A 243793-nucleotide genomic window follows, 5' to 3' on the forward strand; every position below is an offset into this window, starting at 1 on the left:
CTGTGTCATTGGACACAGCTGGTCACGTGGCAAAAAGCCACTGTGATTGGCCGTTTACTTCATCACATTATCAGCTGTGTCCATAGGACACAGTGATTATGGAGATCGCCGGATGTGCAGAAAGGCACGTTCTGGGAGGACGTCATTTGATGACCTCCCAGAACTGGATAACCGCGCTGTAGCTGTCATTCGGCTATAGCGTGGTTACCAAGTGGTTAAAGTGATGATGTCTGACAATTATAAATTGGTAGGGCTCATTCACACTACAGGGCTTGCACCAACGTGTATAAAACATATGTGCATTGACATGCTCTCAGATACAGTGCTTACAGTGCTTTATTGCAATATTTTTAACATGTTGCATTGATGGGTGTTTCTTTTTTATGGCTTAAGCACGTAAGGTCACATTTTCGTCTATCACATGTTGTGATGCATTGTGGCATGTAATTCACTGCACTGCAAATGCAACATGTGCTAATATTTTGTATGAATGTGAGTTAGGGACCTTAGATTGTACGCTCCTTAAGAGGTTAGGGACTGATGTGAATGTACAATATATAGTATATATACATGTAAAGCGCTGTGTAAATTGACAGCGTTATATAAGTACCTGTAATAAATAAATAATAAATACATTTTTTACAGCATGCACATTGTGAACAGGTATCATTGGCATCATTAAAACAAGGTTATTTGCCTAGTCCCTGTGGTGGGACTGTGCACAGCAATACAGTGCAATCCATATAGTGTGGATGAGCCCCTACTATTGTCATATGCCCTGAATCTATCCAGCACATCACCAGTCCTGCAGATGGTGGGGTACATGCTTCATGAAACTGGAACTATAGGCAGAATATAAAATTATATATATGACACTTTAAAGTGTTACTAAACCCACAATAGTAAAATCAGTCTCTATGTGCAGTAAAACATGCTTGTCATACTCACTGTGAAACCTAAGGGGTTAATCCTCCGCATTGTGTAAAAAGGCTGTTTGATCCTGTCTCCTCTGATCCTCCCCTTCTTCTACTGTCCCCAATATATCTCCTGATAGAACAGAGCCTTGGGGGCAAGCTCAGATTAGTGTGTATTGCTGGAGAGTTTTTTTTTTTCTTGGTAGAGTGCATGCGATCGGTACAGGACCAATCAGTGCTGTTATCAGCACTGTCCAGAAAGAGGGTCTAGGGTCTTGCAGCCTCATAGGGGAGAATGAAAGCTCCTCCTACAAGCTTTAACCAGTGCTCTGCTGGACACTGATAGAAATGACAAGACTGCTATATACAGCTGATGAGAAAAGGTATTTAGCAGTTTATATTTACTAAAATAATTGCATTTCCATATTCTGTGTACTGTGAGAGACCAGATATAGTGAATGCAGGGTCCTGGGTTTAGTAACACTTTAACGTGGCATTATTTGTTGTTCCCTCCTGTAACATAGTTGTGTTATCTGTTGATCCTGCCAGACCACGTTGTCCAGCAAAAGAGGAAGATAGAGGGTGAGACAGGGACGGACTGACAACTCATGGGGCCCCCGGGCAATAGAGGATTATGGGGCCCCTGTGTCCTTGCCCAAACTCAAAAAAGCCTATGAAAATGTACCGGGGCATCTCATGGGGCCCCCTACTGACCCCGGGCCCTCGGGAAGTGCCCGAGTTTCCAAATGGTCAGTCCGCCCCTGGGTTGAGATAAACCATGTATCATTGACAGGGGTGCTTACAATAGAAAATGTTTAGTCATATAGCTAAAAAAAATTATCCCAACAGGAAAAAAAACTGTTGTAAACATTTAAAAAGTTTTGGCTGGAATTAGGCTTTAATTTTCAATCAGCTCTGTAACGTCTAACTCTACTAGTCTACCTAATACTGTACTACCCTCTCCAAAGGTTGACAATGCTGCTGTCCAGTGGTGTCCACATTGCTGCTTCAGTGGAGGAATAAATGTAGCCACCCTAACACAGGAAATGTGTTACTGGCAGTATCAAAAGGTGAAAATAAAAGAAAAAAAGGCTAAAAAGCCTAAAAAAAGAAAACTAATGCAGTCACCATCTATAAGAAGTCACATGATTTCAACAATCAAGTTTTCTTAAAAAAGTGATAATGCTCTTCTTCTAGCAGCTCTCATAGTACCCTCTCTTCTCCGCAACATTCCTAAGACAGACATTCCTATGAGGAGGAGGTCTGCCCCTCCAGCCTGGTGGCAGCAGTTCCTCCTGCACTGGGCACTACTGAGGACTGGGTAAGTAGCTGGTACCAGTGAGCCCCTCTTTTTGCCACTTTGTAATGGGAATGGAGGGCAAATTTGAGGGTGAAGAAGCTCTGCATCTTGGGGGGAGATGGGGGGAAAGCTTAGTACCTGGAGGCAGGTTGAGGGAAGAGCTCTGTACTGGGGGTTTGCGGGGAGAGCTTTGTCCTGGGACAGCATTTTGGGAGGGGATAATAATTGGTTGTACACTGGCCTGTGTGTTACCCATTTCTGAGCCCAACGCTCTGTGCAAAACACATCCTTATGCCATGCACCGTGTGTGATACACACCCCTATGCCCCATCCCTTGTGCACTACAGTCCCCTATGCCCTGCACTCTGTGCGATACACACTCCTGAGCCCTGGACGATATGCACCCCTGACTCCTGCAGGATAGGCACTCTTGAGCCTTGCACAATGCATACTTCTGAGCTCTGCACCCTGAGCGATACGCACCCCTATGCCCTGCACCTTGTGTGATAGACACCCCTATTCCCTGTGTCCTGTGTCAAACACATACCTATGTCCCATGCTCTGTGTGATACACACCCCAATGCCCTGCACCTTGTGTGTTAGACACCCCTATTCCCCTTATGCCTTGCAGTCACCAAAGATCCATGCCTTGCACCCTGTGTGATAGGCATTCCTGAGCCTTGCACAATACATACTCCTGAACTCTGAGCCTGGCGCTCTGTGCAATACACACCTCTATGCTTTGGACCCTGTGCAATACACACCCCTATGACCTGCGCCTTCTTCAATATACACCCTTATGCATAAAATATATAAAATGCAGCACTAAAATAACATGAGGTGACTGACGTGAGCGCTTGGTTGCGCTAAAAGTGATATGAAGATATACACTGTATATCTTCATATCACTTTTAGCGCAACCAAGCGCTCACGTCAGTCACCTCATGTTATTTTAGCGCTGCATTTTATATATTTTATTCATTTTGAGGGTGAGAGGTTTTATCTTAATGCTAGCAGCTATTGACAACCAAGCGCTCATTATTATTTCTTTATTATACACCCTTATCTATTGTGCAGTACTCACCCTTATGCATTGTGCAATACACACCTGTATGCCTTGAACCCTGTGATCTCTGCATGTCATGCACCCCTGGGCCCTGCATGATAAGCACTCCTGAGCCTTGCACAACACATACTCCTGAGCCCTGCACCTTGTGTGATACACACCCCTATGCCTTTCATGCTGTGTGATACGCACTCCTGATCCCTGCATGACATGCACCCCTGGGCCCTGCATGATATGCACTCCAGAGCCTTGCACAACACATACTCCTGAGCCCTGCACCTTGTGTGATACACACCCCTATGCCTTTCACACTGTGTGATACGCACTCCTGATCCCTGCATGACATGCACCCCTGGGCCCTGCATGATATGCACTCCAGAGCCTTGCACAACACATACTCCTGAGCCCTGCACCTTGTGTGATACACACCCCTATGCCTTTCACACTGTGTGATACGCACTCCTGATCCCTGCATGACATGCACCCCTGGGCCCTGCATGATATGCACTCCAGAGCCTTGCACAATACATACTCCTGAGCTCTGCACAATACACACCTATATGCCCTACACCCTGTGCAATACACACCCCTGTGCTATACACACTCCTCATCCCTGCACAGCATGAACCCCTGGGCCCTGCATCCTGAGCCATGCACAACACATACTCTTGAGCCCTGCGCTCTGTGTGATAGACATCCCTATTCCCTGCACCCTCTGTGATACACACCCCTATGTCTCATGCCCTGTGTGATACACACCCCTGTGCCCTGCGTGATACGCACTCCTGAGCCTTGCACAATATGCACCCCTAAGCCGAGCCTGATATGCACTCCTAAGCTTTGCACAATACATACTCCTGAGCCCTGCAGACCGTGTGATGTGCAGTTCGGAGCCCTGTCCACACTGTCTGCTTTGCTTCTCTACCCCAATGGTGGTTGATAATGGAGGTGTGAGTACCTACACCTATTCTCTGAAAAATAAAGCCCTGGCTAAATCCAAGAACAAAAATGTAATATATTGTGGCTTACCAGTCCTTAGCTGTCTCCTATCTTGGATCCTGCCAGCTTCTATATTTCTCCCAGTACAGGTGTCTTTTAAAGAAAACCTATTACAAATAAACATGCCATAATAGCAAAACCAATAGGAATAACAAATATTTATTTGCTTTTATACCACTCTGACCACTGTACAGCTTTAACTGTATACAGTCGCTTTATCCGAAATAATTTGTGACAATCTGTATCTGCATGGATGAGTCACAATGCAGCCAGACTGTACAGGGCTTCTGTGCTGCTGGACTGTATAGTACAGGTATGATTTGCTATGGTTGTTATTCTTGAACAGCATAAGCAATTCATTGATTGATTTCAACTGATGTTCTATGACATTCTTGTTTAAACACTTGCCCTCCACAGGATTTACCCCCCTTCCTGACCAGGCCATTTTTTGCGATACGGCACTGCTTTATTTTAACTGACAATTGCGTGGTCATGCAATGCTGCACCCATATAAAATTTATGTCCTTTTTTTTCCAACAAATGGAGCTTTCTTTTGGTGGTATTTGATCGCGTTTTTTATTTTTTGCGCTATAAACAAAAAATGACCAACAATTTTGAAAAAAAAAAAACAATATTTTTGACTTTTTGCTATAATACATATCCAGTAAAAAAATTTTAAAAATCAAATTTCATCATAAATTTAGGCCAAAATATATTCTGCTACATGTCTTTGCTACCTAAAAACCCAATACGTGTAAATTAATTGATTTATGTGAAAGTTATAGCATCTACAAATTGCGGTATATATACTGAAATTTGTTTTTTTTTTATACTAGTAATGGTGGCAATCAGGACTGCGGTGGGCATTATGACACTGGGGGGAACTGACTAACTGCCACTGACTTCCCAATGACACTAATACAGTGATCAGTGCTAATGAAAAGCACTGACCAGGGGCGGACTGACCATTTGGGTACTCGGGCACTGCTGGAGGGCCCGGGGTCAGTAGGGGGTCCCATGAGATGTCCCTGGTACCTTTCATAGGCTTTTTTGGGTGTGGTTTGAGTGTGTGCGAGGACACAGGGGCCTCATGATCCCCTATTGCCCGTGGGCCCCGTGAGTTGTCAGTCCGCCCCTGGCACTGACACTGTAATAATGACACTGGGCAGGAAGGAGTTAACATATGGGGCGATCAAAGGGTTCACTGTGTGCTGTGTGTGTTTTACTAGGGAAACATGCAGCTCTGTATTTCTCTGCTGTGCAGAGAAACACAGCAGTATGTTACTGCTGGCAGGAGAGAGATCAAAGGGTTAACTGTGTGCTGTGTGTGTTTTACTAGGGAAACATGCAGCTCTGTATTTCTCTGCTGTGCAGAGAAACACAGCAGTATGTTACTGCTGGCAGGAGAGAGACCTGTGCTGTTTACACAGAGGTCTCTCCCCTGTCAGTGATACTCAGCGATCAATGGGTGTCGGTGGGGAATCTCCAGCTGGGATCCGGTGATCAACATCTGTAGCCGCCAATGGTGGTGAGGGTGGGCGCACGTGCGCCCACTACCCAGAGATGCAAAATCACATACATATACGTGATTTTGCGCAGCCCTGCCACCCTGTAGCATTATTTCTGCTATAGGGTGGTCGGGAAGCGGTTAAAGCTCTATTTCATCACAATATTTGGCAACAAAAAAAGCCAATCAGTGACATCAGGTTTTCTACATGTACTGTGGACACAGCTCGTCCTTTCACCCAAGGTCAGAAAACTAGTGAGCAACATGACTTTTCTGCCAAATGTTACATGACAAAAGAACAACAAATACATTTTAACTGCTTTACTCCAAGTGGGACTTGTCTGCAGAATTACGTTTTCTATTTTTCTAGTGCAGTGATGGTGTTGAAATGAATTTCTTTGCGTCATCCTATATAACAGATCACTGCTAATTGTAGAACAAATACATTTTTCTTTGGTAATAAAGATAAACTGTAATTATTTGCTATTGATCACAGGGGTTAGGTTAGTCAAACGAGAGTAATATTAATAAGACAATCAGCATGCCTGTTATCTGTGACCATATACGCAGACTCTTCTGTAGCTATTCAGACGTGCTCTGTTTCTTTTTGCACATGCCAGTGACTCATCTGAAGAAGAGAAGAGAGTTATGTTAAGTGACGGGTTTTAAAAATGATGTATTTTTAAGCATTGTTTTTCGACATCTGTTATTTTCATTAGCAGTGAGACTTTTAACGCTTGTTATTCTTATAAAAAGAGTACTGGAGTTTAACCCAAAGCTAGAACAGAATTTGAAATGAGATACCTGTCTATAAAAATATACTTTGTAATGCTTATCTTTATGTATAGCTCCTGCTTGTATGTAAGCTATTGGTACTACAATCCTTGAGTGAAGATGTTGCCTATGTACTTCATACTACTGTGCAGGAGTCCCATGTGGAATCAGCCTCATCAGTATATTCATGGGATATTAAAGCTGTTCTTTGCCCTGTTTGAAAAAAAATAAAGGTCAGCAGCTACAAATACTGTATACTCACCTGTCCAGGGGTCCAGCACCATCCTCACCTGAACTGGTTCTTTGCTGGTCTTCTAATCCACAGCATGTTTACTGTGGGCAGCTGGCCGTGATTCCTTGCAACTTTACAGGCAACTGCCCACTGTGCATGCACGAGCCACACTGTGCTGTGTGAATGGTCTTGCAGCCTTCTGGGTCCTGTGACATATCACAGTAGGTTGCAGGTAGGGGGAGGAGGAGAACTTCTGGTGGATCATTGCGGCGATCCAACCGGAAGTGGGAGCAGGTATCTGTCAAAACCAGGGAACCGCCCCCCGTCCAAAAAGTGCCAAAAATAGAAGTGGGGGGCATAAAGGAGAATTCCCCCTTTCAGGTGAAGTTACACTTTAAGTGAGAACTCATGGGGCCATGGGGGGGGGGGGCCTAATGGGGGGGGGGGACCTAGGTGTTAGAAGTAGGGGAGGATTCAAGTGACAAGTATATATTTTTAATTCAAAGTACCTTCTATTGCTCTCAGCCTTCTCCAAATCTCCGCATTTTTGCTTCGGTGATCTGACTTCCTGTTAGATGGTGACTACGTTCATTCTCCATGGTCATACTGTATGTAGGAACGTAGCCACCCACGCTTGCTCAGACTATGAACAGCGGGATGAGTGTGTTTGACCACAACTAACGTGCACTGCTCTTTGCAAACAAACAGACGTGAGAGGGTAAAAGGAGAGGTTGTATGAGCTTGCAAAGAAATGATTTCATGAAAAATAGATTACAGGGTCCTTTAGTAGTAGAAGTGTATGGATTATTTTTGGAGAGTAAGAATAATGTTTAGTGTCACTTTAAGAACTGTCTCTGCTCAGATGTAATCTGGATAATGTCAGGATGTCATTAAAGTGAATCTTCACACCAAACTACCCCTTTGCCTAATTGTATTCCTCTATAATCCTAAAAAGCGACACCTTTTTTTGTTGTTTGTATTTACCTTTTTTGTATTTATAGTCTGCCCCACCCCTCCCTCCATTAGCCCCTAGATGAAAATGACATCAGCTTGATTCTTCAGCCTCCTGAGAAATCTCTGTCAGATATCCCAGGAGGCATCAGCTGAGACATACAGCACTGGAGATGTAAAGACCTAGTAGCATGTCATCAGCTGCATGAACTCAGAAAGGACAGACAGCTCCCAGTGGATTTACTAGGTGTGAATATACTTATTACAGACAACCCAACATAAAAAAGTAGGGTAGGATAATGAAAAATTACAGTAAGGGGATGAAGTTCCTCTTTAAAGTGTAAGCCAAAACTTTTTCATTTGGGTAGAGTGTCGAAAGGTTAGGCACGTTTTTATTGCTGTCTGTGTCCCTTCTGAGAGATTCACCTTATTTTTCACTGGGACTAAAAGTGAGGGAAAATCCAACATTTTTAGTTGTCAGGAGCACAGGAGCAGAGGGGAAATCCTCCAGTGTTGTTCCACCTGTTGTGTTGACAACAGGATTTCCCTAATTTTGGAGAAATTTGCTCTAATTCTGTTTTGTCTAGGACAGGAAGTGAAGGGAAATCCCCCAAATGGAACACACACGGCAAAAAACCTAACAAAGGTTTTAACAATATATTATACAAAAAAACAAGTATTGGCTTTAGATATACTTAGAAAGAAGTGTACAACCGCAACAGGTATGTCGATACAGAGTTTGACAGGGAACATCTCCATGATGGAGCAAATCTTGGAAGTAGGAGAATACAAACAAGAGACTACATGTACCTTTAGAAAAGTCTTACCCTATCCTATGAATGTTGGCCAGTATTGGAATGATGGAGGCTAAGGCTGCTCTTGTTTATATGATTTAGTAAACATGTTCATCAAGTTGCCAGAACAAAGCAAGCTCGTACAGTACCTTGCTGTGTTATTTTATGGGGTGGATTCATCAAGCTTTGTTTCATTGTAGACAAGTGATTAAGCAGTCGTTCTGGATAACAAGGCATGACTTGATAGGCTAGGTTGTCACATGTGACGGCTTTACCAGATTGATCTTAAAGTATGTCAGTTTAATTTGCCATCAAGAAAAGAACAGAAAAAAAAGAGAGAAGGTAATTTCCTATCATAGTTTTAGTGATACATGTATGTACTGCAAGGACAAGTACAGGCTCACCTGGATCATTTACAATGAAATCAATCCAAATAAAGGCTCCCAGGGAAATTTTAAAACTGTTCCTGTATTAATTCTATGAGTAAGTCATGGCAATGCTTCTTTTTAGTTCTTCAAACAATTACTTCCAACTTAACCTTTATTCTTTAGGTGCTGAGCTTAAATTAATAAAAATAATGTTTGGTACCTTGAGATATGAAAATGACCCATGACCCCTGGGAGATTCTGCATTTGGGAAAGAAGAATGGTAACAGGGGATCAGCATGGAACAGATCTGTAGACCTCGTACTGGTCTGTGACAAGTGTGACAAGAAAACATGAGCTGAGCGTTCAGACATGGTTTTTTAATGTACCAGTCAAGCTTCATTCCTCACTTCACCTATGGCCAGAACTATGCAGAATAATCTAAAGGACAGAACTGCAAAGACAAATGTCAGAAGTGAGAGTTTTTATGGGTTGTACAGGCTGGGTATTTTATACAGGGGACCTATTAAAGTTGCCTTCTGAAGCTTCTTCAGAATCGTCCATCTGAAAGTGAATTATGAGGTGCCATCAAACCTCACTGATAATAGTAGATGAAAAATGATAATAGTTACATAGTTAGTCTGGCTGAAAAAAGACAAAAGTCCATTCAGTTCAACCATAAAAAAAAAAAAAGTTATAATCCTACACCCACAGTTGATCCAGAGGAAGGCAAAAAAACCCAGCAAAGCATGGTCCAATTTCCTCCTGCAGGGGAAAAAATTAATTCCTGATCCCCTGAGAGGCAATCGGATATTCCCTGGATCAGCTTTACCTATAAATGTTAGTAACCAGTTATATTCTGTGTATCCAAGAAAGAATCCAGGCCTTTATTAAAGCAACCCACTGAGCTGGCCAGAACCAACTCTTCAGGGAGTCCATTCCACATTTTCACAGCTCTTACTGTCAAGAAACCTTTCCGTGTTTGGAGATTACATTTCTTTCCCTCCAGACGTAAAGAGTGCCCCCTTGTCCTCTGTGATGACCTCAGGGTGAATAGCTCTACACCGAGTTCACTATATGAACCACTGATGTATTTATACATGTTGATCATATCCCCCCTTAATCTCCTCTTCTCAAGAGAGAATAAATTAATTTCCTCTAACCTTTCCCCGTAGCTGATGACTATAATATTCTTCACTAGGCCTTCTTTTAATTTACAAATGTCTTATAACTACAGGCTTTTCAAAATACATAGGGGTTGATTTACTAAAGGCAAATATGCTGTTCGAGAGCTTAGTGAATGAGGTAAAGTATCACTTGCAAAGAATACCCAATCACATGATTGGATGATAGAAATCAGCATAGCTTCCCCTCAAATCTAGAGTAACTGCACTTTCAATGCGCAGACTATTTGCCTTTAGTAAATCAATGCCAGAAAGCCCTTAAAAACGAGTTCTGAGCTGCCACCACTGGTAAAAGTAGAGAAAAATAATTTTGATGGCTATGATAAACTTCCCTAGGATTTATTCTAATTTACAAATGCTTAGTAACTACAGACTTATCAGAATACATATAGTCACATTTTATAATTGATATGTAATAATATTTTACCTTTTTTTTCATTCAAGTCTTCCATTGATGTTTTCTGGTTGGAGACATCTCCACTTTTTCATAGTTTACTGATATTTAGAAGATCATATTTAAAGAGGAATTCCAGGTATGAATATTTTATACAGATACATTGGTCCATTTTGGACAAAAGTAACTATGTATACACCATACATCGCCAATGGAAGCTGGAAATCACTGAAGAAGACACAGCTACTCCAGTGATCTTCACTTGCTTCCAGGTCCCATGCAGAGCAGCTGCCCTGCTGCATTCTGAACACAGGAGTTCTGCTACTCAGCACAGGCACCATTCAGAGAATGGTTTGTATTTTCGGAATGAATGTAAAGCATTTTCCGATTGGACAAGGTGGAGAGGTGGGGTGGTGACGTTAGTGCGCCTGCATGTTTGGTATCACACTTCTGTATATTGTACTGTGAGCTGTACTAAGCAGAGTCCAAAAACTAATTCTAGATAACCGTGAAGGGTGCAATCTGCAATCAGCGAGAAAGGTTTCTGTAATGTAGATGAGTGCAATCCATATGAAAAATAAAACAATAACCAGTGAAAATGCATTCTGAAAACAACTCTCACCTTCTGCTTTTCACATAATACCTGTGGATTTTAAATACTGGTGTGCCGTAAAGCTTTATAGATAACATCTGTGGTCCTTCAAGGGCAAAGACATATCTGGGATCAGACTGGACACTGCACTGTGACTCTGTAAAGAAATTCTCAAAATTTACACAAAACTGTCACATTTTTCTAAGTACCATTCTGAGGAAAAGAGGCTTGGAAATGCATTGTCCTTTGATGCTTTGCATAGTACACCAGGTACTGTGTAAACCTGGCCATACACATATAGTTTTCTACATGTTCTCCCTATGCCTGCGTGGGTTTCCTCCGGGTACTCCAGTTTCCTCCCTCACTCCAAAGACATGCTGGTAGGTTAATTGGCTCCTATCTAAATTGTCCCTAGTATGTGTATGTATGAATGTAAGTTAGCGACCTTAGATTGTACCCCCCTTGAGGGTTAGGGACTGATGTGAATGTACAATATATATGTAAAGCGCTGCGTAAATTGACTGCGCTATATAAGTACCTGTAATAAATACAAATAAATATAGATTCCTGCACCCACGCTAAAGGTAGCCACACATGCTTTAAAGTTTTTGTTTTTTTTTAAGAAGAAAGTTTATTTGTTATTATGGCTCTTCGGTACACAAAAATGGTCAGCATCAAGATCATAGGAGGCAGGTATATCATTAGATATATATAGAACAAAATGTCAGCAATCTCAAAACTGAGCATCACGAGCTCACAGACATATCGAGCCCAGGACACCACCTGACAGCCTCAGTCCGAGGGAAAAATAGAATCTGAATGTTGTTCATCATTTGAAGATCCAGACAAAGGATATAATAGATAATTCAAGCGAACCGGATATCGTATGTACTCTCCAGCGCCTCAGGATATGCACAGTCAAAAGGGAAGCCAAGGGAACCAGGACAGCGACAACCAAAGGAAATGCTTCAGGGTTGCAGCCCTCCTCAGACGGGGAGATCAGCCACTACATAGAGAAACGCGTCAGCCATTTGACCGCACTGACAGTTGGAACACCTTGCTTGCCGTTGTGGCCATTGTCATTATGCAAATTCTTTTTAGATACATGCTTCGTCTGTGAGTATGTTTTTATCTTTTATACCTTTCAATAAACCTTGGATAATGCACTAGGTGTGTGCGCCACTTGTTTTTTCTCTCTCTAGATAATTCAAGGGCCCTTTGTGGTCAGTTGCTATTACCTGCATAGAGATGGAAAGCGCTGGGCAGAAATGAGGAGTCAGCTGAAAAGAGAGGAAAAGCAAAGGAAGAAAATGGAGATTAAAAATAGGAAAAAAAAAGCACAAGACATTTTGTCTTATTTACTCTGGTTATTTATGTGAGTGACACAAATTTTTAGTTACGACATGAATGTTTTGTTTCAAATGTCCTTTCTATACACTTCTATACATCTCTTTGTTTACTTGCTTAGGCATTTCACCACTATTCCCTGATGAAGATTCTTTGATAATCGAAACGCGTTGGATGTTTTGTGGTTTAAGAATACTGTTTGACATACATCAATGCTGGATTTGCAAGCTGTCAAAAGGTGTTATATTTGCATGTATAGGGACCAGAGTTTTTACTAAAAATACTTTGCAATTTTTGTACAATAACATTTAATGTTTTATTCATATTTCCTGTAGTTAGTTATCACCTTTTTAGCTGCACGAAGTCCCAGGGGAGATGTTTCTTTTTTTAAGAGAAATAAGAAGAGAGAAAGGTGGGAATAGAGGAGGGGTACCAGACAAAGAGGTCAACCAAACTACCCAAAGTGGCAAATAAAAAGCCCAGGACTTCCCCCCAGCCCGGACACCACCCCCCATTGACTTCTCCATCACATCCAACAATGCCACCATCAAACCCGCCCCGCAGGGTACTTGGTGTCATTCTGGACTCCAACCTATCCTTCCAGCCCCAAGTCCAATCTTTAACAAGCTCATGCAGACTCCACCTCCGCAACATCGCCAAAATCCGAGCGTTCCTTACTCCAGAAACCACTAAACAGCTCATCCACTCCCTCATCATATCACGACTCGACTACTGCAACTCCCTCCTCACTGACCTACCTCACCGCTGGCTATCCCCGCTTCAGTCAATCCTGAACATGGCTGCCAGACTCATTCACCTTTCCAACAGCTCCATCTCCGCCACCCCCCTCTGCCAATCCCTCCACTGGCTTCCGATTGCGCAACGGATCAAATTCAAAATCCTAACACTGACGTACAAAGCCATCCACCACACTGCCCCGAACTACATCACTGACCTAATATCCAAGTACCGCCCAGCACGCACACTCCGCTCCTCACAAGACCTCCTTCTCTCTAGTTCCCTGGTCTCCTCCTCCCATGCCTGCCTCCAGGACTTCTCCAGGGTGTCACCCATCCTCTGGAACTCCCTGTCCCAACCCATCAGATTATCACCTACTCTCCTCTCCTTTAGGCGCACCCTGAAAACCCATCTCTTCAGGGAAGCCTACCCCACCCCCTGCTAACTTGCCGACCTCCACCACTCTTCCTACCACTCCATCCCCCACAGCTATCTCCTCCTGTGCCACCATCCCCTCCCTCCTAGATTTTAAGCTCGAAAGAGCAGGGCCCTCGATCCCCTCATGTTTTGCATTGTATTGTTGTTGTTCTGTCACATGTTCTGTCCCCCTTTGTAATGTACAGCGCTGAGTGAACTATTGGCGCTTTATAAATACTGTATAATAATAATATGTAGTGATTAAAGGAAGGGCTGTAATGTAGCCGAATTGAAAGATTGATCCAGTTGTGTACCGCAGTTCCAGAAACTTTGGGTATGCTTTGATGTTTTTATGTGAACAGTTCGATGAAATAAGAAAACAATTAATAGCAGTAACTTCCCTTTCCAATGTTTTAGACTCTATTTTGATTGAATTTGATCAGACTGAGTCAATCAGCCAAGGCAGAAAATTATCAATCATTTTGCATCAACTGGCAGCACTAAGATGCTTTGTTCATGAATACAATTGTGAGATGAAAACAGGGATGCCATCGATAATTTGCCATAGTAAACTACAACTGTATCTTAACCAACAATCGAGCTCTACTTCCTTGTGTGTGGCATATCGATCAAATGGATTACCGACTATAGATTGATTATTGCTATAAGAAGGGAATGATCAGAAAACAAAATGATCATTTATCAAAGAAATATGGCCACCATAATAGTGCAAAGAGATGAATCCAGGGGCGGACTGACCATTTGGAAACTTGGGCACTGCCCGAGGGTCGTGGTCAGTAGGGGGCCCCATGAGATGCCCCTGGTACCTTTTTCATAGGCTTTTTTTAGTTTGGGCAAGGACACGGGGGCCCCATGATCCCCTATTGCCCGGGGGCCCCATGAGTTGTCAGTCCGCCCCTGGATGAATCCCATCCCCACCTCCGCTAATGTTTCCTGACAGCCGACTGCAGCAGCTGTCAGAATACCAGAAGCGTTCCTGCATCTGACTGGATGCAGATGCTGTATGGTCAACAATTTTCTGACAGGCTACTTCAACAAAAACAACAGTTGGCTTTAGCTGAACAAAACAAACTTACCTCTTTGCGGGAACTTCCTGTAATAAAGACCAGTCAGTGCAACGCTCTCTCCTTGTGCAGAGTGACTGGTCTTGTCTCCTCCCCCTCCTGTGGTTTCCTGCAGGCAGCCTGTGGTGTGTGGTGCCTGATGGGTCCCTCCCACAGCTTTGCTTTCTGCACAGCCTATATACACCACAGCCATGATGTCACAGCTACATTTACAAGGTAATACTTGAGTTTGCAAAGACATTTGGTGCGCACAAAGTGGATTAATATACTTTATGGCTATTCAGGAATATATTTAAGTGAAAGTTCTTGTGCCTGGAGTTCAACTTTAAATTGGCATAGTCACTTGTGTCAATTAAAAGTTGCTTTAAAACATTAGGATCACAATGCTGTCTAATATAGTGCAGCCTGACTGGCTCTCATGTCTACGACACCTATCCTAGCCAGACATTTGCTTGACAAAGGATTATGGGCAGTTAATACAGTTGTGCTCAAGAGATTGCATACCATAGCAAAAATCATGAAATGTTGTCATTGGTATTGAAAATATGACTGATCATGCCAAAAATTATTTTATTTAAGGATAGTGATCATAGGATCATTTATTATCACATAGTTGTTTTGCACCTTTTTAAATCATAATGATAACAGAAATCACCCTGATCACATACCTTGGAATGTTTGACCTTGGAACAAACACACAAGGTGACACACAGGTTAAAATGGCAATTAAAGGTTAATTTCCAATATCTGTGTGCAATTAGTGTCAGTGTATAAATAGTCAATAACTTTGTTAGCTCTCATGTGGATGCACTGAGCAAGCTAAGATACTGAGCCATGGGGAGCAGAAAAGAACTGTCAAAAGACATGTCTAACAAGGTAATGGAACTTTATAAAGATGGAAAAAGATATAAAAATATATTCAAAGCCTAGAATATGCTAGTCAGTACTGTTTGATCACTTATTAAGAAGTGGAAAATTCAGGAATCTCTTGATATCAAGCCAGGGTCAGGTAGACCAAGAAAGATTGCAGCCACAACTGCCAGACGAATTGTTTGGGATACAAGGAAAAGCACACAGGTAACCTCTGGAGAAATACAGGCTGCTCTGGAAAAAGACAGTGTGGTTGTTTCAAGGAGCACAATACTATAATACTTGAACAAAAATGAGCTGCATGGTCGACTTGCTAGAAAGAAGCCTTTACAGCGCCAATGCCACAAAAAAGCCTGGTTACAATATGTCCGACAACAATTAGACATGCCCCACAGCCACTATAATCGGGAGTGATGAGACCAAAATAGAGTTTAATGGTCACCACCATAAGCACTATGTTTGGAGAGGAGTCAACAAGGCCTATAGCGACAAGAATACCACTCCCACTGTGAAGCATGGTGGTGGCTCACTGATGTTTTTGGGGATGTGTGAGCTCTAACGGCATGGGGAATCTTGTGAAAATCGATGGCAAGATGAATGCAGCATGTTATCAGAAAATACTGGCAGACGATTTGCATTCTTCTGCACAATAGCTGTGCATGGGACACTCTTGGTCTTTCCAGCATGACAACGACCCTAAGCACAAGTTCAAGTTGACCCTCTAGTTGTTATGCTAGAAAAAGGTGAAGGTTCTGGAGTGGCCATCACAGTCTCCTGACCTTAACACCATTGAGCCACTCTGGGCAGATCTCAACCATGCGGATCATGCAACCACAGACTTTGCATGACCTGGAGGTATTTTGCTAAAAGACAAATGGGCAGCTATACCACCTACAAGAATTCAGGGTCTCATAGACAACTATTACAAAAGTCTGAATGTTGTCACTGATGCTAAAGAGGGCAATACACAGTATTAAGAATTAAGGGTAAGCAGACTTTTGAACAGGGGTCATTTCATTTGTTTACTTGTTGACATGTTTGTTTTATGATTGTGCCATTCTGCTACAGTTGAATATGAATCCCTTAAGAAATAAAAGAAATGTGTTTTGCCTGCTCACTCATGTTTTCTTTAAAAATGGTACATACTGTATATTACTGATTCTCCAAGGGTATGGAAACTTTCAAGCAACACTATATAAAGAGTCCATATAAGTATGTTAGCAGTATTTTTTAAAAGTCATTACTAACACAAGTAGCCTTTTTTTGTTCTTAGATTTAATGTAGTAAGAGATTAGGAAGGTAGTATTTCCCCAAAGACAATTGGCAGGAAGCCGTCTTTTAGACTTCATCTCTGCTTGGGGAATGGTTATTACTGTGTTTTAGTCCTACAGTAATCACTATGAGAAATGAGGACTACTACAATGCATGAGGGACTTTCCATATTGGCTTGGAACACTTGTCCCCACCCTGATTTTTTTTTCCCGGTTTAGAAATGCAGCCAGTGATAAATACACAGAGTCAGTTATTGAGTCGTTTGACAAAGGGCATCCATTCCCAGCTCCTGCTATATAAATAATCAAAGTAATTGCAGTAACGGAGTATGGCTGATGATTTTTTTTTTGCAGAGATTAATTGCTGCTACAGATCTTTAATGCCAGTGATTAATAACGATCTGTACCTAGCGATTTGATCATCGCTGAAGATTTACTATAGCATTGAGTTTTGCTCTGCTACAAGCGATTTATAGCTAAGCATAGCGATTGCTGCAACATTTCATAGAAAAGCTAATGAATCGTGATCGCTGAGTGACAGATTGCTTAAAAAATGTACTGTTAGTGACCCATACAAAATCATTATGATTTTCTTGGCGATTAATCGCTGTACCAAAATAGGGTGGTGGGTGTAATTGCTGCCAAAAAAAATCGCCTGTGTGTCTTCATCCTATGAAAGTGCAATGTTTCTTCTAACTTAACTCTAATCTAAGTACATAGTAGAGATGACTGCTAATACACACAAAGCATTCACATCTAAATGCAAGAGAGGCTGGCAACATCCATTGCAGAGGCTGTCATCAGACTCCTAGCAACTAGTCACAGCCTGACAATACAACTACAAGGGTTAATGTGAGCCTCATTCCAAAGGGCAAAGAATTCTAGGTATGACATTGCTGACAGCTCCCCTTCTTATGTCAGAGACCTACACCTACATGACCTTTTTTAGGAAGCTTCAATCACGTGTATGGTAACTCTTCCTCTTTGCAATTCAGATTACAACTCAGCTATATACAGTTTATTTAATATTTATTATTATAAACTGTATAAATATATATATATATATATATATATATATATATATATATATATATATATGAAATACATCAAAATAATATATTAATAATTGTGTAATAATATATAATTAATAATATATTAATTATATAATAATATAAAATATTTATTATATATTATATCTATAAATTGTCATGTTACACACATATATATATATATATTAATTAAAATAATATCATATAAATTATATAATAATATAAAATATGTACATTTGTTTTTAAAAATGGTTCATCATTTTGTATATATATGTATATATGGAGTTTGCATGTTCTCCCTGTGCTTGTGTGTGTTTCCTCCGGGTACTCCGGTTCCCTTCCACACTCCAAAGACATTCTGGTAGGTTAACTAGCTGCTGTCTAAATTGGCCCTAGTATGTGTATGTCCCTGGAGGGTTAGAAACTGACGTAAATATACAATATATGTATGTGAAGTGCTGAGTAAATAGACAGCACTATATATGTACCTGTAACAAAATTATATAAATATATATATATATATGGTTAGCACTTCTGCCTGGCAGTACTAGGGTCATTGGTTCAATTCCCAACCACAGCACCACCTGCCTGGAACTCGCATGCTCTCCCTGTGCCTGCGTGGGCTTCATGCTGGGGCACCCTAGTTTCCTCCCACACTCCAAAGACATGCTGGTAGCAGGGGCGGACTGACAACTCATGGGGCCCCCGGGCAATAGGGGATCATGGGGCCCCTGTGTCCTTACCCAAACTCAAAAAAGCCTATGAAAAAGGTACCAGGGGCATCTCATGGGGCCCCCTACTGACCCCGGGGACTCGGGCAGTGCCTGAGTTTCCAAATGGTCAGTCTGCTCCTGGTTAGTAGGTTAATTGGCTCCTGTCTAAATTGGCCCTAGTATGTGTATGTATGAATGTAAGTTCGCCCCTTGTGGGATAGGAACTGATGTGAATGTACAATATATATATATAAGTAAAGCACTGCATAAATTGACAGCACTATATAAGTACCTGAAATAAAAGAATAATTACAGAGAATTATATATATATTTACTATATTAGATATTTTTATAATTAAAATAATATATTAATTATATATTACATTCAAATATGTATTATATATTTAAAAATTATGTTTTATATATATATATATATATATATATATATATATATATATATATTTATATTAGCACTGCACAAACTGTTAGTGTTATATAAATCCTGTTTATTATTATTAATAGTAATATATATTATATTGGAATTATTTTAAATAATATATTAATCATATAATATAGTATTCAATATTATAAAATATATTTGCTATGATAGTATTTATTAAATGACAGCTCAGATGTGACAGGTGGCCGAGTGACAGCACAGAAGTGTCCCATACACCTGTCTGCAGAGCACACGGTAAGGATCCGATCATTGTACAAATGTGATGACAGATCGCAGGTTTGCATGCAGCAGTAGAGGGTGTATCGTGGTTGTGCAGCCTCTCTGGGCTCCTTGTGCACACTTAATCCCCGCGAATTCTTAGCAAAACACGGCTAAGTCAGCGCCTGCTAGCTGTGCTCCAGCCCGCCAGTGTAAAAATAATTACTGTCATCTGATCCGACTCAGCCCGAGCCAACAGCCAACGGAAATGTCAGTCGTTGATTGCAGACAGGAAAGGGCCCGCCCCTTCTCCATATAAGGCTCTTCCTGACACTCCATACATGGCCCTTCCTGAGCCCATACAAGGCGCGGACTTCCCGTCTGCTTGGCTGACAGCCGCCTGTTGAGTCCAGAGGTTACAAACAGCAGCTTTACGCTGACACGTCTGCCTGGGCTAAACAACTTCTCCAGCCAAAGAAAAGCTGGCACACTGCGATCGGACACACTTCCTGGAGAGCTGGGGATGATTATGTTCATTCATTCCCACTACCATTTCCTATCATCCCACCAGTGCATTACATGACAGCTCATCTTTTATAGTCGCATAGGCAATGATCGAAAACAATACACAGCTATTCGATTGCCAATAACAACTAGCCAGCTTCCAAAAAGTATATAGCATTGACTACAGGGGCGTACCTATGAATCATGGGGCCCCATAGCAAACTATGCATTAGATGGGGGCCCCATAGCAAACTATGCATTAGATGGGGCTAGTCTGGCTAACTCTGTATCAGCTGGCAGTGACAAGAGGTGTCATTGATCCTAAAGCAGTATTAAAACAAAGAAATGAAAATTCACAAAAAAATGGATGTGGTGGCTGCATTTGTTTTCTATTTTTAGGCTTTTCCCCTCTGTTTTCACCTGGTGATCTGGCCACTAACACATCTCCTGTATTAGGGTGCTTACACTCTGGATGAAGGAGCACAGGGGGCACCATAGGCATGCAAAGGGGGTATGCACAGCCCAATCACCCCCTGCACATTATCATTATTGCTCTGTGTGCCAGCAAGGAGATGGGAAAAGATCTCCCTCTGACTGGCTTTGCTATAGAATATGTTCTTATGCACTTCTCTTTCACTGCGCCAGCAGGGAGATGGGAAAGATCTCCATTGACAGGCTCCTTGTGTATGTGCATTTAAACCCAAATAAATGTCTGCCCTCAGTTTACATAGCTGTATAGTGAAAGCAGCTAGCACAGGTGAATGATACAAAACCTCAAATGATATAGTGCAATAAAGTGTAAAATGTGCACTTTTTTCACTATATATATATATTTATTTATTATTTATTACAGGTACTTATATAGCGCCGTCAATTTACACAGCACTTTACATATATATTGTACATTCACATCAGTCCCTAACCCTCAAGGGTGTACAATCTAAATATTTATATACACACAGGCATGTGTGTTTGAGCTTTGGGGTGCACACTCTAATGCCATGGGGGGCACCTTGGACAGCAGCATGGTCAGTCTGCGGGAAGTGGAGTGTTAGATGCACTAGAAGATTTAGATACTAGCAAATTAAAGCCAAACTCCTGCTTGCACTTCTTAAGCAGCAACAGCTACAGTTTTGGGACAAAGGTTTTAAATAAATGAATAAAAGCTGATTATTGTAAGCGCTCCTGTCAGTGATAAATGGTTTTTCTGAACCCTCTAACAGGGGTGTCAAACTGGTGGCCCTCCAGCTGTTGTGGAACTACAAGTCCCATCATGCCTCTGCCTGTGGGAGTCATGCTCATAACTGTCAGTCTTGCAATGCCTCATGGGATTTGTAGTTCTGCAAAAGCTGGAGGGCCACCAGTTTGATACCTGACTGCTATATCCACAGAACAACTTGTTCTGTTGAAAAGAAAAGCAGACTTACTGGCCAGATCACTATGTAAAAATAAAGGAGAGATAACACTAATGCACCCACCACATCTAAGAATGGGTAAGTTGCAATAAATTAAATGTTTGCTTTTGAGTTTATTACTGCTTTATAAACTGAATTCCAGATAAAGTAAAATGCTGCCAGTGCACTGCAAGGGTTAAATGCGTGGAACCAGGAAAAGCAGTGGTACTTACCTGATCATCCACACCCACAGGCTGCGCTGCACTTTAAGGTCCCATTTATGGCACAATGCCAGTCACACATATGCACCTACATACATTCATGCACCTTTCTGAGCTTCAAGCTTTGTGCAGTTTGCCACACTTCTTGCTTGTTTTTCCAAGTGAAAAAATGCATGTCTGCTTGTTGTGTTTGTGGTCACTTAACAACAAATGACACAGCAATCAGTACACGCATTTTCACACGCTTCATAAACGCATGGAAAATTGCACAGTTTTGCATGCATTCATGAAATGCATAGTGTGAATGCAGCCATTCCGCGCAGCCCCTTCTCCCCAGTGGAGCAGATACAATCTGATGTCATCAAGACTGATGCAGGGTTCATAGCCCAGCATTGGACATGGTGACACAAAGGGACAGTCCACCACTGGAGCATCTGCTAGGGAAAGTGGGGGATCAGGTAAATGTAACTGTTTTTCCCATTCCCTAGACCTAAACGAGCATGTAACCCTTGCAGTGTAGAAGGCAGCTACACTACAAAGGAAGATTTTTAATTTTCCTGGAGATTGGCTTTAAAGCAGAACTGTACTCCACTGCATGGGTTACCTTCTTGTTTTGTCTAGGGGTGAACACAGAGCCTATACTCATATGATCCTTCGCTCCTTCGGAAAATGGCACTCCCCCATTTTCAGTAGTGGACTGTTCCTGCCATCCACACTTCCAGAGCTGGTCTATGGTGTCCATTTATGAACCAGCGGTAATAGATCGCTGCTCAGTTCTCCGGCATTCTCGGAGAACACAGTTCTCCTGTAAATGCCTTTTATGAAGCAGTGTAGATCAGTTCTCCAAACAAAGGGAGAACGGTCTACAAACGCTGGAGAACAGTCTACAAACACTGGAAAACGGCTGATTTTACTATAATCTCGTGAGATTACAGTAAAATATCAGTTTACTAAACAGAGGTAAATTATCGCTGCTTAGTTTGCGGTCCCTCCGATTCTCCAGCTCTGGGCTGGAGAATCTGGAGGGAGAACACAGATCTCCAGTGAAGGGCTGAAGATGTTCTCTGCTGATCTCCTGAGTGTCATAAACTGTAAATGACCAGAGAATAGCTGCGATCCTCTGAATCGCAGCTATTCCCTGTGTCATAAATGGACACCTATGAGTGTGATGACATCAGGAACAGTCCACTGCACAAAACCACAAGACCATGGAAGGACAGGACCAGCATGGACGGTTTTGTACTGGGAGGATCGGCAGATTAGTTGAGTATATCTTGGCAAGCCAGAAACGAGCAGTTAACCCATGCAGTGCGGGCACAACCCCACAGCATGGGAAAATGTTTCTTTCCTGGAGTTCTTCTATAAAATATAACTGAAGGCAATTTGTGTTCGTTTTGGATAGAGTGGAGAGGGATTGGAGCATCTGTCAGTTTTTTTTTGCTGTCTATGTCCTTATTAGGGAGACTGACCCTCTAATTTTACTGGTAATCATTATCACTAAGAGTGAAAGTGAAAGAAAATGCCAACATTTTAGGTTGTCCCCAGAACAGTAGTATAGGGAAATATAAATAATAAAATGGGAAGCTAGTTCTGGAGACCCTGGTGACAACCAGAACGCCCTCATTATGAAGGTATTTCCCCTTGTGTACTGTACCAGCTGACTTTTAAAATCCAGTTACTTACCCAGTCCCTCGAGTCCAGCACTGTGTGTCCTGCAGCTGCACTGGATTTGGGAGCTGGCTATAACTTCCTGAGGAATTACAGTCGGCTCTCCACTGTGCATGTGCCAGATTGTGTCGCTCAATGACGTGTGATGTAGCAGATGAGCAACATCATTTTCACCTAGGCAAGAATTAAGGAAATGTAGGTATCTGCTCTGATCAAAAAAAAAAAAAACCTCAAATGTTCAAGGCAGGGTTGGGAAGAGGATGAGCCTTATATCACATTTGAGTGAAGGTCTGCTTTAAAGCAGAGCAAAACTACAGAATACTTACCTCCCTTTAATGGTCTGATGTTCCTAGGTAGTGCCAGCATTGTCTGCCTGGCTTCTTCAGGTAAAGGCTGTGGCTGTTTTCATTGGTCGGCACAGGATGGTGTCACTCATGCACAGGAGTACAGTCACCCTGTGCAGCTCAGTGTACATTGCAAAGAAGACTCTGAGCAGGCAAGTAGGTTTCTTATTACAAAAGAGACATTGCTGATGTCTTCTGCAATAAAAGCCTATCTACTCACAGTTTATAAAAGCACTTTAACTAGACATGTGAAAAACAAAAAAAATTGTTTTGTTTCAATTCGAAATCTAACAAATTTTGTGTAGTTGGATTCAGAAAATTCGTTTTCGGGATTCATTTCGGTAATTCGTATTCAAATTCAATTTGAAAACATTTCAACAAAATTCACAAAGTTAAGCTGGCCATATTCGTGTAGGTTTGAAAAAAAAAACGTCAGCAGCTACAAAAACTGTAGCTGCTGACTTTTAAAAAATGGACACTTACCTGTCCCTTGATCCAGCAGTGTGCTTCCCCCCCCTGCAGCCCATTTTACTGGCCACCATGTGTTCCCATTGGCGGCGGCATCTTCAGTGTGGGCACCCGGCTGTGACAGCTTGTGGTTTCACTGCTCACTGCGCATATGTGAGTAGTGCTGGGCTTTCTGATCGGTCACATGTCCCAGAAGACTACGGGGGGAGGGGGGAGGACAACTTCCAATTGCCTAGGTGATTGCAGAGGAAGTGGGAGCGGGTACCTGTCAATTTCGAGTACCTGATTTTTGAATGTTTGTTCGATTTTGTTTTCAAATTTGTTTTCAAATTTTAATTTGTTTTCAAATAGAATTTTGGCTGATTTTCGTTTCGTTATTTTGGATTTGTTTAAATTCATTATTTTTGTAATTTGGAATTCTGATACAACTGAATCTCCGAATAACTGAAAAATTTGTCAGAAATTCGATTCAGAACGTGTCTAACTATAACATCCTGCCTAATGGGGACCCCTTCTACCCCAGGCCCCCATAGCAGCCGCATGGGCTGCTTTGGCTATTGTTACATCACTGATCGTCTTGTTGTGCATAGCAACCTGTCATCTCCCTATTACCACTCCATATTTACTGTGTGAAATCACTTCCATGCAGTACTTAAGGGGTGGGTGGGGTTCCTCTCCCCCGCACCCGCTATCACATTTCAAAAACATTTCTGCAGAAATATGTGCATTTATTAATTGTTCTATAAAGATGAACTTAGCCTTTAAGCTTTTGAAAATTACTTTATTTTTGCCCATAGAAATTAGTCAGCTCTCAAGTACTATTTTCCATTATTCAAGTGAAAAACAATCTGATTCATCTGATTAGTTGATATGGCCTTCACAAACAATTTTTTTTAGAACACTGCACACAAGGTTCTCTCGCATTTATTGGCCATACGCCAACATCCAGATCACTAATCACAAGATGCCAGGTAAATGGTGCTGTATTTATGCTAATGTGCCTGATTAATTGTGAATCATTAATAAAATCAATAATTAACCAATGGAAAATGGTGAACTTATTGGCTGTACTGTGAATACGGTAAATGGTACTGAGACCTGGATTTTTTTCCTTTAAAAAATAGGAAATTCAGATCACTGAATGGCAGTGAATGTGGTGCAATCAGTTGAGCACATATGGGATACGTTTGGTGACTACGTTTCATAAAATCTCCATTTGTTGCAATCTGCAATCAGTGGCAAACATGTAGCAAAGGAATATAAAATCAAATATTTACTGTTCTATAAATATGTCCCTACCCGTCTCTAATTTTAGAGGATAGTACACTTTTTAAAAACATTATCCCTGGAAGTCAGAGTTTTTAACAGTAATAAAATACATAGGATTTATTTTATTGTACCAAGTTTAAAGCTGCAGTTTAGTTAAAATGTTTTTTTTTGTTTTTTTTTTACTATGCAGAACCAGAGTCAACACTTACCTGTAAGGAAAGATTTCCGACTTGCTGCTATATAGTGTAGAAATCCTTTTCCCACTGCAGCAGGATCCTCGCAGCAACTGAATTTATTCTTAACAGTGCCAGGAGATCCGAACTGCTGGGGTTAAATTGTTGCGAGCACTGAAGAGTTGCATCGCTTGCCAAGCTCCTTCTATAGAGCGCTTACTATTCTTTCCCAGAATGCAAAGTGTTCTGTGATTGGAGGAGGCGGAGCCTGTCCTGCATCTGCCCTTTCTCCATTCATAGAATGCTTTGCATTCTGGGAAAAAATACAAGTTCTGTGAGTGGAGGAGGAGGGCAAACTCTTGCTCACTCACTGTAACTGATGTTAACTCCCACAGTGCTGGAAGTTCAGCACTGTGGGGAGAACACAGTGGCAGTGGGGAGAATATTTCTAGAAACCACTCCACTCCTATACAAATATCTGCTTTGTAGGGCTGCCACAGAAGTTCAAATACATGAAAAAAGGATATATTGCAACCAACTTCTACACAAACTTATTTTTTTTACAAAATTATAAAGATACGAAACCCGGGTTAAAAACAAGGTATACCTAGTAAAAGCAAAACTCCACCCAAATTATCCTTTTAGTGAAAAAATATGTAAATACGTCCTAAAAAATAAATATATGTATAAACTCACTCATAATAAACATGTTCAATATAAACAGAAAGGATGTAATGATCATGTAGGAATGGTGGTGGTACCCTCAAAGTAACAATAGTTCCTATAATGCTTATATAAATAGAATGATAGATCCTAGAAAGAATAAAATAGCTGTAGAATGATGAATCAAAGGTATATGTTGTGTGTGGCATGCATATATATATATATATATATATATATATATATATATATATCAATCTGTAGGTACTGTATAGCTGTTATCCATAGAAACAGAGCACTCCAAATATGGAGGAAGACTCAAGGTGGGCCTGTAATCCGTAAGAGAAAAGAAGGTCCACACATAGACTAAGACTACAGGGATCAAAGAGACAGAATATATATGATTTACACAGTATCTTCAGACTCCCAGACAGCCAGCTTGACATAGGACAAGCTCCATTAGGGGTATGTTATGGCCCTAGTGCAGTAGAGCAAAAAAAGAAAGAAAATTTACTAAACTTCAGCTTTAACTAAAAATGGAATGCTACATATTCTGTTTGTTATATATGGTACTACACATGTTATGTCATATAGCCCCCTTACTGCCTTTCAAATGTCTCTGAAAAGTTGTCCACCATAATCACTTTTCAAAGGTATGGCAATGTTAGCTGCATGTCTAAATGTAGCCTTACATTTTGTTTTTCTTAAGAAAACAGCCACAACCTGAGTACAAAGGCCTATCGCCTGCCAACATATTACAGAGAATGATCTTTGTATTCTGTGGTGAAGCTGTGGTCTCTTTGCATAGGTCCTCCACACCTCCTGTGAGTCAGCAGGTAGAATGAGTTTTATTTGCAGATCTATACATTTTTCTTAGCAGTAATACCTCTGCAGACAGCCACAGCTTCTACACAAAGAGTTGGGATACCTCTCTGCAACTTGCTGGCAAGGAACAGGTTTTCTATTTGGGCTGTGGCTGCTTTACAAAGAAAAAAACCTGTAAGACTTTACACATCTTTTGCTTTTATGCACCTGAAATGTGTTCATTTGATTTAAAACAAAATTTCATCTGAGATTTAACATTTATTTGATGATAGGAATGTGAATGAGAATTGAAATTACAATGAATATAGTTAATTTATGCAAATTTGAACCTGTTTAACATATCTTGTTTGGAATATATAGTAGCAGCTATGCCAGTCATGAGACATATACAATTGCAATATGTACAGAGAATGGGATTGCCTTCATAGTAAAGGTGATTGTCATGTATATAGTATATAGAAGAACTGGCCATATGATATTGCACATGCATGCAGAGAGAGTCCACAGAAGATTAGATAACATAACAGATAGCACAAGTAGGAGCGTAGGGTTAAAGATCATATCCACCTACACTACCCTTACATTTTTACTTCCGCCTATATTTCCTGTGATCAGGTTTGGTAACGTTCCAAAGTTTGTTTCAAAATAGACAAATTCCAGTGAAGTGCCCGTAGGCAACTTTTTTTGACATTTTGTAGAATAAAAAAGCTTGTAGTATGTATATCATTAAAAAAATACTTTGCTCACTATGCTTATTTATTTATTTCAGGTACATATATAGTGCCGTCAATTTACGCAGCGCTTTACATATCCCATATTACATATGTACATTCCCATCAATCCCTAACCCTCAAGGGGTGTACAATCTAAGGTCACTAACTTACATTCATATACAAGGGCCAATTTAGACAGGATCCAATTAACCTACCAGCATGTCTTTGGAGTGTGGGAGGAAACCGGAGTACCCAGAGAAAACCCACGCAGGCACAGGGAGAACATGTAAACTCCAGGCAGGAGGTGCCGTGGCTGGGATTTAAACCAACGACCCTAGTACTGCCAGGCGGAAGTGCTAACCATTTAGCCACTGTGCTGCCCATATAGATTTATTGAAATCTATTGGCACAATAAGACTAGCAGAATACTGCTGATCCAATATTTTTTCTGATGGGCACCTATGTGTGGCCTTTCCGCAGAGACTAGTCTGCTTGACTCTCTATTTCATCAGCACACATTTGGTGCCTTTCAGCTTTGTGGTTATTATGACAGCAAGCTTGCTTTTGCCATCTATTGAGGAAAACAGCCTCAAATTGTATTTTTATAGCTAGCGAGAGTCTACACAGTGGGGTTGATTTACTAAAATTGGAGAGTGCAAAATCTGGTGTAGCTGTGCATGGTAGCCAATCAGATTCCAACTTCACCTTGCTCAGTTAAGATTTGACTAAAAACCCCCCAAAAAACTGATTGGTTTCTATGCAGAGCTGCACCATACTTTGCACCAGGGGCGGACTGACCATTCAGGCACTTGGGCATTGCCCAAGGGCCCAGGGTCAGTAGGGGGCCCCATGAGATGCCCCTGGTACCTTTCATAGGCTTTTTTGGGTGTGGTTTGAGTGTGGGCAAGGAGACAGGGGCCCCATGATCCCCTATTGCCCGGGGGCCCCATGAGTTGCCAGTCCGCCCCTGCTTTGCACTCTCCAGTTTTATTAAATCAACCCCCGTAGGTCAAGTTTTAAACTGGGCAGCCAATGTGCTTTCAGAATCAGAGAAATATAAACAGCATTTCCAGAATCAAATAACGTATTTATAGAAATAAAATACATCATATACACATTAACCCTAGTCTGTCTGGACTAACAACAATCAAGTCCCCTTTATAACAGAGAAATGATTCAGATTCCCAAGAGCAGCTACTACTGCCATCACACAGAGTCTCTCCATAGAGTCAAGTGTTCAGGCTTCCCTAGAGTTTGAGAAATGCCTGTTACTCTAAGTTCACACCTAAGCGTTTTCCGCAGCATTTTGCATAAATGCACAAACAGTCCATTTAACATGATTTCCTATGGGACATCTTCACATCTCCACGTTTGCACCTGGTGTGTTTTTTGGAAAGGGTTAGGGACTTTTTCGAATGCAAAAAGTTGCATTTTTGGTTCTATAGACTTCAATGGAAATGCTGCAGAAATGCATGTAGTGCATTTTTTCCCTGTTTTTGGTGCATTTTTGCTGCATTTTGTGTTTTAAAGCTGCCTAAGAATAAGACATTTTTTTAAAAAAACTGCAAAACGCAGCAAAAGCGTGGCAAAAACACATGTGCAAAAACGCAATGCAGAAATGGATCAAACGCAAACTGCATAGGTGTGAACCTAGCCTAAGGGTGGCTTTGGCTAGATCTTGATTTCAGAAGCAAACTGCATTCTTTCCTCATATAGCTGGCTCTTGCCAGTGCACCTCTTATACAAGACAATAGAAATAATTACACACACCTTGTGCAATAAAGTGTTAAATTATTCTCCTTCATAGGAAATATCAGATTCAACATTACTAATCTGTAGAAAAGTCTGGTATATTATGAAACATGGTAAACCTGCTTTATTAAAGTGTCAAAGTAATGCATGTATGGATTGATAGCAGCTAGTTATAATATTGTTTTTATTTCCAACAATCACGAGCACTGTTATCCATACACATTTGTCCAGCTTCTAGAGCTTAGTGAGAAATTCAAGTATATACGCAGTTTTTATGCACGGGAAAAAGACCTTTGTTTTCATTTGTGATTAAATGTGAGAAAAAGCATGTGGAACATGCCATGGCAAAATGTGGGCTTGGCAACATGGCCGTGCTTCTGAAGGGTGAGACTTAAGGCTGAACTCCAGGCAATGAAATCCATAATTTGGCAGATCTGTATTATTACCTGATTATGTATTCAGCTGAAAGTCAAACAGAATGCTTTTTTACCCCCCGGAAATAGAGCACCTGTGTTGAGGAAAGGAGAGTGTAAATCTTTGGAGCTAATGGCTGTGAGATCAAAGCTTGGAGCTTCTCAACTGCAGAAGTTGGACCTGTTCAATGACCATTGGCGTGGACACCCCGAAGCATACATTTTGGACAATTTAGAAAATCATAGAACCACATTTTGTTTAAAACTAAATTATAGCAATCTCATGAAGGGATAATGACTACAGGTTTCTCTTTTCCTCACAATAAAAGAAACTTGCAGTCCCTCAATAAGATACTGGAAGACCAGGAACCTTTAGAAAGCTTCCTAAACAATATATATAAATAAGAAGAGCAAAACAGTATTAAAACCAAGGGGCAAATAGAAGACATAAGCAGGGAATGACTGAGAAGAAGCAGCAGATATTAGTGTTCAGTGTATAGATCCAAGGTGGACAGTAAGGAAACCATGAGACCAGAAGTGATGTCAGATGCCAGCACGCAAGCTGGGGCCATGATGGAAAAGAGCTCAAGAAAAAAAGCCAAGGGTAGCCATTAGTCCACATACAGTAGAAGAAGTAGGAGTAAGAATAGATAAGGAAAAAGGAGAAAGGCAAACATCCATGGGGAAAAAGAACCAGCATGAGCCAATTAAAAAAAAAGGTTGTTCATGACTCATAAATCTGTCCATGGCTTACTTCTGCGACCCCTACTCATACATATGAAGTTTAGATCAGCCAGATCTACAGGCCAAAACTAAATCTGGATATACATGGATTGAAATTCAGCCTGTTATACAGGGAATTGCTCAATTCTGAACCATGTATGGGCACCCTGATTGTAGCGAAGTCCTTCGCTTCTTGACTTCAAAATAAAATAGCATAGTGGGAGCGATTCCCCCATCCACCTCCAATGTGTAGAGGGGGAATCAGATCATTTTTTTGTTCTACCTGCAGGTTGAATGAAAATATATGATAAATGTATGGGCTGCCTAAGTCTTTATCCATGTGAAACATCAAGACCAACAGAAAAGAAACTAAGGCAAGCCATAGATGATTCGAATTTGTTTCCTCCTACCATGGGTGGAAGGAAAAAATATTGCTCGATTCCTCCATCTACACGGTCAGTGTTGATGGGGGAATGTCTCTCGCAAGAGGTATTGTATTCAATCAATCCTGCTAGTGACTAACTGCATGAATAAAAATGTGACAGGCTGATTGTCCTCAAGTCAATTGATGGATCAACTTGGGTACAATCAGCCTGCCCATACATGGATTGAAATTCTGACAGACTGATTGTCCCCAAGTCAAACGATCGATCAACTTGGGTACAATCAGCCTGCCCATACATGGATCATGGATTGAAATTCGGCCACTCCCTGCTGAACCAGCCAAACTTTAATCCATGGCTGGCTTATGAGCTGTCTAGAAAAAAATAAAACAATAGGCTGTGAAGATGGGGTCTGACCCATTAGTATGCTGTCATGATAAGAAAATTGAGATGCTCATTTTCATGTTAAAAACAGCTTTCTCTTTAGCTGAAAATTACTCAGTATAGATATCAAACTCACACATGAAAAACTGGCACACAAAAAGAAAAAAAAGAATTATGCGAAAATATTTTTTTAAAAAATTAGCACGAGAAGATTGTTTTGCACAAAAATATATATGTAAAGAAAGAAAAAAGGAGAAATAAGCAAAGAACGTATAATATACCGTAAAGAGTATGAAAAGTCAGGACCTGCAATACACAAATACACAACTTGTTTGACCTGTCACTTGTAAATATTTTATCACTATGTAACTTTTAAAATACATAAGCACAAACAGTTGGTGGGGCTAGAAATGAACAATTAGTGTGCATTGCAGTTTATCTTAGTAGGCATGAAGGGAAAGTCTGTGTTACCATGGCAACAAATTAGTTTCCTCCTTTATTTTCTAACATGCTGTACACAAATTACAGGTTAAATCTGATTGCATTGGGGAGCAAAACCCTTATGATACATAAAGTGGTTTTATGTTTTAATACTGGTGGTTTGAAATGGTTACATCTTGGACAAATAGACTATATGGCTCATGGCATGTGAGTTTTGGCACCAAACACAAGTGTCCCCCTCATTCCCAAGCTTCACATACATGGGTGAAATAACATGGGCTGGACTCTGTGCATGGGTTAGACAACATGGGTTGAGTTCTATGTCTGGGTCAGACCAGGGGCGGACTGACAACTCATGGGGCCCCGGGCAATAGGGGATCATAGGGCCCCTGTGTCCTTGCCCAAACTCAAAAAAGCCTATGAAAAAGGTACCAGGGGCATCTCATGGGGCCGCCTACTGACCCCGGGCCCTCGGGCAGTGCCCGAGTTTCCAAATGGTCAGTTTGCCCCTGGGTCAGACAACAGGGGTTGGGTTCTATGTCTGGGTCAGACAACAGGGGATGGATTCTGTGTCTAGGTCAGACAACATGGGTTAGGTTCTGTGTATGGGTCAGACAACATGGGTTGGGCTCTGCTTGCTGTTCCGGAAACATGGGTTGGGTTCTGTGATTAGGTCAGACAACATGGGTTGGGTTCTGTGTCTGGGTCAGACAACAAGGGTTAGGTTGTGTGCCTGTATCAGACAACAGGGGTTGGCTTGTGTGCCTAGATCAGACAATATGGGTTAGATTCTACAAGTGGGTCAGACAACATGGGTTTGGTTCTGTGCATGGGTCAGGCAACATGGGTTGGGTTTCATGCATGGGTCAGACAGCATAGGTTGAGTTCTATGTCTGGGTCAGACAACAGGGTTTGGGTTCTATGCCTGTATCGGACAACATGGGTTAGGTTCTGTGCATGTGTCAGACAACATGGGTTGGGCTCTACGCATGGTTCAGACAACATTGGTTGGGCTCTGCACGCATTTCAGGCAACATGGATTGGGTTCTGTGCTTAGGTCAGACAACATGGGCTGGGTTCTGTGCCTGGGTCAGACAACAAGGGTTGGGTTGTGTGCTTGGATCAGACAACAAGGGTTGGCCTGTGTGCCTGGATCAGACAACATGGGTTAGATTTTGCGTGTGGGTCAGACAACATGGGTTGGGATCTGTGCCTGGGTCAGACAACATGGGTTGGGTTTTGTGCATGGGTCAGACAACATGGGTTGAGTTCTATGTCTGGGTCAGACAACATGGGTTGAGTTCTATGTCTGGGTCAGACAACAGGGGTTGGATTCTGTGTCTGGGTCAGACAACATGGGTTAGGTTTTGTGTATGGGCCGGACTACATGGGTTGAGTTCTATGTCTGGATCAGATAACAGCGGTTGGGTTCTATGTCTGGGTCAGACAACAAGGATTGGATTCTGTGTCTGGGTCAGACAACATGGGTTAGGTTCTGTGTATGGGTCAGACAACATGGGTTGGGCTCTGGACATGGGTCAGACAACATATGTTGGGCTCTGCGTGTGGTTCTGGAAACATGGGTTGGGTTCTGTGCCTGGGTCAGACAACATGGGTTGGGCTCTGTGCTTGGGTCAAACAACATGGGTTGAGCTCTATGTTTGGGTCAGACAATAGGGGTTGGGTTCTGTGTCTGGGTCAAACAACAGGGGTTGGCTTGTGTGCCTGGATCAGTCAACATGGGTTAGATTCTGTGCATGGGTCAGACAACATGGGTTGATCTCTGTGCCTGAGTCATACAACATAGGTTGGGTTCTATGCATGGGTCAGACAACATGGGTTGGGTTCAGTGCCTGGGTCAGACAACATGGGTTGTCTTCAGTGCATGGGTCAGACAACATGGGTTGGGTTCTGTGCCTGGGTCAGACAACAAAAGTTGGGTTGTGTTCTTGGATCAGACAAAATGTGTTAGATTCTGCGCATAGGTTAGACAACATGGGCTGAGTTTTGCACATGGTTCGGACAACATGAGCTGGATTCTGTGCGGGCTTTAGACCAGTGTTTCTCAACCTTTTTTCAGTCAAGGCACCCTTTAAAGTTATGAATAATCTTGAGGTACCCTTTAAAATTATGGGTTGAGTTCTATGTCTGGATCAGACAACAGGGGTTGGGTTCTATGTTTGGGTCAGAAAACAGGGATTGGATTCTGTGTCTGGGTCAGACAACATGGGTTAAGTTCTGTGTATGGGTCAGACAACATGGGTTGGGCTCTGGGCATGGGTCAGACAACATAGGTTGGGCTCTGCGTGCGGTTCCAGAAACATGGGTTGGGTTCTGTGCCTGGGTCAGACAACATGGGTTGGGCTCTGTGCTTGGGTCAAACAACATGGGTTGAGTTTTATGTCTGGGTCAGACAACAGGGGTTGGGTTCTATGTCTGGGTCAGACAACAGGGGTTGGCTTGTATGAATGGATCAGACACCATGGGTTAGATTCTGTGCATGGGTCAGACAACATGGGTTGAGCTCTGTGCCTGAGTCATACAACATAGGTTGGGTTCTATGCATGGGTCAGACAACATGGGTTGGGTTCAGTGCATGGGTCAGACAACATGGGTTGGCTTCAGTGCATGGGTCAGACAATATGGGTTGGGTTCTGTGCCTGGGTCAGACAACAAGAGTTGGGTTGTGTTTTTGGATCAGACAAAATGTGTTAGATTCTGCGCATAGGTTAGACAACATGAGCTGGATTCTGTGCGGGCTTTAGACCAGTGTTTCTCAACCTTTTTTCAGTCAAGGCACCCTTTAAAGTTATGAACAATCTTGAGGTACCCTTTACAATTATGGACAATCTCAAGGCACCTCATTTTTATAATCTAGAAAAACTATTCTAATAGTTTTATCTAACGCAGCAACACCAAAACACCCACACATGTAAGACACCCAATGTTAGAGGGGATTTATTCTTCCAAAGCAAATAGAAGGCTAGAAGGTTGTAATGGTGCACAGTGGAAACCTGTGGCTTTGTGTAACTAAAATACAGGCTTGATCCACCCGCTGGCTTGTATAAAATTTTGGGGCAATTTTTAGTCATTTTGCCAAGGCTGCCCTAAAGAAACATCATGGCACCCCAGGGTTACTGGGCACCCTGGTTGAAAAAAGCTTTGGGCTGAGTTATATGTATAGATCAAATAACATAGATCAGGTTCTGTGCACAAATTAAACAATGTAGGCCTAGTTTTGTGCATTGCTCAGATGACAAGGGCCAGGTTCTGTGTATTGATCAAACAGTATGGGTGGAGTTTTGTGTGTGGGCCAAACAGGAGCCACATATTGGGACAATGGGTTAGGTTAGACAAATGAGGCAGGACAGAACTTTAATGCAATAGACCTAGAAAGTGTGAACTTGTATTAACTAATACAAACAGGTTAAAAAGCATGCATTTAAACTTTTTTTGAGGAGGAGGGGGGAGTGGGAATTATAGTAATATAGGTAACTTTGTGCCCAGGGTGCAGAAATGCATTTTTCATACTACCTCTTCCTCCATCTGTAGTCACTTAAAATAGGGAAAGCCAATGAGGAAAATAACACTATAGGACCAGAACAGACATCACTTGGCAGTCATAATGTGTTAAGCTCTACCTCCCACTGTGTGTTCCCATTAACTGACTGCTAAACACCTCACATTAGAAGATCCCATGTATTAAATGTTCCTAGATAAAACTATGGTGTTCATTCTGAGAGAGATAAAAACATTCTTTAGAACTTTTTTAGCTATTTTGTTTAGTTATGTTTTATGGCTGCATAGTATTTTAATGATATATTACAATGTCCAGTGGTCAGTTCATCTTACGTAGAAAAGATGCACAAATTGCACACATTAATACACTATACAATATATATGCAGTAACTATATCTTGTGAATTTATCTTGTGGTGCTTTGACACATGTTGTTCACAGAAGCATGTGGTATTTGTATTGTCATGAACCCTATGCTAATTTAAAAAAAAAACATTTTTAAAATGTACATCTGAAAATCTGCTGAACCTACTGTTTGCATGGTACATTATCAATTTGTGCTGTATTTTGTATTTAACACAAAAGTTATTGCACATTTCGTTTCCTGAAAATACTGCAAGTTTAGGTTCACATTTATGAGTCTCTCTGAGGTGTCTTTTTAAAAGAGCAAGAAAAGTCAGTTATCTATTGAATATCATTGCAACCCCACTGAAGCAATATAAAGTATCTCTTTACAGCTCAATTACTCAAAGTAGCCCAAGCTTGTATTTTGTCATTGTGGAAGTCAACTATCTCTCCAACGACCCATATGTGGTTTTATATTTCAATATTTTTATTGAAAATCTGAAAAAAGTAGTATACAGAAAAATAGAAAACATAGCCCACCTACATGGTGAGTTGTGGCAAACAATCAGATTCATGGAATATATAGGCACATAAGAATACATCAACCAATGATGTTGTAAACAATAAAACACAACCCCAATAGGGTATCAAATATTCCATTGGTCAGTAGGCATGGGCAGTTTCATATAACCAACTAAAAAAATAAGGAGACCGAAAAAAATAAACAAAAAGAGTTGAAAAGAGGATAAAGAATATATTGGGGGAAAAAAAAAGGAGAGAAGAAAGAAGGAAAGAGGAAGAAAAGAGGGCCAGCCATAGGTCCATTAAATAATAGAGATATACCTAATCCATGGTTCCCATGTATACTCAAATTTAGAAGTATTATTGTTAAAATACTAGTAAATTTATCATTTATCATAATCCGATTAAGTTTCTGTTTGACCAAGTCTAGTGGAATTGTTGACTGTCTCCAATATCTAGCTATAGTAATTTGTGCCGCCAACAAAAGATAAAGAATTAATTTAACTGATTTCTTGGGAATATCAGTGGGCAACAGATGAAATAAGGCTACTTCCGGTGATCTTTGAAAACCGTATGTGGTTTTAAAAAGTAAATGATATCTACAACCTGGAGAAACTAACTGCTACTCTTCATAGTAGGGGGGAGACTTTCCATAAAAAATTGGTTTCATTGGATAGATAACACTTGTTCTCCCCTTTTACGGAAACCTTATCTCCAGACATCTCCACCTCCCCACCGAGACCAGTCTAAGGCCTCATGTACACTGCTGCTCCTAAACATGAGTTTGGGAGCTTATTGGCGTTTTTTTTGCTAAAGCCCCTGAACTCAATAAAAACCTGTGTCCATGCACACATAGGTTTTTACCAGAGTTTAGGGGCAGTTAAACATTCCTCTTCTGAACGCAGAATAATTGCATTCAGGAGAGGAACACTTTAGCCAAAAAATGCTAAACGAAGCAAAAACGCGTGTAAACGTGTCTAAACCCGGCTAAACGCTAACCGCGTTTAGCGCTTGGGCATTTATCTTTGTCAATAGAAAATACTCTGGCCAATAAAATTAATAAACATCCAAGTGCTAAACATGGGCAAACGTGGGTAAACGCGGTACCACGTTTACATGCGTTTAGCTGCTAGTTTCTGCTGCCAGGAGAGCTTAACGTCTAGGGGAGTGCATGTGTACATGAGGACTTAACTGCCACATAATTGACTTAAATGGGGCCCTGACCCCAACCTTTTTCACTCACAACCTCTATGGAAGAATTCCCCAATTGGTGTTGGTTGGGAAGCCATGTCCTGTGTGCCCTGACCCTCCTCCCGGGTCCTCTACTAGACTTGCATTCTTTTTCCGTTTTCCCTTCTTCTTCTTTCTTCTCTTTTCGCCTCTCTCTCTTGTCTTCTTTTTAAATAAGATTTGCGTACAAGATGTTATGTGTAATTCAATTCCTTTATGGGTGCATATACAATTTTGTGTGTGCAGTATTTTTGGGCTCAGCCTGTTCCCATGAATGCTTTTGCCTCTATGGACATATGACGGTTACACACAGGATTTCTCCCTGATAGCGCTGCTGCATATACCTTTATGTACAGTTGTGTTTAGGAGTCTATGGACTTGGCTGACACAATGTTCATTCTTGTGTTGGCTATGATTAAGGCCTACACATGCATTCATAAAATGCTGCACTATGATAGGCTTCATGATCTACAGGTGAAACTTGAAAAATTAGAATATCGTGCAAAAGTTCATTTATTTCAGTAATGCAACTTAAAAGGTGAAACTAATATATGAGATAGACTCATTACATGCAAAGGCTCAGGAACCCTTTGCAGGTGTTATGGCTTAATTAGCTGATTAGAGTGGGACACTTTGAGCCTAGAATATTGCACCTTTTCACAATATTCTCATTTTCTGAGATTGTGGATTTGAGGTTTTAATGAGCTGTAAGCTATAATCATCACAATGATGACAAATCACTGCTTGAACTGTCTTGCTTTGCATGTAATGAGTCTATCTCATATATTAGTTTCACCTTTTAAGTTGCATTACTGAAATAAATGAACTTTTGCACGATATTCAAATTTTTCGAGTTTCACCTGTATTTGTTTCTACTTTCTGTTTTCCACATTCCTATTGAAAATTGATATGACTGCATGCAGGGCTGGTGCTAGACTATTTTGCACCCTAAGCAAGACCAGCTACTTGCACCCCCGCACTAAAAAAAATAAACTTTTTAAAAACAGTAGAAAATATTAAATCAACAAAACATGAAACAGCTAAATTTCTTTTAATTTGCAAGCGCCATAAAATGCCACCAGCACCAATATTAAAGACAATATACAGTCATGGCCGAAATTGTTGGCACCCTTGATATTTTTCCTGAAAATCAAGTATTTCACACAAAAAAGGTATTGCATTAACACATGTTTTGCTATACACATGTTTATTCCCTTTGTATGTATTGGAACAAATATAAAACAGAGGCAGAAAAGCAAATATGACATAATGTCACACAAAACCCCAAAAATGGGCTGGACAAAAGTATTGGCACCCTTAACTTAATATTTGGTTGCACACCCTTTGGAAAACATAACTGAAATCAGTCGCTTCCTATAACCATCAATAAGCTTCTGACACCTCTCACCCGGAATTTTGGACCACTCTTCCTTTGCAAACAGCTCCAGGTCTCTCTTATTGGAAGGACACCTTTTCCCAACAGCAATTTTAAGATCTCTCCACAGGTGTTCAATGGGATTTAGATCTGGGCTCATTGCTGGCCACTTCAGAACTCTCCAGCGCTTCTTTGCCATCCATTTCTGAGTGCTTTTTGACGTATGTTTGGGGTCATTGTCCTGCTGGAAGACCCAGGATCTTGGACGCAAACCCAGCTTTCTGACACTGGGCCCTACAGTGCGACCCAAAATCCTTTGGTAATCCTCAGATTTCATGATGCCTTGCACACAGTCAAGGCACCCAGTGCCAGAGGCAGCAAAACAACCCCAAAACATCATTGAACCTCCACCATATTTTACCGTAGGTACTGTGTTTTGTTCTTTGTAGGCCTCATTCCGTTTTCGGTAAACAGTAGAATGATGTGCTTTACCGAAAAGCTCTATCTTGGTCTCATCTGTCCACAAGACGTTTTCCCAGAAGGCTTTTGGCTTACTCAAGTACATTTTGGCAAACTGTAGTCTTGCTTTTTTATGTCTCTGTGTCAGCAGTGGGGTCCTCCTGGGTCTCCTGCCATAGCGTTTCATTTCATTTAAATGTCGACGGATAGTTCGCGCTGACACTGATGCTCCCTGAGCCTGCAGGACAGCTTGAATGTCTTTGGAACATGTTTGGGGCTGCTTATCCACCATCCGGACTATTCTGCGTTGCAATCTTTCATCAATTTTCCTCATCCGTCCACGACCAGGGAGATTAGCTACAGTGCCATGGGTTGCAAACTTCTTGATAATGTTGCGCACTGTGGACAAAGGCAAATCTAGTTCTCTGGAGATGGACTTGTAACCTTGAGATTGTTGATATTTTGCCACAATTTTGGTTCTCAGGTCCTCAGACAGTTCTCGTCTCCTCTTTCTGTTGTCCATGCTTAGTGTGGCACAGACAGACACACAATGCAAAGGTTAAGTGAACGTCTCTCCTTTTTATCTGCTTTCAGGTGTGATTTCTATATTGCCCACACCTGTTACTTGCCCCAGGTGAGTTTACAGGAGCATCACATGCTTGTAACATTCTTATTTATCCGCAGTTGTGAAAGGGTGCCAATACTTTTGTCCAGCCCATTTTTGGAGGTTTGTGTGACATTATGTCGAATTTGCTTTCTTTCCTCCCTTTTTTTGTTTTGTCCCAATACACACAAAGGGAATAAACATGTGTATAGCAAAACATGTGTTAATGCAATACGTTTCGTGAGAAATACATGATTTCCTGGAGAAATATCAAGGGTGCCAACAATTTCGGCCATGACTGTATATATATTAACCAAATATAAATTAACTGTATTAACCAATCACACAGAGAAACAAAAAAAAAAGAGACAGAGTTACAAAACTCCACAGTAATCAGCAGCCACCAGCTGGCTTGCAGTAAGGGACTGAGTCTGAGAGGAACACTGGAAGGAGCAGCAGCTCAGCTTCTTCACTGGTCCCAGACACCGGGCATCTTCCTCTTTCCTTTCTTCTTCCCCCTCTTCCACCAATCCTCTCACCTGAAGGATCATTCATGATGTGGCAGCACCCCACGCGATCAATCAGCATTCGCTCCCCTCAGCCCGACCATTATCCGCTCCCTTCATCCTCCTGTCACCTCCATGACTTGCCATCCTTCTAGGCTCAGCTCACCTCTGATGGCTCACATACGGTTAACCCTGAAATCAGAGCACACCCCCGCCTATTGATTGGCATCAGCTGTGTAGAAAAAGGTGGAGCCAGCACTGGACACACCCCTTTCAGTCACTAGCTGGCTCCCTGTTTCAGCTGGAGGTTTGTATGTGCCAGGGTGTGTACTGGAGATGTACAGACCGATCCTCTGTTCAGAGACTACTGACAGCCAGGATCCTGCGCTAATGTCATCACTTCCCATCCTAGGGGGATCTGACACTTCTCTGCTACATGGAATACTGTCATGTGTGTATATATGTACTAAATGGTCATGTGTGTAGACAGGATGTGAGACAATTGTGCAGCGTAAAGATACCATCATTCCCTGTATATGAGGAGAGGGGATTCTGCAGAGAAATTAGGAATTCATACAAGAGGTCCATAGGCTACACAGAGAGAGTGCATGCTTGTGCTGTGCCCAGGCACCCCTAGGTGGAAGTGCACCCTAGACGGCTGCTTAGTTTGCCTACTGGAAGCACTGACCCTGACTGCATGCAACGGAGTTCAGGTATGTACAAGGGACATTCAAATCAATCATTATGTGATAAAAGAACAAATTTCAAGGAATGGAATCTACATTTTTTTTCAACATACTCCCCTGCTACATTTTTTACACTTATCCCAGCATTTAACTAATGCCTGGAAAGCTTTGGTATAGAAAGATTTGTCAGTACGCCTGAACAATCCTATTACAGCCTGCTCCACTTCATCATCAGTGTTGAAATCCTGACCACAGAAGGATTTGTCTCTTTTGCAATTTCACAACAGGTTACGTGTCAGTTATCCAGGATCAAGTGTCCACACACTGAGGGTTCACAGGAATGACTGCTGTGGGCTGGGAACCACCAAGGCCTGGGATCCCCACTGACAGACGTACTGTATGTCCATCTCTGAAACGTTTACACCATTCAAATGTCTTACTGCGGCTGAGCGTCTCATCACCATACTGTGCTTGATGTCTTCTGTACATATCCACGGGTTTCACACCTTCGTTCACAAGAAACTTCATCACCACACGCTGTTCTGTTGTCTGCCATCTTGATTAACAGTCTCTGGACTGACCCGCGACATGTACACCGCCTATCAGTAATAGGACACACCTGCCACTTACTACTACGTGTAGTACCACCACGCTAGTATCTCTTTTTTTATACCTGTAAAATTAAAAGTCCTGGTTTGACTAGAATGTCCCTTGTATGATGGTTTATTATGGTGCAGTCCCCAAGAATAGATCTTTCAAATTACTTCCCGATGTTAACTTTTTGACTATACCATTTGCAAGACTTGCTGGTCAGATGTCTCATTGTCTAGCATAGTTATGCTGGTCCAAATACTCAATGACTGCTGTATTAAGATATTTGTCATTGTCCTTTTGAGCTGTATGTATGTATATCTATGCTGAAGTACCTAATAAAACATTTAAATGAAAAGGCCCACACAGAGCTGAAACATGTAAGAAGAAATTACTCTCAGTTTCTTAATCCTGTGTTAAATAAAGGAGAACTGTGATCCCACTAGCATGTGCTGGTCTACAACTTCAAATTGTTCATGTACATACACTGCCTGTAAACGAATGTGACTTGTCTGCCTAAATGAAAAAAAAGGACAAAAAAAAGGGGGCTCTTTGAGGTGGTAATAAATTATAAAATGGTATAATACACTATAATGCCAAAAGTATTGGGACACCCCTCCAAATCATTGGAATCAGGTGTTCCAATCACCTCCATGGCCCAAGGTATATAAAATCAAGCACCTAGGCATGCAGACTGCTTCTACAAACATTTGTGAAAGAATGGGTCGCTCTCAGGAGCTCAGTGAATTCAAGCGTGGTACCGTGATAGGTTGCCACCTGTGCAATAAGTCAATCTGTGACATTTCCTTGCTACTAAATATTCAAACTGTTAGTGGTATTATAATAAAGTGGAAGCAACTGGGAACAACAGCACGTAAAATGACAGAGCGGGATCAGCGCATGCTAAAGGGCAGAGTGCGCAGAAGTAGCCAACTGTCTGTAATTGTCTGCAGAGTCAATAGCTAATGACCTCCAAACTTCGTGTGGCCTTTAGCTTAGCACAGCAATAGTGCATAGAGAGCTTCATGGAATGGGTTTCCATGACCGAGCAGCTGCATCCAAGCCTTACATCTCCAAGTGCAATGCAAAGCGTTGGTGTAAAGCACGCCACCACTGGACTCTAGTCAGTGGAGACGTTCTCTGTCAGGCAATCCAATGAACGTGTCTGGGTTTGGTGGTTGCCAGGAAAATGGTAATTGCCTGATTGCATTGTGCCAAGTGTAAAGTTTGTTGGAAGGGGGATTATGATGTGGGGTTGTTTTTCAGGGGTTGGTCTTGGCCCCTTAGTTCCAGTAAAGGGAACTCTTAAGGTCTCAGCATACCAAGACATTTTGGGCAATTTCATGCTCCCAGGTTTGTGGGAACAGTTTGGGGATGGCCCCATCCTGTTCCAACATGACTGAACACCAGTGCACAAAACCAGGTCCATAAAGACATACATGAGCGAGTTTGGGGTGGAGGAACTTGACTGACCTGCACAGAGTCCTGACCTCAACCTGATAGAACACCTTTGGGATGAATTAGAGCAGAGACTGCGAGCTAGGCCTTCTCGTCCAACATCAGTTCCTGACCTCACAAATGCACTTCTGGAAGAATGGTCAAACATTTCCATAGACACACTCCTAAACCTTGTGGACAGCCTTCCCAGAAGAGTTGAAGCTGTTATAGCTGCAAACGGTGGGCCAACTCAATATTGAACCGTACAGACTAACATTGGGATTTCATTTAAGTTCATTATTATTATTATTATTATACAGTATTTATAAAGCGCCAATAGTTCGCTCAGCGCTGTACATTACAAAGGGGGACAGAACAATACCAATACAATGCAAAATATGAGGGAATTGAGGGCCCTGCTCTTTCGAGCTTACAGTCTAGGAGGGAGGGGATGGTGGCACAGGAGGAGAAAGCTGTGGGAGATGGAGTGGTAGGAAGAGTGGAGGAGGTCGGCAAGTTAGCAGGGGGTGGGGTAGGCTTCCCTGAAGAGGTGGGTTTTCAGGGTGCACCTAAAGGAGAGGAGAGTAGGTGATAATCTGATGGGTTGGGGCAGGAAGTTCCAGAGGATGGGTGACACCCTGGAGAAGTCCTGGAGGTGGGCGTGGGAGGAGGAGACCAGGGAACTAGAGAGAAGGAGGTCTTGTGAGGAGCGGAGTGTGCGTGCTGGGCGGTACTTGGATATTAGGTCGGTGATGTAGTTCGGGGCAGTATGGTGGACAGCTTTGTATGTCAGTGTTAGGATTTTGAATTTGATCTGTTGCGCAATTGGAAGCCAGTGGAGGGATTGGCAGAGGGGTTTGGCAGAAACGGAGCGGTTGGAAAGGTGAATGAGTCTGGCTGCCGTATTCAGGATCGACTGAAGTGGGGATAGCCAGCGGCGAGGCAGGCCAGTGAGGAGGGAGTTGCAGTAGTCGAGTCGTGATATGATGGAGTGGATGAGCTGTTTAGTGGTTTCTGGGGTTAGGAATGTGCATATTTCGGCGATGTTGCGGAGGTGGAGTCTGCACGAGTTTGTTAAAGATTGGACTTGGGGCTGGAAGGATAGGTTGGAGTCCAGAATGACACCAAGTACTCTGGCCTGTGGGGCAGGTTTGATGGTGGCGTTGTTGGACGTGACGGAGAAGTCAATGGGGGGTGGTGTCCGGGCTGGGGGGAAGACAAGAAACTCGGTTTTGGAGAGGTTCAGTTTAAGGAAGTGGAGCGACATCCAGTCAGATATGTCGCTCAGTAGGTGTGTGATTCGGGCAGAGACTGAGGGGGTGAAGTGGGGGGGTTGAGAGATAGATTTGTGTGTCGTCGGCATAGAGGTGGTAGTTGAAGCCGTGAGAGTGTATAAGTTGGCCAAGGGAGGAGGTGTAGATGGAGAAGAGAAGGGGCCCGAGGACAGAGCCTTGAGGGACCCCAACAGAGAGGGGGAGTGAGGGGGAGGTGGTAGCATTATAGGTAACGCTGAAAGAGCGTTGTGACCGGTAGGATGAGAGCCAGGAGAGAGCAGAATCTGAGGCCGAGGGAGTGTAGTTTTTTGAGGTGGAGGGGGTGGTCGACTGTGTCGAAGGCCGCAGAGAGGTCAAGGACTAGGAGCACTGAATAGTGGCCATTAGCTTTGGCGGTTAGCAGGTCGTTGGAGAGTTTGAGTAAGGCAGTTTCAGTGGAGTGTAGGGGACGGAAGCTGGACTGTAGGGGGTCGAGGAGGTTGTTGTCGTTGAGGTGAGAGCATAGGGGGGTGTAGACTAGGCGCTCGAGGAGTTTGGATGTAAATGGGAGCAGGGAGATGGGTCTGAGGTTGTTCGGGTCATTGGGGTCCAGGGAGGCCTTTTTAAGTATGGGGGTGATGTGTGCATGTTTCAGAGGGGAGGGGAAAGAGCCGGAGGAGAGGGAGAGATTGAAGATGTGGGTGAGGGAGCATAGGATGGAGGGGGAGGGAGGTTGTAGGAGTTGTGAGGGGATAGGGTCAAGGGGGCAGGTGGTGAGGCGGGCATCAGAGAGGATCTTGGAGACTTCCTCGATGGTAGTAAGGTCAAAGATGCGGAGTGTTGGGGGAGCTTCAGTATGAGGAATGTAGGGTGGGGTGGAAGTGGAGGTCAGAGCAGTGGTGGGGCCGTGGGAGAGGGAACAGGGTTGGAGGGAGTTTGAGCAGCGACGAAGTCCCTGCGGGTTATCTCGAGGGGGAGGGGGGATGAGGGGGTAGCTGTGTGAGAAGGGACGGGTTGAGAGGGCGTGTGAGTTGTGGCGATGTCCTTGCGAATTGTGTCAATCTTGTTTTTGAAGTGATTGGCAATCTCAAGGGCAGTGAGTGAGGTGCTGGGTGGAGGTGAGGGTGACGAGAGTAGAGGGTTGAAGGTGGAGAAGAGTCGGTGAGGATTGGAGGAGAGGGTCTTGATGAGGGTCAAGTTAATGGGCGTGTAAAGGCAGACATCCCAATACTTTTGGCAATGTATAGTGTACAGTATATCAATTAAAATCATATTGAGGTTTTCAATAATTAGGCAACATATTTATTCTCTATATTTAAATCACCAGCTTTCAATAAAATAATACTTGGTGATCCTGCCATGAAGGCCCTTGTTCAGGCATTTCCTATTATCGGATGACAACACTTGCCTTGTCTCTCCAGCCAGGCGTTTGCAGAGCAGCACCATAGACTAGAATAGGAGGCTTCAACACCTCCTGACTCGACCAGAGGCTTCCCAAACGCCTCTCTGCCGCCTGCACACAACGCTAGTGTGAACGTAGCCTAAGGGAACTAGAAAAAAATGGCATATGGCCATCACTGGGTGCATGCATGTAGACTGAAAGTCTCTACAAAGAGGCTACAGGAAGATCAGCACGGAGAGGCAACAGAAGGAAAAAAAAAGGTGCAAATTTAAAAACTATGTTTTTTTTTAATTATGGCAGCTCTTTATAATACACAGACCATTAGAAAACCAAATATTATTTAGGTAGGGTTTAAATCTGCTTGTATCCCTATTCCCACAAATGTATCCCTAGAAATCACTCCCCAATGCTGCTAAAATGAAAGCTTACCATTTAAAAATAGGACTATATTTTGTGTCAGGCTATTGGTTGACATTCATGTAAACAGCAAACAAGACATTGTAATTTTAAGACAAAAACAGTCATTTGGAGAACAAAATCTCGTATGCAGAGCAGAGACAAGTAATACAACAGGCTGAAGAGTTTGCCTAAGGCAGCAGGATTTCAGGGCCAGAACATTTTGACAGCAAATTACAAGGAAGCCTTCAAATCTTAATTCAACCGAGTTGTTCTTTTTTTTGTAATCATGAAAACAGTATTAGTTCCCAGGATGTGCTGGATAATAACATCAGTGTGTACACAGGAGGCAGAACACAGAGAGCTAACAGAAGCTGCCATTAGGAGAAACCTCTGCTAAATCTGGGTTCCCATTCTTTACATAATTGCTTCCATCTGTAAAGGGTTTTGGCCCCAATTTAATGCAGAATTAAGCCCTGGTTCACACCAGTGCAACTTGTCATGTGATTTGACAGTTTCAAATATCATGACAAGTCTCACTTTATTGTCGGCAATGGAACAATTCAAATTGGTGCGACTCCAACTTTGCAGCACTGCAACGATTTGAAGAAAAGGTTCCTGCACTATTTTTTGTGATTTCAGGTGTGACTTGCATATACATCTGTGCATGAAGTCTCATAGATGTCTGCCACACTGACACTGACATGCGGCTTTGAAATCGTGCAACTTCAAGTGAAGTTGATTTAGTTACGGACTCAAATCGTCCACTGCTTATCTGTTCCTCTCCTAATTTATGACGCTAGCTTTGAAATGTGCGCACATTGGAAGGGACTCACGCTGATACACAAGTTCAGTCTATGAATACTTCTCTCTAATTTATTGAAATGAAACCGTGAGTTTATATATGAAAAATGATGCGAACATCACGTGATAACAGCATAAGCATTATATTAGTCTTTGATTGGTCACTTTACAGGAAAACAATCTCCGTCATGGTATAGGTGTGATCTTCTTCAGTCTTATCTTAAAAAGAGAAAAACATTCTTTTGTCTTCCAAATCACACGATGGGAGGGGGTCTGTTCCTGTGAGCAAATATTTCTTAAGCAAGGATTTCTTAAAGTACCACAAAGCCCAGCAGGCAGAAAATATTCGCACAACATATATATTCATGCTAAACATTTATAAATATGTGGAAAGAAATAGTATTAAAGTATAAAAGTAAATATGTAAAAAAATGTGTATATATATATATATTCAATTTGAAATGAAATAGGCATTTTACCAAATCCATCACAGTCCCCCCTTAAAATGACTATTTTACTCTGTCCCTATAAAGCCTAGCTCATCTGTCCTTATGTACCTTGGAACTCTTTTATGCTGTACGTTAGACAAGTGATGACTATTTCATCACCTCCCTTGCCACAGACTTTGTACATAAGGAAGTCAGATGCTATCCCTACAAAATTGTGAGATTACTGTTGGCAGAGAGGGACCGTAATGGGGTATAAGGTTTTCCTTCATCTATCATGTGGGGATCCTCTTCTCCTGGTTCAGGAAGGTAGGTGTTCTGTTGTCTACAGCTTTGCTCATCAATTTCCTCACACATGGTATAACACAGCATACAACCAGGGCCAGGAGAATCAGAATTATTAGTACAGTGACCCCTATTTGGACAAGTATCTTTTGCCACCCACTCATCCAACTGAAATATTGATCCCACAAGTTTGTGATCCCTGAATTCTTTTTCAACTCAACTGACAGATCTTCCAATTTCTTTATAGACAGAGTAACCTTACCATTCGGGCCAGTATTGTCAGGAATATATGTACAACATGTTCCGGTTCCTTCTATCATTTTACAGACACCTCCTTTTTCTGCTAAAATCATGTCCAGAGCCATTCTATTCTGGAATGTCATGTAGAATGTAGGGGCTAGCTGGTCAACGATTCCTTGAAGGGCATCCCTGGTGTAATTCACAAACCTCTGTTGGTTGTAGTATATGTAATTTATCTAATCTACATTTTTATTAACAGTTATCATGGGAATCAAGGATTCAAAACCTGCTTTACTTGGTCTCTGGCTTTAAATTAATTAGGCACCCCCCTTGGGACTCCAATGGCATCTATATACACATGTGGGTCAAAACTACCAGAATGAGCTTTTCGTTTCCTCCTACGGCCAGGCGTTGGGTCAGGGGTATTCTCTGCTAGGATGTGGAGAGGCATAATGGCCTTTACAAGGGCATACTCACCAGTCCAAATCCCTTCCAATCTTATTCTAATCTTTTGGTCCCCAGTAATCATCCATGACACATATGTATACCTGGTCACTACTACTGGAACATGCTCGTTGTGTCAAGATCATATAGATTATGGTCATAGCACCACATGGGATCTATACTACAGAAATCAAAAGGTGAAAATAGCTACATGAGTATTGGATAAATTGTACCAAAATATAGTGGTGTCACCTATTTCGGTGATATCCACCTGTTGAGCCTCTGTCAGACTCATTAGAAAAAGGATATACAACATAGTTGTCATGGTGTAGATGACGCCTTTCCCTCAGGGTTCGGGACTTTCTTGGTTTGGGAGGCGTGTATCCAAGTGTTCTTCCTGGCCACCTTGTCAGAAGGGGCTGTGGTCAGCAGAACTTGGAATGGACCATCATATCTTGGCTCAAGGGAATGTTTCCTCATAAATGTCTTTACTAATACCCAATCTCCGGGTAATAGGCTGTGAGTTCCTGTATCTGACTCAGAATCTGGAATGCAGAAAACACTTGGACATGGATACGGGTTAATTCACGTAATAATACAGTAACATAATCAGCTAACACATCAAATTGTAATTGCAACTGTTGTGGAAAATAACAACCAAGTCTGGGGGCTGAGCTAAACAAAATCTCATAAGGGGATAGGGAGTGTTCTCTCTTGGTGTGTATCTGACACTAAATAGGGCAATAAACAGACTGTCTGGCCAACTCATGCCAGTCTCTTGGGCTACTTTTAGCATTCTTTCTACTTTCCCACTACTTTGGGGGTGATAGGGGGTATGGAACGCCAGAGTGACTCCTAATGCCGCCCATATTTCTTTGGTTACTGAAGCTGTGAAGGCGGGGCCCTGGTCACTCTCTATCACCTCTGGAAGCCCATATCTGCATACAACCTCAGTGGGGAGTTTCTTCGCAGTTGTTTTAGCAGTCATGTTAGTTACAGCAAAGGCCTCTGGCCAACTGGAAAACATGTCCAATACCACTAGGGTGTACTCAACCGCCCACTCTTTGGCATCTGGATATGATCAATTTGTATCCTTTGAAAAGGGTATAGGGGTTTGGCCAAGTGTTTCTGTGGTGTCTTCTCTGTGCGTCCCGGATTGAATTTTGCACAGATGGCACATGTTCTGCAAAAATTGTTCGTCAATGTGGTGATTCCAGGCGCTATATCGTACTTGTTGATGAGAGAGTTCATGAGGCTCTTTGACAGATGGGCTGCTCCGTGTGCCCACTGGACTACAGCTGGAAACATATTCTTGGGTAAACAAAGCCTCTTGTTGCACTCAAACAGACCGTCTTTGAAAATAGCTCCTCTCCGTCTCCAGCTTTCTTTTTCTTCTGGACTTGCTGCTTCTTGGAGTTCCTTGAAGTAGTTTCTGTCCACAGGTAAGGTCTGTAAAGTGAACATTGGTTCCCACTCTCCGGTCACCTCTCCTTCCATTTCTGGTGGTCGTTTTGCCGCCAAATCTGCCAGATTATTGCCTTTGGCTTCTGAAGAGTTTAATTTCCCATGAACTTTTACCTTCAGAATAGCCACTTGAATGGGTAGAAGGAGTGCTTCCAGCAGTCGTCCAATGGCTGCTCCATGTCTTATGGATGTACCTGCCGCAGTCATAAATCCTCTTGCCTTCCATATGGGTCCAAAGTCATGGGCCATCCCAAAGGCGTATCTGGAGTCTGTGTAGATATTGGCCCTTTTTCCTTAATTCATCTGGCATGCTGTTGTGAGTGCTTGAAGTTCAGCTCCCTGTGCAGATATTGCTGGCGATAGGGCTCTTGCCTGTAGGACTGTGTCTTCAGTAGTGACCGCAAATCCTGTATGGTATTTGCCTCCATCGTCTGCATATCTGGAACCATCAACAAACAAGGTGAAGTCTGGGACCTGCAGAGGTGTTTCACTCACTGTGGGAAGATGGAAGGTTTCCATTTTCATCACTTCAAGACAATTATGAGGCTCAATGGCTCCATTATCCTCTCCACTTTCTTCATTACCTTCATTACCCCCCTCAGCAATTGGGAGGAGAGTGGCCGGATTCAGGGTTTGGCAATGTAGGAGAGTGACGTTATCAGGAAGTTGGAGGGAACACTGTAGTCTAAGATGCCTCGCTGTGGACAAATGTTTAGGTTGGACTTGGTTTAAAGTGGCAGCAATGGCATACGGTACCAGAAGAACAAGTTCATGTCCCAGTACGATATCAGAGGTGTTATCCAGCAGAGCTGGAGCAGCGAAAACTGCACGCAGACACAAGGGTGCTCCTCTAGCCTACGGATCGTAGGCAGTCTCCGTGGGACTGGGCCAATACTCCTGTGCCATGGCCTTGGCGTTCAGACATGAACAGTTTGAAAGGTTTCTCGTAGTCTGGTAGAACCAGGGCTGGGGCTGAAGAAAATAAGCGTTTTAGAGCCAAAAAAAAAAAGTTGGAGTCGGCCTCTTCGGACAGATGGAAAAACTCAGACTTGAGAGCATCGTAGAGTGGTTGCATAAACCAAGAAACATCAGGAATCCATGACCTACAGTAGGATATGAGGCCAAGAAAGGCATGGAGTGGCTTCTGGCCTAAAGGGAGTGGCAAGTTCTGGATGGCCTTAACTCTTTCCTCCGTAAGATGCCTTGTTCCATGTGAGAGGCAGTGGCCCAAGAATACGACTGTTGTAGAGCACCATTGCAACTTCGGTTTAGAGGCCTTACAGCCTTGGTGTGCCAAGTAACATAGTAAACTCTCTGAGGCTTCTTCAGCCGTGGGCAGGTCATCAGCACAGAGGAAAAGTCATCCACATATTGAAGAAGGACCACTGCCGAATGTTCCTTTTGCCACGTGCCCAGTATGGTGGTCATGGCTTTGGCAAACTGGCTCAGGGAATTTTGCGCCCCCTTGTGGCATAACTGCCCAGGTGTATTGCTGCCCCTCATGGATAAAAAAAAACGAAGAAGTATCTGCAGGGAAGATACACACAGTGAAATATTTTGCTGTTGGAGGTACCCCTGTGAGTAAAGTGTGGGGATTTGGAACGATAGGTGTCTCTAAGACAGTGGCTTCATTCACTGCTCGGAGGTCCTGTACCATCCTGTACTTCTCTGGTTCTCCTTTGGGTGTCTTCTTTTTTTTTTATCGGGAACAAAAATGTATTACATGGAGAGGTACAAGGTATGAGTGCACCATTTGCCACAAGGGACTTGACCTACTTCGAAATGGCCTTGGATTGCGCTGGTTTCAGTGGGTACTGTGGTTTCCTGGGTAGGGGAGCTCCAGGCTTCAGTTCCACCATAATTGGGGGTACCTTTTTAAACGTCCAATATCTTCGGGTCCTGTGGACCATAGACCACTTGGGATTCTGCTCAGCACATCCAGTGCTACGTAGAATGTACCATTGACTTGTAAGACCGGACACACTGGGTAGAGGCGGCTCACTCAAGGCATTGGCCTTCCATTTGTCTAATTTGGTGTACCAATAAGGCCACCTCCAGGAAGTGTGCTGAGCAGGAAATGACAACACAGGTGTAGCAAGATGGCTGCCATCAGGAAGTGTACTGGGCAGGGCAGGAAATGACAACACAGGTGTAGCAAGATGGCTGCTAGCAGGAAGTGTACTGGGCAGGGCTGGGGTTATGGGAATAAAGTAGGCGTTAGACAAAAGGGCAGGGCTGTCCCTCCCCTCCTTTGTCCTGAATTCTATCATCACTTTTATGATACATTATACAATCGCCATTTTATTGAATTTCTTCCAACTATCCTTTATGCAACGCTTTTACAGTTTTTTTTTTGTTTTTTTACCAAGCTTCTGTCACGTTCAGCAAACCTTTTTTCACATAACATTCCTCTCTGTTCCTACAATGATTTATGCCAGTCCTGACCTTCAGCTTACAAACTTTCTGCTACTTTAGATAACTTTTTTAACTGCTTCACTTCCTTCGCAATATGACATGCCAGTAATCCTTTTCAATATTTAACACATTAATGGTACACATAAACAGTTTTTTTTCTTTTTTTTTTTTCCCTGTAGCAATACCTGTTCTGTCCAATACTCTTTGTGGATAACTTTGGCTACATTATACCAAACTTCTTACTGTCTTCAGCACATGTTTGTCAACTAAGACATCTTTCTTCTCTTTTTTTTTTTTCTGATACCTCCTTATCTTTGATTCCACATACTTTCACTAACTTAGCTAATTCCTTCACATACTGCTCCCCCTCCCTCTGTGCAACCAGGTCACGTGCTAACATTCCTTTCTAGGGGTCTTATCAGCATCTGACCCATCTCCTCCTGTCTCTGGTCCTTCCTAACAGAAATCTTAAGACACTTCACAGGCTGCTGTCCAGACTTTCCTTAACCCTTAACAAACCCCAACCTTCTGTTATGAATGGCAAACATTAACTTCAGACACACATTTAGGACATAACATAGCAGTCTATCTTGGTGGGCTATGAGTACAGATCACTGAGTAAATCATCGTAACCCACACAGTTACGGCACCACGCTGTCACACTACGTGACGCGTACCCGACACCTCCTCTGTTGTGGTCAACACACAAGGTTACCACACACCAAGAGAAATTATGTGTCAAAACCCTCAGTAGGTCCACTCCTCTTCCACCTCAAGACTGATACATAAAAACACACAACAGAGACCCAGGTAACAGATAAGCACATGCAGGTATATTTAAATAAACTCCGGGCAAGCAAGGTTACCTGCCTTTAGTGACCTTTAGCAGCCGTAATAGGCACAGGTATGAATCAACAACAAAGACAGGATAAGCAATGGTAAGATAGCAAAATATATCTTGCCATGCACCAGAGGCGATCAATCTCCGGCCTGTCCAGTTTGACTGACACCGAACGCCTTTTAAGATCGGCTGGCTGCAGGTTCATGACCCGGAGTCCCGGATTTCGGCATCAGCTGATTTAGTTACGGACTCAAATCGTCCACTGCTTATCTGTTCCTCTCCTAATTTATGACGCTAGCTTTGAAATGTGCGCACATTGGAAGGGACTCACGCTGACACACAAGTTCAGTCTATGAATACTTCTCTCTAATTTATTGAAATGAAACCGTGAGTTTATATATGAAAAATGATGCGAACATCACGTGATAACAGCATAAGCATTATATTAGTCTTTGATTGGTCACTTTACAGGAAAACAATCTCCGTCATGGTATAGGTGTGATCTTCTTCAGTCTTATCTTAAAAAGAGAAAAACATTCTTTTGTATTCCAAATCACACGATGGGAGGGGGTCTGTTCCTGTGAGCAAATATTTCTTAAGCAAGGATTTCTTAAAGTACCACAAAGCCCAGCAGGCAGAAAATATTCACACAACATATATATTCATGCTAAACATTTATAAATATGTGGAAAGAAATAGTATTAAAGTATAAAAGTAAATATGTAAAAAAATGTGTATATATATATATATATTCAATTTGAAATGAAATTGGCATTTTACCAAATCCATCACAAAGTCGCATGATTTCAAACTCGTATCCAGTTTGAACCAGAGCTAAAGGCAGAGATGCTTATCTCTGCTACAACGGTCCAATGCCCACGTGGTCCCTTGCCGGCATTTTTAGTTGTCTTGATTGGCCGCAGTGGGATGACATCATTCCCACGCATGCAAGCAAGTCATTCATCCCGCCACACTGGCAATGTGCCAGAAGTATAAACTGAGCTGGGCATATGCAGCTCAGTGAACATTCTCCAGTGTATTGCAAACAGGCAGGTACGGTTATTTAAATGGCAACTCCACTTTTGTGGTAAAAAAAATAAGCAAATAAAAAAAAAAAAAAAAATATATATATATATATATATATATATATATATATATATATATATATATATAGCGTATACAATTGTGACACAAGTCATATTGAAATTGAATGTTATTAAAAATGAGCTTTCCTTTTCACCTCTGTAAATTTCTGTCAAATGTAATGCAGCTGGCAGAGTGGATTGCTCTGGCCAGCTCAGTGGATTGCTTTAAAAAAGGCCTGGATTGTTTCTTGGATACACAGAATATAACTGGATACTAACATTTATAGGAATTTTTTTTCCCTGCAGGAGCAAATTGGATCATGCTTTGCTGGGTTTTTTGCCTTCCTCTGGATCAACTGTGGGTATAGGATTCTAATGTTTTTTTTCTATGGTTGAACTGGATGGACTTTTGTCTTTTTTCAGCCAGACTATGTAACTATGTGATATTGCTACCTGGATGAAGGTATTCTGTAGACAGATGGCGTACATAATGCCGCCCCCCCCCCACCTCAGATATGTCATTTCCCGCTTCAGTGATTGGCTCACTGATTTTCCCAGAAGTCTGCACTAAGATTCAAGTCAGATTTTTGGCATCCCCGGCAACAAAAGTGTCATTTTTGGTGAGATACTTCCAAAGGGAAATCATGTCTAAAGAGAGGCAGTTTTCCTCATTAGAGCCCTGCAGGTGCAGCAGCTGATTGATTATGAAGTCACTCCCATACAGATTCACTCTGCACATGGACACAGACAAACAGCTACTTCTTCAGAATAGGAAGGTAGGAATTTCCAACAAACTTTGTTAAAATCCCAGCAATGTACATAGATCACTCAGATGTTTTTGGTTTTTTTTTCTCAACAAAGATGGAGTTACTCTTTAAGGCCAGGTTCACACTACCTGCAGAGAAAAACATTCTGTTCTCCAGGTAGTAATCGCAGCTACCATGCCTTGCGCTTTTATAACACAAGATGCTGTTACCTCCTTTTGTTTTCTAAACTTTAATGGATTGACATACCTTTCATTTCTATATACAGCAGCTCAACTGTGCTGCGCAGAGAGCTGTGGAGCATTGCAGATATATGCAGACATTTTGCATTTTTCTGCACTGTTGTGCATTGCAGTTGACAGTTGCGAAGAAGTGCAAACAGGGCACACAGAAAACAATGGTTTTGAGGAGAGCTGCGTTTTTCTTACGCATAAACGCTGAAGTGTGAACATTCCCTTTATGCAGTAGAAACACTGCATCTCTTCTATTTTAGGCTGCTTTCATATTCCTCCAATGCAAAACTGTGGTAAAAATACATATGCGTTTTGCCGCAATTCATTTTCTGGGTGCCTATTACCCAGCATGAACCCTCTGAAACCTGGATATGTGACTCAAAAAACGTACCAAAAGTGCAACACAGGTGCGTTTTCCATTCATTTCATTGGGGACCTGCATTTTTGGTGTACTTTTGAAAAATGCACCAAAGATGCAGCATGCAGGACTTTTCAAACGCACTGCACCCGCAGCGCATTGGTGTGAAGACTCCCACAAGATTTAAAGGGATTGCATTTTTGCTGTGTGTTTAGCACAGTATGGCAACAGTTGTACTTCAAAACATTAAAATGGAGTGAAAGTTCACCTTAAAGAAAACCTATCAGGAATGACATGGAGGCTGCCATTGCTGATCTCATGTAATATGTGATCAGCAATGGCATGTGCTAGAATGTGCTAGATGTGTAGTCATCAAGCCGACCCTGTTGACTGAAAACACTGACCTAAAACAAATATATCAATAAAGACTTCTCTCTGGCTCTTTGGATCTGCATACTTGTTCCAGAGGATGTTACTGAGTTTTAAACCAAAGAATCAGCATAACAGCCTGGCAACTAGCGTCTTCAGAAGTAGATCAACAATGGCAGCCCTTATGCAAAGTTTACTTTAAAGCAGAACTCCGGGCAAAAACTTTCATGTCCTTGTTGCTCTTTTCCTACCGTCACTGAATATGTCATCCATCTTCTGGTTCACTCAGTAGTTGCTCTGAAATAGCCTATTCATTTTCAAGTCAAACCATTAATTTTCTTTGGTTTCCTGTTTGTAAGACCAGTGGCTGCTATGCCTCCTATTCCCCCAGCTACTGGTCGTGGTACATCCCTTCTGTAGTTCTTTCTCCAGGAAGAATTTATGTAATTCAGCCCCACTTGCAGTGGTCGATGGACTGAGACTCTCAGACACATTCAACATGAACATGCCTAGTGTACCCAGCCACATTCGCTACAATTCCCTGTGATTGATGGGAACTGTAGTTTCCTTTTACTGCAGAGAGAGAGGAGAGGATATGATGTATTCCCAGCTGTTACACCTCTCCCTTGGCAAAGCAGATGCTGTTATCTTTTGAATTACAGAGATGAGGTCATAAAATTCAATTAGACTTTTTCTCCTAAATGGTAAGGATTTTCAAAATGTTATTACCGGTTTAGTGTTTTGTGTAGCGGAGGTGTACTAATGGCTGATTTGTTTTGCCTATCCCGGAGTTCTTCTTTAATATTTCAATATCGGGCACTTTTACCCCCTTCCTGCCCAGGACAGCTTTCAGTACTCTCACACTTTGAATGACAATTGCACGGTCATACAACATTGTACCCAAACTAAGTTTTTATCATTGTGTTCACACAACTAGAGCTTTCTTTTGGTGGTATTTGATCACCACTGGGTTTTTCTATTTTGCTAAATATACTAAAAAAAGACAAAAAAGTTTGAAAAAATAATTTTCTTTGGTGAAAATAACCCAAATTAGTAGTTATTATTTAGTCTGTAGGAAAGTTGTAGAGTCCACAAACTATGGTATATATCTGAAAATCGATCAATCCTGATGCACTGATGGTCTATTTCTTGAGGCCCAAAAAATGTCAGGACAGTACAAATGTCCCCAAAATTACCTCTTTTTGGAAAGTAGATGGTCTGAGGTATTTAGAAAGAGGCATGGCAAGTTTTTTGAAGTCATTTTTTGTCATATTTTAAAAAAATTAAGAAATTAATATTGAAAAAAAAAAATCACAATTTTTTTTTTACATACTGTCCTCAGTGCAGTACAGCGTCATCATATAACTGGTTTAGCGGTGATCAGGGATACTGACTGGTGACAGTAAAAAAAAAAAATATTTTTTTTTAATTACATTTTTCTTTCTTTTTTACACAATTTATTTTCTATAACACACTGTGACCAGAGTAATATAATGTTACCATATTAACATTGTACTACTATGGGTAAGTGATTAGTATTTTTTTTTTTATTTTACACATTATGATTGCTTATAGCAATGAATTTAATTTTACTGAATAAAATCAATTCATTCAATTTGTTTTGCTGTGATTAGCCACAGCTAATCACATGACACAGATGATTGGCCCAGTCTGTACCATGTAACCACTGTGACCAATCACAGCTAGCAACACAATTGTATACAATGGATGGCATGAAAGGAAGCCATCCATTCTTTACAATTGTTATGTGGCCTGCTGTGATTGGTCGTAACAGTCACATGGTACTGGCAACGGACGGGTACACAGATCAGTCATTGGCTGTGTCCAATGGACACAGCCGATGGCAGATCCCTCCGCAGCGTGGCCCTGCCGGGCACACGTGAGGCAGCGATCAGGGAGGACATCATATGAGGTCCAACTGGATCGACAAAAGTCCTCCTCAGCCATCATTTTACTATAGACCGGGCAGGAACTGGTTAAAAGAGTTCTATGGTCAGAGCATATACTTTCATTTGTGTGACACAGCAGAGCCTACTCACAGTACATGGTGAATATGTGTCATGGACAGGTTCACCAAGACTGTTGTACAGTGCAGCAACACTGCTTATGGACCCCAACAATAGCCGTCAGAAGAACACAGTAAAGAACTGCCCCCTATAAAGCCAATCTACAAGCCCCCGTATTTACTACTCACATAAAGGGTACTTCTGTACAGTTAGCCTAGGCTTAGAATTGACACTAGTAATGCACTTTGGCAGTATAGTCTCCTGAATACAGTAATTTTACCCCCATTACTGTCCATTGCTGCAGTCTCGGTGATTTTGCAAAATGTTTTTTTCAAAAATACGCACGTTCCTAACCCCAGAAACCACTAACCAGCTCATCCACTCCCTCATCATATCATGACTCGATTACTGCAACTCCCTCCTCACTGGCCTGCCTCACCACAGGCTATCCCCGCTTCAGCCTGTCCTGAATATGGCGGCCAGACTCATCCACCTTACCAACCGCTCCGTTTCCGCCACCCCCCTCTGCCAATCCCTCCACTGGCTTCTAATTGCCCAACGGATCAAATTCAAAATCCTAACACTGACGTACAAAGCTGTCCATCATACTGCCTAAAACTACATCACCGACCTAATATCCAAGTACCACCCAACATGCACACTCCGCTCCTCACAAGACCTCCTTCTCTCTAGTTCCCTAGTCTCCTCCTCCCATGCCCGCCTCCAGGACTTCTTTAGGGCATCACCCATACTCTGGAACTCCCTACCCCAATCCATCAGACTATCACCTACTCTCCTCTCCTTTAGGCACACCCTGAAAACCCACCTCTTCAGGGAAGCCTACCCCACCCCCTTCTAGTTCCGGACCTCCTCCACTCTTCCTACCACTCCATCCCCCACAGCTATCTCCTCCTGTACCACTATCCCCTCCCTCCTAGATTGTAAGCTCCAAGGAGCAGGGCCCTCAAACCCCTCGTGTATTGCATTGTATTGTTATTGTACTGTCGCATGTTCTGTCTCCCATTGTAATGTACAGCGCTGAGCGAACTGTTGGCGCTTTATAAATACTGTATAATAATAATAATAATAATTTTGTGGATCTTGCTATATTTATGCTGATCCTGGTGCATAGTGTCATCTCATACCTACTGCTGACCACTGATTATACCATATGTTGAGTAGTACTATTACTATTGCTAATCTACTTTCATGCCTTTATCATTACCAATCATATTATGTGACAATATGTTGAGATTTGCCTTTACTAATTTGTGTACCTGGTATCGCCTTCAGTGATTTCAGTGATATTTAAAGCTTTGTTCACTTAACCTAGTGTGTCAGAGGGGCTGAGGTCAAAGCAAAAAACAGAGAACCCATCCTATCCAGTGGCTCCTGCCAGGGTAGCACTATACAGTTGTGTTCAAAATAATAGCAGTGTGTTGAAAAAAAGTGAATAAAGCTCAAAATCCTTCTAATAGCTTTTATTTCCATACACACAAATGCATTGGGAACACTACACATTCTATTCCAAATCAAAACATATTTTTCTTCATATCAAATTTGTGTTCCTCTAAAAAAATTGAAAAAAAGTGAATATTAGACTGTTCAAAAAAATAGCAGTGTTTGTATTCTTCTTTACAAACTCAAACATTCACTATATAAACTGAAAAATGTTTGAAGATTTTGCTTTCCTTTGAATCACTTAATGAATATTTAGTTGTATAAGCACTGTTTCTGAGAACTGCTGTACATCTGTGTTGCATGGAGTCAACCAACTTCTGGCCCCTGTGAACAGGTATTCCAGCCCAGGATGATTGGACTACATTCCACAGTTCTTCTCTATTTCTTGGTTTTGCCTCAGAAACTGCATTTTTGATGTCACCCCACAAGTTTTCTATTGGATTAAGATCCGGGGATTGGGCTGGCCACTCCATAAAGTCAATCTTGTTGGTCTGGAACTAAGATGTTGCACGTTTACTGGTGTGTTTGGGGTCATTGTCTTGTTGGAACACCCATTGACCACGCAATTGTCAGTTAAAGTAACGCAGCACCGTATGACAAAAATGGCCTGGTCAGGAAGGGGGGTAAATCCTGTGGAGGGCGAGTGGTTAAAATAGCCCAAAGGAATCTGAGAGGACACCTTGGGACAGCACTGTGTAGGTTTATTGTATATATAAAAACTTTGAACATAAATGTCTAATTGTACTAGTAACTAGTAACTGAAGACTATTATGTGATCAGGACCACTTAATTCTTTGTTTCCTTGGGAACGACAACAGAAAAGGAAGGTTCTTTGATAATATGCCCACCTCCTACAGTATAGTTCATAGAGTGAAAAAAAGGATTTTGTAGCAAAAGGACTTTTGAAGGCGTATCTCAGAAAAATTTTAACACAAAAATCATATAATAAAAAGTCACATTTTATTATACAAAAATTAAAAAGGAAACAAGCGTGACCATATCCATATGTTACAAGAAAAACTAGTTCACATATTCCATATAGTTCTTGTTATTACATGAACAGTCCACAATGAAGCTTGGCATGTTTCGAACACTCACTGTCTTCCACAGCATGGATCAGTAAAAATAGACCATCATCTCATGATAACATCCTGGTGATCCAACATCTCCATAGGGCCAGGGGAGAATTTCATGGACCACAAATCATCATATACAGTATGGCACAAGAGACGCCAAAGATGCCATCCAAACAAATGCTATATGTATATCCAGGATATAGTTCCAAAAGGGAGCAAATAGAAGGAGGGAACGCTCCTAGTAGTACTGAGATAGATGTACTTAAATGTCCAATCAGCAGCCTGGATAATAGTGTTAGCCAGTAAGTTCTGTCAGTTCATTGTCCATAACAGAGATTGAAAAAAGACTGACACAGAGTAGAGACTCTGCCCCAATGGTCAATGACATGCTTTTAAATAAATGGTCATATCAGGGATGGACCTACCATTTGTCCACACTGTGCAACTGCATAAGGGCCCTTTGGGACTTAGGGGTCTGTTTATACTAGATGCATGACAGATACAGTTGTGTTCAAAATAATAGCAGTGTGTTGAAAAAAGTGAATAAAGCTCAAAATCCTTCTAATAGCTTTTATTTCCATACACACAAATGCATTGGGAACACTACACATTCTATTCCAAATCAAAACATGAAGAAAAATAGATCAAATTTGTGTTGTTCCTCTAAAAAAATTGAAGAAAAGTGAATATTAGACTGTTCAAAAAAATAGCAGTGTTTGTATTCTTCTTTACAAACTCAAACATTCACTATATAAACTGAAAAATGTTTGAAGATTTTGCTTTCCTTTGAATCACTTAATGAATATTTAGTTGTATAAGCACTGTTTCTGAGAACTGCTGTACATCTGTGTTGCATGGAGTCAACCAACTTCTGGCACCTGTGAACAGGTATTCCAGCCCAGGATGATTGGACTACATTCCACAGTTCTTCTCTATTTCTTGGTTTTGCCTCAGAAACTGCATTTTTGATGTCACGCCACAAGTTTTCTATTGGATAAGATCCGGGGATTGGGCTGGCCACTCCATAACATCAATCTAGTTGGTCTAGAACCAAGATGTTGCACGTTTACTTGTGTATTTGGGGTCATTGTCTTGTTGGAACACCCATTTCAAGGGCATTTCCTCTTCAGCATAAGGCAGCATGACCTCTTCAATTATTGTGATGTATTCAAGCTGATCCATGATCCCTGGTATGCGTAAATAGGCCCAACACCGTAGTATGAGAAACATCCCCATATCATGATGCTTGCGCAACCATGCTTCACTGTCTTCACAGTGTACTGTGGCTTGAATTCAGTGTTTGGGGGTTGTCTGGCAAACTGTCTCCGGCCACTAGACCCAAAAAGAACAATCTTACTTTTATCAGTCCACAAAATGTTGCGCCATTTCTTCTTAAGCCAGTCAATGTGCTCTTTGGCAATTGTAACCTCTTCAGCACGTGTCTCTTTTTCAACAGTGGGACTTTGCGGGGGCTTCTTGCAGATACTTGGCTTCACATAGGTGTCTTCTAATTGTAACAGTACTCACAGGTAACTTTAGACCTTTTTTGATCTTCCTGAAGCTGATTGTTGGCTGAGTCCTTGCCACTTTGGCTATTCTTCTATCCATTCGAATGGCAGTTTTTCGCTTTCTTCCACGTCTTTCAGGTGTTGGTTGCCATTTTAAAGCATTTGCGATCATTTTAGCTGAGCAGCCTATCATTTTCTGCACTTCTTTATATGTTTTCCCCTCTCCAATCAACTTTTTAATCAAGGTACGCTGTTCTTCTGAACAATGTCTGGAACGACCCATTTTCCTCAGAATTTCACAGAGAAATGCACTGTAACCAGCATGTACAACATTTGCTGCCTTCCTTCCTTAAATAAGGGCAATAATTGCCACCTGTTTTTCAAAGAATGAATGACCTCACTAATAGAACTCCACACTGCTATTATTTTGAACATGCCCCTTTCAATTAGTGATTCAATTACACAGAATCAGCAGCATGTATGTCATGATTGTTGGGTCTGTTGGATTTCTATTACTCTACTACACCTGCTAGTAAATTATTTGCCATGTAGAAATATCATTTCTACCAAAAACAGTGATTGATCAGGTTAGTGATGTCTGACTGCTATTATTTTGAACACAACTGTATATGTACTTGTTGAATATGAAATATAAAATATTTGTTTCCAGTTTTCATAATTATTTAAGTGAGTATACAGCTACCATGTCAATGCACACTAAAATCAAGGGAGTCACCCGCTTTTCTGTTCCCCTTACCATGTCACATAGATCCTCTTTACTGTATCACTGAACTAAAATTAGCTTGTCTTTATTAATAATACTGATCTGTGTGATTGTGAAGATTATATTTGTTACTATAGCAACTGAACACTAACCCTGTACATAAAGCTGTGCAAAATAGACTCCTTCACCCTTATTAACATCATATAATGATAAAATAACTTTACACACAATATTATCTACACTCACAGCATGTCGGATGTAACAGATACAAAATACTAGTTACAACAGGTCAAATGTGAAATAGTTAAAGGAAAATTCTATTTGCATTAAGAAAAATATGAAGTACCATATATGATTACCATAAAAATGTATTTTAATGTTTTTTTAATAATTACCTTTGCATATCGATCTGAAGCTGACATTATTTTATTCTGCCAAAAATATAAATCTTATTTCAGATTTTTGAGGGCATTCTGTACAGTTTGTCAGCATCAAGGTACAGTCATTTGGCAGTACAATTACAGGGGTCCTAGGGAAAATGTCTCTCTTGTTACTGATACCAAGCAGGTTATACAGTGGGGATCAAACGTTTGGGCACCCCAGCTAAAAAATTGTATTAATGTGCATAAAGAAGCCAAGGAAAGATGGAAAAATCTCCAAAAGGCATCAAATTACAGATTAGACATTCTTATAATATGTCAACAAAAGTTAGATTTTATTTCCATCATTTACACTTTCAAAATTACAGAAAACAAAAAAATGGCGTCTGCAAAAGTTTGGGCACCCTGCAGAATTTATAGCATGCACTGCCCCCTTTGCCAAGCTGAGACCTGCCAGTGTCATGGATTGTTCTCAATCATCGTCTGGGAAGACCAGGTGATGTCAATCTCAAAGGTTTTAAATGCCCAGACTCATCTGACCTTGCCCCAACAATCAGCACCATGGGTTCTTCTAAGCAGTTGTCTAGAAAACTGAAACTGAAAATAGTTGACGCTCACAAAGCTGGAGAAGGCTATAAGAAGATAGCAAAGCGTTTTCAGATGTCAATATCCTCTGTTCGGAATGTAATTAAGAAATGGCAGTCATCAGGAACAGTGGAAGTTAAAGCAAGATCTGGAAGACCAAGAAAAATATCAGACAGAACAGCTCACAGGATTGTGAGAAAAACAATTCAAAACCCACGTTTGACTGCACGATCCCTCCAGAAAGATCTGGCAGACACTGGAGTTGTGGTACACTATTCCACTATAAAGAGATACTTGTACAAATATGGTCTTCATGGAAGAGTCATCAGAAGAAAACCTCTTCTACGTCCTCACCACAAAAATCATCGTTTGAACTTTGCAAATGAACATATAGACAAGCCTGATGCATTTTGGAAACAAGTTCTGTGGACCGATGAGGTTAAAATTGAACTTTTTGGCCGGAATGAGCAAAGGTACGTTTGGAGAAGAAGGGGCACAGAATTTAATGAAAAGAACCTCTGTCCAACTGTTAAGCATGGGGTTGGATCAATCATGCTTTGGGGTTGTGTTGCAGCCAGTGGCACAGGGAACATCTCACGAGTAGAAGGAAAAATGGATTCAATAAAATTTCAGCAAATTTTGGATGGTAACTTGATGCCATCTGTGAAAAAGATGAAGTTAAAGAGAGGATGGCTTCTACAAATGGATAATGATCCTAAACACACCTCGAAATCCACGGGGGATTACATCAAGAGGCGTAAACTGAAGGTTTTGCCAAGGCCTTCACAATCTCCTGACCTCAACATAATTGAAAATCTATGGATAGACCTTAAAAGAGCAGTGCGTGACAGACAGCCCAGAAATCTCAAAGAACTGGAAGACTTTTGTAAGGAAGAATGGGCAAAGATACCTCAAACAAGAATTGAAAGACTCTTGGCTGGCTACAAAAGCGTTTACAAGCTGTGATACTTGCCAAAGGGGGCAGTACAAGATATTAACTCTGCAGGGTGCCCAAACTTTTGCAGATGCCATTTTTTTGTTTTCTGTTATTTTGAAAGTGTAAATGATGGAAATAAAATCTAACTTTTGTTGACATATTATAAGAATGTCTAATCTGTAATTTGATGCCTTTTGGAGATTTTTCCATCTTTCCTTGGCTTCTTTATGCACATTAATACAAATTTTTAGCTGGGGTGCCCAAACTTTCGATCCCCACTGTAGGTGTGGGCAGTAGCAACAGAACAAAAGCAGGTAAGAATTTGCTACGAAGATTGCTAACATCTTTGCAATGTAAGGAACTGACCATGTGAGGGTTGTTTTTTTTTCCCCACAAGGGGGAATTTGTGATTAGTGACCTTATGGTAAAGGCTAGGTTCACTTTTTGCAGAAAATAGCCAATGGTTTCAAGGGACCCCTAGTAGGTATTAAAAACAGTGCAGCTTTGTAATAATGTTTATTTGGTAAATTGTCACAGGTAATTTGGGTCTCCCTGGAAGCCTTACCGAAAACCCCTCAGTTAGCAATCCCTACATCCTGCTCTGTTGTGAAGACGCAAAAACTGTTGGACCTTCTCGGCATTACAGGAGGGAAAACCCAATGTTTTTGGCATTCTAGAAACAAAGCAAGATGTGGGGACTGCTAAATGGGAATTTTTCACCAAGGTTTCCATGGCGGCCCAAATGGCCCACAGGTATGAAAATAGAATTAACATTTTTACATTAATACTTGACTGCATTGGCTATTTTCTGAAAAAGGTGAACTTAGCCTTTAAAGCTGAACTCCAGGCAAATATCTAAATCCATAGGTGAAGTGCATACATAATGTAGGTGCAGTCTTACCTGCGACAGGATTGGCATTTATAGACATTTTAATCCTATGATTTGCACACCCTGGCAGCCAGCCAGCCTCTGACATGAGCTTTCTCTGCTGCAATTAAGCAGTCAAACATTGTCACTAGAGATGAGCGAATCGAACATGACGAAGTGGAATTCGTTCCAAAGATTTGGAAAAATTCTATTTGCGACGAATCCGAAGATTAGCAAACTTCGGATGCACGAATCGAATTTTCCCAAAAATGGCGGCTGGCCACGGAGAAAATGGACAGAGAAGATGGGGCGGGGATCTCTGGGAAGGCGCGCAGACAAGGCGCGCTGACCCATAATGCATTCATGACATGTGATCGCATTAGCCAATCAGCAGCCAGCCAGCACTGTGTAATGGTGGAGCTATAAATCGCAGCCATCCTAGAATTCTCCATTAGCCTCCGGTCATTCAAGAGAGACAGACCTGTGTGTATTAAGGGACAGAGTTAGGGCCACAGAGACTTTAGGGCCACAGAATCGTTACTCAGGGACACAGAATCGTTACTCAGGGACACAGAATCGTTACTCAGGGACACAGAATTGTTACTCAGGGACACAGAATCATTACTCAGGGACACAGAATCGTTACTCAGGGACACAGAATCGTTACTTAGGGCCACAGCTATCAAAGAATCGAAAATTTAAAGTGACATACACCCTTTTTTTTTTTGGTGGCTGTCGTGCACAGTTGGTGCTGCAGTTTGCCGATTGTGCAAAATAAACTGACTTTCTGCTTCACAACCACTATTGTACGTTCAAAGAGTTAAATCCATTTACACGCCGGCTGGCGGTATTATTTTTTGGGTGATTAGTGCATTCCAGTGACAGAAATGTACAGTTTCCAGCCAACGGCAAGCTGCAATTGACCGATTGTGTACAATAAACTGACTTTCTGCTTCACAACCACTATTGTACGTTCAAAGAGTTAGATCCATTTACACGCCGGGTGGCGGTAATATTTTTTGGGTGATTAGTGCATTCCAGTGACATAAACGTACAGTTTCCAGCCAACGGCTAGCTGCAATTGACCGATTGTGCTAAATAAACTGACTTTCTGCTTCACAACCACTATTGTACGTTCAAAGAGTTAAATCCATTTACACGCCGGCTGGCGGTATTATTTTTTGGGTGATTAGTGCATTCCAGTGACAGAAACGTACAGTTTCCAGCCAACGGCAAGCTGCAATTGACCGATTGTGTACAATAAACTGACTTTCTGCTTCACAACCACTATTGTACGTTCAAAGAGTTAGATCCATATACACGCCGGGTGGCGGTAATATTTTTTGGGTGATTAGTGCATTCCAGTGACATAAACGTACAGTTTCCAGCCAACGGCTAGCTGCAATTGACCGATTGTGCTAAATAAACTGACTTTCTGCTTCACAACCACTATTGTACGTTCAAAGAGTTAAATCCATTTACACGCCGGCTGGCGGTAATATTTTTTGGGTGATTAGTGCATTCCAGTGACATAAACGTACAGTTTCCAGCCAACGGCAAGCTGCAATTGACCGATTGTGCTAAATAAACTGACTTTCTGCTTCACAACCACTATTGTACGTTCAAAGAGTTAAATCCATTTACACGCCGGCTGGCGGTAATATTTTTTGGGTGATTAGTGCATTCCAGTGACATAAACGTACAGTTTCCAGCCAACGGCAAGCTGCAATTGACCGATTGTGCTAAATAAACTGTCTTTCTGCTTCACAACCACTATTGTACGTTCAAAGAGTTAGATCCATTTACACGCCGGGTGGCGGTAATATTTTTTGGGTGATTAGTGCATTCCAGTGACATAAACGTACAGTTTCCAGCCAACGGCAAGCTGCAATTGACCGATTGTGCTAAATAAACTGATTTTCTGCTTCACAACCACTATTGTATGTTCAAAGAGTTAAATCCATATACACGCCGGGTGGCGGTAATATTTTTTGGGTGATTAGTGCATTCCAGTGACATAAACGTACAGTTTCCAGCCAACAGCAAGCTGCAATTGACCGATTGTGCTAAATAAACTGACTTTCTGCTTCACAACCACTATTGTACGTTCAAAGAGTTAGATCCATATACACGCCGGGTGGCGGTAATATTTTTTGGGTGATTAGTGCATTCCAGTGACATAAACGTACAGTTTCCAGCCAACAGCAAGCTGCAATTGACCGATTGTGCTAAATAAACTGACTTTCTGCTTCACAACCACTATTGTACGTTCAAAGAGTTAAATCCATTTACACGCCGGCTGGCGGTAATATTTTTTGGGTGATTAGTGCATTCCAGTGACATAAACGTACAGTTTCCAGCCAACGGCAAGCTGCAATTGACCGATTGTGCTAAATAAACTGACTTTCTGCTTCACAACCACTATTGTACGTTCAAAGAGTTAAATCCATTTACACGCCGGCTGGCGGTAATATTTTTTGGGTGATTAGTGCATTCCAGTGATAGAAACGTACAGTTTCCAGCCAACGGCAAGCTGCAATTGACCGATTGTGTATAATAAACTGACTTTCTGCTTCACAACCACTATTGTACGTTCAAAGAGTTAAATCCATTTACACGCCGGCTGGCGGTAATATTTTTTGGGTGATTAGTGCATTCCAGTGACATAAACGTACAGTTTACAGCCAACGGCAAGCTGCAATTTACCGATTGTGTACAATAACCTGACTTTCTGCTTCACAACCACTATTGTACGTTCAAAGAGTTAGATCCATTTACACGCCGGGTGGCGGTAATATTTTTTGGGTGATTAATGCATTCCAGTGACATAAACGTACAGTTTCCAGCCAACGGCAAGCTGCAATTGACTGATTGTGCTAAATAAACTGACTTTCTGCTTCACAACCACTATTGTACGTTCAAAGAGTTAAATCCATATACACGCCAGGTGGCGGTAATATTTTTTGGGTGATTAGTACATTCCAGTGACATAAACGTACAGTTTCCAGCCAATGGCAAGCTGCAATTGACCGATTGTGCTAAATAAACTGACTTTCTGCTTCACAACCACTATTGTACGTTCAAAGAGTTAAATTCATTTACACGCCGGCTGGCGGTAATATTTTTTGGGTGATTAGTGCATTCCAGTGACAGAAACGTACAGTTTCCAGCCAACGGCAAGCTGCAATTGACCGATTGTGTACAATAAACTGACTTTCTGCTTCACAACCACTATTGTACGTTCAAAGAGTTAAATCCATTTACACGCCGGCTGGCGGTAATATTTTTTGGGTGATTAGTGCATTCCAGTGACATAAACGTACAGTTTCCAGCCAACGGCAAGCTGCAATTGACCGATTGTGCTAAATAAACTGACTTTCTGCTTCACAACCACTATTGTACGTTCAAAGAGTTAGATCCATTTACACGCCGGGTGGCGGTAATATTTTTTGGGTGATTAGTGCATTCCAGTGACATAAACGTACAGTTTCCAGCCAACGGCAAGCTGCAATTGACCGATTGTGTACAATAAACTGACTTTCTGCTTCACAACCACTATTGTACGTTCAAAGAGTTAGATCCATTTACACGCCGGGTGGCGGTAATATTTTTTGGGTGATTAGTGCATTCCAGTGACATAAACGTACAGTTTCCAGCCAACAGCAAGCTGCAATTGACCGATTGTGCTAAATAAACTGACTTTCTGCTTCACAACCACTATTGTACGTTCAAACAGTTAAATCCATTTACACGCCGGCTGGCGGTAATATTTTTTGGGTGATTAGTGCATTCCAGTGACAGAAACGTAGTTTACAGCCAACGGCAAGCTGCAATTGACCGATTGTGTACAATAAACTGACTTTCTGCTTCACAACCACTATTGTACGTTCAAAGAGTTAAATCCATATACACGCCGGGTGGCGGTAATATTTTTTGGGTGATTAGTGCATTCCAGTGACATAAACGTACAGTTTACAGCCAACGGCAAGCTGCAATTGACCGATTGTGCTAAATAAACTGACTTTCTGCTTCACAACCACTATTGTACGTTCAAAGAGTTAAATCCGGTTTTATTTTTGGGGTGCTTATTGAATTAAAGAGTATGTCAGACAACACGCAGAGGAGTGGCAGAGGAGGCAATGTTTCAGGAGCGAGCAGACGTGGCAGCAGAGGAAGGGGTCGAGGCAGCACTAGTCGCAGCCAGAGGCCAGTGCTCCCGGTGTCATCCAGCGGTCGTGTCTCCACCGACAACCCTGCCGTCATCGATTGGTTGACTCTGTCGTCTTCCTCTTCCCAGGTCACCTCTGACACCTACAGCCAACGGTCGGTGGGTATGTCAGACACAACCGTTAGTTGGCATGGCCCGGGAGCAAGCCCACTGAAATCACGTGTCCTCGACCTGCCCCTGTCCTTTGGTGTTCCCTCACGAAGCGAAGTATCGCATGCTGTGGGCTCAGCCCCACTGTACAGTGAGGAAGAGCTAACAGAGGGCGGTCAGGAATGGGGGGAGACATCCGCCTCTTCAGCAGCCAGGCGAAGAAGTACTAGCGAGGAGAGTGGCTCGGTAGCCGGTCTAGAGACAGGTCTGTCTCCTGACCCACACGCAGCCGAGGGGGCTAGTAGTGACGCGGACACCCTAATTGATGATGATGAGGCTGATCGCACTTGGCAGCCTCGTCGTCATCAGGCTATTGCTTCCGCATCATCAGGAGAAGAGGGTGCCAGCTTGCCAGCGAGCAAAACAGTCGGTGGGTTGCCCAGGAGGCAGCAGGGTCGCAGCAGTGTCAGTGGAGCCAAACGGCCACGGAGTAGAGCACCAGCTCCACTGCAGCCTACCACCATGGCCAGTAGTGGTGCCGGTGTGCACGGAGGAAGTAGCAGTCAGCCAGTGAGGAGTAGCGGGGGCAAAGTTTCCTACTCGGCGGTGTGGCAATTTTTCGTCAAGCCGCCCGAGGAAGTAAACGTAGCCGTATGTCGACTATGTGGCCAGAAAGTCAAGCGTGGCCAGGGGGCCAATGTTGGGACTACAGCGTTGCGTCAGCATATGCAGCGTCGCCATTCGGTGGCCTGGGAAAACCGTGATAAAGATACGGCGGTTCTGCCTGCCCCAGCCCCCGCTCCATCACCCGCTCCGTTACTTGCTCCGTCACCCGACGTCAATCGCCCTCTATCAGCCAGTCAAGGCTCCAACACCTCTGCTGAGGGGAGTTGTCGCTCGTTGGCATCTTCCGCTCGTTCAGATGCTCCTTCTCCTGCTACTCCTCTTCACGGATTCCGTCAGCAGTCTTTCTTGGAATCCGTTTCCAAGAGACAACAGTTTGCGAGTACGCACCCGACGGTGCAGAAGCTGAACGTCCTCCTGTCCAAGTTGCTGGTGCTGCAGTCCCTCCCTTTCCAAGCCCTGCATTCACTGCCAGCCCTGCATTCACATGTAGAAGAGATGGTGGGCCAGTCTTTGAGCATGTCGGTCTCTGCCAAAGTGCGCGGCAGCGCCGACGTGTGGAGCTGTAACTACGGTCAGGGACAGTACATGTCATTTACGGCCCACTGGGTGAACGTGGTGCCGGCACAGCCGCACCAGCAACTTGGACAGGTCACGCCGCTTTTGCCTCCACGTTTGCACGTCCTTGGTCAAGCAAAGATGTCCGCCTCTACCACCTCTTCTTCCGCCGTGTCCTCAGCCGCCACCCCCGTGCCAAGTCCCATTACCCGACCGGCATATCACATGTGCAGGGCGCAACGGTGTCACGCTGTGCTGCACCTGGTATGCCTTGGCGAACGTAGTCACACAGGGGAGGAACTTCTGAGTGTAATGAACAGAGAAATCGACAGATGGCTGTCTCCGCGCAAACTGAAAATCGGAACCATGTTGACCGACAACGGAAAGAACATGGTGTCTGCTCTGCGTCAAGGAAGGTTGTGCCATGCGCCATGCATGGCTCACGTGTTCAATCTGGTTGTCAAGCGGTTCCTAAAATCCACCATCCCACTGCAAGACATCCTTAAAATGTCACGTAAACTTTGCATGCATTTCAGCCATTCCTACACCGCAAAGCACACCCTCCTTGAGCTGCAGCGGCAGAATGGAATTCCACAGCATCGCCTGATCTGTGACGTTGCAACAAGGTGGAATTCAACCCTACATATGTTAGACCGCCTTTACGAACAGCGAAAGGCCATCACCGATTTCCTGATGTTACAAGCGGATAAAGGTACTCCCCTGTGTAACTTAGATGTCAGCCATTGGCAGCTCATGCGTGACACCTGCCGCTTGCTCAGGCCCTTTGAGGAGGCCACGCTATTCGTGAGTCGGCAGGACTATGGGATGAACGACGTCATTCCTCTGTTGCACGTCCTGGAACAAATGCTGTTAACAATGGCTGGTCAGGGTGCGGTAGACGTGGCGCACAGATCTCAACGCCACATGACCCCTGTGGGGGCAGGACAGGAAGAAGAGGAGGAGGTAGAGGAGGACATTGGTGCTCAGGAATTATTGAGTGAAATGGGTGGTTTTTCCACTCAGCGGACAGGAGTGGAGGAGCAGGAGCATCTGGTAGAGGAGGAGGAGGAGACAGAGGACCCAGACGCACCGTGGCTGTATGCTGTGGAGATGGAGGCAGGGAGTCCCTCGCATTCCTTGGCACAAATGGCCCATAGCATGCTTGGTTGCTTGCGTAGCGACAGCCGAATAATAACCATCAGACAGAGGGATGACTTTTGGCTGTCCACCTTGTTGGACCCTCGCTACCGTTCAAAAATGGTGGCCTTTTTCACACCTGCTGAGAGGGAGGCCAAAATAAAGTGCTATTAAAACACTGCTGCTGGGGGGACTTTTTAACCTAGGCCTGTGTATGGCCTTCAATTGAAGCTGCTTCTGCTCCGCCACTCTGCCATTGGACTCTTGATAGTCGTCTCCCCACACTGCTGCTGGGGGGACTTTTTAACATAGGCCTCTGTATGGCCTTCAATTTAAGCTGCTTACGCTTCGCCACTCTGCCATGGGCCCCTGTACCGCCTCCTCTTGCTGCTGCCAGGTCCAGAGTGTGTCAGAGTGTGTCCCTGTACGGCCTCCCATTGCTGCTGACTTCATCGCCAGACTCTGCCATGTGCCACTTTCAGGTCTCCTTACACTGTTGGTGGGTTCCATTTTGTGATAGGGTGCTGTATGGCCTTCCATTGCTGCTGCCTCCACCGCCACCCTGCGCCATGTGCCTCTGTCGTCTGCTCACGCTGCTGACGGCTTCCGCTTTTTAACCGAGGCCTGTGTTTGGCTTCCGAATACTGCTGCATCCACCGCCACCCTGCGCCATGTGTCTGTCGTCTGCTCACGCTGCTGACGGCTTCCGCTTTTTAACCTAGGCCTGTGTATGGCTTCAGAATAATGCTGCCTACACCGCCACCCTGCGCCATGTGCCTCTGTCATCTGCTCACGCTGCTGCCAGGTCCATACTGATTCATGGCCCCCTGTACCGGCTCCTCATGAACGTGGTTCAGCGGGTTTGCATCACTTAACGGCAAATCGTTGACAAACGCTGGGACGTTCAGTGTTGTGCGCATTAAGCCAGACACCAAAGGGCAGCACAGACCTGTTATTACTCGCTCAAGCATGGCTGAACAAAACCAGTCTCTACCACAAATTGGACCCAGACCTGCCCAGGGTCTCGTAAGTAGATTGCACGGAGGAGTAGAGTTCGTTATTGGAATTAACTGTGAGGGACTTTTAAACCTAGGCCTGTGTATGGCCTTCAATTGAAGCTGCTTCTGCTCCGCCACTCTGCCATTGGACTCTTGATAGTCGTCTCCCCACGCTGCTGCTGGGGGGACTTTTTAACATAGGCCTCTGTATGGCCTTCAATTTTAGCTGCTTACGCTCCGCCACTCTGCCATGGGCCCCTGTACCGCCTCCTCATGCTGCTGCCAGGCCCGTAATCTGCCATGGGCCCCCGTACCGACTCCTCATGCTGCTGCCAGGCCCGTAATCTGTCATGGGCCCCTGTACCGCCTCCTCATGCTGCTGCCAGGTCCAGAGTGTGTCATGGGTCCCTGTACGGCCTCCCATTGCTGCTGTCTCCATCGCCACACTCTGCCATGTGCCACTTTCAGGTCTCCTCACACTGCTGGTGGGTTCCATTTTGTCATAGGGTGCTGTATGGCCTCCCATTGCTGCTGCCTCCACCGCCACACTGTGGCTCCACACTCTGGTTTTGGCCCCGTGACTGCCCAAATGAGTGAAGTGTGCGGTGATTCTAAGATCGACGGCACTCATCTGCATGTCATACTGACTGACAGTATTATTTCTCTTCCCCAGCAGACTCCAAGGGCATTTAAATTAAAGGTACAGTGTTCTGCACTAATATAAAGGCTCTCTGAAGCCTATAAACACCCTTTTTATAAGTTAAATTCGCAGCGAATATATTCGGCTTGAAGCAAATTTATTCGGCGAATTCGGCGAATCAGCCGAACCGAATTTTTGAATAATTCGCTCATCTCTACTTGTCACCAACCCATCCCCAGCCTGTATATGGACAGTGAAAGAGAAGCAGCAGAATCTCTCCTCCTATGCTGCACACCTGTCTGGTTTTATTGATACTGACCCTTGATATCTCAGCCTAAATGCTACTCTTCAGCAGGGCTGGTGCTTCCACTAAGCAAACTAGGCGACCACCTAGGGCGCACTGCCACCTAGGGGTGCCTGGGTGCAGCACAGGCCGGCACTCTCTCTGTGTTGGATGCCACCACATCATGAATCATGCTTCAGCTGAGAGGAGGTGCAGCAGAGGGGAGGAAGAAAAGACAGAGGAAGATGCCGGGTGTAGCAGCTGGGCTGCTGCTCCTTCCAGTGTTCCTCTCAGACTCAGTCCCTTACTGCAAGCCGGCTGGTGGCTGCTGATCACTGTGGAGTTCCAGCCCTTCTCTTCCCATTCATCAGCAGAGGTATCCTGCGTCTGCAGAGGAAGCTAATGTCTGACTCTGTCTCATGTTTGTGTGAATGTGACCCAGCCGGCAATCCATTATTAGTACAATGTGTCAGTGAGTGATGACATCACAATCCCACACCCTGCTCTTCTAGTGCCTGCTGATCTGTGTCAGTGTTGGTGGTGGTGTGTAGTGTCGGATCTGTCACTGTATGGGATCGCTCAGTTCAGCTGCCTACTGTCACAGCATTTTATCTCCCCCCCATTGAGAAAAAGGAGAGAAGCGCCTCTAAGTGCAATAAGTCTTTTAATTCAAGTCTAAATGTAGAAACACTCACATGTGTGAAGTAATCATAAGCATAAAAACCGTGGTTAACAATCGTTAACGGTGGGGTGGTAACCCGGGTGAAGAGCCGTCATCTCTCTGCGATGTGGGGAGGTCAGCTCTCGGCTGGAACAGCGTGGTGGCTGGAGGGGTGGCTGGAGGGGGAACAGCGGTGAGGCCGGCCTTCATGCACGTCCTCCCTCAGAGCCGGATGGAACGCCCGCTGGAACGTAGCGGCGGCGTGGCCGTGATGACGTCAGATCCCAGGGTGCACTGCGACGCGTTTCGGAGCATGCACTGGCCGTGGAAGGCGAAAGTGCACTCCTTTTTCAAGCAGGGGGAGGTGGATGAACAGGGGTGAATATATAGGGAACATGAGTCTAATTGATCAATTAACCAATTAACCAGTGATTGACCATTGCTGTCAGGTGAATAGTGTAAAGTCATGGATGTTAACTGGGGGGTAAAGGAAACCAAATGGAAAAAAGAGAGGATGTAATAAATAAGAAAACGGAAGACGAAAGAAAAATGATAAAATGAAGAAAAAAAAAATTATATTCTGGGAGATTAGCGGGGTAAAATGTTCACCTTGCAGCACTGGCACATCAATTATGTAACAGTAGTGAGCAGATATTTAGTGGTAATACAGCATGATTGCAAGATGATAAACATATTGGTAATAATACATGCAGATGACATTATAAAAAGTAAATTACATTGTAAAAAATAGTAAAAAATAGAATAAAATATAAATAATGAACAAAAGGTTATAAATAATAAACTAAAAATTGGATTAAAAAAAAAAAAAAAAAATCGATAAAAAATTTGTTTAAAAAATTCGATAAAAAATTCGATAAAAAAATTTGATTAAAAAAAAAAAAAATTTATAAAGAAAGGGGGGGGGGGAAGTATCATTGTGAGTGTTGAGTGGCTGTGAATGGGAGATTGTAGTGTTTATAGTATAGTGTTAATGTCTAATTCCTCGTTGAGTCCGCCTGGGGACAATGTATCTAATGTAAATATCCAATAAGTTTCTTGTGAACAGAGTTTTTTGAAACGATCAGACTCAGAGAGATTGTTGTGTATGGATTCTAAGACCCATACTTGTAGGCCATCAGTGGATTTTTGGTGATATTCAAGGAAGTGGCGGAGGTCGCTATGTTTGTCTTTACCATCTTCAATAAGACGTCTGTGCTCGCCAAACCTGGCGCGGAGGGGTCTGATGGTGCGTCCCACATATAGGAGGCTGCAAGGGCAGGATATACAATAGATCACATGATCAGTGGAGCAGTTGTAAAATTCTTTGAATGAATAGGTTTTTCCTTTTGTGGTGAAGTTTTTTTGTCCGTGTTTAACGAATTGGCAAGTTTTGCATAGCGCTTTGTTGCATCTATACATACCGACAATGGGTATGAGGCAGATTGTGTTGGGTGTGTTGGTGGGTGGGTTGTATTTGCTGGGGGCAATCTTGTTTTTAAGGTTGATGGCTTTGCGGTAGGTGTATTTTGGTTTTTTATCTAAGATGTCTATTAAATGTGGATCCTGTAGTAGTATCGGCCAATGTCTATTGATGATAGACTCCATTTTGTGAAAGTTGTTGTGGAATTTGGTTATAAATCTGACCTGGTTGGGAGGCTGTGTGTTATTGTGTGTTTGGGGTCTACCCTTGTGGTAGAAGGAGTGGGCCTCATTGTCAAGGATTCGTTAAAAGATCACCCTGTCACGTGTCCACCACACGCCACACCCACAGCGACTAGCTAACCGTGACGCACGCGTGCGGCCGAGACAGGGTGGTAAAGAGGGGGAATAAAGGGGATTTACACTTAAATATCTCAAACCGTATATAAGATCAGCCGTGATACCTTTTCACAGCCCGCACTACCTCTGGCCACCACCAGATGGAGACTCCACTCCAATCCAGCTGGTTGACCACACACTGGCAGATAGGATCTTACATACAACCTGGTGCCCTGATTAGAGTTGAGGACCAGCCTAGTAATCACACACCCTTCTAAAGGTCCCTTCAGCTATCCTAGCTTGAACCCCGGTGTTGATAACCCCTCCACTGTCCACACACCCCCACACCAGATGCACCACAAAGGTAGCCTGCCACCACCCAACAGTTTATCCGCAGAATGGTCTGTTGAGACACCCCACACACACAGATCTCCGTCTGGCAGATCTGATACCTTTGCAATCGGCGTGCAATCTGCCCACTCACAGTGCAGTTGCATACAGATTGGCAATGAGCTTAACCGAGCGTTTTAAAGGCACTAAAATACAATACAATATAACCCAATCTAATCTCTCCTATCTAGTCTCTCCGAAGATATGAGCACGTGCTTAAATACACAGAAGTTCACTAATTAATTTTAAGATTTAATTTCCCAAAGTGGGCAGTGCATAAAATATGTACAAAAGATAAAAAGTTACAGCAAATACAAAGATATAAGAAGACACACAAATGACTAATTACTATAAAATAAAAGGGAATAAAAAGACAGAATAACACTTTACCCTGCGGCTGGAGCAAGCCAGAAACTTAGCAATCCATTGGTCAATCGAACCAGCTCCGTACGGATCACGCTGTTCAAATGTCCATGCGTTCAATTTATGGCAATTTGGACATGGGCGGGACATTAGTCTTCGGCCATTTGACTCTGGGGGAGGTAGTCCTGACCTGCCCACAAGAGGTACTGTGTATGGACCTGCCCAAGTTCAATTGGGCAGGTACTGGCCTGAACACCAAGTCGGGGATTGGATTTCTGGCAAACTGGCAAACCTGTCATTGTGTGCTGTCAACATTTCCAGCCACTGGCCAGGGTCATCTGGTGGTTCGCCATTGGCTGCGACACCCAGATGCCTGAGCCTGACATACGGTTGTTCCTGGGTGATCTGGACCTGGTTCCATGGCTTGGATACCAGAATCTCCACCCTTGGACCTGTCTCCCACACTTCTGCTCTTTCTGCCTCAGCCAGAGACTGGTCAGCACAACCCCTGACTTCCTCCGGGCTGACATCAAACCTATCAGCCAGCAAGAATACAGGGTTGTCAGCTCCAGCCTCTGAGAAAGCAGATTCAGAGGGGGTCAGTGTTCCCCCATCATCCTGTGATCCTTCCCTTGCTGTGCACAGCAATGAGTCCTCAATCATGATACTCATAGCTGTGGGGATAAAGGATAAATCCACAGACTTTACTCCACCAGGGGTCATCCTCTGACCCGTGCCACACCCTTCTACTCTGTCCTCCTCAGCAGAACATCTGTCAGCACCACCCCTGAGCTCCTCCGGGCCAACCTCAAACCTATCAGCCTGGCAGGACTCAGTGATGTCAGCTGCAGCTGCTGAGGTGGAAGACACTGATTGGGCTGAATTTGCCTCAACATCCTGCAGACTTCCCTCTGCAACACACAGAAACGAGTCTGCACTGGCAGCACCCGCGACTGTGGTGACAGAGGGGAAGGTTACAGGAGGAAAAATTCCACTAGGGGTTATCCTCTGACCCACGTCACTCACTTCTACCCCGTCCTCAGCAGAGCGTCTGTTAGCACCCACGAGTTCCTCTGGGCTGGCATCAGATGTAACAGCCTCTGGAAACTCAGTGCCGTCAGCCACAGCTACTGAGGGGGTAGAGTCAGCATGAATCAGACTTAAACCCTCAGCCTGTGGTCCCTCCTCTGTGCTCCACAGTCCAGGATCCAAAATGGCATTACTGGTATCTGTGGTGTCAGGGGAGCAGACAACAGAGAACTTCATCCCACAAGGGGAGAGGGGCACACAACACTGGTCTACTGAAACCAAATGTGCCTTTTCCCCAGGGACTTCAGACGAACATCCTGTTGCTTTACATAGGGGTAAACAACCAAATTCCTTTTGCCCATGCACCCCCATCCTGCTATCCACCGCTGGCGGTCCTTCAGCCAGACCCCTGAGATCCTCTGGGCTGCCGTCAATTCTCACAGCTCCAGGGGACTCAGAGCTATCTGCCACAGGTGCCAGGTAGACGACAGTCTGAGGAGACCTTAGGCCCTCTGGGCCAGGTTCACAAGGGTCCAACCCAGCTAGATTGGGCCCTTCCACAGACAGTTCCTCTGTAGCAGTGGGCAATGACTGGTCCGGGGCCACCTGGCGGGCACCCCGAGTCACTACTGCAGCAGAGGGAAGGTTTGCCTTGCACATGTCATTACATTTATCATCACATAAAATATTATCAGTTGCAGAGTCCTCTGCGATTTTAAACTCTTCTCCAGGCCTTGACCCCAGACATCCACTAGAGCCAGGCCCTGGTAAACAGTCCTTCACACCCTGACCCTCCCCAGAATTCCCAGTGTGCATTGAGTCACTCAACAGTACATTACGTGAATCCGAGGCCTCAGGTGTAAATGTAGACTTCAGGGGTGTTGACTTAGACTGGTTCTGGGTTACCAACCGCCCCAGGTCAGTACCCAATAGTATGTTCGTGGTAGCTGCTACGCCCACTTCTCTCACTTTGCTTCTGGATCCTTGGGGCAAAGCAACACAAGCTGCAGGTAGTACAGGGGTGACTCCTCCAACCCCTATGATAACTGTAGCTTTCTTTGGGACCACATCTTCACGACTCTTCCATCCAGGAAGAGCTAAGACATTCTCGGGTCCCTTATCTCGGAGAACAGCTGAAACATTGTTGCCTGCGGTGACTGACTGCCTGCTCTCCACATGGCCTCCTTCATTAGTGGGATCTGCTCTGCCCACTTCTTCCACTTGACTTCCAGACTCCTGGCTCAAAGAAACACAAGCCACAGGCACAGCAGGGATGGCTCCTCCAACCCCTGTGCCAGCCATGGCTTCCACTGGGATCACATCCTCACAGCTCCTCAATTCTGGACGAGCTAGGACATTCTCTGATCCCGTACCTTGTAGTCCAACTGTAACGCTGTTACTTGCAGTAAATGGTGGCCGGTTATCCGTTCGGCCTCCTCCATTTTCTCCAACAAGAAACACAGTAGGGGGTACATTTTCCACTTTTGCTGGTGGGCTAGATATCCTCACATTTGGACAGGGCCGTGCGTAATGTCCCACTTGGTTACAGGTAACACACTCCCAGATCTCCTTAAATGTAGGTCTGGCCCTTGTAGTTCTTGATGCAGATGGAGGTAACAATGCAGTCCCCTGCTGGATTTGGGCCCTCTCGGCTTTGTGCCTTCTCTCAGTTTGCTCCCTCTGCTGCTGGTACTTTCTCCCAATTCGTAGTAACTCGGAAATGAGCTGAAACTGCAACTCGAGGTTATCACTTGCCAAAAGCTGTAGATTTATTCCCAGAGAAAGATCCTCTGATTTCTTGTACCAAGAGGGTTTGAGAACAGAGTCACACTGATTCATGCAGTCATCTGGAGTGGCACAGTTGCAGGGTTCCACCGACTTGCTGCGCCGTTCTAACTCCATCTCTATCAAAGCACCTAGGAGCTGGTACCTCGTCTTGCCAACTGTATTGATGTCCGCTAGATCACAGAGCTCAATCACAGCTTCATCGGATTGTCTCAGGTACCAGCGGATTACTTTATCTTCCTGGGTTACCATCTTCACGTTTTGCCAAAATAAAAGATAGAAAAGAAAAACAAAGAAGGGGGGGGGGAGCAAATAGCCAAGTATGTCTTCTACAAAACAATTATGCACTGAGTAAGCTTCTGTAGGTCAGTCACTTCTACCGAGCTTCCAACCTACAGTACATGGGTTACATGAATAAACCATGCACTAATGTATTAAGCAGATCCCGCACGCTGCCGCCAACTGTCAAGGATTCGCTTAAAACGATCACCCTGTCACGTGTCCACCACACGCCACGCCCACAGCGACTAGCTAACCGTGACGCACGCGTGCGGCCGCGACAGGGTGGTAAAGAGGGGATAATAAAGGAATTTACACTAGAATATCTCAAACCGTATATAAGATCAGCCGTGATACCTTTTCACAGCCCGCACTACCTCTGGCCACCACCAGATGGAGACTCCACTCCAATCCAGCTGGTTGACCACACACTGGCAGATACGATCTTACATACAACCTGGTGCCCTGATTAGAGTTGAGGACCAGCCTAGTAATCACACACCCTTCTAAAGGTCCCTTCAGCTATCCTAGCTTGAACCCCGGTGTTGATAACCCTTCCACTGTCCACACACCCCCACACCAGACGCACCACAAAGGTAGCCTGCCACCACCCAACAGTTTATCCGCAGAATGGTCTGTTGAGACACCCCACACACACAGATCTCCGTCTGGCAGATCTGTTACCTTTGCAATCTGCGTGCAATCTGCCCACTCACAGTGCAGTTGCATACAGATTGGCAATGAGCTTAACCGAGCGTTTTAAAGGCACTAAAATACAATACAATATAACCCAATCTAATCTCTCCTATCTAGTCTCTCCGAAGATATGAGCACGTGCTTAAATACACAGAAGTTCACTAATTAATTTTAAGATTTAATTTCCCAAAGTGGGCAGTGCATAAAATATGTACAAAAGATAAAAAGTTACAGCAAATACAAAGATATAAGAAGACACACAAATGACTAATTACTATAAAATAAAAGGGAATAAAAAGACAGAATAACACTTTACCCTGCGGCTGGAGCAAGCCAGAAACTTAGCAATCCATTGGTCAATCGAACCTGCTCTGTACGGATCACGCTATCCAAATGTCCGTGCGTTCAATTTATGGCGATTTGGACATGGGCGGGACATTAGTCTTCGGCCAATTGACTCTGGGGGAGGTAGTCCTGACCTGCCCACAAGAGGTACTGTGTATGGACCTGCCCAAGTTCAATTGGGCCGAGACTGGCCTGAACACCAAGTCGGGGATTGGATTTCTGACACCAGCGTTTCAGCCCGATCGCAACAGTACCAAACACCATCCGACTGTCGCACCCCCGCGTCATCTAATCATTCCATGCATATCCCTGGCTTCCTCCCCAAGCCACAAATATGATTCTTATATGTAAATGTAGTGTACAGAATGGCTTGCACAAAGGAAGCATTTCATATCTCTCCAACTAATATTTTGGCTTTTATAAGAGATTAAACATACTTCTTTGATGTGAATATTACTTATAGAGCTTTCCACAAAAGGCAGACAGTCTGTCTGCTGTCACTGGTTTTCCTCAGAAGGTGATAACCTGATTGACACACAAAAGTTGTCACCTCCAGGAACCTGGCTTTAGACTAATTAATGCTAAATGATGATTGGGTCTGTAAGGCCTATGGTTGTGTATACATACACATCTGATCCCAGATCATTCCTTTGTACCTTCTATTTATTTCCCTACTGCCCAGGGGCTAAATGTACATCCTTAATGACCAGACTGTTCCTGCACACACCTTTGCAATGAAAGGGCCTGACATAATCTAATCTACTCAACCTGTCATGGCTATGATACCATATTTCCACTCAAATCTTACATGTCCGTTACAATAAATCTTACATGTACATTACACTCATCTACTAGCTTGTGTGGGTAACCTTTGTCTAGGAATTTCTTTATTAGAATGTCACTCTGGAGATTGTAATCTGAATCTGTGGTGCAGTTTTGTCTGAGACGACAGAATTGTCCTTTAGGTATATTTTGGATCCATTTGGGGTGGTGGCAGCTGTTGAAGTGGAGGTATGAGTTGCCAGATACGGGTTTGAAGTGTTTTTTTGTTAATATTTGGAGATTGTCATGGTATAATTCGAGATCTAGGAATACAAGAGTATGTTTGTGGTGAGTGGAGGTGAAGGACAGTCCAAAAGGATTTGAATTGCAATGGGTTACGAACTGGTCTACGTGTGATATTGGTCCATCCCAGATGACGATAATGTCATCTATGTAACGGCCGTAAAAGATGATGTGGGCGGCAAAGGGGTTGTTGTGCCATATGTGTTTGTCCTCCCAGAAACTCATAGTCAAGTTGGCATATGAGGGTGCAAAGTTGGCTCCCATGGCTGTACCTTGAGTTTGTAAGTAGAAATCGTGGTTGAATGTGAAGTAATTGTGTTTGAGGCAAAATGAGGTGGCGTCTACTATAAAGGAAGATTGTTTGGGGTTGAGTGATGGATCCAAGGATAGATAATGCTGGATGGCGGTGATGCCTACATCATAGGGTATCGAGGTGTATAGGGAGCAGGCATCTAACGAGACCCAACAATAGTCAGGTTCCCAGGAGTATGTTTGGAGTAATTCTAGCAAGTGTCCGCTGTCCCGGATATATGAGTGTTGAGCCTGTGCAAGGGGTTGTAGGAAGTGGTCGATATATTGGGAGAAACCGCTGGTAATGCTCCCTGTGGCCACTACGATTGGTCTTCCTGGTGGATTATTTGGATTTTTGTGTACTTTGGGGAGAAAGTAAAAATACGGGGTGTTGTAGAAGTCTTTAGATAGAAAAGAGGCTTCCTGCTTGGTGATGACACCATCAAGTAAGGCTGTGTTCGTTAGTAGTAATGCGTCCTGTTTGAATTCGGGTAGTGGGTCTTTAGTTAATTTGGTATACGTGGATGTGTCTGAGAGGAGTCTGAGGGCTTCATCTATGTAATCAGTGGTGTTAAGAAGTACAATGCCGCCGCCTTTATCGGCGGGCTTGATAATAATGTCCTTATTGTTTGATAAAGTGGTAATGGATTTTTTTACAGTGTTTGGTAGATTAGAGGCAGAATGGTGCTGGTTGGGATTGCACAATTTGATGAATTCCGAGTAGACTACTCTATAAAAACTTTCCAGGTAGGGGCCCTTAGAATGTGTGGGATTGAATACTGATTTGGGTCTGAGCGTAGTGTGGGCCACAGGTGGGGGGTATAAAAGTTGTGAAGTGAGTGTAAAATCTAAAGGTGGGCCATCATCAGGGTGAGACTCAGCAAATAATTGTTCTAATATGTCTAAGGCGTCTGAGTCAGATGGGGTTGAGGGGTTGATATTGTCTGTGTCAGGTGAGATGGCTGTAGGCTGAGTTTTTTTGGATTGAATGTGAAAGAATCTTTTTAAGGTGAGATTGCGTATAAATTTATTCAGGTCTTTGAATAGTGTGAATAGGTTGGGTGGGGAAGTGGGGGCAAAGTTTAGACCGTGATTGAGCAGAGAGATTTCAGTTTGTGATAGTTGATGGTTGGATAAGTTGAAGATTTTTACAGTTTGCGGTGTTTGTGTTTGGTGTGTGTTGCAGTGTTTATTTCGTCCCCCCCTACAGCCTCTGTGTGTTTTCTTTTTCCGTGGGGGGGATTTTGACCTAAAAAAGACAGTGAGGTGTTGGTGGGGGAGTGGTGAGCAGAAATGAGAGTGGGGTTAAGATGATTGTTCGAAATCGGAAGGCCAAGGGTGATGACAGGAGGGGCATCGGTGGATGGGGATATGGGTTGAGGGGTGTTTGTGTGGGTGATGGTGATGGGAATCTGAGTGCCATTTGGTGTGGTGTCACCAGTTATGGGTATAGGGGTGGTGATGGTCTGAGGTATATTTATAGGGTTTTTTTGTTGTTGGTTTATGGAAGTGTTATTGGGAGGTGTTTTAGTGTTGGGGCGAGACTTGGGTGTGTCTTTATTATGCAAGCTTTTGTGGTTGAAGTGATTGGTGTGTTGTGTGGGATATGATTTGGTGAATCGTGTTGGAATGAGAGGGGGGATGGATTGTCGTGGTGTGGTATGTTGTTGTGATGTTCTAGATGTGCGGGGGAGGACTAAATCCATGAGGGCGGGGATGCTGTGATTTTTCCAAGTGAAAACTCTATTGTGGTTATAGTCATCTAGATCTCTTTTAAATTTGGCAATTTTGTTTGATACTATGAGGTTCTCTTGATGTTTGGTGTTCTTTTTTAGAGTTTTTAGCCACTGTGTGGGTAATTTGTGTCCGCTGTCTAGGAATTCTTGTAACATAATTTGGATGTGATGTGTATGCTGTTGGAATTTGTTCTCTCTTTGGGAGATGATGACTTCTATCCACTTGGTGGTACAAAATTCAGAGAGATTTTGCCAATTTTTGTGGTTTGTAGGATCCAAGAAGGGGCAGGCCTTTAAGATTCTCAGGCCTCTAGGGGTAATCTTGTATGTAAGATATTGATTGAGGAAGAATTTGCCCCACCATTGGTGGTTGGCGATGGAAATGAGTCTTTCTAATTTTTTAAATTTGCCCCCAAAGAGATAACGTGTCTTCCTTGGTAATATGATAAGATCAGAAAATAAATCAGATGGAAAGAGGGTAAAGAAATTGTCTAGGATATCGTATCTGATTGCCTCAATATCATGGAGTAGCTCCATGATAAAGGTGAATGGATGGATAAGTATTCAGTGGTGTATGAGAGAGAAGAAAAAAAAAAAAAAAATTTGATAAAAAAATTCGATAAAAAACATTCGATTAAAAAAAAAAAAATTAAAATAATTGAAAAATTATTGAATTGTGTCAAAAATATAGATTGTATAAAAATTGTTTGAGAGAAAAGAAAGGAAAAAAAAAAGGGAAAGGAGAGAGTGGTTAATTGACAATTAGTTATGGAGTAGTGAATGGGTAAAATAGTGTTGGTAATACAATGAGTTAAAAAATATTAAATCATAATGATGATGGTCAAATTACAGAAAACGACCAAATAACTAAATACTACAAATAAATGTCTAGGTATACATGCATGTACACATATATGCACATTAAACACACATATGTTTGCCAACCCATGTACAGGCATGTACATGTGGAGGAGTAAGTGAGTGGATGCTGCTGGTACTGCTACATGAGCACAAAATGATTCAGAAAAAATGAGGAAGGGTTGTAACAGCGCAAACACTGCAAAGTCCTGGGAAATGGTAGTATGGGTGATGGTGGTATTAGTGGCTACTGTATGAAGAGCGTAGGATTCCGTGTGGCACTGAGGGCAAGGCTTCCAAATAAGCTGTAGCAACTTCTGTAGATGAGAAAAAGGAGAGAAGCGCCTCTAAGTGTGCGTTCCATCCGGCTCTGAGGGAGGACGTGCATGAAGGCCGGCCTCACCGCTGTTCCCCCTCCAGCCACCACGCTGTTCCAGCCGAGAGCTGACCTCCCCACATCGCAGAGAGATGACGGCTCTTCACCCGGGTTACCACCCCACCGTTAACGATTGTTAACCACGGTTTTTATGCTTATGATTACTTCACACATGTGAGTGTTTCTACATTTAGACTTGAATTAAAAGACTTATTGCACTTAGAGGCGCTTCTCTCCTTTTTCTCATCTACAGAAGTTGCTACAGCTTATTTGGAAGCCTTGCCCTCAGTGCCACACGGAATCCTACGCTCTTCATACAGTAGCCACTAATACCACCATCACCCCATACTACCATTTCCCAGGACTTTGCAGTGTTTGCGCTGTTACAACCCTTCCTCATTTTTTCTCTATCTCCCCCCCATTGCCTGGGAATTCCAGCCTGGTATCTGTCGGAGTGTGGATCCATCATCCTCCACTCACTGACAACTGTCACCCTGCCACTGCCAGCCACAGATACAGTCCATCCGTGACACTGATTTTATCTTTAATATTGGTGCTGGTGGCATCTTATGGCACTTATTTTTGCAAAATAAAAGAAATTTAGCAGTTTCATGTTTTGTTGATTTAATATTTTCTGTTTAAAAAACAAAAAAAAGTATTTATTTTTGTTGGGGGGGGGCACAAGTAGCTAGTCTTGCCTAGAGCGAAAATTGTCTAGCACCGGCCCTGCACGTCAGTGAATTATATGAGGCTAATACAAAATAAAGTGTAGGTATATACCCTGTTTAAAAGTGCTTCTAAAGACTTTAAGGTTTTTTTTAACCTTAATGCATTCTATGCACACAGGTAAGAAACACTTCTGTGCTGCAGGATCCCCCCAGCCCCCCTTATACTTACCCAAGCCTGATCCTGATCCCGATCCAGTGATGTGCACAAGAACAGCGTCTCTCACTGTTGTTTCCCTCCTCACTGGACCAATGTCTCCTGCTGCTGTCAATTAAATGCTGTGATGAGGGAACGGGGACAGGGCTAAGCTACCTGGTCTGTGTCAATAGATGCAGACAGGGTAGCTTAAGAGTGAGCATGCACAAGTATCATCACAGCAAGTGGCTTTATTATCGGGGCAGTTGCCAAAGAGGAGGTGCCAGGAGCGCCAGCAGGGAACCCCAGCAGAGAAGGATCAGGGCTGCTCTGTGCAAACCCATTGCACAGAGCAGGTAAGTATGACATGTTTATTATTTTAAAGTAAAAAAAAAAAAAGTTTAATGTCACTTTAAAAGACATTTAATATAATAGACCACTACATTAACAGATCTTGCTTATATATTTGCTTGGTGTTGACTTTAAGAACAGTGGAAACAACTGTATATGTATATTTTTCAGGAAAAGTTCTTCGAAATCACTTGTAATCTTCCAAGGACCAAGATAAGAGGCCCTTCTTGTAATCAGAGAGTGTTTTGTTAAAAATGCATGGATGGTACATTTTATGTTTTAGGAAGAATGAATTTTTTAATAAAATCTTTGAATCAGCTGTAAATAGGTATGTACAGCATGTAGTTCAATGTCCCTGCTAGAATCATATAGACACATGTGAACACACTGGAGCATCAGGAGGAAACCTGCAGAATGAAAGGAAAAGGGTTGTTATAGTAGTATGTACTGATGGTGCTACCATGTGGTGCTTTTGCTTTGCAGTGACTGTATCAAAGCTGCATGTACAAATGGGTGCTAATTCTTTCCATGGGAATTCATGATATCCACACATTCCTGTGGTATTGACAGCTGTTTGTGACACGTAATCAGAATTCAGATTTTCTTGTGTGTATATACACCCTGTTCCAAATTATTATTCAAATGATATTTTTCTCATTTACCTAAATAATTGATGTAAATAACAGTCAGCATAATTCTCATGTTCTCAACTATTAAGAGTACAATTCACATTTTATTGAACAAACCTCCTAATGATAACAATATTTTTGTTAAACATGAAAAACTTACAATGCACTGTTCCAAATTATTACGCACAGTAAGTTTCAAAACACTTTATAGGTTGTAAAGAACTGAAAATTGTCATTTGTTGTGTTTGCAGCATATTTACTGAAATCAAAAGCTATTTCAATCAAACTTTTAACATTTTAACTTTTTAAACATTTTAACAGGTCACGTTACATTGTAACATAGGACCCCTTATTTGATAGCAGCTTCACAAGTCTTGCATCCATTGAACTTGTGAGTTTTTGGACAGTTTCTGCTTGAATTTGTTTGCAAGATGTCAGAATAGCCTCCCAGAGCTGCTGTTTGGATGTAAACTGCCTCCCACCCTCATAGATCTTTTGCTTGAGGATGCTCCAAAGGTTCTCAATAGGATTGAGGTCAGGGGAGGATGGAGGCCACACCATGACTTTCTCTCCTTTTATCCCCATAACAGCCATTGATGTGGAGGTATTCTTTGCAGCATGAGATGGTGCATTGTCATGCATGAAGATGATTTTATTACGGAAAGCATAGTTCTTTCTTCTGTACCAGGGAAGAAAGTGGTCAGTCATAAACTCCACATACTTTGCAGAGGTCATCTTTACACCTTCGGGGACCCTAAAGGGCCGACCAGCTCTGTTCCCATGATTCCGGCCCAAAACATGACTCCACTACCGCCTTGCTGACGTCGTAGCCTTGTTGGAACAGGGTGGCCGTCCACCAACCATCCACTACTCTATCTATCTGGACCATCCAGGGTTGCACGGCACTCATCAGTGAACAGGACTGTTTGAATATTAGTCTTTATGTATTTTTCTGCCCAATGCAGCCGTTTCTGCTTGTGAGCATTGGTTATTGGTGGCCGAATAGAAGGTTTATGCACAGTTGCAAGACTCTGGAGGACTCTACACCTTGATGTCCGTGGGACTCCAGAAGCACCAGCAGCTTCAAATATCTGTTTGCTGCTATGTAATGGTATTTTAGCAGCTGCTCTCTTGATCCGATGCATGGATCTGGCAGAAATCTTCTTCAATCTGCCTTTATCTGCACAAACCCGTCTGTGCTCTGAATCAGCTGCAAATCTCTTAATAGTGCGATGATCACGCTTAAGTTTTCGAGAAATATCTAATGTTTTCATACCTCGACCAAGGCATTGAATTATTTCACTCTTTTCAGCAGCAGAGAGATCCTTTTTCTTCCCCATATTGCTTGAAAATGGTGCTCTGCTTAACCACTTGCCTACCAGGCACTTATACCCCCTTATTTACCAGGCCAATTTTCAGCTTTCAGCGCTGCCGCACTTTGATTGACAATTGCGCAGTCATGCAACATTGTACCCATATGAAATTTTGATCATTTTTTTAAAAATAGAGCTTTCTTTTGGTGGTATTTAATCGCCACTGGGCGCTTTACTTTTTGCTCTATAAATAAAAAAAGTGCAAAAAATTTGGAAAAAAAAAAAAGTTCTTTGTTTCTTTTATAAAATTTTTCAAACAGGTATTTTTTCTCCTTCACTGATGTACGTTGATGAGGCAGCACTGATAGGCGGCACTGATGGGCACTGATAGGCAGTACTAATGAGGTGGCACGGATAGGCGGCACTGATAGACAGCACTAATGAGGTGTCACGGATAGGCGGCACTAATATGCAGCACTGATAGGCGGCACTGATAGGTGATGATGGGTACTGATAGACGGCACTGACTAGCATCACTGCTGGGCACTGACTGGCGGCACTGACTGGCACAACCCCTGGGCACTGGTGGGTGGCACTGACTGGCAGCACTGCTGGGCTGCACTGGTGGGTGGCACTGGTGGGCAGCACTGGTGGGTGGGCACAGGTGGGTGGCACTGGTGGGCACAGGTGGGTGGCACTGCTGAGCACAGGTGGGTGGCACTTCTGGGCACAGGTGTGTGACACTGCAGAGTGGCACAGGTGGGTGCACTGCTGGGCACAGGTGGTTGCACTGCTGGGCACAGGTGGGTGATCTGCTGGCACAGGTGGGCGGAGCTAGTGGGCGCACTGCTGGGCACAGGTGGGCGAAACTTGCGGGTGGCACTGCTGGGCACCGATCATCAGGGCACTGATCATCAGTGCCCTGATGATCGGTGCCGATCCCCGCACTGACAACTGGCAGTTCTCGGCAGTACTTTCCTCACGATCTGACAGCGTGAGGAAAGTGCAGCCGAGAACCGGCACTTGCATTTCCTTCTGATCAGCGTGTCATTGGACACCGCTGATCACGTGGTAAAAGGCCGCTGTGATTGGCCTTTTACCACATCACGTGATCAGCTGTGTCCGTAGGACACAGCGATCACGGAGATCGCCCGGTGCGCGCCCCCTGGGGCGCGCAGGAGAGCGCGTTCTGGGAGGACGTCATATGACATCCACTCAGAACTGGCCGGCCGCAGTGAAGCCGTCATTCGGCTATCTGCGGTCGGCAGGTAGTTAATAATGTGGAACACCCTCCTTTAGTAGTTTTTCCTTAAATTGGGCTCACCGGCCAATCTAATTATCACAGGTGTCCAAGATTGTTTTCAGTGATCAAAAGAGCCCTGACACACAATGCCATCCATGAGTTAAACTGAAAAACAAAATATTTAATCTTTGTGACACTTAAATAGAATTTGCATAATAATTTGGAACGCGGTGTACAGTTGTGTTCAAATTAATAGCAGTCAGACATCACTAACCTGATCAATCACTGTTTTTGGTAGAAATGATATTTCTACATGGCAAATAATTTACTAGCAGGTGTAGTAGAGTAATAGAAATCCAACAGACCCAACAGTCATGACATGCATGCTGCTGATTCTGTGTAATTAAATCACTAATTGAAATGGGCATGTTAAAAATAAATGCAGTGTGGAGTTCTATTAGTGAGGTCATTCATTCTTTTAAAAACAGGTGGCAATTATTGCCCTTATTTAAGGAAGGAAGGCAGCAAATGTTGTATATGCTGGTTACAGTGCATTTCTCTCTGAAATTCTGAGGAAAATGGGTCGTTCCAGACATTGTTCAGAAGAACAGCGTACCTTGATTAAAAAGTTGATTGGAGAGGGGAAAATATATAAAGAAGTACAGAAAATGATAGGCTGCTCAGCTAAAATGATCCCAAATGCTTTAAAATGGCAACCAAAACCTGAAAGATGTGGAAGAAAGCGAAAACTACCATCGGCATTGATAGAAGAATAGCCAAAATGGCAAGGACTCAGCCACCAATCAGCTCCAGGAAGATCAAAGAAGGTCTAAAGTTACCTGTGAGTACTGTTACAATTAGAAGACGCCTATGTGAAGCCAAGCTATCTGCAAGAAGCCCCCGCAAAGTCCCACTGTTGAAAAAAAGACATGTGCTGAAGAGGTTACAATTTGCCAAAGAGCACAGTGACTGGCCTAAAGAGAAATGACGCAACATTTTGTGGACTGATGAAAGTAAGATTGTTCTTTTTGGGTCTAGTGGCCGGAGACAGTTTGTCAGACGACCCCCAAACACTGATTTCAAGCCACAGTACACTGTGAAGACAGTGAAGCATGGTTGCGCAAGCATCATGATATGGGGATGTTTCTTATACTACGGTGTTGGGACTATTTATCGCATACCAGGGATCATGGATCAGTTTGAATACATCAGAATACTTGAAGAGGTCATGCTGTCTTATGTTGAAGAGGAAATGCCCTTGAAATGGGTGTTCCAACAAGACAACGACCCCAAACACACCAGTAAACGTGCAACATCTTGGTTCCAGACCAACAAGATTGACGTTATGGAGTGGCCAGCCCAATCCCCGGATCTTAATCCAATAGAAAACTTGTGGGGTGACATCAAAAATGCAGTTTCTGAGGCAAAACCAAGAAATAGAGAACTGTGGAATGTAGTCCAATCATCCTGGGCTGGAATACCTGTTCACAGGTGCCAGAAGTTGGTTGACTCCATGCAACACAGATCTAATATTCACTTTTCTTCAATTTTTTTTAGAGGAACAACACAAATTTGATATATTTTCCCTTATGTTAAATGCTATTAGAAGGATTTTGAGCTTTATTCACTTTTTTCAACACACTGCTATTATTTTGAACACAACTGTATTTGGACCCAAAAATGAATTGCATTTGTTCTTGCAAACACTGCCTGAAGGATGCACCAGATAGCAATCTCAGCAACAGTAAACTCCTTCATGACCAAAAGTAATTGAAGTCTAGATGCCCAGACCAAATTTAGCAGTGGAAATATGTACTGATCAACTTCTCAATAATTCTGTGACTAATTTACTTAGGGTTTTTGTACGTAAAATCCTTTCCTTGAAATCCATTTGGAGACACAGTTTTATTAAGCAACCCAAGGTTATACTTTGAAACGCGCTCTATCTTCTGTTGAGAGACATAGCTTTATTAAACAACCCATAAGTCTTTGAGGCAATAGGGGCCACGAAGCATCAGCCAACAGCCAAATGAGGTTGGCATACCACATTCTCCAAGGCCAATCTTGGGTTTTGACAATGACTGGGATGCTCTTAACATCAATCTTCAGTGGCAACAGCTGAGGAAATTATTTCAGTGGACAACAGCATAAATTAGGGTATACTAGTCCCACAGCAAGTACTAGAGCATCTGAAGCCTCCTGTGTCAGATCCTGGGTCCTGAAGACAAATCTGTCCAACTTTTTGTTCAACAAAGATGTCATCAAACCCATGTGCATTGCCCAATGTAGACCTGTATCCTGGAATAATTCAGGGTGAAAAGACCATTCTCTTCAAATGTTCTTTGCTGTAAAAATATACCTGTCAATTTTCTATACCAAGAATTTGCAGTGCAGAAAGAACCAGAACATGACATTCTGTTCAGGCCAGGATAGCCTTTGTCTCTGTCACTTTTAGTACCACCTCAATTATTGATATGAGCCACAGCCATTGCAATGTGCAATTGCACGTAGACCAGATGACCAGCTAGATGGTGAGTCCAGTATAGCAACAACAGACATGCTTCGCATATCTCCAAGATAAAGAATGGAAGTGACAATTCTTTCTGGGACTAGTGACCCTGGACAGACAGGGGGCTCAGACCTCAATTTCATAAGTCTGGAATCTGTCATGATGATCTTCCAGCACAGGGAGAGAAAAAATCTGCCCCTTGTCAATGCCAGGGACATCAGCCACCAAGACAGTGACAAATGTTTTTCGAAGATGGAACTATTGAATTGTCCCATGCCTTGAGGATGTTACACTTGAAGCTGCTTGAGTAGAATTGAGCATATGCAACTGCTTCAAAAGTAGAGTATGGAGATTCTGAGGGAAGAATGGTGTTGGGAGTGAAATTGTCAAACCTGTCAATGACGTTTTGTCAACGCCTCCTTGGGCAGGAAAACCTTGGTCTGAAGAGTATCTAGAGGAAGACCCAACTACTCCAAGTAATATGACAGAATTAGAGATAACTTGTGGTCATCAATCCGCCCAAAGTCCTCCAGGGCAGACAAGGGCATTGAGGGCCTTGAGATCCAATAAGGGTTAGTGGTATTGGGTTTGGAATTGTAAACAGGTTTGAAGAGGCACAAAGTGAAAAACCAAGGAGTAAGCAGGTGAACTATTTTATAGCCAATGGGCCCTAATGTTCCACACCTAGGCAGCAGCTATGTTAGCCCCCTTAAAATGTGGAAAAAAGGCCAATAGGCATCCCCTCTACCATCCATAAAACTGGTGGTGACAAACTTTGAGGTGGTAGTGGACTTGTCCGTAGGTTTGGAGACCTTTTTCTGCCTTAGTCTTCTTCCTCAGGAACTCTTGTAAGTGTGGAATCTGGATTCAGATTTGGAAAAATAAATGAAAGGCAAAAAAAGGATAGACCTGTGACGCTGCTCTTTACTTTTGTATTTCTGAAATAAATGAGTACTCTTTTTTTTTTTTTTACACGTTTGTTCTGCTGACCAGTGCTATGAATTTGCACAGTGGCTAAATGGTTAGCACTTCTTCCTGGCAGTACTAGGGTCATTGGTTTGAATCCAAATCACGGCACCACCTGCCTGGAGTTTGCATGTTCACCCTGTGCCTATGTGGATTTCCTCCGGGTACTCCAGTTTCCTTCCACACTCCAAAGACATGCAGGTAGGTTCCTATCTAAATTGGTCTAGTATGGATATGCAAGAATGTGAGTTAGGGACCTTAGATTGTACACTCCTTGAGAGCTAGGGATTGATGTGAATGTACAATATACATGTAAAAGCTCTGTGTAAGTTGACGGTGCTATATAAGTAACTGTAATAAATCTGAACAGAAGAAAGATCTACTGTAACTAGGCTAGCATGCACTGGCATGTCACACAGGAAATTAAACGCAATGACCATCTCATTGGTACAAACTGACTGTTGAAACCAGCAGGTGCCAAATCTTTACTGCAAGATTTTGCCCAGTGAGTCAAATTGTGGGAATTGAGTGCAAAACCAGCATAGGTTGTAGGTCAGATTGCATCAAAGTATAAATTATATAAGTGAGTTGATTAGATTTTTTAGTAGCAGTGTTGTTGAAGGAGCATCCTCTATAGGGATGGTCAGAGTCCTAAAGCCTAAAACAGATCAGAAAATCATACAAAAAATACCGTTTTCGAAGCAATTATCTGATAATCTGATTGTTAGTACACAGCTTTCATCTGAAATTATTCGAAGAGACAAGCATGAAACGTTTTCTCATACAATACCAGATCGTGCAATTTTCGTTTAATCACTACAGTTTTTGTCCTGAAAAACCATACAAATACATTACATCACCTTCTAATTTTTATTCTGTCATACTGTTCTGTCAAGAATTTTTGTAACTTTAGTAACCTCTTCACTTTCGATATGAGACTAGCATGTAAAAAAAAAAAAAAAATAGGGCGATCATTCGTTCAATATATATATTGATATATATTCTGATTGTAGCTTTAAGGTTTATGGAAGCTGAAATTGTACACTGTGCTAGGGGAGGGATTTACAGCATCTTCTAACTTCAAGATGGAGCAAACCACCACAATCAGACTAGAAACAGGTTTCCTTTACTTTAGCAAAACTAGTGAGGATTGGAACTCATATAGTGGGGTTTCATTTTCCAGCCATGAAAGGGACTCAGCATCTGACAGTGAATCTTCCAGAGTTTTTCCCTAAGGAATCGTCTATAGCTGGCATCTCTGCACCAGAGGGAAGAAGACAATAGGCATTTTAGACCTATATGATTAAAAGGGGCAATGGGTTGTGTCAGGTGACAGAGGAGGAAAACAACACATAAATGGCCACCACCCCAGCTGGCTCTGATTGGAATCTATAGGAACACAGGTTGCACGATCTTTCCCTGTGCTTAACTCAGCTTTGCATATAGTTCTTCCTCTTCGTATCATGCATGGGAAGTGCTAAGGAAAAACTCCCTGCACGTGAAGAAGCCACAAGAGGAAGACAGAGCTTAGGTTGTGTGTGTGTGCAAGCCCAATTCCTGTGATTTCACCTAAGAGACTTTACTTGGCTATATCAAAAGAAAACATTGTTGTACCCACTGAACATTTTCCAGTCACTAGATATCCTCAGGCTGATGGCCAGCAATCAATTAACTCCCTTCCTCTAAACCTAGGTCACCCTGGACCCACCTCAGCCTGTGACTGGACAATGAAGTAGAAGTAGCACAGTGATGAGCTCATCTCTCGGTCACCCTGCTCTCTCTTTCTATAAGCATGCGTCTTGTCAGTACATGAACTAATTAGCATCTTGTTCTGATTCTTTCACAATTCAGCCCTGCTGTACAGCGACTGCAAGAGGCTGATACCAGATCAAATTCAGGCACTTGTATTAAAAATATATTTAATGATGTAATAAATACATAGATGCATTAATTTGTGTTTTTTTTTATCTGCCTAGAGTTCAGCTTTAAGGTGTTGAAAACGAGCAAGAAAGTGAAAGAAATACAGCTTGCATTCTCCTAATGTAAAGGCTAATTTCAGTTATAAAAAGCCAAAATGCTAATTAACTCAGAAAATGGAATACGGTATTCTTAACCATACTGCATTGTACGCTAACAAGCTCTGAGTAAACCTCCATTAAATGTGTAGCATTAAAAGACATAGTAGCAGTAAAAAAGAAACCGGTTCATTAGGGATTTGCTGGGAAAGCTAGACAGAGAACCAGTTTTGCATTGCTACTCGGAACTGCACATTTTACTGCAGAGTGACCTAGTTCTATATTTCACAGTATCTGCTTGTAGTATTAGTGATGCTATTTCATAACAATAGGTTCCTCTGCTGTCATTACTCAAGCAGATTTAAAATCCATACTTATTTTCGCACTGAATATAGAAAATACTAATCAAAACACTTAACAACAAATGTTTTTATTTTTATATATAGCTCTTTCGAATTTAAGGCCTGGTACCAATTCAGAGAAGCTAGTTACTATAATATTAACCCCTTGACGCCGATGACACACAAATATGCGGCCTCACGGAACTGGGCTTTTTTCCGTTGGGGCCTGCATATTTGCGTACTTGTCTTTGTGCTGGGAGCACGCCGCGGTGTCACTGAGAGCCCCGGGTCCCATTCTAACGACTCCCGGGTCACATGATTGCTGTGATAGCCTCTGATTGGCTATCACAGTGATCAGTCACTGTACAGTCCAGCCCCCTTGCTTTTTTTCTCTCTCTATGAATGGAGAAGAGAGATACATTGTATCTCTCTAACTCCTGGCATAGAGATAAAAAAAAAATGTTTGTAAAATAAATAAAAAAAAGATAAAGAAATATTAAAAAATAAAAGAAAAAATAATGAAAAATACCTAGATCAAGGTTTGATCTAGTTCAGTGCCAGGGTTAGTGTTTGGGTCAAGGTCAGGGTCAAAAGGTCAGGATTTTTAAAAAAATTGGTATCAGTGTCAATGTCAGTGTGTTTTAGGTAAAAAAAAAAAAAAAAAAAAAGACAAAAACAAAATGTGCACTATTGTTTCTGAGCTGTACTACGGGTACACATATACACATATACGGTATTGCTGCGATCGTCAAGAGCTGGAGAATTTATTTTCGGTTGTTCTTTGGTGGTAGGTTATGGTAGTAACAAAAAACACAAAGCTAAATAAAAAAAATTTTTTTTTTACTATTTTGGGCCAGTTTTCCTTTGATAATAAAAAAAAATCAGGAGCTATCCATTACCATTTACCACCAAATGAAAGCCCAATTTCTCCTGAAAAAAAATCAAGGTATGATCCACCTGGATGTACAAAGTAGTTGTGATGATATGTACGGTTTTACTAACACATGTCAATGTTGCAGAATTGTGCTTAGGCATTTAGATTTGTTTTACCCTTAGGCGTGAAGGGGTTAATATTCAATTAACTACATATTCAGACATAAAGGCACATAAGAGAATGGACTATTAAAAGCCCCAACAACATACTATTTGTAATTCATTTAAAGCAGGAGTGTCCAACCTGTGGCTCACAGACCGCATGTGGCCTAAGACAGCTATGAATGCGGCCCAACACAAAATCATAAACCCACTTAAAATGTTTTTTTTGGGGAACTTTTTCCTAAAAATGCATTTACACTTAGAGAACACGTGTCCGAAGAAAAGTTTGACAGTTTTTTTACTGATCTTCTATAAGTTTTATCTTCCCAAAGAAAAATCTCCCACTCTTCACAATCACGCCTTATTCACGTCATCAGTTTTCAGAAACCTATGTTTCTGAGCAACTATTTTCAAGGATGAAGCACAGGAAGGGTAAAATTAGAACCAAGTTTTCTAATGAGCACCTTGAGAATTCATTGGGAATTGCTACTACATCCACCAGACCAGATAATGAAGTGTTAATTGATCAACAACAGAGTCAATTATCGCACAAGTTTTATGTTGCCCTCTTTTAATGTCATAATAAAAAATATTACAAAGAACAAAATGAAGTTACATTATCTATTTCAGTGATATTTACCTTTGTCCGGCTTTTTCTGTGTTCATCAGCTATCCTTATTGTTAATGCATTTCATATGTGGCCCACAACAATTCATCTTCTTCCAATGTGACCCAGGAAAGTCAAAAGGTTGGACACCCCATATTTAAAGATTCATTAAAGCCTAACTCTCCACTTTTGTTTTTAAAAATAGCTTTTGCTTTACACTTCCTCTCCAGCTCTGTCCTCCACAGACTTACCCCTCTATGATGTAGAGCCTCTCCTGTTCCAGGTTAAATGATGCCCAATATCATCCAACCCATTTCCTGTCAGCCCAGGCTGTCATGGATACACCATCTGGGGGGGGGGGGGTACACTATTACCCTCTCCTGGGCTCAAAGGACCACTGCATGAACAGAGTTTAAATGTTATACGTAAGCTCTTCTCTGACTCAGAGTAAGTACAAATCACTGTCGGCACTGGACCCGTAATGACATGTTAATGTCTGGATGACTGCTGGTTGTATATAGGGATTTTTATTAAAAAAAAAAAAAAAAAAAAAGTGCTGGGGGCTTAAAAAGCCTAACTCTAGGATACACTTTTAATTGATGATAAAATCCTCTGGGAAGTGTTAAATAGAAAAGTAGCTCAGGCTGAAATACTTACTTCATTCCAGAGTTGTCCCATGTAGTACCTTTTCTTAGATACATGATGTCTTCAGGGTTGAATGACACCCAGTGGGTGACACAGTGCCCTATGCTCACAGTATACTAATGTAGAGAGCACTAATATCATCATGTCAAGGCCTCTCTCTGAATCAGTAAGAACCGCCCAGTTCAGAGAAAAGGCAAACATGAGAAAAGTACCCTTTGGTGTCACATGGCTGGCTTGAGGACTTCAAGAAAAGTAAGCAGAGGAAAAAAAGCAAAAATACATTAGAGGAAACCTTAAGGGGAAGGAGAGGAGTATGGCAGTGTGCAGCCCATTTAAAGTGCATCTAGAAACTCTTGTATGGCAGGCTAAAGATGTCCCAAAATTAAGATATGTGATTCACAAATACCATAAAAGTAAACAAATTGCTTTACCATCATTGACTAAGCTGAATTCTCATTCATTTGCTCTCTCAGACACAGTAGCTTAAGGTTGGGAAGTTTCACTAATAGAGGAAGTGCTGCCAATCCAAACAGCAGTGAGCAGGACTAGGTGTGGTCAGGCACTGAGTGACAAGCTGCAGGCATGTGATTCAGCAGTGATAATGCTGTTAGCCATGCCCCCTCCAATAGCCTCTCATCCCACTGTAGTGCAAACAAACACAGCATACACGAGAGTGGCAACTCTGCTTTGAACTCAGGTGCAGTGCAGCATTGTTGTCACCCCATCATAGAGAGTGCATTCGATGACAGGCTTAATAGGTATTTAAGAAACTTTGCAGGGCGAGTACAAGAAAATTGTAAGTGCGGATGCTGCATGACATTTTTATTTATATATTTTTATTAATTGCAAGACAAATTTTGCTTTACCCCCTTTACAATGTTACACATGTATGTGTCAGTATCTTGTTCTGGGTTGTGCTTCATTGTGCCCCCAGAACCATGACTGAGCTCATTGTCAGCTACTGAGAATCAGGGGCTGGTAGGTGCAGCTCCTAATCACATCAGCACTCTGCATTCAATCACAGCATAGGAAGATCAGGAAACCCTGCCTATCAGCTCTGGGCATCATGGCATGTTTAACCCCTTCACACCTAAGGGTAAAACAAATCTAAATGCCCAAGCACAATTTTGCAATGTTGACATGTGTTAGTAAAACCGTACATATCATCACAACTACTTTATACATCCAGGTGAATTATACCGTGGTTTTTTTTCAGGACAAATTGGGCTTTCATTTGGTGGTAAATGGTAATGGATATCTCCTGATTTTTTTTTTTTGTATTATCAAAGGAAATCTGGTCCAAAACAGTAAAAAAAGAAATCATTTTTTTATTTAGCTGTGTGTTTCTTGTTACTACCATAACTTACCACCAAAGAACAACCCAAAATAAATTCTCCAGCTCTTGAAGATCGTAGCGATATCATATATGTGTATGTTATTTGTTGTTTGTACCCGTTGTACAGCCCAGAAACAATAGTGCACATTTTGTTTTTGTCTCTTTTTTAACTTATAACACACTAACACCAATTTTTTTTTTAAATCCTGACCTTTTGACCTTGACCCAAACACTAACCTTGATCTAGGTATTTTTTCTTTATTTTTTTAATATTTATCTTTTTTTTTTTAACAAACATTTTTCTCTCTATGCCAGGAGTTAGAGAGATACAATGTATCTCTCTTCTCCATTTATAGAAAAAAAAAAACAAGGGGGCCGGGCTGTACAGTGACTGATCACTGTGATAGCCAATGAGAGGCTATCACAGCGATCATGTGACCCGGAATCGGGAGTCCCGGATCCCGATCGCTAGAACGGGGCCCGGGGCTCTCAGTGACACCGCGGTCTGTGGCATGCTCACAACACAAAGGCAGGTACACAAATATGCAGCCCCACGGAAAAAAAGCCCAGTTCCGTGAGACCGCAAATTTGTGTGACATCGGCGTCAAGGGGTTAAAGTGCCGGTTCAAAGGGCTTAAAGTAAGATAGGAATATTTTTGTTACTTACCTGCTGAATACAATTTTTATTTTATTGAAATTGCATTTTTTGTGCACTACAGCACGGGTGTCAAACTGGCGGCCCTCCAGCTGTTGCCAAACTACAAGTCCCATGAGGCATTGCAAGATTGACAGTTACAAGCATGACTCCCAACGCCAGAGGCATGATGGGATTTGTAGTTTCCCATTAGCTGGAGGGCTGCCAGTTTGACACTCTTGCACTAGAGTGTTCAGTTAACTAAATTGCTATGTTGTCAGGACATGGATGACCCAACATCTGACAATGGAAATATAGTTTGTTTGTCTACAGGTTCCAGTATCTGTCTATTCACTGCACTCTTAAAATCTTAGAAAATATGAATATATAATAAGTATAAAATAATAAAAAGATATGTATTTCCTCAGTTACTACATTTATAGTATGAACATACAGATATACAGTATATTCCTTCAAACAAATCAGAAATGAAGATAATAAGAAAAAGGCATGTTACTTAACCCTGGGTTTAATACTTCTTTTAAAAGGATGCTTGCAGTTTAATCCAGTCATTCTTCTTCTTCTTATTATTATTATTATGTTGAATTGAAAATGGAAACAATGAAGAATCACAAACCCTGTAGTTTTTCATTCCCTTCTCACTGACTACAATGTAAAAGATAGACACCAACAGGAACACACATTTTTAGAGGAGAAAGGAAACCACAAATGAAAAAAACTTTAGTGTTAGTATTCACGTGGACAGATGTAAAGACCTGCTGTTGCAGTTTCCTTCCTACTTTTAGATTTCGTTCAGACCTTTGCATGAAAAGCTGTAAGTCACAAAGGTCTGCTGTTTTCAAATGCTGCTTACATTCAATGGTAAGCATCCTAGGAAGATCTTTACAACTGCATCCTATCAGGGGCGGACTGACAACTCATGGGGCGCCCGGGCAATAGGGGATCATGGGGCCCCTGTGTCCTTGGCCAAACTCAAAAAAGCCTATGAAAAAGGTACCAGGGCATCTCATGGAGGTCTCTACTGACCCCGGGCCCTCGGGCAGTGCCCGAGTTTCCAAATGGTCAGTCCGCCCCTGCATCCTACTGGAAGCACATCCAAACAGTTGTATCCAGCAGTACGGGAGTGAAAAGCCAAATGACATTCACCACCAGGACTGCAAAAAGCTTGATTCCCAAACAGAAGCTGGAAAGCTATGCTTAACTCTAGATATTAATGGCTGTCACACAATTCTATTCATCCCAACTGCAAGGGACATTGCACATCTGCATTCAACCTCAAATCAGCAGACCAAATATGCATCGGTTGCATTTTTCCATCTGCTAAATGGAGGACCTGTGCTATCATGTGGTGTGCCCAGTAGTAACTTTTCATAAATATTTATATATACAGTTGCGTGTTGTTAAAGGGAAAGCTGTACAGGTATGAAGATCAGCCCTGTATTGGGGTTTCTTGAAAGGTTTTTGTCTGAGCTGGTATCACCTTCCCCCTGCTGGACATGTTACTATATAGCAATTCATGATGCATAAAGCCAAGCAAGGCTTCAATGGAAATAAGAAAATATATATTTAGACTGCTTCAGCAGAGAACTGGAATCATTTTTGTCACTTTAAGAATACTAAAAGATGATGACAAGCATGAAATTAAGTTACCCAGAGGCAGGGCCATTCTCATAGTGCTGAAACTCCTCCTCCTCCCTCCTTCCATTCTCTGCCTTTAACCAGGGAGACAGCCTATTACAACGATAGGCTAATAGGAATGTGTGAGGGTGGAGTATAGCAGCAAGCTCTAACACTGCCAACAAGGGTCAGGGGTCTGATCAATCAGAATATCCCCAACACAATACTGAAACTGTTGCGGATATGTGCAAGCACCTCTGAATGCTTCTAATTTATTTCAGCATTCTTAGGGCTTGTGTTGATGGATTTTTGTTTGCTTCAAGCAGGTTTAGCATTTCTGTACAATTCTATGGGAAGGGGAAATCTGCTTGAAGCCGATCAAATGCAAGTCGGAAAGAGGTTAACTGCAGATTGCACCTGTCAGTGGATTCGAACAATCTCAGAAGCATCTCAAACGGATGTCATCAAACAAGGCCAAAAGCCTGTTAATGCAGGCCCTTAAAGTAACAGTTATTTATACTGGAAATAAGGTAAGAATAAAATTGATATGCCTGTTCTCAAATCCCAATAGCTTGTACAAGTATATAATCCATCAGGTGTTAAAGTGGTGTGACCACGTTAACACTAGAAATTCTGGATGAACACTCTGCTATATACCCATTTTAGCAACATTTGCACTGAAAAAAATGGATTTTTCGCTAACACATACTGCAATACATCTTTAAACTGGCCAACTGTCAAAATAATCCCTCTATGGCCAATCTCTAAGGGGCAAATAGACACAAGTTGGAGGAATGCTACAGGTTCAGGTCTGGCCAGTAAACTGCAATGCAATAGAAATAAAATATACAGTGGGGAAAATAATTATTTGATCCCCCACAGATTTTGTAAGTTTTGTAAGGCCTAACTGTGTACCACATGAGTACATAGCCAGTCTGTGGGAGCCAGAATTATTGTTGGTTGGAAGGGGATCAAATACTTATTTTACTCATTGAACTGCAACTCAATATATAACATTTGTATCGTGTTTTTTCTGGATCTTTGGTTGATATTCTGTCTCTATCATTTAAAATGCACCTATGATAAAAATTATACACCCTTCATTTCTTTGTAAGTAGGCAAAATTTACAAACTCTGCAGGGGATCAAATAATTATTTTCCCAAATGTACCTGTATATGTACAATACATGTATATGCCAGGCATGTATATGTACATGTATTTAGTATTGCACCTGATGTATTATATACATTTACAAGCTATTGGGATTTGAGAACAGGTATATCTTATTTCTATTACATTGCAGGTAAGTGACCAGACCTGAACCTGTAGCTCTCCACCAACTTGTGTCTATTTGCTCCATATTGGTACTACAGTATATCCACTGTAGAGCAGGTTAGGGACTGATCATAGAGGAATTACTTTGACGCAGTTGGCCAGCTTAACCTCTTCACGCCGACAGTACGCAAATATGCAGCCTCTCGGCAGCTGGGCCTTGACGCAGAGTGGCAGCATATTTGAGTACCATTTGTAAACAAACATGTGCTGAGAGCACGCACCCTGCGTCCCATTGAAAGGTCCTGATCTCGTCTTGCTATCGGGACCTTTCCGATCATGTAACTGCCATGACAGCCAATCACGGCAGTCACATGACCCTAAACCCCAGCGTGAAGGTGTTAAACATGTTGCAATATGAACTAAAAAAAACCTGTGCTTTCATTGCAAAGGTTTCTAGAATGGGTATTTAGCAGTGTGCACAGGGTATATTCAGACTTTCTAGGTATTTATACTTGGTGCAGCTGTCCTGAAAAGACAAAGCAAAAAAAACTATTTACAATAAAAAACAAACATGGATGTCTTCTTAAAACATTTTTATTAATTCAAGATAATAAGGTACTAAAAAAAGAGACCCTAAGACTTGCATAGAAAATGTATGACTTCCAATTACAATGATGTGATATTTTTGTTTCCAGTAAGTAACTTTCTGAAAATATCACATAAAAGTTATCAATGCACCATCATTTTCTGTGATTATTTGTAATAAAACATAATACACACCCTGTACTGTACAAAATGTACAAAAAGATAGTGCTTAGAATGACAATGAAGGATTTCCCTTATGACACTTGGAGATTGGGCAGAGAAGTGATTGCCCAAAGATGAACAGCTTTTCTAAAGTAATCTAAAAATTAGAAATGATAAAGAATACAAATACAGTAACTAAAGAATGTATTCCATTCTGATCTAACTCTTAACAAGCAATTTACATTATTTGGTATTGCACCTTCAATTGTACCTCTTCCATTTTAACACATAAAATACCATAAAGCGACCCTTCCAAATCAAAGGCTTTGTTAGTTTGGCATAATTGGTGGATAATACAGTTCAAAATTCATGACAATTACCAAAAGGTTTATTGGAATTGTTGGAAAATTGGCAACTACTGACCCACCATGCTGTGATCACAGAGAGGCACCTGGTCATGCTATCATAGTTTAGTAGAGGTCCTCTTGTATGATAGCCATGTTTTTTTCTTCTGCTGATACACCTTATAAATATCTGATAATTGGCTGTCAAAATGTGCTAGCAATAGCAATATCAAACACACAGCTACATGTATGCATTTACCAGTGACCATGGCTGAACTGGCTAAGCTTGCTGAAGGGAGTCTCAAGCTTTCATAGGCTCACTAAGGGGTGTACATTCTAATACCAATCTGGTTTTGGTGAATTTACAAAAAGCAGAAATACAAAGTCGGCTCAGCCCACATGGCCTATTTAAATAGTGAGTCTTCAGAGATAGATCAAGTTCAGAGACAATACCATGGCTCTGAACCTGGAAAGCACTTTGCGGCTTAATCAGTACATACAGTTCTGAAAAGCAGAGCCCACTGCCCAAAAGGTCATACTTCAGGATTGCTTTGCATGTCAAGTCCAGCATGGTACAGGTATAGTACCCCAAAGTCAGGCTTAACATAGACTTGTTCCAGCTCCTCTGTTGAATTAATTTGAAATAAATTTAAAAACAAATCACCATATAAAAGGTCCAAAGAAGGGGTTAAGGCCCATGAATTCAAGTGCAGAGATCTGATAAATCATGTCCATGAAAGATATACAAACCTGAACCAGCTGAACTATCAGTTTTAGATCAACTGCCCCTTTAAATTAAGCAATTCATTTTTGATAGAAAGACAAGGTCTACTGTACATTTGGAAAAGAGCAAAACTATTTTTGAAAACAAAGTGCTGCAAGTTTGAACAGTACATGTCGTTGTTGGTACAATTATTGCCGAGATCAACATTTCTGAAATATATCAGAATTATTGGTGCAAATACATTTGATACACAAGGATTTACACCAAGAGATACTTGACAAATACAATCAATCATTCTGGAATTATTTTTGGAGTTACCCCCACATATTTTCAATTTGTCAAAGAAATAATATTCATTTAACACCTGGGAACATGTACAACTGTCCAGTAAAAATATCAAGGATCAGAATACAGCTCCCAGATGTAATTCACAGCTTACATAATAGAGGTATGTAAAACATTTTGGTGTGCTGTGTGTAACACATGCACATTTAAACTGGTAAACATATCTCAAGATATCAGGTAGCTACAGCCCAAGTTACCCAATTTGTATTGTGTTTTTGTTGCTGCTTCCAGATAACAAAAAGTACAGTAGCCTAAGGATAACACAAGGAAAATGGTACAATTAACATTTTGTGTTATTCTGTTCTGCCTACCACAGAGTGGCAATTAAAATAAAAAAAATGTACTTGAGAGCTGTGCTAAGCTGAGCTCTGTACAGGATCCCTGGAGGTTTGCTCTCAGTTTGCTTTCTGCTCTACCAGGTAGATTATCAAAAGAACATAATGGAACAGCATATTTAATACATGTGGCGTCATTGTCACTCCACTAACTGAAGCACATACAGAATTCCAAGATTGTCAATGGTTACAAAAGTTCTAAAAGAAGAACATGGGAGAATTGACTTTAAGTTTGTGCCATTTGTGTAGAAGGTCTGTTTGCAGGCTCCGGAGTCCACATCCCACCACTGTAAGAAAAAAAAAAATACAATTAGCAATCAAAGCGATATATATATATATATATATACATATATATACATACACACACACACGCATATATATATATATATATGTACACATACACACACACAATAACATTTCACATATTCAGGTATTTATTCAACAAAAATATCAACATATACAATCATGTACTTTTGAATAGATGAATATACCATTAGCATCACAAGCTGATATTGTCCCTCTTAGCAAAAATTACTACTTTTAGGTGTTTTACCCACAAGTCTCTGACATCTCGGTTGACACTGCTGCAAATTCCTTCAGTTGCAAAGTGTTTGTAGGTTTCCTTGCATGAACTACCAGTTTCAAATCCCCCACAACATTTTAATGTTCAAATCTGGGCTCTGACTAGAACAGTCCATAACCCACCATTACTTCTTTTTGAGCTTTTCTTTAGTGGAATTTCTAGTATGCTTCAGATCATTAGCACTTTCCAACAATTTCTTGTTAAAATATGAGTTTCGGAAAGATGGTCTCACATTCTCATGAAAGTGCACTTTGATACACATGCTGGTTATATTTGTGCATTTGTTTATGTTGAAGCATGCACTTTAACACTAACTGATGTATGTGTTACCTGCAAATCCCACAATGAAATTTTGGGATTTCTGGAGACTTCTTTTGACATCAATTCATTCACTCTTCTCTAAAATTGCTGGACTGGACAAATTAAATCTATGCCACTTATACATTATTTTTCTTACAGCGAAATGATAAATTGCAAATGTTTAGCAATCTTTTTAAATCCCTTGCCAAAGGTAGGGATGCACCGATGCCATTTTTGTACAGAGAGTACGAGTACCATTATTATTTTTTTGTACTTGCAAATGCCAATTACAGATCCCTGCCAGCAACTGTTTTGCTTACACTTCAGCTGTCAGCTGGGGAACCCTGCTGACAGCTGAATGAGTGATCGGTTGTTAAGGACATGGCGGCCTTGCTCCTTAACCACTTCAGCTCTCACACCTGTTCACCCCTTATGGACCAGAGTAATTTTTATATTTCTGCTATGGACCTGTTTAAGATAACGTAATACATATAGTTTTTTTTATAAAATATATAAAAATAAACTGTATTACAGCATGTAAAAAGTGTGCATTCTATTCTGTAATTTTTCCTGTTTAAAACTACACTAAAATTATGATTCTGGTTTTTTACAAATGAAATACATTTATTCTTTTAAATCTTGGACTTTTTTCAATGTGAAACCTGTAAATATATGTTAAAAGTGTAAAAATATAAAAAAAGCAAACAAAAAACATCAGCAGTAAACTCATAATTAAATGGAAAAGGAGAATAAAGAGTTAATTAGGGGTGATTAGAGTAAATTAAGGGTTAATAAGGTGTTAGAGGTACATTTAATTAAAACAAAAAAAAAGCACAACAACTTTTTTTTACTTGACAGGTTGATTTTGACTGACTTTATCTGCAGATCAAGTTCATCCCTTTTTTCCATCTGTAGATGAATAAACAGAAAGATACATGAAACCATGTTTCTTTTTATCTTTCTGTGGCTGAACAATGTTGTTGATAAACATTGTCAGGCTGATTTTTTTTTACAGCTCCAATTGCTAGGACTTGTTTACACTTCACCTGTCAACAGGGGAAACCCACTGGCAGCTTAACGAGTCATTGGTTGTTAAGGACGTGGGCGGTGGCCTTGCTCCTTAACCACAGGTAATAGCCAGCTTCTTTTTTTGTTCTTGATGGCTTTTTTTTAAATTTACATTTCAGCTGACAGTTGAAAGAACCGAGACTGAATGTATCATTTTCAGGTATCAGTGCATTTGCACGAGCACCAATACTTGTGCAAATGCTTAGTATCGGCATCGATACCGTTATTGGTGCAACCATAATAATAGGCATCCTGAACCTTCTTTTTAAAGGAACTTAAAAACTGCTTCAGATCTTGGCATTATGATACCACACAGATCAATAGCAAAGAAACCACCTGGCCCTAAATAACTAAGTTTTACATGTTCCACCTGCATACTTGTTAAGAATGTTCTAATCACTGGAACCTGATTTGGAAGACCTGATTCTGATTTAATGGATTTGAAGTGGTGGTAAAGGTAGGAACTTTTGCACATGACAAATCTGCATTTTGGTCATTTATTTTAGGAGAATGAATACCCCAAGTAATTTTTATGTGTCACTTGATTAAAGCGCAGTTTCAGTGAAAAAAAAAAAAAAAAAGTCAGCAGCTACAAAAACTGTAGCGGCTGACTTATAAAAAATGGACAGTTACCGGTCCCTTGATCCCACAGCCCGTTTCACCGGCCACCCTGTGTTCCCGGTGCTGGCATCTTCACTGTGGGCACTGGGCAGCTTGCAGCTTCACAGCCGGGTGCCCACTGCGCATGCGCGAATTGTGCTACGCTTTGTGAATGGTCCCATAGTCTACTGGGACCTGTCACGTGTCTCAGAAGACTTTGGGGGGGGGGGGGGGGAGGACAACTGCCTCTTCCAATCACCTAGGCAGTCGCAGTGGAAGTGGGAGCAGGTACCTGTCAATTTCGGGTACCCGCTCCCCAAAGGCGCCAATCCTTAACAGGGAGCGGGGGAGCTCTGCTTTAAGTATATCATCTTTATTTGTAGGCACTGTCTGAATAAAGATCCAATTTTTGCCTGTTCAAATATTTTGAAAGAGTCAACAATTTCCATAAGGTGTAAACTGTCACAGGATTGTGTATGTATGTATATATATATATTTATGTGTATGCGCGTGTGTGATTTTACAGTTTAAAAGTGGTATTATCATGCAAGTAACAAAACTATAAAAAATATAGCTTAATTATAAAGCTGAAAGTGTATGTCCAGCCAAAACCTTTTTCTTTTTACTGCAATCTGGGGCTCCATTAGAGAATACCTCTCAGTTTTTATTAAAGAGATTGTAAGACCTCACCTTGTAAAACAACCCATTCAATTTAAAATAGAAATGAAAGGCAAAACGTTTGTATATAAACATAAAAACCCATTACAAATACCTTCCCCCCCCCTTTTTTTTAATAAGTGATCACATACCCTCTGTTGTCAGCTGTATAGGAGCTGGGGGAGAAGAATCAGCAGCACACTGATCCTTCCAGTAAATGGCTTGGGGGGGGTCAGGACAAGTCATTGGAGGACAGCAGGCTAAGCTCCCATCACAGCTAGATAACTGACCACAGTGTGTTCTTCTGCTTAGCGTGGTTTAACCACTTCCCGACCGTCCGTTGTATATAAACGGCCGGACGGTGGCAGTGCAGGGTCGGGTGGCCGTTTATAAACGGCCTCCCCGCACCCTGCTTGTGCGTACTCCCTGGGAGCACGCAGCACCGCGATCCGGTTCCTGCTGTGCCCTCCAGACACAGTGAAACACCGATCTTCGGACCTCTGTACGAGGTCCTGATTATGTGATCACTGATTGGCCAATCAGTGATCACATGCAAAGTAGTAAGCAGATGTCACATCATTGCTTACTACGTGTGTGAATGATCACAGAGGTCACATGGTGTAAGGCTATTCACAACAGCCTTGTACCATGTGACAAGCTGTGACCAATCACAGCTCACTCAGTACTTCTCAATGACTGCAAGAATGCAGACAGAGAGAAAGAGAAATGATTGCTTTTACATCCTATATGGGTGTAAAAGCAATCAGTGTAAAAAAAAAAAAAAAAATCTTCATTACCCCCCACAAGTAGTACAGTGTCACCATGGTGACACTGTACTGCTAGGTTGACAATATGTAAAAAAAATAAAAATAAATAAAAAATAATATAAAAAAATAAAAATGCAAAAAAAAAAAGTTTAAAAATTATAATTTTTGGTTATAAACTAATTTGGATTTTTTTTTTACTAAAAAGATAAACGGAATACATTTTGGTCAAGATTTATGATGAAATATTATTTATTTGCAAAATTTTATAAAAAACCCACTTTTTTCAAAATTTTTGGACTTTTTCATTTACATAGCAAAAAAAAAAAAAATCCCAGCGGTGAAAAAATACCACCAAAATAAAGCTTTATCTGTCTCAAAAAAAGTTAAAAAATTCATTTGGGTACAGTGTTGCATGACCGCACAATTGTCATTCAAAGTGTGATAGCGCTGAAAGCTGAAAATTGCCCTGGTCAGGAAGGGGGTAAAAGTGTCCAGACAGGAAGTGGTTAATAGGAAGCACAGGGACTGGAAGGAACACCAGGGATTTCACACAAAGGAAGCAATACAAAGAGAAAAGGATACTTTTTGTACATGTTAAAGCAGGCGCATATCAGGAATAGGAAATATTGGGTGTACATATTCTTTAAGGTGACAATTAGAGATGAGCGAATCGAACATGACGAAGTGGAATTCGTTCCGAAGATTTGGAAAAATTCTATTCGCGACGAATCCGAAGATTAGCAAACTTCGGATGCACGAATCAAATTTTCCCAAAAATGGCGGCAACATGTGTGGCGACGGAGAAAATGGACAGAGAAGATGGGCCTAGGCCTGTGTATGGCTTCAGAATACTGCTGCCTCCACCGCCACCCTGCGCCATGTGCCACTTTCGGGTCTCCTCACACTGCTGCCAGGTCCATACCGATTCATGGCCCCCTGTACCGGCTCCTCATGAACGTGGTTCAGCGGGTTTGCATCACTTAACGGCAAATCGTTGACAAATGCTGGGACGTTCAGTGTTGTGCGCATTAAGCCAGACACCAAAGGGCAGCACAGACCTGTTATTACTCGCTCAAGCATGGCTGAACAAAACCAGTCTCTACCACAAATTGGACCCAGACCTGCCCAGGGTCTCGTAAGTAGATTGCACGGAGGAGTAGAGTTCGTTATTGGAATTAACTGTGAGGGACTTTTAAACCTAGGCCTGTGTATGGCCTTCAATTGAAGCTGCTTCTGCTCCGCCACTCTGCCATTGGACTCTTGATAGTCGTCTCCCCACGCTGCTGCTGGGGGGACTTTTTAACATAGGCCTCTGTATGGCCTTCAATTTTAGCTGCTTACGCTCCGCCACTCTGCCATGGGCCCCTGTACCGCCTCCTCATGCTGCTGCCAGGCCCGTAATCTGCCATGGGCCCCCGTACCGACTCCTCATGCTGCTGCCAGGCCCGTAATCTGTCATGGGCCCCTGTACCGCCTCCTCATGCTGCTGCCAGGTCCAGAGTGTGTCATGGGTCCCTGTACGGCCTCCCATTGCTGCTGTCTCCATCGCCACACTCTGCCATGTGCCACTTTCAGGTCTCCTGACACTGCTGGTGGGTTCCATTTTGTCATAGGGTGCTGTATAGCCTCCCATTGCTGCTGCCTCCACCGCCACACTGTGGCTCCACACTCTGGTTTTGGCCCCGTGACTGCCCAAATGAGTGAAGTGTGCGGTGATTCTAAGATCGACGGCACTCATCTGCATGTCATACTGACTGACAGTATTATTTCTCTTCCCCAGCAGACTCCAAGGGCATTTAAATTAAAGGTACAGTGTTCTGCACTAATATAAAGGCTCTCTGAAGCCTAGAAACACCCTTTTTATAAGTTAAATTCGCAGCGAATATATTCGGCTCGAAGCGAATTTATTCGGCGAATTCGGCGAATCAGCCGAACCGAATTTTTGAATAATTCGCTCGTCTCTAGTGACAATGATGGAAAATCTTCAACAGCAACACATACAGGATTTGTATTTGTTTTATTACATTAGGGGAAGGCTAGAATTCATGACAGCTTTTTCTGTGTCCTTGATGCCTATTTTCCATAACGTTTTGTCTGGTAAAACCCTAATGGACCCCCGATAACAGTAAAATCTGACAAGGGTTCTATCCCTTCCTCACTTTATCTACAACCAAAAGAAAATCTGGTGATCCTGCCATTAACAAAAGGAATGTCCTAGGCTGACAGCATTTATGGAGAGGCAGTGTTATCACTGGACTTCAGAATAGCTCTTCATCTTCTGTTCTGTTAACTGGGCAGGGCTGATGACACTGCTTGAGATTTATACAGGAAAGTTATTAGCCCACTGAATTTCTGGCAGATTCAACAGGTATTTTGTTTTGCACTTACAGAACAGATGTAACAAAAAGTTAGTATATTCAACAAAGTAAAGTTTACATACACTTTATGTTGTGCTATTATATCTGTATATTTTAATGAATGTTTGTACTTCCCTTCTTATTTATCAAATAAATGGGTTTGGATGAAGCTACTTACTTAACTCACTAATTTCTAGCAATTTGTTCCACTGGAAGACAACCTCACTTAGAACAGACATCAAACAAAAAGATCAAATTGCTGTTTACTTAGCTGAATTAGATATGTCACTCTGGTAATAAAAGCTGAGTGTTAACTCCTCTCTCCTCTACAAAGCTCATGTAACCAGTTTGGCTACATATTCTAATGAGGTGTCATATATCAATGAATGGGACAGACATAGCTACATCATAAATGAACACAAACAATTTTAACATTGTTTTTTTTTAACTTATAATACATTTAACATACAACGAAGGATAAAATAAAAAAGTGCTGTTGCCACATTTTGATTGTACAGTTACAGTACACAATATGGATTGGACCAAAAGGGACAGTATGGACAGCTGTCTCGGCAGAGCTCTATACTTGAAATCACAGCATGTCAGCACAACAGTACAGCTAAGGACCCCGGTTCAATAACAGAAGACATTTGCAAGCACTTTGTAGCTGTCCCCAATACACTAGCAGTAGACACTTATACACTTCCTTTTCAGCTGTCAGAAATGTAAAACACCTTAATCGTCATGCAGAGCTGGCCACAGTGTAAATGACCATAAGTAGCTTGTCAGCACTTTGTACATTGTGACTCTACACTAATCTACTACTTCTACTATATCACTATATCACTTAAAGCCCAAACAAAAATACCTAAAGGCTCATGTACACTGCAGCTGATAAACTCACAGTTAGGAGCGGTTAAGCGGTTTTTTTCAGCAGCCCCTGAACTCACCCTAATGTTTTCCTATGTGTCCATGTACACATCTTCATTTACAGTCGTTTACAGGCATTTGAGTTTACAGTTGTTTTTTTGAATGCATAAAAACATGCGTTCAGCAGTCGATTTTATCAGCGATTCAAATGCAAAACACTTGTAAACGCACATAAACGCGTTATGCAAATGCGGATAAACAGACTTTTTTTAACCTAGGTTTTCCAGCAGTTTCCATCATTCAGAAGTGTCCCGTGTACATGGGGCCTAATACAGCTGTGTGGCTTGATAGATTGCCATTAAAGTGTTATTTTGCATACTTATCTGAAATCTATAACCCCAGTTATGCGGGAGCACCAGCAAAAAACTTACCTGCACTACACTCTGCATTATGTTAACACCAATTCACAGGCAGTGATGTGTACATGCTTACAACATTCTCACTGCACAGGATCAACTTGGAAAGGGCAAAATAAATTTAGTTTTAAGTGAGGTCAAAGGGAAAAAAACAGCTTATAAATAATGGAGGATTTTCCATAGGAAAGGAATTCATCCATTTAAGGGATGTAAACTTTAAAAAAAAAAAATAAATGCTGTGACGATCACGGCATCAGACCCCAGCCCTGCTCACCAAACTTGTGACCAAAGGACTAGCCAATCTAAAACCACGCTGTCCCATGTGTAACAATGCCACGCCCAGCTGCACAAAGATTTTCCAGCTAATGGACCACAATCTGTGTATCTGCAGCCTGGGAGTGATTGTTACTGGGTCAGGTTAATTACGCAATTAACCCTTCACATTGCCACCACCTCCTTTTTGTACAGAGAAAGAGGAAACTCGGCAATATCAGCAATAACGCTATGATGTTTGCATAACCGTCGGTATACCACTGTCACCGCAGGCAGAAATATACCAAAATTTAAAACACACAGTAGCGCTCTTTACAGGCAGGGGTTCTTAGTTTGCATTAAAGAGCTTTAGAAACAGTTCAACACTTTCAGAAAGTAAGATTTATTACTAAAAGGTCAAAAGGGTGCAATAACAATATTTACACACACACACACACACACACACGTTTAAAGAGATAAAGTACTTGCCGTCAGCCTTGGTTTAGCAGATCAAGTTTCCTGAGCCAAAAGGGCCTTATCTCCCAAAGTTAGTTACGATGTTAAAGGGGAGAATCTTCAACTTAACTAAACTCAGCTTAGCTCAGCTTTTTCTAGGAACTCAGCAGCGTGTCTCCTTAAAGCAGAGAACCAATCGCCTCATTTGGGGAGGGGTGTTGTGGTGGAGACCCAAGCTAGAACCAAAAACCCTCCCAGTTGATGTCATGGTTCATAACTTATTCTCGGTGCATTTAGCAGCCTTGCCACTAGCAGATTAATACGCAGAATCACCTGCTGAACGTCTAGGTATGAAATATGACATACCTGCTGGGATGGTTAAGGAGATATAATTTTCTGCTCTCCTGTTGATGCCAGCTAGGGGATGTAATATATCAGACGTCTTGTATTAACGAGACCAATCTGAATATATGCCTGGTTTTTATGTACATCTTTCATAGTCCAAGATATGTAATCATAGGGGAAAAGGGGATGTTTAAATGTGAGTCCGTTTTACGATTACCTGGAATGTTTTTGAGCTCAGTGAAGGACTTGGTTTATGGTTTTACAATTCTTCTCCAAACAGAGTCTCACAGACATCTTGGGGCCAGGCTAACTGGGGTTTATAAACATGAGCTCTCCAGCTGGCCTTGATGCCTTTGATCTTTGCATCAAACAGACCACATGTCACTTCTCAGAGAGGGAGGGGGGATATCGGAGGAATCTGATTTGGGAGTAGAAAATGATACAAGATGGAGGCCTTTGCCAAAATGGAGGCTTGCATTCCATCTCTGTGTGCATGATTGCTACAAATGCCAATTATTTTACAGGTAAAAAAAAATGTGCGTTTACTATTTTTTTTTCTGGACCCTGTAAAGCACTGCAACAGTAATCAGCAGATCGCTGGTGCCATGCAGTCTCCTGCAGACTGTCAGTATAATTTGTGTGCCTGTACATCGTACGGGCAGACAGTTTTACACTGAGAGGAAGATTTTCATTGTCAGTACTTGTAGTCAATTCATTCATACAACTCTATGAATGAATGACACAGCAGTATGGGCGGAGCAGTTTTCAAAAGTGGCTGTTAGTACAGGCAGTGACTGCAGCAGTAGGAACATGTTACACCCTAAAAATGGGTGAAACATGTAACATGTTCCCAAAGGTGAACTTATCCTTTAAAACTTGTAAACTTCCACTGAATTAGACAACCTGTCTCAGACCTAGGAAAACTCAAACTGAGCATGTGATGAAAAAACATACAAAGAAGTTACCTCAAATAAAAACTGCAGATGAAAAGGATTAATAGAATGCTAAATTTGGACTTTTCCTGCAAATTTTGACTTTTCCTGCTTAGCCCTTTTTACCGTGTGCTCTCCATTTTCCCTATTGCTCCTCTAACCAATAAGAATGCTCAGAAGGTGGAAGAAGGCAGGGCCAAGCTTCGGTTTTGAAGGAAAAGTTCAGATTTGCATATAACTTCAGCTGTCCATAGCTCTAAAAGTATTGATTGAGGTTCCATTCACTAAAAATCCCCTCTGCTTATTTTTCATCACATGACCAATTTAAATTGTTTATGACAAAATGACCGATTTGTTGGCACCCTGAAGCAAAGATCCTGTAACAAGTTTGTAAGGGTCCTGCAACAGGAAAAAAACCTAGCTCTTCCAATCTGCGCAATGTAAACCAGTACACTCAAAATGCCGATTACTATAGACGGATTGTGCTCCTTATAGACTGAAAAATGAATGTTATTTCATTACTTTTTTTTTGCTTACTTCCCAATTCTTCTAACCGGGCATTTCATATAAATCCATATTTATCTATCTATTCATGAATTACAGTAACAGTACAAAATCAGCTACTATACTTTTGTTTGTACAGGCTGAAATTGGCACACCAATTGAAAGCGCTATATAACAAACTCGAATTCTGACTGTCTGCTTATTATTATGATAATGTATAATAAAGAGCATATCTTCAACCCAGATGATGACTAATTTAATAAAGGGGCAAGAAAGTTTTTTGCCCAGAACTCTGTGTTACCATTTATTAAATAAGACCCCAGGGAGGGTTTTGGCACTATTGGGTAAGTTTAACCACTTCCCGCCCGCCTGAGTACTGCGGACAGGCGGTAGCTGCAGGCAAAGCGACATACCTGTACACCGCTTTGCTCTTCCGGGTTTACAGCGCTCATCCCCCCTGCTGACCCCCACTGTCATTCGTTGTAGGAGGTGTATGTCAGCAGGTCTCGGTCAGTGATTTTGGCCGATCTCCTACAGCAAATAGAGATGCAGAGCTGTGCCTGTATTTGTAAATACAGGCACAGGATCTAGCTGGCTCTTCTCTCCCTGGAACCATTTTGTTCCAGAGAGAGAAGAAAGACATCACACGTGAGTAAAAGCAGCACACTGTACCCACACACATTAGATAGACATTTTAACACCTTGATTGCCCCCTGCCAGTGCCATTAGTACAGTGTCAGTGTAAAGTATTTTTCCCTGATCACTGTATTAATGCCACTAGCTATGTCAGATAGCGTCAGGGTCAGTTAGCGTCCCTCCCAGCTAGGCTCAGTTAGCGTTAGATTGCCCGCACACTATCACACTCACGCTACAGGTCGCTGATCACCATCATTACTAGTATAGTGTTTGTAAGGATCAATATACTGATCACAAACAAAAAACTATACCAGTGCCGCCTTTTTATTAGTGTCCACAAAAACGCAGTGTTAGCAGGATCATCCCCGTTTGCTGCCAGCACTAGCGTTTAGCCCCAATGCTCCCCCCACCCATAACAAGATTCAGTATAATTTCTGATCACTGTCTGTAATACAATGCACACAAAACCGCAGTGTTCACAGAATCAGGCCTGATCTCTGTTAAAACTTACCTGTAAATTATTTTGTAGCAGTTCAAGCAGTCCCTGACAGCCAGGTGCTCTTTTTTCCCATGAGTAGCACTAGGTACCTGTAAATTTAGAGTCCAAAATGTCCAACAAAAGGTACACTAGTGAAGAGGACTACAGAATTCTGAGCATGTCAGGTGAGAGCGAAGGGGAAGACTCCCTGACATAATCAGCCTTAGAATACGAACCTGTAGACAGCAGTGGCACTCTGACAGGTAGCTTGGACGATGGAGAAGAGGTCCTTGTTCAGATCAGGCATACCCTACCCCATGAAGCTGAAGTGCTAGGATCACATGACTTGTCTCATATGCAGCAGAGTGCCAGTACTAGTGCTGCACTACCTTTTGGTGAACTGGCGATCACCAGCGGCCTAGTACATCCTGGTCCTTTTTATAGCAGCACTGCAGTATCACTTGGTCACATGGCCAGTCCCATTAATGCAGTACAAGCTGGTGCGGTTTCAAGCACAAGTAGTTTCCCGCAGCCACCAAGAATTCGCACACAGGCCCGTAGAGCCCCTACTGTCCTTCGGGACGTGCTTGCAAATCCTGATTGACAGCCCACAGATTCTGCAGCACCTGTACTTCCCCCATTCACTGTCCAACCCGGAATTCAGGTGGAAACAGCAAATTTAACTACTCCCCTTGATTTTATGGAGCTGTTTTTCACAGATTTGTACAATTTGATTGTGGGCCAAAGCAATTTATATGCTCAACAATATATCGCCTCAAACCTTGCCAGACCATTCGCATGGAAACCCATTACGGTTTCCGAATGTAAAACTTTTTGGGGCCTAACCCTCAACATAAGTATTACAAAAAAGAATGAGTTGCGATTGTATTGGTCCACAGACCTAATTCATCATATGTTCTCTGTTGCCATGACCAGGCATAGATATGAGACGATATTGCGCTTCATGCATTTCAGTGATAACACACTGTCATCCTCGGGGTAACCCTGAACATGACAGGCTCTACAAAATTTGGCCCCTCATAAACCACCTGAGAAATTTGCAGATGTGTATACGCCCCAGCAAAACATCTGTGTGGATGAGTCCCTCATTCACTTTACTGGCCGCCTTTCATTCAAACAGTACATCCCCAGCAAGCATGCTAGATATGGGGTCAAATTGTATAAGCTCTGTGAGAGGGCCACAGGCTATACGTACAAATTTAGGGTTTGAGGGAAGAGAAAGCGAAGTAGAGCCCCCCAACTGCCCAGACTACATGGGGAGCAGTGGCAAGATAGTTTGGGACTTGATGTCGTGTATGTTCCATAAGGGGTACCACTTATACGTGGACAATTTGTATACAAGCGTGCCACTATTTAGACATTTATACAATCTTGGAATTGGCTCATGTGGCACCGTGCGACCTAATTGCCGGGGCTTCCCCCAATGGCTTGACTTAGAAAGAGGGAGACAGCCTGCTTGAGGAATAATGAATTGCTCACAGTGAAGTGGAAGGACAAATGGGATGTTTTCGTCCTGTCTTCCACTCACACAGATGCGACAGTCCAAATTAACATAGTATCTGGCGTTGTTGAGAAACCCCTCTGTGTCCACGACTATAACCTTAACATGGAAGGGGTGGACTGGCAGAGATTTCTTTTCATTTTTTCATTCAGCCAGCAGGCTGCATAAAAAAAAAAAAAAAAAGAACATAGTATATACACCCAACAAGGACAAGCGACGTACTGGTACATCACTGGACTTTGAGTGGTTATACCAGGATGATGCCTGCAGCTGCAGGCATCATCCTGGTATAATTTGTTTTCAGCCAGCAATCGGCTTTCATGTAAAAGCAATCCTAGTGGCTAAATAGCTGCAGGATTACTTTTACAAGCAGGGGAAAAAGATGCCCCCCATCCCCCACTGCCTTCCATGGCCTTCTTGGGCATTCTCGTTCCATTGGGGGAATCTGAGAATGCAGCCAGTGTTTCTGCCAGCTAACCATAGAGCTGATTGGAGCCCGGAATGGTGCCAATCATCTCTATAGTCTAAGAAATCGGAAGCTACGAGCATATCATCACTTCAGTTTCACAGGATATAAACAGCGCCATTTGTAAATTGGGAAAACATATGATTACAGAGATCTTGCTGAGATTAGATAATGTAAGGGCAGAAGAGATATCTAGAGTCTAAAAGATTTCTCAAAAAAGAATATATGACAATGCCCATTGAAGTTATAGGGGATATTTGCATTCCCTGTTATAGCATTAAAAGTGATAAAAAAATAAAAAATGAAAGGGACAGAGTAAAAATAATTTAAAAAATCAAATTAACTTTAAAAAGAAGCGTTGACCCTATGCCAGTATGTTAACAGCGGTTGCACCATGCATATGAGGTACGTCAGATCAGTAATTCTCACACTAGACCTCCTTTGTAAATCTAAAATGGTATCTTGTAAAGGCTTTTAAAGCATTGCCTATGGATATTAAAAATATATGCAGTTTGTTGCCATTGCATGGGGCATGTGCAGTTTTAACCAGTTGCCCTCCTGAGGATTTACCCCCCTTAATGACCAGGCCTCTTTCTGCTACTCGGCGCTGCACTAATGCAACTGATAATTGTGCGGTCATGCAATGCTGCACCCAAACAAAATTTATGTCCTTTTTTCACACAAATAGAGCTTTCTTTCGGTGGTATTTGATCACCTGTGCGTTTTTTATTTTTCACGCTATAGACAAAAAAAAAAAAAAAAATTTTGAACAAAAACGATTTTTTTTACTTTCAGCTATAAAAAATATAAAGTAAACTCAAAGTTAGTTATAAATTTAGGCCAAAATGTATTCTGCTACATGTTTTTGGTAAAAAAAAATCCCAATAAGTGTATATTGATTGCTTTGTGTGAAAGTTATAGCGTCTACAAACTATGGTATAGATACTGCATTTTACGCCATTATTTTCGCTATACAGCGCTGCGCAAGTTTAACGGACAATTGTGCGGTCATACAATATGGTACATAAATGAAATTTATGACCTTTTTTCACACAAATAGAGCTTTCTTTTGGTGGTATTTGATAGCCTGTGCGTTTTTTATTTTTTGCGCTATCAAAAAAAAAAAAAAGGCTGACAATTGTGAGGAAAAAAAAACAATATTTTGGACTTTTTGCTATAAAACATGTCCAGTAAAAAAATTTAAAAATCAAATTTCGGCATAAAATGTATTCTGCGCCATGTCTTTGCTAACAAAAAACCCGATACGTATAAATTAATTGGTTTACGTGAAAGTTATAGCGTTTACAAAATGGCAATAAAGATACTGGGATTTTTGATTTTTTTTTATACTAATAATGGCGGCGATCAGTGACTTATGGCGGGACTGCGGCGGACATTCTGACACTGGGGGGGAACTGACTTGGGGTCACTGACATCCCCAGTGACACCAATACAGTGATCGGTGCAAAAAAAAAAAAAAACACCTGACACTGTACTAATGGCACTGGGGAGGAAGGGGTTAACTTTATTTACTGAAAGGGTTAACTGTGTGAGGGGAGTGTTTTACTAGGGGGCGGGGGTGTGTACTGCACGGGACAGCTGATCGGGAGAGATAAACTCTTCTCTCCGGCTCAGCATGTCAGGAGCTGACAGGGAACTGACAGAAAGCAGAGCTACTGCAGCCCTGCTCTCTGTCAGTGATTGCTGCTAATCGGCGGGACACAGCCGGTAACGACTGGCTGTGACCCGGCAACTGACATCTGCGGCCGTGATCGGGACAGGTAGGGCGGTGGTGCACCTCGTGCGTGCCTCCTACCTGTTTTGCAAACACACGTTTTAAAACGTGGTTTTGCCCAGCCGTGCCGCCCTGCCAACGTATTTCTACAGGGGCTGGGCATCATCTTTTATATATTTTACCAAATAATTGGCCAACATATTGTGTTTTTGCGCATTAAAAGTAAAAAAAAAAATATTTTTGTAAAAATATTAGCGTCTGAAAAATCTCTGCACGAGTACTATGTGACATAAAAAATTGCACCCACCATTTTATTCACTAGGATGTCTGCTTTAAAAAAATATATAATGTTTGGGGGTTCAAAGTAATTTCCTAGCAAAAAATACTGATTTTTATCATGTGAACAAAAAGTGTCAGAAAAGGCTTGGTCTTCAGGTGGTCAGAAAAGTGAGTGATGTGTGGCATAAACATTTAATGCTGGGCATAAAATGCCCCCACCTCCCAAAATTACCCCTTTTTGTAAAGTAGACACCCCAAACTATTTGCTGAGAGGCATGTTGAGTCAATAGAAGAATTAATGTTTTTACCACAGGTTTTTGGAAAATGACGGAAAAAAAAAAAATTTACATATATATATATATATTTATTTTTTCTTTTACACAAAATTGTCACTTAAATTGTCCCATTACTTTTGGTCCCTTAACAAGTGGGAGGCACATATGCAAACTGTTGTAATTCCTACACCGTTCACCTGATTTGGATGTAAATACCCTCAAATTAAAGCTGACAGTCTGCAGTTAAAGCACATCTTGTTCGTTTCATTTCAAATCCATTGCGGTGGTGTATAGAGCCAAAAATGTTAGAATTGTGTTGATGTCCCAATATTTATGGACCTGACTGTATATTTAGACATATATTATGTAATATTATGAAATCTGCTATTTGTCTATAATGCGCAACCTAGGACAATCTGTTCTTAAACATTTGTGGATAACTGCGTAAGTTTTGTTTTGTGCAATTAAAACATGTTCAATACAAAGTACTCTTAAAAAAAAAAAAAAAAGATACGTATTTCTGTCCTCATTTACCTCTGAAAGGATTTTTTTTCTATGCAGAAAGTTTTGTGATCCAGGCACCCCAGCCAGACATTATGGCCAAATCTTTGACCTCCACTACAGCAGCACAACCTAGTCTTCATGAACACCCTCCAGCCGCTGAGTGAACAATGAAGAACCAGGATCAAACTGATGTCATAACTGTGCTCTCCTCTAGTAACCATGTTTTCAGTGTCAGTACTGTAACAAAGCCTGGCTACTAGTGATGGCCCATCCTTTCCCTGTGTGAGTCTAGAAGCACAGAAGATTGTGGGAAGCCACAAGACAAATTCAAGTACCTATACTTTTTGTATTTAAAATGCACTTACATAACTGCGTTCGCTGGCGCCCTTGACTCATGTGCCTTGAACTCTGCTTTAGCTTAAGTGTAAGGGGTAGGTTAACTGTTATTATCTGTAAGGGTTCATGTGGTTTATTACTTCAAGGTGTTCCTAAATATTATTGCACTAAGCATAATTATATACAATATGTTTAATTCTATCCTGTCTAGGCTTGCTGATAAACCTGTATCAACTGTACTGTAGTGCTTCTTCCAACAAAACTATAACTCTACTCTTAAGTGATGCTAACTAAAAATATACTGTACCTTCCCTCTAAACTGGACATATGTGGACCATATGCTAACATGTACCAAGGAAAATAGTATTTCTGAAACGAATAACATTAGTAGTGTTGTTTATGTGTTTCAACTATACAATATTTAAGCCTAGAAATTTTCTGGAACCATCCATTCAACAAAACACTGGAAAAGTTAACTTGTCCAGTAGGACTTCAGGTCTCGGAAATCACAAGAGGAAAGGGCAGTTTTGGAATAAAATAGAGCTCCCAATATGTCTTGTTTTTTCTAGAAAATGGGTTTATTTTTATTAAAATTCTAAAGAACCTGAAAAATGCAAATATATTATAACTTACTTTGACATAAGCTCCACAGGATACTATTAGTTTATTGTCAGGAGAGAAATGTATATCCTTCACCCAGTCATCACCTTTATTCACATGACACTGTCTGAGCAGCTCCCCACTGTCCACTTTCCAAATCTACCAAATAGAGGACAAAAAAAAAAATAAGCATTTTTTTGTGGACTCCTCAAGCATAGTGACCATGCAGTCCACATGAGTAACTGGTTTTATTCTGTATGCTTAAAAAGTAACCACTGAATTGCAAGATAAGTAGTAAATAGGTGAAATTAAACATGTAGCAAAAAAAGAGAAGGCAGTTGTAAAGAGAATAAAACATGGACCTTTTCATGCATAGTGTGCCTAAATTAAAACTACTGTAAAGAGTTTAAGAAATGTCAAGTATCCGGACATCTGCAATTTCAAATTTGAATTTGAATGAAGACTTTATTATTTTAGGGCCCAACGGGACTTGATAATTTTGATAAAGCAAACTCATGCTATACCAAAATTTGACTTAAAGTCTAATTGTAGTTTATACACAAATTAAACGAATGAAGACAGGTTGCCTCAAAATAGTAATCTGTTCGCAATATTTTGTAATGCTGAACTAGTCCCAGCACCAAACTCCTATGCTCTTCAGGAAGTTTTAGCTACTGTGTGCTCTGTGTAAAAGCAATAATTTCCAAATAGTGGTCTGAACTGCCCCCTGACTACTTTGCTGCAATCAGCAGAGAGTATGAGTGTTCCCAACTGATTTTAAGGCTAGGTTCACACCTGTGCGGCCTTGCATGGGCATGAGAGGTCATTCATTTGAATGGGTTGCTGTGCCCCAGGACACGCAGGAAAGAAGTCCCTGCACTATCTTTAAAATCACACCCTGCACGGGAACCGAGGTTTGAGTTACGATTTCTAGTGCGGGCGGTGTGCCATTAGGATTAATGGCACTGGCCCATGGGTCTCGCATTTCTCTGTGCGGGTGGTTGTGGCTGCCAGTATTTGTATGGGTCCCGCAGTGGCACCACCTGCACAGATACGAACCGAGCCTAAGACCATATTAACACTGAAAAATGTTGCTAAATATTAATAATTTTAACAACTATATCTGGATGTGCCCTCATCAGACTAACAGAAGAAAAATGATTATATTCTACTCATTTACAAAAAAGGTACTCGTCATAAGTCGCAAGGTTCTTACAATGTATTTTTAACCCAGGCACTGTTTGCAGAATACTTTTTTTTGCCTACCCTTAAACTTCTATCTCATTCAGAAACATTTTAGCAGTACAATTTACAAATACCAGTGCTCAGACATACCATGATTTCTCCATTGTCATCGCCAGTGGCTAGATGGTTGTTGTCTGAAGAAAAGTTGGAGCAGCGCACACAGCTCTGGTGACCTGTCAGCTCATGCAGGAGAGTTGATCCAACAAAACTCCAAATCTGAGACAAAAGAGTCAACTTTACGGTTACAATTTTATTTCATCTTTGTTTTTTCAGTATATCAACAAGTACATCATTATCAATGCATAAGAACTGCCTAGGTCATCCTAAAGCAATTTAGCAGATTCTACCTTTTATTTCTTTAAGCAGGCTGTAACTGTACTGCTTGGACATTATAACACTTTGGGACACATTGCTGATTAGGGTCATCTGATGGCTGGTCCAGTACCCAGAAATATGTTCATGTCATATGTAACATCAAACTGATATTTTTGTAAGAGCACAGTGCAGTAACGCACAGGTTACTAAATCAGATGATGAAAACTAGGTTAATTGATATAAATTAGTGCACTCTGCATGGTCTTAACCCAAGAAAGGTTAAGAACCAAGGGGCATTCGTAGTTAATACTGAGCTGATTTGTTTACATCCTTTCTATAGTGTTTCTTTCTACCACAGTTCACATGTAAAAATAAAATTTACACAAATAAATAAAATTATGTAATATACAAGTAGTGGGAAACCTGCAATCCTAGGTGAATTCTAAACTTCAATATTTAATGCTGCCACTAACCAATCACTTTTTTTTTTTTAATTTTACTCACTTTACCTTATGTGGTGCATTACTGTATAGAGATTATTAACAGCCGAGCTAATGCAGGCAAACTGTGCTGTCATCTGGCTGTTTGATATTATGCTCCCCCTAGTGGATACAGCACATACAGAAAATGAATACTTATTACAGCTGAGCTTGCCTTGTTATCCCTTATTTTTTTTAACACAATCAAAACTAAAAAGGCTTTGAACAAAGAGAACAGTTGCTTATCCTTGGTGCCGCAAAACATGTCACTGCATCAGAGAAGCAAAAAGAGAATCACAGCCTCAAAGTCTCACCTAGACACAACCTATTCAATGGCACTCCTGGCTACATAACTCTATAAACACCTGGGCTCTGTGTGCACTGTGCAAAGTCAGGGTGCAATTAGGTGAGGTTATGTGACAATTTCAGTAACTTATAAAGTGCTGCGCTACATTAAATCCTTAATACCGCAATAATAAACAAAATGTGGGGAATATTTCAATCGTGATAACATTAACTTGCCATAATATACAGTATGCATATAAACTCAAACATATTTAATCTGCAAACAAAAAGAATTTAAATCAAAAGTGCACTAGATAAGTGAGAGGATTCCACTAGCACTGTAATACTGCAAATGGAATACACAATTCAAAAATACCAAACGATGCCTTGATTAGGTATACAAAATGCTCCACATTCACAAATGTGATCCCTCATCAGTGTAAACACCACCAGTCACTGTGCGCTCACCTAACTCCTAGACCTAGAGAAGGTCACTATGAGTTTTTCCCCTTTAAGGGGTCCTAATGGCTACTTACAGTTACCAAACACTTCCTCCAGATTCCTCCTCCAAGGCTACCAATGTTGTCAAATTAGCAAAGTTATCTCTCCACCATCAATGTCACTCAAAGGGAATAGAAACTGCATATACTGTTTTACCGCATAAAATACCATTACATATTTATTAAAACCTACTACAATACACTCACAATGTAAGTGCACAAATCCTCAGTAGTGCACCACCTTAAAAAGGAATAGTTGCATATACAGGTACCTGTCCCCTTAAGGGTAAGACCACAGCATTACCAAACTCTTGTATCCAGGTAGCTCTTTCATGGTGGCATGATGATGTCACTTAGCTTCCACTCAACGTGTTTTGTCACTTCCTGTGACTTCTTCCAAAGAACCAATATTAAAATTTCAGAACTCTGAATACACTTTCTCCAATCATTCTCCAATGGAAGGCCCTGGCCACTCCTCCTAATACGAATACTGGGAAAGTGCACACACAGAGATTCTATGTTGATTCCTCATAGTGGCAGGCAGCCCACGAACACTGAGACGAGAACTATCTCAGAAGACTAGAGGGAGATGCCTGATATAGTATTCTCCTCTTGCTTCCAGAGACCAATTTACTGCTCTAGGTCTTTTTCCTTGGTACTGTTAAATGACTCCCAGGACTAAACACTGGTCCTGAGTACTATTCTGTGACCCTCTGTAATCCTGTAAAGTGCATGCATCTACTACACGGTTTCCTGCTCCTTTTTTTTATATTCCATTTCTTAGTTTTGTACTCTGTCTTTACTGTACCTTGGCACTTTTGTCGGCGGAAGTGGATGAAAACTTTGAGTAGTCAGGTGAAACATCACAAGACAAAACAGCACCAGTGTGACAAAGGAATTCTTCCTCTTTAGTTTCATTACTAAGGTCCCGTATCTGAAAGAAAGATTACTATACTCAAACTGGGAAAAAAATCTGGATTTAACACACCAAAGCTTTAAACACAATTCCATTTATGTAAACGTAGGTGCAACAGTAAATAGAAAATCCAATCAAAATTTGTATTTTATCTTTAAATTTAGGGACCTTTTTCAGGTTTTACTTGGTCTTGGAGAGATTTCCCACTGCATATTGTCTGGGTGACCACTATCTCCAGGCCAGGAATTGAGGACAATCTCCCCAAGAGAGATTAAGTCAGAAATAAGATCTGGGAGGAGTTCTAAATACTTTGACTTATATAAAAAAAAAAAAAAAAAAAAGAAGAAGAGGTTAAGGTCCCATTTAAAAAGACGAACAGGCACTAAAAGTGAAAGAAGGAAGTGTACTGTGGTGGCTGGGCTTACAGGTGTGTGGGAACAGCTACAGCCACTCAGCCTGTACAAATCCATGACAGGCTGACAGGAGCAGCTACTGTTTGTATGAATCCACACATGCTGCAGTTACCTGCAGATACAGACAACTTTAGTCGCTGCATCTGTGTGTGTCCAGGGTTGAATATCTGTCCCTAACCTCAGGTAACCCCTCGGTGTGTGGATACATGTGAAGATTGATGGACAGCAGTGGCTCCTGTTAGCCTGTCATTGTTTTGAACAGGCTTCCCAGCTGCAGATGTCTGCACACACCTGTCAACCCAGCTGCAGCAATATGCTGAATCTTCCTGCTGTCAGCGCCTGTTTTTCCGTCTGAAAGAGGCCTAAGGCAGAAGATGTTAAAGCTGTTCAATAGGGCTCTTGCACACGGTCTGGCTGAGCCTGTTCAGTGTAATTTCAGCCTTATTTCCTCCACCCAGGCAGCCCAGGTGCAAAGTACAGCCTGTCATTGACATGAATAGCTGTGCACCATTGTACTCATATACAGTGGAAAAAAAAATATGTGAATCCCTTGGAATTATCTGGTTTTCTGTAGTAATTTGTCATAAAATGTGATCTGATCCCCATCTAATGCAGGCCATAGACGGGCCGTTTATCGGCCAAATTGTCGGCCGATAAACGAAAAATCAGTTGTTGCCGTTGCCGCCACCAATGTCTAAGAAAAACGGCCGTTTTTTGTGGATTTTCCAGCACGACCAATAAAAAGAAACGAGAAGATCCACAAAAAACGGCCGACGGCATTGCCCCACTAACGGCGTGAATATCAGCCAATTTTCCGTGTGGACGGAAATTCAGCCGATAAACGACCCGTCTATGGCCTGCATAAGTCACAACAATAGACACATGCAATGTGCTTAAGATGATAACACACAAACCATTCTAATTTCTTGCGTCTTTATTGAACACATCCCTTAAACATTCACAGTGCTGTAGGAAAAAGTATGCGAACCTATAGACTAATTACTTCAACGAAAGTTAACGAAGTCAGTAATTTGCACAATTGCAGTCAGTCATTTGCACACCCAGTCCAATTATTGAAATTAGTTTGGAAGTGTAGTTTACAGCTACTTTGATTGATAAAAGACACTCAAACATTTTAAGGCTGCTGTTCACAAGAAGAATCAGCTGATGTGAACCATGCTTTGCAAAAAGGAGCTTGCTGAAGAAATATTATCAATAGTTGACCTGCATAAGGGATACAAAGCATATCTTAAAGTATTTAGGCATCCATCGACAGTTAAACAAATTGTTTATAAATAGAGACAGTTTAGTACTGTGGCTACTCTCCCTAGAAGTGGGCGACCAGTCAAGATTACTCCCAAGACACAAAGCAGACTCCTCAATGACATAAAGGAGAACCCATGTGTAACAGCTAAAGGCATGAAGACATCACTGAAACTGGCAACCATCCCTGTTCATGAGTCTACCATACATAACCCTTTAAACAGACAGGGCGCTTTGCTGGAGTATAATTTGGAAGAAGGCCTCTGGAAAGGTTCTTTGTATCTTGGGGAGAAGAGTGTAAAGCTATAAGTTTCCAGTTCCTCAGTTCTGCTTTGGAGTATACTGGGTGTAGAAGTCTAAGAAGCAGGCTCAGGAAACAGTGAGTGCCAGGACCAGAACAAGCCTCAGGAATGTATATTTAAACTGCATTTCACCCCCCTCTCCCCCCAGCATCCAGAGATCAAATGTTCCAGTTCTTTGTGTAATTTTCCACAATATACATGTAAATAAGATGCAGTTTCTGAATTACAGAAGCGTAAAAATATTTTCTGAAGAGGACTGGTATGGTCTATACCCCAGTTAATCAAATCATACAAAGGGTAACCTCGCTTTTGTTGGGGAGAAAAAAAAAAGATAGCAAATAAAAAAAACTATACAGCATATACAACTGTTATACAAGCCATGCAGAAGCCATGCTGTAACTTTATGTTACTAAAAAGTACCTTATCTTTTCAATCTGCAGCCACTGTAACTTTCTGTAAAATTAAATGCAATATGGCAATGTTGGTGTACAACACCCCTATAAAATGTAATTTCCTGCTTGTGTGATTGGCTCACTAAGTTTTCCAGAAATGTGCACTAAGATACAAGTCAGGTTTTAGGCATCCCTTGCAAAGATTTTCAGTTTTGGTTAGATAATCCCCAAGGGTTAATTACTTCTAATGAGGAAAGCTGTAGAGCCTGCATCCCTTTAGAATACTGACAGCACCAGCTGATTACAATGAACCAGACTCTCCCATTCAGAATCAGTCTGAAAGGGCATAGTGAAACAAACAGAATCTGCTAGAAAGTGTTTGATAAAATCCCTGCAAAATATTATGCCATCAGCAAGAATGGGACTTCTTGTGATGGCTGCAGTGGGTGGGCAGACCTGGAAAATAGTTGTGGAGAATTATTAACTGGGATAATGAATGGGGTAAAACTGTAATATCACTGCTGAGTGGATGAAACGTAACTTTTAATAACAATAAAACGGTTTCCTTACCCTCACTGTCCCATCAAATGACCAGGACAAAAGTTTGGAATCTTGCAAAATTCTAAAACATTTCACAGCTTCTTTGTGCCCTTGTAATAAAATGCTACGATCAACCATCCAGTCCCAGACCTAAAAAACAACAGATTACTACATGCATGGATCGAATACCAAAACATCCACAGGAAAGTATTCCTTTTTAAACTGTTCACTGTGTAAAGCTGTACATGAAGAGAAAAAGCAATAAAAGGGAACATATGTACTATATATATGTGGTGTTTTCAGCATTGAATGTATGTTTTCATAAGGGCAAAAATACAAAAAATCAAAACCATTATTGTAGAAAAGCATATCCCATTCTAAAAACAATCTAAGGAATATTGCAAAATGTGATAGTCTTTCCATTTAGACAACATGTTTAAATTCAAGAAGGGAACATACAGCAAATGAGTAATAAAGGTTTCATTTATGTTGACATAATACATAAAGCAACAGTAAGGTCTGTGCCATAGTAAGCCATATCATCATACAATAGATATTTAGGTGAATGGGGGAAAGGGCTCTATCACACTTAAATGAGTTTTTGGACAATAATCTATAATCGTCCCTTCCATCAATACAGCTTCACTCTTTTTGGAAGGCTTACCACATGATTTTGGAGTGTGCCCATGGATGTGTGCTCAATTAATCAAAAGAACATTTGTGAGGTCAGGTAATGATGCTTGGTAAGAAGACTGGCTTGCAGGCAGTGTTCCAATTCTTCTCAAAGGTGTTCAACAGGCATGAAATCAGGGCTCCCTACAGGACACTTGAATTCCTCCACACAAAACGAATCAAACCATGTCATTATGGACCTGGGTTTGTTCACAGGGGCACAGTCACACTGAAACAGAAAAGGGCCTTCCCTATACTGCTCTCACATAGCTGAAAGGGAAGACTTGGCTAAGATTTCTCTTATTGCTGAAGCACGAACAGTACGACACCCTGGCAATGCAAAAACCTAATAACTTGGAAAGGTGTCCATATACTTTTGGCCATGTATCACATGTACATCAGCAAGACAAGAAAGCTGTTGATCTGTCCACAGAAGCAAAGACAGCTGTCTGAGTGCATGTTTATAAAGAAGACCTTTTATGAAAAAAGAAGGAAAGTGAAGCCGTTTACCACAGTCTGTTCCTTCCTTTTATCCTCAAACCTGTTCTAAAAATGACAGCAAACATCTGATTGGTTATTATGGGCAGCACCAACACTTTCAGGATTCAAAAGTACCCATGAGTACTGACAAAACTCACCCTAATAGAGGAATCGTCTGAGCTTGAAATAAGTCTTTTGCCATCTGATGTGAACTGACAGTGCTGTACAGTCTTCCTGTGACCTTGAAGGTGCTTAAGAAATTTGCCAGTTGCTAAATCAAAAACCTATTAAAAAGTAAATACATGAGCTGTTTTGTATACATATTCGAATGAGGTTATGAAATAGAATATAATATCTAGTTTAATTGGGAGGAAATTAGAAAACAAAGCCCTTAAACATTTCATTCTTCTTCCCACCCCCTCTTCCATAATTACTTAGATTATTGACCCATATACACCGATGGTATAACATTATGACCACCCACCTACCATTGAGTGGGTCCCCCTTTTTGCTGCTAAAACAGCCCTGACCTGTCGAGGCACGGACGCCACTAGACCTCTGAAGATATGCTTTGGTATCTGGCACCACGCTGTCAGTAGTAGATCCTTTAAATCATGTAAGGTGGGACCGCCATGGATCAGACTGTTTTTTCCAGCACAACCTACACATGCTCGACTGAACTGAGATCTGGAGAATCTAGAGGCCAAGTCAACATCCTGAATTCGGTGTTGTATTCCTCAAACCATTCTTGAACCATTTGTTCAGTGTGGTAGGTTGCATTATCCTGCTGAAAGAGGCCACTGCCATCATGGAACACCATTTCCATGAAAATGTCAAGATAAATCCACATAAATGGCAGGACCCAAGGTTTCTCCACAGAACATTGCCCAAAGCATCACACTCTCTCCCCTGGCTTGACTTCTATCCATACTGCATCTTGGTGCCATTTCTTCCCAGGTAAGAAAGTCACATGCCTTCCACAGTAGACATGATGTAAAAGAAAACATGATTCAGCAGACCAGGTCACCTTTACCCATTGCTCCATGGTCCAGTTCTGATGCTCACGTGCCCATTGTAAGTGTCTTTGGCTGTGGACACGTCAGCATGGGCACCCAGACCTGTCTGTGGCTAAGCGGCCTCATACACAACAAACTGAGAGGCCCAGATTTTCTACTTTCAACACATTAACTTCAGGGACAGCATCTTTGCTTGCACATGTACATGTAAGCGACCCTAAAATAGGATTATAGCAAGAAATTATCTTGAAAAGAAGAACAACAAGTGCCACAGATAGTTGGAGACCATTCTTCTCTAAAAGCAGAGCTGATCTTTTTCTCCTTCTATGGAGGAGAGTGACAAGATCAAACGTTCAGCTGGACACCAGGCAAGTATCACAGCAAATCTGGATGCTGAAATGAGTCAGTCAACGTCAGGAGATGTGCACCCTCTGGCCATTCTCAGCGAGATATCTGTCTGTTAGTTTCCACTCTTGCATACTATTTATTACTGATTTCTATACTGAAAGCAGATGTCTAAGGAATACATCTTGGATGTTGCATGAGCTGTAGGGGATATGTTTCATGAACGTACCACAAGTACTTTGCAGAACTAGCTGTGCTCAAGGTAGACGTCAGTGATGTTGGCAGGGAAGAAGCAGCAGGCAAACGGAGGTGAATACGCTTGCTGCACAGTGTGTTTTAGGCATTAAATCTTCAAAAGATTATTAAACAAAAGTGATGTGCACAGTTCAATGAAACAGATAAACCATACAGAAAGTATTTTACATTAGTCTGCCTACAAGAAGTGGTTAAAAGAAAATGGTACTTGATTGCTATGGGTTACTGCACATACGAAAAGCTGAGATGAACCTCAGATCCACCAGAATGCGAGCAGCATGTCACAGCGGAGAACAGGAATTTTGTAGTCTCCTAATAGTTTTCATCACCCTTTTGTCTCTAGCACAGTAATTTCTCATAATGAATTTGTTAATCAGCTCTGTGAAGTGCACTTAACTCCCCAATTATGACAATCTAAAGAACTGTAAAAGCATTTCAGCAAGTCATCTCAGGCTCAGAAGTTAATGAAGTCAAATCATATTAGGAAAAAAAATATATCTTGTAAAGAGCTTTCATCAGAATATGAACGTCATATTCACAATCATTTGCCTTGTTTTCACGTTTCCTCGAAATAGCTTTGCACCAGTTTTGCTAGCATTATCCTTTAAATACACATTCTATTATTCAAGCAGAAAGAACAAATTGGTTATTGAAAATGGAAGATTATGGCAGGAGAAATGCCCCCATGCTGAGTTATAAAACCTGGGCTTTAAAAGGGAATTAAAAACTGCTGCAAGAAAAAGACCGTTTATTTTCAAAGCAGGTGGCTATTGTCCTGCTTCGAGTTTCCATTCCACTGACATTATTTAAATTTTACCAGATGTTTCCGAATAAAATGAAGCTGTGTGACGCTCTGACACCTGCGTGGAGGAGAGAATTTATTCCGCTAGAATTGATTTTGTACAGTTCTGTAAAGGCTTTGTCTTCTAATTGGGATGAACTAAGAACACAGTGGCAGTCTGGTGGCAGCAGACCTTTTCAGCAGCACGCCTCTGAAGTGGTGTCACAGATAAAGCGGCTCACTGTATTTATAGTCTAATAACTGCCAGCTTTTAGCACATATCACTTTGTTAGGGTCAGCTCACAACACACCTAGGTGTACCTCTTGATAAACACCATTTAGCAGTAGTAGAACAAATTAGATTCCTCATCTGCTTTTCAATGTGCAAATTACCATGAAGAATGGTTCTGACAGGCTGAATACACACTTTAACTTGTAATTTTATCTAACATTGAGCGATGGGAAAATACCAGGTGTGAATGGGGAGTATAGTGGTGTCCTGATAAAACAGGAACCAATTTTACCTGGCTTTTCTTGTTAGCATGTAAATCAGATTGCTAAAAAGGCTGGTCAAAATTTAAATGGGCTAAATGTAAGGTGAACCCAGAATAGCTCATTGCTGCTTTCTGTTCGTTTTACTTCACTTTCCAGATTGCAATCTTCTGTTACGTTGTTCTGCTGATGAAGCTTGATGTAGTATTGCCTGTGGCGATATTATCCAAACGTGGTATGTTTGGGTATTTTTTGTGCTCCCAAGTAATTGGTTCTCAGTAGCATTTAGCAATTATTATTATTATACAGGATTTATATAGCGCCAACAGTTTACGCAGCTCTGTACATTATAACATTATAATGGGAGAGAGTACACGAGACAGTACAGTAACAATACGATTCAATACACAAGGGATTCAAGGGCCCTGCTCCTTGGAGCTTACAATCTAGGAGGGAGGGGATAGTGGTACAGGAGGAAATAGCTGTGAGGCATGGAGTGGTAGGAAGAGTGGAGGAGTTCAGTAATTAGCTGAGGGCAGGGTAGGCTTCCCTGAAGAGATAGGTTTTCAGAGTGTGCCTAAAGGTGAGGAGAGTAGGTGATAGTCTGATGGATTGGGGTAGGGAGTTCCAGAGGATGGGGAAGCCCTGGAGAAGTCCTGGAGATGGGCATGGGAGGAGGAGACCAGGGAACTAGAGAGTAGGAGGTCTTGTGAGGAGCGGAGAGTACGTTTTGGGTGGTATTTGGATACCAGATCGGTGATGTAGTTTGGGGCAGTATTATGAACAGCTTTATACGCAAATGTTCGTATTTTGAATTTTATCCGTTGGGCAATCGGAAGCCAGTGGAGGGATTGGCAGAGAGGGATGGCGGATACGGAGCGGTTAGTAAGGTGGATGAGTCTGGCCGCAGCATTCAAGATAGACTGAAGCGGGGATAGGCTGCGGTGAGGTAAGCCAATGAGGAGAGAGTTAAAGTAGTCGAGGCGTGATATAATGAGGGAGTGAATGAGTTGCTTAGTGGTTTCCGGGGTTAGGAACGAATAGCAATGAAAACCTAAAAATAAAGTAGTTCCACTAAGGTCCTCATTTATATAACAGAGAGTGCATATCGCTATCTGGTCTCCATTACACTGCTCTTTGCTCCAAGAACTGCTGCCTACCCCCATGCAAAAAATTGGCTGCAGTGTCTAGCAAGTGTAACCTATGGAGTTCTCTCTGCTTAACAGAACAGAGAGTTCAATAATTGATTGGGCCCTCCTCCCAGCTTTTTTTTTTTTTAACAGAACTTTCATTTCATTCTATTATGTTTCTCCTTGCATTAGAGTCCTAAAGCTGGATGAGCACTGAGCACATTTGTACAGTACATCACTTTGCTTATAAAATGCAAGGATCCCTTGAATTTCTCATCAGCATGTGGCCATCCTTGCTCGACAGAAGTTGATCGTTTGATTACCTTCTGTCAAAGGAACATGCTGGAAAACTTTTGTCAGTGGCTACAGCCTATTAGCCGCAGCCACAGATCAGCGTATTCTGGCAACAGCAGGTCCAGCTGTTAGAATACAATGTCCCAGTGGGGGATTTCTCCATTCACCATGTTTGAGTAGATGGGAGGAATCATTTTTTTTTTTTTTGGTTCAGCTGAATGAAATGAACTGTACATGGCCTGCTTAACTCTAACCATTAAAGCAGATATCATTTTAAACCAATGACGCTTTGTTTGCCAAATCACTGTATATCATATGCCACAGCAATTTTTAAAATAAAATACTTGTTTGCCTTTTTTCTTAATCCTTCCTCTTGCAATCTATAAATAAGAAAACTGCAATGCAGGAAAATACTGTGACAAGGCTAGTGATTGACAGCTGTAGAGAACTGTGTAAAATGTGTGAAACTTGTCTATTTAAAATGAATGTATAGTCTTTTCAGTTATGTTTGATAAATACAGATAAAGGATAAGCCTGACCCAAATAATGTTATCATTGTGTTACTGTTATAAAAACCTGGTTTCTAAGTATAGATGGGAATTACATATTCATTTGTTAATTATTCTAGCTTGCTGCTTCACAGTGCAAGGCACAGGGGTCTAGTTATAAATAAAAGTGATACAAATATAAAAAGATGAGAGGTTGCCCACTTATGAGCAATCCTATTCCCTCTTCACTCTCTGAAAAACAAGAGTTGGTCGCTTTGCTGAAAATAACATCATATAAGGCTGATATCATATCTCTGTTCAAGCTGAGTAATATACAGAACTCCCTCTAGATGTGAGTCTGCAAAATATCTTTATTAATCACAAAAATGAAAATATGGAGAAGCAAGCATGCAAAACAAAACAAATATGTGCTAATTAGCCACTTTTGGTCCTGTAGCTGCAGATGGGCACAAGCTACAGGACCAGTAAATTACACGTACGACGCTGGTGCTTTGCCAGCACAGGGGGGTGCTGTCTGCCCAAGTGAGCGCGCAACCCTCTTCCCCCCACGTCTGTGTCCACCGGTAACATCGGAATGAGAATCCCGGTAATCGGGACCCGGTGATCATGTGATCGCTGTGCAATCACACAATCACAATGACAGCAAAGCTTTTATCAATCTGATACATAAAAGCTTTGCTTCTGTTCTTGGAGAGCTGTAAAAATGCAGCTGGCAGTTCCACTGGCTGACAATAGAGCTGATCGAAGACTGGAATGCCTCCAATTATCTCTATGGTTTAAGAAACCAGAAGCTATGAGCATTTCATCATTTCCATTTCACCAGATATAAACAGCGCCATTTTAAAATTGGGAAAGAATCTGATCACACCGATCTTGGTGTGATCTGATGCTTTAAGGGCAGAGGAGAGATCGAGAGTCACTTGGTGGGGAACCATGTCATCTGCTGTTGTTGGTCCACTGTGCTTCATTAAGTCCAGGGTCAACACAGCCGTTTACCAGGAGATTTTGGAGCACTTAATGCTTCCTTCCGCAGATGGGCTTTACAATGTACAATCCTTGTTTTATTGATTGCATGTAATATTATAATTTTCTGATATTGTGGATTTGGGGTTTTCATGAGCTGTAAGCCATAATCATCACAATTATGACAAATCACTGCTTGAACTATCTTGATTTGCGTGTAATCAGTCTCATATATTAGTTTCACCTTTTAAGTTGCATTACTGAAATAAATTACCTTTTGCATGATATTCTAATTTTTCGAGTTTCACCTGTATACCATAGTTTGTAGATGCTGTAACCTTCACACAAACCAAATAATATACATGTATTGGGATTGTGTTTTCCAAAGACATGTAGCAGAATACATGTTAGCCTTTTTTTGCCAACTTTTCGGTCTTTTCGTTTATAGCACTAAAAATAAAAAGCCCATTGGTGATCAAATTCCACCAAAAAAAGCTCTATTTGTGTGAAAAAAGAACATAAATTTCATTTGGGTATAGCATTGCATGACCGCACAATTACCAGTTGAAATAGCGAAGTGCCGAATAGTAAAAAATGGCCTGGTCATTACAGGGAGTAAACCTTCTGGAGGGCAAGTGGTTAATAGCACCATATTTTCCTTTTATTGTCACTATAACTGGCCATGCTAACACACAATTCATAGCCATGTTCATCAGAAAGTGCACAATGAAGAAATGATGCACAGCAGTTCGTGGAGTGCATGCATTCATCATTCAAAGGGATGCAGGAGGTTGGAATTGCTGATTTAAATGCTGCAAAATGTGAGAACATTATTTTAAAAAGGCAATCTTTTAGGATATCCAGTAATTTAGCACTGTGTTTACATTGACTTTATAAACTCATGTATTTTGGTTACTGTGGGTCAGTGCATTTTACACACACGCAGTTTACAACCCTATGTTACGGACAATTTTTATACAAAAAACATACCTGGATAGATCCATCATCACCACCTACAGCTGCCAGATGCCTATTATAGCTTAAACAGCAGCAAGTTATAGGAGATTTCTGGCGACCGCTCTGATGAACTACATCTCCAGTGTTTCCATTAATTAGCTGAAAGAAAATATTGTGAGCTGGGACTAGAATGGGCAAAGATTCAAAAAATACATATACTTGCAACTTCATTCTTTGTTAAAAAATAAAAACAAATAAATATACATAACTTATATATATATAACCTATATAACTTTTGACACATTTTGTTATGTTACAGCCTTATTCCAAAATGGATTAAATTAATTTTTCCCTCAACATTCTACAAACAATACCCCATAATAACAATATGAAAGCAGTTCGTTTTGAAATCTTTGCAATTTATAAAAAAAAAAAAAAACAAACAAAACCACATGTACATGAGTATTCACAGTCTTTGCCATGACACTCAAAATTGTGCTCTGGTGCATCCTGTTCCCACTGATCATCCTTGAGATGTTTCCACAACTTGATTGGAGTCCACCTGTGGTAAATTCAGTTGATTGGACATGATTAGGAAAGGCATAAACCTGTCTATATAAGGTCCCACAGTTAACAGTGCATGTCAGAGCACAAACTAAGCCATGAAGTCCAAGGAATTGTCTGTAGACCTCCAAGACAGGATTGTATCAAGGCACAAATCTGGGGAAGGGTACAGAAACATTTCTGCAGCATTGAAGGTCCCAAGGAGCACAGTGGCCTCCATCATCCGTAAATGGAAGACATTTGGAACTACCAGGAATCTTCCTAGAGCGGGCTGCCCGGCCATAATGAGCGATCGAGGGAGAAGGGCCTTAGCCAGGGAGGTAACCAAGCACCCCGATGGTCACTCTGAAAGAGCTCCAGCATTTCTCAGTGGAGAGCGGCGAATCTTCCAGAAGAGCAACCATCTCTGCAGCACTCCACCAATCAGGCCTGTATGGTAGAGTGGCCAGACGGAAGCCACTCCTCAGTAAAAGGCAAATGGCAGCCCATCTGGAGGGACTCTCAGACCATGAGAAACAAAATTCTCTGGTCTGGTGAAACAAAGACTGAACTCTTTGGCCTGAATGCCAAGCGTCATGTCTGGAGGAAACCTGGCACCGCTCACCACCTGGCCAATACCATCCCTACAGTGAAGCATGGTGGTGGCAGCATCATGCTGTGGGGATGTTTTTCAGCAGCAGGAAGTGGGAGACTAGTTAGGATAGAAGGAAAGATGAATGCAGCAATGTACAGAACCATCTTTGATGAAAACCTGTTCCAGAGCGCTCTGGACCTTAGACTGGGGCGCTCTGGACCTTAGACGGTTCATCTTTCGACAGGACAACGACCCTAAGCACACAGCCCACATAACAAAACATGCAACTCTGAGTGTCCTGGAGTGTTCCAGCCAGAGCCCAGACTTGAACCCGATTGAACATCTCAGGAAAGATCTGAAAATGCCTGTGCACAGACGCTCCCCATCCAACCTGATGAAGCTTGAGAGGTACTGCAAAGAAGAATTGGGGAAATTGGCCAAAAATTGGTGTGCCAAGCTTGTAGCATCATACTCAAAACAACCTGAGGCTGTAATTGGTGCTAAAGTTACTTCAACAAAGTATTGAACAAAGCTGTGAATACTTATGTACATGTGTTTTTTTCATTTTTTATTTTTAATAAATTGCAAAGATTTCAAAACAAACTTCTTTCACATTGTCATTATGGGGTATTGTTTGTAGAATGTTGAGGAAAAAATGAATTTAATTCATTTTGGAATAAGGCTGTAACATAACAAAATGTGGCAAAAGTTAAGCGCTGTAAATACTTTCTGGATGCAAAATTATATATATATATATATATATACACATATACATACACACACACATACTCACACACATTTATACACACACACACGCACGCACATAGGGTAAAGTAAGTATTAAACATGTCACCATTTTTCTCAGTAAATATACTTCTAAAGGTGCTATGGACATGAAATTTTCACCACTTCGGTAACAACCCATGCAGTTCATACATACAAAGAAAACAAAACAAATAAGTTCAGAAATTAAGTTTTGTGTAATAACAAGGAATGACACAGGGAAAAAGTATTGAACACATGATGAAAGGAAGGTGCAAAAAGGCATGGAAAGCGAGTAAAATAAGTACTGAACATGTCACCATTTTTCTCAGTAAATAAATTTTAAAGGTACTATTGACATGAAATTTCACTGCTGACTTTTAATAAACACACACTCACCTGTCCCAGAGTCCAACGATGTGCTCACCCGCGCTGTCCCTTCTCTGACTCTTCTCTCCTCTGCGCCGGCATCACAACTGTGGGCACCAGGCTGTGACAGCTTGCGGCTTCACAGCTGGGTGCCCACTGTGCATGCAAAAGTTGCGCTGTGCATTCGGATTGGTCCGGCAGTCTTCTGGGACCTGTGAGGAGGAAGGAGGGGGCCGAACATCTGGCTCACTTCGCCGGAAAGTGGGAGTGGGTACCTGTCAAAATCAAGAGGTGCCAAATATGGCAGTGGGGGGGGGGGGGGAGGAGGTAAACAAGTGGAGCTTCCAATTTTGAGTGGAACTCTGCTTTAATACTTTGTACACATTTCATTGTTGGTAATGACAGCTTCAAGACACCTGCTCTATGGAAAAACTAGTCGCATGTAGTGCTCAGGTGTGATTTTGGCCCATTCTTCCACAGAAACAATCTTCAAATCTTGAAGGTTCCGTGGGCCTCTTCTATGAACTCTTTATTTATTTCCATAGATTTTCTATTGGATTCAATTCAGGTAATTTACTGGGCCATTCTAGCATTTTATTTTCTCTCTCTTTGAAACCAATTGTGAGTTTCCTTGGCTTTGTGCTTGGGATCATTGTCTTGCTGCAATGTTGTCAGTACTCTATCCTGAAAAACAGCCCCACACCATGATGTTCTGACCTCCAAACTTCACTGTTGGTATGGTGCTTTTGGGGTGATGTGCAGTGCCATATGGCCTTCAAACATGGTGTGTAATATGGCATCCAAACCGTAACATTTCGGTCTCATCTGACCAGACTATATTTTCTCAGTATTTCACAGGCTTGTCTAAATGTTGTGCAGTAAACTTTAAACGAGCTTCAACATGCTTTTTCTTCAGCAATGGAGTCTTGCGTGGTGCAAACAGGCCATGGTGGTTGAGTGCATTACTTATTGTTTTCTTTGAAACAATTGTACCTGCCAATTCCTGGTCTTTCTGAAGCTCTCAACAAGAGGTCCTTGGCTATTGGACATCTCTTCTGATAATTCTTTTCACTCCCATCAGAAATCTTGCAAGGAGCACCTGGTCGTGGCCGGTTTATGATGAAATGATGTTCTTTCCACTTTCGGATTATGGCCCCACCATTGCTCACTGGAACATTAAGAAGTTTAGAGATCCTTCTGTAACAATGCCATCAGTACGTTTTGCAACAATAAGGTTGCAAAGGTCTTGAGAGAGCTCTTTGCTTTTACCCATCATAAGATGTTTCTTGTTTGATACTTTGGTAATGAGACACCTTTTTATAGGCCATCAGTTAAGACTGAAGCAGCTGATATTAATTTGCACTGTCAAGGGGCAGGATTGCTTTCAATTTACTGATAGATTTCAGCTGGTGTCCTGGCTTTCCATGCCTTTTTGTACCTTCTTTTCTTCATGTGTTTGTTCCCTGTGTCATTTCATTTTATTACATATAACTTAATTTGTGAACTTATTTGTTTTGGTTTCTTTGTATGTATGGATTGCATGGGTTGTTCCCAATATGTGGTGAAAATTTTATGTCAATAGCACCTTTAGAAATATATTTGCTGAGAAAACTTGTGCTGTGTTCACTACTTATTTTACGTGCTGTATATAGTTTAAGAGCAGTTGATCAAACATAAAAATACACCTCATACCATATTTTCAGGTTTAAAACACTCCTAAACTACCTTTGTACATAAAAGGCAAATGAACATCATAAGATTGATAGGAATATTTTCAATAAAAGTATATTTAGAAAACACATATTGCATGCATACATATAAATGTAGACTGTAAGGTATAGTTAAAGTAGAAAATTATCCTCCCGCCCATCATCCCTTTAAACACTTTTCACTTATCAAAGTGCTTTAACAATATGATTATCTGACTGCAACCTTCCAACTTCCAGGAATTCATAGAAATAATTTAAAATTCAAATTTTGAATTTAAAGAGAATAAAAGTCCTTGTTATAACAGAGCAGCTAGGCTGGTTGCACTGACAACAAAAGGAAACATCTGTCAGTGATCCCTTTTCTGCTATAATACTATTTACCGCTTTATTCACTGCTTAAAAAAGTAATATGAAGATGCCTTAAAGAAAATTTCCCTAGACAGTTTTTATAGTTATGAGTATGCGAACAAACAGTAGTTCACACAGGGATAAACTAAGTATAGGCATGTCATTGGTCCTCCTTGCTTCCAATATTAAAATCAGTCTTTTCCACTGAAGCAAACACAGCTCTACAGGCGACAGCAGAGAGACCAATACAAGACCATTACTGACACACACACACACACAGTAGATATCTATGCTACATCTTAAGCAAATAAAATACAGAGGTAGTTACAGTGGATTAAAACGAAGCTCCACCCAAAAGGGGAAGTTCCGCTTTAAGCCTTTGTCCCCAGCTCCCCATTAAGGATTGGCACCTTTTGGGGAGCGGGTACCCTAATTTGACAGGTACCCGCTCCCACGTCTGATGCGATCAAGAGTGGAAGTTGTCCTCCCCCCCTCTCTCCCTGTAGTCTTCTGGGGCACATGACAGGTCCCATAAAACTACGGGGCCATTCACAAAGCGCAACACTTCTCGCGCATGCACAGTGGGCACCAGGCCGCAAACTGTCACAGCCGGGTGCCCACACTGAAGATGCCGACGCCGGGGAGAGAAGACGGCCGTTGAAACCAGCCGTGGTGAGGACACCGCTGGACCAAGAGACAGGTAAGTGTCTGTATTGTAAAGTCAGCAGCTACAGTTTTTGTAGCTGCTGACTTTAATTTTTTTTTCAGCTGTAACTCCGCTTTAACTGATAACTTAGAGGTCAATTCATAAACGTTTATAGAAAAGATTCACACATTTTTTCCCAAGATACACAAAATGTTGTAATTAGATTCAATATAAAAAATCCATGAGTTCAACTTAAAAGTTGTGTGAAAACATTTATAAATAATGCTCTAACATGCCCTAAAATGTATGTCATGTTAAACTAAAAAATCTATACAGAACATCACAACACTTTTGTGGACCGAATGAAGTCAGCCCTATCCAGGTCTCTTGCTAAGCTACTCAAACCAACCCCCGATATTATTCTCTACAACAAACTGCAAACTGGGGCTTTATTTTTGCCACATATACCAACAATGGGACATAATTCCTCCCACTGACACCAACGATGGGGCATGATTCTTCCCATTGGCACCAACCATGGGGCATAATTCCTCCCACTGATACCAATGACGGGGCACCATTTCTCCCACTGACATCAACGAAGAAGCACTATTCCTCCTAATACCAAAGATCGGACATTGTTTATTCCCACTGAGCACAGTCCGGCCCCCCTAAAATCTGAAGGACAGTAAACTGGCTCTTTGTTTAGACAGTTGGAGACTCCTGCTCTATAACATAGAGAATAATCATTCTGTAGTCTGAAGATTACTAGGACAAATTAGCGATTATAACATAGGAAGTGTGCCCAAGACACAGGAGAGCTCTATATTTTTTACATGGTAAACGGGTATTTTTATATATTTTTCAAACAGATATATCAAAACACTTTCAGTGGTGTATTTGACAGCCAAAAAGAAAGCAAATAAAGAAGCTCATTGCTAATATTAAGTGACCATATAGTATGGAAACACGTCCTTTCACCAGATAAAGATAGAGAGCGGGAGGTCCTTTTAAGTTTATTCCTAAGGTAAGAGGCAATCTTGTTGTATCGGAACATTTCTCAGACTGATCCTCCTTTTAAACAGAGATCATGTGAGGGATCTTAACTGTATTCTATAACTATATACCTGCATGTAAAAAAACAGGTACTGTGAAACCATATACATTATTGCTATGAAGAAAATACTCACCAGTAAGCAATCTTCCTTGTCAGATGCCAGAACGTTCACTTGATCTCCAGTGAATGCCACATCAAAATTACAAAATTCATGCTTTAGGACGATGCCTGAGGGCTTGCACACTTTACTCGTCTCCCAAAGCTATTTTATTTAGGTGTAAAAATAAAATAATTAATAATGGATGCTTATAAAAATATATCCTTATTACTTGCTGTGCAGTCTATACCTATGGGTATAGAAACCAGTAGGACAAAAAAAATAACAAGGAATCTGCTCAATGCAAAACAAGCTTTATACAAATATTTGTACACCTTAAATCTTTTCCACTCAGAGAGAAGTTAACATAACTTCTGCCAGGAACACACATGGCCTTTTTTTGCAAGTTTTAAACTACAATTATGAATGGTTTTCTTCATTTAACAAAATTGAAAAAAAAATGTATCTTGGAACTTAATCCATTTGTTGGCTTTTAGATCGAGCGGCCATGGTAATGGTCTCTAAAGCCACCCATAGACAGTTCGAATCTTGGCCAGTTCAGCAGGGAGGAGCCAAGAATCAAACCATGTATGGGCAGGCTGAATGTACCAAAGTTGATCAATCAACTTGTGTGAGAACACAATGGTTCTGCAGGAAGGATTCCTCCATCAACACTGACTGTGTTGATGGGGGAATCAAGAGATTTTCCTTCCTGCAACCCGGAACAGCTTAAGTTGCTCAGTGAAGAAGTGCAATTAAACCAGTGGATTGCAAAAAGATATCTAAACACTTCCAGCTTGCAATTCCCAGAGTTGCTAAGATATAGAAATCAGAGCAATTACATGCAACACATGAAACAAATCAGTGTGCTACAAATGCAATCCAGCAAACATTGCAACCCTAAAGCTGGCCACACAATACAGACATTTGTTTTAAAGTGGGTCAAAATGACATTCATTTTTAACTTTAGTGACTAGAATATTTGAAGCAGGATGGAAAGTTTTTCTTGAATTGAATTTTTAATAGTATATGGTTTTCATTTGGGAAATTCTATTTATACCAAAATTGAACAATAAAAGCAAGCAATTTTTTTTTCAAACAAGGTTCATCAAGTCACTGTTAGCATTATTAAATGTATAGACAATATTTGTGTTCAAAAATCTACCAGTGTATGGTCATAACATTTCAAAGGATTAATAGTAGTGTACATGTAGTAGTAGTAGTAGTAGTAGCAGCTGTTAGAGGGACAGAACATCTTTTACCCCAGTTGTCCCTTTTTTGGTCTGGTGTACTGCCCTTTATAATAAAATGCAAATGTGGGTTAAACCAAATAATTTTTGGTGCATTCATTCTAATATTTCTGCATAAATGGGGCATGGCAGGGGAGTAAACTTTGCCTACATGCTTTGTACTTAATACTGCTTTTCTTTTTTATCTCATAAAGTTAGAAGGTATGCAGTATCACAAATCACTTTCAATTTCCAAAATAGGCAGCAAATCGAATTTGTGGCTGTATGAAATGACTTTACAGCCTACATTTTTAAAAATTATTTTTTGTATGTAAGAGAAAGAAAGGAGGAGATTGTAGTAATTATGTTTCAGAATAGCTCCTCTACCTCATCAGATTATACAGTATATAGTAAATACAAAAACATGTTAAGGTGGAACTTTAACCATAACAGCTTTATAAAAAAAATAATGTTCCTTAGCAAGGAACATACATTCCACATTATTAATTATGCCACCAAAATTAGTGTGTGCTGTTAATTGCCTCCAACATTGTTTCTTGTTTCTACTTGCTGGAGGCTGCCATTTTGCTAAAGCCCTGAGCCCCCAAGCAGCAGTAATCTTTAGGCTGTCAGCAACTGAGCATGTGTAGAGCAGGGTGAGACAGTGTATGACAAGAGTTTAAGCAGCATAGGCACTTTTTAATGTTTTACATAGCTATACTTGGAAAAGGGGCCAGCCTGAAGTGATGTAGCAAGAATTAAATTTTCTGATTAAAGTTCCACTTTAATAGTAATGTTGATAATAACATTCCCTTAAAATTCTACAAAAAAAAAATGCAAAGGAGAAAACAGAACATGATTTTGTTATATTTCTCTTTACAGAAGAATTAATTCTAAAAGGTTGTCCATCTTTTCATATTAAATGTACAGTACATTTAAACAATATACATTTTTAAGGTCATATTACCGTTTTAAAGCAGACATGTTTTGACCATGCAGGTCTAAGCAACAGTTTTTTTTATAATGACTCATTCCTCAAAAACACGTACCAATATTAACCTTTGTCAAACAATGCACAGTATACATTTTTCATCACATTGATTTATTATCAAATGTCTGTTTTCTCATATTTTAAATAAGAAACCATCTTTGCCAAAGTATGTATGGCCACACGATAACCAACTGCTTAATAAAAGTACCTTTAAATAAAAGATAAGATTGCTCTGCATGGAGTGCCTTAGGGCTAAAGCCAGGCTTAAGCAGGACAAAGAATTACTTTTTTTCCATTCAACCAGTGGTTGAAAGAAAAACAAACTGACCCTATTCCCTCATCCACACATACGATGGTGGATGGGGGAATGCTTCCCGCTAAGTCACTGTATTCTGACAGCAGGGAGAGATCCCAGATGTCAAAAGACACTGGTCTGCGCTGCTGGCTACAGTCTGTGGCGATAATCGAACAGAAAAATACCGATAGACTGGTTTCACAGAAGGCGAGTGGCAAATGGACTTCTGTACAGCCAGCCTGCCATACGTGCATCGGTCCATTAATGGCTGGCTTTAAGCTGGCCATACACATGTAGGTCTACTTAAAAAAAAAATGCACAGCTATTTATCTAGCTAATCTGCATGTACATTCTTTCTGTTCTAAACTGCGCAAAAATAAATGTTTATTAGGCCTTTTTCTTTTCTGAACAAATGCTCTTTTATTATGGGTAGTAGTGAAAAAACTGCACTATGGCCACTAGACAGAGGCAAAGAGCACAGGAAATACAGTGAGGAACAGAAGTATTTGAACACCCTGCGATTTTGCAAGTTCTCCCACTTAGAAATCATGGAGGGGTCTGGAATTCACATTGTAGGTGCATTCCCACCCTGAGAGACAGAATTAAAAAAAAAAAATTCAGGAAATCACATTGTATGATTTGTAAAGAATTTGTCTAGAACTGCTGAACATAAGTATTTGAACACCTGAGAAAATCAGTGTTAATATTTGGTACAGAAGCCTTTGTTTGCAATTACAGAGGTGAAACACGGAGTTTCAGCTCCTTCCAAAGATGCTCTATTGGATTTAGGTCTGGAGACTGGCTAGGCCACTCCAGAACCTTGATATGCTTCTTATGGAGCCACTCCTTGGTTATCATGGCTGTATGCTTCGGGTCATTGTCATGTTGGAAAACCCAGCCATGACCCATCTTCAATGCTCTGACTGAGGGAAGGAGGTTGTTGCTCAAAATCTCACAATAAATGGCCGCATTCATCCTCTCCTTAATACCGTGCAGTCGTCCTATCCCATTCACAGAAAAGCACCCCCAAAGCACGATGTTACGACCCCGATGCTTCACAGTAGGGATGGTGTTCTTGGGATGCAACTCATCCTTTTTCCTCCAAACACAACGAGCGAAGTTTAGACCAAAAAGTTCTACTTTGGTCTCATCTGACATGACTTTCTCCCATGTCTCCTCTGGATCATCCAGATGGTCATTGGCAAACTTCAGACGGGCCTGGACATGTGATGACTTGAGCAGGGGAACCTTCCGTGCAATGCATGATTTGAAACCATAACGGTGTAGTGTTCTACCGACAGTGACCTCTGAAACTGTGGTCCCAGCTCTCTTAATGTCATTGACCAGCTCCTCCCTTGTAGTTCTGGGCTGATTCCTCACCTTTCTTATCATCAGTGATACCCCACGAGGTGAGATCTTGCATGGAGCCCCAGTCCGAGGGAGACTGACATTCGTCTTTAGCCTCTTCCATTTTCTAACAATTGCTCCAACAGTTGATCTATTTTCACCAAGCTGCTTGGAAATTGCCCCGTAGTCCTTTCCAGCCTTGTGGAGGTCCACAATTTTGTCTTTTGTCTTTAACAGCTCTTTGGTCTTGCCCATGGTAGTAGTTGGCGTCTGACTGACTGTGGGGTGGACAGGTGTCTTTAAAGAGCTCAGACAGGTGCTACTAAGTTAGATTAATGAGTGGAGTAGAGGTGGACTTTTTATAGGCACAGTAACAGGTCTTTGAGAGCCAGAATTCTTGCTGTTTCTTAGGTGTTCAAATACTTATGTTCAGCAGTGCAAGACAAATAAATTCTTTAAAAATCATACAATGTGATTTCATGAATTTTTTTTTTAATTCTGTCTCTCGGAGTGGGAATGCACCTACAATGTGAATTTCAGACCCCTCCATGATTTCTAAGTGGGAAAACTTGCAAAATCGCAGGGTGTTCAAATACTTCTGTTCCTCACTGTACATGTCTTTGTCACAACAGATACAATGTAACAATTCTAGAGAACACTAGAAGAAATTAGCAAAGAAATATAACCAACACCATTCTGCTTGTACACAATGATTTACCTTCACAGTCTGGTCATCTGAACAGGTCAAGAATGAAGACCCTTCACTGGAAAATTTAACACAATGAACCCAACTTAAATGTGCATTGAATTCTGCTATTTTTGTGTTGGAGTCTATATTCCATAGCTGAAAAGAAAAAGTACGTTTGTTTACAAATGCGTCAAATATTGCACTTTAGGATTTTTCTGGGTTACACCAGACGCAAAGCAAATTACAAATATTTTAGTAAATACATCTGAAAATGTAAGACTTAACTATGATGGGAAAAAAGCTGCATTGTTTGTATTTCCGGGTTGTCTACAAATAGCACTCTTAATGGTTCTCACCTACTTTACATTTACAATTTACAATTCAAGTGTATCTACTGTAACTAGAGATCTGTCTTGGGGAATTAATCACCAAATTATCCAGCCTCCTTTGTGATCTCAATACCTACAGCATTTAACATACTGTTGATGCAGCCTGCTATCATTATGTTTACATACAGTGGGGAAAATAATTATTTGATCCACTGCAGAGTTTGTAAGTTTGCCCACTTACAAAGAAATGAAGGGGCTAAAATGTTTTATCATAGGTGTATTTTAAACGATAGAGACAGAGTATCAACTAAAACCACTCTTTTTTGCCTTGGTGGTATGTTTTGGGTCATTGTCATGCTAGAAGACCCATCCACGTCCTATCTGCAGTACTCTGGCTGAGGAAAGAAGGTTCTCATCCAAGATTTTACAATATATGGCTTTGTCCATTGACCCCTCAATGTGGCAAAGTCAGCCTGTCCCCTTTAGATAAGAAACAGCCCCAAAGAATAATGTTTCCACCTCTGTGCTTGCTGTAGGGATGGTGTTCTTAGGATCATAGTCAGTATTTTTCTTCCTCCAAACATCGCGAGTCGAGTTAATGCTAACGTTCTCAATTTTGGTCTCATCTGACCACAGCACTTTCTCCCAATCCTTCTCTGAATCATTTAGATGTTCATTGGCAAACTTCAGATAGGCCTATACATGTGCCTTCTTGTGGAGGGGGACCTTGCGGGCACTGCAGGATTTCAATCCATGGCAGTGTATTGTGTTACCAATGGTTTTTTTTTGTGACTGTGGTCCCAGCTGCCTTGAGATCACTCAGAAGCTCCTCCCGTGTAGTTCTGGGCTAATACCTCTCTTTTCTCATGATCATCCTTACCCCATGATGTGAAACCTTGCATGGATCTCCAGACTGAGGGCGTTTGATGGTTATTTTCTATATCTTCTTGCAAATAATCGCTCCACCAGTTGTCTCCTTCTCACCAAGCTTCTTGCTGATGGTCTTGTAGCCCATTCCAGCCTTGTGCAGGTCTACAATGTTGTCCCTGGCATCCTTTGACAGTTCTTTGGTCTTACCCATGGTGGTGAGGTTTGAATGGAAGAAAGATTCTGTGGACAGGGTCTTTTATACACATAACGCGCTGTCGTTAGGAGCACCTTCTTAAATTGACAGGACTAATCTGTGTGCCACATGAGCACAGTCAGTCTGTGGGAGCCAGAATTATTGTTGGTTGGTAGGGGATTGAATACTTTTTTTTTCTGGATTTTTGGCTGATATTCTGTCTCTATCATTTAAAATACACCTATGATAAAAATTATAGACCCTTGATTTATTTGTAAGTGGGCAAACCTACAAAATCTGCAGGGGATCAAATCATTATTTTCCCCACTGTATCCAAGAAATGGCTGCCCATTGGTGTTCTTAGGAAGTAGTCTTTTTCATTCTTTTTAGTAATATAAATTGATAACTTAACCTTATTAAAGGAAATAATGTTATTGGTATTGTTTTTGTGAATCTTTGCAATGTGAGTTAAAGTATATTTTCAATTTTTCAGCCAAACTGGGATAACGCCTACTTTATGTGTCTTACATGTTCATATTCATATAGCATAACTTATAAATAAATATTTAAAAATTGCTGCTTGCCTTTGCACATGGTTTTTACTGAAAACTCTGGGACTTAAAAATCCTGCCTACTTCTCCTTTGTATGTAATGTTTATGGGGGCTTAATGTTTAAAATAATTAACCCTGCCTGTACTGTGCTGGCAGATCACATTATCAGTTGTAAAATAGATTTGAACACTGTCTGTCCTAATGAAAGGTTAAAGATTTAGAAGCTTGATTTCTGTGATTGTATGTTAATGAGGGGAACTGAGCCAGTCCCTTGGGACAGACTCGCTTTTAAATTCTGTAAAGAATCCTGCTCCTAAGTAACATCTAATGTCATATTTAGGCATGCCATGTGAATGGGAACACATAACAAACATATATTATGGGATTTTCTAAGACTGGATTCAGCAAAAGTTGAAATACCCTTTAAGGTTAATAAATGATTGTATCTATGTATTCTATGCATAGTGTATATTGTTATGTTCAAATAGATGACTTTGCTTTCTACTTTGCAGTTCTCTGCCTTGGTTGTGCTTTACTACTTCTTCCTACAATGCGAGTATATGAATTGCTCAATTCATTCAAAACAATGCACTCCCCGAGTGGCTGATGCAGTATCTTGACAGATGTTTAGCAGGGAGGTTGAATGAGGCTGCACAAAAATACAGAGTTCCCTAATGGGTATTCTAAAATTCTAATACAATAATGTGAGTATATTTAGGAATTTGAAAATCACATAATTACTTTAAAGGATGAAGACAATCAGTGCTGATAACACACTGTCGTGTTTTGTTTTAGATCTGATATATTGATAAAATGTACTGTTGAAAAGTGTTAGCGCCTGCCTAAACAATCCAGTCAATTGTTTCCCATCAGGTAAACCCCACACAAAACAATTGTTAGTAAATATTTTAATCTGCTGATCAGAAACAAAAAAAAAAATACTGTATGTGCCAACACTATAATCAGACCGAGAGGTTTGAAATACCCCATCCTGTGGTAGGAATGCATCCAATCTGCTACAGACCTTTACAATTCCCAGGCTTGCATTCTGGTGCTTTAGCAGAAAACATATTTCTCAATAACCCAATAAATGCTCTAACTTTACACTATAATCAGTTTACCTGAACAACATAGTGTGACAAGGCCATTGCTACAATCTGATTGGATGTGCAGAAATCACAGTACAAAATAGTAATGCTCTGGTGGCATGCCTCAAGTTCAGACACAAGGTCACTGCTTTCAACATCAAATATCTGCAGTAGATGAAAGTGTTGTTAGTTCTGGTACCAAATTATCAAGTCTTTTGCAAACATAAATGACACAAAGACACACTATCCAACATAAACACATAGGTCACTTTAGAAAAACACTTATTATGCTCTCAATGAGTTTTCAAAACATACATTTTTACTATATGCAATATAAAATAGAAATCACACTTACATATAGGCAATTCCGGGCAGTCACCATAATTCTGGAACAATCGTTAGCCCAAGAACAGCATTTGAGTAGAAACTGTGATTCATTCTTGCTTTGGAAAGACTGTGCTACATCAATAGACTTATACTCATTAGCAGATGATACTTCCCAGATCTGAAAACAACCAAATACATTGGTGTTTTTCAGGCCAACAATTGCTTAATGATGTACAGATGATTACTTCAAATTCTATCCCAACTATTTGATAATTCAAACAATGATTACACATTGATAAAGGATATCTGAAATATTTATTTGGTTGTCATGCTAAAGCTTAAAGAAGATCTCCGGGATAGGCAAAAAAATCACCCATTAGTACACCACCCTACACAAAACAGTTAATACATTTGTGAAATTCCTTACCATTGAAGAGAAATGTCTAATTGAATTTTCAAGAAGTCATCTCTGTAATTCAAAAGATAACACCATCTGCTCTGCCAAGGAGGAAGTGTAACAGCTTGGGAATACATCATAACCTCTCCTCTCAGGAAACTACACTTCCCATCAAACTTTGGGAATTGCATTGCATTTGGGCAGGTACATTAGGCCTGTGCATGTTGAATGTGTACTTGCCCACTTCAACAGAAAACACATCCACACATTCCCCAGCCGCCACTGCTATCCTCACATGTGGTCACTCACATTCCAGTCACAACAGAATAGGAACAAATTGACCTGACATTCTGTGTTTAATCCCAGAATGAATATGGCCACATGCCCAGAATTAGATTGTATATCCACTGTTGTCTACTGGAATTAAAAGGGAAGTATAGGTTTCCTTTTTTTTTTAGCTTACACCTGTTCTATGTGAGCTGCTAAAAATTAAAAATCTTTATTGACCTCTTAAAAGTGCCCCATTTTGGTGAAAACTGAGTTAAATACCCGTGGGATGGGCTACAGTCTTCTCTGTTGTATCAGGATCCACCCCCCACCCCCCTTTCCTCTCCTCTGACCAGGGGCAGACTGACAACTCATGGGGCCCCCAGGCAATAGGGGATCATGGGGCCCCTGTGTCCTTGCCCAAACTCAAAAAAGCCTATAAAAAAGGTACCAGGGGCATCTCATGGGGCCCCCTACTGACCCCGGGCCCGCGGGCAGTGCCCGAGTTTACAAATTGTCAGTCCGCCCCTGCTTCTGACTGATGTTGGGTCTGGGCTGTTTGCTCGTTAACAGATCACAGCTGTTCTTCCCCAACCTATTTTCCCACCTTCCTCCTCCTAATCAGGCTGTTCCAATCTTCAGTAATCAGAAGCCAGCAGCAACAGCAGCACTTCAGTGACTGTATGGTCACTGAAGGTGCTGTGCATGAGTATGTACTCAATATTTCTCCTAAAACCATAATGAAAACAATATATTTGTAAAGCTCGCTATATAAAAAGGGGGCAGAGATAGGCTGTGGGTGTATAGAGAATGGGAGAAACTAGGCTATGTCTGTATACACACAGTGAAAATTCAAGCTAAGAGAATTAAATAATTACAATGTGGGGAGGAGGAGCTCTGATAAGTGCTGTGTGTGCGCAGTGACAGGATGAGAGGAGCAGCTCAGCAGCCTCAGTGTCTATAGAAGGAAGACAGGGTGCAACTGAAATCTGGGGGAGCAGATCTGGACATGTCTATTACACTTCTGTCCAAGCAGCAAAACTAGACAGCACAGCATTTACCATCTTACCAGATAGCCTGTTAACTGTTTTTTGGTGTGACATCATGAAAACAGAGCCATGTGCTCACTCTAGTTTGCTGCTTGGATGTGTGCCCCTGTAGGAGCCCCGTCCACAACTTCCAGGGAAAGAGAGACAGAGAAGGGGTGGATTGCTGAAGTTGTATCCACCCCCTCTAAATGTTCAAATGCAAGGTGGAGCTACATGAAAGATGCAGTGCACCTGCAGGAAATACGAAAGGAGGTAGGAAAGAAACAGCAGCTGATTTGTGATGATGGTAATATCTGGGATCTGGTAATTAACCCACCCATCCCATACTTCTCCTTTAAATATTAGAATTATTCTTCCTATTTTTCTAACAGTTGCTGCTGCTTGTATGCTTCCATATGATCACATCCCCAGCCACCACAATCTGAAAATGCAATTGTGGCAAAGGTGTTTTTGCCACAATTGCGGTACAGCTTTCTGCACGATAAACGCATTTTGACACGATTTTACCCGAGATTTTGTGGCAATTTTACTTGGGATTTTGCCACAATTTTCCCCAGAATTTTTTTTGCAATTTTGTCACAATTTTAGCCAGGATTTTGCCACGATTTTACCTGGAATTACACAGCAATTTTACCACATTTAGGGTATGTTTTCCATAGGTCATGTGACTCAAAAAATGCATCAAAACCACAGCACGTGTGTTTTTTATGCGTTTTTGCTGCGTGTTCAATGCATTTCAGGCCTGGTTCACACCAATGCAGGTTCCTTTTTTGTACGTTTTGCAGTGTGTTTTTGAATGCGAATTTTTGATGCTTTATGCGTTTTGCTGTGTTTTTGTGGGCCAACTTGTTGCTGGGCAGACTAAAATATAGTTGTTTTCAATGCACTTCAGGTCTTGTTCACACCAATGCAGTTTGTGTTTTGTCCATTTTGCCATGCTTTTTGCAATGCGTTTTTTGCATGCAAGTTTTGATGCAGTTTTTGAATTTTTTTTTTTAATTGCACGTTATGTTTTTGATATGTTTTGTGTTTTTAGTCTGCCCAGCAACAAACTGGCCAAAAAAAACAAACAGAAAAATGCAAAAAACGCATCAAAAACATGCATGCAGAAATTTAAAATGCACTGCAAAAAGCACAGCAAAACGGACAAAATGCAAAGTGCATTGGTATGAAACAGGCCTGAAATGCATTGTAAACACAGAAAAAACACACGTGTTGCAGTTCTGGGTAGAATCCCAGCAAAATCATGGGTAATTACAGCAACTACTAATTGAACCAGAAGATGGAGGGCGTATTCAGTAAGTAGGAGATCTGCAGCAAGGACATGGAAAAAAGTTTTTGCCCAGAGTTCTGCTTTAATAATGGTGGGGATACTAACCTGAACAAACATCTGGAGGAAAAATGAAACTATAAGTATAAAACATTACAATCTGCTACAATGGGGCACAATGATGAGTTAATGATGAGTTCAATGATGAGTTACCAAACTTAAAGTGATACTAAAGCTAAAAATCGTTTTGTTTTTTTTTTTACTTTGTTGCATTGCTCCTGCTGCTGTCAATCAAATGCATTGAGGAGGAAGTGGGGGGCAGGCTAAGCCCTGCTGTGTGAGTCTACAGAGTGTGGCTCTATAGACACACAGCTCGGGAGTGAGCAGACACCGTGTGCCTCCATAGCAAATGGCTTGCTATGGGAACACACAGAGAAGGTGGAGCCAAGATTGCCAGTGGGGGACCTGAGAAGAGGAGGATCGGGGCTGCTCTGTGTAGTACCATTGCACAAAGCAGGCAAGTAAAAAAAAAAAATAGCCTTTAAATACACTTCAGCCAAAAACATTAAGCAGACCGATCTTCTAAACAATACACATTTTAATGAAAGCCTTTTAAACAATCTTGATGTTGTCTGGTTTTACCTTGACATCTTAAATACTATGATGAAACTGTTCAATAAATGAACATGCATATCTGCATAATAAACAATAGTAAAAACCATATGGCTCCAAATAAAGACAAACAAAACATGACTCTCTGAATGTGCCTAGAGAGTTCATTAAATCTTATAAAGATTGCAGAACTACCTAGCACAACATAGTTATATGACTGACAGTGCCCATAAATCTGCAAAGCATGCTGCCCATAGGACTCAAATTTTCAGGCAGCTTCAGACATATGAAAGGCAGTCTGGAAGCTTTGGAAATCTTCAAAGGCAGTCTGGAGCCTTAGGAAATCTGTCATGAAGACCCTGCCATTGTTGAGTTCTAATTTTCAAAATACTAGTTGATGAAAATGATACCGTCTGAGACCCAGACTTGAAACAAGAATGCAGTTCTGGACTTAAACTTTAGAGATCTGCATACTTGCAAGTTGGTGAAGTCATTGAATAGTCAAAACAGCCAAACAGCTAGCATTTTCCAAAGAACAGCAATGGCAGTGCCCATATTTCCATCAAGACAGGTTTATTATAGCAATGTCAAATATGTGTCACATTAGTAATATTTAACTTACCAGTAAAATACCATCCATAGAACAACTGGCCAAATACTTATCATCAGGTGAAAATCTGCAATGGTTCACACAATCTGAATGACCAAAAAGGGTGTTCAGACAATACTTCCTATCAATGTCCCACAGCTGCATAACCAAAACAAATTCATGTTAGATTGTACTTTACAAGCTTTATTTTAATTCTCACATTGTCATGTTAAACAATTTCTTATTGATGACCATATAATAAAATACTATTTTCTTTTAGCTATTGTGTAAAATTTGAACTCCGAGAACTTTAGTCAATAAGGGTAAGTAATTATCCACAGAACATTTATCCTGCCAGTCTATTTTCCCTGATAAAAAAAGTATCTCTCTCTCATGTGCTCCAGATGCACGCTTACCTAATCTGACAGCACCAAACAGGCAGGATAGATGTACTCTGAAAGCACACTTGGCCTTTAAAATTTAACTTTATTTTGGAAAAAGAATACTCTCTTGATCAAACAGAATTTGCAAACATTTTAAAATCAATGCGGAGTTCTACCTGCTGATGTTTCTTTTTAAATAGATGTATGGATGGGTGTCAGGGTCTGTCTACAGTAATCAAATGTATTATGTAAATAAATACAGTAACTGCCAATGAAAGCAGTCAAGCAATCATACAAGGAAAGGTAATTTCTAGGGGAGATCTGTACACACAATACAATATATCCCCATTGTGTCCATGGATCCAACAGTTATAAGGAAACCATCTTTAATCACATGGCAATATAGTGTGATATTCCAAGTACCCAAATGTTATCAATTAAGAGTACTAAGAACAATAAAAATATATCCAAAGGCAAAACTCAACAGTTTTTTGCCATCTGTGTGTCATTAGCGAAATTTTTCTTTACGCTCTGTCCTTGAGACTAAAAAGGAAGCGAGAGAAAAGCTTTACACGTAATGGATAATACGACTTTTGTTCAAAACTAATACAGTAGCACCCAAATATCAGAATACAAAATATTCACCAAAAAAATAAACTAAATAATGTTACACTGTACCTTGAAACTTATAAAAAATTTTCAACTCCTGCAATAAAGTGAATATAATGAATCATGTGCAATCACCAAAGTGGAGTCTTGTGCTGACGTACTTGCGCCTCAAGGAAAAGCAGTGTCTGGGTTCTTACTGACCTGTCTATTTTTACATTGGAATTGTGAGCACCTTTCTTTTATGACAATAAAGTGACCTAATGGTTTTTCACTATGGAACTTCTGTGTTTATTTTATGCCTTACAGTGGGTGGGGTACCTGGTGGAGCAGACAGTCATACACAGACCCTGTTGACTACCCCAGTGAATTCCTGTAATAACAGAACACCATTTCAAGGGCTTGCTGTATTCTTATTAAGCACATTAGACCTCCTATAAACATGGGGATCTGTCCTCCTGGTAAGCTGCTGACACTTGAACACAAGGAGATCTTCAAGAATTTGAGTGTTATCTGGTCACATTTTGGGTGGAATAAACTGGTGACTTGTGTCATTTATTACTTTTTTATGCACACTGGTGATTGCAGAGCAATACAAAGCAGCATGCTTACACAGTAAAACACAGCACATAGTAGAAACACACACAGCAGAGTTAACCCTTTGATCGACCCAGATGTTAACCCCTTCCTGCCCAGTGCCATTAGTACAGTGTCAGTGCTTTTTATTAGCACTGATCACTGTATTGGTGTCACTGGGGATGTCAATGACACCAAGTCAGTTCTCCCCCAGTGTCAGAATGCCTGCCGCAGTCCAGCTATAAGTCGTTGATCGCCACCATTACTAGTATAAAAAAAAAAAATTCCAGTATATATATCGCCATTTGTAGATGCTATAACTTTCACATGAACCAATTAATTTACACGTATTGGGATTTTTTTTTTCTTAGCAAAGACATGTAGCAGAATACATTTTGGCCGAAATTTATGACGAAATTAGATTTTTTTATTTTGTTTACTGGACATGTTTTATAGCCAAAAATATAGATTTTTTTTTCAAAATTGTTGGGCTTTTTTTTTGCTTATAGAGCAAAAAATAAAAAAAAAGCAGAGGCAATCAAATACCACCAAAAGAAAACTCCATTTGTGGGGAAAAAAGGACATACATTTCATTTGGGTGCAGCGTTGCATGACCGTGCAATTGTCAGTTAAAGTAACGCAGCACTGTATCGCAAAAAATGGCCTAGGTCAGAAAGGGGGGTATATCCTCTGGAGGGCAAGAGGTTAATTTTTAATAGAACAGCTTTAACCTACAGGCTTTGCTGCTGCCTACAGGAAGAATGGACGCTGACAAAGGAACTGTATGCCAGCCCAGAATAACCCCTCCTACCATCAGCATGTAGCAAAGCAATACCGAGAATGTGATCATAACACAAAGTGGGAAGACTTGTGTCTCTCAATAGACTCCAAAAAGAAGTTTTGTTTCAGTGAGCACAAAAACCCTACAACCCCAATTCCAAAAAAAGTTGAGAGACTGGGACGCTAACCAAAATCTACATAAAAGCAGAATGCAATGATTTGCAAAACCCATATTTTATTCACAATAGAAAAAAATCAAACTTTAAAAATGAGAAAATGTACCTTTTTAAGGATAAAAAAAAAAGGTAATCTTTAAATTGTTGGCAGCAACAGATCTCAAATAAGTTGGGACAGGGCAACAAAAAGCTGGCAAAGTAAGTGGTACTAAGAAGGAAGAGTTGGAACAACATTCTGCTAATAAGGTAATTGACAACAGGAACAGGTCAGTAACATGGCTGTGTTTAAAATGAGCATCTTAGACAGTCAGAGGTGGAGATTTACTAAAACTGGTGCACTCAGAATCTTCTGTAGTTGTGCATGGCAGCCAATCAGCTTCTAACTTCAGCTTGTTCAATTAAGCTTTGACAATAAAACCTTAAAACTGATTGGATTCTATGCAGAGCTGCACCTGATTTTGAATGCTCCAGTTTTAGTAAATCTCGCCCAGAGCATCTCAGAAGTAAAGATGGGCAGAGGTTCACCAATCTGTGAAAAGCTGCACCTTAAAAATTGTTGAACAATTTCAGAATAACATTTGTCAGTGTAAAATTGCAAAGAATTTAAATATATTATCATCATCATCATGAGAATCTGGAGAAATCTCTGTGCAAGGGACAAGACCAAAACACAATACTGGATGCCCATGATCTTTGGGCCCTAAAACGGCACTGCATTAAAAACAGGCATCATTCTGTGATGGACACCACTGCATGGGCTCAGGAATACTTCCAAAAAGTATTTGTCTGAACACCATGTCATCCAAACACTGGTAAAGCTCTATCATGCAAAGAAGAAGCCATATCTGAACATGATCCAAAAACACCACCATCTAAAATGTTGCAAAGTGGAAAACTATTCTGTGGTCAGATGAATCAAAATTTTACATTCTTCTTGACAATCATGGAAGCTGCATCCTTTGGACTAAAGAGTAGAGGAACTTTCCATCTTGTTATCAGTACAAAAGCCTGCATCTCTGATTGTATGGAGGTGCATTAGTGCGTATGGAACGGACAGCTTGCACATCTGGTAAGGGACCATCAATGCTGAAAGATATATCCAGATTTTAGGTCAGCATATGTTCTCATCCAAACAACATCTTTTCCAGGGAAGGCCTTGCATATTTCAGTAGGACAATGCTAAACTGCATACATCTATGACAGCCTTTTTTTTGTAAAATGGTACATTTTCTCAGTTTAAACGTTGATATGTTTACTATTGTGAATAAAATATGGGTTTGTGAGATTTGCAAATCACTGCATTCTGTTTCCATGTATATTGTACACAGGGCCCCAACTTTGTTGGAATTAGGATTGTATTTTCTTTTTCATCTATTGAGAAACAAAGAAAGTGTTTAGCCATCAGTCCAACTGAGAGCTAAGCAGCACACCAAGCAATTGCTAACAGGCCCAAGAAAAAAAACAGCAGAAAACTGGGGACTGCCTGCAGCTAAAAAAGCCACCTAAAGGACCTCACATATCATGTAAAATCCTGTTTTGCCATAGGAAATAACACCTTGATCTAGAAGGTTCCAATGGAGATTTGCTAAGCTGCGACTCAAACAGTTCTTGCCCAATGATACTGCCAAAGTGCCCTACACATATGTATTGACATGAGGCACGTATGTAAAATAGGATGAGAAGCTTCCAGGAAACTATTACAACTGAAGTTTAATGCTACAGCCACCTGCTCCATGTGTTCAACAGCAGAAGTGGTTAGATTATGTCCAGTCTGACATGATTTTACTAAATAAAGTTACAGCCAGAACGTGTGAAGCATAGGACTCACCAGAGAACAAGGTTCTAAAAAGTGCTTTCAACTACCTACCCTTGAAAACATACGCATTCTTCACCAGTATAGCAAATGTCCTGTTAAGACAGGGGAAAAAAAAAACAGATCCACAGTGGGAAGGGACCACTTTTGCAAAAAATCGTAACCGACTGATAAAAAAGCCAATAAGCACCCGGGTAAGGGGCAGGGGATAGGGAGGCATATAACTTGTCAGTATGCTGGACTGGAAGAAACAGTTGAAAAAGCTGGTCAAAGGGAAAATCTGTGCGGCCTTAGAAGTTTTAAATGACCCAAGGGTGGACACAACACTGGTAGCAGCAACAGGCTGATCCTCTAGTTTCAGAGTAGTGCGTACTGCATAAATAAGAGCTAAAGCTGTATCCTTTATTTGTGAGTAACAGCATTAGATTGCAACTCCTCAGAGGTAAGCTCATCAGTTAAAGTGTTACTAAACCCACAAGAATAAAATCAGTCTGTATATGCAGTAAAGCATGCTTGTTATACCCACTGTGGAACCTAAGGGGTTAATCCTCTGCATTGTGTAAATAGTCAGTTTGATCCCCTGTTCTTTGATCCTCCCCTTTTTCCGGTGTCCCCCTCTTATCTCCTGATAAGACATATTGTGTGGAGACACTCTGCACATGTTCAGTTTGGTGTGTATTGCTAGAGAGGTTTTTTATTTCTTGGGAGAGTGCACTGTCCAGACAGAAGTCAGGGGTTATGCATCCTCCTAGAGCAAAATGAAAACTCCTCCTACGAGCTTTAACATGTGCTCTGCTGGACACTGATAGAAGTCACAAGACTGCTCTAACTGCTGATGAGAAAAGGAATTTACCATTTTATATTTATAACCTCTTCCCGACCACGCTAAAGCCGAAACACGGCTACAGAGCGATTGTCAAGTTATGGGAAGATGCCCCCTGCGCACCCCCAGCAGCACGCACCCGGCGAGCTGATCACATGTTGTGGTAAATGGCCAATCACAGCGGCCTTTTACCACATGATCAGCTGTGTCCAATGACACAGCAGATCACTGGGTAAATACAGTTGCCGCTTATCGGCTGCACTTTCCTCATGCTGTCACAGCATGAAGAAAGTACTGCCAATAACCAGCAATTGTCAGAGAAGAGATCGGCACTGATGATCAGTGCCCTGATGATCAGTACCCAGCAGTGCCACCCGCCTGTGCCCATCAATGCCGCCCACCTGTGCCCTGCAGTGCCGCCCATCTGTAATTCGCTGTCACGGCAGTCACATGATTGGAAAAGGTCCTGATCGCAAGGGGAGATCGGGACCTTTCCGTGAGACACCGACATGTGCTGGGAGCGCGCATTCTCAGCACATATGTGTTTTCAAATGGTACACAAATATGCGGCCGCTCGGCGTCAAGGACCAGCCGCCGAGAGGCCGCATATTTGCGTACGTTCGGCGTCAAGGGGTTAAAGTGTTAATAAATCCACAACAGTAAAATCAGTCTATGTATGCAGTAAAGCATGCTAGGTATACTCACTGTGGAACCTAAGGAGTTAATCCTGTGTAAAAAGGCCGTTTGAACAAGAGGAGGGGCATAGAAAAGAGGATCAAATGCCCATGTCTGTCTTATCTCCTGATAAGACAGACTGAACCTATAACCACATGCACATGCTCAGTTTGGTGTGTATTGCTAGAGAGGGTTTTTTTTTTCTTGGGAGAGTGCATGTGATCAGCACAGGGCCAATCAGCACTGTCCAGACAGAGTTTCAGGGATTTTGCATCCTCCTAGAGCAGAAAGAAAACTCCTCCTACAAGCTTTAACCAGTGCTCTGCTGAAGTCACAAGACTGCTCTAACTGCTGCTGAGAAAAAGGTATTTAGCAGTTTATATTTGCTAAAATAATTGCATTTCCATGTTGCGTGTACTGTGGGAGACTAGATATAGTGAATGCAGGGTCCTGGGTTTAGTAACACTTTAATATCTTCCATTTGGTTCCGTTTGGGTGATGTGATCCTCTTCTCCCCCACAAAGAAGGATGTGTACTGTTTCAATCTTTTCATGCTAGGTGATCTGATATGGCTTAGTGTTGCATCTCAAGCGTGCATCCTAAGGAAGCAAATGCAGCTAAACACGTTGATCCTATATGCTTATTGTTTGTTCATCATAAACTTAAAAAGACTGTATGATGGTGCTAGACCATGATATTCATTGTTTTTATGTAAAATGTCTATTTTAACTGGATGGATTAATAAATATTTTTTTTTATAGTTTTGTGTTGTATATTTATCTCATTGTGAGGTACATATAAAGTCCCTTTTTTCTGAGCAACATAGTTCCACATTTATGCTTAGGTGTGGTTACTTATGCTTGCTCTTTTATAAAAAATAGGTTAGTCTTTTAACACAGCAGAGCTGTAGAAAAGATGTCCATACTCCTCGAACACTAGCAAAAACTGAAGCATGCTGGTAGTAGGAGGGAGAAGCCTGGCCTACAATATTTTTTTTGCCAGTGCCCAATTCTCCTGTAGGTTGCAGTATAACTCAAATATTAAAGAACTCCTGTTTCCCTTCAACCACTTCCCGTCTGGCCATTTATATACAACAGTGCAGTGGCACTGCAGGGTCGGGTGGCCATTTAAAAACGGCCTCCCTGCACCCTGCTTGTGCGCGCTCCCTCGGAGCATGCAGCACCGCGATTCGGTGCCCACTGTGTCCGGAGGAACACCGATCGTCGGACAGGACCTCTGTGCGAGGTCCCGATCACGTGATCACGGATTGGCCAATCAGTGATCACATGCAGAGTAGTAAACAAGATGTCACTTCTGACATCATAGCTTACTACGTATAAAATCTGTGAATGATCAGAGGTCACATGGTACAAGGCTATTCACAACAGCCTTGTACCATGTGACAAGCTGTGACCAATCACAGCTCACACAGTATTTCTCAATGGCTGCAAGAATGCAGCTAGAGAGGAGAAAAGATTGCTTTTACAGCCTTTATGGGTGTAAAAGTAATCAGTGTAAAAAAAAAAAAAAAAAAAAAAAATCATCACCCCCCACAAGTAGCACAGTGTCACCATGGTGACACTACTGCTAGGGTGACAGTATGTAAAAAAACACAATAATATAAAAAAAAAAAGTAAAAAAAAAAATGTTTAAAAATTATAATTTTTGGTTATAAATTAATTTGTTTTTTTTTTACTAAAAAGATAACGGAATGCATTTTGGCCAAGACTTATGATGAAATACTATTTATTTGCAAAATTTTATAAGAAAAACACTTTTTTTCAAAATTTTTGGACTTTTTCATTTACATACCAAAAAAAATAAAAATCCCAGTGGTGAATAAATACCACCAAAATAAAGCTTTATCTGTCTCAAAAAAAATGGTAAAGAATATATATGGGTAGTGTTGCATGACCGCGCAATTGTCATTCAAAGTGTGATAGCACTGAAAGCTGAAAATTGGCCTGGACAGGAAGGAGGTAAAAGTGTCTGGACTGGAAGTGGTTAATGGGTGAGAAAAAAATCCCATCTTAGACAGTTGCCACAGGATAACAGACACATTGCCCAGCCAAAGGAGGGTATAACAGTCAGTGAACTAATCTTTTCAATTTATTTAATGTAATCCTGGTAGCACATTTCTTATATCATAGTTTTCATGTCTGTTATCAGCACTGCGTTCTGGCATAAAACAAGACAATTCACAGTCTGACACTTCTGGTGTACCAGGGAGATAATGTAAGGAAATAAAAAAAAAAAAATAATTGCTGAGAGGAAAGGCTGGACAATTCAAGTGTGGAAATACAGATTACCAAAAATGCCCATTGGTGACTGGTTCTCTTTAAGGCTTTGGAGTGTCAAATTTTATAGTTCAGTGTGTGGCACCAGGTTACACCAGCAGGTGTCAGAGCAGGTGAAACATCAAATTACATCTCTCTCACTGAAAATGGAAGATGTAAGTAACACATGGACGGGTCCATTTTTCTTATACCAAGGAAATCTATCTCTAGAAAAAATAAATTGTACTCTTTACATGAATTTTGTCAGAGTGAAGCCTAGCTCTTCCAGTGTAAATTAGAACATTACCCCAAATTTATTTTGATCACATTACATGTAAATGCATTATTAGCATGAGATGTTTTTCATCTCTGTTACTCTCATGCTTGGAATGTCAATTTTAAGATGGAAGTGCAAAAACAAAACTGTATTGCACTAGGTTTGTATGGAGTTAACTGAGCAAATTCACTGTGGAATATTCTTTTAATATTTCAAGAACAAGCAGCCTAATAATAATTATTTCGACTTTGCTTTATAGACAACTTAAGTGCATGGTAATTACAGCACTGCTGCTTTCTACCCCAGTGAGCATGCATAGTAATTACTAGGGAAACAAGCAGAAAATGCTGCTGTCCAAACTGCACCACTCTTCTTTCTGCCAAGCTAAAAATAATAACCATCAACAGGGACTGTAGTAAAAATAAAGACAATGTGAAGTGTAGCAGTAGCTTTGTCTGTGAGAAGATTTACATACTTTAAGTGTGCAGTCATAGGAACAGGTGGCCAGCAGGCAAGGAGAGTTTCCATTGGTGAATTGGCAGCATGTGACCTGCTCTGAGTGCTCCGAATACTCCCTTATGAGCTTCCCGGTCAATGCGTTCCAAATCTGGATGAAATAGAAAAAGACTATAGGATGAAGTGTGTTGACTTCAGGCACTTGAATAATATCAAAGGTCTAGATCATGCAAGTGGATTTTATGTAGTTATATGATCCTGATGATAGGGTGTTCACATAAACATTATTAGCCATAAAGCAACGTATCAGAATAATTCATAATATAAGCATTAGAGAGAATGTTTTGAGGTCTTAAAAATACAATATTCTCTTTCTTCATTATGGTCATAACAAAAAAATGGTAAATATGAAAAATTGCACATTAATATTATGTAGTCTTCTATTCAGCCAGCAGGTCGAGCTTAAGAGCCCATTCACACTTGTGTGACTTGTCATGCAACTTTGGGGTCCAAAGTTGCATGACAAGTCGCATCCCATGTTTCCCTATGACTACCATCCATATCTGTGTGACTTCAAGTCACAGCGACTTGAAAGTAGTTCCTGCACTACTTTGGTCCGACCTTTCATACGACTTGAGGGCTATAGAGTTCAATGTGAACCCTCAAACGTCGCATGAAAGTCACACCTGAATATTATACATGCAACTTGTGTGCGACTTTGTACAGCAGAAACAATAATCCTTGGTCAAAGCCAAAGTTGCACTCGTCCAAAGTCACATCAAAGTTGCAATGAAAAATTGCACGATTTTGAAGTCGCACATGTGTGAATGGAGCCTTTGTATCTTTTTCACATCATTAGCATTTTGTCCAAAAGATAATACAGTGCATCCAGAAAGTATTCACAGCGCTTAACTTTTGCTACATTTTGTTATGTTACAGCCTTATTCCAAAATGGACATTCTACAAACAATACCCCATAATGACAACGTGAAAGAAGTTTGTTTTGAAATCTTTGCAATTTATTGTAAATAAAAAACGAAGAAAAAAAAAACAAAACACATGTACAGAAGTTTACAGCCTTTGCCATGACACTCAAAATTGAGCTCTGGTGCATCCTCTTCCAACTGATCATCCTTGAGCCAATCATGTCCTCCTTGAGAATGACCATGGGTATCTGCTGAGCTTACGAGGTACCAAAAGACATCGTATTGTTAACTGTATAGAGTGAAATGGAACAGTCTTACCTAGCGCAAGCCCTGGAGGCATGGTTATAGTGCAAAGGAACAACAGCAGTCAAACAATACTGATTTCAGAAACATACTGTTACATTATTATAATACAGTCGTTTTCAGACACTTGGGAATTTTCTGTATAAATATGTTAAGAGATTATTAATGGTTTTTCCTGTCTGTTTGAAAAAAGAAAAAAAAAAAAAAAAAAAAAGATATATCTGACATTTCCACTTGCTTTTTGAAGGTAGCTATGCTAGCTCTGCATGGTCTTACTGTAGGGATAGCATAGCCACCCTCGGTGCGTTCTTGTAGGTTCTTATGCAATGTACCAACACAGCTGATGTTGGCCCACAGCACCTCCTAGAATTAAAGCTGTCTCTTAGTTCTGTCTCTCCCTCATCCAGTCTGAGTGCTGCTGTACAAGAGTTATCAAGAGACTAATAACTCGTCAAATTAGGCACTAGATGCATTTACAGTGTCACTAAACCCAAAATGTATTTTTCCCTTTAGCTCTAGAAGTATAACTAAAAGGGAAAACCTTTTCTTTAAGTTTTTACAAGAGCAGAGATGGATTAGAACACGTCAGGTTTTTATTGCTACCTCTGCCCCCATTAAGGAACTACTCCCTCTATATTTCTCCTGTTTATCATTATCATTGGGTTGTCCCCAAATGATCTTCCCCAGAAGATATCCCCGTTAGAGGGGATATCTTCCAACGGGGACACCAATTCTGGTGACCTGGGAGCCCCAAGGGATTCCATGAATTTGCGGGGATTTCCTCTCACTTCATGTTTTGGGTATGTGACAGGAATTGAAGGTAAGTCTCCCCAGTGGGACACAGATGGCAAAAAAACCTGACAGGGGTTTTGCCTCTATTTCTACTTAAAACTATGTTCCCTAATTATGTGCGATAAGCATTTCTTTAAAAAATAGGTTAGCATAGAGTAATCATATTTGTATTGGCGTTTGTGTCCCTGTTAGGGAGATTCACCCTATTAGGCCTGTTTACCAATATCACCAAAAGTGGAAGCAAAAGAAAATCCCAAATTTTGGGTTGTCCCAAAATAGTGCGTAAATATTCCAATGGCGAGACCAGTTCTGGTGACCTTGGTGACAACCGGGGATTCCCTCACTTTAGAGGGATTTTCTCTCACTTTTTGTTTAGGCTATGGGACAGGGAACTGAAAAGAAATATTCCCATTGGGATGGTAAAATAAAGCTTACAGGTGTTAAAAACGGTCTCTAAAATGAAAAAAGCTTTAAGTTTAGTTCTACTTTAATCACAAAAAAAAGTGTTTACTGGTTACAATTGAAAAAACACTGAACTCCTAAACAAAAAAAAAAAAAAAGTAAGACACCGTGCCAATGTTCTGGGTAAGGACTTTTAAAAGTAAAAACCTAAATCCACCCAAGCTTCTGTATCAAGAATGCAAATTTCACTCAGTGCTTTAAGTACAAAAAACTATTTTCATTGTAAGCCTACCTAGGACCAATGCAGCTTTTACCAGTTCTAGCATTACGCATTCATGGTTCCCTATTGGAATACTGCAATTGTGCTGGCAATAGACTGGCCAGTTTCTATTTTCTCTGAGTTTTCCCTCAATCCTTATGACACAACATCTGTAATATCCTCATATCCTTTCCCAGTAACAATAGTCCCCAAGACAAATAGTGAGGTTAGAACTCCTCAAAAGGAACAGAGACAGCAGTAAATACATAACAGGGGCTATAAACCTCCTCTCTAACCATAATCAAATAGTGCTTGTGCTTTATCTTTTAAAAATAAAATATAGAAAGGGTTAAAGCTTCTGTTACTTTGGCTGAAGTTATACTTGAATGTACATTCATTCTCAAAATATACTGTACATTATGTTATCTTTATAAAATAAAAAAAAAAGCACTGAATACCAGAACCTGTCCTCATCCCAACTGTCATGCAAGGGGGATGAAATAGAATGCTTTGTTACCCAAGTGCTTGGACAGCTTGTAAATATTGAGGGAGTGATAAGAAGAAGATGTATTAGGAAATTACACAACAGGGTGCCAATGCTTGTACCTTAAGACTCTAAGACTCAAAAAAAGTTGGCTGAAGAAGACAATTCAGGATTCGGCAAATAAACAGAGAGGCTCAGCTAAAAGTAACATGTCCCCTCAACTACTTTTATGTGCCTTCTGTTAGAGCAAATTTAATAAAAAAAGCTTTTTTAAGCTCCAATTTGTTCTAGCTGAATTCTACAGAAGGCCAAGGACCCCTCTGTTTTTGCTCAGGTAACAGCGCTCAGACCTGGCCCAGTGCTACAATGTGGCGGGAAGAGGATGGGATCACATTCTTACATCTCCCAAGCTATATATTGCTCCGAGGGGAGGACACTGTAAGTGTCCCGAAACACAATCTATACACCACTTAGAAAAAAGAACTATATCTGTGATCAAGTTAGATCTGTCTGTCTTTTGACACAAAAGTTCATCCCTCTGCCGTACAGGTAAACACTTGCTATATTAACTTTTCATTTACTTTTGTCTCATTAATCGCATGCTTTATACATCAGTGTGCTAATTCAGAAAGTTACTTTGTTTCTTTCCACTACCTGATTGATTTTGTTGTGCTTATAGGATAAGTTCACTATTCCACAAAAAATAATGAATGAAAGGTTAAAAAAATGTGAAATTATTATTTGTGTTAGGAGCCTATAAAACATTGTACCAGCAATCAGCATGGTTGATGTCATGCAGGTCTCCTGCACAGTCAGTATATCTGTTTGCTCCTACATCCCATACAGGCAAGCCTATACTTGCTGAAAGGAAGAATCAATGAACACTTAGGACTCCAACCTGACAGCCGCTAGTTCATTGAGGACTACACGCCAACATCTGCTAAGGCTGTCGGGACTTGTAGTCCATTCATTCACAGAACTCTACAAATGAATGACGGGGCCGTGTGGGTGGACCTCTGCAGCTGGGTCCACCCACATGGGTGCGTCATTCATTCGCAGTGTTCTGTGAATGAATGGACTACAAGTCCCGACAGAGCCCTAGTGGCTATTTTTGAAATCTGACAGCTAGTACGTGGAGCTTCTCCCTGTACTTCTGTCGGGGGGTATTCAGAAGGTGGCCTGCTGCAGGATCGGGAACATGTTACATGTTCCAGCTTAAAACAGGTAGAACGTGTAACATGTTTCCAAAGGAGAACTTCTCCTTTAACTATATCTTTACCTCTAATTTTTCCCCTATGTAACTGGGCAGAGGTCTGGCTTCACCCAGTGATGCATTGTAGGAGGAAGAATGAGTCATGTGCCCTCCCACAGCTTTAAAGCAGAACTCCACCCAAAAGGGGAAGTTCTGCCGCTTTAAGGCCTCCTCTCCCGCTCCTCTTTTTGGCATTCTTTTTGGAAAGGGGGGGGGGGGGGGAGGTTAGGTGATCCCAGCGGAAGTTCTCCTTTCCCCTCCCTCACCGCAGTCTTCTGGGACATGTCACAAGTGTGCAGTGGGCACCTGGCTGTGAAGTCGCAAACAGCTGGGTGCAAGCAGTTAAAATGTTGGTGGTCCCTGGCACCATCTCGGGTGACCACAGCGCTGGATCCGGGGACAGGTGAGTTTGTTTACTAAAAGTCGGTAGCTGCTGACTTTTAAGTTTTACAAAAGTGACTGGAACTTGCTGAATAATTCACTTATCTTTGGGTGGTCAAACAGGATGTCAGAGGAGCAAAAAGAAGGTAAGAATAAGCAGTGGACAGGCTATTAAATGAATCTGTAACTTCATCCTGCATGAGCAAAGGGAGAATGAGCATGTGCACTAGCTGCCAACACTGCTCTTGAAAATCACCGACTGCATTGGGGACATGAACTGAATGGGGGATAGAGAACAGGAGGATCGATCAGGTTTTTGCAGAATACAGAACACGAATCCCATAGTGACTGAGTATGAACAACATGTAATACAGCATTTGTGGATAGCTTTTAAAGGATAAGTTCACCTTTCATAACATGTTACACCCATATTCAGGGTGTAACATGTTATGATCAGACAGTCCCCCGCTACCCACTTTGACAGGAAATCTAGCAGGGGATCTTCTCCCCCCCTTGCTAGATGTCAAATTAAACAAAAAACGTGGTCGTGCAGGGCTCTGGCCACGTCATTCATTCACTGTTTTCTGTGAATGAGAAACTACAAGTCCCGACAGCCTTAGCGGCTGTTGGTTTGTAGTTCTCAATGAACTACCACAGGGCTGTGGAGCTCCGTGGTAGTTCACTGAATCTTCCTGTCAGTATATCTGGTTGCTCATACATGCTGTACAGGCAAGCAGCTATACTGACAGATCTGCAGAAGACCTGCATGGCAATATTCTTTGTTGAAATGCCTTACAGGCTCATGCAACAAAGAATATTAAAATGCCCATTTTTTTGGCTGCAAAGAAAGGTGCATTTATTATTTTTAGCATAACGGTGAACTTATCCTTTAATGATGTGGATTTAGTGAGACTTTCAGTTTAATGATAGGTTCACTTTAAATCAAGTAAAATTATAATGGCAGCTACTTCTAGTCAATGGGGGTTTATGAACAGATTTACGATATACCAAAATATTTATCTATAATATTTATCTTTAATGTCAGTTTTTTCCATCATATGCTACATGCTCAGTTTGAATTGTCCAGATTTGTGTACCCGTGGATTTTAAATGTGGCTCTGTGATAAAGATGAAGACAGAAGGTGGAAGCGAGGCACACTGGAACCCATCAATCATAATCATGGATTAAGCCCCAAGGGTGGGGCGAAACACGGCAGAGGGGTGTAGTCAGGAGAAGTTTAGGCTGAAGCCGTATCTTAACATTTCTGTATAGTGGCTGGGTTCCACTGTGCGGCACTTCCATCTTCTGTCTTCCGATTTGCTTCTGCTAGCCTGGATATACTTGTGTGAACGCCGGCACCTTCTCTGTGCTTTGGACTGCAGGGGGTAGCTTTGTAATGCTCTGAGTGGTGCTCCAAATTCTTTGTATTTGGCTCTGTGATATACAACAGACAACTATGGAAGCCTATATATATATTCAACCTTTTCTTCAACGCAACTATGTAGCCCCAATCTACAAACAAAGCTTGCATATCTGTCAAGAAACCCCACCCCTGTGCATTTCTATTAGCCACTGAAGCCATCTATAATATTTACTGGCCGACAGAAAAGCAAAAACAGCAAAGAAAATTAAGTACAACTCTTTTCAGTGGTACAGTATACATGCAAACTGTACACAAAATGCAAGTGGAAACGGGTCCTAACAATGAAAAAAATACACAGGTTTACTTTAATGATGAGCCTTGAAATACTTCCCTGAGGTATAATGCATATTTTTTTTTCCACACAATTCACAAATGATTGAGTAAGTTGCACTGTTTAAATAAAGAAGATATAGATGTATACAATAACCGTTATTAGGGTAATAAAACTGATCATACACTTTATTTAGAAGCATATCTGCCATAACCAGAAAAAGCAATAAAGATCACAACAATGCTGACCAGAGCTATTGCTATAATGAGTAAGAACTCACCTTCACTTTCTTGTCTCCGGAACAGGTTGCAATAAATCTGTCATCAGCAGAAAATGCACAACACAGCACTTCATCCTCGTGAGCCTCTATCTGTAGCAAGTTCTCCCCGGTTTCACTTTTAAAGACCTGGCAGGGAACAGAGAACAGAAGCCTTGTTTAACTGTCTTGCCAGCTGGCTACATCTCCACTAGGCATCTCATAACATTGGCTTCGGCCCTGCACACTATTCTCTGCAAACATGTGAGGAAAAAGCTTGGATTTCAGATGCAGAGGGGTTATGTTTACCCACCAAATTAGCTCTGAGATCAGATTATACAAGAATATCACCATCTTTCACACCAGGAGGACATCTATTAAGAGGCTTATAAATAAGCAAGGCTCGGCTTATATGATTTTGTGTTGTAGGCATCTTCTTTTTGTGGGATTACTATAATAATATCTTCCAATCATATGCTGAAAATATTATCTTCTATCCATTAAATGTATTGACAGTGCTGAAACTGATATTGTGAAACTCATCTTGTCAGCAATGATTCAGTGTAGTGCTCATTCTCATGTCTTGATAGATGTGCAGATCTAAGAATAGACTGTTATATGTGACTTATACCCAAAATCAAACATTTATTATATTGCAGTTTACCATAATTTAGATGTTATGGTTTCAGTCTGTCAGTAAGTCTGTTGTTTTTCAAAAGAACAAGCTCTCCAGCAGTTGGCATCCGTTACAGAGATGAGACAAACCATGTAAACACTAGCAGGGATGTTTACAATGATCTCTTATTTATTTATTTAAAACCTTTATCCCAAAATAAACTGTTTGCTGTAACTATCTATAAAGTATTAGCTAGAGTTTGTCTTCAATTTGTTAGTGTGTCTAAATCTGCTAGTACATCTAACACTCCCCTTCCCCAAACTGACAATGCTGCTGTCCACAGGTGGCAATGTGCTCCTCCAAACCAGAGGGGGAAAAAAGAAAACTAATGCAATCACCACATCTAGTGATTGATAAGCTGCAATATATCAAATTTTTAGTTTTGGGTTTATTAACATCCATAGATGGCTGACAGGAAGCTTTGCCGATGCGGGCTAACGTACCTGTACGTCAGCCTGCATCGGTGACTCCTGCACGGCTCACAGAGCGTGCACACAGGAGCCCGGCGATCAGTATATCACCTGCACACAACACATCACATTACAGCTGTCTTTTACCATGTGATTCCTATCTCCAATAACAGCAATCACATAGTAAACATAGCAAAGTGAAACTAAAGATCGCTTCTCTCTGCTGTCACTGTGAGAGCAGAGAGAAGCAATCCTGTAGCCTGTGAGTGTACAAGCAGCCTGACAGGACTGACTGAAGTGCAAGCCACACCAGTGTCTCTGATCACCACCCCAGTATAATCATAATAAACTATGCAGCCAGCCCCTGTCACCTGTCCCAGTGTGCACAAAAAACACCACCATACCAAAGTCCTGATAAACGCCATACCAGCATCCTGATCACCAACATACCCCACAACAGCGCCCTGATAATCGCCATACCAACACCCTGATCGCTGCCATATGCCACACCAGCACTCTGATCAATGCCATAAGCCATACCTGCACCCTGATCACCGCCATAGCCCATACAAGCATCTTTATCACACCATACCAGCATTCTGATCATCGGCATGCCCCATACCTGCATCCTGATTACCCCATATGCCATGCCATACCAGTATCCTGATCACTGCCAGACCCCATACCAATGTTCTGATCACCTCTGTATCCCATACCAACATCCTGATCACCGCCATACCTCATGTAACGACCTGATCACGTCATACCAGTGTCTGGCATTTTAGGGTCTCAACTGATCAATTTTCAGATATACCAGTTAGGTCCATATATATCTGGACACAGGAACAATTTTAGATTTGTTCAGGTATTTACCAAAACATATTCAAGCTATAGTTATATACTGGGTATGGGCTGCAAATGCACATCCTCAGGTTTAATTTGAGGATATGTACATCCAAATTGGAGGCAGAGTACGAATTACAGCTCTTAAGAGTAGCCATCCCCCCCTTTTCAAGGGACCAAAAGTAATTGGACAATTGAATCAAAAGCTGTTTCATGGCCAGGTGTGGGCTACTCTATTATTTATTCATCAGTTAAAGTAGGTAAAAGGACTGGAATTGATTCTAAGTGTGCTATATGAATTTGGAATCTATTGCTGTGAACCTACATCATGCATTCAAAGGAGCTGTCCATACAAATGAAACAGGCCATTGTAAAGCTTCAAAAATGAAACAAATCCTTCAGAGAGGTAGCAGCAACATTAGGAGTGGCCAAATCAACAGTTTAGTACATTCTGAGGAAAGAAGAACGCACTGGTGAGCTCAGCAACATAAAAGGCATGGACGTCCATGGAAGACAACAGTGGTGGATGATCACAGGATCCTCTCTATGGTAAAGAAAAACCCATTCACAACATCCAGACAAGTGAAGGACACTCTCCAGGAGGTGGGTGTATCATTGTCAAAGTCTACAATCAAGAGAAGAATTCACGAGAGCAAATACAGGGGGTTCACCACAAGGTGCAAGCCATTCTTAAGCCTAAAGAATAGAAAAGCCAGATTAAACTTTGCCAAAAAACATCTAAAAAAGCCAGACCAGTTTTGGAAAAGCATTCTTTGGACGGAAGAAACTAAAGATTAATCTGTACCAGAATGAAGGGAATAAAAAAGTGTGGAGAAGGCTTGGAACAGCTCATGATCCAAAGCACACACAGAGTCATCTGTAAAACATGGCGGAAGCAGTCTGATAGCATGGGCATACATGGCTTCCAGCGGCACTGGGTCATTGGGGTTTATTGATGAAGTGACAGAAGACAGACGCAGTCGGATGAATTTTGTAGTGTTTAGAGGTATATGGTCAGGCCAGATTCCGCCAAATGCAGCAAAGCTGTTTGGACGGCGCTTCACAGTACAGATGGACAATGATCCAAAACACACTGCAAAAGCAACCCATGAGCTTTTGAAGAAAAAGAAGTGGAATATTCTGCAATGGTCAAATCAATCACCTGATCTCAACCCACTTGAGCATGCATTTCACTTGCTGAAGGCAAAACTAAAGGCAGAAAGATCCACAAACAAAGAACAACTGAAAACAGCTGCAGTTAGAGCCTCGCGGGTTCCAGCCTTCAGGCAGTCATTGCCAGTAAAGGATTCTCAACAAACTATTAAAAACGAACATTTTATTTATGATTATATTCATTTGTCCAATTACATTTGAGCCCCTGAAAATGGAGGGACTGTGTATAAAAATTGTGCCCGAGTCTAAATATATATGGACCGAACTGTATATCCCATAGTTTATAGACTCTATAGCTTTCACACAGACTAAATAATACTCACTGTTTTGAGTTATTTTTACCCCAAAAATGTAGGGTATTACATTTTGACCTAAATTTATGAAGAACAATTACTTTCTCAAAACATTGTCTTTTTTCATTTATATAACAAAAAATAAAAAACCCAGTGGTGATCAAATACCACCAATAGAAAGCTCTAACTGTCTCACCAAAAAAATTAAAAAATGTTCTTATGGGTACAGTGTTGCATGACTGAGTTATTGTTATTGTCACTGTGACAGTGCTGAAAGCCGAAAATTGGACTGGAAGGGGGTAGGTGTATCCCGACTTAAAGTGGTTAAGGGAAGAATACACTAAAAAAATCATTCGTAACCTCCCTTGTCTTTAAAAATGGGGATCAGTTGCAAGAAAATCAGTGCTGTAATTTATTTACCCACGTAGCTACTAATTTGATCTTACACATTTATAGAAGAAGCCAGACACATATATTAAAGCTGAACTTCAGGTAGATATAAGAAACATAAATTAATGCCTGGCTAAATGGTTAGCATTTCCGCCTGGCAGTACTAGGGTCACTGGTTCGAATCCCAACCACGGCACCACCTGTCTGGAGTTTGCATGTTCTCCCTGTGCTTGCGTGGGTTTCCTCCGGGTACTCCCGTTTCCTCCCACACTCCAAAGACATGTTGGTAAGTTAATTAGCTCCTGTCTAAATTGTCCCTAGTATGTATATGTATGAATGCAATTTAGGGACCTTAGATTGTACACCCCTTGAGGGTTAGGGACTGATGTGAATGTACAATATATATATATGTAAAGAGCTGCATAAATTGACGGCGCTATATAAGTACCTGAAATAAATAAATAATGCAGCTCAGTATTAAATAATAAATCATTAGATGTATTTTTTAAATGCAAGTACCTGTATTTGTATAGGTTCTTGTAATCTCTTGTACAGGAGAGTTTGGAATTGGAGAGGAAGAAGTCAATTAGCTGTGCTGCAGTGTTCAAAATAGACATGCCAATAGGAGGAAACAGCAAAGTGACAAAGAGGTAAAACCATCAGCCTGTTCCTTTCACCTTACAGAGGTAGGCTGGCGGAGGGACAAGTGCTGTGTTACCCAACTGCAGCAGAGAAAATTCAGGTCTACAGTCCCATCAGTAAGGAATACACAGTTTTTTTGAGCTGTGGAAATCTCAAGACTAGATGACCAGATTTGCAAATGCTTTGCTAAGCTGGCCATACATGGATCAAAATTTGGCTGGTTCAGCAGGGACAGGCAAAATTCGATCCATGTATGGGCTAACTAGTTGTATAAAAGTCTATCGATCGACTTGTGCACAACCAGCCTGTTGGGTTTTTCCCAAATGATCACTGCCACCAGCTATAGCTGACAACACTGATCACTGTATTCTGCGGGTGGGGAAGGCTCTCTGCCAGCAGAACACAATAGCGCTTCCCCCATCCACTTTGTTGTGTGGATGGAGGAATCTGTACATTTATTTTCGTTCAACCAGCAGTTAAATGATAAAAAATGAATAATGTATGACCTGTCTTAGGCAAAACAGCTCCTGTATTTGTATTTCATATCACTGTGTTAGAGGTTGCCTGGAGTTTAGCTTTAATATACAGAAATGCACAAAGATTTTACACAGAAACAATTATAGCCAAGTATTATACAGTGTGACAGGTCTGTTGGTTCATTGTACTGGGCAGAAAAAACATAGGAGCAGTTGTACCACAAGCAGCAACCTTTTATTCTCCCTGAGGGAAAGCTGTCAGTTCTCTTCTGCAGAGGAGGGACATATCTTAATGGGGGTTAGGGGAATAGCAGGATAGGGAGGGGGGACGTCCTTATTTGTGTGGATGAAGAAATGTTTTTTTATGTAGCCCAACGGTTGAACGAAAAAAAACGGTTGAAGGAAAAAAAAACAAACAAACAGTGTACAGCTATCTTAAGATCCATCAGCTTCACTCTCTCTCAGGTGTGGCCTTGATGACCACTTCAAACACTACTATCGATTAAAAGGTATCGTATCGTTTTCTCCCTTGCGATAATAGCTCTGGCCTGGTCAATCCAACTGTGTGGCTGATGTCACATTGCACTTGCAATTGTGCCTATCTTATTACCTGGGCAGATTCTTTGTTAGTGTATAATGTATGGGAGGTATTGCATGGGGAAGGGGGGGGGGAGGAATTCAAGGATTTTTTTTCTCGTGGATCAATAAAAATAATTTTCCCAAGAAAAAAAAGATCTATCAGCTTCAACAAGGCCAAGCCCCCTGCTTTCACTATACGGTAGCTCTACCCACAACATTACTAAAATACACACCCACACATTATTTTTCAGAACAATTATCCACTAGAGGTACTGTATATAGATATTTAAGTAAAGATAATTAGAAATGACTTCATCCATTTTGCAATTTCAAGAGTTTTATATTTTATTATTCTTGCATATATCTAGTTGAAGGTGACCAAAGTTCATTTGGTACATTTCTGACTGTGCTCTTCAAAGGTAATCTGTTTTCCAGGGGTATAAAATTGATATGTTCTGTAGTCAGTAATAAAAAAAAAAAAAATCTAACAGGGGAGAAAGAAACAAGCTGCTTACTAACACCTAGAGATGCCGGTACATACCTGCAACAGCTCTCAGGGACTTGCTCTGCTTGGATGTTGGACAATTATGATCTGGCAAATCTCCCATACATTCTGGTAGTGTTGGAGCTTCTCCACTCACCCTCCCCACCCTATCACTATGATGAGCTACTTTACTGGCCAATAGGAGTCAGTGGGAGGTAGCAAGAGGCAGGCAAGTTCTGAAACTACCTGAAAGCGTTGGCACTTTATCTGCCCATTGCTGCTTAGTTTTTAGGCAAAGTACTTTATACCTGACTGCAGCTTTTTTGGTTCTCATGTGATGGTCCTCTAAAAAATATTAAAGATAATATTAGGTGAAACTGGAAAAAGGTTCCCTGTCAATAAAACTTGGTTGTGTATCCATGCCCAAGCTTCCTCCTGCCAAATCAGTTGCAACTGTGAAGATGAGATGTTTTCTCCATTTCTTCTATGAAACAAAAATAAGCTGTGGCTTTTGTGAACCTGTAATTTGAAAGTCAAGGCAAAGTAAACAGGTGTACTGGATAGCCCATGCCCTCTGCTGACAATTCTTTTTCTTGTAAACGTAATTATTGAGTTTTTACATTTTACACAAGAAGCATCCAACAAGAGCCTTTTTCCACTCTATGGGAAGTCTATGGGAATGCAAAACCCGCTTGAAGCAGGTGAAATGCAAGTCAGAAAGAGGTCAACTAAGTCAAATGCACCAGTCAATGAATTCTGAATGATCTTAGAAGCATCTCGAACTGAAATCTAACTGGATGTCATCAACATGAACCCAAAGCCCTTCAACAAAGACCCTTAGGTAAGTTATACAAAGCAAGTGTAATGCATTATATATGTAAGACATCTTCTATATTGTAAGCTCCAAGGAGCAGGGCCCTCCTATCCCTCTTGTATTGAACTGTATTGTTGCTGTATTGTCTCTCGTTATATTGTAAAACGCTGCGCAAACTGTTGGCGCTATATAAATCCAGTAAAATAATAAATAATAATATAAGACATATTTATTGTGTAGTACGTGTGGAACTTTCAATATACCTTTGGTAGCCATCCAATACAATTTATAAAAATATCAATTTTATTTCAATATATTAAAACTATTAAATCCAACAAAACATTAAAACACAACCACCACGTTTGCTGTATATGCTTTTTAATTAGTCTACGTGTTTTGTGGCTTCCATCGGTTCCTCAGGACCAACAAGGCAGGTTTAAAGGATTGTGAAGGTTATACAATCATATAAAATCAAGTTCCCCAATGAGTAAACTGAGGGAAAAGAGAAGCCAAGAGGATTATATATCTTTCCTGCTGCGCTCAGTAAATGCGCCTGGAAGCCCATGGGAGAGATTCCAGTAGCAAGTATACAGACTGCTCCTATGCTATCAATAACAGTGGTGATTGAATAAATCCTATTAGTAATGGATCTGATATGGTTGAGCCCAGACCTCAGATGTTATTCAAGCCTGGGTCCCTTAAAAATGATGGTTATAGTTTAAAAGGAGTGCTGGTGTTCCTCTATAATTACGTCAAGATGCCACTACCTCCCAAAATTGTTTGGCCCAAATGTAGAGGATTATATGGGTCTCTTATTCACCTGTAGTAAAGCACATGGTTGTATCCCTCAGAGTTTCAAAAAGGTTTATTTACTTTCCTAAAAAGATGTGCACTCTTCATCTTACTACATACTTTTCAATATTTATTGTGTAACACCAGTGCTCAACATTGTCAAGATTGGAGGGGAGGCCACTTATACACCCCAAATATTGTCAAATTATCTTGGATGTACTCTGATTTTATACACAGGTAAATGGAAATGCATTATAGAACAACTAAAGGCAAAGCTTTTTTTTTTTTTCTTTGAGTGGAGACGGTTTTAAAAACCTGTCAGTTTTTATTGCTGTTCATGCCACCGTTAGGGAGAGTCACCTGTCTATTTGTCCAGTTTACCATTATCACTGAAATTGAAAGTAAAAGAAAATCCCACATTTTGGGTTGTCCCCAGAAAAATAATAAAGGGGAAATTTTCCAATGGGGGAGCACTAGTTCTGGTGCCCCTAGTGATACCTCAAGTATCCCTCACTTTGGAGGGATTTCTTCTCACTTCTTGTCTTGGCTATGGGACAGGAAGTGAAGGGAAATCTCCCTAATTAGACACAAATGGCAAAAAAACAACAGGGGTTATAACCCTCCCTTACTCTAGGCAAAATAAAAGAAAAGGTTTTGCCTTTAGTTCTACTTAGTTTGTATTCCCTCTAAAAAACATAGGGGTGGACCTTTTCTGTGTGAAAAAAAAATAAATAATTTGCAAGGAAAAATACTTTTAGGATACTGGGCCTGCCCATCAGATCCTTTGGTTTTGCTCTGTAGTCTATATTTACCCTCGTGTACACTCTCCAAATATACTATTTAACTGCAATAGCCACATTCAATATAACACAATTTGTGTGTGGGAGGGTAACTCTCTCCTCTTATTTTCATGGTGCAGCATGAGGAGTCTGCATCACGGAAATATTTAACTTTGTGTATGCCCGGACCTAGAGCAATCTGAAACTTACAGAAGACTTTTTTGAGGGCACTCCACTGGGCAAATGGTGCAGTGCAGGTGCACACAAAAGGTAAGTATTAGCAGCAGAGGTACAAAGTACAGGTTCAATATAAATACATATATAGGGGAACCACAAAATGTAACGTTTCCATATTTTTACCATTTTCTATTCAATTTATGGCATTTGAAGAAAGCCCTGTATTTCTATGAAGTGTGTGGGCATTGTAAATCAGCTAGATGTGGGTACTTAAAGTGGAATTTAAGTTCCCTTTTTAGTGGCTCCGCCCATGTAACCTTCCCCCCCCCCCCTTCGCCATTATGGTGCAGATGTTCCAAAAGGCTCTTTCAGGTCCTGGCACAGCTCTTTGGCATATCTGTGCACAAAGATTTCCCATGCATGTGCAAACAGAGCAAAGTTTCAAGCAATTCATAACAGCCATTTTTGCGAATGCACAGGGAAAGGCATGCATGTGTAGATATTCTGCGCATGTGCAGAATGGTGGGGAGGAGCAGGGTGACAAAAATGTTATTCTTGTCTACGTGAAAAATGCATGGAACTGTTGCTTTTCAGGATAAAAAAATCTCATGCATAATAAAAAAAATATATCAAACTGTGAGAGATAGAGGGGGAAGAGGTCTGGGCTATATGAGACATAGGTTAAAGGGGGAGATCCGCCTTATCAGACCTTTTAAATTTTTAAAAAAGCACTACATTTCTCAAAATAAGACACCTGTTGTGTATTTGATTATAAGAAATGACACCCATTGAACATCATGGCCAGTTACCTGCAAAGTTTTATCAGCTCCACAAGATGCAATTTTCTGTCTGTCATGGGAAAAGCACGCATGATACACTGCCTCTGAGTGAGGACGTACTGCCAGGCTGGCCAAATTCTTCATACATTGTTTGTTTCTGAAAATCAAAAGGGTTTGTTTGGTGAATTTAGCATTCAAGACCACAGATGACTTGACAATGTAGAGCAGGCCTTGAAATTTCCACTCGCCTGCTCGCATTTGGCGAGTGGAAATAATGTGGGGGCGAGTGTGTGCTGACATCCACCCTGAGGAGAGCTCGTTGTGTGCCTTCAGGTGCACAGCTCCCCTTCTCCCACTATCTCCCACCACCTCCCCTGCCCACAGTCTGGCGAGAGTCACGTGTGCTGGGTGGGCGGGGCCTCCTCTCCGAGCTTCATTCATAAGTCCTGAGGCCGGTGACTGAGCCGCAGCTCGGAGCGGGAGGTGATTAATCAAGCACAGGAAGGCCACGCCAGGCAAAAGGGCATCGGTGGGCGTCGCAGGGTGTGCACAGGATCCTGTAGGTTGAAGGTGGCCATCCTTGTGTTGGAGATGGGGAGCACCGGCTGCTAAAAGCACACACACACAGCACACAGTTAACCCTTTGATCGCCCCAGATGTTAACCCCTTCCTGCCCAGTGCCATTAGTACAGTGTCAGTGCTTTTTATTAGCACTGATCACTGTATTGGTGTCACTGTGGATGTCAGTGGCACCAAGTCAGTTTCCCCCCAGTGTCAGAATGCCCGCCGCAGTCCAGCTATAGGTCGCTGATTGTCGCCATTACTAGCAAAAATAAAATTGAAAGAAAAAAATTCCAGTATCTCTACCGCCATTTGCAAACGCTATAACTTACATGTAAAGCAACTAATTTACACATATTGGGACATGTAGCAGAATACAATTTGGTGTAAATTTATTTGATTTTTAAAATTTTTTTTTACTGGACATTTTTAATAGCAAAAAGTCAAAAATAGTTTTTTTTTTCAAAATTGTCAGTCTTTTTTTGTTTTTAAATTGACATAATAAAGCTATGTTATAATTGCATTTTTTTTATTTTGGACTCTTTATTCTAAAGAAAAATGTAATTTCATAAGCTTTGAGGGGGCGTGATTGGGAGCAGGGCTTGGGGCAGGGTTGGGGGAGGGGTTGGAGGCAGACCTGGGCAAGGTTGGGTGGGGCAACTGGCGGAGAGTAAGGTTTGTGCCTGGCTAGTAGGTCTAGACTTGAAATTTTAAGCCCTGATGTAGAGTACATTTCAGTCTCTTAGTACCCATTTTCTGTAGATTTTACAAGTATCTACTATATGTCAAACAAGCATTTACACTTTATTTGGAACGCTTCTCCACAGACATTTTCTCATTCATCTCTTTTGAAAAGGAATGTGGCATTGTTACATTGTGTTGTAAAATGCAGCTTTTACTGCTTACCCCACGTATAGGTAGGATATGCCAGTCGAACTCAGTTGCAGTTTTCTAATCACCTCCCACCCACCGTATTGGGAAATGACAGATGGGCAGGAGCTCTCTTGTCCTGGGAGGACGTCATATGACTTACTCCCACTCTAGGCATGCGGTGCTGTGATCGGTGGTGCACTAAGTCCCTAGGACACAAGGGATCACTGATCGCGGTAAAGAGCCAATGATATAGGCTCTTTACCATGTGATTAGATGTGTCCAATCACAACTGATCACATGTAAACAGGAAATGCCGGTTATCGGTAGTCCCCTCCTCACGCTGACAGCGCGTAAGTAGGAGAGGAGAAACAATTAGAGGCAATCTTTAGAGGAGACATCTACACTGATAATCAGGGCACTGATCATCAGTGCCCCTAAGTGCTGCCTTTCAGTGCCCATAAGTGATGTCTCTCAGTGTCCATCAATGATGACTATCAGTGCCAATCAGTGACACCTATCAGTGCTAATCAGTGATGCCTGTCAATGCCGTCAGTGCTGTCTATTAGTACTCATCAGTGCCAATCAGTGCTGCCTATCAGTGCCACATATCAGTACCCATCAGTGCCACATATCACTGATGCCTGTCATTGCCCATCAATGCTTCCTCATCAGTGATGCGTATTAGTGCACATCAGTGAAGGGGAAAAAATACTTATTTAAAGAATATTATAACAGAAACTAAGAAATTTTTTCCAAATGTTTGGTTTTTTTAGTTTAATAAAAAATAAAAACCCAGTGGTGATTAATTACCACCAAAAGAAAGCTTTATATGTCTCATAAAAATGATAAAAATGTCATATGGGTACAGTGTTGCATGACTGTGCAATAGTTGTTCAAAGTGTGACAGCACTGAAAGCTGAAAATTGGCCTGGGCATGAAGGTGGTGGAAGTGCAAAATAGGCAAGTGGTTACAGCCTACTGTGATCTATATGTACCAATACGTGTCCGTGTAAATGGGAATTCTGTAACCATGTTTTAGGTCATCTTGTGTTCTCGATACTTACATCCAGTTCACATACAGTGCTCCGTGCTGGAGCTCTTCCTTGGCTTGGAGAATAGATTGCTTGTATACCATGGAGTCATCAGGCTGAGAAAGACCCAACTGTATGAGGTTTATATGAGAATCCTGTCCTAGGAGATGGCCATTCACAGACAGAAACTCCTGGAAATCTTCCCGTGTTTTGCTGTCCTGTAAAATTCAAACCATAACTTCAAAATCAAACATATTTTTGTCTTGCCATTTCTAGGCACTACATTTAAAAAATAAATTTTATAACTATGGACATATACTGCACTGCCTTCGCATCACATACTTTTTCCTGCCACTGTATTACTCCTCCCATTTCTAGCTAGCCTCAGTTTTGCAGCAAGCAATAGGGAAATCATGAAGTACAGAGTACGGACCCGTGTCCTGTACTGTTATTCAAGAAACAGATTTTAATCGGCATGTCAAAAATCCTATTCTCTTAGTTATACAGTACAGCACACAGGATCTTTAGTCTTGACCAAGAGGAGATGTCTAAAAGCAGTCCAACTGTGGGGTGGCAACAGAGCAAACAAACACCAAACAGGCCCATGTAACAAATGCGTCAAAAAGGGCTCGACAGAATTCAGAGAGCAGCTTGTAGCACCTTACGCCCAAAACTGGCATCAGACTCCTGAACATCCACCTGGTAAACTTAAACGTGTGAACTGAAGACCAGGTGCAGTATTTCAAATCTGAGAAACAGATGCCTGATGCTGAAAAGCCCATAAAGCATTAACAGATATGGTACAGTGAAAGGGGAGGGATCCAATCCTTTAGATCAGAGCCTCAAATGATGACTTGTCTAATTCACCTAGCAATGATGGAGCAAGAAGAAGGAAGCCCTCTGTGAGAACTCTCGGAAAGCACAGAGATGGGATCCGACTGTCTCAAAGATGCTGTAGCAAAGAGGTAGACTTTAACAGCATGTACCATGTCAAGACTGTGGAGAGAACTTTCCTTGGAATGTTTTGGAGCAGACAAAAAGGAGGGAAGGACAATGTCCTAGATGAGGTGGAAGGAGGAAATCACCTTAGGGAAAAGAGAGGCTTTTGACCACAGGACAAATACTGGGAAAGGCTCTTTACAGGATAAGGCCACTAACTCAAAAGACCTTATGTTCAGAGGTGGAGGCAAATAGAAAGGCTACCTTGAAAGTGAGGTTAGATACGAAAATATTGCTAATGGATTAAAAAAAGGGCAGCCTCTAAGGAGGGGCCGAAAGAACCAGGTTAAGTTTCTACAGTGTAACAAGGGGAGACCAGACTGAGGAAGGACAGGATGGGCCTGACAGTATTTTCTAAGATGATTTTTTCTGTTGTTGCACTATGTATAATAGGTATTCCAGGTGCGATAATAGACTTTGCAAGAGGTCAACTTCCAAGCCCTCAAGGAGGGAGGGATGACCAGGTCATGCAGTTAGAACCAGTGACCAAGAAGCAGTGTTGCAAATCGACCCTTGGGACAGACAGCCAGGACAATCTGAGGGGCGGGCTGGGGTCAAGCCGCAGCTCTGTGACATGCTTGTTATTTAAAAAAAAAAAAGAAAAAAAAAAAGGAACCTTTAGAATCACTTTATGCTTGGATGGAATCTCTGATGAAGGTGTAGCATCCTTATCCAATTTCTCAGAAGAGGGGGGAACCTCCTGCCTACCTCATCTGCAGGCAGTGTATCAGCAGCAAAAGTCAGAGACTGACTCAGGAAGGGAGACTAAAGAGTTATGACCCCAGCTATTTATGGTCTCCAAAAAGGACATGATGGCAGAAATCTCATCCTTAGATAGATAGGAGGAAGACTGTGCAGCCGAAGGGCAAGAGGAGTGCCCAGAGGAAGGGTAGGGAGTCAGACTGGAGGCAACTTTCTGAACAGAGGGTACTAGATTCCTGTGGAGAGAGTCTACTTCCCATCCCCTAAACCACCTTGCCAGGCAAAAGGTTGAACCCAGGAGACGTTCAGAGATCGCTGTACTGTGTGAGCCTGGGAATTAGGTGCTGACCAAGAGATACGCAGCAAGAGGGAGAAAATGGCATGCACATGTACAGTGCAGCCACTGAGGATGTGGCACATGACATTGCAACAGACAGCTGGGAAAATGGTGCCAACTTTAAGCTGCCATTTAGCTCACAACAGCGTCTCAACATAATTATATTTTAGGAACACTAGGTCAAAAAAAATGCTTGTTGTAATTGGTGGAAAAAAAAAAAAAAAGGAGCAGCTATTATGTTATAAGTTTATTAGCAGAATCCCCTTAATGCCCCTTATGCAACAACAGTGGCACCTACCTGTACTCAATTCACTCAATAAACATACTTTTGTAGCTGTTTCATATGCAGTTAAATATTCTACACTTTCTTCAATTTGCTGCAATTGCTAAATCTCTTCTGCGATCATTGGCTTTGCTGGAAATGCTTTACCTGCTTATCAAGGATGTCCCGGTAACGTACAAACTCATGAATGAGATGTGCTGGCCCATATAATCTCATCTTAGATTTTAACCAATCCAGAGAGAAAAGAAGAGAACGGAGGTCCTGGAAAAATTGGAAAATATTCTGAAATAAACAATCTATTTACACTTTAACATTATACAACAAAACAAACAATAAAAGTGTTAAAACAAACATGTACTCAAATGTAAACCTGAAGTTATGTTACTGTGTAGCTAGGTAGGATGGATAAAGATTAAAGATGTATCACTTTCAATTCCCAATGGGAAAAAGTGCATGAAGTACTTTGTCCCATTTAAATAGGTGCCCTTTAACACTAGCTGCGATGTTGGTTAGGACACATCACCCACAGTGCACAGCCACTGGACACAGTAGCTAGCAAAGAGAAACCTGCTTTTTTAGCATGGGCCTGTCCCCGACCTCAGTATTTGGCCGAGGCAAGCACCGGCAAGAGGAATGAGAAGGAATGGGAGGTAAGTCAGCCTCTACTCCCCTCTGCATTCCTTGTGACGGTGCTTGCTTTGGGAAAGTGCTGAGAGCCAGATGGAGGTGCTGGCTAGCAAAACACCCACTCCCTTGCTTGCTGCGATGTCAGGTAGCCATACACCCAGAGAAGAGGTGCCGTGTCTGACATTGTAGCTAGTGTTAAAGGGCATATAGAAAGAAGTAACAACGTACTGCATATACTTTGTCCTATCAGGAACTGAATACAAAAAAGTCATAATTCTTTAAAAAAAAAAAAAAAAAAAGGCTTAAATACCCTTTTCAGGAAAAATGCTGTCTCGGGCTTGCTTCACTGCTGACTGCATGTGTGAAAATTTAGGCAACTGGTCACATGCACCCTGATAAAATGAAGGTCTGCAAATCTAAACTGTGATCCTCCCTTTCAGCAGAGATCATATAACCAAGTATCTAGGTTATCACACACAATTCAGTACTGAGGCAGAGCAGTGTTTGCTCCTGGAAATTACTTTTTATACATCCCAGTAAGATTAGTAACCGAGCTTTAGGCTAGGTTCACACTAATGCGGTGCGGTACAAAACATGTGATTCGCAGAGGAACCGCACCGCATTCCTGTGCAAATCCCATGCCATTTCTGTGCTGTGCGATTGGAGCCATACATTTTGTATGGCTCCAATCGCACCGCACCCGCACCAAAAAGGGCCTTTTTTGGGTCCGCACACTAGAATCAGATCTCATGGGTATTCACACCTATGCGATCAGATTCTGCACATCACAGCGCGTTTTGCGGACCGATTTCAGGGTGCTGTTAACACACCCACATCGGTTCGCATGAACGGGGTGCGATTTTGATGCGGTGTGGAATTCGCACAGAAAATGCTGCAAATTCCGTACCACATCAGTGTGAACTCAGCCTTACATTGAAATTGGGTAGAAGACAACTTTTGTGTAATGCAGTATTTACAAAAAAAAAAAAAAAAAAGTAGGTATTACAGTGTAAAACACACAACAACCCTAGTATGTATTGTGATTTCTTATATAAATATATACTGTGGGTGGAGGTCTACAAATAACACAATTTAGAGGACTTCTTTAGCATCAGGGCCACTGAGCCCTAGAATACCCAAAATTATGTATAACTACATATTCAACATTAGAAATATACTGTAATGGGTTCACATATTGTTTAATGCCATTAATAAGACTTCTGGTATAACTGCTAAAATGTATTTGTAAATTTACCTACTTGATGCATATTGGCCTGGGCCATGTGGTATGCTAGGTAATGGTACCAGTATGCACAATCTTCTTGTTCCATAGTTGGAAGCTCACAAGAATAGTATTTTTGATGCTGACTGACAAGCTTGGCATGGAGAGCCTGACATAGGAAAAAAAAAAAAAAAATCAAACAAACAATAATATATTTATTTTATTCATATGAGGTATATAGCGCCGTCAATTTACGCAGCGCTTTACATACATGCACACACACATACACATGGTAGGTGTATTGTAACACAGACAGAATAGCAACAAAAAAATTCAAAAGAAATGCATGTCTAACAAATTATGCACTGATTTACATGTTCATGAGGGAAATAAGTATTTGATCCCCTTCACAAAACATGACTTAGTACTTGGTGGCAAATCCCTTGTTGGCAATCACAGAGGTCAGACGTTTCCTGTAGTTGGCCACCGGGTTTGCACACATCTCAGGAGGGATTTTGGCCCACTCCTCATGGCAGATCCTCTCTAAGTCATTAAGGTTTGGTGGCTGACGTTTGGCAACTCGAACTTTCAGCGCCTTCCACAGATTTTCAATCGGATTAAGGTCTAGAGACTGGCTAGGCCACTCCAGGACCTTAATGTGCTTCTTCTTGAGCAACTCCTTTGTTGCTTTGGCCCTGTGTTTTGGGTCATTGTCATGCTGGAACACCCATCTATGACCCATTTTCAATACCCTGGCTGAGGGAAGAAGGTTCTCACCCAAGATTTGACGTTACATTGCCCCGTCTATCGTCCCTTTGATGTGTTGCAGTTGTCCTGTTCCCTTAGCAGAACCCCCTTCCCCCCCCCAAAGCAGAATGTTTCCACCACCACGTTTGACAGTTGGGATGGTGTTCTTGTGGTCATAGGCGGCATTCCCCCTCCTACAAACACGGTGAGTTGAGTTGATGCTAAAGAGCTCGATTTTGGTCTCATCTGACCACAACACTTTCAACCAATCCTCTTCTGCATCATTCAGATGTCCAGTGGCAAACTTCAGATGCGTCTGGACATGTGCTTTCTTGAGCAGAGGGACATTGCGGGCACTGCAGGATTTCAATCCTTGTCGGAGTAGTGTGTTACCAATTGTTTTCTTGGTGACTGTGGTCTCCGCTGCCTGAAAATCATTGAGAAGATCCTCACGTGTAGTTCTGGGATGATTCCTCACTGTTCTCATGATCATTGACACTCTACGAGGTGAGATCTTGCATGGTGCACCAGACCTAGGGAAACTGACAGTTGTTTTGTGTTTCTTCCATTTGCGAATGATTGCACTAACTGTTGTCACCTTCTCACCAAGCCGCTTGGTGATAGTTTGGTAGCCCAGTCCAGCCTTGTGTAGGTCTACAATCTTGTCCCTGACATCCTTGGATAGCTCTTTGGTCTCTGCCATGGTGGAGAGTTTGGAATCTGATTGTTTTATTGCTCCTGTGGACAGGTGTCTTTCAAACAAATAACAAAATAAAATTAACAGCACTCCCTTTAAGAGACTGCTTCTAATCTCAGGTTGTTACCTGTATGACTGACACATGGTAGCCAGAAATCCTGCTGAATGAAAGGGGATCAAATACTTCTTTCCCTCATGAACATGCAAATCAGTGCATCATTTGTTAGACATGCATTTCTTTTGAATTTTTTGTTGCTATTCTGTCTCTAAGTGTTACAATACACCTACCATTCAATTTTTACACTGATCATTTCTTTGTGAGTGGGCAAACATTTAAAATCAGCAGGGGATCAAATACTTATTTCCTTCACTATATGCAGGTGAAACTCGAAAAATTAGAATATCGTGCAAAAGTTAATTTATTTCAGTAATGCAACTTAAAAGGTGAAACTAATATATGAGATAGACTCATTACATGCAAAGTAAGATAGTTCAAGCCGTGATTTGTCATAATTGTGATGATTATAGCTGACAGCTCATGAACACCCCAAATCCACAATCTCAGAAAATTAGAATATTGTGAAAAGGTGCAATATTCTAGGCTCAAAGTGTCCCACTCTAATCAGCTAATTAAGCCATAACACCTGCAAAGGGTTCCTGAGCCTTTAAGTGGTCTCTCAGTCTGGTTCAGTAAAAATCACAATCATGGGAAAGACTGCTGACCTGACAGTTGTGCAGAAAACCATCACTGACACCCTCCATAAGGAGGGAAAGCTTTAAAAGGTAATTGCAAAAGAAGTTGGATGTTCCCAAAGTGCTGTATCAAAGCACATTAATAGAAAGTTATGTGGAAGGGAAAAGTGTGGAAGAAAAAGGTGCACAAGCAGCAGGGATAACCGCAGCCTGGAGAGGATTGCCAGAAAAAGGCCATTCAAAAGTGTTGGGGACTTTCACAAGGAGTGGACTGAAGCTGGAGTCTGTGCATCAAGAGCCACCACACACAGACGGATCCAGGACATGGGCTTCAAATGTCGTATTCCTCCTGAACAACAAACAACGTCAGAAGCGTCTTACCTGGGCTAAAGAAAAAGACCTGGTTTGTTGCTCAGTGGTTCAAAGTCCTCTTTTCTGATGAGAACAACTTTTGCATCTCATTCGGAAACCAAGGACCCAGAGTATGGAGGAAGAATGGAGAGGCACACACTGCAAGATGCTTGAAGTCCAGTGTGAAGTTTCCACAGTCTGTGTTGATTTGGGGAGCCATGTCATCTGCTGGTGTTGGTCCACTGTGCTTCATTAAGTCCAGGGTCAACGCAGCCGTCTAGCATTTTGGAGCACTTCATGCTTCCTTCCAGACAAGCTTTATGGGGATGCTGACTTCATTTTCCAGCAGGACTTGGCACCTGCCCACACTGCCAAAAGCACCAAAACCTGGTTCAATGACCGTGGGATTACTGTGCTTGATTGGCCAGCAAACTCGCCTGACCAGAACCCCATAGAGAATCTATGGGGCATTGCCAAGAGAAAGATGAGAGACATGAGACCGAACAATGCAGAAGAGCTGAAGGCCACTATTGAAGCATCCTGGTCTTCCATAACACCTCAGCAGTGCCACAGGCTGATAGCTTCCATGCCATATTGAGGCAGTAATTGCTGCAAAAGGGGCCCAAACCAAGTACTGAGTACATATGCATGCTTATACTTTTCAGAGGTCCGATATTGTTCTATGTACAATCCTTGTTTTATTGATTGCATGTAATATTCTAATTTTCTGAGATTGTGGTTTTCATGAGCTGTAAGCTACAATCATCACAATTATGACAAATCACGGCTTGAACTATCTTGCTTTGCATGTAATGAGTCTATCTCATATACTAGTTTCACCTTTTAAGTTGCTTTATTGAAATAAATTAACTTTTGCAGGATAGTGTGTGTGTGTGTGTGTGTGTGGTACACCCCTTGAGGGTTCCTAACCCTCAAGGGGTGTACAATCTAAGGTCCCTAACTTACATTCATACATACACATACTAGGGCCAATTTAGACAGGAGCCAATTAACCTACCAGCATGTCTTTGTAGTGCAGGTGGAGACTGGAGTACCTGGAGAAAACCCACGCAGGCACAGGGAGAACATGCAAACTCCAGGCAAGTAGAGCCGTGGTTGGGATTTGAACCAACGACCCTTGTACTGCCAGGTGAAAGGGCTAACCATTTTTAAAGCTAAACTCCAAGCGCAACCTAAATATTTTATATGCATTGATATTTGCCCAATGTATATGTAATGAATATTGTAAAAGTAACCTAGGTGCAAAGAAATTGTATTACCTTTGAATGTAACAGTCAAAATGTTGCATATTCTCTAGCCAAGCAATATAGGTTTATTACTCCTGCACACATTAGGTCCAGCCATACATATGCTCCCTTTGTATCAGGGCTACAGGATGGCTAACAAAAACTCTAACCCACCCAGCTAACTGATGGCGATTGAATCAACATGAATAACAAAAACCACATGCGTTTTTTTTTTTACCAAACCAAACTGTATTCAACAACATTGTCTTTATGCAATCTCCACCAAAATGACACTGGCACAATGCAATTAAGAAGTTGGGTATCTTAAAGCAGTCAAGTGGTCAGTAAGGCTCTGACCACACATACTGCAGAGACCTGTGGTTTACTACACTGGAAAAATGCAGGTCATGAGGTCCAAAACTGCCCTTTACTCTCACATTGTGTGAGCAATGGATGCAATCTATTGCACTGTTCGGTTTACCTCAGTTTCCTCCTCCTCCTCCACAAAATAGCTAGCACAATCACAATGATTAGGGCTCTTACACTAGACATCCCGCTTGCCAATGTCCCTCCAAACCAAAAGCATATTTGTCTAAGTTTCTCACTATTTTTCTCCTTCACTCCTTCTCTCAACCCACAGACAGGAAAAGGTTGTAGAGGAAATAACCTGCAAAATGCATAGCAATTTGGCACCCATAAAAAAGTGTGGCAATGCACATCAATTTTCCAAGCATTTTACTGCATGTTTTTGTGTGAACAAGCCAAAAGTGGTAATGTAGCAGCTGTAGTCTGAAGACTGCTCCACTGCTGCATTTCTCAAGGCACAGTATGCTGATGCACAAATCCCAGGAGTCCATTCTTAACCGCTAAAAAAAAAGTATTGAGTGTTCACATTTGAAAATAAATAAATAAATAAATCACATTCAGCAATAGTGCCAGTTAGGTGATCTCCTGTTATAAACTATATCAGTGTTTCTCAACCTTTTTACAGTCAAGGCATCCTTTAAAATTCTGTACAATCTCAAGGCACCCTTTAAAATTCTGCACACAATCTTGAGACACCCATTACAAAATGTAAAAAAACTAAACAAATACAGAATGCAGCAAAATCTGCACATGTAGGATGTAGGACACCCAACGTTAGAGGCGATTTATTCTTCCAAAGCAAATACTCTTTTGCATACTGGTACTGACTAGTATTTTTATTTTTCTCTACTCTCACTCATGGTTTCTCTCTCTCTCTCTCTCTCACTCAACTAGTGTGACCCCAGTAATTACAGAGAGGGGCAGGGAAGGTGAAAGCAAGGATGCTGTGCAGGTGCCCAATGTACTTATCAACTGATGACATAATTGACTGTTATGTCGGCAGCGGCTACAAAGTTGTAATGGTGCACAATGAAAATCTTTGCTTTTGTGTAACTAAAAATCAGGCTTGATCCACCTGCTGGCATGCATACAATTTTTGGGCAATTTTTAGGCATTTGGTCAAGGCACACTTGAAGGCACCCCAGGGTGCTTTGTGCACCCAGGTTGAAAATAGTTGCACTATATAACCAAAAGTATGTGGATACACTTCCAAATGACTGAATTCAGGTGTCTCCAATGAAGGGTAATGATAATGCTACAGCATACAAAAGACATTTCAGACAATTGTGTGCTTGCAAACTTGTGTCAACAGTTTGGGAAAGGCCCTTTTGCATGACTGTGTTCATGTGCATAAAGCCAGGTCTATAAAAGGCAAGGTTTGACCAGTTTGGTGTGGAAGAATTTGGGTAGCCTGCACTACTATCCCAAACCTATTGAGCACTTATGAGATGCAATAATGTATTGAAATGCAGGTTGCTGGCCTGTACCTGACCACAAATGCTCCTTTATCTGAATAGGCACAAACCCACAAAGACATACTGTACAAGTATTTATGCAAATCCTTCTCAAAAGTGTGCTTTTAGAACAGGATGGCCAACAAGCTCATATTAGTTGTGACTGTCAGGCGTCTACAAAGTTTTGTAGATAAAGTGCATCTGCTAAACAACTAGAGGTCAGCTTTATATGATATTGATTACTTTAAGCAGAGAGAAATAGTATATTTTCAATGCTATATACAGTAATATTGATAATGAGATTACTGCAGCCAATGTGCTCATACAGGTAACTGATCCCGGTTCCTCTCTGTGAGAAAATCCAGTTGCAAGTCATGCAGGTAATACAGGAACGATCTTCCATTACGATCACAGTATAGTAATGATTTGTTGACAAACTCTTGTAGTATGTCCTCCACGTCCTCACTTTCCATGTCCCACAAGATACACAGAACCTGTAAGTAAAGCCAGATAAGGTGGTTAGCTATATAATGTAGAAAAAGAAAATAGTACATCAGAATAATGACAACCCATACATATTCCTCCATAGTTCCAACTAGGATAGGCAGGTAAGAAGGAAAGATGGATAAACATTAATTGTACCCAGAAAAAAAGGCTTTACTAAAAATGTTTAACTCCTTTTCCAAGAATTCTCCAGGCCAATTCACCAGAAAGAGGATTTTGTCCACCTTCAGGAAGCACAAGACTAAGGCCCTAATCACACCTTGCATTTCCTGAACACACGACAAATGCACAGGAAAAGCGTGTTTTATCTTAGTTTTCGGAAACACACAGAAAATGCACTACAAAAGGCATGTCATACTTATGGTGCCATTATTTGTTCATGGCACCCCCCAAATGTGGCTGTGGAAATTTGTTATTACTTTAGGAAGGAAAGCAAGGTCTTTTCTAAGCATCACCTTGTCTTGTGACAGTGTAAACAATACGTCCTTTACTGAGAGCACATGAAGTTTGCAGATTTCACTGATTGCTGTCTGAGGTGATGGCCACTACATCCTGTAGTATAAATGTTATTATTATTATTATTATTATTATTATTAATAATAAATAGGTAGGCTAGGCTCATAGTCAGATGCTTGAGAGAGGATTCTGAATAGGTTCAAAGGGTGGCTTTGTAATTCATTCCAAGACAGTTAGAAGGTCCAAATGAGGTACAGTCAGGCACTGAGGTGGTTTCAGTTCCAGTAATGCTCTGAAAAGCTTTTGACTAGTGATTAAAAAGGTTCATGTCCAGAAATAAGGATAGTGCAGTTACTTGCACTTTGGGGGAGCTGATAACCAGTAATTTCTCTGCTCTTTTCTTTAGGAAATCCAGTTCTGAAGGCACCTTATTACAGTTGTTTCTGCAGGGACGGGTTACTGGTGGCTCCTCTCACAGTTGCTTAAGTAGGGAACCATTCTCTCCTTGGCCATAGGGGTTCCAGAAAGAACTTTGCACTGTTCTGAGCTGATCTTCCTGATTAATTTTCCCTGAAGGATGGTTTGCGGGAAGCGTATGCAACTTTCTTGGGTTTCACTGCATGATCAGAGAGCAGTGCCTTCTCTTCTGTCAAAAAGGTCTTCGGTTGAGTTCAGTCTTGAAGGTACCCATAAAAAAAAATAGGAATGTTGACACACCTCTAAATTCCATATCTTGGAGTATATTACAGGACAAAGGAATTGATTCTAAGACTATAAATTATATGCCACAACCTTCAGATGATTGGACATTGGCGAAGGCTTTCCTGGGGTCGTCCCTGAGTATTTCCATATTGCCCAGTCAATTCCATTAGGCCGTTTTTTTTTTAGCAAGCAATAAGGAGATCACTGAGAAAGGAGGTGAGGAGCCTGTGTCCTGTACTGTACTCCAAGGTTTGGAATCTACAGGTACATTAAAATTCCTATTACCTTAATTGTACAGTATAGAAGAATTGATACTGAGACCAGAGGACATCCCCAAGCAGCAATCCCAGGGGTGGGAAACAAAAATAGCCAAAGCAGCAGCAACAGGCCCACATGAAAAACAAAAAAGTCAATAGACACAGACAGAAATGCACCTTTCAGCTGAAATACACATCAAAACAGACATCTAGCAAAAAAATGTTTTCTTGAAGAACCTGGGGTGGACCTGCAACTTGGTTAGAACAAAAATCTTAGATGCTGTAGAATGCCCAAGAACCCCGATATCTCTGGGAGAATAAGCACAGATAGGGAAGTAGTTTCTTACACCTCTCTACTGGAATTTTGGACCACTCTTCTTTCACCAACAGCTCTAGATCTCCTAGATTGGAAGGGTTCCTTTTCCCAACTGTTGTTTTAAGATCTCTCCACAGATGCTCAATGGGATTGAGATCTGAACACATTGCTAGCCAGTTCAGTATTCTCCAGAGCTTTGTCTTAAACTGTTTCTGGGGGCTTTTTGAATTGTGCTTTGGATAGGTGTCCTGCTGTAAAACCCATGACCTCTGATGGAGACCCAACTTTCTGACACTGGGCTCTACATTGCACCTCAGAATTCTTTGGTAGTCTTCAGATTTCATCATGCCATGCACACGGTCAAGACATCCAGTGCCTGAAGCAGCAAAGCAACCCCAAAAAACATCAGTGAACCTCCATCACATTGGACTGTATTCTTTTCTTTAACCACTTTTCCGCCGCCCTATAGCAGATATACTGCTACAGGGCGTCAGGGGTGCACAAAATCACATACAGTTAGGTCCATATATATTTGGACACAGGCACAATTTTAGTGTTTCTCAGATATTTACCAAAACATATTCAAGCTATAGTTAAATAATGGATATGGGCTGAAAGTGCACACTCTCAGGTTTAATTTGAGGGTATGTACATCCAAATTGGATGAAGGGTTTAGGAATTACAGCTCTTAAGAGTAGCCATCCCCCCTTTTTCAAGGGACCAGGACAATTGAATCAAAATCTGTTTCATGGCCAAGTGTGGGCTACTCCGTTATTTCTTCATCAATTAAGCAGGTAAAAGGTCTGAAGTTGGTTCTAAGTGTGGTATTTGGAATCTATTGCTGTGAACCTACATCATGCATTCAAAGGAGCTGTCCATGCAAGTGAAACAGGCCATTGTAAGACTTCAAAAATGAAACAAATCCATCAGAGAGATAGCAGCAACATTAGGAGTGGAAAAATCAACAGTTTGGTACATTCTGAAAAAAGAAGAACACACTGGTGAGCTCAGCAAAATAAAAAAGTCATGGACATCCACAGAAGACAACAGTGGTGGATGATCGCAGGATCCTCTGAATGGTAAAGAAAAACCCATTCACAACATCCAGACAAAGGAAGGACACTCTCCAGGAGGTGGGCGTATCACTGTCATATCTACAATCAAGAGAAGACTTCATGAGAGCAAATACAGATGGTTCAGCACAAGGTGCAAACAATTCATAAGCCTGAAGAATAGAAAAGCCAGATTAGACTTTGCCAAAAAAAAAACCATCTAAAAAAGCCAGACCAGTTCTGGAAAAGCATTCTTTGGATGGATGAAACTAAGATTAATCTGTACCAGAATGACAGGAAGAAAAAAAAGTGTAGAGAAGGCTTGGAACAGCTCATGATCCAAAGCACACAACATCATCTGTAAAACATGGGGAGCAGTGTGATGCCATGGGCATGCATGGCTTCCAGTGACACTGGGTCATTGGTGGTTATTGATGACGTGACAGAAGACAGATGCAGCTGGATGAATTCTGTGGTATTTAGAGATATACGGTCAGCGCAGATTCAGCCAAATGCAGCAAAGTTGATTGGACGGCACTTCACAGTACAGATGGACAATGATCCAAAACACTGCAAAAGCAACCCAGGAGCATTCGAAGGAAAAGAAGTGGAATATTCTGCAATCACCTGATCTTAACCCAATTGAGCATGCATTTCACTTGCTGAAGGCAAAACTAAAAGGCAGAAAAACCCACAAACAAAGAACAACGAAAGACAGCTGCAGTTAGAGCCTGGCAAAGCATCAGAAAGGAGGAAACACAGTCTTTGGTAATGTCCATGGGTTCCAGACTTCAGGCAGTCATTGCCAGTAAAGGATTCTCAACAAAATATTAAAAATGAACATTTTATTTATGATTATATTCATTTGTCCAATTACATTTGAGACTCTGAAAATGGAGGGACTGTGTATAAATATGGTTGAAGTTCCTAAAATTTGTACTTGTATTTATGTTCAACCCTTTAAATTAAAGCTGAAAGTCTGCACTTCAAATTCATTTGTATTGTTTCATTTTAAATTTTTTCTGGTGGCATACAGAGCTACAAGTATGAAAATTGTGCTTGTGTCCAAATATATATATGGACCTTACTGTATGTATACGTGATTTTGCATTTCCAGGTAGGGGGCACGCACGAGCCACGTGTGCGCCCTACCTGCGCCGCTATTCACGGTTCCCCACCGGCAATTACTCGCCGGCACCCGCTGATCGCCGAGCATTACCAACAGGGGGAAGACAACTGTATGTAAACAATACAGTTCTTTACCCTGTCAGCTCCTGCACACTGCTTTGTATGGCTCTAGATAGCACAAAAAATAAAAAAACCGCACAGGCGATCAAATACCCCAGAATGAAAGCTCTATTCGTGGGGATAAAAAAAAAAAAAAAGGACGTACATTTCATTTGGGTGCAGTGTTACATGACCGCGTAATTGTCAGTTAAAGTAACGCAGCGCCGTAACACAAAAAATGGCCTGGTCGGGGGGAGTAAATCCTCTGGAGGGCAAGTGATTAAAGGCCTCATTTGTTTTTCTGAAAACAGTAGAATGATGGGCTTTTTCCAAAAAGCTGTAATTTTGTTTCGTCTGTCCACAGCACATTCCCCCAAAAGGATTTTGGCTTCCTCAGGTAGGTTTTGGCACAATCCAATCTGACTTTATGTTTCTGTGTCAGCATTGGGGTCTTCCTGGGTCTCCTACCACAGTCTCTTTTTCTTTCAGACGGCGACATATAGTGCGAGCTGACACAGTTGTACCCTGTGAGTGAAGGTCAGCTTGAACTTGTCTGGAAGTTGATCGAGGTTCTTTAGCCACCATTCGAACAACCCTTCATAACAATCTTTGATCAATTTTTCTCTTTCGTCCACAACTGGGAAGATTAGCTACAGTGCCATGGGCTGTAAACTTCTTGACAATGTTGCGCACAGTGGACACAGGAACATTAAGATCTCAAGATGAACTTGTAACCTTGAGATTGTCTATGCTTTTCCACAATTTTGGTTCTCAAATCCTCAAACAATTATTTGCTGTGCTTTCTCTTCTCCATGCTCTTTGTGGAACAGAGACACACAACAGAAAGGTTGAGTCAAATTTTCACCATTTTAACTGGTTGCTGGTATGATTTTATTGTCAGCAGCTGTTAATTGATAGAGGTGAATTTAATTACAAATTACAGAAACATCAAAAACTTGGAATGCAATTATTTTTTCCCAATTTTGAGAAGGTGCCAACAATTTTGTCCAGTCCATTGTTGGAGATTTGCATGGAATGTGTCAAATTTGGCTTTTTTGTTTCTCTACTTTTTTGTGTCATACCAATAAAAACAAAATAAATAAATATGAGAATGCCTAAACTTTTGTAATTGCAACAATTTTCTGGGCAAAGTGGTGCATTATATGACAAAAATGCACAGGTGCCAATATTTTTAGCAGCGAATGTGACCCATTACCAAACATTCACCGGTGGTTAACCACTTGCCCTCCTGAGGATTTACCCTCCTTCCTGACCAGATATTTTTGCTATTCAGCACTGCATTATTTCAACTGGTAATTGCACGGTCATGCAATGCTGTACCCAAATGAAATTTATGTCCTTTTTTTTAAACAAATAGAGCTTTCTTTCGGTGGTATTTGATCACCTGTGCGCTTTTTATTTTTTGTACTATAAACAAAAAAGTATATATAGGAAACTCAAAGTCAGTCAGAAATTTAGGCCAAATGTATTCTGCTACATGTTTTTGGTAAAAAATAGGTGTATATTGATTGCTTTGTGTGAAAGTTATAGTGTTTACAAACTATGGTATAGATAATGCAATTTGTTGCTATACAGTGCTGTACTAGTATAACTGACAATTGCGCGGTCATGCAATGCTGTACATAAATTAAATTTATGTCCTTTTTTCACACAAATAGAGCTTTCTTTTGGTGGTATTTGATCACCTATGCGCTTTTTATTTTTCACGTTATAAACAAAAAAAGACCAAAAATTTTGAAGAAAAATTATATTTTTTTACTTTTGGCTATAAAAAATATATAGTAAACTCAAAGTTAGTCAAAAATTTAGCCAAAATGTATTCTGCTACATGTCTTTGGTAAAAAACAAAAACCCAATAAGTGTATATTGATTGCTTTGTGTGAAAGTTATAGCGTCTACAAACTATGGTATAGATACTGCAATTTACGCCATTTTTTGCTATACAGTGCTGCACTAGTTTAACCACTTGCCTACTGGGCACTTATACCCCCTTTCTACCCAGGCCAATTTTCAGCTTTCAGCGCACTTTGAATGACAATTGCACGGTCATGCAACATTGTACCCATATGACATTTTTATTTATTTTTTCTCACAAATAGAGCTTTCTTTTGGTTGTATTTAAACGCCGCTGGGTGTTTTATTTTTTGCATTATACACAAAAAAAGAGCAAAAATTTTAAAATAAAAAAAAGTTTTTCTTTGTTTCTATTATAAAATTTTGAAAACGTAATTTTTCTCCTTTACTGATGTGCGTTGATGAGGCTGCACTGATAGGCAGCACTGATGGGTACTGGTGAGGTGCCACGGATAGGCAGCATTGATGGGCACTGATAGGTGGCACTGATGATGCTGCACTGATGGGCAGCACTTATGGGCACTACTGGGTGGCACTGACTGCTGGCTCTGCTGGGCACTGATAGGCGGCACTACTGGGCAGCACTGATGGGCAATGGTGGGTGGCACTGCTGGGCTCAGGTGGGTGGCATTGCTGGGCGGCACTGCTAGGCACTTATCAGGGCACGAATCATCAGTGCCTTGATGATCAGTGGCGATCTGTTCTCTGACAATTACCGGTTATCGGAAGTACTTTCCTCACGCTGCAGCCGAGAAACCTGCAACTGTATTTACCTGGTGATCTGCTGTGCCACTGGAAACAGTTGATCACATGGTAAAAGGCCACTGTGATTGGCCTTTTACCACATCATGTGATCAGCTGTGATCATGGAGATTGACGGGTGCGCGGCACTGGGGGTGCGTGGTGCTGGTGGTGCAGGGGAGGGCGTCATATGATGCCCTCCCAAAACTGGACAACCGCGCTGTAGCCGTCACTCAGCTATAGCGCGGTTGCCAAGTGGTTAACTGACAATTGCATGGTTATACAATACTGTACATTAATGAAATTGATGTCCTTTTTTTCCACACAAATAGAGCTTTCTTTTGGTGGTATTTGATCACCTGTGCACTTTTTATTATTTGTGCTATAATCAAAAAACACTGAAAATTTTTTTAAAACATTTTCTCATTTGTCATAAAAAATATCTAAAAAACTCAAATTCCATCATAAATTTAGGCCAAAATGTATTCTGCTACATGTTTTTGGTAAAAAAAAAAATCCCAATAAGTGTATATTGATTGCGTTGTGTTATAGCATCTACAAACTATGGATAATGGAATTTACACAGCTTTTACTATCTGACTGTACTGTCCTGGTATTTTAGCATCTAAAGAAATGTAATAGGCAAACACCCCCAAATGACTCCTTTTCAGAAAGTAGACACCCTAAGCTATCTGCTGAGAGGCATATTGAGTCCTTGGAAGATTTTTTTTTTCTCTACAGGTTTTTGGAAAATGACAAAAACTTCTTTTTTTTTTTTTTACACAAAGTTGTCCCTTAAATGATATATTGCTCACACAAGCCATGGGTATATGTGGAATTACAACCCAAAATACATTCTTCTACTTCTAACGAGTAAGTGGATACCACATGTGTGAGACTTTTTGGGAGCCTAGTTTGGGGTGTCTACTTTCCAAAAATGGGTCGTTTTGGTGGGTGGGGGCATTTTATTCCCAGCATTAGAAGTTTATGCCACACATCACTCATTCTTCTAACCACCTGAAGATCAAGCCTTTTCTGACACTTTGTTCACATGAAAAAAAATCTATATTTTTTGCTAGGAAACTACTTGGGACCCCCAAACATTATATGTTTTTTTAAAGCAGACACCCTAGTGAATAAAATGGTGGGTGCAGCAATTTATGTCACATATTGCTCGAGCAGAGATTTTTCAAACTCAAATTTTTGGAAAAAAAAAATTACACTTTTTTTACTTTTAATGCACAAAAACACAACATATTGGCCAATTATTTGGTAAACTCTAAAAGATGATGGCATGCCGGGTAAATAAATACCAAACATAACATGCGTTAAAACTGTGCATGCCCCGTGCGATGGCGCCAAGCTGCATACATTTTTAATATCCATAGGCAATGCTTTAAAAGCCTTTACAAGCTACCGTTTTGGATTACAGAGGAGGTCTAGTGCGAGAATTACTACCCTTGATCTGACGTTCGCAGCGATACCTCACATGCATGGTGAAACCGCTGGTTGCTCGTGCATTTTTTCTTTTGACCACTTTTAATGCTATCACAGGGAATGCAAATATCCCCTATAACTTCAATGGGCATTGTCATATATTCTTTTTTTAGAAATCTGGGGTCTATCAGACTCTTGGTGATATTACATAATGTAAGGCAGAGGAGATATCTAGATAGATGTGATCAGATGCTTTCCCAATTTACAAATGGCGCTGTTTATATCCTGCGAAACTGAAGTGATGAAATGCTCGTAGCTTTCGATTTCTTAGACAATAGAGATGACTGGCATTATTCCGGTCTCCAATCAGCTCTATGGTCAGCTGGCAGAAACACCGGCTGCATTCTCAGGTTCCCCTGGTGACACGGGACTGCCCAAGAAGGCTGTTGAAGGCAGCGGGGGGCGTATCTTCTCCTGCTGCTTGTAAAAGCAATCCTGCAGCTAATTAGCCAATAGGATTGTTTTTACATGAAATCCGATAGGCGGCTGAAAAAAACGATACCAGGATGATGCCTGCAACTGTAGGCATCATCCTGGCAGAACCACTCAAAGTCCAGTGATGTACCAGTACGTCGCTGGTCCTTGTGGGCTGAATGAAAAAAAAAAAAAAAAAAAAAGAGAGGAAATCTCTGTCAGAAAAAGTGTGTGGTATGCCCACCATTAGAATATACCTCCCTGCATCCACCCACTTCTAATGTTGGGCACATATGAAATGTGCCAAAAAATATTATATATGCTTCGGCATATATGCTCTTTTTTTTTTTTTAACTGCAGATGAAAATCTCATCCAACAGCACTGTACACACCTACTTATGTATATTCTGAGAGCAAGACCCTGTTGCTGTCAGAATAAGCATGTCGGTGCTGCAGCTGAATGACATCCTCATTTCTCAAGCAGGCTTTTTCCCCCCTTCTAAGAAGGGTATTTACAAGCCGTTGGGGGAAACCCAGGCGATTAGGTTGCACGGTGCCACATGCGCCAATTCCAAGATTATACAAATGTCTAAATAGTGGCACACTTGAATAAAAATTGTACAAGTATAAGTGTAACCCCATATAGAAAAAAGGATGAATCCAAGTCTCAAACTATCTTGCCACTGCTCCCCATGTAGTCTAGGCACCCGGGGGGCTCCACCTGATCTTTCCCCTCGTAAATCCAAAACATATTTATAGCCTGCTGCCCCCTCACAGGTCTTATACATTTTGACCCCATATCTGGCACGCTTGCTGGAAAGAAATTGTTATAATGCAAGGCGGCCAGAAAAATTAATGAGGGACTCAAAGGCGCAGATGTTTTGCTGGGGAGTATAGATATCTGCAAATTTTTGGTTATGGTGATTTACGAGGGGCCGAATTTTGTGGAGCCAGTCAAATTCAGGGTCACCCCGAGGACGACGGAGTGCGTTGTCATTGAAATGCATAAAACGCATTATACTCTCAATGCTATGCCTGGCCATGGCAGCAGAGAACACAGGCATATGAAGATTCAGGTCTGTGGACCAATACAACCGCAATTCATTGTTTTAATAATGCCCATGTTGAGGGTTAGGCCCAAAAAAACTTTAAATTCGGAAACTGTAATAGGTTTCCATGTGAATGGTCTGGCAAGGTTTGAATTTGGGTTGGTGGCGATAAACTGTTGTGCATACAAATTGCTTTGATCTACAATCAATGCATACAGATCTTCTGTAAAAAACAGCTCCAAAAAATAAAGGGGAGTAGTTAAATTTGCTGTTTCCACATGAATTCCGGGTTAGGCAGTGAATGGGGGGGGAAGTACAGGTGCTGCAGAATTTGTGGGCTACCAATCGGGATTTGCAAGCACATCCGGAAGGATACTAGAAGCTCTACGGGCCTGTGTGCGAATTCTTGGTGGCTGCGGGACAGTAATTGTGCTTGCCATCGCACCAGTTTGTACTGCACTTATGGGACTCACCACATTACCAAGTGTTACTGCAGTGATATGTGAAAGACCATGATGTACTAGGCCGCTGGTGCTCGCCAGTTCACCAAAAGATAGAGAGGCACTTGTACTGGAACTCTGCTGCATATGAGAGTCATCATGCGATTGTAACATCTCAGCAACCTGGGAACGGGGTCAGGTACACCTGATCTTAGCAGGGACCTCCTCTCCATCAACTGAACTGTCAGGGTGCCCCGCTGCTGTCTACAGGTTAGTATTCTGAGGCTGATTATGTCAGTGAGTCTTCCCCTTTGCTCTCATCTGACATGCTAAGAATCCTGTAGGCCTCTTTACTAGAGTACCTTTCAATGGACATTTTGGCCACTAAATTTATAGGTACCTAGTGTAACTTATGGGAAAAAGCGCATCTGGCTGTCAGGGACTGCTTGAACCGCTACAAAAAATTTTACCGGCAAGTGCTAACAGAGATCAGGCCTGATTCTGCAAACACTGTGGTTTTGTGTGCAATGTATCAAGTGACAGTGACCTACTGACACTGCACTTGATGGGGGAGAAGGAGAGGTAAGCGTAGGGGCTAAACACAGGTGCTGGAGCTAATCCCGCTAACGCTGTGTTTTTGGGGACACTATACTAATGTGAACGCTGGTATAGTGCTGATCTGATCAAAGATATTGATCAGTTCAGACACTATACTAGTAATGGAGGTTTATTGTGTATGTGAGCGTGTTCCTGGTAATCAAGGGGTTAAACGTGATTACTGGTGTACTGACGGGCAATGTGACGCTATCTGGGAATCACGCATACATACGTGATTTTGCGCACCTGTGCCGCCCTGTAGCAATATTTTATTAGTAAAAGCAGTTAAACATGTCCAGTGAAAAAAAAAAATTAAAAATCAAATTTCGTCATAAATTTAGGCCAAAATGTATTCTGCGACATGTCTTTGCTAAAAAAAAAAAGAAATCCCAATATGTGTAAATGAATTGGTTTACGTGAAAGATATAGCGTTTACAAATGGCGGTATAGCTACTGGAATTTTTTATTTTTTTACTAGTAATGATGGTGATCAGCGACTTTTAGCGGGACTGCGGCAGACATTCTGACACTGGGGGAACTAATTTGGTGTCATTGACATCCCCAGTGACACCAATACAGTGATCAGTGCTTAAAAAAAAGCACTGACATTGTACTAAAGGCACTGGGCAGGAAAGGATTAACATGAGGGCCGATCAAAGGGTTAACTGTGTGCTGGGAGTGTTTTACTAGGGGGCAGGGTGTGCTTCACTGTAAGTACACTGTGCACAGCCATCCAGAGCAGTGTGCCCAAGCCAACTGGGAGGAGGACTGTTAGTAAACAAAGCAGCCCTCCCATCGGTGATTGTCGGCTGGGACCAGGTGATTGACAGCCACAGCAGCGAATGGCTGTGCAAGTAGGGCGCACACTCCCCCTACCTGTAAATTCATAATCACGTATATACACACACATGGTTTTGCGCACCCGTGCCGCCCTGTAGCAGTATTTCTGCTATAGGGAAGTCGGAAAGCAGTAAACATCCCTTATAATTTAAAAACACATGAAACAAGAAGATTTACCTGCAGTCACATTCACGGTTTTATAGAAATTTCTCATTGTAATCACCATTTTCAGTCTTTTTTTCCCACACGCCTGTTACAGTAATTGTGCAGAGTGTCTAAAAATAACTGTACAGAATGGTAGGCTCCAGAGTTCAACCATGTCATCTATTCCACAGGATCCCCAAGTTAAACACTGCGCTTATGTCAGCCTGTTGGGAGGTTTAGAGGTGTGCCCATCCAATGGGAGATTCCTTCCCTACCATGGTGGAGAAGACACTTTTCTGCCTTCTAATGTTTTACGCCATAAAAGCAATCACTCTAAAAAAAAAAAAAAAAAAAAAACTTCCCCACCCTCGGTCAGGTTTTGGCAACAATTGGCAAACACCAGCTTATCTCTTTTTAAGGACACCTATGCTAATACGCGTTGCTTTATGAAATTTCATAGGGTCTGGGCAAGGTGGATAGAAAGTACTTCTGCTGCAATGATGTTCATCTCCATGTAATTCTTGTTCTTAAGTTATTTTATAATAGCCCCCTTATCTTGTATTCACTGCATTACTATGGGGTACTAGCTTGCCTTATTTAGCACGATCCATACACACATACATTGGTCATGTTTGTTTTGGTTTAGTTTTAATAGACGTTTGGTACTATATACCTGGTTTGTACTAGATGGAGCACCCATGCAAGAGTTATGCCACTCTTCTGTACTTTTGTATACCCTTTTTGAAAATCTAATAAAAAAAGACTTGCAAAAAAAAAAATTATAATCGTTTCCGTAAAAGTCAAGTTTGGCCCTGACTATAAATCTATGAGATGCCTGGTAATATTCAGATGTCTGTAGGCCTTTCCCAGCATCTTTTCACCAGGGTGAGGCAAACAGCTAGGATGTACTTTTCTAGCCAATAGCTATTATTTTCTCCAGAGAGAAAACAGTCATGAATGTGCTGGACTTGTAGGGAAAGCGTCAGCAAAGCACAACCATGCAGCAAACCCTGAAAACGTTAAAGACAAATATGATTGCACCCATGTATGATTAAAACTACAAACTCTACATGGATACAAGTTCTTAAAACACCACGTTAAGGGCTTGTTCACACTTGGCTGTTTTACCAACGCCAAACGCCCCTATAGTGTTTGGCAAGCATTGGTCCGGCGTTTGCGGAGCGGCACTGTAGACTAGAATAGGAGGCTTCAACGCCTCCTGACTCGACCAGAGGCGTCCGTTTTGCCGCAACGCAAACGTTAGAACAGCACCATGTGCTGTAATGTGCAGAATTGGCAGAGGCATTTGGGAAGCGGTAAAAACGCTTCCCAAACGCCTCTCTGCCGCCTGCACACAACACTAGTGTGAATGTAGCCTAACTCATAATATACTGGTATCTAAAAACCATTAACCACTTGAGCCCCAGAGGATTTACCCCCCTTAATGACCAGGCCTTTTTTTGCTGTTTGGCGCTGCACTAATTCAAATGATAATTGCGCGGTCATGCAATGCTATACCCAAACAAAATTTACGTCCTTTTTTTCACACAAATAGAGCTTTCTTTTGGTGGTATTTGATCACCTGTGCGCTTTTTATTTTTTGCGCTATAAACAAAAAAACTACAAAAATTTTGAAAAAAAACAATATTTTCTACTTTCAGCTATAAAAAATATATCGTAAACTCAAAGTTAGTCATAAATTTAAGCCAAAATGTATTCTGCTACATGTTTTTGGTAAAAAAAATTCCAATAAGTGTATATTGATTGCTTTGTGTGAAAGTTATAGCGTCTACAAACTATGGTATAGATACTGCAATTTATGCCTTTTTTTGCTATACAGCGCTGCACTAACTCAAATGATAATTGCGCGGTCATGCAATGCTGCACCCAAACGAAAATTACGTCCTTTTTTTCACACAAATAGAGCTTTCTTTTGGTGGTATTTGATCACCTGTGCGCTTTTTATTTTTTGCGCTATAAACAAAAAAACCACAAAAATTTTGAAAAAAAACAATATTTTCTACTTTCAGCTATAAAAAATATATCGTAAACTCAAAGTTAGTCATAAATTTAAGCCAAAATGTATTCTGCTACATGTTTTTGGTAAAAAAAATCCCAATAAGTGTATATTGATTGCTTTGTGTGAAAGTTATAGCGTCTACAAACTATCGTATAGATGCTGTAATTTATGCCTTTTTTTGCTATACAGCGCTGCACTAACTCAAATGATAATTGCGCGGTCATGCAATGCTGCACCCAAACGAAAATTACGTCCTTTTTTTCACACAAATAGAGCTTTCTTTTGGTGGTATTTGTTCACCTGTGCGCTTTTTATTTTTTGCGCTATAAACAAAAAAACCAAAAAAATTTTGAAAAAAAACAATATTTTCTACTTTCAGCTATAAAAAATATATCGTAAACTCAAAGTTAGTCATAAATTTAAGCCAAAATGTATTCTGCTACATGTTTTTGGTAAAAAAAATCCCAATAAGTGTATATTGATTGCTTTGTGTGAAAGTTATAGCGTCTACAAACTATGGTATAGATACTGTAATTTATGCCTTTTTTTGCTATACAGCGCTGCACTAACTCAAATGATAATTGCGCGGTCATGCAATGCTGCACCCAAACGAAAATTACGTCCTTTTTTTCACACAAATAGAGCTTTCTTTTGGTGGTATTTGATCACCTGTGCGCTTTTTATTTTTTGCGCTATAAACAAAAAAACCACAAAAATTTTGAAAAACAACAATATTTTCTACTTTCAGCTATAAAAAATATATCGTAAACTCAAAGTTAGTCATAAATTTAAGCCAAAATGTATTCTGCTACATGTTTTTGGTAAAAAAAATCCCGTGCATTAGTGGGCAAACTGGCGCTATCTAGGAGGGGCGCTAACACTATCGGAAGTCACCAGTGACACTAATACAGTGATCAGTAAAAATCTGTTCACTGTAATCAATGACACTGGTGACAGGGCAGTGAAGGGATTAACTGGGGGGGGTGATCAAGGGGTTAAACGGGATTACTGGTGTACTGGCGGGCAATCTGGCGCTATCTGGGAGGGGCGCTAACTCTATCGGAAGTCGCCAGCGACACTGATACAGTGATCAGTAAAAATCGGTTCACTGATCAGTGACACTGGTGACAGGGCAGTGAATGGGTTAACTGGGGGGGGGGGAGATTAAGGGGTTAAATGGGATTACTGGTGTACTAGCGGGCAATCTGGCACTATCTGGGAGGGGCGCTAACACTATCGGAAGTCGCCAGCGACACCGATACAGTGATCAGTAAAAATTGGTTCACTGATCAGTGACACTGGTGACAGGGCAGTGAAGGGGTTAACTGGGGGGGGGCGATCAAGGGATTAAACGGGATTACTGGTGTACTGGCGGGCAAACTGGCGCTATCTGGGAGGGGCGCTAACTCTATCGGAAGTCGCCAGCGACACTGATACAGTGATCAGTAAAAATTGGTTCACTGATCAGTGACACTGGGTGACAGGCAGTGAAGGGTTTAACTGGAGGGGGGGGGGCGATCAAGGGGTTAAACGGGATTACTGGTGTACTGGCGGGCAATCTGGCGCTATCTGGGAGGGGCGCTAACTCTATCGGAAGTCGCCAGCGACACTGATACAGTGATCTGTAAAAATTGGTTCACTGATCAGTGACACTGGGTGACAGGGCAGTGAAGGGGTTAACTGGAGGGGGGGGCGATCAAGGGGTTAAACGGGATTACTGGTGTACTGGCGGGCAAACTGGCGCTATCTGGGAGGGGCGCTAACTCTATCGGAAGTCGCCAGCGACACTGATACAGTGATCAGTAAAAATTGGTTCACTGATCAGTGACACTGGGTGACAGGCAGTGAAGGGTTTAACTGGAGGGGGGGGGCGATCAAGGGGTTAAACGGGATTACTGGTGTACTGGCGGGCAATCTGGCGCTATCTGGGAGGGGCGCTAACTCTATCGGAAGTCGCCAGCGACACTGATACAGTGATCTGTAAAAATTGGTTCACTGATCAGTGACACTGGGTGACAGGGCAGTGAAGGGGTTAACTGGAGGGGGGGGCGATCAAGGGGTTAAACGGGATTACTGGTGTACTGGCGGGCAAACTGGCGCTATCTGGGAGGGGCGCTAACTCTATCGGAAGTCGCCAGCGACACTGATACAGTGATCAGTAAAAATTGGTTCACTGATCAGTGACACTGGGTGACAGGGCAGTGAAGGGGTTAACTGGAGGGGGGGGGGCGATCAAGGGGTTAAACGGGATTACTGGTGTACTGGCGGGCAATCTGGCGCTATCTGGGAGGGGCGCTAACTCTATCGGAAGTCGCCAGCGACACTGATCAGTAAAAATCGCTTCACTGATCAGTAACACTGGTGACAGGGCAGTGAAGGGTTAACTGGAGGGGGGGGGGCGATCAGGGGGTTAAATGTGTCCTAGAGTGTTCTAACTGTAGTGTAGTGCTTGTGTACTCACTTTTTGGATGTCTTCTTCTCTGTCTGGAACGGAATGTGTCCAGGCAGAGAAGAATGACATCATATCCTGCCCTGTGTATGTCAACACAGGACAGGATAGGACAGGGACCGATCATGTGATTTCAGCCAGAAATCACTGGCTGAAATCTAATGATTGATCCCTCCTGGATCAAATAGTGTCACCCGCGGGTCGGCGGGAGCGCGCGCGCGCCCCCTGCCGGCGAAAGTGTCGGGAGCGCGGAACCCGTTTTTAAACGTGGTTTTGCGCTCCACTGCCGCCCTGCACACGTATATACACAGTGGCAGGGCGGCAAGCGGTTAAAGAAACAATAGTTGTATACTGGGGGGCGGAGGGGTGAGTTCCCCCTATAAGCAAGATATATAGGGGGTGCGGAGTCAGTGATCTTTTTGCAACATCAGTGAAATGTAGGTCATTCCTGTTTTTGACACAGCTGTCGTCTGTATGTGTGATTTTTTGTAAACTCAGGCAGATGATAGCACACAGAACTTTCTGTACAGTTATAAGTTACCTTTGACACATTCCACTCATTCTAAATCAATTGCCTCAGCAGTAATACACATTTTACACATTTTTTCCCCTCTTTTGTAAGTAATCACATACTATTTGGTCTCAGTTGTATAAGGAGCTCCGGAATCTAGGGGTGGAGAAACAGTAGCACACTGATCTTCTCAGTGAATGGCCGTCTGGGGGGGGGGGAGTCAGGACAAGTCTAATCATTGGAGGAGAGCAGACTGAGTTCCCAGCATAAAGAACTGAACTGACCATGGTGTGTTCTCCTGCTTAGTGTGGTCAGTTTTAACAGAAATGCAGAGGGACTGGCAGGGACACCAACAATACAAAGAGAACAGGATACTTTTTCATAAAAATACATGGTACAGCGGGCACAGGTCAGAAATATGAAATGTGTGTACATATTCTTTAAAGTGTTACTAAACCCACAACAATAAAATCAGTCTGTATTTGCAGCAAAGCATGCTTGTTATACTGACTGTGGAACCTAAGGGGTTAATCCTCTGCATTGTGCAAAAAAAAAAAAGGATGTTTGATCCTGACTTGTCTGATTGTCCCCTTCTTCCACTTTGATAGGACATATCGTGTGAAGTCACTGCACATGCTCAGTTTGGTGTGTATTGCTAGAGAGGCTTATTTTTCCTTGGGAGAGCGCATATGATCAGCACTGTCCAGACAGAGGTCAAGGGTTCTGCATCCTCCTAGAGCAAAATGAAAACTCCTCCTATAAGCGTTAATCAGTGCACGGCTGGACACTGACAGAAGTCAAAAGACTGCTCTAACTGCTGATGAGAAAAAGGTGTTTAGCAGTTTATAATTACTAAAATAATTGTACTTCCATGTTCTGTGTACTGTGGGAGACCAGATGTAGTGAATGCAGGGTCCTAGATTTAGTAACACTTTAAGTTTACTCTGACTTTTTTGGAATTAATTCTTTAATAACCAAATGGAATGCAGTGTTACACCAATTACATTCAAATAACAGCTGTCAAATGATTTGTATTCCTTTCCATCCAAGCCTTATATTTACACAGCTCTGAAACACATCACAGCCCTGTCTGGCAGTGGAGGAGACAGGATTTTTCTCTACTGCAGCTTAGTAACTAGAGGTCTTGAAGACCCTCCCCTCAGTCTGTGACTGGACAGTGTAAGAAGAATCAGAATCTAGAATACCTTATCTCTCTGTCACTCTGCTCTCTACTCCAATTAGTTATGTTTTCACATGACCACTGCAACACAACTAACTGGATTTTGTGTTGCTGCTCCCTCTCTCAGTCTGAGTTCTGATGTACAGGAGACTGCAGGAGGCTGATAAAAAAAAGGTCAAAACAGGCTCTTTTTATCACTGCTTGCCTTAAAAAAATACATTTAAATTACGTAATAATGAAGGACACAGAGCAACATTGTTTGTCTTATTGCCTGCAGTCTAGCTTTAAAAATGCTGCAGTCAATGAATGTGTTGTAGTTACTTTTTTTACTGCTGCCACACTGGACTAAGCCAACACTTTACAACTATGTATTAAAGGGGTAAAACCCTAGAACTTACAAGAGACAACCTGTGAATATATGCATTCATAACCCAGTGAGCAGACAGGTGATAAAGGACACTGTAAAGCTACAATAGTGACTTGTAGGGTCATCATTCAGACAAGTATGCAACTCTGGCCATTTTTAAACAAGGTGCCCAAGTAAAGAAACGTCTCAAACTCACTGTACCTTCCCATTGCAAAATATCAGATTCACAATCTGTTATTCAAATATTATTTGTTCAGTGAAGTTGTAAATATGGTAACACAGACTGTCAAAGAGCGGATCACTGAGACACTTTTCCATTACTATATTTAATCATATACAAGGCCAATGCTTGATAAGGTTCTGGTTATCAAAATTACCTGAGTCGGCACCTTCACATCTTTCTCTATTACAGATAAATCATTGTAGAACTCCTTGAGATCATCTTTCAGCCTATCCACACTCATAGACATAGCTTCATCAAGTGCTTCATAATCATATGAAGAAGATTTCCTAATTCTTTTAAACTGTTTCCTTTGAAGCTGTTTGAGGTAGAAAGCCCAGCGATTGGGGAATTCTCGCAGCAGAGCACCAATCAAAGACACAACAAGAGGTGAACCTATGAAAAGACAAAATGACAATGAAAACTAGGTTGCCCCTCTAACTTGCCATTCTAACATACACTATATTGCCAAAAGTATTGGGACGCCTGCCTTTACACACACATGAACTTTAATGGCATCCCAGTCTTAGTCCATAGTGTTCAATATTGAGTTGGCCCACCCTTTGCAGCTATAGCACTTTCAACTCTTTTAGGAAGGCTGTCCACAAGGTTTAGGAGTGTGTCTATGGGAATGTTTGGATACGAAAAAACCTCCCGCACTGCCACTACAATACTAAACTCAACCTAACAGTCTAGGAAAGCAGCTAGCACCCAGCTATATAACCAAAGAGTGAAGATGTAACAAAGAAGGGGGTTGGTGCTGCGCTAACGAATCTAAATGAACTACAAAAGGTGGGAAAAATGGATAACCCACTGAAAACGTAACACGTGAACCACAATATAAACAGCACAAATAACACAAGTACACTACCATATGTGAAAACGCAAATAAACTGTCAGCACCTGTGGTAGTGAGCTCTTATTGATCCTCAACTTGGGGTTCCCCTGGGCATGGAGTCGAAGCCCCAGCCTGCTTGTTCACAAGAGCCCTTGATGGTGGGGAAGGACTTGCAGCAAGCTGGGACCAGGTTGTGGCCCCCAGGTACGCCCAGCTGGGGTTAAGGAGACCGCTCGCGGGAGCAGAGTATAAAGGGAGGAGGCAAATGGAATCCGATAGGCAAGCCAAGGTCAGGACAGGCGGAAAACAAACAAGGTCAAAGAACAAAGCCGAGGTCGGTACACGGGTAGAGAATGTAGGATTCAGACAGTAATAACACACGGGAGCTCCGACAACTAGGAAGTTGCTCAGGCAAAGTGACCTAGTCTGAGCACGTCTTGTATTAGACAGGCAAACAAGGAGGCAGGCCAGGAAGTGATGGAAGGGAAGAATAAAACCTAGAGAACAGCAGACGACACCCATAGATGAGCACAGACAAACACATGAGAAGGGATCAGGAACAGGACTGCAGCAAGAAGGTAAGAACACAAACAAGAAACTGCAGGCTAACTTGTGACATAAACACGTCCTCAGCTGAAGACATGCGCTATAGTAATATACATGAACTATACATATGAAAGAGGAATAAAGTAGTAAAAATATATAAATAATAGAATTTTGAATAATAATAAATTGGTATAACACTAAGCAATACATAAAAAGCCCAAAAGTGATATATACCAGTGCAAGACTAACCATGGATGACATGAATGTCAGAAAAGAATATAAATCAATGATGGGTGAAAAACAAGCACAAAAACAAATACGTCATAAATAATGGCATAAATATTGCCACAGAAATGTGAATAAACACAAATAGCACGAATGCACTAACATATGTGAAAACAACACAAATAGACACGTCCTCAGCTCAAGACATGTGCCATAGTGATAAAAGTGAACTGTACATATGAAAAGGGAGGAAATAATGTGAATGAAGTGGTAAAAATATATAAATAATGAAATATAAGATAATGATAAACTGGTATAACAATCAATACATAAAAATCCCAAAAGCGATATATACCAGCGCAGGACTAAATGTGGATGACATGAATGTCAAAAAGGAATATAAGTACATAATGAATGAAAAATAAGCACAAAACAAAAACACGTCATAAATAATGGCATAAATTTTGCCACACAAAATGCGAATGAACTCGAAAGATGGTGTAAAATCCACAATACACCAATACGTGTAAAGTCCAATATTTAAATTCCCAAATAAACTTGATGGGTGATAGTGAAAGTGATCGACCACCGGCTAAATTGCCTCCTCACCTCCACGCTGAGACCCCTAGGGGCCAACACACTTTCAAGGCGCTCAATGCCAAAACAGATCAGCATCCCATGGGGGCCTTACGCACTAATCCAGGAACCATCAACAAAAGTGGTGGTATCCTTCTCACGGAGAAAAATGCACCTGACAGCCTTTTTTCACACCGCTCCAAAGTAGAATAAAAAGGGTGCTGCAGATCAGACCTACACAATCTGTTTCTGTAACCAAGTAACACAACGTTCCCCACCTTCACTGAGGAAGTTGCCCGGCGTACATGGGCAAAATGGCCGCCGGCCAAGGCTACACAAAGATGGCCACCGGCGTCAATCACAGCAGCTGGGTGGGAGCGCAAGTTTACTTATTTTTCATCCATCATTTATTTATATTCTTTTTTGACGTTCATGTCATCCGTGCTTAGTCTTGCACTGGTATATATCACTTTTGGGCTTTTTATGTATTGATTATTGTTATACCAGTTTATTATTCAATATTCCATTATTTATATATTTCTACTACTTTATTCCTCTTTCATATGTATAGTTCACATATATTACTATGGCACATGTCTTGAGCTGAGGACGTGTTTATTTGCGTTGTTTTCACATATGGTAGTGCACTTGTGTTATTTGTGCTGTTTCCGTTGTGGTTCACATGTGTTACGTTTTCTGTGGTTTATCCATTTTTCCCACCTTTTGTAGTTTATTTAGATTAAATTAGATTCGTTAGCGCAGCACCAACCCCCTCCTTTGTTGCATCTTCACTATGGGAATGTTTGACCATTCTTGCAGAAGCGCATTTGTGATGTCAGACACTGATGGTCGGACGAGAAGGTCTGCCTTGCAGTCTCTGCTCCAATTCATCCTAAAGGTGTTCTATCAGGTTGAGATCAGGACTCTGTGAAGGCCAGTCAAGTTCCTCCAACCCATACTCACTCATGCATGTCTTTACGGACCTTGCTTTGTGCGAAGTCATGTTGGAACAGGAAAGGGCCATCCCCAAACTGTTCCCACAAAGTTGGGAGCATGAAATTGCCTAAAATGTCTTGGCATGCTGACGCCTTAAGACTTCCCTTCACTGGAACTAAGGGGTCAAGCCCAACCCCTGAAAAAACAACCACACATCATAATCCCCCTTCCACCAAACTTGGTATGATGCAGTCAGGCAAGTACAATTCTTTGGCAACAACCAAACCCAGAAACGTCCAACGTATTACCGGACAGAGAAGATTGAATCGTCACTCCAGAGAACACGTCTCCACTGCTCTAGAGTTCAGTGGCATGCTTTACACCACTGCATCCAACGCTTTGCATTGCACTTGGTTATGTAAGGCTTGGGTGCAGCTGCTCAGCCATGGAAACCCATTCCATGAAGCTCTCTATGCACTGTTGTACTAATCTGAAGGTCACATGACATTTGGAGGCCTTTAGCTGTTGACTCTGCAGACAGTCAGTGACTTCTGCGCACTGTGCGTTTCAGCATGTGCTGACCCCGCTCTCATTTTACATGGCCTACCACTTTGTGGCTGAGTTGCTGTTCCCAGTTGCTTCCACTTTGTTATAATACCACCAACAGTTGACCATGGAATATTGAATAGCAAGGAAATTTCACGGATGGACTTATTGCACAGGTTGCAACCTATCACGGTACCACACTTGAATTCACTGAGCTCCTGAGAGCGACCTATTCTTTCAGAAATGTTTTCAGAAGCTGTCTGCATTCCTAGGTGCTTGATTTTATACACCTGTGGCCATGGAGGTGATTGGAACACCTGAATCCAAGGATTTAGAGGGGTGCCCCAATACTTTTGGCAATAAAGCGTATATGAACATAATCTAAGGTGTGCACAAAATGTGTAGCAGTCATCTTTAGCAAAGGGGGTCACAACTGTTCTGTGATCATTTTAGTTTTTAAAACGCGTCTAAGCTTTTAAACTTGTGTATTAGAATTCCACCAATATATATTTTAAAAATATTTTATACTTCTTAAAACGATACCCAGAGTACTGGTGGGTTTCCTAAAGCGTAAATCAAAGCAATAGCTCCCTGACTGGATACTCTTATTGTATAACTGAAGCCTCAGATGATGCAGTTCTCTGGCTTATTACTTTTGTGTGTCAATTTTAACTTCAGCTACTGAGCTTTGTGATCAAAATTTGTATTTTTATGTTAAAAGAAGTCTACGGCTCCATCCTGACCATAGTAAAAACATATATACTAACCCACTAAGTGTATACATACTGTACATCCTTTCCCTAGTGGGGTTACTGGCCAGTATGAATTCCTATGCTTTTTACTATGTTTGTTTAAACCTTGAATGCCACCATCTACTTGTAGACTGCATTAATCTCTCTTACAAACATTTCAGGGTATGTAGAGGCCTCCAAAATGTCATCACATATGGCAAAGGACACCTAAATCCCTCAAACGTGGCTAAACTAATTTCAAAAGTTTGATTTAAAAAAAATGGGAAAATTATTTGACTGTCTTTCCTAGTGATAAGATTATATAATAAAGCTAGGTTTACTAACCTAACCTATGGTGACCACACAATGAGACCACAAGTCTAACTAGTCTGACTAAACAGAACAGAATACAGGTGAATCTCAATAAAATTAGACTATCATCAAAATGTTAATTTATTTCAGGAATTCAATTCAAAAAGTGACATTCATATAATATATAGATTCATTACACACAGAGTGGTATATTTCAAGCAGTTCTTTCTTTTAATTTTGATTATAGCTTACAGCTAGTGAAAACCCAAATTTCAGTAACTCAGAAAATTAGAATATTACATAAGACCAATAAAAAAAGGATTTTTAATACAGAAATGTTGGCTTACTGAAAAGTATGTCCAAGTACAGTATAGTATGCACTCAATATTTGGTCGGTGCTCCTTTTGGATTAATTACTGCATCAATGCGGCGTGGCATGAAGGTGATCAGTCTGTGGCACTGCTGAGGTGTTATGGAAGTCCAGGTTGCTTTGATAGTGGCCTTCAGCTTGTCCCTCAAAAGAAGTCATGTGACGAAACGCGTAAGGTCATTATGATCAGCAGTGACATCACCACGCACGCCGCAACCACGTGGCTGGACCATGTGATCGCTATTACGAGATTTGTAATCTACAGAGCAGGTGGTGAGACACACATTGAAATAGCTAGCGGTTTCACTGCAGCTACACCTATCATTGAATGCTTTTTGTACTTTTATACAAATGTGAGTTTTAGTCTAAGAGGGGTATTTGTTGGCAATAATCTTCTAAACAGTATTATGCAATGGCAAGTGTTCTTTATTTACCCACATATGGAATTTGAACAACTTACCTTGATGGAGTTTGAGCTGGATTAACCATCTGATGAGTGACCATTATTACATCTGAGCCGATCTGGTTTAATGAATTTCTATTGGTATCTGATTTAAGGCTGATTAATCACCAGCATCTGGTGAGTTTGCACTTTGATGGGGTGTTGAGCATATCGGAGATCACCGTTGTGGTGGATACTTTTGAAAGAAAGATTTGGACTTTATTTTATATTATGAACTGATATTTTTTCACTTTTGCACTGTTTGGTGAAAGTGTTGTTTATTATTTATATTTTTATTGTTTATGTATTATTTATATTTATTTCTGAATTGTTTATTGTTTTATATTTAACACAGTTTTGGGGATTGAATTGCATCTCATTAGTGAGCGCTGTTTATGGTGGTCTTCACTTATTTATGTTCTTTTATTTTGAATTTATTTAAAATAGCAGCTCCAGTCACAGTTTAAGATATATTATTTTATTGATATAAATTATCTCACATTTTTGCGCAGTGATATAGGCTATATATATGTTTTAGCTTATATAAAGATTGTCTGCATTGCTGGGTCTGGTGTCTCCCATTTTCCTCTTGACAATACTCCACAGATTCTCTTAGTTTAGGTCAGGCGAGTTTCATGGCCAATCAAGCACAGTGATACCATGATCATTAAACCAGGTACTGGTACTTTTGGCAGTGTGAGCAGGCACCAAGTCCTGCTGCAAAATGAAATCAATATTTCTAAAAAGCTGGTCAGCAGATGGAAGCATGAAATGCTTTAGAATTTCCTGGTAGAGGGCTGCGTTGACTTTGGACTTGATAAATCACAGTGGAACAACACCAGCAGATGACATGGCTCCCAAAATCATCAATGACTGTGGAAATTTCACGCTGGACCTCATGCAACTTGGATTCTTTGACTCTTCACTCTTCCTTCTGACTCTGGGACCTTGAATTCCAAATGAAATGCAAAATTAACTTTTATCTGAAAAGAGGACTTTGGACCACTGAGCAACAGTCCAGTCGTTTTTCTCCTTTGCCCAGGTAAGACGCTTCTGACTTTGTCTCTGGTTCAGGAATGACTTGACACAAGGACTGTGACAGTTGTAGCCCATGTCCTGGATATGTCTGTGTGTGGTGGCTCTTGAAGCACTGACACCAGCCATAGTCCACTCCTTGTGAATCTCCCCCAAATTCTTGAATGGCCTTTGCTTCACAATCCCCTCAAGGCTGTAGTTATCTCTGTTGCTTGTGCACCTTTTTCTACCACACTTTTTCCTTTCACTCAGCTTTCCATTAATATACTTGGATACAGCACTCTGTGGACAGCCAGCTTCTTTAGCAATGACCTTCTTTACCAATGACTGTCTTCTAGACAACTGTCAAAGTCTTCCCCATGATTGTGCAACCTACTGAACCAGACTAAGACCATTTAAAGGCTAAGGAAACCCTTACCGGTGTTTTGAGCTAATTAGCTGATTAGAATGTGACACCATAAGTCTACAATATTGAACTTTTTCACAATATTCTAATTTTCTGAGATACTGATTTTGGGGCTTTCACTAGCTGTAAGCCATAATCATCAAAACTAAAAGAAATAAACGTTTAAACTATATCACTCTAGACTAGATTCAGTTTACTGAAAGACATAACCAGAGTGTTTTACCTTTTGATTCCTCTATGATTTGGTGTGCCTCTTCTGGCAGTTCTTCCAAACCCTTATCAACATAAAGAGACAGAATTTCTAGGCCTTTCTTGTGCTCTAATTCACTGTCCACATGAACAAAGTGTTTCATTCCTTTGGAGAGAACATTTCTATCAGTGAGGAAAGATTACTTTTTAACTGGATAAAATGTTACAAAGATGAAAAAATTAAAAAAAATCTATAAAAAGGAGGAGAATAAATGCAACACTGTCACTCAATGGTGGATGCATGGGTGGTGGTGATAGAAACCATACCACCGCTAAATGCCAAGATTACTGCAACTTACTACATTTTACATAAAAGTGATGATTAGGACAACAATGGACATTTGAGATGAATGGTGGTTGTCCATGTAGTACATACCAGACACAGCATCCGTTACACTCTTGTCTCTGCTTGTAATGAGGACCCGGCCCTGGACATCAAATGCTTTCAATACCCAGGGATCCCAAACATCATCCAATATTAAAAGGCTTCTATGAAATAATAATGTGTAAGTGTTAACCATCTTTCAGGAACCATTAACAGACAATCCTTTCTTTTTTAAATATCTTTTCAATTATGCTTTTTCAAAGATCTATGCTGGAACAAATGCCCATGTTGTGCGACATTCTTTTCAGTGTTACTATGGGAACAGTAATCAAAAAGCTTACGGTTTAATAAAACAATGTTAACTGTTATTATATCTGTTCAATAAGTGCAAAGAATACCTGTTGACCCTGACATAAATTTTCTGAGCTGACTTCCCTGTGCACACTGTCTACTGCACTCTTTTCCATTCCCAGCTATTTCTGTGAACTAAAAAAACATCTCAAACATGCATTTCTTTTAAATTTTTTTTTGCTATTCTGTCTCTCAGTGTTACAATACACCTACCATTCGATTTTTAGACTGATCATTTCTTTGAGAGTGGGCAAACATTCAAAATGAGCAGGGGATAAAATGCTTATTTCCTTCACTGTTTATGCAGCCTCTCTGTGTTAAAACCAACCCGCCGAAAAGTCGCATATATGCATAGCACCGGCAGGAAGAGGTTAATATTGGAAGAGACCAAAAATAATATAAACTACTCATACTTCTGATAATAGGTTTTGTTCATTCTAAGTGCACCATTTACCTTGGAAAAAGGCGATTCAAGAGCATTCGAAGACGGTCTCTTGCCTCCTCAATATTGAGAGGGGGTCTCTGTGAATACTTGCAGTCCTGATCCAGGCGTGTACAGAGATTCTGCAGCTTCATCAGCAGTCCTGCTTTGTCCTGTTTCCCAATAGAAACCCAATGTACTCCACCTGGGAAACAGTCTGAGCAACAGAATATGAAGTTAGTTACTTAGAAAACCAACCGCTTACTGTATTAAAGGGAGAGAGAGAGTGTGAGTCTGTATCCCGTATGTAGGATACACAATTATTACGTAAGATACAGTACTTTATCTGGTTACACAGTCTGAATATATTGGACAAAAGGAAATTATGGTCTACTCTACAGGAAACCAAGCAAGGTCAGGCAGCAAGAACAGAATTGGTTCAAGGGCCTCAAATTTTATCAAATGTTTTGGTGTACCCTTAGTGGAATAGATGAGCTGAAACAATTAAAAGGTCAGCATTATTCAGTTTCCATTCTAAAAGGGTGGGAAAAAGAGATCTTTTCCACGTAATTACAACAATCTTTGTAGTAATAGAACACAAATCAGTTTTTTAGTATGAGAGATAACCTAAATATCCCCCTGCAACCCCAACAGGCACACTTTAGAGTACTGCATATCCAGGAAACCTAGTGCCAGCTCAAATAAGCTGCATATGCGTATCTGAGGACACAGCCTCAAGGCATGGAAGAAGTCTGCCGCCCGAAAGCCAACCTGTGTTTACTAACCACTCTATCTGCATCTCGAGCACTGCACCCATCTTCACATGGATGTAAACATTGGGATGTGCGGGAAGGTCGGTCCGTAAAGCCATTCAATCTCTCAGCCAGTTATTGATTTTGCACAGAACATCTGTCACTCCTCAGGTACAGAAGTATGACCCTCTGAAGTGTGAATGAACCCGAAGTAAAAATGTTTTGAGGGCTTGCTCTGTTTTTAGCAAATACGTTCAGTGGGTTGAACAAGATGGATTTGTATCTTTTTCAACTAGACTAGTATGTAAAATATCTTATGTATAAATAGCTCTGCATAGTGGAAGGGGTATAAATAAAAAACAAAAGCACTAAACTGTTAATACATGCTTTACTTATAGTCACTGAACAGCAAAAGCAGGTCAGTCACTGTAGAAAAAAAAGGAAATGTATAATTCCACAGACAAAAGCCAGGAATGTCAGCCTAAAATAAAGAGGGATTGGTCGGAGGACAGCAACAAATATGAAATGAGGTCTACGATTTCAAATATACTTAGGAGCTTTATTGCAGCCTTTGGTTGTCACAGAAGGAGACTGTTTGTAAGGGATTTCCGGCAAGAGGAACAGCAATCGGAAATGCGCGATCACGCATGGCGAAGATTGGCGCTAGAGTGTCTCTGTTCATGTTCAGTGCTGACTGGTCTTCAGCTCCCCGTGTCCTGCTAGTTCCTGTACGATTCCTCCGTTGCTGACCTGGCTTGTTCCTCACCTGACTTTGATTGCTCTCCTGATACTGGTTCTTGACTTTGGCTCTGCTCCTGACCTTGGCTTTTCCTCCTGATTCTGTTCCGTGCTGCCCGACTGTTGATGACCCTGGCTATTCCATGACACTGCTCCTGTCTCTTGTCCTCACTACCTGCCTTGCTCTGCTGCACACCTGGCAATCTACCTAACCTGCTCTGCCTGCTACTCCTGTGCCAAAATCACAGGATCTTCAGCCTTCCAAGGTATTCATCTGCAAGAGCTGCAAACAACAACTACTGGCACTCTTGTTCCCCTGGGTTCTAGACTCCCTCTGTTTCACCCTCAGCGGGGTCAGGGCAAGTGACACAAGTGAGGCCGACCTCGTCAATTCAGTCTCCCATCAGGTACGTGACACTGATATTGGCAAATGGCATGTGAGCCTTTATTGCAGACAGCAGGTGTCTGTGTTGTGTTGGAGTACTAGCCAGCCATCCACAGCACAAAGTGCTACAGCTGCAGTCCGTTCATTCTAAAATGTTATGTTAAAAGCAAATTAGAAAAAGGTCTAAGCTTTCCCCACTCCAAGAGATACATTTTAAATAGCAATATTATTAAACTTTATAAAGTGATTTCTCAACATTACCATTTAGGATCTGGTGGTCCCGAAGTGCTTCAGCTGCTAATACGGACTTGCCGCAGCCTGCCATCCCATACACTGTAACCCATCCAGGATCATTGCTCAAACTGTACAAGCAGTCATGGATATTCTGTACAAGATGCTTCCGAGTGACAAATACTACAGGTCTCTGTGGCACTCCACCTTCACACAAGGCTGTTTTAACTAGAGACAAACATTTTACAATTATGTATATTTAATAAAAATGTATATACAGTACAAATTAAAGTGGTTCTAAAATCTCAAGGTTTTTTTTACCTTCATGCATGATGGGAAAAAACCCTTTGGTGTGTAGCAGCACCACCAGCCCCCTCAAACACACACTTATCTGAGCCCACTCTTGTCCACAAGGGTCTCGGTTTTCCGGGGACTCTCACTCTTGATTGGCTATGGCCACTGGCTCCCACTGCTGTCAATCACAGCCAGTGAGCCAATCAGAAGAGGGAGGGGGTGGGACCAATCCACAGCTGTGTGTGTGTGAATAGATACGCACAGCAGCAGTTCTGGAGCATGCCTGTTCAGGTGCCCCCATAGCAAGCTGTTTGCTATGGGGTCACCAGACAGAAAGGAGAGGCCAAGAGAGCTGTCGGGGGACCCGAGAGGAGGAGAATCCAGGCTGCACTGTGCAAAACCACTGCACAGAGCAGGTAAGTATGACATGTTTTTTATTTTTAAGAAAAAAAAAACACTTTAAAACAGTCAGTAATATAATAAAAATAGAATTCAAGCCAAATCTTTTTAATGCTATCTGTGTCCTGATGAAAAGATTTGACCTTACTTTCTGTCCCAATGACAATCTGTCACAACAGGGTAATCTCTCCAATGGCAACAAAGACAGCAATTAAAAAAACATTTTCTACTTTTGTAGTTGGGTTGTGTAGACAATGGTTACAACCTTTGTTAGGTTTCTATCACGGTCTTTATTTCCTTTGAGAAAAGTTCATTCGCTTCCTGTTCTGGCTACATTGTTCAAAAACAAAATAAATTATCAAATGCAAACCTTGATTAATTCAAATATACCTTTTTGACTGTGGAAAATGCAATGCAGCTGGGGTTGTGTGTGTACTGTATGTGACAAGAATGCAATTTCAGATTAAACGCAAAAGCGAAGTTCAATAAGCAAACCCTTACTGAATCATGACTTCAGAAGAATGATTTTCTTTCACCCAACGGCTTTTAGGGAGGGTACAGATTTTCTAACCTCATCCTGTACGGTCCTAAGCCAGCCATACGTGGATCAAAATTCAGCTGGTTCAGCAGGGACTAGCCAAATTTCTATCCACGTATGGACACGGAAGTTGTAATACTGATCGACGTCTGTACAATCGCCCTGCCGGATTTTTCCTGCTCATTCAGTGCTGAAGGCTCAGAATACGGTTGTATCCACATCGAGTGTATGAAAGAGGAAAGCGGGTCAGTTTTTCATTCAACTTGCTGGTTAAACTAAAAAAAAAAAAAAAAAAGAAAAAAAAAAAAACCCCAGTATAAAACTATATATATATATATATATATATATATATATATATATATATATATATAATGGACTGCCTATTTCATTTTACACCGTTCTTTAAACTTTATTTATAGTTCAAGTCACCCAACACTGCTGTTTTAGTTTTTGATGGATGTGATAAACCATGTCTCTTTTTTTATTGTATAAAGCAGAGTTCCACTCAAAAGCAGAAGCTCTGCTTATTTGCCTCCCCCCCCCCCCCCCCTCCACTGCCATATTTGGCACCTTTGAGGGGGAGTGGATACCTGTTTTTGACCTTCACAGGTCCCAGAAAACTGCTGGCCCAATGAGAATGCGCAATGCGATTCGCACATTCGCAGTGGGCACCCAGCTGTGAAGCCGCGAACTGTCACAGCCTGATGCCCACAGTTGTGATGCCGGTGCTCGGGAGAGAAGAGGCAGAGAAAGGATTGCGTGGGTGAGCACATCGCTGGACCATGGGACAAGTGAGCGTGTGTTTATTAAAAGTCAGCAGCTACAGTTTTTGTAGCTGTTGACTTTTAATAAACACAAAAAATGACTGGAACTCTGCTTTAACTTCTCAAGAACTCCTATGGCAAGAAATCTGCAACTGAGCCACCATCCTACAAGCCTTGCATGTGGATTCCATGTAAAATGCATCAAAATGCTTCAATCCATACAATAAACACAGAAACTTAATGCACTGTACCTAGCAAGACTTCAATATGATTTTTCTTGGGCTGTCTATGTTAAACTGTACACTAAGAAAAGTCACACATTTATGAAATTGTTACTCTTGTTTTGTTCACCATCGTCTGCCACTTCCTGTACAAATTTTTTAACCTTGTGTAACTCCAGTTTGTACATGCTATGAAAACACTGGTGCAGCTTGCTAAGTGATGCTTGTATTATATGAACAGTGATTAAGACAGCAGTTTTAAATAGTATTTTCAAAAAGCGAATATATTAGTTATTATTACAATGTTTACCTTTATATGGGGTATATATGTACTGTATGGTTGTAAGATTGCACATTGTTACTATGTTCCTTTGCTAGGTCCCAAATTATCAGCTCAATTACCATATGCAATCATTTCACAACAAAAAGTGAAAACCACATCACTGGAGTGCTGGTGGCTTTTGTTATTTGGATTCCTAACATATCACAATATACAAAGCTGTATCTTTAGTAATTAAAAAGCAGTCTTGGAACACCACTCAAAGGACTTTGCCAAGGCAGAGATGACCAGTCTTCTTTCCTCTAGTGATCGGACTGCAACATTGTAACTTTGTAGAAGGTAACAAGCTGAAAAGTGCAGAGAGCTGATCATTGAGGATCACACAAGCACCAGGATTAAAGTGGTTATAAAGGTTGAAGGTTTTTTACCCTAATGCATTCTCTGCATAAGTGCTTGGCCATACCGGTGCAATATCAGATGCGATTTGCGAATTGAAATCGCACCTGAAATCGCATCTAATGAATGTGAAGGTCAGTGTCTTCAGATGTGCGATTTGCTGCAGCGCCATTTCTGAAGTAGTTCTTGCATTACTTTTTCTGCAGTTTTGTTATGATTTCAAATACATAGAATATTGGAAATTGCACTGCAAATCGCAAGAAATCATTGAGAATCTTCACAAGTAGCAGTAAAGTCTTCAGAAATCGCACCTGAAATTGCGCTGAAATTGCACACAAATAGCAGCGGTGTGACCAGTGACTTAAGGTGAAAAAAAATCCCTTCTATGTGCAGCTCCCCCCCCCCCCCCTTACACTTAACTGAACATAATCACGATCCAGTGCTGTCCCCAGAGCAGCGGCTCTCTCTCCTCACTGGACATGGTGGCAGTGGCGGGAGTCCTTGGCTCCTGTTGCTGTCAATTATAGTCAGTAAGTAGAGGGGGGGGAATCCAGCCCCCACGAGTGCCCCTGTAGCAAGTGGCTTGCTATAGGGGCACATGGTAGAGGGAGGAGCCAGGGACCCCAGAAGAGGGGGATAGGGGCTACTCTGTGCAAAACCACTGCACAGAGCAGGTATGACATGCTTTTTCAAAATTTGTCTGTAAGGTAATAAATACATAGTAACTTTTGCAAAATCCATCCACCCTAAACTGCACTAACATCTTTCCCCTATTTCAGAGTCATGACCTCCTTTGGTGTTGTCAGAAGAAAATGTTTGGGGAGATGCTAACCTTTGCACCCTATGACTTGGTACATTTGTGCACACTGTTGCAAGAATTATAAAAGATATAGGGGAAGGAAGTGAAACAGGCCATGTTTCATGAACCACACCTCCAGTGACCCTGTAAGGTGCTCTGTGAATTCTCTTTACAGAGGATTGTATAAAAACTCAGTTCAAACCAAACTGAGGGAACTATACAGGGGCAGAGTTCATAAATTGGTTTCCCTTATTAATTGAAATATAAAGATCTTGGAGCATGTTTCACTATCCTTTCATACCAAACCACTATTCCTGATACAGCAGTGTGATCATTTTATGGCTTGTACTCAACAATGTACGAACATGAATGTAATGTTAGTTGCATGACATATTAGGTGTCCTTGAAAAAGTTACCAATATGCTAATCAATTTTTGACAAGCACAAAAAAAAAAGATTTCACCACTGCCGGCATTACTGGGTAGCATGTAGGTTATGAAAAAATGACAGTAAGCCTGCAAAAAACTGACAGCAGTGTGTGGAAGAGCTGGAGCATGCTGAATAATTTTCCTGTGTACAACACTACTCTCAAAAAGAACAGACAGACATATTCACAAAAAGACTGCCCCAACTTTTTATGTCTAAATATCCACCCCAATCTCGGCATACTAGTATCTTATGACAGCCACATAGAAGGCCTCATAGTGCACCAGTAAAGGCAGCACCAGTTTCTGTTGCAAACACTCACCAAATGATGTAATACCATTCACTGCAGCTTTGATACTACCAGTCACATCAATAGAAGTAGCTCCTTTTAGAAGCGCAGCCAGGTCTTTATACCCTTCATGTAGCAGGGCATTGTAAAAGGAAACATATGCTCGATTATCTTTGCCGAGAAGTACATCAATAAGCCGTTGGGCTCGGTCAATGTGAGTAGCCTACCAGATAAGAGGTTAGAAAAAAAAAAAAAAACAGTATTTATGCAAAATGGAATGGACTGATAAATTAACTGTGATATTTCCTACAATGACTATAAAATTTAACCAGCGACACTCAGCATACAAAGTTTAAAGGAACATAAGAAATTATAAGAAAGGAAAAAAGGTATTTACAGAGTAGTATAGATTAAAGGCTCATGCATACAGCAGTCTGGGGCCATTCAACATAAGGTTCAGGAATATTTCCTTGCCTGGGAGCCATAGGTGCTGCATACACCCAAGCCGTAGACACAAAGGGCTGTACACGGCTAAAAGCAGGTATATGCCAGTACTTGGGCATTTTTACACAAGTACTGGCAAATTTATATTTTGCAGTGTGAAGTCTGTTTATAGTAGGGCAGTCCAATTAGCAGCCCACAGAACCTTCTCTTGCGGCTTTAGAGATCAGCCATGATCACCCTTTCCTCTCCCGTTCTTGCCGGCAAATACCGATTATAATTTTGCTGCAGCCACAGCTTTGAAAACAAAGTTTTTAAATGGCCTTCAGAAGCTTCATTCAGAAAATCCACATAACATTATTGTTACATATTTACGGTTCCATTCACCTACAGATAAAAGGGTCTTTTGTGTATAAAGCAACCCTTCTGGTAATTTTTAAAATCAAATTTGCTTTCATTTTCATTATTTTGTTTGTTATTTTTGTAAGTGTCACATTAAAAAGAAAAGAAAAAAAGGAAAATAAGGCTTTATTTCACAACTTTCGCCATGTTTTGTACCAGAATTTTATTTGTTTTTTTAAAAAAGTGTCTCTATAAACAGGTCAAATGAAAGAATAAAATGTATTCTTTTTAAATCGACAGTGACACTAGTTGTTTTAAAATTAACACTGGTTAACCTGCTGACCACTCACAGCAAATAAACTGTGAGCGGGTGGCAGGTACAAGCAGCACAACGTACATGCAAGTTGCCAGCTTTCTTCCGAGTTTTGGGCATGCATGTGCACGTCCCCTGCCGACCCGTGCTGTGATTGGACACAGCACAAGTTTGGCAGCAGATTTCAACCAATGTTTTTCGGCTGAAACCTGCTGATCAGCAGTGTCCAAACAACACACAAAACTCTGTGTACAAAGAGCAGCGATCTGGTTGTTTCTTCTGCCTGAAGAGCAGGGAGAAAAAAAACAGGCAGATCAGCAAGTAAAAGCAACACACATTACATTTGTTAGGCACACACTTACCTTCTTGATTGCCCCTAGATGTTAACCCCTTCCCCAGCCAGTGTCATTAGTACAGTGTACAGTATTATCACGGATCACTGATTTAGTGTCACTAACGACGTCAGTGTCAGTTAGCGACCCACCCAGCCAGTGTCTGTTAGTGCCAGATTGCCTGCCACACTATCACAGTCATACTATAAGTTGCTGATCACCACCATTACCAGTATAGCGTCATAGCTGGGTAAATTTCAGTATAATACATACATATATATATATATATATATCATAGTTTATAGATGCTATAACGTTCACACAAACCGGTTAATATACACTTATTAGGAATTTCTTTTTACCAAAGACATGGAGTAGAATACATTTTGTCCTAAATTTCTGATTTTGTTTTTTTTTTTTTTTTTTTATTGGCTATGTTTTCTAACAGAGTAGAAAATATTTTGTTTTTTGTCAAAATTTGTGGTCTTTGTTTACATAATAAAAAAAAATAGAACCCATTGGTGATCAAATACTACCAAAAGAAAGGTCTATTTGCATGAAACAAATTATATAAATTTGATTTGGGTAAAGTGTTGCATGACCGCACAATTAAAGTAGCACAGTGCTGAAACAAATTCTTTTTTTACATTGTTATGTTATGTCTTTGTAGAATCATTTGTGCAAAACAATATCACTAAAAGAAAAATTGTTTGCAGTGAAAAAAAAAATATTAGTGGCCTTCCGCTCAACTTGTGATTGCAAATGTAGCCCTTGGACCCTTTTAAGATGGACACCACCAGTTTATGGGGTCTTCATGGCTCTAACAGTTAAACAGATGTCATTTAACCCAATTCCAATGAACCCAAAGTATCAGGGGTATGTCATCAAGCCATCTTGGGTTCACATTAGACTCATGTAGAGAACAGAGCACATCATCATATCCTGCCATTCTCTACAGCATTCAGGATCCCCCCACCCCCGGAGGAAGAGAAACACTGAGGTAATGTGATCAGACCCCAGGAAAAAAAAATATTCAATAACTGTTTTTTGTAATATACATTAAACCAAGTAAAAGCATCTAAGGGATTTTTCAAAGCCTATATGGTTTCAGAACACTCAAACGCCATCCAATGATTATGAGTAATCATGGTTTATGTTCTTGGAGAGGTAAAATTTACTAGAGCATTTAGTTAGTTCTGCTACTTTCAGATTTCTCATATATCCTGATTTGTCTATTGAGAAAAAAAAAAAAAGCATTGATTCCTTGCTTTCACTGTTGATCCCATGGTGCAACCTATATGGCATATGGATAGACATTGTCCATAAATAGATGTTTGAGGTAAAAATGTAAAATAGAAAATTATGAAACACTGTTACGTTTACCTGGCTTTTCACTTTCTCTTCTTCTTGTGGTGTAATGACTTCATCACCAATCATGTGATCCATGATGTAGGCAGTCCTGATGTCCTTTGCCAGTGCTGCTCGGTTTTGAAGCAGCAAGCTGCGAGCCTTTTCATCCATTTTCTCATTTATTTCTTTTTTGCTTTAAGTGACAGGCTATCAGTAACAACTTGTCAAGTGTAAACTCTAGATGTAGTCATCTGAGGAATGAAAAATATGTAAATATAATTTAAATAATAAAGAGAAAGCCAAAATGTGTTGCTTAAGACAAGGAAAAAAAAACGACAGAATAAAAGAATGAAGACAAGATACTAAAGTGGACATGGTTGTAAACTCAAAATGATAGAAAATTAGATAGTAAAATATAGTACTTAGTGCAGCTTCTTCGTAAGATGGCCACAAACTGCTAGTAAACCGCACAATCTTTATTCACATACGCTGGTTGGCACAGGAGAATGACCCAGAATCTGAACTTTAAAGAAATTTCTGCTAGGTAACACATATGGGCTGAAATTACACATCTCTATATTTGAAAATGCTAGCTACCTGGCTGTCATACTAATTAAGGGTTCGTCTAACTCAAAACGAGCTATGAAGACCAGGAATTCCAACTTTGCTGGATACTTACTTGTTCAAAGTCAGTGCCTCAAAATGGTGAAGCTACAGATCCAGCACAAAAACGGGTAAATGGCATTTTTATAAAGAGGTGAGTAGCAACAGGGTACATATATGTCACAGTCCAGTCTTCCTATTAGTTAAACTGAGGTAGTACAGCATTGGTTCAATAAATGGTTAAAGAGTTCGTAACTGATGTTGTGGATGCAATGTGCTGTTACCAACCTATAGGCTTGCATGATCATATGAGAAAACTTGATGCATAGGAAGATATGTCAGTGTTGTCCTGAGATTGAAAACAATCTGGATCTGAGGCCCTATTTGTAATCCTGGTGTTGGAAAACAATTCTGCTGGAATCCATATTACCTTTCCATCCGAGTTAGGCCCCTTTGGTCGGGCACTACGATCAGGTCCGCCTGTCAGTTTTCAGGGGGACCTGATCGGAAGGTCCATTTACCCCTATAGACAGGCGGGTGTTACACCCCGGTCACATCGCGTACGACTTGGCATTCGATTTGCATGCCATGCGACTTAAAAATCTTATGCTAAGTCGCACCCTATTGTCTGCTATTACAGCGATCATATTGGTGCAGTTCGGACTTGGTCGGAACCGCACCAATTTCTAAAGTAGTGCATGCACTACTTTTGTTGCGATTTGCAGACATCTGTGTCAGATGCCTTGCAACTCGCAACTGAAATCGGCAGGTCACCCGATTTTGAAATTGTGCGACTTCATTGTAAGTCGCTCGATTTCAAAATCGGCTTTGATGTGAACGGGGCTAAATGGACTTGTTTCCGCTTACACCTTTTTTACTTATGGGTCTGATCAGGCCCACTACATAAAAAAAAAACCATAAGAGGATTTTATCCTCTTCCATTTAAGTGGAGAGGATTGGAGGTAGCCGGGTGTAAAAGGACAGCGCAGTCAGTTGTCTCCCGGCCGCCCATAGAGCAGAGCGGGTTCTTCCCGTGTCTATCTGCAGATACTGAGCAGACACAGATGCATCACCTTCCCTCTCTGCTCCAATCAGGAACAGAATCTGCTCCATGTGAAAAGGGCCTTAAAGTGTAAATTCACCTTAAGCCAGGGGCGGACTGACCATTTGGAAACTCGGGCAGTGCCCGAGGGCCCGGGGTCAGTAAGGGGCCCCATGAGATGCCCCTGGTACCTTTTTCATAGGCTTTTTTGAGTTTGGGCAAGGACACAGGGGCTCTATGATCCCCTATTGCCCGGGGACCCATGAGTAGTCAGTCCGCCCCTGCCTTAAGCAACATCTTCCAAAACTTCCTGTATGCAGATCCATCTCCTCTGAATAGTACATACCAGCACTACTCCTGTTTTAAATGGTGCGCCTCCATCCATTACACATGCGGCTGTGTCTGGGCCTTGCCCCTTGATCTCCCTACAAATATGCACCCCCTAGTGGCTGCTCTGGGCCATCAAAACTGCACTCTCTCCCTCTCTAGAGGAGCTTAGTAGAAGGTGCTCTGGGCTGTTCAATCTGCACAGTGCACTCTCTCAGCTCTGCAAGGAGAGAGCACACACATGCCGTACGAACAGCCTGGAGCAACCTCTATGGGGCACACAAATGTAGTGTGCGGCCCATCCTGCAAATAGCAGGACAGAGGGGATCGAGGGCCAGCAGTTTTTCCAGAGAGGTCCCCTCACTCACCGCTGCAAGTGTAATAGGAGGAGGTACAGTATTTGAAAAGGGAGGAGTGTTGGTATATACAATCATGGCCAAAAATATTGGCTCCCCTGCATTTCTGTCAGATAATGCACCATGTTTGCAATTACAAATGTTTAGGCATTCTCATCTTTATTTCTTGTTTGTATTGATATGACACAAAAAAAGTCGAGAAACAAAAAGCCCAATATGACACATTCCTTGCAAAACCCCAAAAATGGACTGGATAAAATTACTGGCACCTTCTCAAAACTGCAAGAAATTAATTGCATTCCAAGTTTGTGATGCTCCTGTAAATTGTAGTTAAACTCACCTGTATCAAATAACAGGTGCTGACAATATAGAAATCACACCAGCAACCAGGTAAAATGGTGAAAAATTGACTCAACCAATCTGTTGTGTGTCTCTGTGCCACATGGAGTATGGAAAAGAGACAGAGGAGCAAAGAATTGTTTGAGGATTTGAGAACAAAAATTGTGGAAAAACATTACAATCTCAAGGTTACAAGTCCATTTCCACAGATCTTAATGTTCCTGTGTCCACTTGAAGGGAAAAATTAGAACCAAAAAATCTGGTGAGCACGTTAAAGCAGAGTTCCAGCTGAAAAACAAAAAAGTCAGCAGCTACAAAAACTGTAGTTGCTGACTTTTAAAATACAGCTGCTTACCTGTCCCTCGATCCAGAGGTGTTCTCACCACCACTGGTTTCACCAGCCGTGTTCTCTCCCTGGCGCCGACATCTTTAGTGTGGTAACCGGCTAGATAGCTTGTGGCTTCACAGCCGGGTGCCCGCTGCACATGCACGAGAAGCGCTGCACTTTGTGAATGGCCCCGTAGTCTTCTGGGACCTGTTACATGTCCCAGAAGACCATGGGGAGGGAGGACAACTTCCGCTGCCAATCGCCTAGGCGATTCCAGGAGAAGTGGGAGCGGGTACCTCCCCAAAGGAGCCAATCCTTAATGGGGAGTGGGGGACAAAGCATTAAAGAGGAACTTCCCCGTTTGGGTGGAACTCCGCTTTAAGAATTCATTGAGAATTGTTACTATATCCATCTAACCAGATATTGATGTGTTAGATTATCAAAAACAGTGTTCACTGGTTTTATGTTGCATTCTTTTACTTTTATAATAAAAAATATCACAAAAAACGTTTTATTACTCAGATAGGTACATTGACTGTTAACATGTGATCTTCCTGACTTTTTCTGCTCCTCAGCTATCCTTATTGTTAGTGTATGTTATGTGTGGCCCAAGACAATTCCTCTTCTTCCAATGTGGCCCAGGGAAGTAAAAAGGTTGGACACCCTTGTTTTCAACAGTTGTCACAGGAACTGGTGTCCCAAAATGTAGATAAATGCCACTCACATGTAATGCAGTCCACCTTCCTCTCCGATGTATGGGTGTACTGCATGTGTGTGGGACTTCCTGGGTATACCAAGATGGTGATCGACGCCGGAAATGCGTCACTGCGCACAGGAGGCATTGTAGCCACAGTAGAAGAAGTGTGCTGACACTGTCACAGATTTGAAAAACACTATTGCACGTTGCATGAGCTTATTCAACACCCATTTATTGCATCATGGACTATTAGTATATTTATGTTTATACAGATTTGAAGTGTGGACACATTTTTTGGCACTTAATTTATTTGTTATCCCTTATTTTATAGGAGTCTTTGTTATTGTTTGTTGGTTGTGGTTATCAAGTTTATAAGTCACTTGGGTGACCGGGGCACCTTATTTTTGTTTGGCACTGTATTGTGTGTTTATGTACACATATCTGTTTATTATTATATTTGTAATATTTGGAGAAGCGCTGCACTATATTTTTTATTATTTTTACACTGGGTATCAGTTTAGAGTGTTGGCAGCTTTACGTGAGGGTACACTTCCTTTACAAGCGCATCAGGATTTTGTTGCATATTTATATGACATTATTGACGTCCCAAAGAGAAGGAATTTATTTTCATCTTCATCACATATGAATTGGACTTTTATTTTATTTATTGATATTTGAAGTGCCGCACCCGTATGTTTTTAATATTATATGCATTGTCGCCTGCAATACCTTGGTGGCTGCTCATATTTAATTGATTTATCCATTTATCTATATTAAGCAGACGCATATATACTATAGCGCATAATTGTTAAAATATTTCTCTATATATACTGGAATTTTTTTTTTTACTAGTAATGGCGGCAGTCTTATAGCGGGACTGCGGTGGGCATTCTGACACTGGGGGTAACTGACTTGGTGTCACTGACAGTGCTAATAAAAGCACTGACAGTGAACTAATAGCACTGGGCAGGAAGGGGTTAACATGTGGGGTGATTAGAGTGTTAACCGTGTGCTGTTTTACTATGAGGGCTGTGTGTGTGTTTCACTGTAAACACACTGCTTTGTATGGCTTTGCTATGCAGAGCCATACAAGGCAGTGTGCAGGAGCTGACAGGGGAGAGATTTGTACTGTTTACATACAGGTCTCTCCCCTGTCGGAAATCCTTGGAGATCGCCGGGTGCCAGCGAGGAATCACCGGCCAGGACCCGGTGATTGATAGCCAAGGCTGCGAATGGCCCCCTACCCGGAACTGCAAAATCATGTGTATATATAAGTGATTTTGCACACCTGCACCGCCCTGTAGCAGTAAATCTGCTATAGGGTGGCGCGGAAGCGGTTAATACAACACTAGATGTTTTTTCATAGTAGCAGTGTAAATACCTAAATTTGACTTGGTATCAGCCTCTTGCAGCCCCTATACAGCACAGCTCAGGCTGGGCTAAGGAGAAGCAGCAGAAGAAGCCAAGTCAGTTCATGTTTTGTTGTGACATGGAATATGTTGATAGGAATAGAGAACAGAGTGACAAAAAGATGCACTTATCAGTCTATTGCTAATGCTTTTTTTTTTCTACTATCCAGTCACAGGTTGGGGGAGGAACAAGACCTATAAGTGTTACTTGATGTGCTAGTAAACTTTCATAAAAAAAATTAAAATTAACTTTCTCCTTGTAAGGTAAAAGCATATTGTGCTAGTATGCATTGCATTCTAGCACATTATGAAAAACATACTTTAAAACGAAGCCCTCCAGCGGCGCGCTGTCCCCACTGCAGATGCTTCCATCTTCACCTGGTCTTCATTCCGGGTTCACGGGCTGTGGCTGCTAGAATTGCCAAGCCGCGATTAAGTAAATCCTGCGCATGCACGTGGGAGTCGCGGCCACAGCACAGTGCTCTGAGGGAAAGCCATGCATATGCCGTTCCTTCAGCGTGTATGCGCTAGTGACATCATCGGCTGCCAAACAAGCAAATATCTCCTAAAGCTTGCACGTTTAGGAGATATTGATTTAACCTACAGGTAAGCTTTATTATAAGCTTATCTGTACAGAAAAATCAAAATGTGGAGTTTACTACCATTTTATAGAATAATTCCAGGCATAAGCATTTTACACATTACATTGGATCAATGTAACTATGTATGTACCACACCTGGCTGATCCCTTTGGAGGCTGAAATCACTGATCAGCAATACTCCAGTGATCTCCACTTGTTCACTTACTTTTGGATCCTGTGCTGAGCAGCTGCACTCCTTCACTGTGAATGCAAGAGGCTGGCCGCTTGGCAGGCAGGGTTCTTATAATAAAAAAGACCCTAGTGGTCTCTTCTGTCATAAATGCCTCATCGCCTGTCAGTGGTCATGTGATCTGAGCCACGCATGCGCAGCTCAGGCCACATTTACGGCACAAGGTGGGTGCTGATGTGATGTGTGGTATGTGCACGGGAGTGATATCATCAAGGCCCAGCCATTCAAGCAACCAAAGAGAAGGAACCCAGAAGGAAGACCGGGAGAATATGAAAGGTCCCAGGACCCGCAGGAGTGGTGATAGTGCAGTACTGGAGGGCTCTGTTTGACAGGTAAATCTTCCATAGTACATACTAGCACATTATGGCGTAACACTGCAGGGGGCCTTTGTTATGTGTTTATTACTACTTTAGGTCAAAACTCCTGCATGCAAGTTGTGGATCAGTGAATCAGAAGCTATAAAACCTGGTAGAATATTATGACAGCCCGGTTACTAATGTTTTAAAAGGAAGTCAACACAACCTGTGTATACTATAGGTTCTGTTTACTCTAACAGCCATGGTTTCCATACATTGTACTAACAATAGCCAACAAGGCTGAAGCAGCTGTATGCCAATAACATTGACTAAATGAGGGCACTGATGTCATCAGCATACTGCACCTTTGCTAAGCCGACTGCAGATGACAGGTGACTGAAGTTGAAAAAAATAAAAAGATGATTCCGGAGGACACGCAAAGTCATCTCCAAACACTGCAGAGATCTTTAAAAAAAAAAAAAAGTATGGCCAAAGCTTGATACTTGCAAAAGTAAGTGCTCTCTTGTAACCAAGAAACAACCACTCCAGTCTCTGCATGTATCCTGACAATAATATCGGGATCCACCCAGATGCCTGGACCAAGAACTGGCTCAACCTCTCAGTGCACCACTGGGAGCCTTAGACAGCCAGTCCCTCCCCTCCACTGCACAGTGCTCCAGTGAGCACTGGAGTGGCAGAGCAGAGAACCAGTGACTGCCAGTCACCACACTCTGCTCAGTGCAGACCGAGAACAAAGTAATCCGTGATCACTCAGTTCTCAGCTTACAGCTGGTGGGTGACAGCTGCAGCATCAGATCAATGGTGCAACCACATAGGTCAGTATGAAGGTTTGTTTTTCTTGTTGTTTTTTTTTTTTTTTATACCCGCATTTCTCCTTTAACACTGCTTCTTATGACAAATGCATTGTTTTGCATTAAATAATGATTTACCAATGCCCTGGCCTCTGATGCTTCTGAAAGGCACAGGTGACACCACCATCCCTTTCTGTATAGCTGAGAGCTCAGAATCCTGTGAAAATACAGTGTTGTGAGATTTCATGTGCCCAGCTAACTCAGGAGGCAGTAGGGAGGCACAGTGACATCACCTGTGCCACCCAGAAGTGAGTTTTTTGTTGTTTTTTTTTTAATTCCATGCGATTTGTTTACAAATGGCTTTTTAAAGTCAAGTATGTGTTGCTGGGCAGGTTTGCTGAATAAAAAACAGACCTTCTGTTTGGCTTCAAATAATATTAAACCCGAACCTGAAAATGTAATATATTGCAGTTTACCACTACTTAAATGTGGTGGCTGCATTGGTTTTCTTTCCTCTGTTTTCACCTGGTGATCTGACCAGTAACATACCTCCGGTATTAGTGAGACACTACACTGTATGAATGAGCACAGGAGACACAGCAGAAAGCAACATTGTCAGTCTGGGAGGAGGGCAGCGTTAAATGTGTTAACAGATTAGATACACTAACAAACTGAAGCCAAACTCCAGCTCATACTTTATAATCAGTTACAGCAGACATTTTTTTTTCTTTTTGGGAAAAAGTTTTTGCATAAATAAAACCTTCTGAAAGGATAAGTTCACCTTTGGGAACATGTTACATGTTCCACCTGTTTTTAGGGTACATGTAATACGTTTCTGCTCCTGCAGCCGCTTGGTAATCCGAGCCCTCTGTGCGAAAGCAGTATGGGGATAAGTTCCCTGTACATACCAGCTGTGCAGGACTCCCACTTGCTCGTGTCATTCATTTACAGAGTTTTGTTAATGAATGAACTACATGTACCGACATCCTTTGTGGCTGTCGGCTTGTAGTTTTCAATGAACTACCACGGTGCTGCTGAGCGCTCCGGTGGTTCACCGATTCTTCTCGTCAGTGTGAAACTGGCTGCCCATACGATGTAAGGACACACAGCTTACAGTTACAGTGTGCAGGAGCCCTGCATGGCACCAGTGATCTGCTGATCGTGGGTCCATTGCTTTCCAGGCTCCTAAGATGAAAAATAGTAAAGGCACATTTTACCTGCAAAAAAAAAAAGTGCATTTAATTATTTTCTTTTTTTAAGGTGAACTTATCCTTTAATCACCCCTACCAGTGTTAAATGGTTTGTCTCATCCATGTAAACTGATACATTCTGCTGGAGAGCTTGTGCTTTTGAAAAACAACAGATTTGCTGGTCAGATCACCAGATGAAAATAGAAGAAAGAAAACCTAAAACAAAAAAAAAAAATGCAGCCACCACATCCAAGAATTAGTAAGCGGCAATATAATAAACGTTTGCTTTAGGCCAGGGGTGTCAAACTGGCAGCCCTCCAGCTGTTGTGAAACTACAAGTCCCATCATGCCCCTGCTTTTGATCATGGGACTTGTAGTTTGGCAACACTTTGGGGGCCGCCAGTTTGACACCCATGCTTTAGGGTTTAAAGCAATATTAAACCTGAAAGCAAACATTATATTGCAGCTCATAGTTGTGATGCCTGCATTTGGGGGTTTTTTTAGGCTCTCTTTCTTATAGTTTTATCTGATGATCCGGCCAGCAAGTCTGTTTTATAAAACCTCAAACTCAGCAGAATATATTAGTTCAAGGGGTGTAGCAAACCATTTAACACTGGCAGAGGTAGGTAAAATGATCAGCTTTACTTACTGATTTATCCATGTAAAATCTTTATCTCAAATAGAAAAAAAAGCTGGTTGCTGTACCTGAAAATAAAGTGTGAGCTGGCGTTTGGCTTCAATTAGGTACTGTTCTTAAAGCGGAGCTCCAGACTCCTGTGTAAAAATTAAAAGTCAGCAGCTACAAAAACTGTAGCTGCAGACTTTTGATAAACAGCCTCTCGCCTGTCCTGCATTCCAGCACTGTGCTCAGCCCAGCCGTTTTCACTCTGTGCATCCCTCTCCCCAGAGCTGGCATCTCTACTATGGGCACCCAGTTGTGACAACTTGCGGCTTCCCAGCTGGGTGCCCACTGCACATGCGTGACATATGAATTGTCCGGAGGTTTTTGGGACCTGTCACGCATCCCAGAAGACTGCGGGGGGGAGAAGAACTTCCGTTTCCGATTGCCTAGGTCACGGGTGTCAAACTGGCGGCCCTCCAGCTGTTGCCAACCTACAAGCCCCATGAGGCATTGCAAGATTGACAGTTACAAGCATGATTCCCACAGGCAGAGGCAAGATGGGACTTGTAGTTTCTCAACAGCTGGAGGGCCGCCAGTTTGACACCCCTGGCCTAGGTGGTTGGAGCGAAAGTGGGAGTGCGTACCTGTAAAAATCAGGTACCTGCTCCCTCCCATTCTCCCCAAAAGCTCAATTTCACAAACGGGAGCTGGGGATGGACCTCAGAGTAAAACGTCCCCTTTTGAGTGGAACTCCACTTCAAATCTGCTAATACATTTAACACTCCCCTCCCACCAGACTGACAATACTGCTGTCCCTCCTGCACTCATTCCTCCAGAATTGTGTCTCACTGTGTACTGGCCAGATCACCCAGTGAAAGCAAAGGGGGAAAAAGCCAAAGAAAGGAAAACAGAAGCAGCGACCTCATGTAATGATTGTTAAGCTGCAATATAAAACATGTTTGGTTTAGGGTGCATTACCGCTTTAACCCAGCTCTCCTGTGTCTTGCAGTGGATCAGTGGGAGGCTAGTTGGCTCGTAAAGCCCAACTCCCCATGACCTGTCTACCTCTTGTCTCCAGGAGGAGGTAAGCAGTGAAGCCACGTCCCCATTCAGAAAGTTCCCCGCGTCACCAAACAGGTAACCTTCCTGCCCACCACAGGTCCTCTACAGTCAATGGGGACCCATATTACACGTGGTGTCCATGCTCCTGACGCGCCTCTACGGTCAATGGGGGCCCACGTTACGCAGGGTGTCCGTGCTCCTGACGCGCCTCTACAGTCACTGGGGGCCCACGTTACGCATGGTGTCCGTGCTCCTGACGCGCCTCTACAGTCAAAGGGGGCCCACATTACGCATGGTGTCCGTGCTCCTGACACGCCTCTACAGTCAATGGGCGCCCACGTTACGCATGGTGTCCGTGCTCCTGACTCACCTCTACGGTCAAAGGGGGCCCACGTTACGCATGGTGTCCGTGCTCCTGACGCTCCTCTACGGTCAATGGGGGCCCACGTTACGCATGGTGTCCGTGCTCCTGACGCTCCTCTACGGTCAATGGGGGCCCACGTTACGCATGGTGTCCGTGCTCCTGACGCGCCTCTACAGTCAATGGGGGCCCACGTTACGCAGGGTGTCCGTGCTCCTGACGCGCCTCTACAGTCAATGGGGGCCCACATTACGCATGGTGTCCGTGCTCCTGACGCGCCTCTACAGTCAATGGGGACCCACATTACGCATGGTGTCCATGCTCCTGACGCGCCTCTACAGTCAATGGGGGCCCACGTTACGCATGGTGTCCGTGCTCCTGACGCTCCTCTACGGTCAATGGGGGCCCACGTTACGCAGGGTGTCCGTGCTCCTGACGCGCCTCTACAGTCAATGGGGGCCCAGGTTACGCAGGGTGTCCGTGCTCCTGACGCGCCTCTACAGTCAATGGGGGCCCACATTACGCATGGTGTCCGTGCTCCTGACGCGCCTCTACAGTCAATGGGGACCCACATTACGCATGGTGTCCATGCTCCTGACGCGCCTCTACAGTCAATGGGGGCCCACATTACGCATGGTGTCCGTGCTCCTGACGCGCCACTACAGTCAATGGGGACCCACATTACGCATGGTGTCCATGCCTCTGACGCGCCTCTACAGTCAAAGGGGGCCCACATTACGCATGGTGTCCATGCTCCTGACGCGCCTCTACAGTCAATGGGCGCCCACGTTACACATGGTGTCCGTGCTCCTGACGCGCCTCTACAGTCAAAGGGGGCCCACGTTACGCATGGTGTCCGTGCTCCTGACGCTCCTCTACAGTCAATGGGGACCCACGTTACGCATGGTGTCTGTGCTCCTGACGCGCCTCTACAGTCAATGGGGGCCCACGTTACGCATGGTGTCCGTGCTCCTGACGCGCCTCTACAGTCAATGGGGGCCCACGTTACGCATGCTGTCCGTGCTCCTGACACACCTCTACAGTCAATGGGGACCCACATTACGCATGGTGTCCGTGCTCCTGACGCGCCTCTACAGTCAATGGGGGCCCACATTACGCATGGTGTCCGTGCTCCTGACGCGCCACTACAGTCAATGGGGACCCACATTACGCATGGTGTCCATGCTCCTGACGCGCCTCTACAGTCAAAGGGGGCCCACATTACGCATGGTGTCCATGCTCCTGACGCGCCTCTACAGTCAAAGGGGGCCCACGTTACGCATGGTGTCCGTGCTCCTGACGCTCCTCTACAGTCAATGGGGACCCACGTTACGCATGGTGTCCGTGCTCCTGACGCGCCTCTACAGTCAATGGGGGCCCACGTTACGCATGGTGTCCGTGCTCCTGACGCTCTTCTACAGTCAATGGGGACCCACGTTACGCATGGTGTCCGTGCTCCTGACGCGCCTCTACAGTCAATGGGGGCCCACGTTACGCAGGGTGTCCGTGCTCCTGACGCGCCTCTACAGTCAATGGGGGCCCACGTTACGCATGGTGTCCGTGCTCCTGACGCACCTCTACAGTCAATGGGGGCCCACATTACGCATGGTGTCCGTGCTCCTGACACACCTCAGAAAGTTCCCCCTGTGTCACCAAACAGGTAACCTTCCTGCCCACCACAGGTCCTCTACAGTTAATGGGGGCCCACATTACGCATGGTGTCCGTGCTCCTGACGCCCCTCTACAGTCAATGGGGGCCCACGTTATGCATGGTGTCCGTGCTCCTGACGCGCCTCTACAGTCAATGGGGGCCCACGTTATGCATGGTGTCCGTGCTCCTGACGCGCCTCTACAGTCAATGGGGGCCCACATTACGCATGGTGTCCACGCTCCTGACACACCTCTACAGTCAATGGGGACCCACATTACACATGGTGTCCATGCTCCTGACACACCTCTACAGTCAATGGGGATCCACACTACACATGGTCTCCGTGCTCCTAACACACAGGCCTGTATAGCAATGTTTACCACATACACAGAGCATAGCACTTTGCTGTACGCCCACAGGTTCACCCCAATAGAACAAAACCCCTCTCACAAAGCCGAGCCCTACCTGAACCCTATTCATATCCTGCCGCAATACCAACAACTACATCCCCCGGCGTGCTCCGCGGCCCTGCCGCGTCTATCTTCCGGTTAACCCCTTAAAGCTACCTGTCTGCCGCCCTGGTGCACAGCGCAGAGCTGTGTGACAATGGAGGGGTTAATATGCAGCACTTCCTGCTTCCTCTGTGCTCCGGGCCAGCCCGGTATAGGAGAGACGTGTCTATGTAAGGAGGCCTGTGTGTGGGAGCTGAGCTCAGCCTAACCTGCTGGTGGCTCCGGGCCACTCACCTGTCTGTGGGGAGGCGCGCACTACTGGCAGTGCTAGGAGGAAGGCCGCTGTTCTGTAGGACTGGGTGCAGGCTAGTCTATATTATATCCCGGCCTCAGGGCACCGCCCCGCCCCGTCCTGCTTGTGTGTGGACGGCTCTTACATACACCGTGACAAAGCAAGTCTGGGATATGGGGCAATTGAGGCAACACGTAAACAACAGTGCTGTCTGCTTGTGTTGTTTTCTGTCTACAGCTGGCCGGGAATGACACTGGCTGCTGAAGGATTGGCCAAGAGAGCTGTTTGTGGACTGAGAAAAGCAGCCAATACATGCTACAATCTGATTGTATGAACTTTTACACACGGGGCCATACATCCGTATAGGTGCGCGCACTTCCGCAAGTGCTGCCGTATAGGCGCTGGTTTATATGGGCACTAATGAATTTTAGGGCCCCAGGCAGAGGTGAAATTAGACCCTTCAGGGCCCAGGTGCAAGAAACTGTGAAGGGACCCCCGGCTGGGTACTGTCAAACTACAGTACTTCAAAATCTCCATGGGTGACAATTTAAACATTTTTACAGGTTAACCGTTTAAAGTTACAGAGGAGGTCTAGCGCTAGAATTATTACTGTTGCTCTGACGTTCATGGCGATACCTCACGTGTGTGGTTTGAACACCGGTTACATATGTGGGTGTGGCCTACATATGCGTTCACCACTATGCACGGGGGCACTTTAAATTTTTTATTTTAATTTTTTTACACTGTCACTTTAACCACTTGCCAAATGGGCACTTTCACCCCTGTCCTGCCCAGGCCAATTATCAGCTTTCAATGTTGTCACGCTTCAAATGACAATTGCGTGGTCATGCAACACTGTACCCTTATTATTATACAGGATTTATATAGCGCCAACAGTTTGCTCAGCACTTTACAATATAACGGGAGACAATACAGCAACAATACAGTTCAATACAAGAGGGATAGGAGGGCCCTGCTCCTTGGAGCTCACCATCTAGGATCAAATTTTTCTTTTTTCACACAAATAGAGCTTTTTTTTTTGGTAGTATTACCACTGGAGTTTTTATTTTTTGCACTCTAAACAAAAAAAGAGCAAAAAAATTAAAAAGTTTTTCTTTGTTTCTATTATAACATTTTGCAAACAGGTAATTTTTCTCCTTCTCTGATGTGCGTTGATGAGGCTGCACTGGTGGGCATTGATGAGGAGGCACTGATAATGTACTATTATGCAGCAATTATAGGCACTGCTGGGTGACATTGATCACTGTTCAACAAATTTTTATTTTTTGCCAGTTTTGGAAACAAAAGGATCCATTTCTTAATGAATTTCACATTCTGAGTTCAAATATAACAATGAAATTTGTCAATTGGCTCTAGTTTTTCTGTAAACGGAAAGTTTTCTACTATAGGCGTAATGACTACATAATGCACAATAATTATATACAGTTGCAAGAAAAAGTATGTGAACCCCTTGGGATTATGTGGAGTTTTGCATTAATTGGGCATAAAATGTGCTCTGAACGTCATCTAAGTCACAACAATAGAAGAACACAGTCTGCCCAACATAATACTGCACAAACATTAGATGTTGCCATGGTTTAATTGCACATAACATGTAAACATTCACAGTGCAGGGAGGAAAAAGTATGTGAGGCCCTAGCTTAATGACTTCTCCCAGAGCTAATTGGAGCCAGGAGTGAGCCAACCTTGACTCCAATCAGTGTGATGATATTGGATGTGTTGCTGACAGCTGTCCTGCCCTTAAAAAACACACACCTGTTTTGGGTTTACTGGTTTCAAGAAGCACTGTCTGATGTGAACCATGCCTCGCAGAAAAGAGCTCTCAGAAGACCTGCGATCAAGAATTGTTGACTTGCATGAAGCTGGAAAGGGTTACAAAAGTATCTCCAAAAGCCTTGATGTTCATGTGTCCACGGTAAGACAGACTGTCTACAAATGGAGAAAGTTTAGCACTGTTACTACTCTCCCTAGGAGGGGTCGTCCTGTAAAAATGACTGCAAGAGCACAGCGCAGAATGCTGCATGAGGTAAAGAAGAATCCCAGAGTGTCAGCTAAAGACCTACAGAAATCTCTGGCACATGCTAACATTTTTGTTGACACATCTACAATAAGGAAAACATTAAACAAGAATGGAGTACATGGGAGGACACCACGGAGGAAGCCATTGCTGTCCAAAAAGAATATTGCAGCACGTTTGAAGTTTGCAAAAGAGCACCTGGATGTTCTACAGCACTACTGGCAAAATATACTGTGGACAGATGAAACCAAGATTGAGTTGTTTGGGAAGAACACACAACGCTATGTGTGGAGAAAAAAAGGCACAGCACACGAACATCAAAACCTCATCCCCACTGTAAAACATGGCGGAGGGAGCATCATGGTTTGGGGCTGCTTTGCTGCCTCAGGGCCTGGACGGATTGTTGTCATTGATGGGAAAATTAATTCCAGAGTTTATCAAGACATTTTGCAGGAAAACGTACGACCATCTGTCCACCAACTGAAGCTCCGCAGAGGATGGGTGATGCAACAGGACAATGACCCAAAGCATACAAGTAATTCAACAAAACAATGGCTGCAAC

General features: G+C 41.6%; 1 protein-coding gene across 2 annotated transcripts; it reads right to left on the reverse strand.

Annotated features, from left to right (window-relative positions):
• Positions 1 to 103360: 103360 nt before the first annotated feature.
• Positions 103361 to 241317, reverse strand: APAF1 (apoptotic peptidase activating factor 1). 2 transcript variants are annotated; one of them, XM_089694103.1, is made up of 27 exons: positions 241196 to 241317; positions 228557 to 228774; positions 225779 to 225968; positions 221370 to 221567; positions 219267 to 219450; positions 218513 to 218625; positions 218111 to 218242; positions 211082 to 211320; positions 192393 to 192560; positions 186549 to 186680; positions 184810 to 184923; positions 182375 to 182559; positions 179907 to 180033; positions 170594 to 170719; positions 163839 to 163970; positions 155012 to 155137; positions 150823 to 150972; positions 150501 to 150632; positions 147466 to 147591; positions 142922 to 143050; positions 136793 to 136918; positions 130176 to 130301; positions 128896 to 129015; positions 125848 to 125973; positions 123551 to 123676; positions 122249 to 122374; positions 103361 to 105564 (listed from the first exon to the last, which is right to left on the reverse strand). In XM_089694103.1, the coding sequence occupies exons 2-27, from the start codon at positions 228692 to 228694 to the stop codon at positions 105418 to 105420; spliced, it is 3738 nt and encodes a 1245-aa protein (XP_089550229.1). In that variant the 5' UTR covers positions 228695 to 228774; positions 241196 to 241317; the 3' UTR covers positions 103361 to 105417. The 2 variants fall into 2 exon arrangements, with proteins under 2 accessions (XP_089550229.1, XP_089550237.1); XM_089694111.1 differs by lacking the exon at positions 241196 to 241317 and adding an exon at positions 240915 to 240995.
• Positions 241318 to 243793: the final 2476 nt, after the last annotated feature.

Source organism: Staurois parvus, unplaced genomic scaffold, assembly GCF_062004578.1.
Source record: "Staurois parvus isolate SC_StPar_1 unplaced genomic scaffold, SC_StPar_1.0 ptg000025l, whole genome shotgun sequence".
NCBI classification, from domain to species: Eukaryota; Metazoa; Chordata; class Amphibia; order Anura; family Ranidae; genus Staurois; species Staurois parvus.

Bases quoted from the DNA above. Each gene is read 5' to 3' on its own strand.
- APAF1 (XM_089694103.1), bottom strand. From the start codon at position 228,694: ATGGATGAAAAGGCTCGCAGCTTGCTGCTTCAAAACCGAGCAGCACTG. The intron at 182,560-184,809 runs GTAAAGCATTTC...TGAATTTTACAG, and splicing joins GGGACATCCTTGATAAGCAG to GACAGCAAAACACGGGAAGA. The intron at 150,973-155,011 runs GTAAGTTAAATA...GGTTGTTTTCAG, and splicing joins CTATGGATGGTATTTTACTG to ATCTGGGAAGTATCATCTGC.